Raw genomic sequence first — 239,588 nt, 5'->3', positions numbered from 1 at the left:
ATGTTTTTTAATTTAGAGGGAAATAATAGTAAATTAAATGTTATTATATATGGACCTCCATCTTATAACTCTATCAGTTATATATTTAAATTAATTTTAATATTTTAAATAATATTTCTACTCATTATCGTTGTTTTATTTTAACACATAGTTAATTTTGTTCTTTTAATCAATGTTTATAGTTATTTAAATCAAATTTGCACTTGTTTATTTTAATGTAATCTAGTTATTTATATCAACAAACTTGTTGAATGTTTTATTGTTTAATATTTGTACAGTTTTAATCATATTATTGTATTAATCTAGAATTTCCAGAATAAAAAATCTATTATGTCTTTTTTTTCCATGGATCCCAGCTGACCCCAGTGTTCTACTGACCCCAGGTTGAAAACCCCAAATCTAACCTATACCATGCATTTAACATAACCTATATCATAACTGTTATTCTAGTTTTTAAGGAAAAAAATGACCTCAAGGGACTAAGCTGAAGGAAAATGAATGAATAAATATATGACAGGAAAGTAAAAGGATCAGTAAAGGACCTTGAACCGGAATCAAACTTGGGTCACCATAAGCACCTCAAGACTAAAGACTATTATTCTAGTTAATTAATAACTGGTGCCTCTGAAGGAAGCACAGTAACTAATATATATTAGACCTGAATTAACTGTTGAAAACAGTAGTATGAAGTTTATTTCAAGAATAAATAAAATGATTTAGCACCATAAAACTCTGAATGTGACAAACTCACATCATGACAATGTATGAATTTGGTTTGATTTTGAAGGTAATGGCTAAAATGTGTTTAATTAAAGAAGTTTGCATAAACTGAATTTATAAAAATGCTGCTGCATAAATTACAATATAAATAATTTAAATAAACATGTATTCATTTTAGAGAGCAAATATTTACTCTTAGTTTGTTTTAGATCTAATGTGAAAGTATGTTTATTAATATTTATAAATGATATACCAATATTAGTTGTCAGATAACCTTTAATCAAAACCCCTGTAATCTTCAGAAGGCAACAAAATAAAGTCACTTAAAGTCATGAAACAACATTCAGTCTTAAACTAAGATCTTCATTTGATCTAGCTTTTAAAGAAATCCATTTATTGGTGCTACATCACATTCAGTCCATGGTTTGCTGTTACCTGTTTATTTTCTAATCATCTTTCCTGACAATTTAAAGGCAGATTACAGTATGTGCTTCTCCTCAGAAAACCCATAATGGGATTTATCCCAAATTATCCTGTTCTGTTGAGGAGGAAAAGCAATTAGACTTCAAAGTAGAGCTAATGTCCACTCACAGTGATGCACGTTCCCATGAGCTTCACCTCCGCTGTCAGAAACACATTAACCCTTATAAGAGGAATTATGACTGATGGCCAGCATTAAAACAAGCTATTCTATTCGTCTACTACTTCTACTGTAATAGTGATTGAAATTCATATATTACATTTTATGTGATGTACCATAACCTTTCTTGTGTCATATTAAAATATGATCTAAAATAACATCTGTCTTGGATCAAGTAAATAATAATAATAAGAGCTCAGTTATTACTTTAGGGGGTCAATATATTATAATAAAATAAACACATAAGAAAGGCTGTAATTAAAAAGTAAGCTCTAGACATTCAACTAGTCGTTTATTTGAACTAATAGTATATTAGTGACATCTAGTGGCAGAACTGCTGAATTTAATGCTGGTAATAAAATGTATTACTTTGTTATTACAACATTATTATTATTAATATTGTTGTTTGTAAATAGTGTCCATAAAGATTACCTTATGTGAAAAACATTGCTAACAGTTGTGAATTTCTGCAATCATAAAAATCAGACATGCAATTTCATTTATTTTTGCTATTATATCACTGAATACAAGCATAAAAAGCAAAGCATACAAGCAAAAAGCATAAAACTATAAAAAAATTAATATCAAAATTAATTGTATTATATTGCTATATTATTATATTAATTATATTACTATAATTATAATGCTAATAATAACTAATTAATAACTGATAAAGTAAAAAAATATTTGAACTATTAAACATTTTATTAAGATAAGCACATTAGTATGATAGAATCCAACAATTTAATTAAAACGGATATAATAATTAAAAACAATTTTATAATACAAAACAAATGACTAAATAACATTCAAATAAGTAAACTGATTACATGAAAATAAATATTTATGTGCAAAATATGTACAATAATAAAATAAATACAAATATGTTGGAAAATGTCAATACATCTTAATAGAAAATGATTTTTTATATTATCAAATAACATTTTAACCCCAAAAAAATATTTATTCCCAGTTATAATATTAATGCTTCACTGTACATAGATGCTTTTTACGTACATTTGTGGATGGGCATAACAGAGGGATGCTACAACCCCCCCCCCCCCCCCCCCAAACCCCCCATTAACATGAGCATATTGACAACACAAAATGTGCAACAGTCTAACAATCATATAATTTATATAGTAATTTATTCATTTACTTAGTTTAATATCATCCTCATTCAATGAGACTGGTGGGCATGAATGTTTTCAGCATAAGTCTATTCTTGGTTTAATTTTAGAGACTGCTACTTAGAGATCATCGCAATGTTGAGTTGTAGCCTGCATGTGTGGTTTTTTTATGTATTTGATTGGTGTCAGAAAGTTTAACCTGGTGCCTTCTTAATCTGCTGCAGCTGACGCTATTGCTGTGTTTTTAATCTAAGGTAAACACAACAATCCTATGAAATAAAATTAAAAGGCTGATGGCTTTTCATTTGCATGTTGTTGCTTATGTAACTATGAACTACTACTTTTATCTTCTGTGGCTTGTGGAACCCCCTGTCATTGTCCCGCGACCCCCTCTTTGGGAACCACTGATCTATGGGTGTTACTTGACATCAGTTACTTCTTCCTTACTAACAGTTTGTGTTCGGCTGTGTTTCTTTTTAACCACAAGGTGGAGACATACAATAACTTTGGACGAACAAAGCAAGTCTCTTGTAAACATGGCTATTATGCTAAGTGTAATTGATGCGCCTGCCATCATTTTCAGTCCTACTTCCAACAAAGTCCATCGATTTTAACGGCCTAGTACGGTTTCAATGGCTGTGCGACCGACAAGGTATTGTACATACTGCGAAAGATCGAACAATAGTCTACAAAAATAATTTATCAGGAAGAACCTTGAAATTTAGCATAAGTATTTCTTATTTACTGATTTATGACATGAGTCTGTAATCAAGCGTATTTTAGTTACTAATACATCATTTGCAGTCAGTGGTTTCTGCTGTTGTTCGGCCGTGTTTAAGGGGACTGTAAAAGGGGGAGGAAACTGGGTGTTGCCCGTTTTTACGTCGGCTGAATCCAAGCAAGCAGCGACTCACACTCGGAGATTGGAGCTCAGTCTGCGTGAGCACTGCGTAACGACGGCTTCATCCAGACACTTCTTCATCAATCGGCTTTAAAACATCCTCTAGAAACCGACACCATGGGCGTGGACGGCTGCACAAAATGCATCAAATACTTGCTCTTCTTCTTCAATTTCATCTTCTGGGTGAGTGGTCATTCATTGCGGGCGACGGGCCTGAGAAACCGCCATTGGTTTTATGTATCAGGAAGATTGTTTATCCTTCATGTTCAGCACAGGAATTTAAACCGCGCTGCTCATTTTAATCACGGTAAACAAAGATGAACCTATAACTTCTAGTTTGTCTAATTCATCGAAAAAGTATTGTTGTTAATACGGAATTTTATTTAGAAGTAACTATGTTATTAGACGCTAAGATAAAACATTAGCAGTTAAAGTGTTACTACATGAGTCTTTTTTCGACCTGTGAAAATAACGGACAGGGCGGAGAAGCTCTAGCTAAACTCCATCACTGCTCCCGTTTATTAAAACTACAGTCTAAGGATAGTCTCGTGTTTTTTTACAATATAAAGGGTTGATTTGTACTTTCTAATGTTAATTTGACACTGCGACAACGAAATTGTCAAAAAAACGCAGAAATAAAATTGGCGGTGTCTGTGTGGTCCCTCCCACTCGCTGTAGTTTGGAAAAGAAACTGGAAAAGTGAATGGCAATAAAACATTCCACCCGACCAGATCCTTTTGGTAGTCACAACCCATCAAATCAGTGAGTAATAGTCACACTCACACTAGTCATGCTGCCTATTCATTTCTTAATTTGCAAAAAAAGGAAAAAGTAAATGCTCATTTCCTTTTAGGAACTTAAACTCTAATAAAAGGCCTAGATAAAAAAAAGAAAGAAAACTATGAAATTATAACTGTAAAATAAAAAATATATATGAAGACAATTGAAATTGTAGGTCAAGAGAATCCTTAACCTTAGAATCAAGTCTTAGTTTGCACATAGTCTCTGATAATAATTCAGATAAACATTGCATAACGGCACTGATCATTATTCAAGAGGGTGTAAAAACTAAAGTTTTCTTATTTTTTTTTTAAAGTGTCATTATGATTAATAAGACAATACAGTGTCAGAGTTTAGTTCTATTAACACAATAGAAAAGCAGGAAATTCACCTAGAAATTAAAATTTACTCACCATTTACTCAAGTGGTTCCAAACCACTATACGTTTCGCTTTATTAGGGCTGGGCGATTTGGCCTAAAATCAAAATCTCGTTTAATTTAACATTTTTAACTCTATTATGATTAATGAATGGTTATTTATTACCACAAAGACTATAGAAAACACAAGACATGTCATTCGTACACTTTTGAATGGGGAAAAGTGTAACGTCAATATGGTGAATGAAGCCCCGCCTTCTAGTGCAGGAGCCAATCAGCGATTGCTATATGGTGAATAAAGCCCGCCTTCTAGTACAGGAGCCAATAATCAGCGATTGCTATAGAATGACAATTCCCCAGGGGAGAGGCTCGGACCAGACTGAATTTTTGTGTGATTGTGCGAGCATTTAGAAATAAAACTAAATAGACAGTTGTTGTTTAATTTTATTGGTCATTCGTAAAATGAAATGTAATCGTAAGCTTGGCAAAAGTAGTTTTGGAGAATTTGATGTTCCCCATTCAAACAAAATGCACATGTATACTGCCCAAGAGGCATTCAAAGCTGGTCGCCGAGTAATTACTTGCCTTAAAGGGACTTTATTAATAATTTTTTTGCCCTCATAGTTCACTGACAGGTTTTGTACAGTAAATATACTCGAATATTACAAGTGAGAGATTTTTGAATAATTTTTTTGATTACTTGATTTTAAAATAACTGAAGGAAACACACACGATCTATCTATCTATGATTATTTATTGAACATCAATGCTGAACAACCAAAATTAAAACATATTGCCTAAAACGCGGCTTTCCGCGTTGCCCACCCTTGTCACCGCTACCTAACCAGTAGTTCCATTTTTTGAGAGGTTTGCGGTTATACAAAGGCTGCACTGGACCGTGCACGTGTGCTTTGCGGAAGTATAATATCAGAATAATATAATAAGTTTAAATCATAACATAATAAGGAGCAATTAGCCTTAACAAAGCGGGGTCACGTGACTCCACACATGGTAGGGAAAGTAATTGAAAAAATTGACCTGGAAAATTAGATTGATGTAAATTTCGATTACTTTTGGATTTATCACCCAGCCCTACTCTTTATGGTGAACACAAAAGAAGATGTTTTGAATGGTGGCCACTGTCATCCATAATTAAAAATGGATGAAAACAATACTATGGATGTCAATGACTACCAGCTTTCAAGATTCTTCGAAATATCTTATTTTGTGTCACGCAGAAAAAAGAAACTTAAACAGGTTTGATTTCAAGTGAGTAAATCATGACACATTTGACAATTTTGGGAGAACTATCCTTTTGCAATTATTGTAATTGCAAAGGCCACACCACAACTAGTGGTGATATGACACATTATAGTATTACGTAATTGAAACCACTTTCAGAAAGCCTTTTTCCAACTGGTAATTCATAAAACATTAGACTTTAAAGAGCTTTTAAAATGATATATGTACTGATAACAGTGCTGTTGATGCAGAGTTAGTGTTTTATAGCTTTCTGGTTATTGTTATTGGTATGATTGGGCCTTTAACCAGATTGAGAATCTAAATCCATTAAGCAACTTGTGGTGAAACTCGAAACCAGCACCAACCATAAAACGGGAGCATATTTTCCCACCGGCTAATGGCTTTAACACACATGCTGATTTTTCTACAGGCCCAACAGGTGGCGAGACCCCTCATGTGTGAGTGAACATGGTAAAACAGCACCATTATTTTGAGGAATTTTGCTTTGAGGACTGACCCATACAGATGGCGGTGGAAAAGTATCTATATAGAAGGTGTTAGATCTAAGAGTCCATTGCCAAGCCATAGGATGAGTTTGACAGTAGGCTGTGGTTAATGGAGAATGGGTGTGGGGGGGATTGACAGAAGGTATAGGCCTGCCACTTACTTCTAAGCTTCGTGCTTTGACATGCCAGGCATTCTACAACCACCTCACACTGGGTCATCATGGGTCAAAAATAGAAGCAGCACCAGACTGTTGGCAACTGAAGGGAGAGGTTTGAGAAGGGGCTCTGATTCCTAGACTCTTAAACAGGCTGAAAACAGTGGAAGAGATAGGGAGTAGTGTTTGTGTGTGTATACTTGGGGACCTGATTGCATGTGCTCATGGGGACTTGTGTCACCATGGAGACCAAAACTGAGGTAAACATGCTTATAAATCACACAGAATGAAGTATTTTGAAAATGTAAAATTCCAGATTGTGTCTTGTGAGGGTTGGGTTTAGGGGTAGAGATAGGGTACGGGGATAGAACATTTGGTTAAAGTAGAACCATCATGGCATCTATGAAAGTCCCCATTGGGATATAAGAACAGGTGTGCGTGTGTGTGCGGTCAGGTACTGTAGATGCTATATTTCAGGAAATATTAAGCAACATGATCCAAACAGCTTTTAATATACTCAACCCAGGGCATTGATCTTTGCTTGTGTTCCCTTGGCAACCCATTTACATAGGGGAAAATGAATCATCAATGACTTCATATGTTGAGTATTCTTTTAAAAATAAAATTTATGGCAAACAAAACACACGCACATATATATATATATATATATATATATATATATATATATATATATATATATATATATATATATATATATATATATATATATATATATATATATATATATATATATATATATAAGCTGATCAGAGAAATTCTGGTGTCTTATGAACCTTAATTACATAGCTTTGTACATACTTCTTTACCCAAAGTTTCTGCACTGTGAAATAGGCACTTCACATTTCAAGTACATTTGTGCTGATTTTAAAACAAGATCTATTTTATGTTAGTTGCTCAACTTGTCTCTAATTATGTTTTTATTGACATGCATGCACTTGGGTGCTTTTATTTACTGAGCAGATAAAAGCCCTTAATAGCATCAAAGTTTCTTGTTCAAATATTGTTTGTGGGTCAAGCATTTCGTACATTTTCCAGTACGTTAGTATATAAAATGTTTAAGTGTATAAAACCAAATATCACTAATTATCCAGTATTATATTTATTAATATATTGAATAAGAGTTTTGTTTTGTCTTTTATCTATAGTCATTTTATGCAAGTTGGCACACATTTGATCAGTTTTTGCATCATTTTAATATTGTTAAAATTTAATTTAAATTAGCTAAAAATCGGTTGTTGACGTTATGAAGCTACCATCCATCTAAACAATAGAAAAACTTTGGAAAAAACTTAAACCTAATATATATATATATATATATATATATATATATATATATATATATGCTTCGATTGATTGGCTGAAGATTGGTATCTGCCGATAATCACATTTCATGACTTCGATCTCAATCACATTTCATCTGGTCGATCTCATGAACCGGTCGCAAGTGTTTGTTTAGGAGTTTACAACTCGGGTATACATCCACAGCACTACAACATGTGAGCAATGTTTCCAAATTGCATTGTCAGTAACTTTTCTGACCATTTTTTCTGTCTGTTTTATCTATTATTTGTAAAGTTGCTTCTGACCATTACAGATATGCAACATCATTAATTTATTCTCTTAGGTAAGGCGAGAAGGTGCACCTCTGCAAGGTGAAGCATCAGAATCGGAACTTTGTATCGGCTGATCACAATGACGAAGAATTGGTACTATGTGTCGGCTGTAAAAATCCTGATCGGAATATCCCTAATATTTATATATATTCATACACATTTGTGTGTCTATATATATATATATATATATATATATATATATATATATATATATATATATGTTGAAGTCAGAATTATTAGTCCCCGTTTATTTTTTCCCCCAATTTCTGTTTAATGGAGAGATTTTTTTCAACACATTTCTAAAACAAATAGTTTTAATAACTAATTTTTCCTAACTAATTTATTTTATCCTTGCCTTGATGACAATAAATAATATTTTACTAGATGTTTTTCAAGACACTTCTACACAGCTTAAAGTTATTATTTATTGTATTTTTTTGGATGTGGGGCTTAAAATAATGTATTCAAATAAAAAAAATGTTGTGGAATGTATGACAACTAATAATGAATAATTAATGTTAAAGTTTTAATGTTTTAAAGTTTTTCTCTTTCTGTGTGTTTTTATTCAAATAATGTGAATACAGTGATGATCCATAACATAAAAACTGTACTTAAGTCTTTGCACATTTATGTTCTAATTTGCATTGACTCACTGTTTCTGGTTAAACATTACATGTAAATCACATCACATTTTTTTTAAATAATAGCATATTCTTATTATAACTGCTTAGGCAAAGAAAAAAGCCATTTCAAAAATGTGAATAATTATGTTTGTGCATGAATTCTTGAAAACGTTTAACTGTCCTCCATTATACTTTCAGTCAGAGCCAGACTTCCTTCCTCATCAGGAAAGCAATTCTCCAAATATTGATGCTTTGCTGTGCAAAAAAGGCACGCTTGGGTAAAATAAAAAAACAGTGCTAACCAGGCTGCAAATATTTAAAGCATAAGAACTGAAGTAAGACATTAATGTGGATACAATTATTTTGTTATTGTGTATTTTTTATTTCCCCTACCCAACACAAATACAAAGCTACTGCTGATACATTTAAATAATATTTTATGTCAACTATTTTAAACCAACAAAACAACATACAGTACACTGTTAGACCTTACCAGACGTTTTACTGTAGAATACTGGCAACACTGTGTAGCTGGTAACAGTGTTGTCAGTTAATTACTGTAATAGAGCAGTAGCGGTAACTAACTGGAAACTGCTTACAGTTAATTACTGTATAGTATTACAACTCACAGCATTATACTGCACACACATTAATAGTATGTTATATATAGTTATTGTAGTGCTACTAAAATTAATCAGTATTCTTAAGTGTTATTAAATTAGAAAGCATATACATTTTTCAGACAAATGTATTTTATTGTTTTGGCAGCAAACAAATATACAACAGAAAATGTATGACAAAATTAAACAAATCAGTAGATATTAATACATTTTCTATTTACAATGAAACAAAAAGCTTTAATAAACAACACATGCAGTGTATATAGCACAGGTGTCAAACATATAATATCATCTGACATATACAGTAACAGAGGGCCACAGGTCTGCACAGTTTAGCGTTAACTCTAATTAAACACATTTGATCAAACTAATTGAGGCTTGTTAGAAATCTAGAGGTAATGTTGATACAGAGTGGGAACTAAACTCTGCTGGCTGCAGCCCTCCAGGAAATGAGTTTGACTACATTTATGCAACTGCCAACATTTATCACAATCACATATCCAATATAAATTAATTAATTAACAAACTCCATCCAAAGCAAAAAAGAAAAAATCGTGTAGCACTGAGCCTCATGTTGTTCCAAACCTGTAGTAATAAAAACAAAACAAATAACCTGATTTCTGCATTTATTTAAGAAAGCCTTTATTCTACAAGTACCACTTTTACTTGCTTCATTTGATGATTTCCAGTCAACTTCATTGAGCCTCTGCAAAAAATGTATGGCAGTGCTGTTTAAGTGCTGATTTTTTAAATTTTGCCTTTAAATGTATGTCGATCATATACAGTATAATACTTACCTTTGCAAAAGCTTTAATGTGGCATTACTTGATGTACTTGATTACCTGATTTACAAGGTTAAAATAATATAAGATTTAAAAACATAAAAAGAACCAAAAAAAAAAAAAAAAACTATTAAGTTAAAAAGTTTAAGTATAAAGTTTCAAATAATTAAAAAAAATAGCATGTCAAAAGAACACACACACACACACACATACATTCTGTAGATATGGCTAGAAATATGTTTGTCAAAAAAACAGGCACACACATCAATTCTCAATAAAAAAGTTTAAAATAATTGTAAAAACAAAAATAAAGTCGGCAACACAGAGAGTCCAAAGGATCATATCTTTATAATTATTTACTTTAAAAAGTTCAAGAAAACAAATGTTTCTATTGTCCATATGAATTCACAGTTGGAAACACTGTGAAAATACTTCTCAACAAATACTTAGCAACAACAAAAAAATACTTAGCAACAAATTTACAACCTGGGACCTGATAGAGGAGGTTTGTGAATTCCTGTAATGATTTTTGTGCACGTTAGCTACCTACCTGAGAAGATTGGAAGTTAAGATTGGTTTTTGGGTATAAAATCTGCTTCTTTGCTTATAGCATCTGTACATTATAGAAATAGGCAATATCCTATGAATAAATATACTTAAAAGAGAGTAATGTAAGAAGTTATATGAGGAGAGGCTAACTAGCTAACAATGTAGCCTTCAACTACACAGTTCAAGACGACAACAATATAACTTAATACACAGACTTACAAACCCTCAAAAACATTTGAACACATTTTACTTACTCATTGCAGATTCTTATTTATGGCTTAAAACATCAGACTCTGCCTCTGAACTGCTAAACAGAGAATGGACCACTCAGAAGTACACAAATCATACACCTGGCTCCCTTAAAAGACCAACATATTCTGAAAACTTTTTTCTCAATTTTGTGTTTAGATCCTGTGTATGTGTGTGTCAATGTCTAAATCATTGTTTTCTGCATAAAGCTAAATGCACTATTCTATATATAGCACAATAAAAGCATCAGAGTAGATGGGACAGTAATGGTTGAACAGTAATTTACCATTTATTATCACAGTTACTACCTGTAATGGCTACAAAAAGTTAATTACTGTAATTTATTTTTTGCACTACACAATTTCATGCAAATCCTGCTCCTTTTACAGTAAAATACTGTTTTCTTTTATTACAGCAAAACACTGGCTGTTTTACAGTTATTTACCACATAATCTACAGTAAAGGTTAACAGTATACATCTAGAAGGTCATCAGTAGGCTATTGTACATGTTTGAAGATGCTTTCCTCAGAGGAGAACTTAAAGTAGAGCAACACCAAAGTCTTAGGTTTGCTTCATAAACTAGTAGAATGTTTACCATGAATGCAAAGTCACTTTACATAAATAGATCTCGTCTTCTAAATATATAAATGTGTATTTGCACACTGACCATATTTTTTCTTATGCTTTTTTGCGTTTGCTTAAAATTAGTAATCTGCTAGTTGTCAGTCACACTTTGCAGTTTCCACTTCATGCCGACTCAGTCAGATATGATCTTTTGTTTCCTGTCGTGACATTTATCTGATGGCTCTTCTCTGATGACGTGTCCACCAGTTTAAGGCCTGGCCAGTAAGGTTGTCCAATAGAAATATGAGTATGATTAATTCCCCTCCAGTACATGCATGAATTTCAGCAGCTGTCAAACAACAACTCAAGGTCCACACAGCATTTTTTTTTTTTCAAAAAGCTATTTCCATTGGACACATTTCACAATAGGGAACAAAAGGTCATCACATTTTCCATTTCATGTCCACTTAGTCCTGGTTATTTATTTGCACTCTGCTTAATAGTTTGTTGTTTTGTTTTTGTGCTTGTGTATTTAACCTGTATACTGTAATGAGTAGTCATGGATTCATGCTTTTCTGTCCATTTGATGTTTTAAAATTTACAATAAAAGGACAAAAAGTTGTAATTCAATCAGTAAACGTTTTTATGAGCAAACTCCGCTTTTATTTAAACACATTATAGCATGGATTGCAATATTATTGCCTGTAATAGCTTGTAAAATGGCTAACTATCCTTTATGACAAATAGATTATTATTAAATTAATCCTTATGTTTAGCTCTACACAAAATAAATGCCATATCCTGCTTTTACCTGCATAAATTCAGTTAAGTATGGAAACTGAGAAGGGAGATCGCTCCACAAGAATTATGGCTTATTCAGGTTAAAACTCCCCCTGGCACCTCTGGTCAACGGGAAAATCCTGTGTTTAGGGGAATCTCTGTTTACTCAGATATTCCCCAACTCATTATAAGTGAATGTAATGTGGATTCCATGGAAGCCAGAGTTGCTTAAAGTGACAGAGCTTCTCCATGAACCTCTCCCTTTGGCTGCCCCACTGTTTACTCAGTTGCTAAGCAGCAGGCTGTTGGAGCTCTGGAATGGGCCTATCTGGCCTTTGGATAGAGTAGGATAGACAGAAAGAGAAATGGAAGGAACTCTTTCTCTCACACTTTTACCCTCTCTGGAAAAGAGTTGTGTCCCTTGTGTTTAGTTGGAAAGAAAGCAAAAAGTTTCTTGTTCATATATTGTTTGTGGATCAAGCTCTTCGTACTTTATTCAGCATGTTAGTATACAAGTGTGTAAAATAAAATGTCACCAATTAGCCAATAATATATTTATTAATATTTTAAATAAGAGTTTTGTTTTGCTTTTAGAGTTTTACTTAAATAATAGTTTACATTTAGTAATCTTGTTGTGATTTTTGTTAGTTTGATATTTTATTTTATTGCTATTAAGCTTTCATTTCAGCTTATTAAGTTTCAGGTAGTTGTCTCAGCTTCATTTAGCAAATTCTCCAAAGCTGTTGTCTTAACTTTGCAGACGAGAGGCTACGGTTTCATTTTACATCAACAGGTGTGAAAGAGTAATGGTGGGAAAAACATTTAGAGAGAAGAGAAAGTGTCCAGTGCTTTGTTTTTTTCGGAGGTGTGGTGCACCAACAGATGCGTTTGGTTTGACCTGCGGTGAAAAACTTCGGCGATGCAGCTGTTTGCAGATGTACCACCGGTGTGAGCGATGAATCCTTGATTGGAAAAAGGTAGCAGAACAAAGAGACAGAAAGGGAGGAAAGTACAAGTCTATTGTTTTCACCGCCAGAGCTGTGCTTTCTGCCCTTCCCAGCATTCCCCCTAATGGTCTCTCGCGCGTTCCCGTTACACCCCCCCCCCCCCCCCCCCCCCTCATGCGTATGGTGTTGCCGGATCTTATTGCTTTTAACGGCACCCACCAGGTTCTTGGCGGTCTTTTTTTATCTGCAAGCCGCATTCCTCCACAGAGCCTACGCATTCCTGACGAGATCCAGCTGCTCTCGTAGGGCCCAGATCTTGTCTGATTTGACAGCGATTTTTGCTGTAAATAAAGCAATATAAACAAAGCCAAACAAACCTCTGGTGCCTGTCACGCAGACTCTCCCTCCCCCACCCTCAACTTTCCCGCTTCTTATCCCTCGCGCATACAATACCACATATTGTAGCGCCACTTTAAATGGTCTTCTCGACTGCCTACGCCCTCTTTCCTTTTCCCCCATTTTCTATCTCTCCCTCCCCCTGGCCGCAAGAGTCTGTGAGCACCCTCTCTCGTGAATATGCCATGTGTTTATGGGCCTCTCTCAACTGAATGCGCATCACTGTGAGCCATGTGAGGAGAAAGCGGGCTGAACCATGCTGCTGTGTCGTACAGTGATGTTTTGATATTCTTAACCCTCAGCACTGTGGGCCTCTAGATGGGGTCTGTAACAAGATCCTTCCCTCCCCCCGCCGCACAGAATGTGTCTCTCTTTTCTTTGTTGAATGGAAAATAAGCAGACTACAAGAGAACAACCCAAAGGAGATGGACGAAATGCGTCCATGCTCCAATTTAAGAGTCGAGTTAAAAAAGAAAGGTGTATCTACACATGTAAAAGCTTGTTAATAAGGCCTCAATAAAGTTTGCAAAAAAGTCTTAATGGTTTCGTTTGTGTGTTTAATAACAGAGTGCCGAAACTGGTGTAAACTCAAGCATTTTCTCTTCCTCCTTGTGTTGTTTTTAGCTGGCTGGTTGTGTAATCTTGGGGGTTTCTCTCTGGCTCCGTCATGACACTAAAACGAGCAGTCTTCTGGACTTGAAGTTTGAGGGATCAGAACCACCCAGCACTTTCTACATCAGTAAGAAATCCCTTTCTCTCTTTCCCTTTATTATTCATTTTCCCCCCTTTAGTCTGTTTTTCCGTCTCTCATTCCTCAGTCTCTTAACCCAGCCTGAAATCCAATCACTTTATGTGGTCGCACAAAGTGGCTTGACTTCAACAATGCCCAGTGTGAATCATTTCTTTAGGATGATCTAAAGCTCAGACTGTCAATCCAAATCCAATTATTTGTATATCCTGTTGGCATTTGATGCAAATGATTGACTGTCCTCACTGTGCTTTGCAATTGTTCCAGTCTAATTTGTATGTCCTGTGACACTCTTTCTTTTTAAGAATATATGCATTGATTTCTATTACAGTGACATTTTTTGGTAAGCCTACCTCAAAAACAATAACAACCACAACAGAGTTTGCAGATACAACATGACACCATTTTGCTGTTGCTCTGGATATTAATATGTCTGATGGAGCAGTGGCAAAGATGTAGGAAGCTAACATTCATAGCTATCTGACTGTAATTTTCCAGTCTCAACATTCAAAGAGGATTGTAGAGGGGCCTGAATAGGAGTATATTAAGGGTGTCCACTGGGTCTTAAAAAGTATTAAAGGTTGATAAATCAATTTAGAGAAATGTAAGGCCCTTAAAAAGTCAAAAAAGCTCTTACAAGGTATTACATTTTCATCATGTTTGATAATACAGTTATAGTTATAGTAATTATATTTGTATGCTAAAGTATGAAATTTTGGGATGCTGTGTAGTGTATGTAGTAAAATCCTGCTATATTTGATATCACACTGCTTTGTTTACTGCATTAACTAGGCAGCATCATTATTTCTGCTGTTCTATAGGCGACACCTTCTGGATTAACATTTTTATAAAGTATACTAATAATGTTTTAGTTTAGGATTAGTTTCTTACAATCAGTATTTAGTGAATATATTTAAAATGCTGCCAATGTTACTGGTTCAGACCTAAAGTGGCGATGAGGTCTTAAAATGTATGGAAAGAGTCTTAAAAAAATGTCTTAAAAGGTATTGAATTTTACTCTCTGATTCCTGTATATACCCTGATATTGTATTTGTTTTGTTTAACATGCACTTTGCAATTAAATGCTACATGTAAAAGTGTTTCTGTTAAAAAGAAAACTAAACGAAAACGGACATCGTCTGATATTTTGACATTTTGTGTAATCTGGGAAAGATTTTGGCTAGAATGGTTTTAGAGTGCCCAAACGATTGTCCAAAAAGCTATGGTGTTTAGTTTGCACTTCTCCAGTGCTGTGTTTGGTCTGTGTCAGCTTCTGTTTTGACTAAAAAAAATGGTTTGGTTAAAAAAAACGCTAAACCTCAGATAACAGGCCACACTTCAGGATGACCAAAAATCATGCTAGAATAGCAAAATGTGCCTGAATTGGCCAGACTATAGTCAAAAGCTATATAATAATAATTAATTTTGGTATATAACTAGTGAAATGCTTTCCATTCATGAACAGACAGACTGCAATAAACACAGATGCTTCTCTTAGAGCCAAGTAATGCCTTTTGTGCTTTTTAAAATAGTTTACCGGAAACTGCAATGCAGATTGGTGAGCCCAGCAGTGCTGCACACTGAAATGAATTCGAAATTACACCTGTGAGGGAAATTGACTTAATCACATAACAAAAAGTAGATCAACTTTGTTACAAGCTTTTTAGACACCTAATCACACATGATGAGCTTTAGTTTATACTAGTCTGTTTTTTCAACAGTACAATTACAATACAATTCTTTCCAGTGGTTGAAAAAAAAAACAGTATATATATATTTTAAATACAAATCATTAGAAACTGGTTGGTTGACATGGGCATTTGTGAGGTCAGAGGTTAGAGTCAAGGACTCTAACAGACGCACAATTGGGCTGTTTCTGGTGCTGACTGTTATAAGCTGTTTGTTTATTCAGGAAGGCCTTGTGCCTGTTTAGGCACAGAGGTCAACAAGGGGGTAAATTCTTTAGATAATATCAATGGTATAATAAGTAATGAATATAATATGAATATACTTTTATTTAAATAATAATGAATATAATATGTATACATTGTATTTACTGTAGTATTGTTATTGTTTACAAATCATCCTATTCTAGGTCTTTGTTTTTCAGACAAAGTGTGTCTGAACGTTCCTATACATACTCTATATAGCTTACATATATTTTTAAAAAATAATTCTACCAAGTAGTATTTCTATCAAACGTTTAAGGAAAAAATTTAATATAAAAAATGTTTTATTAATTCTTATAAGTAATTGATCATTTAAAATATTTTCAGACTCAGAATGCAGTACATAGCGATATACTGTAGTAACATAACATTATAAGAATAAAGAAACACCGGTGAGGAAATAAAGAAGTCTTTTTCAAAGTTTTTTTTTCTTTAAAATGCTTTAAAAAATCACTTAGCTGTTTAATCTTCAGAGCAAGCTGTGTGTTTTGTCTTGTGATATAGGGGAACTGTGATATGTTTGAGTACAGGTGTCTGTTTTCTCAGGCTGAAAAGAAATGTCCCTGACTTTTTGTAAGAACACTGTTCTTTTTCCCTTTTCTTCTCTCTAAACCATTTCTCTTTAAGGTATTTGCCGAGTTTTTTTTTTTTCTTCAGCTTGATCACTTTGCCTGCATGATGGAAAACACGTGGCACACACTCATCCAAAAGTAAAGCTTAGGATTTTCAGCATGTTTGTTAACTAATGGAAACAGGAAAAAGTCTTTAAAGAGCCACAATTACAGGGGTTTGGACTGTATGTTTTCCTTTTCTGTGCCCCTTTCTCCATCCCCTAAACCTCAACATACACATCATAAACACACTCAACACACACTTTCTTCTGGAATGCCGAATATTATCTCTGTTATGTCCTCTTGGAGACACATTTGCAGCTCTGTGTGCAAACTGGAGGAGTTTCATTTGTGTGGCCCTGCTTAGGGTTTGGAAAATGTGAAGTCCCAGTGAGTCATGTTAAGTATTTCCTGAACATTTAGTGCTGGTTACAGATGTGAATAACTGTGTGTTTATGTGAGCATATGTCTTGCGTGAATATGTGAATATATAGTTTAAACAGTACTGTTAACACAGCTGAATGGGTTGCCTAAACGAAAATGTGTGTTTCACTCCACAGTTTCTAGGAGTTGTTTTGTGGTTTGAAATATGATCGCAACACAGACCAAAGACATCTAAATAAAGCAAAAGTGAAACATGATGTCACAAGATGCACCCATAAATAGGACACTTTTTTTTTTTTGTCATAGGCTTGGTGTTGCCTATTAGAGGTCAATATAGCTGTCAGAAACATTTCAGCAGATCTTCAGTGTGTGTGTGTGTGTGTGTGTGTGTGTGTGTGTGTGTGTGTGTGTGTGTGTGTGCGTGTGTGTGTGTGTGTGTTTGTGTGTTTCTAAAATGATTTTTATTATTATTATTATTTGTTTTTTCAATTTTTTTTTAAGAAAGAAACATTCATTTAGAAACCAGGACACACAAAATCTCTCAAACAGATAAATTAATAACGATAAGTTTACAGCATGACCTTAATCTTGGAAATAACTTTCTCATATCTTACATATGCTTTAATATTTCATCCCTTTAAAAAAAAAAAAATACAATTCGTGAAAAATCTGGGCGTATTTGCTTAATATACTGTATGATCTATCCATTTATTCAAAATTGTATGTATAGTGTGTACTGTATCAATGCATTTTCAGGAGTTAATGACTCTAATATTAACTATTTTTTTAGTGATTTTCTTTTTGTACTAGCTGCCAGAAGAGGTGGATTTTTTTATTAAAAACAAGTTTTCTTTATCTCACTTAATGAGAATGCTAACATGTGAAACATTGGAATAACAACACCTGATATACCATAATGAAAATCAAAGAATAAGCTGGTGTAATTCTTAACTAAGAAAAAGCCAAAAGTTAAACATTCATCTGAAGGTTGTTTTTGAAACGTTGAACCATTTGGCCTTAGTGAAGTTTCACACTGGCTGTAAAACACCTTTGAGCTTCCATTGGTTGCTAAAAGCCTTGTAGACTTTCATTTTAAATGTTCTGGTCCATCTCACACACTAGGCTTGGATGATAATACGGTAATATGGTATAGTGCGGAATCTAAAAATAGCAACAGTATCAGTTTCAATACCTTTATAGCGTCATAAAAAACAATGCACTTATATAGGAGACAAGGATTAAATATAATTTATTTATTGAATGAAAATGTGTAGGCGTGGTTGTCATCGAGGGACAGCGTGGAGGAGACAGATAGAGGTGGGGAAAGATGGCGAGTCGTGCACCAAGTGACCTGGTCTCGAATAAGAACACAACTTCTGCAGTTTGGCAGCATTTGGGGTTTCGACCAAACGAGAAGGGGGAAGCGGTAAATACGGACGAGGCAATTTGCAAATTGTGCAACAGAAATGTGACCGCGAGAGATGGAAATACCTCAACATAAGGTCGCATATACGGTATTAAGTTTCTGAATGGTTTAGGCACAAGCCAACAGTTTGGTGACACTGTCTGAGTCTTTTGTCATTTTTTATTATGCACTATAATACAGTATAACGAGGTGAAATAGGGAGAAGGTTTAATGGTATCAAAATTTGACCACCCAAGCGTATCACACAAAGTTGTGTCTGCAACTGTCTTAAACAGTGGATCGACAAAACTGTATCTGCGCTGTCTGCACAAACACACACTTGGTCGCAGCAGACTCGTTAATAAAAGAAATGACATCACACAGCCAGTGCATTTACCTGGTTTGACACCTGCGTATTTTATGCTTTGGATGCTAGGATTAGACCTGTCACAATGATCAATATGTTGACTTGTCGCACAACACATGGACATGGCATCACTTATTTTTTGTGAGGCATAAAAACCAATTTTAGCAACTAGCTGATTATGTAACATCACTTTCTCTATTGGAGGTGTCAGTGTCAGTATAGTTAAAAAAAACACTACAGTATTTACTAGGGTTGTCGCAATACCATTAATTCACATTACGATGCTATACCAGCTGAAGTATCATCATACCAAGTCGTATTGCTATGATTTAATTCATAACTCAAATCTATAAAATAAAGAACATTGTCAGAAATACTATGTTTTATATGTTATAATAGGCCTACTTAAATTGAATTAATAATTCCCTTATTATTAGTTCTTTTTGTTTATTTTGTAGGTAACTGACCAACAAAAAATACAATTAAAATAAAGATACTAATTATACCGAACAAAATTCTTTACAAAAAGAGCAATAGGCTACCATAAAAGGCATTAATTCTACACAGTTTTGCAAGCTTAAAGTGCTCCACAAACTATTAAAAAATTAAATGGTCTATTGTTGCACAAGAGTGTGAGCAATTTAGTGACTACTACACATGCAACATTATGTATTGTAGATTGACCGCTAATGACGATTCTACCATTTACAAACTACAGTGGCACCGCCAGTATTTTGGAGCCAAAGTGATGTGAAGAGTACTTAACAAAGTTTTTCAAAACTTCAGAGCTTCCTTAAATCGACGACAGAAATAGCTTAGCTCTCCTTTTCTTCTTTACATAGTTCTCGATTTTCAAAAGTTGTGGTATTCTTTTTGAATAACCCTGTATTTTCATGTGGGTGTCTGACAAATGAAAATAAATCTAGCACCAGATGTCACAGCTTCTTACTATTTACCTTGTACTTTTTTGTTAACATTTATTATTATTCATGTAGGATATGCATTTTCACATTCTGATTCCAATACCTAATTATTAAATTGTTAAATTGACTATAATTAAATTAAATATGCTTAAGAATAAAATATTGTATGTTCTTTTGAAGAGTGTACATGCATTATGCTGATATTATATTATCTTTCTGGCATTATTTAATGAGTTACATGAAATGGTCTTAAAATGATGATAATATTGTTTTTCGCAGTATGTTTTACAAAACAGACGTACAAAAAATATAGATATCGTGGCAGGCCTTGCTAGGATGGGCAGGGGATGCAGTTTACTAGTTTTGTAGTCCCCATTCCGGTGAAAGGGAGTGCTGAGCCACACAATTTTACTTAAGAACAGCATAACTGAGATAAATTATCAGCTATATCATCTCCAACAAGCATAAACCAGTCTGGATTAACACGGAATTCATGCAGGATTAGTGCATGCAGGATTTTTCAGGAGAAAATACCACATGTATTTCAAACTTTTTTTGTTCCTAAGAGACAATGGAAAAAGAACTTTGCCATTAGTATATCAGGGCCTTAACCTTTTGACCATCAAGGTCCGGCACTTCAGCGATACACAGACACTATTATAAAAGCCCAGCGGGTGGCCTGTGTGATGTCTAGGAACAGCTGAGGGGTTTGACTGCTGGATCACTCATCATGCCTCAGACATTGTGGGAGCGGCTGTGGTCAGGGGGGGCATGAAAGCAAGAGGCCAAACTGAGATTTGTGGCATCCTAACACATGGAAACCTGTCGGGAAACAACAAGCTGCTTATTCCCGTAAGTTATCAGATCTGAAAGTAAAGCCAGAGAACCAGCTAATTCAGAAAAGCAGTTGTGATATGTCAAGCGTTTGGCAGAATTGTGCAATGGAGATTTAAATGAATGACGTAATGCAAGTGATGAATGACAGAATGCGTTTTTGGAAGGCGATCGAGTATACTGTTATCTATTGTCTGTCTGCAGAGTGCAGAGATGCCATGTAAGGAGCTGCAGATGAAACATTACAGCTCTCAACATCTTAATGTGAGGAAATGGCCATCAGCCAGACGCTCTACACACCCTGCCTTGCTCTTTATGGAGTGTAATGCGAGAGAATGCAACCAGAGCTCTAGTCCATCAGAGAAAGAGCAGTGGACGGCTCCAGGTGGAAGCTTTTCGCTCGAAAAACAATAAAGGATTGTTGCTGATTTAATAGTCTCTTTAGGAGTCATCACGTTGTCTCGTGGCTACAGTACAGTGTTTTTGTACTCTTAAATAATAAAAGTTGATTATTGATTTCCATTAGTCATTGCATTATGCACTAGAATCAGTGTCAGTATATACTGTAGGTGAACACAAATGTATTCGCGCAAAAAATATTTAAAGATTCATCATTGCTTTTGTTGCACAGACACTTTCCCCATCCTTGAGCAATTCCCGTCAGCCGTTGTGTAATCCCATTGGTGGTTGCGTGTGTGGTCAGGCCTGTCTTTCCCTGAAAATGCCTGCTGGTGAGTGTGAGGGGATGGAGCTGCCCGGGTGACTCAATTATTCCATAATGGCAGAGGAGGCATGTTTCCATAGCAACAAAATTAGATGAGTGGCTGCTGCTGTACTTAAACACTACAGTTTGGATAAGACTGAATTCAGGACTCAAACAAATATGACTTAAGGGCCATTAGTGTGTCTTCTTGCTAAATTGGCTTGTCTGCGAAATTGCTAACTCATCGTAGGGAGCTACAATGAGGATTTTTTTTCTGTTGTGCCAGGCCAGTTTCACACTCATAACTCAAGCAATACATAATTCAAAATATGTACTATACTATTTAAACATTGTCATTGGTTATTCTTTTTTAAAAGAAATTATTTTTTATTAATCAATTAATGCTTTGAACTAATAAAAAGTGACATTGATACTGTTACAAAATTTTTCTTTTTCAAATAAATGATGGCTCTTTTGAACTTTCCATTTTTCAAAGGATGCTAGTGAAAACTGCAATTTTTCTCCTTTAAAATTATTAATATCTTAACGGTCAATCAAATCAGGTATATTAGAATATTAGGTATATTAGACACTGATGACTGGAGTAAAGCTGTCTTCACACTAGAGTTTGAGCTTGCAAAATTCTGCTGGGTGGAGCTGTGAAAAGGGGCAGGATAAAAGAAGACGATGTGACTGATAAAACAAACGATTGCTCCATGTTTTAAGTTTCTGCACAAAGGGGTCACGTTTTTACCTTCTATTGTTCTTACGCATTCCGGTAGTGCAAAATCGCAGGCCAGAGTTGACCAAACTTGCAGCCACATGCGAAAGTCAATGGAGTAAAAAGTGCTTAACTGCTTAACTGAGTTCAAAAAATATTTCTCATTTTGTTTATTCAAAACCCTTAGAAAATTTCTGATTGTGTACATATTTTTTAACTGCCTGCTCTAACAAATGGTTGACCATATTTTGACTGTTTTAAATAATGACTGTTAAAGTCATTTAAAGAATGACTGTTTTAAATAATGGCGTACACACACAGCGTTGATAGTTTACACGAAAATCAAGCAAACATAATCCTGTTGCTTCTTCTACACTTGATTTTGGTTTTATTGTAAAAAAAACAAAACAAGAAAAGGTGTTAAATGAGAATCTGGAATATTTTATGGCATACTTCAAAAAATAAAGATGATTTAGTGTTCAAAAATGTTTTATTTTGATTATGTTTTTAAATAAATTGGTCTTACCCTTCATATTTTCAGATTTTTCATAGTATATGTAATGATTCCGGCACTTTTACCATAAATTGACGTCAACCATTTCATAGAGGCTGACATGTTAGTAATTATGGGATGTGTTGAAAAAAAGGCATTGAATGTGTTTTTTAAAGGGTTAAAGCTTTTAAAACATTTCTGCGAACATCTGAGATGTTTCCGTTTTCAAGATTGATATCAGGGTTTTTAATTTAAGAGTGGAGGAATGTTCATCATGTAGCACATGCATGTGTGCAAATTCACCTCAAAGAGCATTGGTGAAAAACAGCAGGATGCTTGAGTGCATGATATGTGGTTTCACACTTTATTTCATAAAGTTCAGTTTGTCAGATGACAAACCAGATATTCAAACTACCACAAACTACATAACTCATGTGTAGGATGACCCAACACAAATGTTTATTATTATATAAATTAGGGATGTCCAGATCCGATCGGGATTTCCGATCACGTGGTTTCAGCCTCGGAATCGGACGTTACGTCCTGATCAGGACTCGATTATATATCTATATTCTCGTTAGTTTTAACACATCTATAGTTTTGCGGTGGCACAGAGTTAGACCTCTTTCTTGACTTCACACAGAAACAGCAACGCGTGCGGCATGACATTACTTTGTTACAGAGACGCCATTGGTTAAATGCCAGCAAAGTAGAACAGGGAAGCGGCTTGAAATGGAAAGCATGAATCTAAGGTTGTTGCTAGATCGGATATGGTTGAGGCCGGAGGTTAACAAGAATTATTTATATTATTTATTACATTTTTCATTTATTGTTTTTTATTAACGTCTACCCCAACCCTAAACCCAACCATCACAGTAACGTAAAAAGGTTATACCGAGTTTTATTTATGCTATCTATTAAATTACCCAATAAATTGTAATGCCTACCCCCACCCCAGCCCTAAATCCAACCACCACAGTACTGTAAAAATGACAATTATTGTTATACAGTGTCATAAAAAATGCTGCTATATTGATGTGCATATCGCACATCTGGCCGGCCGTCTATTAGTTCTAGAATTTGCCTGAATATAGCTGTCGCATTTCAAATGCTGCATCCTCCAAAGGATGCAGACTTCAAAGGTAAGCCCCTCAAAGTCCACACAAGCCGAACCAAGTGTTTTAAAATGAGACGATCTAACCTACAGGGGACAGATCTCATCACCTAGCAACCATAACGACTGCCATTGATAAGTGGTTATAAAATTTATAATGACTTTTTCTTTAGAGTGAGTTTAAAACTTATTTTAAGTGATCTGAAGGCAAAGCAAGGTTTACAGAAGCTGGAAATTAAATTCTTTAGATCCATACATGTACACATAAAAATGTACATAACTGTCTTTTTATTGCACTAAAGTGGTGACGCAGTGGGTAGCACGTTCACCTCTCAACTAAATGTGTATTTTTCGCAAGTAGGTTGCTGCTGCTGGGGCGGGGCGAAAGATCGCGGTGCTGGCTCAGAATCGTGATGTCTATCGGCCATCTACAATGGACGATGGCATCGTGTATCAACCCAACCCTACTTGATTGTTCAAGCTACCTCACAGAAGTGCTCTGTTTGTTAACAGAGTTGTTGAATGTTAAATAAGGAACATCCTGGATCTGTTTCGTCGCTCTTTTTTTATTCTTTTTTTAATGTATTATAGAAGTATCGGATCGGGTTTCGGTATCGGTAGATACTCAAAATCAAAAGACTTGGACTGGAGGGCCAAAAAAATCTGATCAGGACATCCCTAATATAAAGCACACATAGAGTATGTTGTGTTTTCTGAGTGTAATTATTTTTGGAAGGGTTGCTTGTGTGATTCATTGAGCAAAGAATTCCCCACATTTTCCTTTTAGTAAAGCAGCATAGTGAATAAATGCCTTATTACTTCTTCCTTTAGCCAGTCCCATTGTGGTTGAAGTGATAATGTATGTTTGGACCAGTGGCAGAAACACAGCCAGTTATAACTCAATGGAAATCTTAAAAAAAACTTCCCATGGAATTCCCCAATGGGAGTTGTGATTCTGAAAGTAGAACATACTCCTGCATGCGCTACAAAGATAAGCCTTTTTGACCAATAATATTAAAAGTACGCCTTACATTATTTGTTGTTTTATCTCCACACTTCAACCTAGCTTATGTGTAGTACCACATCAGTGTCAGCAGGTCTCTTGAGACACTTAGCCTAAATGGTTTTTCAGTCAATACTTAGAATTCATTTATATTCAATTAGAACAAATGGTTTCCTGTTCTTATGATCACAATCACTTTGATCACTTTGAAAATCCATCAGCACTTAGCATCAGCATTGCAGCTTGTAGTCTTATTGTTTTTTTGTTGTACCACAGAGCTGATGTTGATTGATGCTCTTCACTACTGAAAGCAAGTATTCAGACTGGGAGCTTTTCTTATCAGTTTAGCATTGGTTGCAATATTGTACAGTGTTAGAGTAACCTCAAAATCAATCAATGGAAGCAACACATAATATGTAAATCTTAGATGGGTCTATCTTTTCAAAAGCAGCCAGTTTTGTTGTATACCCTCCTCTGGAATGCAAAACTAATGCAATTTTCTTTGGCATGTTCTTGTTTAACAGACTGTTACAGACAAGCATGTGTGCACCTCCACGGTTCTCTTGTCGTTTTCAGGGCAAAAAAAATAGTCTGAATTTCATAATTCTGTTTTGTATTCCCACAAGAATGGCTTTTTTTGAAGTATTCTTATGGACAAACTATGCCTTCTTAGCTGAGCAAGCATTACATTTCCTTCTGAGGAAGTGACCTTGAAACATATTAACATGGTCTTTGTGGCCTTTTTTCTGCCCTCTATTTGTTTAGTTTCTTCAAGTTTAAACGGGACATCTTAAAGAGTCCAGTTTGGGCTGTTATGTCCTAACTGGCTAATACTGAGTTTATAAACACAGGGTTCATACAGTCCTGGAAAACCTGGAAAAGTCATGGAATTTTGACAGGGCTTTTTCCAGGCCTGGAAAAGTTTGGGAAAAACTAATAAACCTTAAATGTTTTGAAAAAGTTGTGGAAATTTGTTTAACAAATATCTGTGTACTTGAATATATTTTAGATAATAATATTGGGTAAATTGTAAATACAATACTCTTCACATGACGTTCGCTGTGTTGGGTAAGAAGCAACTCGCAGTTTAAGCTTCGACTCTCCTTCACTCGCATTCATTGTAGTTCAAGCAACATTTTGAGTGTGGTGTCCAGAAACAATCTCTAACTACAGACGTAAGATTCTATTAGTGCTAAAGACTAATTTGTACTATTTTTATGAGAGACTTATTAAAACACAAGCCAACATTTCTTTTCACAGACAAGATACTTTCTAAAAACTATTTTACAGATATAATAATAAACATAAACTACATACACTGAAAAAAGTTATTGAAAGATGATTCCTTGGATTTACTTAATTGTTTTATGTTAAGTGGTTGTAAACAATTTATTTGGGCTGAATTTAAACAAACAAATAAGTTGAACATTGTTAAATTTAATTTGTTTGTTTAAATTCAACACAAATACATTTTTGCAACAGTTTTGCATGCAACACTATTTTCAGTGTAGATTGCCACGTATTTTTGATATGTTGTAATAAATTAGAATTTTTCAAATTTATATATATTTTTTCAATATACATTTTTAATTATTTACCAGATGTACATAGACATTGTAAGAAACATTAGGTCATGAATATTTACCAGAAAGTTTTGGAAAAGTCATGGGAAAATCCTGGAATTTTAGTAGTAAAAATGTGTATGAACCCTGTAAAAAGGAAAATTCAAACAGCTTTTTCCCTGTATTACCATTACAGAACTTAATTCATAGTTTCTAGATATACCGTCAAATACTCAATGAATGTCTTTAAAAAGCTTGGGGAACTTTGAAGGGTGATTATGTGAATCTTGAAAAGAGATGTGAGAGTGGGAACACAAAGAGACCTGATAATATCACATCTTTGTGAGACCGAGTGAATGGCGATGATTGAGACTGAGGAAAAGAAGCTGGCTACATCATCAGAAAAGAAAACAAAAGGCAAGATTAATGAGGAAAACAGGAAAAGGAAGTAATTATCCTTGGAAAACCAACAAGTGTACATGCTTAAAATAACATTAGCAACAAGTCAGCATCTTAAAAAGTGCTAACATGCAGTTGTTTCCTTAAGGACCTGTTTCCACTTATTCTGAATATTATTAATGTATATTTATTAGCTTAATCTAATATATTTTACTTGATTTAAAGTAATAGAAGATAATATTTGTTTTCCCTGATGAAATGACTGATTTTGTTTTAATCCAGACTCTTAAACATACACATAATCAGGCTAAGTATAGCAACAAAACTTAATTTGGTGTTTAGACAGGAGGAAAATAGTAAGCTATCATCTTACTTTGTTATGTTAGACAATCAAATATGCATGTTTTGACTTTCAGAAGCAAAGATGTTTGCTGTGTGTTCAAAGGACAAAAGTTACAGAAAACTGTCTCTCGAGAAAGAAAATGAGGGGAAAAATCTGCTCACACAAATCTGCCCCTCCTCCAATAATACTCCGCCTGCTGTCTGAGAACATGCCCCATACCTCCCCTTCTCCCTCTCAGTAGCTTTTCCTCTCACCATTACTTCCATTGTGGTTCAACTCTGAACTCTGGCTTCATCTGTTTGTGCTTAAAGTTGCAGAGTGTGCACTAACTTTCCCATTCCTTTTTCATGTCGAAGATGCGGTCACATTAGCAAAGGAACCATGATCAGCTGAACTCATTACAAAATCTGCATTGCAAAAGTGAAATTTTAGAATTTTGCCAATTTTCAGACTATAAAAGTCATTTGTCTACTCTTCAAGATATAGATAGTTTAACCAAAATAAAACATTTGCCATTGTTACTGTCTTGTTGTCAAATGTATTTTTTATCCATCAGTTTGTTCATTGATGGGCTACACAACACTTTCAAGGCCCAAAAAAGTAATGAGAACATAAGTAGTAGATGTGATTCCAGTGATTCGGTCTTGATTTTACAAGATGATATTTTTTTAAACCAATCCTTCACTTAAATTTCCAAATTTCACTTAAACATATTTGTGTTGTATTAATGCATGAGCAGACATTCTCACAATGCAACTTGTTTTAGAAGCCTCACACTGTTTTGTCAAAATTTGCTTGACATGTCATAATGGAAATTAAATGAAAGCCTTTCATCGGCCATTCTCAGTAATGCACTTTTACATATTCTCACAGGTTTCTCTCAGCTCTGGCATGCAGGAAATGCACATTTTTGCACCATTTAACAAAGTAATAAACCAAGACCTAAAGCACTATGAATGTAAACAAATCTTGCATACAGCATTCCTAACTCCTTTGCTTGTAAGCAAATCAAGTGATTCTGGGACGGGTTGTACCTTGAGATCTTTTGTACCTTGAGATCTTTCTTCGCTGAGGCCAGCTTCCAGCCTCCGCCACTGAGACTGCAGCTCTGCACAAGACGTTTGGCCAGCGGAGAAATTAAAATGGTCGTGCCCAACTGAGTCTGGTTTCTCTCAAGGTTTTTTTTCTTCACTTTCGCCATTTAGTGAAGTTTTTTTTTCCCTCTCCGCTGTCGCCACTAGCTTGCATGGTTCGGGATCTATAGAGCTGTGCATCGTTGGATTTCCTCTTCAGTGTTTGGACTCTCAGTAGTGATTATTAAACCACACTGAACTGAGCTGAACTGAACTTAAACACTACAAACTGAACTACACTGTTCCTATTTACTATATGACCCTTTATGTGAAGCTGCTTTGACACAATCTACATTGTATAAGCGCTATACAAATAAAGGTGAATTGAATTGAATTAAATTTTGCTTTCATATCAACATAAAATATATTTATTTTGTTATTAAAGGTATGGGTAACGTAAGAAATGATTGCATTTTCTTTTCGCATTAAAAAAAATCATTTCTGCCACCTCATACAATTAAAGCTGACCCACTGGAATCATATTTTTTACTACATTTCTTGTTCTTAGAAGTGCTCATACAATCTTAAAAATATACGTTCTATCATTCTTTGTGGTCATGCAGTAAACTACAACCATTCTGGAAGAAGATATTTCAATTTCTTTCTGAAGTGTATTCAACGAATCTGGAACCTGATCCTAGTATTGGACTTTTAGGAGCAAAGAACAGTTCTAGCAGTAGATACAGAACACAAGCAATTCTATTTTGTATGTGTATTGCAAAAAAACTCATTTTATAAATGTGGAAATCTGATGCAGTCCCCACCTTTGAAATGTGGGCAAGAGAACTTGGTTGTTGCTACATTGGATACGTTTGCAGCCGGAAGTTAATGAGAATTATTTGTTATTTATTACATTTCACATTTATTGTATTTTATTAACATCTACCCCCACCCCAACCCTAAACCCAATCGTCACAGTAACGTAAAAACAGTAGTTGTACTGAGTATTATTTATGTTATCTATTAAATTACCCTATAAATTGTATTTTTTAACGCCTAAAAATGCTGCTATATTAATGTACATACCGCACTTTCGGCCAGCTGCATATCCGATGTAGACTTTACCAGAGAACTTGGAACTTACACTTAGAAGAGTTGAGATTCACACTAAGGGACAAATTGTCCATTTTTAAGAAGATTTGGAAACCATTTATATTATTTTTGTAGATAGACTGAACTGATAGACTTTTACAAGACTATTGTTTGTTAATTTATTAATTTATTTTATAATTATCTTATAATTATTTTATAATGTATCTTTTGGTTTCATTGTCAATTTTAATTAAATTTAACATTTTTGTCCCAGCCAGTGCCACATTATGATTGTAAATGTTATTCATGTGTGCCTTTTACTTTATTTTTTATGAACTGTCCATAAATATTTTGATCAAAGTTAGATGGGTGGGGTGGGAGGTAGGGTTTTGAGTTCCTTATAGTAAGCTAAATTCACTGTGAGTACTTCTAAGAGTACATTGATATATGGTCCATCTCTTCCTTGAATTTAGGCGGTACTGGATGTATGAAGGTTTTTTCAAAGAAAATTAAAGAGTTAAAAAAAAAACACTGGAAAACCAATAAAGTTAAGGTAACTCAAACCATTTGGGGAAACCAATTGCAACAATCCATTTAAGTTAAAAAAACTAATCCTAACGAGTACTGTGAACTTAATCCATTTGAGTAAATGAAGCAATTTGAGCACAGTAAAATCCAATAAATAAAGAGATCTCAAACCAACTGAGTACTTTAAAACCCAATAAGTTAAGGCAACTCAACCAGTTTGAGGAAACAGATTGCTACAAACCATTTGAGTTCAACTAATCTATATGATTACTGTGAACTTACTCCATTTAAGTTGAAGTAATGAGGTATTTAATTAACTCATTACCTTCAACACTGTTTTCAAATCAGTAGAATTAACTTTCAGTAAAATTTGAGTTACTACACTCATTTCATTTGATAAAGTTGACTGTTGGGTTTTTCAGTGTATTGACATTTTTTAATAGCAGTATATAAACAGAAATCGAAGTTGGAGAGAGAGAGGACAGAGGAGTGCGATCGAGAAACATCTGCATTCAAACTGGGATTTAAAATTAGGATTCCCGAAGCACAGTGATGCTATTTATCAGCTTACTGTCTATGAGGCTATTGGCACCTACAAGAACTTTTATTTTCAAAAGTGTAGTCTTTTGGGTGAGCTATTCGTTTAACAGTGTGTAGCAATATCAATACAAGCCTTTCAAACCAAGTAGCTTTCTATTGGTCGAAATTTATTTGTTCATGTGGCCCTGAACTTGAACCCATTGCCTGTGTCTGGGCCAATGCCATAATTATGACTGCATGGAATATTGTTATAAATGATGACTATTTTACAGCCAATTTTCTGCAGACCACAGCGAACATGCCCTCACCTTTGCTCTTGTCCACTCACTTCCCTTTCTTAGTGCCTCATTCTTCTCATACTCCTTATCCTGTTCTTCTCCAACATATTTTCCTGTTTTTTCCCCCCACAGCTCGTTTCCTCATGTGACATCCCCAGCTCTCTTTCTCTCACTCTGTCTTTCACTGGCTGAGATCCAGATGTCTGCTCTTCGAATTAGCAAAAATAGCAGCTGCATTTGGCCACGTTCATTGCACTCACACATGAGTCCAAAAACTCTTTCAAAGACTTGCAAACGCTCAGGCAGAGACACAGACAGCGGAGTCTGTGGCTCATCCCAGGGGGCCTTTACAGAAAGATGGGGGTCTCTTCAGTTTATTGTGTCACAGGAAGCACCTGGTCATAGAAATATCCTCGCAAGCTTTTCCATCAGTTGTTTTCGTATAACAAGAAACCCATCACAAACTTCACACAATATGCGGGGCTCATTAGCAGTGAGTCATGCAGTAGTTATAAACTCGTTATAATTTGAGATGGCCATCCCAAGACAGAAAAAAGAAAGAGAGTTGTTTAAAGAGAAAGTGAAAGTTTGCTGGAGAGAGCTTATGTGGATATTATGCAGCTGTTCAGTATTCTGGTCACATTGCACCGCTCCTTTCAGGCTTGTCACACTGAGAAATGGCCTGGTGGCAGTTGTTTGAGCCCTTTACTCACCGCAATTAAGTAAATGGAACCAGGACTCGGCCAGTCCCCTCCCGCTTCAACCCACATTGTATTGATTTTTTTTTTTTAAATTCTCTTGCAAGGGAACAGGCTCAGTCACTAAATGACGGTAGGACATTTAGATGTTTTAAAAAATGAAATCTAATTATGCTCTGAAAATTCAGTTTGTGTTACGAGGAGCCACACTGGAGCTAGAAACGCACTGGGTGTGTCTGAATGCAGTTCTGAGGATGAGACAGACAGAGAGAGAGAGAGAGAGAGAAGCTTGGCAGAATCAACTGTATTTGATTAAGAGATAGAGAAACTAAACTTAGTCTTGATTTTAATATCATACATTTGAAATCAGAATTATTAGCCCTCCTGAATTATTAGCCCCACTGTATATGTTTTTCCCCAATTTCTGTACATAACATTTATTTTTCAAGAGACCATTATTCAACTTAGTGCAATTTAAAGGCTTAACTAGGTTAATTATGTTAATTTGGTAAGTTAGGGTAATTCGGCAAGTTATTGTATAACAATGGTTTGTTCTGGACAATTGAAAAAAAATGTCGGAGCACTCAGAGAATCGGAGCACTCAGAGAAAACCCATGCGAACAAGGGGAGAACATGCAAACTCCACACAGAAATGCCACCTGACCCAGCCTAGGTTTGAACCAACAACCTTCTTGCTGTGAGGGGATTGTGCTACCCACTGTGCTACCATGACGCCTGAATTTAACTTAATTTGTTTAAATTCAGCCAAAATAACTGTTTACAATCACCTAACTTAATAAAATTAAGTAAATCCAAGGAATCATCTTTGAATAAGGTGGTTTAAGCTATTTTATCTTGACAGACTGGCAAAAATATTCAGACTCTCATCATACTTATTTATCTTAGCATGTCATCTGTTTATATTGCTGACCAGCTGTCATAATCTGTAGTAAAACTGTCACATTGCACAGCATGGTGCGAATGAATTTGTAGTGACCAGCAGACTCGACTTCAGTGTAGGCCTAATAAATATGCAACAGCCATAAGTTAAATAAGCTGAGTAATGTTATATATAAGTATAAGTATGATCTTTTGTCATTCGCGAACCGCTGGAATCAATGCATTCAGTAGCAAATATTACTGAATGAATCATTGATTCAAATGAATCAGTTAAATAAATGACTCGTTTAGTAATACAGTCACTTGCTGCCACCGAATATCATTTTGTCAATCGCCTCTGTGATCAGAATGTTATGTTTGTGTGCATTTATGTGCATTTATGAATTTTATGAATGCATATGTATTAATTTTCAGACTGATTTGGCTCCATATTCAGACAATTACAACATCAGAGCATAGATGTTGAAATTGATACATGTTGAAATTGATTTGGGGTGTTTGCGTCAAATTTTTAGATGGGGTCAATCAGTTAATTGATTGTTTGACAAAACAGCTTGCACATTTCACCAAACTTTTCTTTTCTTTGGTGAGGAAAAACTGTCTAATGATCTGAATCTAAAAAAAATGAGAACAAAAATCATGGAAAGAAAAATAGTAAATGAACAAAAAAACATCAGAAAGAATTACTCAAAAACTGAAGTTAACTCAACAGATATGACACAAAAGCCGAAGGTACTGTTGTAAGACTATTCATGCTCACTCATTTTCCGTGCTGAATCATGGAGAATGGGTTTCCTAACAGAAAGAGTTTCCTGTTTGGTACAGTATCTGTCTTTAAAAAGTTTTGTAATTGTCTCCTTTAAGTCTAAACTAACTCAAAGTTGTAAATAAGTTTACTTCAAAAATTTGATATTTTTCTTTGTGAAGCTAAATATTGAATAGAGGGTGTTTAATGTGTTAATAGTTGGATAATCAGTTATTTCTATGTTTAGGAGTACTTTTTATTCTTTAATTTGCTAAATCACAGAGAGGATACAATGCGCTTGCAGACTACTGGAAACTAAGTGTGTTTGGCTTTGTTTTGGCTGGATATAACTAAGTGATGGCTTAAAGTTTGAAAGGAGATGTCAAGGCAGACTCTTTGTTATTCCCATGAGAAAGTTAATGCAATATTTGTGTATTACAAAGGTTAAGTAAATCAGATACTTTTTAAAATCAAATATAAAGATGTTTTTAAATGTTTTAAGGAATTTAGTTAATTAAATATAAGATTAAATAGTACTGGTTCAAGCATATAGTTCAAAACACTAAAATGGGGTCTATTAATTTTAGCTAATGGGATATTTTAATGAGATATGTCTGCTTAAACTGTTACAGTTACATTTGTAATTGTAACCTTAATGTATTTATGTTGAGTCTGGACTTACTGACCGTAATCAGTATTGACAAATACAGTCGGAAGACTTGCTCTGAAATATTTTTTCAAATATTTCCAAAGTGCTGTTTAACAGAGTAAGGTCATTTTCACAGTATTTCCTATTATATTTTTGTTCTTTGGGGGAATTTCTTTTTTTTTTTTTTGGGCTGGCTTGCTGGAATAAAAGCAGTTTTTACAATTAATAATATCAGCAGTTTGGAGCAGAACTGCAATTTGTAATTGATTTAGTAAAAAGAAATATCAGGGTGTTTTATTTGTTTTTTGCAGTTTAAAATACAATCAGTTATCTGTTTGCATCTGTTTGTTTTGAATCAACAGGCTCTGTAGAAGTAGGGTTGTGTTGTGAGTGACTAGAAAGATGATAACTTTCAGTTTTGATTAGTAAATTAATTGAATTGAATTCATCTTTATTTCTATAGCACTTTTTACAATGTAGATTGTCAAAGCAGCTTAAAATAGACAAACTTCTAGTAAATAAAAACTGCTTCAGTTCAGTTGTCACAGTTGAGCTTGAGTTTAGTTCAGTTCAGTGTAATGCAAATGCTTTCGCTGAAACACAGAGGAGCAACTCCACCGATGTCCAGTTCCACCAGTCCCAACCGAGCAAGCCAGAGGAGACAGAATTCATTGAACTGCTTTCAGAACAGTTACCAGACTCACTGGAAAAGCTAATCATGTTTTAACTTTAAATAATGGTATTTGGGGAAAAAAAAACAGAAGCTGACATGTAAGGGTGAAAAGGTGTGACACAATAGAATATAATGTTGCAAGATTCATGCTCACTCATGTTCTGCAAATCTGCATGTTGACTCACCATGATTACATTGTGAGCGGATGGGTGAATGTTTCTTAAGAGAGTTTTCTGTTCTCTCTCTCTCTCTTTCTCTCTCTCTGTCTCACTATCACTCTATTCGCTGCCATTTTGAACATCCATGCAAACACTCTAGGGCCCGCTGCAGTTGCTATGGTTAAGGCAGTATCAATCAGCCTGTGTTACCAAGTGATGTAAACACTGTGAAAAGAGGGTGTCCTTTCTTTCTTGCATTCCTTCTTTATTTTGTGTCTAAGAAAGCGGTCTTTAACTCTTTTTATTCTCTTTTTTCCTTCTACTTTTACATGTCATGTTACATAAGAACCCTGATTTGCTGTTAGCTCTAGGGTTTTTTTTATGAGAATGAGGGAATGGAAACAAAAAGTTAATTTGGGCCCCTCAGTATGACTTCCAAATGTTCTGCAGTTTAACTTGCAGCTTCATCAAAGTGAGCGCACAGTGACTCCTGCTGGCCATCACTAGCAATACTGCACACTCAGTTGAACAACCATTTTAATCGGATGATTCTCCGATCTTGATTTGAATATTGAAACTTTCAAATGCATCTAAATAACCTATATTTATAATACAGATAATCCTGGATTTGTTTAAGAATTAAATAATTTTGAGGAATTGGATTTTAGTTCATTCTAAAACATATGCTTTTTTTTGTAGGTGTCTACATCTTGATTGCTGTCGGCGCTGTGATGATGTTTGTTGGATTTCTTGGATGCTATGGAGCCATTCAGGAGTCCCAGTGTCTTCTTGGAACCGTAAGTAACTCAGTTTTGCTTGAAGTGTATTGGAGATAGGGGTGCGGAGTGATTGACCCCCAATTGCAATACACGCTTGAACCAATCTCATGCTGTCAACGTTGATCCATTCTTTCTGCAAACATTTGATGGTTTCTCAAATGTCCTCTAATGTTTGGGGGAAAGAATGCGTTACGGTCAATAATGTTAAAGCCAGCCCAGTCCTGCTAGATTTCAACAAAAAAGTACACTAGCTCAGTTTTAATGCTATGGGTCAGAGTCCATTTAAGGGAGAATTAGGCTGAATTCCTTTTTCAATTTGCAATTAAATATTTCTGTAATGGTAAATGTAGATTTTTAGCATTAATCTGTCTGAAGTCGTTTTTTTTTATTATTAAATAAATTATAGCCTGCCAATTCTGATCAATTTAATACATTTTTGCTACATTTTGAGATCCTTGTTTGTTTGATTTTATTCAGAACACCCCTTATCAACATCTCTTAATCTTAAATCTTAACCTTTGTTAATCCTGGAACAACATTTCAATCAACCAGTCAGACTTAAGAGGCAGGTTTGCTTTTAATGTGAATGTAGTTTTAAAACAAGGGTTTTGACATCATTTTGCAGTTATTTTAAACATAGATTGTGTTTAGGGTTAGATTTAGGGGGTGAGATAGGGGTCAGATTATTTTTGGACAAGAATGTTGTTTCAGGATCATCAAATGTTGTTTCAGGAACATGTCTTACTTGGCGAAATGACACATCCACATTTTATTCTTTCCCTCCCCCAGTTCTTTGCCTGCCTGGTCCTTCTTTTTGCCTGTGAGGTTGCCGCTGGAATCTGGGGATTCATGAACAAAGACAAGGTTTCTGTTTCTTTCAATTCATATAAACACTAAAGGTGAAACGCTTCACAAATTCAACAGTTTATTTTGTGTCACAGTTTTGTGGTCACATTTTTTGTTTTGATTCATTATACCTAAGAAAACAAAATCCCCTGTTGTATCACTTAGAAATACCATTTAGACATACTATACATCAGCATAAAAAAATCTGTGATTTCTGATACAGCAAGAGGGAAATGTTGTTCATTTCAGATAGCCTTCTGTTTATTTTGTTAAACTGTTAGCCTTAAACAAATTGTAGCTGAGAATAAAAACACTTTAAAAACATATAAAAGGATAAAGCTACATATCATTCGCTATAAAAACAGACTGTGCTCTTGTTAGATCTTTAGCCCAGGGCTCCAGACTCATTTTTTTATGATCGCAGTGGTGCCATTAACAATGATCATATAGTAATCATAATTATTAACAAATCGATGAAGGGGTAAAATAAAATGAACATGTTTTTGAACCATGGAACATAGTAATAAATTATGCATGTAAACGCTAATAAATTTCACATTTCACTTTGTAGTATTAGTTTGCATGTTCTCCATGTCTTCGCGTGGGTTTCCTCTGGGTGCTCGGGTTTCCCCCACAGCCCAAAGACATGCGCTATAGGCGAATTGAATGAACTAAATTGGCCGTAGTGTGTGTTTGAATGAAAGAGTGTATGGGTATATCCCAGTGTTGGGTGGCAGCCGGAAGGCTGCATAAAACATATGCTGGATAAGTTGGCGATTCATCCCACTGTGGCAACCCCAGATTAATAAAGGGACTAAGCCAAAAAGAAAATGAATGAATGAGTTTGTAGTATTCAAATTATAGTATTAGTTTTAATTTTCTTTTTGATTATTGGTAATGACGGCAACATTTTTAATAAAATATATATGTTTAAAAAACAAATTGTATTTAAAACGCTAAATTAATGTGTATGGGTGTTTCCCAGTACTGGGTTGCAGCTGAAAGGGCACCTGCTGTGGAAAACACATGTTGGAATAGTTTGCGGTTCATTCTGCTGTGGTGAACTCTGAAAATGGACTAAGCCGAATGAAAATGAATGAATGAATGGATGAATAAAAATGCGTTTATGAGCTGAGAGAGAAATGCACACAAAAGTGAATATTGAGTTTCTGCTACATCTTGCGCTGAAATCTTAAAAGAATAAAACCTGAAGCATCCAAGTTTGCAGCATTAAATGTAAAAAAGAGGCTATAAGCTCTGGATAAATGATCCAAGTTAAATTGTGATAGGACAGAATAGACTGATAGGACAGACTGTTAGTCATAACACACCATAACAAACTGCTTTAATTGTGCTGCGCTGAGTGTTTAGAGGTGTGTGCATTTGAGAGAGAGAGAGTGCTGCAGTCGGCAGGTATCCATGCAATCATATTTCATCCAAACACACGCTTCCGTGTCAAATATTTTAAAAATATATTTGCTATGCGTGGCTCATACCTGTCAACATTGGGATGTGAAAATAAGGGATAACCCCTTATTTAATTTTTTTTTAATTCACCAAATTACTAAAAATATTCATCTAGAGCTGTTTCATTGTAAATAAATAGTTGAAACGATCAGTAATACATTTTATTATTATTGTTTACAAAGGATATAATAAATAGTATTCATTAGAAAATGCTGCAAATAAATTAAAGTTTAGCCTATTAAAATTTGTTGCTATTATAAAGAAATTGAATTGTTATCAATTCTCATCAACCTTTTCTTCATTATATAATTTAACACTCTATTTAAAGAGCAGCGAATGAATCTCTCATTTATATTTTTCATTTGATTACATTAAATAACAGAGGTATCACTTAAAAATGTGCAGATCTATAATGAAAGCTTTCCTAACTGTTTATGCTCAATTAAGACTAAATTTGTTGTGTTTAAAAAAAAAACCACCAAGTTTGACATGGTTGCATTATTATGTGTATATGTCTGTTCAAACCATAGACTGTAAAAGATATGGACGTAGTATCCGTAACGTCACCCACGGGATTCTGAAGAGTGCAAATGAAGCTACAAGTAGGCGTGGCCAATCGTCGCCATTTTGTTCGCACGTCATCGCACAGATTCGAAAAGGCTATTGACTGTGTAAAGAAACACATAAAACAAAACAAAAATATGACATATATGCAGAGTTCACCTAATCAGCCGGAATCAGCTAAGGTGGCATGATGGCGACCAGCAAGACCTAGCTGTCTCTCAAGTGGCCACACCCTTAATTATGCAGACTTAATATACTTTAATAAAAATGAAGCGGATAAGTTACAAAAAATTCACCCCCTCACAGTTGTCATGAAGGGTAATATTAGCTATTTGCACCAAAACCATCTTTTGTACCAGACTGTAAACATGTTTTTATCAGCTGTAAAATTGGCCAATTTACCATTGCAGTCAGTCAACATTTGGACTTCCTGGAGCCAGCCCCCGAAGGCGAGTCGATGAATTGCAATTTCCGTACTTCCGTATTGGCTTCACCGGGGAGAGCAGGAGGTTGCCGCTTGGTTTAATGAATGGTTGAATCGGAGCTAGCTCTCTGCAACTCTCACATGTTCGCCCACTGAAGATAAGCAGGGCTGCGCCCGGTCAGTACCTGGATGGGAGACTACATAGGAAAGCTAGGTTGCTGCCGGAAGTTGTGTTAATGAAACCAGCAGGGGTCTCCCAGCCTGTGGACTGTGTGGGTCCTAATGCCTGAAACTTGTCTACACACCTGAAACTTGTCTATAGCACTTATTCACTGCTGCTCTTACAGATGTGTAAATTGCTTCCTTGTCCTCATTTGTAAGTCGCTTTGGATAAAAGCATCTGCTAAATGACTAAATGTAAATGTAATGCCACAGTATAATGACGGGGACTCTATACTGCTCAGTGAGCGCCGTCTTTCGGATGAGACATTAAACCGAGGCCCTGACTGTGTAAAGCGCTTTGAGTGTCCAGAAAAGTGCTATATAAATGTAAGGAATTATTATTATTATTATTATTATTATTATTATTATTATTCAAACACGCACCCAAAGCCCAGAGTATTCACTTTTGCTCCGCTTCAAATCGCATGAATTCGTTTGGGAAACAGCATTTATTTATCAATATGGAGCGCGTCTAACAGTCACGCACTGCCTGCATGAACTGTTTTGAGGATTGCATAGGAGGGGCGAAGGTGCCTGTAATAAAAAAAGGAAGGGAATCCCACCATTTTTATATTTATTTCAAAGTGTTTTCATGCTTAAATAAAATGAAAGCACAGAAAAAATGCACGTTTCAGAGCAAGGGGCGTTCCCATGTGGTTCAGCAGTATGGGTTGCGTATAGGAAGGATTGGTTCTTTAATGTTTCTTGCCACCCTTTGATTGAAAATACGGGAGAAAAACGGGAGGGTTGACATGGCGTGGTCCCATGACACGAACAATACCGTGACAAGAGAATCAAACAGTTTGTTGTTGTTATTTTCATGAATTGGCCTATCGCTAATATACACACGGCATTAAAACTTTTGTAATGATTTCTTCCTCCATTATTTTTTCAGATCTCCAAAGAGATTATCGGTTTCTATGACTCTGTGTATGACAAAGGCGTTACCTACTCTGGTGAGGAAAAGAATCCTGCCACGACTGTCCTGAAGGTCTTTCACGAGACTGTAAGTGGTCCTCACCTACTGAGGCGCAAAACCATAGTCAAGTGATTAATTAATCAATTCATAAATTCTCATATATCTAATCCGTGTCATCTCTGGATTTCAGCTTCAGTGCTGTGGTAAAGGAAACATTTTTACAGCCATTGCTGATAGGTGGCTCACTGACACATGTCCTACACATTTAAGAACGAGTGCTGAGGTATGTCTCTCTTTGTTACTGCATTGGATTAAAGAATACTCAATCAAATTGTCCAGCATACTGTAGCATGACCAAAAAATTGTTTTTCAGAACTGTCACTCCAAGATCAAGGATCTTTTCTCTGAGAAGATTTACCTGATCGGCTTCGCTGCCCTGGTTGTTGCTGTGATCATGGTGAGTCTAAGTGTGTTTATATTGGGGCCTGTGTGTCATCGTAGGCTATATCTACACTAATTCAGATCAATTTGAAAACAGCTTTTTCATCTAAAAACACTCCATGCTCACATTATCATTTTCAATACTTTCCGGAAAAATGATCATCCACACTAAAACGACTCAAAACACTTTCATTCACGTACTGCACATGCGCAGAGATGTAAGACGCTTTTACCTGTGTCAAATCTGCCTGGCATTTATTTGCTTTGCCTCTCTTTGAAATGCTGCAGCGAAATGTCGAAGGAAATCAGAGGTTTCCATAAGCCTTGTGTAGGGTTCAAGTGCTCTACCTTTTCGTTATGTTAGTGACATTTTTTGATTGTAAAGCCGTGACAACATAAAACAGGAGTGTAAATTTAGCATGGACGAAGGGTACACGTCCCCACTAATATCCACCAACTATTGAAATGTCCCCACTAATCATTTTTAATTCACTTAAAAAATTCAACTGTCAATATTAACCTTGACATGCTGAACTCGCACCACCCCCCAAACACACATGAACATTGTGGTTGGCTGTGCCTTTCCCTGCTTTTGTGTGAGAGGCTGTAACTGCATTCAGACGTAGCAGCGCCAAAACAGTGCAGGTGAATTTCCCGTGTGCAAGAAAAAGGTGTGTGAGGTGTGACACATACAAGTGAGGATGGCGGCAGCAAAAAAAGGTAGACATAAGGAGTAATAAGGACATAAGTCACATAAACTCAAGTTTGCTACCGAATGAGTCCATTATGATAACACCGTTAATGCTCGTCTTTTCCCCTGCTTTAACTCACAGTATAACATTATAACAGACTATAACAGCTAATGTAAAAGTATATGATCCCTGCCAGTTCTCCTAATCTCTCACACCCCATTCACATGGGGCGTCAGCTACAACACTTTCTATTCACTTTCAATGGGTGACGTCAGGCGTTGCCGAACTGCATTGTGGATCCGTCGCCGCTGCTTCAGAGGCGTTGCTCACTGCTAAAGTTGGGACTTGTTCAGCTTTTCAAGCGCCGACGGAAGCGTCAGCCAATCAGATCGCTGTATGCAAATACACCAGCTCAGACAGTGGCCTATTGCTGACTAATTTAATTGGCTGACGCTGCTATGACGATCGCGTCAGCCCCAACTTCAGACACGCCCTCTGTCAAGCGTTGAAGCTGAAGCCCCTGGTGAATGGGGTGTCAGGGTAACATGTACAATTTCGGTTGAAACAATTTGTCAGAAAAACTACAGCCTCCATCTTTTATTAATACTCGTATATGATTATCATTTGCACTATGGCTAAAATAAACTGAAGTCTTTATTAAAATCTGTCTTTATCAGTTAATAAACATTCTTTTAACATTACACTATCAGGCCCAAAACTGTTTACACTGTAGGATGCATCGGCAACAGGGGATTTCACATTGCTTGACTTTAGAATATGAAGAATCGCAGACAACTTTGTCTCAGTCTGAAAACTACGTCTCTCACAATCAAACACACATGAGAAATGACATGGAAACAACGCGAGGCCACGTAGTAAATCTTTTTTTATTAACTACATGATGAAAAAGAAGCCTTTAGTGGGGTAGAAAATCTACTTATTTTGCTCACCTTGGTTTTGAAGTGAATTAGCAATTTCTCCTAAACTTTTTTCTTTTTTGACCCTGTTGTGATATTGCTCAGATGACACGTCAAACACACATGGGTGCTGCTGCCAAATTTATACTAGTTTTTCCTCCATTTCTTGGGTCCAAAAAGACTGAGAAGAAGCGCTTTTAACTTCTTCCCAATCCTCCCACTGGCCTGCAGGTACCCATACTAGTGGAAGCTGCTCTCCCATTGGCTGTAGGCGATCGACAATGTTATTTTCAATCAGAACACATTTTACAGGGCATGATTTGAATCGCCAACAGCTCCAGATATTTAGCATGCCAAATATCTCACGGGTGTCAGCGATTCATCTGCGATTCTCTCATATCCCGTTTTTGATAGTTCACACTGTGTGATTGTTTCTCATGTGAACGAGTACCGATTTGCTTGTGATTTCGGGCATTTGTTGGTGATTTCTCAAAACCTGTCGGCGAGTCAAAATCTGGGCTGAAATCATGCAGTCTGAACTTGGCATAAGTGAGCAAAGGTCTTTCTCACACTCACACACGCAATACTCCAAATAACCCAAAATATAACCCAGAAACAACGTTTTTTTTCCAACTGCAATTGATGATCAACAGTAAAAATGACAAATTTTACCGATTGTCTACAGGGAAAACCACCAACAATAAGGAATGCATGATTATATGGTGTCATTGTTTTGCAATCAATTAATGTTGTTATAATGGAAGTCAATGGGGCAAAAAAGCCGCTAACATAACGAAAAGGTAGTAAATTTGCCCACAGTGTATTGTTGACAAAATATGTGACAAAATAATATTTGTCACCAAAAATCATCCCATGTGCTGAAACAGAGAAAGTTGTGGTCAAATTAAGACTCAAAATCACTTCAGAGTGGATACAAACAGCACACAAAGGCTAGTTGTTGTTTAGAGTAACGCAAAAATCGCCTCACCCAAAATCTCCGCTCCATGTACGTTCTGCTTCCGCAGCTGAACAATAGCTCTGTAAACATTTCATGTCCTTTAAAGAGAGATAATATGGAACATATACAAACTTGTATTAATCTGTAATAAATCTGTCGAAATGGACAGCATTCAAAACATCTGCTTTACAATGTCGTCCACCATGTTGGCCGAATTAATTAGTTTAATTAGTAGAATGACTGCATCACATGACTAAAATGCGTCATCGTTTTCGAAAGCTTCCGTTCTTACAGTCCATACTGCTACACAAAAATTACATTTTCAAATTCATCCAGGGGCATCATGGTGGCGGAGTGGGTAGCACGATCGTTTCACAGCAAGTGAGTCGACTGGGTCAGTTGGCATTACTGTGTGGAGTTTGCATGTTCTCCCCGCATCCGCATGGGTTTCCCCATAGTCCGAAGACATGTGGTATAGGTGAATTGGGTAAGCTAAATTGTCCGTAGTGTATGTGTGTGAATGAATGTGTATGGGTGTTTTCCAATGATAAATTGCAGCTGGAAGGGCATCTGCTGTGTAAAACATATGCTGGATAAGTTGGTGGTTCATTCCGCTGTGGCAATCCCAGATTAATAAAGGGACTAAGCTGAAAAGAAAATGAATGAATGAGTTAATTCACTTTGGACAGCGTTTTCAGAAAGATAAGTTATCGTTTCCTAAAAACACAGCGTCTCAGTGTAGACGGAAGTCCAAAATGGTGAGAAAAATGTGCATTTTTAAATGAAAAGGCATTAGTGTGGACATGACCTTTCTTTCTACAACCATTTGACTCTTATTTTGCCTTTTTTTCTCTCTCCAGATCTTCGAGATGATCTTCAGCATGGTGCTTTGCTGCAGCATCAGGAACAGCCCTGTTTATTAAAACAGAAGGGCAAGATATGACCTTTAAAACATCAGCCAAAAAATAATTTTGTTTTATATCTACCATCTCCTATTTTGTTTTGTATCTACCATTGTTTCCTAATATAGTCGCTCCAATTCCTGAAGTCGCAGATCAATTTTTGTGCATTTTATTTGTCGAAAAGTGGCGGTGGAACAACCAACAACTAGTCAGCTATCGTTTACGCTGTAGTTGATGACTAGCTTTAACTGTAGACTTATAAACACGCAGAGTACATTATCACATGAAGGATGGATACATTTATTTGCTTGTAGTTTTTTTGTGTGTGTTAACTGTTAAGTACCGCTATTGCTTTGGAGTTACTATTATTCTTTTTCGTATGTATAAACTGTATATATTTGCAGGCCTGTGCGGCTCTTCGCATGAACCTCATATTGAACCCTCTTTTCCATCTTCCTCTCTGAGACTGCTGTTTGTATGTACTCGTCTCTTCCTGAGAAACCACTAAATAAACAGTGTTAGTTAGGTGAGAGTAAGCCAGAATATGGTGCTTTTTTGTTGGAAGTGAGAGTACAAGGATTAAGAATGTTTGAAGGCCCAGGTACACGGGATTTCCTGAGTTCAGTCTTCCACATCGTTGAAGTACACTTCATTATGAGCAAGCAGATAAACGCATTCGGCTCGTGCGACCAACCTAGTGGACCACTGGTTTCAAGTGTTTAAATTACTCGTACAGTAAAACAATCAGGCTATGTATATGAGGCTGAACGGGACGTGGATAAGGGAAGTATACTTTCAGCTTAACTTGGCCAAATCCCAGTTGGCACTCCTAATGGCAGCAGCCATTTTACGTGCACAAGACCACAAGTGCAGATGAAGTGTGCCATTTGAGATTGGGCCTTTATAGAAGTTGATGAGCACTGTGTTGTTTGCTTTTTGCACCATTCCTCTTTCAGTAGAGCTCAGAGAGGGCAAATCTTTAAGATATAATGAGTAGAAGTAAAAGTCGGTGGCTTTTTGTGACATAATGTTGATAAATTGTGGCTGTTTTTTAATTTTTAAAAAAAAATTTACAATTTGGACTGAAATACTCTTTTAAAATATAAAAATATATACAGTATACTATGGAAGTCGGTGGGTAACACATTTTTTTTAATGCATGCTAATATTGTTACATAGAAAACCATACATATGTAAAGTTATACTCAACTTTAGTCTAAAACCTGACAATAAACATCAAAATTATCACTCAAATATGCTTTTGAATAATATTCTTTAATAGTTTCAAATGTAAGTACATTCAAGTGTGTATTTTGATCTTTATTTTAGGTGCCTCATGGGTAAAGAATCCAGATTAGTTGTTTTTTTGTTCAACATTTTGCCACAGATGCTGTCTGATGAGCTTAACTTGTGAATTAGCGTTGAACCTGGAATTTTCCTTTTAAAGGTGCTGATCTTTCATCATTCAGTAAATTCGGAGCTACGTTCTTCCATACTACTCTTACTGTTTCTGCCATTCAAAGACAGGCTAAAATATTAAAGGGATAGTTCACTCAAATGAAATCCGTCATCGTTTACTCAGCCTTGGCTTGTTGAAAACCTATTCAAGTGTCCTCTGTTGAACACAAAATAAGTTACTTTGAAAAACACTGGTAGAACCAAGTGACTTCCATAGTCATTTTTATTATATGGAAGTCAATGGGGGCCAATAAGCAGCAATCTTTACAATATCATCTTTTGTGTTCCACAGAAGATACTTATTAAGGTTTAAAACCACATAAGAGGTCGTTTTCATTTTTGGGCTGGCCTATCCCTTTAAGAAAATGGTTCTGAATTCAGAAAGTGTGTTCCTTATATGTATGTGAGATCACATAGGTGAGAGAGAGCTGATGAATATCCACAACCTCTTGATGCTGATTAAGCTCAATATACAGTTATGTAATGTGTTTATCTGCATGTCTGTCATACAAGGCGTTAGACTTATGTACTGCCCCGGTCACTAAAGTTCTGCTCCTATTTACAATAAGCCAAGCCATAGAGAGGATTCATACATACCTACTAGCCTTATAAAATGAGACACCCTATCCCTTAATCACTTAGATGGCAAATCCAGGTCGATTCTGATGGAATCATCTATGCTGTCATTGCTGTAATGTGCTACAAAATCTCTAGACTAGAAAATCCAAGGATGTTTGTGTGAATGTACACGTGTGATATCTGTTGACGGTGAGCTCAGAAGGATAAGCTTTGTTGTTTATACGATAGACAAGCTCTTTACTCTTCACTGCCACCTCTATCACAGATGTAGAGTCTGTAATACCATGCCACACTCGCTAGGTGGCGTTCAAATACTACTCGACTGGTGACTACACGCCATTTCTTAAGCCTGTGTACATGTTTTTCGTGCACTTCTTCTAGACCGCATTATTAGGACGCGCCCCATCCTTGATGAATAAACACAATCAGATTTTTGATTTTACTACATGCATTATGCAACCTTGTCATGTTAACACATTTTGCCTATGCTGATATGCTTCAAAGTGTCTTGTAATATGTACAGCTATATAGTATACTAATTACCATGTAAAGACAATGTATGCCTTTAATTGTGATAACTTTTTCTGGTACTTGTCAAGAAAAAAAGAAGAACCTCAGAAATGAAGCATGTAAGAATTGTACGGGGTCCTGACATGTTAAGCATGATCTCTAACTACTAAATATTATGAAGGAAAAAATGAAATAAAACAGGATCCAGGTATTTAAATATTCTGGTCTGTTATTAAATATAGCATTTGTGTTGAAAGGATCTCGTATTATTTGATACCCAATTGGACAGATGTCAGTTGAAGCTCTTTACCAATTATACCTATTATACATTTTGGTCTGGTTTTGTTGCCCAAATATGTAGGAATTAAATGTATTTTACAAATAACGCGGTGTTTTGTGTGCTTTTATATATGCCTTGTCTGTTTGTTAATGCTGTTTATTCTTGTCATTTATTTTTTCATAAACAAAATCAGCGACATGTTATTTTCCATTAAGGGAAACATAACATATATCTTTGATATATTTAACATATTCCCTATAAAAAAGAAGTGCAATCCGAAATGTTCTTTTAAAATGAGCATTTTTCTCAACCTCATGTGTTTATGTTCAGTTATTTCGCATTAAAGGCCATGAAAATAATCTTGTATTTTCCATACAAGTGAAATTAGTGAACATGCACATAGGAACAAGCATGGAAAAATTGTAATTTTAGAAGAAAATCTCAGAAGGCATGGTTTTTTGCATCTGAACTCTTCATATATTTTAGAATTAGCCTCTCTAATGGGGCACAATTAGCCCCTAATTAACGCATGATCCCCCTGAAGAACATAAAAACAAGATGTATGGGGGATCAACCCTTTAATAGTATGATATAGCTCTCTGATGTCTTAAATATTAATAATTAAAATGCATAACATAAATACATTTGACACACCCATCCCCCCCCCTCTCACACGGTTGTGATTGCATAATCGTGCCAATCAATGTTAGAAAAAATATCACTCAACAGCCTGAAACTGGCAGTATGAGAGCACCGATAGACATCTTAAGTATTCACAAAACACGGTTCTTGTAAAATAGATATCTGCATGTAGCCTTAAAAAAAGAAATTAGACACATAATTTGCACTCAAAAAACCTACTTATTTTAAATGAGCTGAAACAACACAATTCTAGAGATTTCATTGGGACAACTTATTTTTTTATGTTCAATCCACATAAATTCCACATAAAGTGTTAAGTCCAATCCACATAGTGTTAAGTTAACTTAATCGATTTGTGCTGGGCATTTTTTACAGTGTGTATAGTTGGACCGACAGTAACCCCTAAAATAGTCACAAAATCCCTCTAAACACTGAAAACGTATACATTTTATTAATTAATGTGATGTAATTTAAATACCCACCTACCCCCCATACACCCCCCCTCCCCCATCGTCAATAATTCGCACACTGTTTCAATTTACTATGATATTTTATGTCAAGCTGCTTTGACACAATCTACATTGTAAAAGCGCTATATAAATAATGGTGAATTGAATTGATAATTCGCACATATAAATATTAGAAATTTGAAGAAAAAAAAACACTAAACACTAAAAATAAAATAAAACTAAACTCCAGGGCTACATGTTGATTGCTCTTGTTGTAATTGGGATAATTAGAGAAAATGTCTACATGTGCAAAACGTGGCTCAGTGACAAAATTATGCAAGTTATAATCACTGAAGATGACAAATTAACCTCGCACTGTACTTGCATCAGTGCCTACTTCGCTTGTAGAATCCAGCCAACAGGTTAGGCTGCTAAATTAAACGCCTCTGGGTGGATTCCGTTCTGAAGGACTCATCCCTATGCCCTGATCCCTTCGGAGAGTCCCTTTGAATGAATAGATTAAAGCATATGGACGAGTCCCTCCGAGTTGAGTGCAGTGTGTGGCACTAAACAATTTCCCGCAGTGTGCTTCAGTTGTATTTTTCAAAATCTTTCATTATAAACGGCCCTTTGGAGTAGTCAGTTTTGATCACTTCGGTTTGGAACAATATGATTTTTTTTCACTCTGAAGTGCCCTTCAGAGGCCGATATATCTCGTTTGGAACACATCGTCTGATTGGCTAATTACATTTAAAAGCTCAACAGAAACGAGTCTGGTTGGTCACAAGGCTCAGCGCTGCAAAAAAGGACACATCAACCATTTGAAAATTGTTTTTTAATCGCGACAGCTGTAGTGGTTTAAATGTATTTTTCATTGTAACATGGTGCTTCCCTTTTGGAGGTACAGACGTGGTTATGGTCCGGGAATATAAATTTCCCTCTCCTTACTGTAAAGACAGTTCAGTTTTGTATCTTCCTTGAAAACAAAGAATTTTATTTTGCTGTGAATGTTCTATTATGTTTGGGGAAATTCTTTATTCACAAATGCAGATGGTTCAAATCTACTCCTAACTTTAATCAGTGGTTGAATGAGGTAAAACTTCTTTGCAAATCTGAAAAAGTGGTGAATGATAAAAAACCATTAAGCTTATCTATTTCCTGGACTTTTTAAAGCTAATTTAATTTTCAAAGTCCCTTTATTGTTTTTATTTTATCTATTTTATTGAAATTTATAAAAAAAAAAAAAAAAAATTCTTGAGGAGCTGCATATTATGTTTGCCTATTTTATTACTCAACCTTGAGATGTCAGTATGTAATATTGTAAGTAAGGCCATTTTATTTGTATGTTCAGCTTGACACAATTCAAAAAAATTTAAATGTTGAGGCATTTTATTTGCCCCATATTGTTGTATTATTTTAGTGGCTTTTTGACAAACTGTCAATAGGCTATGGCTTCATTAGCCTACTCACAAAGATTTCATATTCATGTATCAGCAAATTCTTCTGTCAGTTATAAATTCTATTGCTTATCTAAAGATAGTAACCAAAGGTGTAAACCCGTTAAATAATTTCTGGACTGCTGCATTGGGTGTGTCTCTGAACTCTGGGCCTCTCTTTGTTTGAAACAAAAGGCTTTGGCCGCTCATTTCCAGCAATATGTGAATAATGTAGATTAATGCATTCATTATGAGTCAGTGATATAGTCATTCATACTGTCATAGAAAATAACATTTAGATCAGCTGGACTGAAAAAAATAACCTCAAATTTCATTCAGCCTGTTGACTAAACAGTTTTGCTCTCCACCTCAAAGTGTGTTTTTTGTGGCCTAACATTTTTCCTCCAATCGCTTTTCTTAGGATTAACTAATGTTCCTGGGAGGAGGGATGATGTAAGGACATTTTTGGGTGGGTAACACATTTTCAGTTACTCCTCTTTGAACAGGATCTTTAAGACAGGAGAAAAGAAACAAGCAATATAAGCCTAAAAGGATATTGTGAGGCTACATTCAAGGGGAGAAAACATTTTTAAAAATGAAACCAAAGACTTCTGTATCAGCGGTGAGTAAATATTTTCAGATTTGTCTATGTGTTTTGATTGTAACTTTACCTTAATCTGATTGTAATGCATTAATATGTGCACCTTTTGTAAAGTTGCTTTGAAACAATACTTATTGTAAAAAGCACTATACAAATAAACTTGAATTTAATTGAATTTTAGATCATAAATAGCCTAGATATAATGCTAAAAATAGATAGATAATAAATCATGCTAAATTTATTATAAGAAACATTCAAGCTCCCCCAAAGGAACTTAGTCCTTTTAAAAGTTTAATTAGTTTAAACAAATAACGTTTTCCAGAGATGGGTTGTGGCTGGAAGGGCATCCGCTGCGTAAAACAAACGCTGGATAGGTTGGCAGTTCATTCCGTTGTGGCGGCTCCAGATTAATAAAGGGACTAAGCCGACAAGAAAATGAATGAATGAATAAACAAAATATATGCAAAAATGCAAAAATACAGGGAAATTAACAATGCATACATGATGGTAGATAGTGACACAATACTTTGATCCGTGAGTCAATGGTGAGGTGATATAAAGATTAAATTCTTTATAAAAGTTCTAATTACATAAAAAGCATATTTTATGCATTTATGTGTCTTCCATCATTCAAAAATATATTTCTACACTATTAATTCTGACCTGCACTTTTTAGCATGTACAAAAATGAGTGATTATACTAAACTGTATTTTTAAATTTGTATAAACATTTTGCTGAAAAATTATTAAAACCTGGTGATTTGATAGTGGCAAAGTGTGCATTTAAAATCAAATATTCATTCTAAATTAACCTGACAATAATTTTGGCATAGTGGGTGTTCTCAGAAGGCCTAAATCATATGTATAAATGCATAATTGTTTTTAATGCTTATTTATTTAATTGCTTATAGCTTTCTTAAAGGAACAGTTCACCCAGAAATGAACATTTACTTACTGTATACTCACCCTCAAGTGGTTAGAAATATTTATTCTTCTGCTGACCACGATATTTTGAAGAAAGATACCATTGACATCCATAGGAAAAACAAATATATGGTCACCAGCATTTTTCAAAATAACCCTTTTGTGCTCAACAGAAGAAAGAAATTCAGACTGATTTGGCACAATAAATTAGGATAGAATTTTTTTATTTTTTGGGTGAACTACAGTGTATCCGGAAAGTGTTCAACTTTTTCCACATTTTTTAATGTTAGAGCTTTATTCCAAAATGGACTAAATTTATTTATTTCCTCAAAATTCTCCACACAATACCACCATGATGACAATGTGATAAAAGAGTTTTTGAAATTGTTGCAAATTTATTAAAAATAAAAAATCAGAAAAATCACACGTACAGATAAGTATTCACAGCCTTTGCTCAGTATGCCTGAAAACATATAAAGCCGCGGTCTTTAACCACCATCATAATATAGTATCATTGTAAAATGAAATCCGAGAAAACCATGTTAACCTATGTTAAATGCATGGCTACATCGAAAAAAAAAAGATGGGCTTAGGCTATATTGCTTTTAATGAAATCACAGGGATTTATTTGGTTATTTTTCTTTGATATATTTTTTTCAGTGCATGGTACTTATAGATGAGGGTTGAATAGGGAGCAGACAGTGTACTGCTGACCTCATATTATAAGAGTCTGATAATAATGCATATCTCAGCGCTGAGAGCAGAGTCAGCGAGTGTTTGAGGAGGCCCCGCCCCCGCCCCGCTTCCCCGGCCCGCCCCGCCCCTCTCTGCTTCACACAGTCCCGCACAGCTGCACAGATCAAGTGTACGAGACGCGCTCTTCATCTGACCTGCGCTTCGGGCACTTTTGCCTTCATTCGATATCGGAATACTTCTAGAGGAACATTCGCGGGAGGAGATAAAACATAGTTTCCATAGGAATAGGGATTTCCGAGAACTTTTCCGACCCGTAGAAACAACTAGTTTGGATTAGTATTGCGGTCAAGCTAATTATTGGAGCGAGTTTTCGGACTTCATAATGAGCGCAGTTGCGGCCACTGAGGGCCTGTTCTTCTCTGCTTTACAGCCCAACACCTCGGTCACCACGTATGCGATCCCGACGGATGATCACCGCAGGAGGGATCAACTGTCTAAAGTGAGACGCGTCCAGCAGCAGGTCCAGCAGCGCATGGCGGAGAAATCCGCATCCTCATCCCGACTCAACGCCTCCACAGGTGAGGACGCAACCTGTTGATGATCCGCTGCGAGCATCATGAGCACCTGTGCTATTGTTCTGAAGTCTGACAGCAATATGAACTTGAGTTTTGGGAAAACTTTTAAACAGTAAATTATAGGCCTAATTCTGATGAAAAACTTTATCAGAAACATAATGCACCTGCCAAAACGGTAGGAATTCTGCTAACACTACAATATGGTTACAGTTGTTGACATTGCATTAGTTAACATGAACAAACAGGGATAACACAGCATGTTTGTTTTATTCAAAACACATAGCTTCATAATACATTAAAAAAGCCAACTTTTTAGTATCTTTAGTTTCAAGAGGTCACGCTAAGCTGATGATTGATTATAAGCTTATTTGGCATGCTGTCCGGGGAGAGAGCCCTGAGCTCATAAGATCCTCGAGCCTGTGGCTCCTTCCCGTTTGCAAGGCGAGAGGGGAGTTTGAGCTGAGGTAGTTCTCAAGAACTCCCCTGCTGTAGTAGCTAATAAACAGATAGTGATTGCTCTTAAGAGATAACTACTTACTACAGGTAGGTGCATGTCTATGGTGCCGATTTAGATTAGTCGATTAACTTAAGTTGCATGTTTTTGGACAGTGGGAGGAAACCGGGGAACCCGGGGGAAACCCACATGAGCACGGGGAGAACGTGTAAACTCTGCACAGAAACGTCAGCTAGGACTAGAACCAGTGACGTTCTTGCTGTGAGGAAACAGTGCTAACCACTGGGCTACCGTGCCACCCATCTAGGAAAGGAGGAGTAGGGGTGAAAGGGAGGATTCTTTAAAACAAATATGACTGTTATATGGAACTTAGGGTATTTATATTGGCTTAGGAATCATCTGATTGTTGAATCATAAATTGGATAATGCGGGACCAGCCGCAAGCAGTCATAAGCACGCAATCCTCTCGAAATTAGTTTATAAATAAACTTCACTTAAGTAACCAGCATTTACTACTAGCTTATTATCTGCTCTTTATTAGGATTATCTGTTAGTGTTTATTGGCACTTAAAAAAATTATCTTATTTTACATCTCAATCCTACCAATACCTAAACCCCACTACTTATAAGTAGCTAATTAGTAGTTTATTGAGCTAAAAGTCTTAACTTGTTGTTGTTTTTTAATAGCACGAATTGTACATTAAAATAGTTTGACCCAAATTTTATACATAGACATTAATGCAAAATGAACAGTAACACCAATAATTATAATTTCAAAGGTTTATAAATGTAATAACAAAAAAAATAGCTTATTATTAGTTCATGCTATGGATTGTTAATAATTATTCTAAAGTGTTGACTATACTAGAAGTTGAAGGAAATGTCCATAATGTATTGGTTATTTTCTGTCAAGATGTTTTATAATTGAATGAAATGGTCTGCTATTTTGTAATAAATCCGTATTAGAAATGTTGTGGCTCATAAAATATGCTAATACAATACAATACAAAACAATATTTATTTATAAGGCACATTTAAAACAACCAATGTTGACCAAAGTGCTGTTCATATGAGTACTAAAAACAGAGAAGAAAGCAGAATATAAAAGAAACATTTAACAAATAAAAGCAATTTAAAAACTATAAAATACACAATAACAAATGCAGAATAGTATTATATGTTTGAAAAATGCAAGATCTGAAGTAGTCAGAAATGAATTGACAAATGTTCAGAATAGTTGAACTTACGAACACAATAGCTCTGGGTGACACTGATATGATTTGTTTTGCATTAGTATGCAAATATCTGTTTAGTCTGTTGGTCATGGTCATTGCTTTTCCTGCAGGTGCTCATATGAGTTCTCCGGCATGCTTGTTTGTAGCTTGAATAATGACGTGGACAAAAAAATCCATTAATTTAGTTTGCTTTTAGTTGGATTCTGTTCTGATGTGTTGCTGGGAACCCCCTTAAATAGTACAGTGTGTTTTGGAACAACTGATATCCTGATGTTTTCCTGAAAACTGGACAATCACATTGGCCGGCAGAATGGAGTTAGACTTGTAAACGTTACATAAGCTTGTATGAATGGAAAGCCAGCCCATTGTACTATAATGAAACCTTGACAAGATATATAGTGGCTTTCAAATGCAAATGTGTAAAATGGATCACTCAACGCAAGTGATTTAGAGATGTAAGCTATTGTGAGCCACTGTGTGTGTGGATGTTTGTGGAGGAGGAGTTTAGACGACCCGTGGGAACGGTATCACTTTCCTCTCTGGCTTAGAAACGCAGGTAGAAATTAGGGCAAACCACACTCTCCATCTCCTCAACACTCCACCCCCACTGCCCCATGTAAGTGCTCCTTTCTTCTGAAATATATCTTTGCTAATGGCAGAGAGAAATGTAAGTCGGACATTAATGCAAAATCACAAAAGAACAGAAGTAGCAACCTACAAAACCAATATAATATGCATTCTTTAGACAAATTATCATCATCAAATTAGGTTTCTTCAGATAGCTTTCATATTTTTGTCACTGGGAATGTTTATGCATTGACCCAAACAATATTTTAACAATTACATTAACACAGATTATAATTTGTGTATCTGATACTCGCCAGAAAAGGTATCCTCAAATGCACCAAGCTGGCACGCTTACATGTTTAGTTAAGCTAAAAATAATGGCTGTTTGTAAATAAGTTACAATTTGAAAGTTAAAATGTATAGATGTTTTAAGAAATTAATCATTTACCTGTCGGCAGTGTTGACAGTCTGTGTAGTTTGATGTTTGGAGGAGAACAGATATGAGGCATTTCGACTGTTAAAGATTTAAAAAACAAAACAAAAAGGTATAGAATAAAAATACATTACTCTAAACCAGGGGTCAGGAAACTTTTTTCAGCAAAGAGACATTTCTGATATATATATATGCATGTGTGTATGTGCAATATATACACACACTTCCGGTCAAAGGTTTGTGGTCAGTTTTTTTTGTTTTTTAAAGAAAATTCTTCTGTTCATCAAGACAGCATTCATTAAATGAAAATAATGTTCAATATTTAATACAATTAAATAAATGCTTTCTTATTGGATGTAGTTTCAAATGAAATTATTACTGCAGTCATTATTTTTTTATTACCATTACATTAATAATAATAATAATAATAATAATAATAATAATAATAATAATAATAATAAATATTAGAGTGATTTGTGAAGGATCATGTGACTCTAAAGACTGGAGTAATGAAGCAGAAAATTCATCATTAAAATCACTGGAATAAAATTAAATTAAATGATTTTAACTTTTAAACAGTTATTTTATAAAGCAATAAAATTTTACAATTTGTACTGTATTTTTGATTAAATAAATGCAGGCTTGGTGGGCAGGAGAAGCTTACTTTAAAACATTTAAAAATCCTTTTTTGGCCGGTGGTGTATATATTTCTACTATATGTATTACTACTATAAATAATGCAGGTTTAAACAAAACCTTTATTTATGTCCATGCACAACTCAAAAATAAACAAATATGAAGCCTCACATGTTAAGTAATCTATGAATGAAGAAAGGACAATTTCTAGAATTTTTTTCTTTTCACCGTCACCACTCATGAATGTTGTTTGAATTTATGTGCGTGAGGATATCATAGAAACATGAGTTGCTTGCCCTTTATTGGTGTCGCGATTCAAGTTAATCCACAGTGCCGCACACATACATTGGTCGAAACGTCCTTTTATTATAAACTGAGTTCTCATTCATCTTGTGTACAAAAAAAATGAACTGTATTTGTATTTTCAATAGGAAACTGATTTCTGATGACAGTTATAATTCTTTAAACTGTAAAATAATATTGAAAGGAGACGGCAGGAGAGCCACATATTTTTGGTCAAAGAGCCACATGTGGCTCGCAAGCCATAGATTTTCTAACCCTGCTCTAAACAAAGAATAGCTCATAATAAAAATGTTTCTTCAGGATGATTTAGTTCTAAATACAGTAGAAGAAGATCCTTTACGTCCATGAAACCATTTTAAAAAGATGTTTGCTGCTTGTTCAAAATGAGCAATTGCATACAAATGTCAACCATTATAAGTTTTCACCAAAATACCGAAACCGTTTCTAGGTTTTTTTTGTGTAGGCCTGTATTTTACAGTACTGTAAAAATACTCAAAGTCTCTGTCAGTGTTTTCAAACAATTTGATTTACCAAAGTCACTCAAGTGGCAATTTCACATCTGACACATTCATAACAAAGAGATGTCACATCCATAACCAAGCTTTTTCCTCATAAATGCAAAAAGTCAAATAAAATAAAATCAATAATTTATTGATCAACATTTGTTCTTTTGATTAGCATTATTTCATTTGGGTTGTGCAGTTTAATTCACAGAATTTCTACAAAGTATGTTGTCTGCTGTAAACTTGCACACTTTTTTGGTCACATCCATTACGTATGTTTAATTTCCTCATTTAAAATATCAAAAAGGTCTACAGATTGATATTTGTTTGATTCAATAACTCTGTGGTTAATTCTTTTGGAAAATATAAACAAGTTTCAATATAATGTTAACATACTTTCTCTGTGAATTTATGTTTTAAGTTTTTACTGAAAATGTCACATCCATAATGCTGGAATTCCTCTAATACTTATTTAAAATAAGCTGAAACAACATAGTTCTTGAGATTTCTTGGGACAACTTAATTGATTTATGTTCAATCTACTTCTCTGCGTATTTTACAATGTAGTAAAAAATGTTCTCTAGATTAATATTTTTCATAGTATGAAAAAAAGTAATTTTTTGAAGAACTGTACGCTTAAAAATGTCATGGAACCAAAACTTTTTTATAATGCATCACTGAAAAACCCTATTTTGTTTTTTCTGGCACCCTTATTTTCACTGTACATATACATGTAAATGTAAAGTAATGAGCAAAATGGGCTTGGCAAAAATTAATCACGATTAATCACATTCAAAATAAAAGTTTGTTTTTGCATAATTTAAGTGTGTGTACTGTGTATATTTATCTTGTATATGTAAATGCATAGAATGTTTATTTATATTTAGATAAAATCTTTGTGTATATGATACTTATTATAGAAATGTAAATATCTATAAACAAAATTGCCCCGGTTTCCCTCACAGTCCAAAGACATGCAGCATAGTTGAATTGAGTAAACTAAATTGGCTGTAGGAGTGTGTGTGTGTGAATATGAGAGTGTATGGGTGTTTCTCTGTACTGGGTTGCGGCAGGAAGGGCATCTGCTGTGTAAAACATGCTGCATAAGTTGGTGGTTCATTCTGTTGTGGCGACCTCTGATGAATAAAGGGACTAAGACGAAGAAAAATGAATGAATGAATGAATAAACAATAGTTTTGTATAGTTTTGTATTTGCCTATGTGTGTTTATCACATATAGATAATGCATACATATACAGTATAATACATATTCATATATTATATCAAAACAAATTTTATTTTGGATGTGATTAATCAGGAATATTCTTTTCCCAGCACAAAAATAAATGTAGATTTTATGCAAGGTTATTCAAAGTTGATATATTATTTCTCTGAAAATGTGATTGCAAATTAAAGTCTGATGAATATGAATAGAACAAATGTTGCTAATCAGTAGAACTAGATAAAATCTGGCAGAAAATCTAGCTTTCAAGAAGTCTGTTAGCCAAAAGAATGTTAGGCATTTAAACTTTGACCCTATTGTTGAACCTAATCACAGTAAGTGCATTGGAAAGCTCATATCTGGCCTATGTTAGAGGACACATTTGGACGTGACCTTTTAAATAGAAGATAAATAGACACAGCTGCTGTTTTTGAGTGATTATTTCCCGAATACAGAATGAACTACTTACTGATTACAAAAATGTCTCTGGAGAGATTTTTATTGATACACTTTTGTACATAATTTATGCCTAAAGGGACATACAGTATTAGTATTTAAAATGTAAATCTAAATGGCACACACAAGTCCTTTTGAAAATGAGTCCTGTTGAAAATGAGTGTAGAAAATATAAAGGATTTAATTTAAATAGGGGCAGAAAGTTTTATATCTTCTCATTTTACTTACACATACTAAGGTTGTGTATTTTGTAATGTTGTGTTGTACATTTTCCATGAATGTTGCAAAGTTGTTCCTGGAGAATTTAAACTATAAAGTTGTAAAGCAACTTTGCAATTCTTGGAAAATCTGCATCAAAGCATTGATATCTGTGAAAACTTACTTATTGAGGAATGGGAAGAAGAAGGATAAGATTCTAAAGGAATAACAATAAAATAGTAATAATAATTGATCATATAGACCGTGCATTCTTTTTCATTTCATGTAGTAATAATAATAATAAAGACTCAAAGCACTACAAGGCAAAATACCAACAATAGCAGAAACACACAACAATAAAAAGATAAACCATAAGATATAGAATAATACATTTATAAAAATAATCATCCTAAGTTAAAAGCAATGCTTAAAAAAGTGAGTCTCGAGAAGTTTATTAAAACAGTACAGAGAGGTGGCATTCCTAATGCTGGTGGGTAGTGCATTCCACAGCTTAGGTGCACTGTATGAGAAAGCCCTACCACCCAAGTCCCGATGCCAAACGAAGACTGCGGGCTGGAGTGGCAAGAGTAACCAGGTCATAAATGTAACCATGTGCTAGCATATGCACTGCTTTGAAGGTTAAAATCAAGGTCTTAAAATTAATTTGTGACTTAATAGGAAGCCAGTGTAGTTGTTGAAGTACTGAAGTAATATGATGGCGTGATGATGTGTGTCCCATCCCATGCAGCAAGATTCTGAATATATTGTAATCTTCTGAGAGAACTTGTAGGTAAACCCCCAAAAAGTGAATTACAGAAATCAAGACGTGATGTGATAAAAGCATGGATAAGCCTCTCCGCATCAGGTCATGAGACAAATGGTCTAATCTGAGCAATATTGCGGAGATGAAAGAAGGCAGTTTTTGTTAAGTGTTTGAAGTGGGAATTTAGATTTTCTATGCGTTGTTTTTCCATATATATATATGGATTGTATTATATAATATATATTTATATTATATAATATATATTTATATATTATATAAATATATAAATAAATAAAATATTATTATTATTATTATTTTTTTTTAAACGTATTCTCTGATAAACTGTTGCTTGCATGTCTAATAATTTTTTTCACCCAAACTATAAAAAAAATCTGTTTCAAATATGTTTGACTTCCTTTCTACTTTCTGTTAAACACAAATTAATATATTTTGAAAAATGTTGGAAACCTGTAACCATTGACTTCCATGGTATTTATTGTTTCTACTATGAAGGTCAAAAGTTTTCAGCTTTCTTCAAAGTATTTCCTTTTGTGTTCAACAGAAGAAAAAAAAACTAATGTTTGGAACTACTTCAGGGTGAGTACATTTTCATTGTTAGGTGACCTATGTCTGTCACCAATTATCACCAGTAATGTTTTCTCTACCCTAAAATTGTAAGATCATTAAATCCAAATAATGTACCAATATCTCTGGATATCAGTTGTCGTCATTACTGTTGAAGTCAAAATAATTAGCCATCCTGTGAATTTCTTTTTCTTTCTCAAATATTTCCCAAATTATGTTTAACAGAGCAAGGAATTTTTCACAGTATTTCCTATAATATTTATTTTCTTGTGGGGAAAGTTTTATTTATTTTATTTTAGATAGAATAAAAGCCAATTTTTAAAACAAATTTACATTCAATTTTATTAGTCTCCTTAAGCAATTTCTTTTTCGATAGTTACAGTATAACCACTGTTATACAATAACTCTAACTTCCCTAATTAACCTAGTTACGCCTTTAAATGTCACTTTAAGCTGAATACTAGTGTCTTGAAAAATATGTATTAAAATATAATTTACTGTCATCATGGCAAAGATAAAATAAATCCGTTATTAGAAATGAGTTATTAAAACTATTATGTTTAGAAATATGTCACAAAAACAGAAATTGTGGAAAAACATATACAGGGGGTTTATAAATCAAGAAGGATAATAATTCTGACTGCAACTTTATATACACTTTTATTCGTATTTTAACCATAATTGCTTGTTTACATATTTTTACATGCACCTTAACAATAAGCTCGGTTTGACCTGATCCGTGACTCTTTTGTCACACCTTCACGTCCTTTGCAGAAGAGTTTCCTGCCATTGGTGCTTTATCAGTAGGCCAGTTCTATTTTAGCTAATGAGAGATTTGAATGGGAGGATGTGTGGTGTCAAACTCTTTTCAGAGAAAAATTACCCTTATGGAACAGTTGTGTTGTTTTTAAGGCACATTCGTTTGCGTATAGAAGACAACAGCCACTTTGCAATTATCCCAAAATGTGTCACCCTGCGCACGCTATTTATTTGTCATCAAGATTTATGCCCTGTTTTTCAGATTTTCTAACCAAGTTGCCATGGAATGTAGGGATCGCTTGGGCTTTAATCATTGTCAGACTCATTCTGCTGATTTATTGAGCATGTGCAACAAGAAGCTCACACTTTATCACTAACAGCAGCAAGTTTAGTTAGTAGATGTTGTTGCGCATGGGTTTATAACGGAACATATTTACACTCAGCCACTCACACCACCTGTAAACATTGTGGTCAAATGACATATTTTTGTTTCATTTCGTTTAATTACATTTTTTACTTGTTAAAACATTTCTTTGCACTACTTTTTGTAGATAAAATGACTCATCATTGTAGAATCTATCTCTAGCCTACCTGTACCAGTTACTTTATTTAAGAAGTTAATTAAAGGGTGGTCCAGATTGTATTTTTAAGGCTTGGTTGTGTTTATAAGAAGCAAAGCAATGTGTGCTCATGCTTCATTTGTAAAAAATCATGTTATTTTTTTTTATATATATCTTACTTTAATAACATACAGCTACTCTGCTAACATGAAAACAAGTGTCGTATTTCCTAGTTCCTCCGAAAGCCCGCCCTCAAAGGGCTCTGATTGGTCAGCTAACATAATGTGCTGTGATTTACAGATCAGCTCCATGTCACCAGGAAAAGCGTCACACCCCTACTAGCACATGCTTTTGTGCTGTGTAAACACTATCAGTTAGAGTAGCTGTTAGCCGTATCAGCGTGAGCCTGAATCAAACAGAAAATGACACAGAGGACACAGCTGAATCTCATACCTCATACCGTTCGCTGTAGACTCTGTAAAAGCCAGTGTCTCATATTACATACAGATATGTTATGTTCACGCCGCTACATTACACATCAACTAAAGTTTAAAATATGATATCGTAGAGGACCACCTTTTCAAGGTGTTAGCGTGTATTGTTAATCTACTGAAAAACAGAAGGAGATTAGCATTCTCCACTATTTAAAAAAATTATAAATGTCTAAATCATTTTTAGTATCTGCTAGTAACTGCATTTATCAGTTACATTATTAAAGAAGTTAATTAAGGTGCTGGTATGTACCATACTGTACTGCTAATCTGCTTAAAAACAGGAGGAGGAGATGAGCAGAGACATGCAAGTCACTCCGAGGCTCTTTAAAAGAAAACAGATGTTTCAACTTCAGAAGTAATGTTCCCCCAAACACTCTCTTCCACCCAATCTAAAGGAATTTAGCATGTAATAAACTTATGTATCTGCTGGCTACCAGGGAACCATCTCAATACAGTGCACTTCAAAGCTTCTAAATTGTTTAAAAAAAAAATGCTGACTTTTTTTCTTCTAAATTATAGTTACACTTAATCAAGATAGAGACGGTTATGGTCAGGTCTTGAACCTTTTAGACGTTCCTGCCAAGGCTTTCATTTGGGCTTTTGTGCTTCCTGTCAGACGTCCGCACACAGCTTAGAATCTGGAATTAGCCAGACATTTGTGTGGGAAAATGTTTTATGATGAGACAGCTTAAAGAGAAGGCTGTGATAGTGAAGAATTTTTAAACATTTAATAGGATTTTGAACATGCAGATTGTATTATCACGTTATTATTGTTAAAATATGAGCTCATCTTACAGAAAAGTTGTTTTAATTAGACTGCAGAATTAAACACAAATATCAAGATAGATAGTTAACGCTCTTTAGTCTAATGAGTTCAGCATTTTGCCTGTTTTTCATTAGAAAAACATTCTAAAGATGTGCCAAAGTCAATAATCTTTTTTCATCTATTGAGCAACATGTTCTGTCACACTTATATGGAGCTGTAGCTGAAATTCATCTCTCCTCAGGGAGGAGCAATATATGCTTGACCTCATCTTTCAATCATTGCAAAGACCGAATCCACTTTACTCCTCTCATATGGGTTTGCTGGCAATGGATAGTTCACTTTAGTTTGATGAATGGAGACTATTTCAGTTTCATACTGAGGTTTTCTTTCATGCACAGTTTTTATGTTTGTCTATGAAAGTTGATGTGCAGGGCAAAGAATAAAGGACATAAAGGAAAAGACAACACCGACGTTCCCCTGAAAAACTATTGAAAATAGGACAAAGGACCACCCTATGATGTCATCCTCCTTCCCTTCTGTTTTGTTCGGTTACGGTGTGATTACTCTAGCAGATTTCCCTTCTTACCCATCAAATAGCTTCCTCTGAGCATGTTTTTGAATACTTAAAGCTGCTGTACTTTCACAGATCTGATAGGTGTGAACAGTGTTTGCAGTAGACTGGGTTGAGAACACAAGCACTGATAGAAGAAACCCGATCGCTGAAAATTCGTTGAAGCACAAAGTCTGAGAGTTGAATGCCAAATGAGGATCAGGTGACACGCTGGGTCTGGTGTCACTGTTGACCAATCCCATATTTTGGAACAAATCAAAATGAAAGCAAACTGCTCTGTGAAACATTTCATGAGGCTTCAGCTAATTATTATTTTGTAGCTAGTTCCACAGATTTAATTTATTTTATTTTAAATGTACACTTGATTTCTCTCTTCGTGAAGTTTATTTATAAACTAATTTCGAGAAGATCACGTGCTTATGATTGCTAGCGGCTGGATCCGCATTATCCAATTCTCAATGCACCAATCAGACGACTCCTAAGCCACTACAAATACCCTGGGTTACGTACCACTGCTATCTTCATTTTGAAGAATCCCCCCATTCATCCCTACTCCTCCTTCTTCCTAGATGGGTGACACGGTGGCCAAGTGCTTAGCGCTGTTGCCTCACAGCAAGAATGTCTCTGGTTCCAGGCTTTACCAAACCAGCAGACATTTCTGTGCGGAGTTTGCACTTTCTCCCTGTGCTCATGTGGGTTTCACCTGGTTTCCCGGTTTCCTTCCACCATCCAAAAACACGTAACATAAGTTGACTAATCCAAACCGGCACTGTAAACATGCTCCTAGTAAATAGTTATCTCTTAAGAGCAATCACTATTTGTTCTTTAGCTACTACAGCAGAGGAGTTCTCGAAATCTACCTGAGCTCGAACTCCCTTCTCACCTTGCAATGGGAGGGTGCCCCGGGCTCGAGGATGATGAGCTCTGGGCTCTCTCCGGGGACAAGCATGCCAAACAAGCTTATAATAAATCATCAGTTAAGTGTGAACTCTTGAAAAATGATTATTGAATTGTTATATTTTATCAGTTGGCTCAAATTTTGTTCCACTCAATTATATTAAAAACTGAACTAAACATTTTCTATTGTCCAGGATTTGTGTTTATTAGTTTAATCAGATTATGTAAAATGAAAATCCAGTTGACTGGATTTGAAAAAAAAGTCAAAGATTCAAACAAATATTTAAGCACATGATACCACAAACTCAAATAGGGCTCAGATGCAGAAAAAACAAGTCTGACGAATACCTGATGGTCAAATAAAACATATTATGGAGAAGTTATATAGTTATCCAACACAATCTCATGGCAATTCGTAACTTCTTGATTTAGTGGCTAATTCGAACGATCTCATTCATACTGTTTAGTACGATTTGCTCATCCCCCAATGATGGTTGGGTTTAGGTGTAAGGTTGGGTGTCACGCCTCTTTTTTAAAACTGTACATTTTCATATGACTGAACTTGGAAAAATAGTAAAATAGTTACGTATTCTCGTGAGATCAGGCCTGTGTGTGTGTGTGTTTATAATGTTTATTTTGTGGATTTGAAAGGAAGCTTCAAGGATTGGTTCATTAAAAAATGTAAATTCTGTTATTAATCACCCTCATGTGGTTACAATCCTTGAAGTCCTTTATTCATCTTCAGTACATAAATTCAGATATTTCAGATGATATCCAAGAGCTCTCTCATCCTTCATATACAGCAATTGTCATTTGTACAACATTGTCTAAACTAGGCATGTGCCAGTATAAGATTCTGATGGTAAGAAAACCTTGGATAAAATATCACGGTTTCACGGTTTTGCGGTATGAGGGTGTAAAAATTTCAATTTTTTTTGTGACTTACGTGTTTAAATACTGTCACCAAATGTACAGTAACCTTTTCTTTACCCAATATAATATGTTCATAATGTTTTGATGGTTCAATTCCAATTGTAAGTAGGCATGGGCCGGTTTATGATTCTGACAGTATGATAAACTTGGATTAAAATATCACGGTTTCACTGTAATTGGATCATTGCTCTAAAATATGTTCTTTTTAAATATTTGGGTAAAAAGCTACAACTTTTTCCCCTCTGAACACAATTTATTTTATTTTGAGAAACTTTTATAGTATTTTGGAACAGTAAACATGTCAGGCTGAATAATTCAAATGAATCATTGAATTCAAATGAATCAATTCATTCTGCTCTCTTCATTAGTTTAAAAAACATTGATTTCTTTACAATTTAAAATGGCACCTTTGGATTTACTGCTGGAGAGACTGTTGTCCTAAAAAAACATAAATAAAAAATCTTACACATGCATTAGGAAGGGTATAAAATGGTTATCGTCCCATGCCTAGTTTAAACATGCCAGGTGGTTCAACTGCAATCTCCAAGAACACATTTGGGCACTAAGAAAACATTTAGAAATCCAGAGAAATGAGAAACGTCTTCCTCGTCAGATCAGGGTGTATTTTAATAAAGTCAATATGATGCTTGTGTGTATATATAGTTAGTAAAATAGTAAAAGTTAAATTTAGAAATCTGATATTTACTCACCCTGTTGTATTGCAATGTTTTGTGCAAAAATAAAATGTCTTTTTGTCTCAGTGTCTTGTCTTAGTCTTTTTGCTATACCATGGGTGTCCAAACTTGGTCCTGGAGGGCCGGTGTCCTGCAAATTTTAGCTCCAACTTGCCTCAACACACCTGCAGGGATGTTTTTAGAAAGCCTGATAAAAGCTTGATTAGCTAGCCCAGGTGTGTCTGATTGGGGTTGGAACTAAACTTTGCAGGACACCGGCCCTCCAGGACCGAGTTCGGGCACCCCTGTGCTATACTAATAAAGTCACTTGTTCTTCAAAAGAAAGAAAAGTATAACACAAAAAGTTTTTGGGATAAAGGCAAAAACACACACAGAAAGAATATACAATTAACGTTTGGTCAATTTTTTCCTCCAGAATTTAACGGCCACTCGTCCACTGTGGCATACCAAACCAGAAGCCCTGGATTCAGTTCCAAATCTATGATCTACAATGGCAACAGAACAATGGCGGTGAGTGTGAGCACATTCACAGCATTTTCAACAGATCTTCACCTACTTAAAACAGTGAAACTGGAGCTTGTTTTAGTAATGGATTTATCTTTACAACCTAAGCATAGCTTTCAGCCTTACCTTATCTTCCTTTACTAAGCCTTGAAGCTTTACAAGACAAATCCTTTACAGAAAACAATACATTGTTCAATTTCAGCTCGCAACTTTTGTCTTGCTACAGAGCTAAAAACAGCATTGTTTTATATCATTTCGCACTGATAGCACTCTTCAGAACAGCCTGGTTATTTGTTGGATTGATTGCAAAGTCCACAATCCCTTGACAATGACAGTCTGTGTGGCTGCGCCCTGCACACACAATGATGCGGTATTTTGCATTCTCCTGTGGGAGCCGTGTTTAGAAAGTGAAGTGCAGTTTTAGTGAGCTGCGGGATTGAGCTCAGAGCCCAAAGTGCATCTGAAACATTCCTAACCCGAGACCTCACATGGTGAAACAGAGGCCAAGTTACGCATTCTGTACGATAACACTGAGCTCACAGTGGTCTTCCTGATTTCACCAAGTGGTTGATGTCCTGACCAGGGGCATGTTTGAGCTCAAACCGGTGCACAGCGTTTTGCTACGGTTTCCGGGTTGATCGGCTTGTTTCCTGGAAACCATGTGTAATGGGGTTTGAAATACCATTTGTTTTGTTTGGTGGGTCTATCAAAAATGTCAGCCTAATCAGCAGCATTGTGTAAGTAAACTATGTGGTTTTAAAGAGACAGTTTGAAAAATGGGTACAAGTAAAAAGTCTTCTTCTGGACGACAAGAGCAGTGACTGTAATGTGGTAATATACACTTATTTATTTATATAATGGTTTCATCTGGCTTTGAAAATTCTTCAAAAAATAATTATGACCTTCTCAGTTGCCGTAGTTGTAACTCTTGCGCCATCAGAAAAGGGTGATCAACACACCACTGTTTCCATTAAAAAAATCCTTTTGCAGCGTAAACGTAGCCCTGTATTTTGTATGATGTACATGTGATAGCAGTTGTCTCAGCCAATCAGCATTTGGGTTGTCATCACATTTAAAACAGCTCTGCAAACGCATCAAGGTGAGACCACACCTATGTTTTCTTTTTTAATTTATACAAGTTTGCTTCTATGGCTTTATTATAGTGATGATAATAAAATACATTTAAATTCATAGTTACTTTATAGATTAGCATTTTTCATAAGCTAACCAATAGTTTATTTAAAGTATTTTAGTTATTATTGTAGTGTTTTAACCATACTATAGTAAAGTCTATTAGAATGTGCATATGATAGTATTTACAACTCTTTGTTAATGATTGCTTCAGCCTACTGTAGAGTTAACTATAGTGAACTGACAAACTGTAATAAATATTGTAGTATATTTATTACTGTATAAATATTGTATTATATTTAGTATACTTTTTTGTAGTATACTTTGTTGTTACTATAGTAAACTTTAGTGTATTGCAGTAAAATATACCATATATTTGTACAAAACTATACAGCAATGTGGAAATTTGTTTATATGGCTACAGTTACTGTGTTTCCATAGCAACCATATAATAATCACAACCTATCCATGTACTTTACTACAGTAATGTTAAAAAACACTGTGTATTTACTATAATTGATTATAGTATTTTATGTGGGGTGCCAAAGTAGTAACAAACATTGATATGGGGAAATTGTTGTGTACATCACACAAAGCACTGGTCTCAGGACATCAAACATTTAGTCAAATCAGAAAGACAGCAATTAGCATATAGTTAATCACTTATTTAGATGTATGTATTTGTGTATTTGGCCACACTGAACTATTACATTACAATGAATGTACACGTTTTAATTAATGCTGGTTGATATGATATCATATCCTGACATATCTCATATCCTGATAACAATATACTGTATATCATGATATACTGTAGTATCTTTTCCACACTTTTAGTCAATTAATCATTTATATAAAGTATATTTACCATATAGAAACTTACATTATTTAGAACTTGATTGCAAAGGTTTCCTTTAGAATGTAGAAATATAAAATAAATATTAACAAAACATATAAAACACATTTTGAAAATTAATAATTACAGTTGCAGCATAGAATATAGCTAAATAAAATGCTAAATGTAAACATTGTAATTTCAAGACTGCAACTTTCTCAAGCTGCTGTTATTCATGTTTTTTCTCTGCATCCCCATAATGAGATGTAATATTGCGCTCACATAAATGATAAAAAGGATTACCATAAACAATGATTTTTTTGCGACACCACAATATAAAAGATAGAGCCTAATATGAAATGATAGACTTTTTATTTTGTCTGTGACTCTTTTCTGGAGGAAAGAACCAATATTTGAACCATAGCATTGTTGGTGCCACGCATTACCATTTGAGTTACTTACATTAAAAACTGAGTTCTGCTGCTTGTTCAAACTACTTATGTAAAATCTGGGGGGCAACTTAATTGTTTTCTGCTCAATTCACTTAATTTGCAAAAATGATTAAGTTACCTTGATCGATTTGTGTTGGGACAACATGAAGGAATTGTGTGGAACCCTGCATTTCTTGCACTCAAAAATTATTTTCGCTGTTTATTCAAACTACTTATTTATAATGAGTTGAATCAACACACTTCTTGAGATTTTTTTTTTTTTGGGGGGGGGGGGGGGGTCAACTTAATTATTTTATGTTCAATCAACTTAAATTTGTAATAACTATTAAGCTAATTCAATTTTGTGTTGGGACAACTTGAAGGAATTGCGTGGAACCCTGCATTTTTACAGTGTACAGTCTATATCACTTACTTTTTGTAAAATTGCATTTGATTTCTATTTACCCAGGCGCCTCGACTGTCTCAGTATGCAGGGGATTTTTCCTCTCGCTCTGCAGTGGAAACAGGCACTCGGCACAGGATCAGCCTCGGTGTGCCCATGCCTGCAGTGGTGGGTCGTCCATATACATACCATGATGATGCACATCTGAGTAGCTCTTACAACCAGATGCAAACATCTGAATCAAGGACGCTGAGTCGGACTGAGCAGGAGGTGGCAGCGATGGCCGGGCTTTCATTGCAGCGCCAACCATCTCCTGTGGGGAACTGGATGCCTACCTACGGCCAAAGCCCTTCACCCAACACTGCACACAGGCAGCGCACCCTTAGTGGGACGCTGGCGCGAGAGGGTTTCAACAGCGGATGGAGGGAGGCAGAGTTGGCTAATCAATATGCATTTAAAGGCCCTTCCCATCGGACCATCAGCCGTATAAACAATCGTCAGGTGCAGCAGCAGCAGCATCAGAGGCTGAGCGGCAGTTCAATGCAGTGGCAGCAGATGTCCACTGGGGGAAACAGTCTGATGGGTGCGGGACATTACCAGGGAACCATCAAGAGAGCCGGGTCCGTGCATAGCATGAAAAGTGTGGGTCGTGGTGTAGACGTTTATGATGGATTGGCCGATGGAACTGCAGATGGTCTTGGCGGGTAAAGTAATTGATTTAATTTTTATTGACAGTCAGTCCTAATATACAAAAAAAAGAAAGAAAGAAAGATGTAAAAGTACAAGGCCTGTAATTTAGGCTGTACCTAAAGCTGAACTATCTAGAAAGGGACATTTGTGTACCATATTACTGCAACTTTTTTGCACCTTGGGGTATCACCCCATTGTCAAGGCTTGTTTATTTTTCTTTTGAGTGTGTAATGTTCTTATACCTTGTCTGAAACTTACTTGACATATTTGGCTATTAAGAATTTAAGATTATTAGGAGACGAATACAAATACGCGTATAATGCAGTGCATGATGACAACTTTGGCAACATAATCATTATTAGCAAATAAAGCAAAGGTTGGTAATATTTCTGTGATTGGAACATGTTGCCTAGAAAATATGTAACTATTTGATCAAAAATAGATAGATAAATAAATAAATTAATTAATTAATTAATTAATAAAAAAATTTAAATAAATAAAGAGTAAAATAACATTGAGAAATATTATTACAGTTCATAATTTATTTGAATATAATTTAAAATGTCATTTATTACTATCATGGCAATGCTGGATTTTCAGCAGTCAATATTTTAGACTTCTGTGTCAAAGAATCCTTCAGAAAACAAAACATAAAAATTATAGCAATTCGTAATCTGCGTCTGTAATTTAATATATTCTAATATTATTTTTATTTCTGTGACAGCTGCATTTGAAGCAACCACTTTACAGTGTCACATGATCCTTCAGAAATAACCCAGCAGGCACACAACGTCATAAGATGTTAATATTACGTGAGACTTAGACACTGGCTAGACATCTTGTTCACCCAGCATCATGACCTAAGAACAACATTATTGTGATGTCGAATAACGACATCAAATGATGTTGATGGTTGATGTTAGGTTGTGTTGGAAAGTGACCAAAATCCAATGTCGAGCCAACATCTTAATCCAACGTCATATTGACCTGACATTTATTTGTCAGGAATTGCAATTAAAATCCAATGTATGATAGACGTTATATTGGCAATGTCCACACAATGTCAAGCTGTAACATCATTAGACATTTATATCTGGTTGTTTTTAGGCTGCATTAAAAAAAGTGACCAAAATCCAAAGTTTGCCCGTCATTGGACATGGACGTGGGTCTGACGTTGGGTTCTGACATCAACCCTTTTTTCATTTCCACTCAGAATGAAACGTCCCCTGACGTTGGGGTACAATATCAATCTGGCATCATGTAGACGTCCTACGCCTGCTGGGAATGATGATAGTCAGATTTTATTTTCAGAAAATATTTCTTCTCATTTTCAGTTTTTTAGAACAGTTTCAGTATTCTTTAGATAGAAAGGAACAGCCATTTAAAGCACCAACATTTATTTAAAATAATTTGATACATTCCAGATCTCTTAATTATCACTTTTGATCTATTTAATGCAAACTAAATGACTAAAAATATTGATTTCTTTAAAACAAGTCTTATTGTTACCCCAAAAACTTTAGAAAGTATATTAAATGATTCTTCAAGTGAAGATTTATACTTTAAATATTATGTTTTATTTTTTTAGGATATTTATGCATAATTATTTGACGTATATCATTTATTTATATGATAAATTTGACCATTTTTCCATTTTGTTTTTGTGAATGAACAGAATCCATAACCTGGACATGACCACAGCAGTCAGTTACCTCTCCTCCACCGACGTCTCCATGCAGATGTTAGGAGCAGCTTACATACAGCATCAGTGTTACCACAGCAATGAAGCTAAGACCATGGTAAACAAAAAATATACAGTATATATAGTAGGCAACATTTGATGTGAATCGAGTATGGTTTTCAAAATTTTCCTAATGCATGAATGGGTGTTGTTTTAGTTTTAGGACGGCTTTCTCGAAAGGTTTTGGACCAGTTCAAATATTGACTACTGCATTTCCACTACCAATTCATATTCTTATTGCTGACCATGAGCAAGAAGTTTAATATTGTGGTACATTTTTTTGTTGGAATGGCCACAAATATTTGTCTTTTTCATTTAACATTTTTTTTTCATTTTTCAATCAAGAACAATAACAAAGGAAGATCTTTGGTTATAGTGGGGTTTTTTTTTTCGCCCTGTAGCTCATGGTCCAGTCTGGGCAGACTGCAATTTGCTGGCTTTGTGCAAGGCGACTTTTAGTCCTGGGTAGCAACTGAAATGAGTTTGGACAGGAACAAAGGGCGTAAACACAGGATGTGTTCTTCCTTTCAAAAACAGCCAGATGAAGTGCATCTGACAGGAACAGAATGCATGCCGGGGTCTAAATGACGTGATTTCAAGACTCTTTTGAAATTTACACTTAGTCTTAAAAATGTGAAGCAACTAGAGCGAGACGCTAAAGCAGCAACAGCCAAAGACAAATAATTAAATACAAATTGTGCAGCAGGAAACCCAGTCAAATGTGTGTTTATCTGTTGATGGCCATGTAGACAAAGTGAGCAAAATTCCCCTTCTAGTGTATAAATATAAATGTTCAGGGATAGAATGAAGTACATGAGATAGCTTCACAATAAAAAGTAAGTGATGTTTGGTAAAAACAACAACATTAAAAAGCAGGATTAGAGTGTAATTTGTGAGTAAAATGTACAGTTGAAGATACTTTTCCAAATATTTCTCAAGTGCTGCATTTTTAAACTTAATAGTTTTAATTACTGCTTTCTTTTGTCTTTCCCATGATCACAGTATACAATATTTAAGCATCTATAACTCATTTTGAGCATTATAAACTCTAGATTATGGATAATAAAGCTCAAAGTGTCTTTCCAAAGATACATTAACTGTGAATATAGACCAAATTATTCAGCAACTGTTACTGTTTTAGTTTGGGATGGTCATGTTTGAGAAAAGGCCTCTGGCGGTATGAGAGAGAAAGACACCAATAAAGCCTCAGAAAACATTTTACAGAATACTAATATTTCATGCTATCTTCATCAAATTTGAAATATAAACTCATTAAACACTTGGCTTTCAAGGCATATTTTCTAGGCCATTACATTAATATTTTCCTTGAATGTATATGAAAAAACAAATATTGAACACAATACAAATTATTTTTCACATAACTTCATAATGTATAATATTGTATATTTTTGATCATGATAGACCATAGTACAGCTCAAAGTGTCTTCTTTCCAATGACACCTAATTTTTGTTTCTGGGCTCAAGAACTGTTACTATTTAAAATTAGGTTGGTGTAAATCCCTAAAAGTAAGTGCTGGCTAACTTGACTAGTTATTTTGCAAGACACTTCAGCTTAAAGTGCAATTTTAATGTTTAATTAGGTTAATTAGTCAAGTCATTGGCATAGTGGTTTATTCTGTAGCTATCAAAACAAATAAACAAAAAATTACAAATTATCTTGAGGACACAAATAATATTAACCTGAGCTGTATAAGATTTTTTTAGATATGTCTTTTTGTCTGACTGGCATAAAAATAAATAAACAAATAAATAAATAAATAAATAAAATTAGAAAATATTATGAAAATATTCTTGCTGTCTTAACATCAATTTGAAAATATTTGAAAAATAATTACAATTTCACAGTAGAGCTAATTATATAGTCTTCAGTTGTATATCTGCATGATTGAGCATTGTCAAGCTCAAGGCTAAGTGTCCTGTTCTTCGCTATTGTTATGTGTTTTATATTCAAGCCAGATGGAGAGAATACCTTCACCCTGACCTTAATCTTTTTTCCTGGACCTCAGGGGGCAGAACATTCCGCCTGAGAGCACATCATGGCAAAACACAGTCAGATGTCTAAGCTGGTTGCCATGTTGGGCAGAAAAAGTCTTATTTAAGTCAGGTGATTTCCTAACTTTGTCTGTGAAGTGTGACGCACAGAAACGGGATCCCTTAAAAGGAACTCCGGTTATTAAGTCTTGTATGGCCTAATACAAAACAAAAGATGTTGATTGCTGAAATATGTTGTAGAAAACCCATGAAAGATTTATTCTATTTAAAAAAAAGTATATTCATTTTAACTATGGGTGCAATAATTCTTTTAAGTGCACAGTGCTTATTGTAATTCTACTTTGAATACAAAATACTGTTATGACATCACATTTAGTGGCGTTTCACTCAGAAAATTGCTGCTTGTTCCAACTATTTATTTAATATCAAATGAGAAGTGTCTTGAAGGGGCGGGGCATACCAGATACAAAAGAGCATTTGATTGGTCAAGATTTGATATGAAACTGAAGTATGAGGTGATATGAGTAAAAGCGCTGATCCATTTAAATGGAGGTGACAAACTGCAAGCTTTTAATGTTTATATCAGGTTTATATCTTATAAATGCAAATTTTGTCACTGTTTTGGTGTGCACTAGCTTATAGATATCCTAAATACGGATACTAACATCTAAATAAACATAAAAATAAACATTTATTTTATTTTTTTGGAGTAATTTAAGTTTTTTTTGGGGGGGGGGGGACAACTTAATCGTTTAAACAAATATGTGGATTGAATATAAAACAATTAAGTTAACTTAATCCATTTGTCTTGGGACAACATAAAGGAATTGTGGTGACTTGTTGTAATATTCAGTCAAAGGACTTATGGAAGTTATGGAAGTCTTCACGACTGTAGATTTTTCCTCCCAAAATGGGTCCAAAAATGCATCAAAATCAAAATTCTATGTCTTCAAAGGACAATATATGAGCTCTGAGTTTCTCCCTGACTTTGTGATACTTTTCATTGACTTATAATGTCTTATTTATGTCTAATTATGTCTAATAATGTCATGACAGCATATTACATGACAACTGACAAATTATATTCTAGAAGTTAGATATGCAAACTATATGCAAATGTTTATACACTTTGATATCACTACCAGGAAATAAAATTATTTCTAGAAAAACAAAGTCTTTTATTGCAGCTGAAAGGGCATTCGCTGTTTAAAACATATGCCAGAGTAGTTGGCGGTTCATTCCGCTGTGGCGACCCCTGATAAATCAGACTAAGCCAGGGGTACCCAAACTTTTCTTATAAAAGGCCAAAAACCAAACTTCATTGAGGCTAGTGGCCAAAGGTAAATTTAGTTGTCATGGTAATTTCCTCATTTATTTAATAATATTTGAAAATAATTAGAAAACATTGCTTTATATTAACTAATACAGTGTTGCTGAGTCCCAATGCGCATACTTATACTACGCCCTAAAAGTATGTACTTTTTTTAAAAAGTATATACTTTTGAGTGTGTAACAGAAGAGTATGCAAGCTTTGGGACATAGTACTTGCTCATTAACAGATCGTTGTGTTGCTGAGCCCTGTCAATCATCCACATTTCTGCCATATTTAATTTCCTACTTTATTGGAGAAGCAGCAGCAGGTTAATCTCCCCTTCACAAGTCTTTCATGCACAGAAATATCCTCAGGCCTTTGGGTAATTATGCATTCAGACGTTAATGTCCAAACACGTTTTTATATGAGTTCAGTATTGTTGTTGCAGATGAAGTCTTACACAGAAAATATGATTTTAAATATTTTCCAGTGAACTAGATATTAATTAACAGTCATACAGTCATCTCTACTTGACAGTTGGTGTCGCGTGTCCATCATGTGTAGTTTATTTACACTTTTCACTCGCATTTGTATTTTAATTGAATTCACGTCCAACTCACCATGTACTGTGGGCAATATCAGTGGTTAGAGTACGAACGCTTCTACACTTAAAGTTTTTACCAGAAATAGTAAATCATCCGGGAACCTTTGGCATACTCTTTTCAACAAACATACTATGATGTGGGACAGACTAATTCTATTTTCAAATACTATTTAAGATGGATAGTATGCGAATTGGGACACAGAAAATATTTTGTTTTACATTTTTTATAATGAATTTATTACAGTAAAAACAAAAACTATTTCATTTATAATAGAATGGAGTTACACTAGTTTTTGCATGATTTGCTCGCTGATGTCTTCTGCATCTATCTCTATCCATCGAGTATTTAAATTTTTAAAAATCAGATTCAATTAGAACATTTAGTTTGAAAATTGAATTTCAGTTAGCTTTTTTTGTCGCTCAGCAATAAAACAAATCACCAAAAAAAAAAATTTACGTTAGATGGGACGGTGGGCCAAATGAAAGGTTGCAATGAGCCAACTTTGACCTGCGGGTCCTACTTTGGGCGTCTCTGGACTAAGCCAAAGGAAAATGAATGAATGAATGAATGAATGAATGAATGAATGAATGAATGAATGAATGAATGAAAAAGTCTTGCATTGGAAGGTTATTGGTTCACATGTAAACCAGATTATTTCAATGTGAACATGTTCATTAGTATAAGCATTCATTCATTCATTTTCTTTTCGGCTTAGTCCCTTTATTAATCAGGGGTCGCCACAGTGGAGTGAACCGCCAATTTATCCAGCATATGTTTTACACAGCGGATGCCCTTCCAGCTGCAATCCATCACTGGGAAACACCCATACACTCATGCATTCACACACATACACTACAGACAATTTATCTTATTCAATTCACTCCACACAGAAATGCCAACTGACCCAGCCGGGGCTCAAACCAGCGACCTTCTTGCTGTGAGGCGATAGTGTTCCCCACTTCGCCAACGTGACACCTTAGTATAAGCAATGAAGTAGCAATAAATAAAAGTATTTCTCCCAGAAACCAACTAAATCTTTAACCTCTTTCACAGGTGCGCAGTTTGAAGGGAATCTCAGCGCTGGTGCAGCTGTTCAGCAGTGAGAACCAGGAGGTGCAGCGCTACGCTACAGGTGCTACACGCAACCTCATCTATGAGAATATGGACAACAAAACTGCACTTATCGAAGCTGGCGGTATTAGCAAACTAATCGGTGCTTTAAGAGAACCAGATGATGAACTACGCAAAAATATCACAGGTACGTCTGATTGACTGTTTGATTTTTCTTCAGAGGAGAGCAAATGTTTTGGACTATGAACTTGAATTTGGAAATACAGAGTGGCACTCGTATCTTAGCCAGAAGTCAAGCGTATTTATTAGTAGATCAGTATTGATTCAGTACAAAAGTCCACCTACAACAGCTTGGATTGAGGACAGACGGTGCAAACAGGTGGAGAGTTAAGTAGAGCAGTGAGTGCATTTAGAGTCACAGCGAGAGCAGAGAAGAAAGGGGAAAAGTGGTCTGACCGTTAGCTGGATTCACTCCAAGTCTCAGATGCAGTGGGAAGGAGACTCCCAGAAGCCTTTGTGCTTTGTGAGCCCTGCTATCACCCCCGCCCGCTCACACTCACTTAGTAAACAATCCTTGACATTCTTTCCTGCTGGACTCGGGGTTGCCAGGTCTCCCAGTGACGTTTTATGATCTGTGATGAGTTTATTGCTTTGCAAGACACTCTGTGTACTAAACTTCAGCATACGAAAGAGCACTGAGAAGTCTAAAAGTTGGGATTTATCCATTTTATATATTACTTTTTTACTGTTTGTGTTATTTATATTACATACAGTGTCAATTACAAAGTTTTTATGACATTTGGAATTTAATGTAAGACTGCTTTATGACAAGGCATATTTGTGCTAATACAATCACCCCTGCATGTCACTTTTTAATGAACTTTAAATAAAAATCTGGATATACCTAGGCATAGCTGGCTGAATATTAGTAATAATAGTACATAGAAGTGACATACCGTGAGGCTCAAATACCATTGTTTCTTCGTTCTCATGCAAAACTTGTGAATCTTAAAACCTGGTGAAAAACAAATGGTAAATGGGGTATAAGCACACAGACTTTTAATTTAAGATAGCCAGCCTTTCTTTCCATTATAAAACTGCTACGCTTAAGGTCTGATTTCTTTAAAAATCAGTGATCTTCACTGCCTGATAGATATACAATATAAAGTGGGTCTCAGACCGGACAAGAAACTCTGCATTAAATTCCATCTCTTTAAAATATGAGTTTATTTTACCCCAGTATTTTCAATAGAGTTTTAACGCTTGCCTGTTGATCCTGATGACGCTTCTAATTACATGGTCTTTCATCCCTTTTTACACTTGAACAACTAAATGAATGCTTAAGTCTATGTAACTGAATGTATTTGTAATTACATTACAACATTGATACTGTAAAAAGATAATAAAAATAGTCATATTAAGCTTTCACTGGAACTTTATCATTGGCTGAAATACACTAGCTGTTCATATTCCCCATTGGAAAAAAAACACACTGACGATTTACACTGGGTGATTCATAAGCATGTCCAGGCTGTGTTTGATTGGCTACAATTTTACCTTGTGGGATTACAACAATGAGACATTTTCTCCTTATTTTTAAGTTTATCTAAGCTTGTTTTATACTTACTATGTATGTGGGACTCTTATTTTGAAAACGGGACAGACAGTCATTCATGACAAAGTAGTCTCACCTATTCACAGCAAAATGTGGGATATGCAGATCATAAATTTATTCAATACCACCCCAAAGAGGCGTACGGTCTGTTTAACTGTATCTATGTTATGAAGCAACAAACACTAGTAAACTGCTGAATATATTGCATTCAATGCAAGTTTATATTTATATTGCTCAGAGAAAGGATGCTAATAATCTTAAAAAACCCATCTATTTATGCAGAAGCTGATATTAATTCATGCCGATGTTTTTGTATATGTTAAAACTACAAAATACAACTGAAAGTACATCTCTGTCAGCTCATTTTGTCACGTATAAATATAAATTACCCTATATTTCATCCACAACACAACTCAAAAGTGGACCTGGTTAGCCATTTCTGGAGAATTGTTGCACTTACTTAAACCACACACCATCTATTTAATTTAATATATTGCATTAATGCATTCTATCACACCTTTAACTAGTATAACTATTTAAGTCATAAGACTAACAAAAAATTATTCAAACAATATTATCCTTTGAGGACATTTCTGCTCTAATAAAACATTTATTTTACATAGCTGAACTAAATTAAACTTGGGTCCATTTAGTTTTCTTTAGTGTGAATGGCAGAAATTGACACACATATTTTTATCAAACTGGATAATCATGGGAAAATTAAGTTTTCATGATGCAACACGTATGTATGTTCATACAAATTATGCTCGAGCAGGAAAAATACATTTAAATGTCAGCTTTAAAAAAATAGTCCTTTCTTCTGTCATTAAATATTTCAACTTTTTAAATAGAAAAAGACATAAGGGGGACTTCATTTGTCATCTGGGAAATGATCAATCATTGCATCATTGTTTGTACTACTGTGATTTCATGTGAGTGACAGGTTGTCCTGCCCTTGCGCAGCTAAACACAAGAATTAAATAAATCTAGTAATAATAACGGGTGCAGATAAATCATTCATATTAAGCAATGCAACAATAAAAATATAAATTGTCAGTTTGGATTTCATGGTGGCTTCAAAAACCATCCATCAGGATGTACAAATGCAAATGGTAATCATAAGCAAAAAGCTAAACTAATTCTCTCTGTAGGTATTTTGTGGAACCTGTCATCTAAAGATAGTCTGAAGGAGAGGTTGGCCAGAGAGAGTTTGGCTGAGCTGACAGAGAGAGTGCTGGTGCCTCTGTCTGGAGGAGGAGATGCTGGAGTCATTCAACAGAGCGCGTCTGAGGCTGATATATTCTTCAATACCACAGGCTGCCTCAGGTACTGCCCTCACATGCCTTCAGTTTCAGATTCCTGCATGCATACTTATGCGAATGCATGCACAGCATGGTCAAAAATTAACCAAAACATAGAGCAAATATGACAAACATTGTAGTAAGACATTTAAACTGTGCAGGCATGAAAGTGTCTATTTTTAACAGGAAAAATAATCATACATAAAATTATAATTTGTATATTTCATGATGTATATGTTGTTAGGAATAACGTGCGTTACGTCACAAAAAGTAAAAAAAAATAATGCTCATTAAAAAAAATAATAGAGTTATTGGACAACAATCTTTTTTTTAAATTACAGCTGGGCTTAGGGTTGCCAGGTTGGCATTGAAAAAAAAAATAGTTAATGCTAATAAAAAAGAAGAGTTTTTGCTCAGATACACCATATATACACATTGTTATTGTGTACTAATTATAAAGATGTTTATAGCTTTTAGTCTCTGTTTTTGTCATTTATACTAGACAAAGTGTACATTTACAGATTGGATTTTTCAATAGGAGGATTTACCTGCAATAAATATTTAAACCTTTATGCTTGAAAACATCTTGTTAACAACCTTTATATTTGAAGGAACCTGAGCTCGGTGAATGAAAGAACCAGGCAGCAGATGCGGGAAACTCGAGGGCTGGTGGACTCTCTGGTGGGATACATTCAAAACTCCCTGCAGGAGGGTAAAGGAGAGAACAAGGTCAGACCTGAGAAGCAACATTAAGATCTAGTGCTTGCTAATATACTAGCCTTGAGTCTGTGCTCAAAATGTATCATTGCCTAGATTTAAAATCTTAGATTGCAGTTAGAAAAATATTGTTGTATAATAAATATATGTTAAAAGAATATTTCCCCCAAATATATATGTAGCTTTACTTGTTTCAAACATTTTTTTCTTCTGTTGAATACAAAAGAAGATATTTTGTAGATTGTTGGATGTTCTTTCCTACTATGGATGTCAATGGTGACTGGTTGCCAACATTCTTCAGAAAATCTTCTTTTGTGTTCAAAGGGATAGTTCACCCAAAAATAAAAATGTCCTCAAGTGGTTCTAAACTTGAATGATTTTCTTTCTTCTGTTGAACACAAAACAAAATATTCTGAAGAATGCTGGAAAAAAGAAGCCATTTTCATTCATAGTACGAACTAATAATACTATGGAAGTTAATAGCTGTGTTTCCCCTCAACATTCTTCAGTATATCTTTCTTCGTGTTCAACTGGAAGAAACTCTTACATGTTTAAAGTAAATAGTACGTGTAAATGTACTATTGTAAATGTAGGGTGAGTAAATGTCATTTTTGGGTGAACTGTCCCTTTAAGGATGTCATCTGTTGTATTCATTTCTAAAAGCATCTGAAATCCTTATTTTTTGACTGTTGGTCTGTAGGGTGTGGAAAACTGTGTATGTGTGCTGCGTAACCTGTCGTACCAGCTGTATTCTGAGATCCCGTCTTCAGTTCAGATGCGTCTAGAAGGACCCACTCGAGCACAGGACACGCGGCACAGCGACGCCATCGGCTGCTTCACACCACAGAGCAAGAAAGCAAAAGATGTCAGTCACAGTCTTTCAACTCTCTTTTCACTAATTATGTATATCATTTTTGATCACGTATGAATTCACTGTAATATTTGACAAAATCATGTGCTTCACAGTAGGATATAGTTTGAATAGCATATGTTTTTTGTACATACACAAGTTTGGGTTCAGTGATATTAGTCTTATTTTCACCATATACCAATGGACATATTTGTGGCTTTTAATATAAAAATACAGTAACAACTGAAACATTTTGTAATTATAATAAATTTGTATTATGCATTTTTATTCAGTTTATTCTTGTGATGATAACATTTTGGTAACACTCTAGAATACGGGGCACAGCGTCAATGTTAGGTAATGTACTTACTGACATGAACAAACGATGCTTGTACAGCATTTAATAATCATAGTTCAGCATTTAATAGCCGTGTGTGTTAACATTAGTTAATGTTATGACTTCTTGATGTTAATCTAGGGACTGAAGTACGTAACATTTATATTGTGATCATTCTGTGAAATGCGGGAGGAAAAGAACAACGCAAAAATCCTGTCCAAAAAAATAAACATTTAGTACACAAAATCAAAAATGAACAGAAAATAGTGATAATAAAGAAGAAGAATATAGATAACAACAAATAACAACAACAGGTAAATTATCTACAATTTATACCAATAAAAAAATCCTAAAACAATAAACCCCTGCAGGGGAAGAGGACAAAAGTGGCGCTAAAAGAAAAGAAAATAACAAAACCAAAAATCTATCGAACTCAGTATAACCCTTTTACCTAACTGAAAACAAAATAATCAAAAGCAAGTCTACTGCGTTTGCATGTCCTAACTTACCTACTCTAATCTAACCAAACAGAAAAATACAAAGACAGCGCTCACTCCTAAACCTGGTGTGTCTATACTCACCTGTTCGCTAGGTGTTCAACATTTAATAATGCGTTATTAAAAGGCAAGGCAAGGCAAGGCAAGGCAAGTTTATTTATATAGCACATTTCATACACAGTGGCAATTCAAAGTGCTTTACATAAACAGGAATAAAAGAAACAATTATAAGAGAAATAAAAACAAACATAAAAATGGTAGGAATAAAAATAAAATAAAAGCTGATAAAATGTGTTATAAAAGAATTAAAAAGAAGAGAAAAACATAGTAGTCGGACGTAGCACAGTGCTCATTCAGTAAAGGCACAGCTAAACAGATGTGTTTTCAGTCTTGATTTGAATGTGCCTAATGTTGGAGCACATCTGATCATTTCTGGAAGCTGATTCCAGCAACGAGGGGCGTAGTAGCTGAAAGCCGATTCACCCTGCTTTGACTGAACTCTTGGGATTTCTAATCTATTTGATCCTAAAGATCTGAGTGATCTGTTAGGTTTGTATTCAGTGAGCATATCTGTAATGTATTGAGGTCCTAGGCCATTTAGTGATTTATAGACCAGTAATAATACTTTAAAATCTATTCTAAATGTGACTGGGAGCCAGTGTAAAGACCTGAGGACAGGTGTGATGTGCTCTGATTTCCTGGTTCTGGTCAGAATTCTGGCCGCAGCGTTCTGGATGAGCTGCAACTGTCTGACTGTCTTTTTGGGAAGGCCAGTGAGGAGGCCATTACAGTAATCCACCCTGCTGCTGATAAAAGCATGAACAAGTTTCTCTAAGTCTTCACTGGAAACAAAGCATCTAATTCTTGCAATGTTTTTGAGATGATAGTATGCTGATTTACTAACTGCTTTGATATGACTATTGAAACTCAGATCTGACTCCAGAGTCACACCAAGATTCTTGACCTTATGTTTTGTTGTTTGACCCTTAGAGCCAAGGTACGCATTCACCTTGAGAACCTCATCTCTGTTCCCAAACGCAATGACTTCAGTTTTCTCTTTGTTTAACTGAAGAAAGTTTTGGCACATCCAATTGTTAATTTCATCAATGCATTGGCAGAGGGTGTCAATGGGGCTGTAGTCATTAGGCAGTAAGGCTAGGTAGATCTGAGTGTCATCAGCATAGCTGTGGTAGGAGATTTGGTTCTTTCTCATTATTTGGCTCAGAGGGAGCATATAAAGGTTGAACAGGAGTGGTGCCAGAATCGAGCCTTGTGGGACTCCACATGTCATGGGTGTCCACCCTGACCTATGGTCACCTATACTGACATAGTAACCTCTTCCTTCAAGGTAAGATCTGAACCATTTGAGGACCGTCCCAGACAGCCCAACCCAGTTTTCCAGCCTATCCAGAAGTATGCTGTGATCGACAGTGTCAAATGCAGCACTGAGATCGAGCAGTACCAGCACTGTTAGTTTGCCTGAATCTGTATTTAGGCGGATGTCATTGATTATCTTTATAAGGGCGCTCTCTGTACTGTGATGTGGTCTGAAACCAGATTGATAATTGTCTAAACACCCCTTGAAGTTTAAGAACTTGTTAACCTGGTTAAAAACAACTTTTTCAATGATTTTGCCAATGAAAGGGAGATTTGAGATGGGCCTGTAATTGCTCAATATGGTGTTATCCAGGTTGCTCTTCTTCAAGAGGGGTTTAACAACTGCAGTTTTAAGTGAGTTAGGAAAAATCCCTGAGAGAAGTGAAGCATTTACCACTTTTAGAAGATCCATTTCTAAGCAGGTCAACACCGTTTTAAAGAATGATGTGGGGAGCGTGTCGAGACTGCAGGTTGATGTTTTCATAATTTGCACGATCTCTTCTAAGATTTTGCCATTAATTGCCATGAAATCGGACATAATGTCTGATTTCTTAAGTTGTGGTTGAGCTAGTCTGACGTCGACACAACTTGGCTGATTGGATGAGCTGATTGCCTTTCTGATATTATTGATCTTGTCAGTAAAGAAATGAGCAAACTCATTACATTTGCTTTCAGAGAGTAGCTCACTGGGAATCCGACTGGGGGGGGGTTGTGAGTTTCTCTATCGTTGCAAAGAGTTTACGAGCATTGTTTACGTTGCTGTTTATAAGGCTTGAAAAGAAAGTCTGCCTAGCAGTTTTTAGTTCCATATTAAAAGCACGAAGACTGTCTTTATAGATATTATAATGGACTACTAGTTTCGTCTTTCTCCACATACGCTCAGCTTTTCTGCACTGTCTTTTCGTCATTTTTAATTTTGGGGACTTAGTCCAAGATCCCCTTTGGCTGCTAGTTATATTCTTGGCTTTAACAGGAGCAATGTCATCTATGACATTCTTAACTTTAGAATTAAACAAATCAAGGAGAGAATCAACAGAGTCTGCAGATATACTTGGTGCTAGCGATATGGCCTTCATAAACTGCTCATTAGTGTTCTCATTTATGCATCTCTTTCTGACAGAGACAGATCTGTCTTTAATAGCTGGAGTGATCAATATATCAAAAAAAATACAGAAATGATCAGATAGTGCAACATCCTTAACAACAGTTGATGAAATGTGTAAACCCTTAGTTATAAGTAGATCAAGAGTGTGTCCACGATTGTGTGTGGGTTCTTGAACATGCTGAGTCAGATCAAAAGTGTTCAAAACAGTCATCAGTTCTTTTACAGCATTGATTTCTGGATTATCAATGTGAATATTAAAATCCCCAGCAATGGTAAAATAGTCAAATTCAGAGGTTACTATTGATAACAGCTCTGTAAAATCATCAATAAAAGCTGGAGAATATTTTGGAGGTCTGTAGATAATGATCAGTAAGATACGTGGAGCACCTTTTAGTGCTATACTCAGATATTCAAAAGACAAAAAGTCACCAAATGACACTTGTTTACACTCATAGACATCTTTAAACAGGGCAGCAATGCCTCCACCTCTCCTATTGGCTCTGCAAACACTCAAAAAGTCAAAGTTTAAAGGAGCTGTTTCATTCAGAACTGCTGCACTACAGCTGTCATCTAGCCAAGTTTCATTTAAAAGCATAAAATCAAGGCAATTTGAGCTGATAAAATCATTGACTAAAAGTGACTTATTGTTGAGTGATCGGATGTTTAAAAGTGCTAACTTAACAGTTTTAGCTGTTTCTGCTACAGTAGTCTCAGATTTATATTTAATAGACACAAGATTTGAGTGATTTGCTGTACGGCCTGAAAAAGTCTTCGGTTTTCTGTCACGTAATACAACACATATATGTGTAGAGAAAGCTACAGGCACACTGGGTTCCTGCTTGTTCTGTAAACATCTGATAAAGACACTGTTATCTAAGCAGGCACCCGAGACACATCATGGAGAGCAGTTTTGTTCACCAGCTGAAGATGGTGCGTTGTTGTTTGGGCCCTGGCGGTGGGGCAAATGTCGGAGGGCTCTTCCAGGTGGGCTCAGAGGTGGTTGTGGAGCAGGCCGCTTTTTGGTTGGTAACTGGGGGCTTGCGGCGATGGAGTGTGAAAGTTTAGTTCCAGCATGCACCAGTTCCTCCATCTTTTTTGAGAAACCCAAGAGAGGCGAGCAAGGTGATAATGGGAACGTGTCTGGCGACAGAGGCTGTGGCTCTGGAGATTCTGGGTGCTGAAATATGTTTTCCTGGGTGTTTTCCTGAGGATCAGTTTTTAGTGACGAGACATGATGCTGTTCTGATGCGTCACAGTCTGTCTGTGTTGAGCAGAGGGCCAGCGATAGTGTCTCTATCAACAGTGGGTGTTTTGGCTGCGTGGCGTTATCACTGTCCTTGGGTGATGCGTCAACCCCAAGTCCACTCGGGAGCTGATTTGAGGTCCTGTGGTCATCCGGACAGATGCTAGGTGTGTATGTGCCATTTGGATTGAGGTCAGTGGCACATACAGCTGATGGATGATGGAGGGAGAAGAAGATATTGTCCTTTAGCACCTTTGCACCAAGTTTGTTTGGGTGAAGGCCGTCTGATGTCAACAGTTGTCTTTGGTTCCAGAAGAGATTGAAGTTGTCAATAAAATTCAGTCCTTTCCTGTTACATGCTTTCTGCAGCCATACATTTAGACCAAGCAGCCGTGAAAACATGTTTGTCCCTCTTGCAGGGAGTGGCCCACTGATGAACGGCTGAATTTTCACTCTTTCAACTGTTTCCAAGAGCTCACAGAAATCTCTCTTGAGCAGTTCTGACTGTTCCTTTCGAATATCATTCTTCCCCACATGGATGATAATCCGTTTTGCAGTCTTGTGCTTTTTCAGAATTTCCTTAAGTTCTTTGTTTACATCAGAAACTGTTGCATGAGGGAAGCAGTATGTCATTGTAGATTTGCTCCTAAAATTCCTGATTATTGAATCTCCTACAACTAGTGTTCTTATCTCAGGTGCGATCGGAGCAGAATGCCGCTGTCTAGTCGGCCTTGAGCCTCTGTTCCATGCAGAGTTAGCTGCTGAGTCATGCGATCTCTGTCTGACTGCATTTGGGGATTCTTCACCCATATTACTCAGTATTTCATATCTGTTCTCAAGCTGTATTTGAGTCCGAGCTGTATTTGGGGTAGAGGACGCTAATGCGGCAGCATATGATCTGACCCCACGAGTACCCTTTGGTCTCGCACCTTGTTTATGCCAATGCTCATTTTCAACAGCTTTAATCTGTTTTTCAGTGCTCGAAATAGTGGTAGGAATAGATTTATGGGACTCACCGGCTATTTGCTGTGAGCGTCCACAATGACGCTGCAGTTCTGGTTGGATCGCAAGTAACTTTGTTTCAAGAACTGCAATCTTTTGTAGAAGTTTGTGGCAGTTTGTACAGCAGTGAGAATCTGAATTAATCCGATCCAGAGGCATTTTCACAGCCGTGTTTTCCCGTCTCAGGAATGTGAGCAGCTGATAGCTGGTGGCGGGAGGATTGTTTAGACGATAATTCCCCTCTTGTTAGTAAAGCTATATTCCAGAAAGTTTGTAGAATCGATGCTGATCTTCAAGCTGTGTCGTTTGAGCACTGTGCTGATAGGCTCAAGTTAAAATTAGGGTTTAAGATATAAAAGCAAGTGAGCAGAGAGCGGAGCAGTAGGCAAAGACGTCCGAACAGTAGCGAAGCAGGAAGAAAAAAAAACAAAAAAAGCTGTGTGTGTTAACATTAGTTAATGCACCATAAATTATTATAAACTAACAGTGTACAACACAATTTTCATTAACTAGTGTTAACAAACATGAATAAAACATCAATAAATGTAATGTTCATTGTTTGTTCATGTTAATAAGTACAAAAACTAACATTAATAATTATATGTCCTGTATTGTAAAGTGATCAGAATCAGAATTCTTTAATAAATAGAAAATATATCATTTTTATGTGCTTTTTGTGACATAAAATATCATTTATGTTTATTAATCTGACCTTGCTGAATAAAAAAAAGTGTTAAAATCTTTTTAAAAATCTTATGATGGTTGACGCAGTGGCGCAGTAGGCAGTGCTGTCGCCTCACAGCAAGAAGGTCGCTGGTTCGAGCCACGGCTGGGTCAGTTGGCATTTCTGTGTGGAGTTTGCATGATCTCCCTGCTTTCGCGTGGGTTTCCCCCACAGTCCAAAGACATACAGGTGAATTGGGTAAGCTAAATTGTCCATAGCGTATGAGTGTGAGTGAGAGTGTATGGATGTTTCCCAGAGATGGGTTGTGGCTGGAAGGGCATCCGCTGCATAAATCATGTGCTGGATAAGTTGGCAGTTCATTCCGCTGTGGCGAACCCGGATTGATAAAGGAACTAAGCCGAAAAGAAAATTAATGAATAGATGAAAATCTTAATGACCCCAAACCTTATATTATTGATTTAGTTACGCACTCTCATCAGCTCTCTGACAGAGATGTAACAGTTCCTCCAATGTCTCTTTGTGTTTTAATGAGTTCATCGTGTGTCCCATCAGAGGAATCAGGATCTGACCACCTTCTCTGAAGTGGCTAGAGTCCCTAAAGGAGCTGAGTGGCTGTGGCATCCTCAGATAGTCAGTCTGTACAACCGAATCCTGCAGAGCTGCGAGGCAAACACAGCCACGCGCGAGGCAGCGGCAGGAGCTCTGCAGAACATCACAGCGGGAGACAGTCGGGTGAGACTCAACTTACTTACAGTAGTCATGTTTACTTTAATATGTGTAATCTTATCTAACATTGCGTTCTCAATTTTAGCTGCACTGGTCACTTTTATTAACTACGTTTTGTATACATAAAATCAAACCTTTTTTAACTCCAGACATGATGAGGTTGTTTACACAAGATGCCGTATAAAGCATATTTAATATATTGGGGGGAACATTAAGTGTCCCCAAAATGTCAATATTGCAATAGAAACCAAACTGTTAAATATATACTTTTGGAAGGGCCTATTTTTAATTTTATCAGACAGCGATTTTTTTTTTTTTTTTTTTTTTTTTTTTTTTTTTTTTTTTTTTTTTTTTTTTTTTGGAGAGACTTTTAAAGGAAATAATTTTAAATCTGAATCCTTCAAAAGTGCTACATGTCCAAATCAGAAAAGGTTGGAAAGTATGGAAAAAACATATTTGGAATACGTTTTCATTTTGGAAAAAATCTATAAAAATGACAAGGAACACATTAAATAGTGTTTCTTGTATTGTCTGCAAAGAAATACAAGTCAAAGTAAATCTGAAAATCACGTTTTTATTTGCGTCCTAAATTTTTCAGATTTGGTGTTAATTAAAATTTTTTTTTATGGAAAAGTGATTTTTAGAAAATGTACACATGAACTGGTTTGGCCATGGAATAGCCAGAAAAGCTGATATGGCAATAAATTCATAACTTTATCTGTTTTGTATACATACTCTAGAGCAGTGTGTCCCAACCCTGTTCCTGAAGACACACCAACATGTACATATTTTGGATGTCTCCCTAATCTGAGCCATTAACTTCAGCTTTTGGAGTCTCTTCTATTCAATTCAATTCAATTCACCTTTATTTGTATAGCGCTTATACAATGTAGATTGTGTCAAAGCAGCTTCACATAAAAGGTCACAGTAAATAGGAACAGTGTAGTTCAGTTTGTAGTGTTTAAGTTCAGTTCAGTTTAGCTCAGTTCAGTGTGGTTTAAAAATCACTACTGAGAGTCCAAATATTGAAGAGCAAATCCAACGATGCGCAGCTCTATAGATCCCGAAACATGCAAGCCAGTGGCGACAGCGGAGAGGGAAAAAAAACTTCACTAAAGGCGGAAGTGAAGAAAAAAAAACCTTGAGAGAAACCAGACTCAGTTGGGCACGACCATTTTAATTTCTCCGCTGGCCAAACGTTTGAGCAGAGCTGTAGTCTCAGTGGCGGAGGCTGGAAGCTGGCGGAGGCTGGAAGCTGGCCTCAGCGAAGACTCGTCTGTCTCTGGAGCGTCACAGGAATCAGTCTCATGTTCTCCACTCCTCCATGACCATCACAGAAGCTGCTCAGGATTCGGCCTGGTCCAGGATATAAAAAACCTTGGGATCATCTCGTCGTTGGTCTTGGATCGAATCAGTGACTCTGCATAGTCTGAGGGCCTCGGGAAGAGTATCCCCAGGTGGAAATGGAGAATAAAGAAAATAATTAGCGTAGCTGATGTTCACAGTGTATATCAGCAAGATGTATAACCTGTGTGGAAGCCCCCTAAGTGGTGCACTAAGTGTATGCTTTACTGAACAGATAGGTCTTTAATCTAGTTTTGAATTGGGAGAGTGTGTCTTCTAATATTCTGATTAGTTGATTCAGGTGTGTTTAATTAGGGAGAGGTTGAAAATGTGTACTGTTGGTGTGCCTTCAGGAACAGGGTTGGGAAACACTGCTATAGAGCATGTGTGGGTGATTCTATAATTGCAGATATATGTTGCATTTCAAAAAGATATTGTAGGTTATTTAAAAAAAGATTTCCAGTTTCTTACCAAATTTTTTGTTGTTGACAATTTTAATAATTCCTTGTTAGCTAAACATGTTACTTCATTTTTAACTTAAACAATGTATTGTTGTTAACACTTTTAAAACAATTGCCAACACTGTTACAGTAACTGATTTTAAAAAAGTACTCCACTTGCTAGCATAAATGCAAAGAGCACAGTTTTGATGTTTTGCTAAATAACGCTTGGTGTAAGAACTATTCAGATCAGTGAGATTACACATACCTTTGTACGCTTCCGATCTTATCGGTGAGGGAAAGTGATGTCAGTTTCTGTATCTTAAACATGTAATTTCAGAGGTAACAGGACTGATGCAAGGTTTTTGGACACACTTTTATAAAATGAAAGTTATATTGTTATACAAGTTAATGATGTAGAAATATAGGAAGATAATTGTTTATGGTTTTTATCAATATAATAAATGTAATATTATCAAAGAAATTGACAGTGAAAAAATTACACTGAAAAAGTGGATCAACAAAAAAATCATGCTTTTTTGATCATGACACTTTTTGCTTGTGATCCATGACAATGAGTTATATGGTTAAAAATAAGTCATTGGAATTCAAAATATTTAAAAATATACCCATTTAAACACCAAATGTTACACTGGACACCAAATCCAGAGTGTCATACGTGTCAACATGTTTTGTATTTATACATAATCTGAAAGCAGAATAAATGAGCTTTTGGTTGGATAGGATAAATATTTGACTGAGATACTATTTGATACTCTTCAACTAATTGAAAAGCTGCAGTCTGAGGGTTCAAAAAAAGTCTAAATATAAAAAAAATTGCCTTTAAAATGGTCCAAATTCAGGTCTTAGCATATTAGTAGTCTAAAAATCAAAGGGGTCACTCATCATGAGCATTTAATGGACACATGATTGCAGCATCCAGTATTATTATTATTATTATTATTATTATTATTATTATTATTATTATTATTATTATTATTATTATTATTATTATTATTATTATAGTAAGACTGCAAGTGCACATGAAATTTGATTGAAGATTGCACATGAATGAAGATTGGGTCGGTGGATCAAAGCTTAATCTTTACTTTAGTGTTGTTTGCATAGCAAGAACCATGTTTTTTTTTTATTCCACCGTCAAAAAACAACAAAAACAAACTACCAAAGCAGGTAAAAACAATAGACGGCCATGCTAACATGTACTAAAGATACCTACAATTCTAGTTTAAATGCGCACAACACATTTATTTTTTTATAACATAAGAAAAAGGCTTAAAAAGAATCTTGGGAAAGCACACTGTGCATGTTTGATTCTGTAAATTCCTCTCTATTTTCCTATGCTTCTTTGTGTTTTCTCTGGCTGGCTGTGTAGTTAATTGTTATCAGGCTGTCTTGTTTTCCTTACTATTTTCCTGTGTTCTCTGTCAGTGGGCCTCCGTGTTGAGCCGTGTGGCTCTGGAGCAGGAGCGGATGTTGCCGGTGATTCTTGACCTGTTGCGAAGCCCCACGGATGCCGAGCTGCGATCTCTAACCGGCCTTCTGAGAAACCTCTCCCGACACTGCAAAAACAAAGCCGATATGGGTGAGTCGACCCCTTTCTGCCCCCAGCTCTCTGTCTTTAATTACATTTTAATGTGTCAAAAACCTCAGCCAAGTTTTCAACATTCTGGCAAAGAAGAAGTCTAGATCAGTAAAAACCCACTTAAAGTTATTGCACAAGCCGAGAGCTATAAAAAAATGCTCTGACAGTGTATATTTTTCTTCTCACTGCCCGGTGTCGTTCACCGTTCCCTCTCGTAGTACTCCACTAGACGAATATCTTATACTGTGTTTTTACTCCCACACGTTCTTTCCAGTTCCCATCAGACTCATACTTGTACCGTTCCCAATATCCGCTGAACTGGCGCCCATTCATCCCCACCCTGACCTCAGATTTGGGCTTCACTGTAATTCACTCCCGCTGGGCCGCAGGACGCCTCTTTCATCACACTGCACATATATCATTCCTTCTTCTTGTTTGTGTGATTTCAGCTCAATTTGTTATCGCTTCCTTTCCTCAGCTACCAAAGTAGTGAACGTTCTTGTGAACAAGCTGCCCAGTGACGGACATCAGAAAGAGCCGTCCAGTGACGTGGTGGTGAACATCTGTGGGGTGCTCAACAATCTGGTTACTGGAAGCTCTCTGGCTGCCAGAGACATCACTTACTTTGATGGACTGCCCAAGCTGGTCAGCATTAAGAGTTCCCATGACAACAGGTAATAAAACAGCTGAAATGCTGTGAAGAAATAAATAAAACCCTTGGAAAGAATAAAGTCCATATAGAGTTTAAATCAGAATTATTAGCCCCCCTGAATTATTAGCCCCATGCATCTTTTATTCCCTGATTTCAACACATTTATAAACATAATAGTTTTAATAACTCATTTCTAATAACTGATTTATTTAATCTTTGCCATGATGACAGTAAATAATATTTGACTAAATGTTTTTTAAGACACAAGTGTTCAGCTTAAAGTGACACTTAAAGGCTTAACTAGGTCAATTAGGGAAGTTAGGGTAATTAGGCAAGTTATTGTATAATGATGGTTTTTTCAGTAGATATTAAAAAAAACATTACAAGCTAAACAAGCTAATAATTTTGACCTTAAAATGGCTTAAAAAATTAAAAACTGCTTTTATTCTAGCTGAAATAAAACAAATAAGACTTTCTCCAGAAGAAAAAAATTACACATCATTTGGGAAATACTGGGTAAAAAAATTCACAGAAGGGCTGATAATTTTGACTTGAACTGTATGTGACCCTGGACCACACAAATATACCCAATTATGCCCAAATACATTAGAATATTAAATAAAGATCATGTTTTATAACCATTTCTTTTTTAAATATTGATGTTTAACAGAGCAAGGAAATTTTCACAGTATGTTTGAAAATATTTTTTTTTTTCTGGAGAAAGTCTTATTTGTTTTATTTCGGCTAGAATAAAAGCAGTTTTTAATTTTTTAAACACCATTTTAGGTCAAAATAATTAGCCCCCTTTAGCTATTTTTTTTCGACTGTCTACAGAACAAACCATTGTTATACAATAACTTGCCTAATTACCCTAACCTAGTTAACCTTATTAACCTAGTTAAGACTTTAATGCCACTTTAAGCTGTATAGAAGTGTCTTGAAAAATATCCAGTCAAATATTATTTACTCTCATCATGGCAAAGATAAAAAATAAATCAGTTATTAGAAATGAGTTATTAAAAGTATTGTGATTAGAAATGTGTTGAAAAAATCTTCTCTCCGTTAAACAGAATTTGGGGGAAAAAATAAACAAGTGGGCTAATATATATATTTTGTATGTAATATTGAAATATATCTATAATTTGTATCATATACATATATATTTAATATCTAAATAAATATAAATAAACATTTTCTCAAAAATGTGCATACTAAATAATAAATATACACAGAACAGTCACAAATATTATGTCAAAACAAACTTTTATTTTGGATGTGATACTATATGTAACATCACTCTGCTTATTAAATTATTTTTAAATGTCATTTAAAAATTCAGACTCAATACTGGTAAAGTAATACAATAAGATTTACTGGAAATGTTTACTTTTTATAAAGGAAATACTGTATCAGTTAAATATAAAATACATGGATTTGTTTTCATTTAATCATGTTAAAATTAAAACCTGCAATATAGTACAAGACACACCTACTGTCAGGATAAAAATGTCCCATTTAAGGATTATGAACGAGGTAAGAAGCAATAAATAATTGAAACATTGTAATCACATTTTGAAGAAGACAGGAGGTGATAGTGTAAGAATGAGCCTCATATTTGTTTTAGGTTTATGGTGCTGATATCCCCGATACTTTAAACCTAAGGTGAAAAGGTATCATTTCTTTAAAAACTACAACCCAGCTGATATGATAAGAAATCATAAAAGTTTCTGGAACTATTCAGGCGCTCTTAACTGACCCATTTATGTGCACCTCACCTGCCTGCTGTTGTAATATAGTTTACAGGCTCTTTTATTATTTAGCTGTTTAATCAAGAGCACAATGTCCCAGAACGGCTCACGTTTCTCTGCTCTTATTCTGTCTCAGTCCCGGGAAGCTGAAAGCAGCGAGAGCCGCCTCCACCGTCCTGTCCAACATGTTTCAGTACAACAAACTTCACAGAGACTACAAACAGGTGAGTCTCAGTGTAAAAACACAGATGAACGTGTTACCGTTCAGAGGTGCAGGCAGCATTCAAAGTGTGACAAAGTCTCGCCTCCTGTGGAATCTGATATGGAAATAGATACCTTTTCTGTATATAGACTTTGCACTGGTGACCATTGTGTGTATTTGCTCTCTAAGAATTAATCTGTTTGGCCAATGCTCAACTATTTTATTATGTCAAGTCAATAAATATTGGGTGGTTACAGCATGTCAATGGCTCTTTATGGATATCGTCCAAATGCATGTTACTGTGCTTTTCTATGTGATAGTTGGCTCTCTCAATCAGTTATGTAACTGTACTGGAAAAATATTTACCAACAACCCATTACTCATTACCAGACATAAGCAAACATGCTGTGTCTTCTCTGCTATTAATGTTTCTGTTTGTTTTTTGCTCTGTTAAAATAGCTCATTTCTTTCTTTGCTTTTTATCTTAAAGGGGACCCATTATGCCCCTCTTTACAAGATGTAAATTAAGTGTCCCTAGAGTGTGTACGTGACGTTTCAGCTCAAAATACCACACAAATAATCTTTTATAACTCTTTGAAATTGCCCCTTTTTGGCTTTGATCCTAATTCTGCCATTTTGATGACTGTCACTTTAAATTCAAATGAGCTTTAAAAAATAGGGCGGAGCTACAAATGCATCAGCATAGTGGCAGATTCAAAAACAGGACTCATGTCCTATACTAATAAGTGTGAGCTCAGCATTTATGGGTGGGGTTTTCTCCCGCTGATGACACGTACAAAGGGAGAGTGTCAGCCAAAGTGTTTCTGCAGATATTATTTTATAAAGTGGTCCATATTTAATACATTTTTACCATTAGATGCTGGTTACCTTTACAGACGGTTGCCACACAACTGTTTAAACCCTTTATAAAAGTGATTTTTGCATAATAGGTCCCCTTAAAAATATATTGCTTTGTATTTACAGCAGATGGGATTTTCACATAGTGCATAACCCAAGTTTATCATCTGTTCTAAATTCATTGTAAACTATGTCTTCATAGGGTGTAGTTTTGCTTTTCTTTAACATTTTAATTAATGTTTTAGGGTGAATAGTTTTTCTCGTTCAAATTAAGCATACATGTGCAGATGTTAATTTCATGGAATTAAAATGAATTATATTCTTTATATGAATTATTGAATTATATTTATTAAATTATATGCCCCATGAATTTGTATTTGCCCTTGAAGGTTTAATATTACATTTCAAGACTTTAAAAGAAAACAGAAAATGAGCAAATGAGTTTAATAAACACTGAAAAATGTTTCACTGACTATATATACACAAATAAAAAGATTTTACATTTAATATATTACATTTTTAATAACTGTTTTTTCAACAATGTAAAATGTAACATTTCATCTCAATGTCAAAAAAACGCTTCTAAAAAATCACATTTATCTGTTTGAGGTTTCTTCAAATTGCTGATTGGCTCACAGAAAGAACCATGTAGAGCCAAGCTAGAGTTCGACTTTAATAAAAAGTCTTAAAATGTAAACATCACAATGTAAATAAGTTGTCAATTAATAAGAATATGTGAATAACTCAATATTGACAAAAATGTCAGATAGAACCTTATAATTTTAAGGTGACAATACTGCACTGTACATGAAATATACAAAACTCCTTTACAATACTATCATAGATATAGTTGCAATGTTATAACAATGTAAATAAAATGTTATTACATAGTAATTACATCCGAAATAAAAGTTTGTAATTACATATGTGTTGTGCATATTTACATATAAATACACAAATACAGTACTTGAAATATACATAGAAACATATGTTTATAAATATTATCTTGGATGTAATTACAATTTGATAGCAATGTATTGACAGTAATTACAATAAAGCAACACAGTAATTGAACACGAGAAAAGATTGTAATTACATGTGTACTATGTATATTTACGTATACAACTATAAATGAACAAATACTGTACATGCAATATACAAAGAAATATTTACATTTATAAATATTATCTTGGATGTAAATACATGTAATAATACAGTAATTACAATGTAACGACACATAAAATACATACAAGATAAAAGTTTGTAACTACATATTACAATGTTATAACAATGTAAATACATCCAAAATAAAAGTTTGTAATTACATATGTACTGCCTATATTTACGTATAAATACACAAACACTAAACATTAAATGTGCAAAGAAACATTTAGGTTTATAAATATTATCTTGGATGTAATTACAATACAAGTTTAGAAATAATGCACATGACACTGTACATGAAATACAAAGAAACATTTAAGTTAAAAAATATTATCTTGGATGTAATTACAATGCAATAGCAATGTAATTACAATGTAATGACATATTAATTAAGTTTGTATTTACATGTGTAATGTGTATATTTCAGTATACAACTATAGATAACAAAATACTGTACATGCAATATACATAGAAACATTTACATTTATAAACATTATCCTGGACGTAACTACAATGTAATGACATAGAAATTACAATTTAACGACATAGTAAATACATCCAAGATAAAAGTTTGTAATCACATATTACAATGTTATAAAAAGGTAATCACAATGTTATTACATAGTAATTACATACAAAATAAAAGTTTATAATTACATATGTACCGTGTATATTTATATATACAACTACAAATAACCAAATACTGTACATGCAATATACAAAGAACATTTACATTTATGAGATTTACGTTTGTAATTACGTCTCGTCGCTGTAGAATTATAAGGCTCTATCTGTGTTTTAAATGTGTGTTTATTCTTTTGCAAAATGCTGTGAGTAAATTAGAATTGCAAAGAGCAAATGCAGTAAAACTAGGTTTTGCAGTTTGTACTAATTGTTTTGAGAAATGCATTAATTGTTGTGCAAATGTCAATAGTGTTGTGAGAAATGCACTAAAGCCACTGAGAAAAACTGTAATTGAAGCATTACTTTTCAAGAAATACAATCAGTCTGCTTATTAATTTAATTTACAAAATAAAAATTGGTGTTATAACAATATCTTGATGTCTTTAACATTTAATTAATGTTTTAGGATTAAAAGTTTTTCTTGTTCAAATTAAGCATACAAGGCTGTGCTAAATATTTTGTCCAATGCAGATGTTAATTTTATGTAATCAAAATGAATTATATGCTTTAAATGAATTATTGAATTATATTTATTGAGTTATATGCCACATGAATTAGTATTTGCCCTTCAAGGTTTAATATTACATTTAATAAAATAAACATTTACAAATGAGTTTAATAAACACTGAAAAATGTTTCACTGACTATATATACACAAATAAAAATATTTCACATTTAATATATTACATTTTTAATAACTGTTTCTTTTTCAACAATGTAAAATGTAACATTTCATCTCAATGTCAAAAAACACCTTCTAAATCATCCCATTTACACACTTCATCAGTTTCAGGTTTCTTCGAAATGCTGATTGGCTCACAGAAAGAACCCTATAGAGCCAAGCTAGAGTTCGACTTTAATAAAAATGTAAACAACTTATATAAAAAAACATCACAATGTAAATAAGTTGTCATTAAATAAGAATATGTAAATAACTCAATACTGACAAAAATGAGAGATACAACCTTATAATTCCTAGGTGACGGTCTACCCCCACCACAACCCTAAACCCAACCCTCAGAGTAATGTAAAAACAGTAAATATACAGAATATTATTCATATTATTAACTTAATTATCCATTAAATTGCATTTTATTAAGCCCTAACCCTACCCCAACAATCAAAAATACATAAAAATAGTAATTATTGTTGTACATTGTCATAAAAATGATGCTATATTGATGTGCATATACACATCTGTGTCCTTTCTAGACTTTACCATTTATAAGGGGGTTTAGCTGTTAGCACAGAGTGAAACGCCAGTGTTTGAATACCCAAAATAAATTTTTAACCCCATATCAATTCTGACTAGTGTAAAACATGAAGCAATATTACTCAGGATTTGGATCACCTGAGGTTTAGGATGATCCTGGTTGAACTGAGTTAAGCATGAATAACCCTAAAATAATTGACCTTTTCATGACTAAGCAACCTACCAAAGACCGCCAACAAAAGCAACTGTGATTCTAGATTCTAGCTGAAGACCACATGTGTCAGGCTTCTGTTTCTGTGGTATCAACACAAGATACATTTGAACTGATTCTGAACTCGGATAAAAGGTTTTTCCTCTAAAGGATCGTGGTTTCCAGACATGTCATTTACCATTGCTTCTATTGTCTTAAAACGGTTAAAGCCTGGTCTCGCAGACAATGGCCAATTACACAGGAAAAGACCATCTGACTCGTATATGACCAACCGTAGGCTGTAAATGTGCAGTCTCTTACAAAAAAGAACCATGTTTTTATAGTAAAAGTGCAGTAATCATTTTTCAAGATATTGATTACCATTTGTATAAACAGTTTTACTAAAAAAACAATGGTTCATGTTGCAAAAACATGGTTAATCTGTGATACTACAATAATAATCATGTTTATTTGTAGTTAAAGCATGGTTAATTTAGGGGGGAGGTTTTGGAGATCACAATGAAACTGCAGATTCTATTATAACACAAAAAAACGAAATAAGTTGAGCACTAAATACGTTTCCTCATAGATATCTAGCAGTGGCCCAAACAAAACTGGATGCCAAGTATCCTTTAATCTCTTTAATTCTGTGATTTAGTCTTCCTCTGAAGCGCTCAAACAGTAGTTTGTTTCCGAGGGTCAATTTCTCACCCATTTCTAGCTTATTTTATGTGCAGTGTTTATCAGACAAAATAGACTGTGGGCAGATTGGTCATCGGGGGCTGATACTAGTCAAAGTCTGTTTAGCATCTGTGGTCTTCAGAATGGTCAGTGTTCCATTTGGAATGTGACAGTGGAATGCAGGAAGTTCCTTTTGAGCCACGCAACCTGTTTCCTTTCCTTTCACCCTGACAAAATGCTAGACGTGCAGATATATATGATGTGCCTTATGCAAATATTCAGATTGTTTTTTCATTGGTTGTTTTTGATTTGGTGGCTAATTTGCATAAATTCGTACGGTCTCGTTTGTACAGTTTAGTGCGATTTGCTCATCCCCCAATGACTGTTGGGTTTAGGGGTTTAAAAGTCGAACATTTTCGAACGACTAAACTTGAATTTAAACGTGAATTTGTGATACAATGCACTCAATGGAGCTAGTGATGTCACTGTAAGGGGGTTAGGTGGTCCCATTAAAGATTCATTCAGATTGCACTGCACCGAGTCTGCAGCCAGACCCATCTCAATTGATTTATTTAACTCAATTGATTTAGCAAATTTAGGTAGATTGAACATAAAACAATTAAGTTGACCCTTAAAAAAAAACTCAAGAATTGTTTATTTGGCTTATTTAAATATGTAGATTAAACAAGCAGCTAAAAATATTTTTTGAGTGTCAATGTTAGTCCATTAGCTAATCTTTCCTAATTAGACCTCATTGTAAAGTGTAAGCTTTTTTACTCGATGATGTAAAGTTTTTTTTTATTATTATACAGGTTAATGTCTTTATATCACCAGATATTGTGATAAAAGCTGTTCGGATCAACTGAATTGTTTTGGGACAAAATAAAGGAAATAAGTTAACTTATTAATTTTTTCAAATTTAAGTGAATTAAACATAAAACAATGAAGTTGCCCCCCAAAAAGCTCAAGAATTGTGTTGTGTCTGGTCATTTTATATATTCAATTATATACAAGTAGGCCCACACAGAATCTGTGCACTGATATCTGCAGATTTTTAGCCCATCATTGAGTCTATTTATTTACTTGTGTTAATGTGTGTACATTTATATTTATTCAGTTTTTTATTCATGTGTGTGTTTGTGTGTGTGTGTGTGTGTGTGTGTGTGTGTGTGTGTGTGTGTGTGTGTGTGTGTGTGTGTGTATGTATGTATGTGTATATGTGTATATATATATATATATATATATATATATATATATATATATATATATATATATATATATATATATATATATATATATATATATATATATATATATATATAAAAATGTGTGTGTGTATATATGAATAATGAATATGAATATTTATATATATATATATATATATATATATATATATATATATATATATATATATATGAATATAGTATATTAATTAGTATAGTATTATTAAAGTAGTATTTATGTATAAGTAGTTTGAACAAACAGCAAATGTCATTTTTTGAGTGTACTGTAATAAATGACTGGTATTCTGTAGATTTGCAGTGTTTTATGTAACTAATTTATTCATTTCTCTTTTCCTTTTTTACAGAAAGGGTTCGCAAGACGAGATTTCACTGATGGGATGGTCTAAACTCAAGTCTGTGGGATTTTACATGCTTTTACCACCAAAGGAAATGAGATCAACCTACTTCTCTCAAACACACACACACACGCACATTGTTCAGCACTAAAATCTTACTAATACATTTTGGTCCGCAGAATCCTTGAGTATTACAACATGCCAGATATATACAGCATTTAGTCTAACAGACAGGCTGAGATGCTGCATATGCTGTGTGTATGTGTGTTTTAATAGAAGCCTGTTTGAGAGAAAGCTGCAGATAGACATGACACATTAACACACATGAGTTCCTTTACATTCTACAGCAACGCATCTACAACACATCAAAGACTAATTCAATTGCGTCAGTCCTGCTTTTACATAGATTTGAAGTTTAAGCCTTTCTGTTTATCTGAAAAATATGAAGATGTTTGTGCGCAGTTCATAGGCTAGAATTGTGATGTTTAGAGGAAGAGAGGCTAAAGTGGATTGTGAACTGAGATGTAGTTGTGAACTAATGAAATGTATTTGCTGGTTTTGCAATAAATATTTGCAGCTTCTGCTTTTCATGCAACACTGCTGTAGGAGTTTGTGATTGTTACAGTTATTTTAGCTATAGTGTATAAACAGATCAAATGACACGACATTTAAACCTTGCTGTAAAAAACCCAATTATAACACACTTATTGTGTTTCGAAATAGATAGTGTATGCACATTTGAACGTTTATCATTTCCAAAGCACTGTATAGCAAAACAGTTCCCTGCTATGTTGTGTACACTACCTGACAAATGTCTTGTCGTCGATTCCAGTTGTCAGAGCCACAAATAACAGCTTGACTTCTAGTTGATCATTTGGAAAAGTGGAAGGTAGATTTTTCTGATGGATCATCTGTTGACCTGCATCCCGATCATCACAAATACTACAGAAGACCAATTGGAACCCGCATGGACTCAAGATTCTCACAGAAATCAGTCAAGTTTGGTGAAGGAAAAATCACGGTTTGGGGTTACATTCAGTATGGGGTGTGCAAGACATCTGCAGAGTGGATGGTAACATCAACAGCCTGAGGTATCAAGACATTTGTGCTGCTCATTACATTACAAACCACAGGCGAGGGCAAATTCTTTAGCAGGATAGCGCTCCTTCTCAAACTACAGCCTCCACATGAAAGTTCCTAAAAGCAAAGAAGGTAAAGGTGCTCCAGGATTGGCCAGCCCAGTCACCAGACATGAACATTATTGATCATGTCTGGTGTAAGAGGCATTAAAGATTAATTCAAAGAATCTTGATGAACTCTGGGAGTCCTGCAAGAACGCTTTCTTCGCCATTCCAGATGACTTTATTAATCGTTGCAGAGATGTATGGATGCAGTCGTCCAAGCTCATGGGAGTCTTACACAATATTAATTATTTTTCCACTGCACCATGACTTTATATTCTATACTGTATTTTTTTTTTTTTTTTAAAAGCCTTATTGTGTTTATCACTCCAGTATGACAGTGGACACGCTATACCTACACACAGTTCTGCCCAAAAAGCTTCCAAAAGATGATTTTCATCAGGTGTCCTTTAAATATACTTTGCGGAAGGCTTTTTTTTTTTGGTTTTTTTTTTTTTTTACATTTCTACACCTTTCTTATGTACACTCCCAAAGAAGATCAGAATCAGTCCCATGCATTCTATTTACCTCATTGCTGTCACTATAAAGACAGTATACAAACAGTTTTTATTTTTAAGTATTTTATAAGCTACTCAATCAAGAAAAACAACTGCAAGCCAAATTTACTTACAATAACTAAAGTAAATCTCAAATTATATTATATAAAAAATTGAATACATGTTATATAGGACATATTAACATTTAATGTAGGAAGAATATGCTTGTATTCCAAATACACACCTACAATTACACTTCTATACAGTTGCACTTACATACTGAATATAACATAAAAAAATATTAAAACATACCATTAATTATATATATTTTTTCTTTTGGACCATTTAATCGCCCAAGTATATGTATCTTTATGGTTCTAATGGTAATTCTGAATAAATAAATAAATTAATAAACTGCTCCTAAAAGGGGATCTCCTTTTTTTGAAAGGCTTCTTGAGGCTAATGACAGACAGAGTGGAATGCATTATAGGTCAATGTCCAGTTGTTGTGGCCTTTAGATGAGTGCATGGGAACATCCTGAGCAATCACTGCTATCTCTTTAATTTAGAAACGAATCTGTGAAACACTGAGAGAACTTGTTTTAAAATATCTTCCTCCAACTCTGTAAATACGAATGACAAAGATGATCTCAAAGAAAGAAGCCAAATCCAAAACCGTTTGTCCACCAGAGAGAGAAAATGGTAATTAAAATGGAAGATGAAGACCTTTCATGCTTCTAAATTACAAAGGCGCGCCACATTTTGTACATATCTGGTTTGAGTGGTATGAGCCAAGTATGTTTGGCTGAATGGAAAAGCCACAGAAATATGCAGATGTGACATTACTCAGTTCACCACGTGTGACCCAGCAATGCTTAGAGGAAATGCTTTAAAAATAAAAAGGTTGCAGTTTCATATTCATAAAAAAAAAGTAAATTCATTTAAAAATAATTCACAGCTTCCTCATTTAAACGTTCAACAATCCATGGACTGTTATTAGGAGACACATAAAAAGGAAGATAAAACAATGCAGCTGGTCTCAATTGGGTTGAGAATGGCTTCAACAGAAACTTTGTGATGTTAAGACATTGCAAAAAACAATATATAGAAGAAAGCAGTGTGTAGTGTGACACCCAGTGGTTGGACTAGGTATTCCTGGATCAAAAACTCAGTTGTAGGTTGCCAGATTAAGGAGCGAGTCTGCCTTAAGTCATGTACTAAATTAAAACAACAGCACATGATGGAGGGAATATTTTCCATATTAAAATGAGTTTTGGTTCTAACCAACACCTGGAATTGATATATTAGAAACAGCTTCTATTTCTTGCTGAACAACAGAAAACCATGACAATGATCACCTCAGGTACCTCATGTGCTGTATTCAGTGGTAAATGCTAATAATGTGAGTTTGAATGCCATTTTACATTACATTTATTGCCATACCACAGAGAGCAGCAACAAATAATTCATCTCAGATCTTGAAAATAAAATAAACCGTTTAAAATTGAACTTTAGAACTATGAAATAATGCAAACCAACACAGTGATTCAGCATTTACATTTAATAATGTTAAAGAGGCTTATGTATTAATTAGATTACAGTTCTTACCATGCTTATTACTGCAAATCTTGTTATGTAGCTTGTTGTTAGGACACAGGGTTACAATGTAACCTGCTCACCTAGTGTTTACATTCGTAATATTTATATTATTTGATAATTAATAACCTCATGTGGAACTGAATCCGCATCTCATTTCAGAAGCTACTGTCACCCAGAGGTCGCATTTCGGTCACGGAGCGTTCCTGAATGAATGAATGAAATATGTTGTTTTCCATCAAGGCAAATATAATTGGCTAAACTGGCATTGAGCGGGTTAAAAAAAATAATAATAAAGACGGACGTTCCGGCATGGAAAACGCGTTTTCACAGCAGAATATCTGACTTCAGCATTGTTTTTCAATTACACAAGAATGTTCACTTGGCATGTTTCTTAAATCTCTGCAACCATATTATGGTATTTTTATGCTTTAGAAGAGTCAAAAACTTACATCCAGCACCCTTAAGCTTATCTTAAGCAGATGGCAATAAAACAAGTTTTGCTCCAACTTCCTTCAGATTACCTGCCTGGAAGTTTCTAGTATAACTACAAAGAGCTTGATTAGCGGGGTCAGATGTGTTTAATTGGGGTTGGAACTAAAATATGCAGGACACCGGCCCTCCAGGACAGAGTTTGGGCACCCCTGGGATAAAACAAAGCACATCATCCAAAAGGAATCTCCTTGGGAAACAGAAATTTTAATTCTTGTCTGAAGGAGTAAATGCTGACACCTTATGGAGGAAAAGAGGGTTGACAGCTTTTTCGACTTCACCTTCAACATTAATTTCACCCCATTACTTCATTGCGGTAAACACGATTATTTTACTGTACATAAAGATGACCATATAAAAAATACAGTATAAAAACGATACATAAATTCTGTTTCAAATATTTCCAAAGTGCTGTTTAAAATGAGAGATTTGAATACATTTCTAAACATATCAGTTTCAGTACGGCATCACGGTGGCAGGGTGGGTAGTACAATCGCCTCAGAGTGAGAAGGCCTCTGGTTTGTGCCTCGGCTGGGTCAGTTGGCGTTTCTGTGTGAAGTTTGCATGTTCTTCCCGTGTGCGCGTGGGTTTCCCCCGGCTGCTCCGGATTCCCCCACAAGTCCAAACACATGTGTTATAAGTAAATTTGGTAAGCTAAATTGTCGGTAGTGTATGAGTGTGTATGGATGTTTTCCATGGGTTGCAGCTGGAAGGGCATCCGCTGCATAAAAAACAAATGCTGGATAAGTTGACGGTTCATCCCGCTGTGGTGACCCCAGATTAATAAAGAGACTAAGCCGAAAAGAAAATGAATGAATGAATAGTTTCAATAGGCAAGTTCTAATAACTAACTCCTTTTGTCTTTGGCATGATGACAGTACATACAATTTATGAAGCATTTCTGGAAGATACTAGTACTAGATACTAGTATTCAGCTTAAAGTGCAATTTAAAGGCTTAACTAGCTTAATTATACTAGGCAAGTCATTGGACAAACAGTGATTTGTTCAGAAGCCAATCCAAAAAACTATTCTCAAGGGGGCTATTAATATTGACCGTAGACAAAATTAAAAACTGCTTTAATTCCAGCCAAACTAAAAGAAATAAGACTTTCTAAAGAAGTAAAAACATATGCTAGCAAATGATGTAAAATATGCCCTTACTTGGTTAAACATCACTTGGGAAATATTAGAAAAAGCAATAACATTTTGACAGGAGGACTAATAATTTAGTCTTCAACTGTATATGATGAAAAAGTGGTTCAGAAAAGACATTGTAGAGCAAAAATACACACTAGCATCATTTCCCATGTGTTTTTTCTGTTACATTCAAGTCTATGCATTCAAGCTTGGTTTTCACTGTACAGCCAACACAAGGCTTGAAGCCTTCTCTAACTTTAAGAAAAAGTAAACAATGAAATACATAAATATATAAATCACATGGCAAACATGAATCATTAAAACATTAAGCAACAAAAATACTAAATTCTTTGTCTTACGAGAACACAAACTACATACAACAATAGGCGCCTGATTTTGCATTTTCACAGTTTTTGTAATTCCTCAGAAATAGAACCGTTTATAATCGCAGCCAAAAATGTATAGTGTGTCCTCTGAAGCTGAACAATATTCATCCACCTGAGGTAAAACTGTAAACTGCATAGAGAGAAAAGCTCCAGTAAGATTGTGCTGGCTGTCTCTGAAAGCCGTGAAGTGAGGGGAAAATCCCACACACTGATGCAGATGAGATCATGATCTCAGTCAAACACACAAATCATTCTTGTGTCAAGTGTCTCTCGCTGCACACGGAAGTCAGAAAGTCAAATCAAAGCTATTAAATCTCTAGTTTGTACCTTCATTGTTTACACCTCAGTGGATCTGGTGTCATAGAATTCACTCGCTTCCCTGTTAGAGACGGAGATACAAGAGGAGTAAATTAATTAGATGGCGAGGGTTTGCTAAAGGGACAGTTTACACACACAAAAAAAATGTACAACTCACCGTGGTGTATAAAATTTCAATATAATTATAATATTTTAAGTAAATTAAATAAATAAATACAAACAATAGCCCCTCCTTGAACTTGTTCATGTATTGGCTATCTCTCTGATGGGTTTGTTAAGTTTTTTTCAGCCTAATAATGGCTTGCTTGACTGATAGATTGACTGACTGATAGACAGCTCTTTGCAGTAGAGGTGCACAATACATAAAAAAGAATAAACTCTGAGATGTATATTTATTGAAATATATCTGATTATCATTACACATTTAGTCTAATTTCTTCATTTTATTAGATGCTGTACTGCACTAATTTCCGCCATTTATTCAGCTGAATTATGTTCATTTACATTGTAAAAAACGTAAAAAAATACATTTTAGGAATGTTATATGCAAGTTATTTAAAATGAACCTCCGCTAAAGTGTTCTGGAAACATTATTTTGAGTAAATAATTTATTACAATTTGGGCTGTTCTTCCCCAGACCCTGGCCTGAGCATTTGAAATATACAGGGGCCATTCTATATAGATGACTTGTCATATCCGGGGCAGCAGTCTTAGGAGAGAACTCCAGACTTCCCTCTCCCTGGACACTTCCTCCAGCTCCTCCGGGGGGATCCCGAAGCGTTCCCAGGCCAGCTGAGAGACATAGTCCCTCCAGTGTGTCCTGGGTCTTCCCCGAGGCCTCCTCATGGTGGGACATGCCTGGAACACCTCCCTAGGTAGGCGTCCTGGACGCATCCGAAACAGACGCCCGAGCCACCTCAGCTGACTTCTCTTGATGTAGAGGAGCAGCAGCTCTACTCTGAGCTCTTCACCACTATCTATATTTAAACTTATTGCTAATTAATATTCACTATAATTGATATTATTGATGGGCACAAAAGTGAAAGTACACAAGAGTGAATAAATGGACTTAACAAATTTTTCAGCGCACTGTCCATTTAAGGGTTAGAATTAGAATAAAATACTTACATAAATTCCTTTTTCAGTCTTCTTAGTTTGTCATCTAGCCTGTGGTTTTTCACTCTGTTAGGATTGTCAGGTATGAACCAGGCTGCGATAAATTTGCATATAACCACCACATGCTGAGCCGAAAAACAAACACAAAAAAAAAAAACACAGATGATATTTAACGAAATATGTAACACTTTAAAATACACACACACACACACACACACACACACACACACACACACACACACACACACACACACACACACACACACACACACACACACACACACACACACACACACACACACACACACACACACACACACACGAAGTCATTATTAGCATTTAAAAAGTTAATAATTAGAATTATCAGACCCCCTTTAATTTTTTTTCTTTTTTTATTATTTCCCAAATGATGTTTAACAGACCAAGGACATTTTCACAGTAAGTCTGATAATATTTTTTCTTCTGGAGAAAGGCTTGTTTGTTTTATTTTGGCTAGAATAAAAGCAGTTTTAAATTTTTTAAACACCATTTTAAGGACAAAATTATTAGCCCCTTTAAGCTTTATATATTTTTCGATAGTCTACAGAACAAACCATCATTATACAATAACTTGCCTAATTACCCTAATCTGCCTAGCTAACTTAATTAAGCCTTTATATGTCACTAAGCTGTATAGAAGTGTCTTGAAAAATATCTAGTCAAATATTATGTACTGTCATCATGGCAAAGATAAAATAAATCAGTTATTAGAAATGAGTTATTAAAACTATTATGTTTAGAAATGTGTTGAAATAATAATCTCTCCGTTAAACAGAAATTGGGGAAGAAAATAAACAGGGGCTAATAATTCAGGGGGGTTAATAATTCTGACATCAACTGTGTATATTATTTATATATATATATATATATATATATATATATATATATATATATATATATATATATATATATATATATATATATATATATATATATATACACATATACATACATACAGTTACAGTTGTATATATAGACACACAAAGTCAGAATTATTAGCGCCCCCTTTAAATTTTTTTTATTTATTTATTTTTTCCCAAATGATGTTTAACAGAGCAAGGGCATTTTCACAGTATGTCTAATAATATTTTTTCTTCTGTAAAAAGTCTTATTTGTTTTATTTTGGCTAGAATAAAAGCAGTTTTACATTTTTTAATAAACATTTTAAGGTCAAAATTATTAGCCCCTTTAAGCTATATATTTTTTTTCAATAGTCTACAGAACAAACCATGGTTATTTAATTACTTGCCTAATTACCCTAACCTGCCTAGTTAACCTAATATAGCCTTTAAATGTCACTTTTCAAGACACAAGCTGTAAAAATATCTAGTAAAATATTATTTACTGTCATCATGGCAAAGATAAAATAAAGAGAGAAAGAGAGAGAGCGAGAGAGAGAGAGAGAGAAAGAGAGTTAAAGAGAAGCTACATAGGTCTAATACTGTACCTCAAACAAAATAACAAAAGCAAAGCGAAGTGCCAGAATGAACCAAAACTGAGAGGTGAGACTCTGGTCTTCATTACTGCGGTAGTCTTTGTAACTGTACAACACACGTTCAGATCATCAACCAATCAAATTCATCTGTACTATAAAAAAAGATACATTCTATATTTGTTTTTAGAATAAAAGTTGTCACCTGCATTGCGTAACATTATGTCCACCCTCCGTCATCAATTCCTGAAAGTCCTTTTTCACATTCAAATTGGCCATGAACGCTGTTGCCAGAGTGTTGTTGATATAACCTGTCATACAGCTACCAGACAAAACAAATCCACTAGTTACATCAGTAATCTAACATCATCAATGCTTAAAAATAAATACATTTTTAGATTTGACATTTAATCAGTATTGTAGAGTTACGATAAATACAGCTTATGTGAACAACTCTATCCAACTCTATCAACCTTTTCACCACAATCTTTTCACTAAAATAGCAGAGCCCTTTCTAGGTTTGTTTTGTGTAGGCTTGTATTTTACAGTACTGTACAAATACTCAAAATGTCTCTGGTAAATCAAATATAACTGTTTGAAAACAAAGTCACACAAGTGCCAATTTCACATCGGTCACATCCATAACGGAGCTTTTTCCTCACAAATGCAAAAAAAAAAAGTCAAATAAAATAAATATTTTTTTTGTTTTTTGTTCTATATAGAGCCAACTCTTCTCCTTTTTATTGACATTGATTCTTTTGGCTTTAATTCACAGAATTCTACAAAGTATGTTGTATATTGTGTAAACATACTTTTTCGGTCGCATTTGGTCCATAAAGCGTGTTTATTCACCTCATTTAAAACATAAAATATATAATTTTTTAAATATTTAAATTATAAAAATGTTTACAGATTAATATTTTTCTCATGGCATAACTCTGTGGTTAGTTGTTTTGGAAAATATAAACAGAGGCTTCAATATTAACATATTCTTTCTATATGAATTTATGTTTTGAGATTTTACAGCAAATGTCACATCCATCACGCTGGCATTGCTCATATGCTTTGATGGTTTATCACTCTTTGGATACTTACTCCACGCCATTACTATTGCTGACAGCACAAGGTCCATAACGGTAACGATAAGCCAGACGGGGTATGAAGTCAGAGGAAATCCCTATCACTAGTCCATTAGCAATGACAGCCATCACCCCAACAACCTCTAATATTTTATTCCAGACACCTGCCAGACAAAACACACAGCGGATGATGTATGATGTTTACACATTAGGTTTACTTCACCGTGAACTTCACAGTGCGCATGGAACAGCTACTCACCAATGTCATTTGTTTTTTTGGGCACTAGGCGGCGCTCCAGGCTGACCATCTTGATGGCGTCCAGTCTGATCTCAAATATGTTATTAATAAGAGCCAATAAAGGAGCCAGAGGGAACGCGGCCACAAAGATGGTGGTGAAACTAAACTGAAGAACTGACGACACACAAAAAACAGCAGATGATGTTAATGCAGGGCAACATTAGATAAACCAATCAATTGTCAAAATAACTCCTCAGACATTTTATTACATACACCGGTTCACCTGGTCATTAACGCAAATATCCGCGTCACGAGCCACATAGATAGTAAGTTGTAAGGCAGCAACTTAATGCATTATGCATTTTGACATGTTCAAGATACATTACTGTAAACCCCAAACTACTGTCTGGCTTGAAAATAGTTTAAATTATGAAATCTACAAAATTAGGAGGCTGAATCTTCAGTTACAGTCTAAAAAAAAAATGTATTGACACATGGAGTTAATGACTATATTCTTCCATTAAGACCAGAGACTTAGGAGTCTTTACTTGTAAAAGCATTTATTTTGATATCAGTTGTCATATGGATACTAGTGCAAATGTCTATTCTTGATATCAACAATTGAATTGTTACTAGTAAAAATGTCAATCCGGATATCAAGAACTTAATATCACAGGTTCAAATGTTAATTCTTGATATCTGCAATTATATTTCAACATGTTACATTTGTTATTTCTGATATCTAAAAATGTATTTCTGATATCAACAATTAGGGAAGTAATTCATGATATCTAAAATTACTAATTTCACTAGTAACAATTACATTCATGATATCAGAAATTAACATTGTCACTAGTGACAAACTAATTGTTGATATCAATAATGAACATCTTTACTAGTTGAAAAGTATTTCTTGATATCAACAATGTGATTCCTGATTTCAACAATTACATTTTTCATATCAACAATTAAATTAATGATATCAAGAGTTTTATTTTAACTAGTAAGAAATCAATTCTTGATATCAACAATTAAATTTGAATGGCAGCATATGGTGACATTTAATTAGTGAAAATTCATATCATAAACGCAATTGTTGACATCAAGAATTTTAATTGTTGATATCAACAATTACATTTCTGATATCAAAAAACAATTAAATTTTTGATATCAAGAACTGAATTGTTGATATCAAGAATACATATCCCGAGAATGAATAAAAGTCAAATCGGCTTGCCATAGGTTAGAACAGACTTTAAATGTTGCTACTCAACATATTGTTAAAGAATTGTCTCTATTTCATTATAACATATTAAAGTAACAAATAAATTCATATATTTTCATAAATGTAAAATAGATGTTATTTCAGAGGGTTATTTTAACATGAACCTTTTTATCAAGTTAAGAAACTCACATTACTCCATCAAATTAAATAACAAAGAGAAATATCATCAGACAAGTCATTGCCTCTCTCCTGTCACTTTTGAGAGAAACGGAACTGGATTAACAAATGTGAGGTGTCCCAATAAAGTGTCTGATGAGGGTATAACAAAAATACATTTCAAGTAAACTATGAAACTAGCGCTATGAAGATGCACTATGTAATGACAAGAGAGATACAAACCCATTTCCAAAAACTCATTAAACAAGGAGAAAGCATTGACATCTGTCAGGTCGTAGTTTGTCATCCAATCACGAAGCTTGCAGAGGTCACATTGCTCAATGTTTCCATCCGTTTCTCGACATGCCTTTCGGTAACAGTTACCGCACTTCCTGCTTTTTTTCTTAGTTTTTGTGCGCTTAAAAAACAGCTTCACCCAGCTACAGAGAAACAACAGAAGAAGATAATCAAATTTTGAGTGAGAAACCCAAGTAGAACTGGCGATTTTGATCAGGTAAAATATAAAATTATATAATAAACAGTAAAAACTGAATGTTTTTTTAAAGCATTAGTGCAATTTTTGACAACACTTACGGCACTGTGAACTCGAATATGTTGTTTATAGTTTGTTTGAGCACCAGAATAACAGCCATCTGGATGAAGAGATCTGTAAGGCATCCGCTTGGATGACACTAAATTAGAAAGAGAGAGAGATAAAAGATCTGATTCACACTTTGGCTACGAGAATCTGCTAAACGCATTCATGTAAATTACCGAATATTTCAGTGTTTAGTATGTTTCTGGCTTGCAAGATGTTTGGCTAAAATGTATTTAACCCTAACACAATGTCCTAATCACACGCAATGCGCAACAAAAGGTCCATGTTAAAGGTTCAAGACATCCTGGAGTACTTTTTTTTTTTTTTTTTTTTTTTTTTTACAGATTTGTGTGTTGAGCATGAGTTAAGACAACCTGTCAGCTTTAATTGTGGGGAAAACTGAATATTTTTTAGCTTTTGTCAGCTAATTTCATCTTCCAGGTTTACAATAATTTTTGGGGCAGGATCAAAATCTGTGATGTAGCGCGAATCTGCTAGTGAAGTGGTGACGCATTGGTTTCTCATTATTATTGAGAATTGAGAATTTTCTTATCCTATGAGAAGACACTGCTTCTTAATTTTTCATGAGAGTAGGTGCTTTCAGAAAAAGCAAGGAAGACCTGCTAAGGTGTGACCCAATGAATGGGTGAGACAGCGTTTGCACAACAAGGGTCGTATATGTGTTTGTTTCCTTGATCCACAGGGTTTGTTGCATGTTTTTCCCCACAATTCTGTCAGGGCTGATACAGCAAAGCTGTTGGTTTACAGCAAGCATTTCTGTCGGGAGAGCAGTACGAGAATTGTAGAATGGCGGACCTTGTCTTTTATCGGTTGAGCTCGTTACCATTCAGACACATCGCATATCTCCATGCTACTGTGTTTGCCTATGTTTAAAATCCTCTGGATTACCGGCAGGGCTAATGGTTGAAATAGACAGGGAAAGAGACCTGCTGCACTGCTCCACTGTCTCCATTCAGACCCGGGGATTGAGTCCTCCTCATTTATAGTGTTTATATAAACACGATTTTCTTTATGACGATATAACTAATTGTGGTTGTGTATATGAAATTATCAATAACAAATGTAGCAAGGTTTTAAATTACTTACTGTTTATTTCTTTGCAATTCAACTTCGTTAACTATAAAATCATGCGTCTCCATATGGTTTGTATCTCATTTTGTGAGCCAACTGTTTTTCTCCCCTCTTTTCCCCCTGCTCTGCTGGCCACGCCCACTCCTCCCTCTGCTTGCAAAGCTCCACGCCCATCTTGGAGCATTTTTTTTTTTAATTCTGAAGTAGACTTGAACCAAAAGAGGGGGGGGGGGGGGTTCATGGCCCTTTAAAGGGAGTTTTTTTCGTTCTAACCATTGGCAATGCATGAAATTTTGATTTTCGAAGTGGTATTTTAGAAATTTCCATGATGTGATGGCAGAACAACAGCATATAGTACTATGACAAAGACCATCTCAGCTAGAGATTATGTGCTTTATTCAGTGTTAAATGCTCCCACTGAGAGTTTAAATACAATTTAAGGTGACATTTATTGCCATATTGAACGCAGCAGCATTTAGTTTACCTCAGATCTTGAAAATAAAACATCTAGCAGACGGTTTGAAATCGAAAGTTAGAACTGTGACTCGGTAGCCTATTAATAATGTTAATATGTATTAATTAGATGAAAAGCCTTTAACATTTTTTTTAGGAGAGCAGTGGTTGGTATTTAAATGTTTCCGTCATGTCGCATCGCTTTTGGTTGACAGCCAAATTGCTTGTTCCTGGAATCTTGATGCATCACATGTTGTTAGTTGTAACTGGTAAAATGTGTCTTTTTATTTCTTAAATATTCAATGCAGAAGACATTTACCACAGCTATATGTCAGGTTGGCAATGTCAAGATTCACCAGCCTCAATCTGTGAATGAAGGCTTTATTCTCACACGTGAATTTACAATCAATTGGCCTGAACCCTATGGAGTGTTTTCAAATGTGGTGAAGTAGACTTTAGACAGTGCTTCTCCTAAGTGTCAGATAGTGACCTTGTTTAGCTGTAATTATGGTGTGTATTTGACAATGTACTTGGAATTTTTTTGACAACATTACATGATTTTCAAGTTTACATCCATCAAAAGTTGCAATTATTTTTGGCCAAGATTTTGTATTCATAATTTCGACTCAACTATCTGAAGGATCCGCTGTCTACTTCACCGTATCTGAAAAAAACTTGTAAAGGGGTTCAGCTGGGCTAATTTGTGAATTCATGCCTGGAAATGAAGATCATTCACAATCTGAACAGATGAATATGGGTTTTGAAATGGTCTTTTGACGTGGTTGCTTAAAAAATAAAAAGATACACCAAGCATCAAGAATTCCTGTCAAACATAATCCACCAAATTAGCTCTATCACTGTCTCTCCACTCCACCTATAGCTGGTGTGATGAGCACACTGGTGCTGTTGTCCTGTGGCTGTCAACGCATCATCCGAGTGGAGTGGTGGTGTGGAGAGAACCCCCTCATGATTGTGAAGCACTTTGGGTGTATGGCCATACACAATAAATGCGCTACATATAAATACACATTACTTATTTCCACATTAACCACTGCAGTTTAAATCTAATAATAGACTGTTAGGTATTTACAACTTTTAAAATACAAATCAACCGCAAAATAACGCATACCTCTTCTAGTCTCCATTCGCCAGCAATTCGAACATAGTTTCCAGGATAGCCATTGATCCTGAGAACAGCACAAATAGACATTTTTAATAGCCTGTTATTAGAGTAAATGAATCAAAAAAGCACATTCACATACATAAAGAATTACCTTCCCAGAAAGAACGCCACATAAAACAGTGACGAGAAGAGAGTGAAGAACTGAAATGAGAACATCTTCACTGTGAAGCTCCTCTCGGTGGCTGCAAAAGAGCGTGTCTCCTCTGCAATTGAGCAATAATGGCATTTACCACGTTACATTAGTACAATACATCGAGTATTTGGGCAATTTATTGAAGTTAGTGATTTCAATTTTATACTTGATACCCACCAATCTCACACAGTTTGAAAGCCACAAATTTGTTGACCTGAGAAGCGATAAATTGATTATTGTGTTACAGAAAAATACCAATGTTCTTTAAGAAGTTTTATTTGTATTAGGCAGTTTGTCTGTCAGTACCTACCCGAGTCATAACCTGAATGGTAATGTAGTGCAGCACTGCGCCGATTAACATGGCTATTGTGGTGGCATGTTCACGGAGAAGGTACCACTGGCTTCGTGAAAACAATATTGAAGCTAAAACACGGCAGATCACCAGAGCTTGGGTCAGACCGATGATCACCACCAGCTGAAAACAATGATGGGAAATAATATTATGAATGTTGTCAGACCTTTATAGAAAAAACATAATAAGAAACTGAAGATTCAAGTGGTCTTTTTTAGTGTCTGAAGACACAAATTTGTGTAATGACATGGGCAAAACCTAGATATTAAAATTCTGATGTGGTTTACAAAGACATGCCCTGTGTCCCCTTAATTTTAAACTGTCTTTTAAAAAAAAGTCATACCTAATGTTGCCTTTTCACATTCAAAAATTGCCACAGGATTCTGGTGTTAAGGGTAGGATTAGCGTAAGCCATTGTAAAAAGCAGTTTTTAGAGTATAAATTCAATTACGCCAATGGAGAGTCCTCATAAACCAACAAAATGTGTGTGCGTCTGTGTGTAAAAAAACAGTTCTTACCACTAGTGTGACCAAAAGGAGCACCAAGGTGCTGCGCAGGTAAGAATGTCTGTACTCTTTAGGCTTACACTGAGGGTTATTGACAATCTCCAAAATCAATTCTTCCTGTTGGCAGACAAAGTCATTCGGCTCCATCAGAAGATTCACATTAAACACGGCATAATAATAATGTAAAGAATGTATGATTATACCTCATCCTCGCACCAGTCAAACACATTCCACTTTGACACATACAGAGATCGATGTCTCTTCCACACCTCAAAAAACAGGGTTGCTAGTCAAACAACAAGACAGCACTTTAGCATCAATGTCATTTAGCACACAAAAATAGGTTTTGCTTAAGCTCAAGTGGAAAAAAGCTTACCCCATACTGCCATGAACATCGCAAAAGCCACTGTGCCTTCATTGTCAAATAGTTGGCTCACCTGTTTGTAAACATTCACAGAGTTAAGACAAATTATAAGAACACAACACACAAGCACATACATATAATAAACTAACATGAACAAACAATGAACATCACATTTATTACAGTATTTGGTTATGTTAGTTACCACTATAGTTGGTGAAAATACAGTTGTTCATTGTTAGCTCATGTTAACTCAGTGCATCTACTAATGTTGACAAGCATGAATTTGGATGTTAATAATGCATTAATAAATGTTGAACTATGATTAATAAATGCCGTACAAGCATTGTTCATAATTAGTTCATGTTAGTGAATGCATTAACTGATGAAAACTTATTATAAAGTGCGACCCATATAATAAAGTGCCATTCCTTCCTTGTTTACTTCAAATAAAGACTATCATTACAAACTTTGGGGTCAGCAAGATTTCCTTTTGAAATAAATGATTAACTGTCATTCAAAAATAAAACATTCCACTGATCATAAGTGTGTGTAAAGATGTCTGTAATTTTTCACAAATGATTATATCTCAAATAAATGCTGTTCTTTTTCATTTCAAATGTGGATTCATCCAAATATCCACAAAAATATATAGCAGGGCAGCTGTTCTAAACTGAGAATAATCAGAAGTTGATCATTCTTGATCATACAAAAAGCTTGCTAAAATTATTTCTATGTGACTCTGATGATTGGACTTAAAATACAGAAAATTCTGATTATAACCACAGGACTAAATTACACTTTAAAATATATTCATAATACATACAATTTTATAATATTTCGAGTTTTTAGTTCAGGGGTGCCCAAACTCGGTCTTGGAGGGCCAGTGTCCTGTAGATTTTAGCTCCAACTTGCCTCAAGACACCTGCACTGATGTTTCTAGAAAGCCTGTTAAGAGCTTGATTAGTTAGCCCCACTGTGTTGATTGGGTTGAAACTAAACTTTGCAGGACACTGACCATCCAGGACTATCCTACTGACCCCAAACTTTTGATTGGTAGTATGCAATATACTGTATAACAGAGTTTAATGCCATATCAACTTCTATGACTATGTCATGGCAAAAAAAAAAAAAAAAAAAAAAAGTTGACCACATTTTATAATTAACACTTTTCTATAATTATAAAAATAATCTAAACATTTTAAGTCATCAACAGCCATAAACACACAAGATAAAAAATAAATAAATAAATAATAAGAATAATAGAAGAAGTTTTTGAGGTTTACTTTTGATGAAAAATGTAAAATTTCAGAAGGATTCGCATTTAAAAATATTTCATTTAAAGTCTCTCCAGATAAAATTATTGTCTGATAACATTAAAAATAGGGCACTCCACAAGAACATGTTTAACAGTTTGGTTTCTGTTGCAATATTGTCATTTTGGGAGTTCTTCTCCTTTGAGTAACTGTTCATGTGTGAGTCTTGTGTGCGCGATACAGCATTTTCTGTAAACACTCTCATCAAAAAAAAAAAAAAAAAGGATTTTGTTCCTATTTCAGGTTGGATTTCAAAATGTTTAGAGCACTGATGATATTCTGCTTGCCATTTGTTAAAAATGTAACCTTTTATTAGTGGCTTTAAATCTGAAGGTGGGATTTTGCACTCTTTCCTGTTACAGTTGCTTTGACAGCTTTGTCAGCTTGTTCATTTCATGTTCAAGTCCAGGGAAATGTGCATGTCCTGGGATCCAGCAGAAAACTATATTATAAAACTTACTCTGTAGTTTATTCAGGTTGATAAAATGAAAAAATTGAGCTTTAATCTGGAATACAAATGCCATAGTGTAATTGACTCATTACTACTGCTGCAGAAGTATAACTGCCCTTTTTTGATCCATCTGTATATATAGAATTATGAATAGGATACAAATTCTTTGCTTCAGCCACTTCTTGTAGATATCTATGTGGAAACGTATCAGTCTTCTTATGCTTGCTCAGATCCAGATTTACATCCAACTTATTTAACCTCCATGGTGGGACCGGGCTGATGAGAGTCTGGTGGATTACTATATAACATCTAGAATTATCAGTTACAATAAGATGTTTATTGACTGACCTTGGCGTATATACATGTGTCAGACAGGTTCCACGCCTTGCACCTTTTGTCACATCTTGGACACATGATGATGTCAGAGTCACATACTTCATGACTGTAACGGCATCACAAATTAGATATAATAGGGTAAATTAGAAACAAATTAGTCTGCAATCTGCAACAGATCTGTCATTCGTAGTTTTCTATATCTCAATACTACAGTCTAAATATACTCACATGAGTGGGCTGGTGTTGAAGAAGGCAAGGCCGTACAGGAACACAACTGTACCAATTACAGCTGCCGGGACGAGCATTCGCGTATACCAGCCCAGCCACAGGTAATACAGTGCCACTTTCTCCCCAAAATAGTCCCTGAAAATGACATATGGAAACAGATAGGGTTTTGAAAAAAACTAAATAAGCAGAATAGATAGAACAAGATAAAACCAGGGAGAACTTACTTTATATCAGTGACAGGCTGTTGAAAAAGCCTAAAAACTGAACGCCAGCTTGCCCACTTCTTCTTAAGCTTTTTCTGCTCTTTTTTCTGACAAGAGAAATCAATGAAATTCAGCAAGACCCAGAGATTGATTGTCTGGCTATGGCTGAATAAGCAGTGATAATAAGGTATTTTACCTCATGCAGACAGAACATGGTCTCAAAAGCACCTTGACACAGCAAATCTTTAAGACCCTCTTGAAGTGCAAAAAAAGCGAACACATTGATGATAATGTTAGTTAGGACAATCCTTTTACAAATATTTCTTGAAAAAAATTTACATGAATATATCTGTATTTAATTCTGAACTTTTTAAAAATGCTTAGGTAAATTGAATCACTTTTAGATTAAATGCATATATAAATGCATATAGATTAAGCATATCTGAGGAAACGCATTTTAAATAGAAATAACAATTCAGAATATTATATTTTGTACTGTGTTTTTGATCAGCTAAATTCAGCTTTAATGCACATAATTATCGTTTCAAAAATTTCATTCATTCATTCATTTTCTGCCACTTTTTCAGGGCCGGGTCGCGGGGGCAGCAGTCTTAGGAGAGAACCCCAGACTTCCCTCCTCCCAGACACTACCTCTAGCTCCTCTGGGGGGATCCCGAGGCGTTCCCAGGCCAGCCGAGAGACATAGTCCCTCCAGCGTGTCCTGTGTCTTCCCCGAGGCCTGCTCCCGGTGGGACATGCCTGGAACACCTCCCACAGATGCCCGAGCCACCTCAATTGACTTCTCTCGATTTGGAGGAGCAACAGCTCTACTCCGGTTCCTCCCTGGTGTCAGAGCTTCTCACACATCTCCATAAGAGTGCGCCCTGGCACCCTTTGAAGAAAACTTATTTCGGCTGCTTGTATCCGAGATCTTGTCCTTTCAAAACTTCAAAAACTTTTTTTGTTTTAATGTTTATTTTTGGCTTTAATGTGATAAAGCATTAGGAAATACAGTTGGAGCGAGGGGGATGTGGGGTGAGGGTGTTTATTGTGAAAGCTCCACAAGCTGAGATTCAAACTCAGGATGCCTGAAGCGTAATGGCTCTACATGTAACCGCTATGTCCTATAGGTAGGGGTCGCTTCATTTTTAAAATTTTTTAGCAGTTCATTTTATCTTCTGGCTGACCAAAGAAATGGACAAATTTGTAGTTCGTCCTCCACAAAAACAACAGAGATTCGCCTTCAGCAGCTAACAGTAATGACCCAAGCATACTGGACCCAGGTGAGGAAGCTCCAAACATTGAGTCGCAGCGCTAGCAATACTGGAAACACGAAATGCAGGAAATACCAAGATAGCTACCTGAACTATAATTTTATTCCTTTTTCTCGAAGCAAAGTGTACCTGACCCAGCCACATGCATTTTTTGTCATGCTTACTGCAAACTTATATGTTGAGGGGGGCCTTACAATATTTTCCTGGGGAAAAGGGGGTCTCAGGCAAAAAAAAAAGGTTGTAAACCACTGCACTAGGTTATCTGCACCAAATTTCTGAAAGATTTTTCAATTTCTTACTGACAGCAGACTTTTAAATGGTACATTTTTATTTTCAGGTTGGAGAAAAAAAAATAACAATGAGATAGAGTCATAACAATGTGAAGGATGAAGTAAAAGTGAAAAAGAAAGTGAATGGTACCTCCTGATCCTATAAACGTATTGTTTAAGATAAAGTGGACAATCCTGATTCTGTAAAACAAAAGGAATGTTTGTAGTAAGGGATGTCATCTATAGCAGATTTCGAAAGCATTTGAGTGAAGATTCTTACCGGGTGCAGAAGGAGACGGATGAATCACAGCTTTCCTCACCACTCCAGTTACAGCCATCGGACACCTTCAGTAAGTACTTGTACTTTGCAAAAATCTCCTCAGGTGCGCGGACACCGAAAAACAACTTTCCGTCATTTTCAACTCTCTGTTGAGCAATGGTAAAACCCTTGAGTAAGACCATCAAATTTAACTAAAAAGGACAAATGAGTGTGTATGGCAGTGACATAACATACAGTCACTCTAATGTTCTTTCGCTTCAGTTCGAGGATAAAGGCATCCTGCTTCTTAAAGAGTTGGTCCTCCATATCCTCCACTTTATCAGCCACCAGGACATAGTCATATAATCGAGGAACAAAGGAGTTATGCTGAATGACACAAAAGCAGAAACAAAAGAAATTGATTGCTAATTTAATTTTTGATCAGATGTTTGGTTTTATTACTGCTGACTCTCTTGCTGGTTTGAGGGATCTTCAGTGTTTGTGTGTGTGACTATCGTGTGTTTTTTTAAAGAGTTTTAGGTCATGCAGGGGCAAGTGCTGATGTGAATGTGTGAAATTATGACCATATTGTGGCTACATATAACATCATCATGTGCTCTGCTTGTGTAATTAGCATGTGCTTGTGTTGAAATGTGACTGTGGTATCTAATTCAGTGGGTCAGCAATTGCACAAAAGTCTGGTCTGTTTTCTTACTTGTGTAGGAAGCAAAGGTTCATTTCCATTGCCTACCTCCTGCAAAGGAAAGCCCTCCTGAAATATAGGAATGACAGAAAAATGTCAAATTACTGTACAAGAGTTTAATGGCCAGGCCAATGCACACTTTCTGAATGCCAAGTACGCATATTGTAACTAAAATACAAATTTCCAATGGCAATTTCTGTGTTGGGGTGTGAACTTTTCAAGGATTTTATCCTATAAGGATGTTTCTTCTTATGAACAATCCTACAATTAATATCAATATTTTACTGATTGTGCTTTTACCTCTGCTGGTTTAGGTCTGGCATAGATAAATCAATATTTATGGCTGATTTATTTAGAAACAAATGAAGTTAGAGGCTGCATTAAATCTATTCTTCTACCTAATTTGAATAAGTAATCAGATTTTTGATAAGCATTTTCAAAATAGTATGAATGTGCTTAGTACGCGTGTAATCAACTATATTTTTCCAACCATGCTGCCAATGTTTGTTTGATCTAATTAATTTAATCATTGACTTTGTGTTGTTCAAACACAAATTAATTCAGAATGACAAACTACAACCAGTGTTGCTCTAAGAAAGACAAATGTTATATTCTGACTACTTTTGTTGGTGAAACAGATAGAAAAAGAAATGTCTAAAGTTAAATGCCACTGATATATTATAGACATCATAGGAAAATCAACCCTTTATCACTATTTACTGACAGAGGGAAACGTCCATTATGCAAAATCAGTTTCTGAAGCCAAAGCTTATCTTAATTAAAAAGCAAATTTTAACTTGTCTTCATGCAAGATACTACATTGACAGCTGGCCACTGTAGCCTGTAATACTTAATGCCTAACCTGCTTTATAAAAACAAACTGACCATATGCTGTACACAGAGTGATCCAAATTTTTTTATACAATTAAGATACAACTGCTATTGTTAAGCTGATTTAAATTATATTTGTACTTTATTTTAATTGAATGAAACAAAAAAGCCTTTTTACTCTCTTCTTCACAGAATCTACAATAATAAAATATATTGTGGTAATAAATGTTCACAATGTTGCAATTATGAGCACTTCAATATATCAGTGATTTATGTCTCTTAACTGCGTATTATTTTCAAAGCATACTTTAACTTTATATCTGTAGGAGCAAATGTTTGACACTGCATGTGTGTGACATTTAATGTAGCTTGGCAAACAAGAGAGCGTTTTAAAGTACAACCGTGTATCTGGGCTTTCTCTAACACAATGTTTGGGTTATGATATGTACTTAATAACAGACAGTTTGTAATAATGTTTCTGTAATTTGAAAAATCAACATGAGGATGAAAAAAAATATTACTAAAAATATTACACTGCTCCATGCACAAAAACATCAGACATTTGCTCACTGACAATCCTCAGAAATACACGAAACCATGGGTTTTTTGTAAATTAAATTGTTATTACTATCTTTTAGAACACTCTTGCCAAATCTACACTGAGATTTATACATAGAAACATGCATAAATAAGCTTTCCACTGATGTGTGTTTTGTTAGAAAGGGACAATATTTCGCTGAGATACTACTATTTATTACTATTTCTGGAATCTAAGGGTTCAAAACAAACTAAATATTGAGAAGATTGTGCTTAAAATGTGTCTATATTAAGTTCTAACCGATTAATAATACTAATCAAAATTTGACTTTTGCTTCATTTACACGAAAATAACTTAATGGTTCACGATCTGTACTTAATATTTTAAAGATTTTTGCCATTTAAGAAAAAGTCTATAATTTTAACCATTACAATGCATTTTTTGCCATTTCCCGAAATTATACCCTTAAGTAGAATTCCAACTTAAGATTGGTTTTGTGGTCCAGGGTCACATAATTGTCAAGAACTTCTGCTAGCATTTCAAGGCTTCCCTTTTCTACATTTCTCTTTCTCTTTGGAAGCAGCCACAACATTTGGTATGACTGCAGGTCAAGACATGTTTTTGGGACATCAAATCAAGTGCGTGCTGAGTATGTGTTGGTGTGTCAGAAAGAGAGAACCACGAACAACACAGATTGTGATTTCTCACCTCTGTCTTACATAATTATTAACTGAAGCCACAGTCATTAAAAAATGCTCATGCTCTGGTCTACAATGACAAAACAGCTGCCTCATAACAAACAACCCGTTTAACAACAACAGAAACATTACTCAAGCAGTTTTTCCCACATTTACGCAATGTGAATACGGTCGTGAACATTTAACTCAAGCAAAACAGTTCTATTAGCAATGAATCAAAAAAGAGTCATCACTTAATAAAGTCTTTATATTATGCAAGATTACATCGATTAGTGAGTTACAACATGAGATGTAAATCAATATTTACAATTAAATGCTCACAGCAAAGCCTCTCTTTTGAATTTTATAGCTGAAATATCTAAACAGCAAGAAGTTCAGGAAAGGTGAGCGTTCCTCAGAACAGGAACTGTTTTTCTAAGAACATTGATCTCACCAAAATAACGCAGTTAAACCTGTCTGAAATAACTACGCTACACTCTCAGATATAAAAGTTCAAAAGCTGCCACTATGGTACAGTAGGTTTTAAAAAGGTACGCTTTTGTGCCCACCAGGAGGCACGCTGAGGGATCCATGGAAATGCTTGGAGAAAAAAAATGTAAAGATATATTTATAATATATAACGAAATAATAATAAATCATATAAATATTGTTTAAGTTATTTTCATTAAATAAAATTTTTTATTAATCATAAAATAATTAATAAAGATTTAATTAGATATAAAACACCTTTTTTCTGATATTTTAGTGGGGTGTTTATGTTGCATATCATAGACAACAATGTTTTTTATGTGTGGTTTTTTGTTTTCTGGGTTTGAGATCTGCACCAGGTCGACAACACAGAAACTGTAAAAAAATGTAAACGTAAAATAAATAAGCATCCCATTTATGTATTTTTTGTAGTTTAAATTGGGCCTCATACAAAGAAACAGACGCCTTTTACATTTTAGGATGGGGGTCTTTGGCATGAAGATGATTGAATATGGAAGTCCCAGGCATTTAAAAAATTGAAGGCCCCTGCCTTTTAAGTTACTTTGGTATATTTATTTCTAAAAGTGTACACATGGTATAACAATCAATTTAAATTATAACACAATTAAATAGTTTATTTGTATCTCATGACACTATAATAATTCACTGAAAACTTGCTTGACAGAAATCTGAATGAAGAATGTAGTTAAGATTTTGATAATTATGGGATTTATGTTGTGGCATAAATTGTCAGTAATATTAACATAGTAATATTAGTAATGGTAAAAGTTCAACAGTGCCATTAGTCTATTTCACTGACTTATTTAGGTTACAGAACCTTTTACATTAAAAAATGTACTCAACTGCCTGTTATACCTTTAAATGGCTAAAGTATACCTTTAACGTGACTGAATTTCATAATTCAGATTAAATCAGCTGTAATTTAACTATTTGAAATACTAACTAAACAGGTTCTCTTCATATCAAGAGCCTCACGTTGCCCAAACACCTCCATAGACCATATCACAGGCCTTGACTTATGCACCTGTGAAACCTGCAAGATACACATGCACACACTTTTACACCGCTCACACATATCATACACACACTGTACCTCATCGTCTCTGAAGTACATCATGGTTAGTTCGATTCCGGCAGATCAGCGTCAGTGTGTCTTCTGTAGTCCTCACATAGCCAGAGACCAGCTCCAACTAACATGAGAAATAAAAACGGGATGTAAACCGAACGAAATCTGTCGACACTTCCGCATATCCCATCTCAAAGTTGAGAGTCGAGCGCGGGTGTGTGTGCTCGTGCCGTTTACCTTTACAGGTGAGAGCGCGCACGTCACCGCTTTGTGTTGAAGGGCGTGACCAAGACTTCCAGCGCACCGATACACATTACGGACCAATACTGATAACACGAGAGCGAAACTCAACACGACAGTTCACCAACTTCTCTGCCAAGTGCCAACTGCCAACTGAAAAAGGTTACACATACATTCACAGAAGACCAAATGTCAGACCAGAGGTGGATTTATTGGGGGCCCTAGGCAACTCCAGCCATGGGGGCCAAGTCCTGATGCACCCTTTCTACTTCTATTTAATTTTTATTTATTTCGAGTTTTTTATATTACTCGATTTTCTTTTCTCTGTCTTATCTTAATGCAATTTACACATTTAAATGATCAGTTTTCTAAAAATTAATTTACAAAAAAAAAAAAAAAAAAATCGTGTGTGTGCGTGTGTATATATATATATATATATATATATATATATATATATATATATATATATATATATATATATATATTATAAATTTGACTGCTGGACTGCTACATGATTAGGGCTGGTGGATATTTTATTTTATATTATTATTACATAATATGTTATTATGTAATTGATGAGGGGGCCCCGTGTGTCAATACCCCCCACCCCCCACTCACCCGGTTCTTCAGTTCGCGATCTACGTCAACCATGTCCCATCGCACCCTCCCACTATTCACCTAGGGCCCCCATCTATAACCCTTGCAGGGGGGCCCATGCATTTTGCGTTACGCCACTGACTATCTTATTGTAACAATATATTTTTGAGCATATTAAATTATATTTATTTAAAAAAAACTCTCACTATACAAAATATGATCGAAAACAATGTTATATAGGCAAGATTTTAGGTATAAAAAATTTATTGGGGGCCCCTAGACTTCATGGGGCCCTAAGCAGCCGGTTACCTTGCTTATAGGTTACATCCGCCCGTGTCAGACTAGAAACCGTAAGGTGTCATGTTTTATATTTTTTAAACTTGAACTGATATAGATTTCTGTAACAGCATCAGTCCTGATAACTAGCAAAATAATTCATTTGAAGTATTTTAACAGGTTAATGACAGTTTGTTTATACAATGCAAAAAAGTCTATTTCAACATACCAAAGGCTATGCAGATTTTTACATTTTTAAATAAAAGTCTTACAAATGTAATGATCAGAAATCATAAATTTGGATGCATAATTTTTTTTAATTTGATAAGTGGCACATATCACACACACACACACACACACACACACACACACACACACACACACAAAAGCATATTTTAAACGATATTAATTCATTTGACCTGCAGTCTGTAAAAGCGGAAAGCATGAAAAAAGTGATTACTCGTTTAAATGACATTTACAAAAGTAACATTTACAACAATTTTACTTTATTATTACTTTTACATTTTAAAGATTACAAAAACCTGTAAACAAATAATGTATGCTTTTTGCTTGAGCGGCACCTTTAGGCTGAAACATTGCTGTTTTAATTGGTTTCAATTAGGTCATAAAGTTAAACTTTTGATAGATATTGTTAAATAGATTTATGACAGGAAATAAGGGTGAAAAAAATTGAATCACAAAATACAGATTTTTGCCAAAATGTATAGTTTGCATTACAAGCCAAGATGATCACAAAGAAAATTTAAGAAGGCAAAAATGGCAACAAATTTTTGTGATAAAAGTCTTATAATCTGCAGGAGGTTGCGATCACTCACTATGACTTGGCTTGATTCCCTGATTTATCAGCGGTCGCCACAGCAGAATGAACTGCCAATTACTCTGGCATGTGTTTTTTGCAGCAGCTGCAACCCAGCACTGAGAGTACACTAACTCATGAAGCCCTATTGTTGGGAAACACCCAAACACTCTCTCAATCACACACTCAGCCAATTTTATTCATTCACTCATTCATTTTCTTTTCGGCTTAGTCTCTTTATTAATCAGGGGTCATAAAAAGCGCAATAAACCGCCAACTTATCCAGCATGTTTTTCCAGCCGCAACCCAACACTGGGAAACACCCTTACACTCTTGCATTCACACAAATACACTCCAGCCAATTTAATTTATTCAATTAAGGTGCTATCAATAAATCTAAATCCCAGGATGTTGCATAAATAAATTGCCTAAAACACATGCTCCAAAAGACAAAGATTGTGGAGGTTGTACAATGTGTCCTGCTGTAAGTAAATGCTCTCAGTATCCATGGTGCCTTGTCCAGCCTACCAGAAACAGTATTGATCTCCTAATTTGCATTGTTCATCACCAATCACCATGCAAAACATTACGCTTCACATTTTCACTGCATAAAGATAAAGCACACTTGTTTAATGGGATCTGAAAGTCAAATTTATTCATGAAAAGCATCCATAAAAACTTGACAGTATACATTATAATAATCCTATACACACTAAAACACGCTTTAGACAGGTTATCAGTCTACAGATATGTGGCCTATTTACTTAAATTACCTGCCAAGCAAGAGCTTCTCATGGCCAAAGCCAAGATAAAGGATAATCAAACAACTTTATACAAAACAATGACACGTTGTAGGTACACAGACATTAAAACCTTAGTTTTAAGTATTTAAGTTCAAAGTGCTCACTCTTTGTCACCATCATCATCAGGTGTTTTACGAAAGTTTTTGCGATTCACTCTCTTACTACTGTTAAAGACAGCACTGGATGCCACCGTGTCATCTTCCTCTTTTGAAATCCCCCACTTCCTTTTCTTCTCTTTATTCGGCCATGAGCTGCTCTGTTGAAGAGCCTCTCCTTCATCGGCCTCTACTCTGTCATCTAAGTGTTGAAGTCCAACTTCTTCCTTCTTAGCGTGATCAGCTTTGCTCCCACTTTGATCTTTGCTCTTGGGTTTAGCGAACACAATCTTATTCTCAGTGCTGCTGCCATGATCCTGGTTGAAAGCTGGAGTAAAAGTCTCAAGCGCAGCTTTTTGGGACCTCTTGCTATCCTGAAGCTCTCGTATGTACTCATGAGCAACCTGACTATTCTTTTTATCACTGGTTTCAGCGATATCTTCAAGACTGTAGTGTGTCCAACGCTCGGGGTGCGCGAGGTAGTCTGGGAGTTTTTTACTTGGAGGTTGTTTTTTTGTAACCTCTTGGCCGACACCACACATGTTTTGCACTGCATGTGGGGGTGACGGTGGTGCAGGGCGGGCAAATGTGCCATCAAGGATATTATCTTCACCTAGATCTTTAGATGTGAGCTTTGCAGCACTATCCAATTGTGCAAAGATGTCCCTGCTGCGATCACAGAAACTAGAGCTGCCACCTGTCAGTCTAAAAGATGGATTCTCTTGAAGAACTGACTGGACCTGCTGCCGAGTCTCGCCTTCCTCCTCTGAGGATGAGGATAAGTCCTCAATTTTTCTACCGAAACTCTCTAAGGGCTCATCGGAGTCAGAGTCGCTCAAGGAGAGATCATCAGGAAGTTCAACAGTGTCTCTGTTAGACAGACTGTTCGGGGCGTCATTGCTTTTGCGCTTTCGGTCACTCATTGTGCTGGATATTTATACTGAGATAATGTGTGAAGGATCTAAAGAAGAAATAAATTAAGAAGTCTTTGAATTAGTAATGCACTAAACTACAATTCCCTGAAAGTATCTTCAAATGGTAACAAATAAAGTCAATGTGCAATTAAATGTGATCTTGATCATATATATATATATATTTTTTTTTTTTTTTTTGAAGAAAACAACTGACATGAACAATGTAGATAAAAGCAAAGACAGTAATCACACACTCACCAAAATGTTCTTGAGACACCTGTGGGAACCAGAAAGAGAAACTGTAGTTAGACAACTACTGATCATAATTTCATTACACATTGGGGAGATATATTCACAATCAGTAAAATTCATATTTTTACAGATCTTGTGTATTTTGCGGTTGCCACATGGTTCACAATGGTGCTAATCTGAAGAATGCACCTAGAACAATGCTTAGGTGCATGCAGTATCTTACTGGGCTTGAAGACTCACAGATACTGCAAGCTGGTCAGTTCTGAGTACGGAGTATTGGTGAAAGTTATGGCCATAGCGTTTAGTCTCGATTCAGTCTTCTTCCTATGCAAGTTTGGATAAAAACAATATTTATACGTCTGCATATTGAGTTTCAAAGTTTGCAAAGGTACATGCAATGCATTTTAAAAATAATTTGGGTGAATGGAACGTTAGTGAACCGAAAGCTTAACGCTGCTAGCATTAAGCTACAAGCTAATGAAACTATCGCCTATCTGCGATGATAAACTAGACTAATCAAATGACTCAAAATACCATAAGATAATACACAATTTGAGATAACACGCTGATTAAATTAGCGTCCACTATTTTAAGGTTACTTAGAAATTTGACTCGTGTCTTATTTTTCTTGTTAAGAGTAGCGTACCTTTAGCTGCAGCAAGTGCGCATGCTCCTTGAAGAGATGCTTGGTGGGTAATGTAGTTATCTTGGGAGAAAAGATCGGTTTCATGCACCGCAACAACCAGTGTGTAAATACATGCAATACGATAAACGTTGGAAAACGTTAAGCATTACAATAAAATTTAAACATTGTGAAATAATATTTCAGTTTTAAAATTTCATGTCTTTTGTCTTTTTTTCATTTGTCATGTTTTTTTAAGTCACGTGATCCTCCAGAAATCCTGATTTGGTGCTTAGAAACATTTCTAGATATAAATCTTAAAAATAACTGCTCATATTTTACATGTATGTTTTGTGATCAAAACATTTAACCCTTGTGCACTGTTCAAATGTACTACCCTTTTGTTATGTTTGGGATTAAACTGATATAAATACATCAGATATATATATATATATATATATATATATATATATATATATATATATATATATATATATATATATATATATATATATATATATATATATTTTTTTTTTTTTTTTTTTTTTTATTTATTTATTTATTTATTTTTTTGCATAAATCTGTTAATCAACATCAGTCCTGATCAAAACTACTAAGTAGTTTAGAAAATTACAGGATTTTAACTCTTTATTTCAAACTCTTTATTGCCAAATTCACAAATGGTGTCACTGATTTGGTGAAAAGTCACGTGATCCTCCAGAAATCCTGATTTGGTGCTTAGAAACATTTCTAGATATAAATCTTAAAAATAACTGCTCATATTTTACATGTATGTTTTGTGATCAAAACATTTAACCCTTGTGCACTGTTCAAATGTACTACCCTTTTGTTATGTTTGGGATTTAACTGATATAAATACATCAGATATATATATATATATATATATATATATATATATATATATATATATATATATATATATATATATATATATATATATATATATATATATATATATATATATATATATATATATATATATATATATATATATATTTTTTTTTTTTTTTTTTTTTATTTATTTATTTATTTATTTATTTTTTTGCATAAATCTGTTAATCAACATCAGTCCTGATCAAAACTACTAAGTAGTTTAGAAAATTACAGGATTTTAACTCTTTATTTCAAACTCTTTATTGCCAAATTCACAAATGGTGTCACTGATTTGGTGAAAAGAAAAACACACAAAATGACGTATTTTCAAGATAAAACGTAATTGGGGACAGTTTTTTTTAACCTTTTATCACAGTCTTGGACATGTGAACGATTAGTAACAACCTTGGCTTTGATTCATTGTTAGATTTTCATTTTTTCTCCTTAATTTACTGTTGGTGTCTGTTTTTTCCCCATTGATTTCCATTATAACCACATTTGATGGTGCATAACAGTCTTTGTTTTTGTTTACTCCATGTAGTTCTGAGAGCTCAGATGCATACATCAAGGTAAGTGTGTAAAGGCCTATCTAAAGGGTTAATGGTGCCAACTGATGATCAACGGTAAAAATTACAGTTTTTACCTCTTCCCAACAGGGAAAACCGCCAACAATCAAAATTGCATCAGTTATGGTGTTATGTTTTTGTAATAAAAAAAGTGGTTATAATAGAAGTCAATGGGGCAAAAACAGCCACCAACAGTAAATTAGGGAGAAAAAAGAAAGAAAATTAAATAAAAAACAAGGCATCAAAGGCAATGTTGTTTCACATCCATAAAATGTAAAAAAATAAAAATAAAAATAATAATAATAAAAAATTCTGTAAGTTAAAATTCTGTAATTTTCTAAGAAATTTAGTGGTTTTGATCAGGAATGAGGTTGATTAACAGATTTATGAAAAAAATGTGAAAAAAAAATTTATCTGATACATTTTAACAGCAGTTTACTTCAGTGGATGTTTATCCCAAACATGACAAAGGGGTAGTACATTTGCCCAGAGTGTATCACTGAGTTTTTTTATATAAATCATTTTCTCAAAATATGTGCCAAAATAAAATGTCACCAAAAATCATTCTGCTAGCTGAAACAACACACAATTTTAAAATATTAAAAATAATTTCCCATAAATAGCCTATAATTTTGCACAGCGACTGGTCTGCAAAATCGTCAGGAATTACATCCTGTGAAATGATTATTATTTCGTTGTCTGGATTTTCCGTTTACCCTGCCCGCTTCCCACGGTACAAAATCTCTGGCTTTGAAGTTCCCTTCACAGGACGCTGTGGAATATTGGGACACACCCAACAGCTTGCTGTCAATCCAATGACCAGCAGAGGGTGCAAATGCTCTAAGACGGAAACACACGTGCTTTTCTGACCCAGTGTGCTTTCATTCAAATTTAATTTAGGTAATGGATATGTAGGCGTGTAGTAAGATGCACAATATCTTAATGTTGGTCTCCTTTGTAGGACCAAAACAACAAAAAGAAGCAACTGCTTTCGCAGATTGATCTTGATTCCATCCACTTTTCTATATTGTGCAGTACTGTGAAGTCGCATAGACATAATTAATATAGAGCGTGACATTCAAGCCATAAGATACTTTTGACAAATTTGCTGTCAGTATGCCGACGGTAAGCCACTCCCCTTTAAGACATCATCACCACCATCATCACCATCTCCTCCTCAGCTCCCCGCCGCTGCCTGATCTAGTAATAGATGTTATGGAGAAGAAAGCGAGCGAGGGATTCTCACTTTAGCCATCTCATTCTCCTTTGTGACATCTTCAAGACTGAAATCGGAAATCCTCATTGGCACATAAATCATCCCCCTAAACGGAAACCTGGGCTGACTGACTGATTTTTTTCTCTTCATTGTCCCGTGGGAGAAAAGGAACGCACGAACTTACTGTAAAAATGAAGAGGATAACGGGCAAGACGAAAGAAGCCACTTTGATAGAAATGACCAGCGCGCTGGATTCTCAGATTGAAGGTAAGGAGAAGCGACTCTTATGTAAACCATCTGGTCAAAATCACAATGAGAAGCTCTGCCGCCGGAGAGTTGAGCGTAAATGAAAGGAGGAATAAATGTAACCACAACAGTACAGTACGTTACACATCTGCTGACAGGATCACTTCAAAGATTCAAATGAAAAAAATAAAATAGGAGAAAACTGTTACATGTTTGCTAGCTCAGCTAGCCTTAACATTAAAAACCCGCATATTCAAATAAGTAGTGCTAAACTGTGATGAAAAAAAATCGGGGAAGTTCCTAAAATGTCAGGCATGGAAAAGTTGCGGTCTACACCCAGAGACTGTTGTTACCTTGCGCCGTACAGTAGGCTATTCAGCAATACGAAAGCTATTTGTTATCATTCCTAAAATGCACACTAAAGCGTCCAGGTGACTATTTGTTATAAATATTTTAAATTGGAACGGGAATTTGTTTACTTTCTTTATATGTATCTTGTACGAATTGTATTTTTAGTAGTACATTGGAGCACTTTAATTAGGTTTTACGGTACTCCGTCTTGCCACATGGCTTGGCTGAAGTCCCAGCGAATCTAACAGTCCTTATGTTGAATCAGTTAAATGTCGTTGTGAGTCATTCGAAGTTCATTCAGATCTACTGTCTGCAAACCAGACATTTTAGACTAGAAAACATCTGGCTCCTCCTCCAGGAATGTGCTTTTAGGAAACAAAGTGGAGTGAAGTAGCCTTGTGTTAGTGTTCACTCTTTAAAATAAAGATTACTTTTTTGCATTGATGGTTCAATGAAGATCCTTATCATTTTAACCCACAACCATTCTTTACGTTTTTTTAGATTATGAAAATAAAATAAAAAAGCACTTAAGAACTTTTCATTAAAAGAATCTTTGGGGGACCAAAATGGCTTTTCTGGGGCATCACTGGGAAAAAAAATGAGGTAAAATTGGATTTATATTCGCACATTCTGACTTTCTCCTTTTTCTCTATAATATAACTTCGGAAAAGTATTCTTTGCAAGTTCCTAATAGTGAAATCATATTAGCAACAAACAGCTATCAAAGCACAACATTGTTTACAGTCAGTTAAATAGTGCTAATGTTGTTTTGAAGTTATATTTACATGTTTTAGATTTAGATTAGATTCAATTTATTGTCATCACACATGTACAAGTACAAGGCAACGAAATGCAGACAAGGCAACGAAATGTGCACACTACATGTGATTTTAGTCTGAATATTCAAAGTACCATGGTAAACTATTTAGGGAACGTGTCACAAGTTGTCACTGAATGAATGTGCAAATATAAAACCCACTTTACCTTAATCTGTGAAACCAGCTTTTGTTTTTTACGTACCTTTATTTTTAAAATTGTTGTACTGACATTTGAAGTCTGTTCAATCGAGTTTTGTTTGGAGTTCATTCAGTTCCATTACAAACAGGGCATTTTTTCCAGGGTGTGTTGATGCTTAGCTCTGGATTGGTCCAGATTTCTTCTTCTTCTTCTTCTTTTTTTCTTCTTTTTTTTTTTTTTTAAAGAAAATGACACCTAAGGTGGCAGAGAGAGCTTAACATGCTGCAATTGAAGAAAACACATGCAATGGGCTAAATGCACAGCTAGTGTTTTTCAGCCAATGATAAACTTCTGGTGAACGGTTTTTGTGACTATTTTCAATTTCATATGGTTCCTTTTACAGCATCGATGTTGTAATGTAATTTAAATATAATCAGTTAAATAGATTTAAGCATCCATTTGGTTGTTAACCCGTAAAAACAGACGAAAGACCGTTTAAACACAGGCGCCAACATTAGCTGCAGGCTAGCGCAGAAATTCAATTGAAAATACTGGGGTAAAATTAATTACCATATTTTAAAGACATGGTGCGGAAACATATAAATGAATGCAGTGCTTCTTGTTTGGTCCGTTACCCACTTTATATCGTATCTCATCCAGGCAGTAAAGATCGCTGATTTTTAAAGAAATCAGATGTTAAACGCAGCAATTTTGTATGGCATGACAATTCACAGGAAGCCCTGGGGCTGTCTGACTAAAATTAAAAGTCTGTGTGCATATACACCATTACAAAAACACCAGCAAATTAAGAAAAGATCATCATCAGTGTGACAGCATACAGTACCTGTTGAAAATGCATTAAATGAAAATGCATAAAATTGAAAATGCACAAACTGCAGGCGTTTTCTTTATTTGTTTGCTTTGTGATAAAGTGCAATGCGTTTTTTTTGTTTTAGGTATTTGTGTTGTGAGGATTTGCAACTCGTATACTTTCAAACCAATGACAATCTTTTCTTAATTTGCTTGCATTTTTTCTAATTGCATGTGGTTTTTTTAAATGTAGTTTGTCATCTTGTGAAGTTTATTTATAAACTAATTTCAAGAGGAGCACGTGCTTATGATTGACAGAGACTCCTCCCGCATTAGCTAATGCAAGATTCACCAATCAGATGTTTCCTAAATTGCTTTAAATTACCAGAGTATCTTACCTCAGCCATCATCTTTCCTTAATAGGGCTGCATGGTGGTCCAGTGGTTAGCACTGTTGCCTCACAGCAGGAATGTCACTGGTTCAAGTCTTTACCTCCTCAAGTTGACATTTCTGTCGGAGTTTACATGTTCCACCCGTGTTTGCCTGGGTTTCCCCCAGGCTCTCCGGTTTCCTTCCACAGGCCAAAGACATGTAACATAAGTAAATTAACCAAACCAAATCGACACCATAGAAGAGCGCTTAATCAGCAATATTTCTCTCCATAGTTATTCCTAATTAGCATTAGCCAATAACAAGCAGGCAAGTTCTCGAGACTTACCTGAGCTCAAACTCCCCTCTCACCCACCAAACGGGAGGGAGCCCCGGGTTCGAGGATCTTATGAGCTCAGGGCTCTCTCCCAGTACAGCATGCCAAACACTCTTTATAATCAATCATCAGCTGAGTGTAAACTCTTCAAATACCCTATTATGTTTGTCTAAACCAGCCTTTAAGTGATCTCGGTTTGTTTTTTTGGTGCTCATCATGGTTCAGATGGCAGCATTCACACTTAACCAGTCCTTCCGCGATTTTGCAAGTCCAATGACTTTTGTGTATTTTCACAGCAAAACACTAGAATTGGAGCAAGTTTTGTGTAAGTCTTGAGAAAAATGGTCACAAAATCAGTTATTTTAGGCTGTGCAAAATAATGGAGGAACTGTTTTATTTAAATAAACCAGACTAAGCAGAGCAAACAACTTTGTTTTAACTCAACCAATTGTGAGCACACTCTTAGACTAGAAAATATCGCACTCCTTCTTAAAGAATGTAATTTACAAATGAAATGGAGTAAAATAGTCTTTGTGCTAGTGTAGTATTAAACAGTCAGTCATAAATGATTTAATGTTGCAGTGTTGCATCAGACAAAGAACAAAATCATTAGTATTTACTATAGAGGACCTCTGAGGTCCCCTTTTGACTTAGGGCCTGGGAAAACATTCATGGTTTTTCCCTGTAAATATGGTATTATCTGAGCAGAATATCCTGCGCTGGTGTTTTATCTCAGGGATATGACAGATGTGTTGTCTAGCAGAGTAGTTTGATCCTACTCGATATTACTCAGCTTGTTTTTTAATAATGTAAAATGAATTACTGAGCTGAGCAGAGCTGAAATGAATCAGGACTGGGTCTGGTGTTTGGCTCCTGTCGCCCTGAGGCTTTTTGTTGCATGGGTTGAGTGATGGTTGTTTAAGCATTAAGGCCAGAGGGAGACTTATTAAGTGTGATGCATGTAGGTGTATGTTTATGTCCTGGACTTCACATAGGTGTGTGGGTTTGTATGCAGATGTAAATTATCATTATTATTCGTTCTTCTTCTGACTGATGGCATGGTTTGGCTGAACATGTGTTTTGTAGGATGGAATGGTTGAGAGAAAAGAGAAAGAGTAGAATATAAAGAAAGTGACTGGTTGGGAATTGTTTATATGATGTTTCAAGGGGAACCCCAGCCTAATCTCTCCTGCTTTGCCTCTCACTCGCTATTTAATCTGTGTACTGATCATAGGTGATTCACTGGATAGTAATTTGATTATGCGTCTCCACCAGGACTGTGGCACTGACATGGCTCACATTGTTATGTTAGGGATTTATCATGGCTCATAATTTTACAGTGCGAGTATATCTTGCACTGAATACACGATTATATTAAACTAAAATGTGTTGAATGCCAAAGTTAATTATTTTTATATGATAAAATAATATATATAAATTATATGAAGTTTTAGTATGACCAAATACTCCATGCACACTATAAGATTTAAGAGTTTAATATATGTTTGATTAACATGTGTTACTGTAGTTCACAGCCAGATAAAGAAGTGCAGCAGAGCTGGAGAGAATACATTGCTTATGCAGCTCTAAAACAGCTGTTCTTTTTCTCTTAGAGAATCAATCTAGAAGCTACAACTAATGGCAAGCATATTATGCATGCATATCACAATGCCCATATTGCACAGTATTTCATATTAGCCATAAAGCATCCTGTTGCTGCAGTAATTGAAGCATGGTGGTATATTGCTTCATTTCATCAGGATCATTACTGCAGCAATAGCAATATTGTATATCGTGACCATGCATCAGTGTAATTGGGTTAAGTTTTAGACGGCCTGTTTTTAAATTTATTTTGCACTCCATAGATTTATTAAAATAATTAAATCTACAATATTTTCTTTAAGAGTTGAATTAGATTTAAATCTGACGTGGTTGAAGTGGTCAAACAGAAGTTGCTTGACCTTTTAAGTTGATCTTTTTGGAGTGAATATCTCAATTAATGCTACAAAAATGTACTTTTTATTGTTATTTCACTCCAATTAATCATGATGTCCTCCTTAACTAGGAGAGGCAACTCACAATTCGATTACAATTCAGAGAGCTGCAGTGCGATTATAAAACAATTATAGATGCGTCTTTTATTTAATACAGATTTACTATTTTTTTATCACTGTCCGACTATTGAGGTGAAGTATCTGACCCAAAGTTTACTACCAAGATCTTTTATTAATACAACAAATAAAAGTGAAATGGCAAGTCAACAAGAAGGTAACAAAGAACCTGCTGTAAAAGAAAAGTGCCTGTTGCGACATATTGAACAAATTATTAAAGATAACCAACATCTTCCTGTTGTGTGTTATGAGCATCATAATTCTTAACACACTTACTAAATTTACTTTATTACAATATTAACCCTTTTAATGTATGCAACCACAACCAGTCTGCCTTGGTTGGTCTCTGGAGTAGGAAAAAATTCACAATATATCACAATATCATGTTGCATATCATTCGGTATCGATAATTATTGAATATTTTACAGTACATTTAGGAATATTAGGATTTTTTAGCCATTTTATTTTACCAACATTACTAAAGCAATTAGTTTTAATTGTCAAAAACAAAAATATTTAAACAAAATATCTTATAATAAAATAAACACAAAAGTGTTAAAGAGACTCTTAAATTGGATAAATAAAATGTTATAAATTGTGTGCAAGGGTAAAGCGTAAATACTGAACAATCAAAGCAAACTTTAAGGTGTGAATAATAATGATACAGTAAATCTTATTTTCACATGTTGTTATTCTGACCTGAAGTGATAAGCGTGAAAGTGGGGATTCCTTTATTTGCGCTCGCGTTCCACTGCCCGCCGTCTTTGTGACCAATAACCGTTTTCTCAGAAGATGACAAATGGGCAAACCATTTCTGCAGCTCCGCTACAAATTTATGGAGAAAAGTACAAAGCACTGCAGTGTTTGGATGTGCTGTGTTTGTCTGAGGTAATTAGTCTGCTGTTATAACTGAAATGTGTATAGTAGTAAAGTGTGAAGCAGATTGGTTAGTTCTACTTATACAAATCGGTCCGCTCGCAGCATTTCACAAAAGTGCAGATGTTTTTAAGTAGGCCCGCCTGGAAAATGCGCACGCGTCATGTCATGTGCATGTCGCTCCCATATGCGTGTCATGCAATCAATTGGAAGCTGCCATATTTTGGAATCATTGGAACATTATTGGAGCCAAAATTGGAAGCATTATATTAGTAAAACTAGTGCTCTATACAAAACTTTTTTTTAAATCGATATACACAATGGTGTTCGGTCAATAAATACTGATACCAGTTTTATCGCCCAGCCATACTCTGGAGCATTAAGTTTGTCTTATCATTAGCTTCTATATTCAAATCTGCTTTCCACAATGGCTTGTCATAAATCACCAATTTGCAGTCATTCGAAACAAATACATTTTATTTTATGTTGCAGACATTTAAATACAAATAAGTACTAGTAAAGCAAAATATTACTGGTTTGTAAAAATATACATTGATGTCTTTGAAGAAGGCTTTAAAAATAATTTGAATAAGTTTACTCTTTCCTTCTTCCAGTTAAACAGCCACTAGAAATAGCCACAGGCCTTCATGGGGGCCACTGTCCAGGGTCTTTTCCCCCCTTGATCTTTACAGTGCTTCTTTACACTAGCTTTTCTCACAGCCGGTGTCGGTCTGATTTTACACCTCGCCATCTTGCATGTGTTATGTTCACACCACAGACTGTCCGAGTGCTACACTTCTCAGTTCCGGTTTTGTGTTCCATCATCATCACGTTATCAAATAACATTCAGAAATTTAATATAAATTTTTGACATTTGTGAATCAATTCACAGTCATCCATGTCTGCAAAATGATGCATCCAAAAATGTAATTCCTTTCCTATTCTTAAGATCATGGCCTACAACAAATATTTAGTTGCTTAAACCTCAACAGGTCACACAGTTCCTTGGAAGAAAAACTGATATCTTGAATGCATTTTATACATTTTTCACCCTTAGAAGTTCAAATGCTATTTAAAAAGTCTGTTGATGCCTCATCCCTAAAGTTAGATAGTTAGCTGAAAGAGAAAGTTGTTCTGTTACAGATCCAGTTAGATTATTTCTACACTCTCCTTTTAAAATTAGTTTATGCATATTTTAATAATTTGCCTATTATTATTGAATATTTAATATTGTCCAAGATTATCTCTTCTTAAGTGTATCACACTGATATACTAATTAATTATACAAGTGATGATAGTTATTCACCTTCATAATCACATTCAACTCCTGTCTCTATCTTAGTAATTTTATAATCAGTATTTTTATGCCAATGGCCAGTCTCCTGGAGCAGAGGGCCTATTGACCACCTCTGTACAAACTGCTCTCTGGTTTAGAAAAGTCTTTCCTTTCCACATCAGCCATTTCAGTCCCCAGTGGAAGAGGTTTTTTCATTAGCAGGGGACATTGTAAATGTGCAAAGACCTCAGTTCATTCCAGAAAACATAGATATGCTGATATTTCTTTTTAAAAATGTAAAATCCCAGCACAGTCAGTTTGTTTTAGTTAGTTTGTTTATACTAAGGGTGCTCATTTCGGTTAATTTTGCCTACAGACGCTCGTTAACCGTACATTAACCATTAACTGGTCAGATTAATATTAAAATGAATAAATATTAAAGTTAGTAAACCATTCAAAAGATTTGCCCCTCTAAAAATATATAAAATAATATTTTTTAATCGTTCAACTGATACCATTAACAGGTTACAAATGCACCCTTTCGGTTCACGGTTAATTGGTTATTTTGAGCATCCCTAGTATATACTGTACTAATGAGTCTTCTTTAGTTTGTATTTATTTATTTTTTTGGAATTTGTTTTTAAAAATAGAATTTAATTATGGCAAAAAAATGTGCAGCGTTAAAGAAAAAAATTAAAGGGCTCCTCGCCTTAAGTTAATCTTGACTAAATCATGAATCGTGAGATTAGTATTGTGAATCGTATCGAAACGTTAGTCAGGTGAATCATTACATCCCTACTATTAATCTTGACCAGCTTGTGTAGCATTTTTCGCACAAAATGGCTTTACTAAACTTATTCCTTAGTGCCTTAAAATTGCAAACAAAAGCAGACATCAGCAAGGCTTAAAAAAATGTAAGAAAATGCCTTGGAGGAATCAGCATCACAAGTCACACATTACACATTATGCTAATAATCCAACTGTATCATATAAAAGACATTTAACATTCTGACCTGACATCAGCAGAATAATTTAGTCAGGATGAACTGTTATTATTTCTGCCCTGTGGAAAAAGCTAAACTTTTATTAACTCGCTTGCTCTTCATAGGGATTACAGAGTAAACTGTAACATGTCTGGCCACAGGTTTGTATTACGACAGGCTTTATCAACACTGCTGCTGCTTTTTTTTTTCCTCTCTGCTTTAAAGTATTGCACAAAGGTGCCATTATCAAAGCTTTTTATTCCCAGTAGGCCTAATCATCACCCATAATACACATTACGCATTATGCTAATAATCCAACTGTATCATATGAACGACATATAACATTCTGACCTGACATCAACATAGTAATTGAGTCAGGATGAACTGTTATTATTTCTGCCCTGTGGAAAAACAAAACTTTTATTGACTCGCTCGCTCTTCATAGAGATTACAGAGTAAACTGTAAAGTGTCTGGCAGTGTGAATCATTCTGCCGTCTCTTCTGTGTTTATCAGTGCATTGTCACCCTGGGCTATCATGCAGAAGACTGAGTCTGTTATCAGGACCGACCTCATGGTATCCTCCTCTTTAGAGAGACACCCATGTGGACCATGAATAGATTTTTGCGAGCTGTACTTGTCATGACATGCTGGATGTGTTTGTTTGTATGCACGTGCAAGAGTATCTGTGTTCCCATGACCTGTCATGTAGGGTCTGTAATACAGGGATTAATGTAGTAGCTGAATACTAAAGTGTTTCATTATTCAAATAGTATTAAAAAACCCAATACTACATTAAAATCATTGAACTGTCGCAACAGCCAAGAAGTGAGGCCACGCTTGTCGGTACACTAACTGGGAGAAAGTGAGAAAGAGTGTGAGACTTGTTGCTATAGAAACAGGCTTATTAATTTAGCTTTCTCTTTGATAGCCATACTGTATGAACAAGTAGCTGACCCAGTAAAAGTCATAAATAAACTCTTAAAGGGATCGCCCTGTTTTAAGGGAAACCGTTTGCACGAATGTAAGTGTGTACGTGACTCAGAGGTGTTTGTTTGCATCTGATTTAAATGGTGAATAGGTTTGTTTGTTGTTTTAAATACAGACCTCCTCCCGACCTCACGTTATGTTTATTGTTAATTTCTCATTTAAAAATTTTCTAAAATAAGGAACTATTTGCTCTGAGGCACCATTGCATCCTGCTGATAATGATACAGTTCCTGTGTTATTGTTCAGCTTTTTCAACAAACTTGTTGTGGATGCAAGATGGTTGCCCTTAATATGATATAACTATTCTGTGAATGCTTTCTGACCCCGTTCTGTGGCATTTCCTGACATGCTTTGCCATTTGTGAGTTACATGTTTTGTCATGCATTAAGAGTGCAGTGATGCAGGCGGGCTTCATTAAGCTGTTAAATTCAATTTATACTCCTATACTATAGAGCATTATGTGATAAATGTGAGAAATTATGAATATATTTTCAGCCATCTGTGTCTATCCACTGTACAAAAACAGAATGTTTCAGCGCACATATGCGAGTTAAAGAGCCCCTATTTCGCATTATAAAATGTCATATTTTAGTTTTTGGGGTCTCCAACAACAGGTTGATATGCATGCAAGGTTAAAACACACATTTTTATTGTCTTAATATATGCATTTATTTTTACCTGATTATCCTAACGATTCCCATATGATTTGTTTAGCGATTCATTTGTTCCCAAACCCTAATCTGCGCTGATTGATTCAATGACCCAGTCTGTTGTGATTGGTCAACTGGGTTCAGCATGAGACAGAGAGAAATGCCAAAGACTATAGAATACACAAGACACGTTACTCGTATACTTTTGAACAGGGAAAAGTGTAACTCTCAATATGGCGAATGAAGCTCCGCCTTCTAGTACTGGTGCCAATCAGTGATCGCTATAGAATGACAATTCTCTGAGGAGGGGCTCGGATCAGACATGAGTTTCTGCAGATTTTGTGTGATGCAAACATTTAGAAACAAAACTAAGTAGACAGTTGTTGTTTAATTTTATTGGTGATTCCTACACTCTCCGAAATAAAGGTGAGTTTTTACTGGGCTGTTACCTTTTCAAAAGGTTCAAATTTGTACCTAAAAGGTCCATATTCATACCTCAAGGGTACATAATAGTACCTAAAAAGTACAAAAGTGTATACTAATACTATACTAATATATACTTTTGAGGTACCAATATGAACCCTTTAAGTACAAATGTGTACCTTTTAAAAAGGTACCACCCCAGTGACAACTTGCGTACCTTTTTTTCTTACCCAGTGTAATAGGAAATGTAATCCTATGTAATCATACTGCCCGAGAGGCGTTTCAAAGATGGCCGCCGAGTGAAATGACTTGCCTTAAAGGGACTTTGGAAATGCCCAACACGGATATGAAGTAGCACAGAGTATATGTGAGTATATGCAGGAATTGCTATTTTGAAAATTGACCGCGTGTGTGAGGAACTGCTGATGGTGGCCATAGCAAAGACAAACAGCAGAGGATAACTAGTTCAGAAACACATTTAAATCGGTAATGGAAGAAGCTCGCGCATTTAACCTGAGAGATACAGTACAAACACTGATCTATAATAGACAAGGGATTACAAGATGCGTGAAGCGATTACAAGTTACAACACACAATTAAACACATATTTTGCAAACACAAAACGAGGCAACAATTTTAATCACACTTACACTTACTGATGCTCCTTCTTCTAATTACAAACGGCCGACGAATCCCAGGTTACAGCGTAGCTTACGCCTCATTCACACGGGGAGTCAGCGCCAATGCTTCCCATTCACTTTGAATGGGTGACGTCAGGCGGTGCCGAACTGCATTGTGGATCTGTCTGTGCCGCTTCAGTGGCGTTGCTCGCTGCAGAAGTTGGGACTTTCTCAACTTTTCAAGCGCTGATGGAAGCGTCAGCCAATCAGATCGCTTTATGCAAATACACCAGCTCAGACAGTAGCCGATTACTGACTAATTTCATTGGCTGACGCTGCTATGACGATCGCGTCAGCCCCAACTTCAGACATGCCCTCTGTCAAGCGTTGACGCTGAAGCCCTGTGTGAATCGGGTGTTATTGTATCAATCATCAGAAAAATGACAGCAATAAACACAGCACTATTTTGGCTATACTGTGGTATTGTTGTAAAAAATTTACTTTAACCCTTTATTCCCTGCAGCCAAATCTCCATCTGTCAGTGATCTTCAGTCATCTTCATGTTATGATCAGTTCCGTGATCCCCCGCGCCTCCTCTAGTGTCTGAAGGGAAAGGTCACGATTCATTTATTTGACTCTGAGTCGATAATTTCATCAAAGAATCAATAGTTTTAAACAAGGTGCACTTTCAGATTTAATTTTAGCTAGGTGTTTTCATTCACTTAGAGCTGTGTTACATACTGCTTGGATAGTCATTTTAATAAACCCATAATAGGGGCTCTTTAAACTGTTGACGTGTTTATTGGGAAAATACTGCAAGGGCCACAGGTTTGTATTAGGACAGGTTTTATCAACACTGCTGCTGCTTTTTCCCTCTCTGCTTTAAAGTATTACACAAAGGTGCCATTATCAAAGCCTTTTTTTCCCAATAGGCCTAATCATCACCCATAATAACACGATCAGAGGAAGCCTGCGAGACCTGCACCTGTTGGCTCTGCTATGAGCAAATATTGGTCTTCTCTTAGGATGGAAATGAAAGAGACCAGACCTATATTATTGTGTTATCCATGACACATGTTACTTTCCTCTTTAAAAAGAAAAGGTTTTAATATTTGACTTCCATCTTCTCACTGTCAACCGTCTCATGGGTTAAGATGGCTGTGCCGTTCTGACGGGCTTCAGGAGGACCTTACCAGCAGGTACGGACAGAGCTACATGTGGCGCTTGTCTGTCCGTCTCCCACTCTGCCACGCTCTCTCATCTGCTTCATATTTTTCAAATGATTCATATTTCTTACCATCATTATTCAGCATTTTATTATGCTTCATCAGCATCTCAGAGACCATACTGTGACAAGTTTGCTTCTCTCATTTGGCAATGTGAACCTTGCTTCAAATGCTATCAGTGTTCAAGATATGTTGACGTTTTTGTCCAATCTTTTATTCCGCTGCATCATTTCCAGAATGTCCTTTGTCAAGATTTGTTCCTGTGCTGTAAGGCTGCTCATGAGATTACAAAGTTTACACTGTAGTGTGTGGTGTTGTGTTATTGTTTTGCATATATCAAAATTAGCCTTGTTCTGAAAGAATGAAGGGGCTATATGTAAGAACTAGGACTATTCATCGCAAAATATGCAATGTTGTTGAGTATTGTTTTGCTATATATAATTTTCCTAGTGAAATACAATCTTTATTAGCTGTTTTAAAAAACAATCTATGTATCTATAATGATCATACTAAAATTAAAATTACAAAATTATTTTTTTTTTCTGATCCAATTAAATATATTTCAAACTAAAGACTTATTTAGACTTATAACACTATGAAAGCTTCAGCATATTCTAGCATATTCATAAGCTGAGTCTTTTAAGCTGTTGTGATTTTGCTCATTTGTCCCTACTCGTGCCATTAGTATTTCTTTTCTGCTCTCTGCTCTGAGCCTTAGGTTCCCCTTTGGACCATGTATAGCCAATCGCATAATAGCACTGACTGGTGAGGCGGGTGTAAAAATAGTAAGGACCCATCATATTGGTCAAATTTGTATGCATGCAACACACAAATGCTTAGCAAATAAAATAAATTTAATTCATTGCACCCGTCGGTGATCATGATATTATATATATGCTAAAAAATCTTCTAGATAGTCTATTACACTGAAAAAAAAATGATGGCTGCAAAATTGTTGCAATTAATTCATATGTGTTGAATTTAAACAAACAAATAAAATTTAATAATGTTCAACTTCACTTGTTTGTTTAAATTCAGCCCAAATAAATTGTTTACAACCACTTAACTTAAATTTAGTAAATTCAAGAAATCATCTCTGAATATTTTTTTTTCAGTGTACATTTACCTACTTTACCTGGTTGCTGGTTTACATTTTTCTTTAAAAGATCAAAAGTGTCTAAGCATCACTTTTAGCAGTGTAGATTTCATCTAGATGTTTGGAAGTACCTCACTACCAAGGTTTCCAGCTTGTTTTTACTGCTATATTCTCAGAAATAATGCTACAAAAGATATCACTGCTGTGGAACCTTTTCACAAGGAGCACTTTTACACTAATGGGTCTAAAGTGGTATCTTAAAGTACATAATTAGTGTCTAAAGAATCTGTAATGATAGCTGTACATATTAGTACATAAAGCATCCATATTGTACATTAAAGTTATTTATACTAATTTTCCTTCAGCTTTATCAGTGGTTGCCACTTAGGAAGGGACCACCAATTACTCTAATTAACAATAAGCATGTGTTTTACCGGGGAATGCCCTTCTTGCCACAACCCAGCACTGAGAACACAACCCTCAGTGTTGGGTAACACCCACACACACTCCTAGTACCTAAAAAGTACACAAGTGGTATAAAAGGTAACATTTCAATGACAGTTGTTGTACTTTTATTTCTGATCATGTAAAAACAAGAAAACCTTTGTCGTGAGTATATTAAAGCCTTGAATTGCACCTTATGTGTACATGTTAGGGCTGCACGATACAGGCTAAATAAATATATGCAATATTGTTGTTGAGTGTTGCTATAACGGTATTTCTTTATACAATATAACTTAACTTTAAGAAATGCTGTTTTATCAGAAATTAAAAAACTATTCATTCATGTAATTATCAAACTAAAATAAACAGGCAATATATGTTTATTAAAGATTTTATGAAAGACTTAAATTTAGATTTTAAAACATCATGAATAACTAAAAAAGCTCTGCATCGACTGCTTATTGGCTGTTGTCGCTTCCCTCTCTTGTTTTTCAGCATTATTTATCTTTTAGCTCAAGGTTCACAGTGTAGAGTTGGGGGTGAAGATAAAAGACCCTTCTGATTGGTCAGATTTGTAAAAACAGACTATGCATGCAGTATACAAATGCTTGGCATGTAAAATTAAATATTAGTTTGCACTTCTTCGATATGGAAATCACATATACTATTATCAAGATAATGACATATTGTGCAGCCCTAGTACGTTCTCAAACATGAGCAATATGGCTGGCTATATTTTATTTAATGGTCACCCCTGTCCACTGTGCTTTTCAATTCATATATTCCCTTTCAGAAACAAAACCTTCACAACTGACAATTCAAAATGTAATAAAGAAAACTGAATTAGCAGAACAACCAATCTGAGACTGTAATCTAATCCATTCATGGTGGAACATATTAATCCACACTAAATGTCAGCATTAACTAACCCTAATTTGATTGGGTGGAAATATTGCTCTCTAATTGTGACATCATATGCACTAGCCAGGCGTTATGTCCTGATACAGAAAGAGGACCCTCTGCCTGACTGTTTCCCACAGGAAGTGCTTTTCTCCCACAAAGTTGGCTGCTCAGCATTAAAGTCTCTGGCTGACTAACCAATGGAATGTCTGCCAAAGTCTGTGTGGAGCGAGAGCAAAAGGACAGCCGAGACAGAAACAACACGTACTACTATAAACCTTTTGTCAAATGTTGTGCCAGTATGTGACATTTGATGCAAGAAGCTTTAAAACCAAAAGCTGCACTTGATTAATTTGGAGCTCCAGTACAACAAAGGAAAATAAATTTAAAAATCTGAAAATGTAACATGTCTCTGGAATGAATCAATTTAGCTGTCATCTGAATACCTCGAGTCTGTAGCTCATATTAATACTGCCCACCTATGGTCAGCAATAAGCAATGTATGTGGGCAGGAGCTACTTTACCAAAAAAAAACTATTTTTATGTAACAAAATATGTCCTGTTTCACACACGGTCTAAAAAATGTGCAAATGCTTTACTATTTAAATCTGAAGCAGCTTCTTACTGGAGTAGTAGCCCTGAATGGAATGCATTGTACCTCACATTGAGCAGTACTGTTTACCTTTAAGATTCTATGATTAACCCTTTAAGGTTACTGTAACAGTGACACACTGTTGTACTTGTGTATAACTTTTGAGTTTATTTAGGAGTATAGTAGAGCATTAATTCATCTTGGTATGCATATGATGTTTCTAATAAGATTATATAATACTTGTGGTTCATATTTGAGGTTCATCATTTTTATCCTGTGTCTTTTGCAGGCAATAATGGCAGCATTAACTCAATCTCTGACCGAGGGACGCAGCTGCCTGGTCATCGGGAGGTAAGATTCAAGATATGTTTATCTCATTTTGATGAATCTCTTGTCATGTTTATAGTTCAGCTCTACCGTGTTTAAAAAAAGCAACAGATTACTGCTGTGAGTGATATTTTCTAATGTGCTAAATGGGTTATGATGTTTTGGTGCTTTAAAGGAACACTCCACCTTTTTTTTTAAAGGCTCTTTTTTTATTAAGTCTCCTTTTAGCTTAGATTAGCGTAATAAATTGAAATTTAACCACTAGCATTTCATTCAAAGAATTTTACAGTCAAGAGTTTTGATAATGTTATATTTAAAGCTTGAGTCTTCTGTAGTTACATCATGTAATAAAAGTTTCCAGTTTCAGTTTCCTTTATTTCTGTCATTCAAAACATCACAGTAGATGTAATGCAGAACAAAATTATGTTACATCGACACACAGCAAGAACATCAACAAAAACACCAGAAAACACTATAACCTAACATAATAAATAAGCTTTTGTAAAAAAAATTAAAATATAGTTATAAATAAAATATAAATCAGTTTAAAGTCAGAAAAAGGAATGAATAAATGCTTATTGTACAGTTAGTTATAATAGTTCTGATATTGACATCTTATACTGACATGAAGTCTCATAATAACAGGATAAAATCGATCACAAAACGTGTGCGAGCGTGAGTGAACTATGGCTACGGTGGGTTGGATCCCTTAAAATGCTGTTTGCCCTTGACAAGCATCATTGTTGATGCATTTCCTCAGTAGATGTCATTTTGACTCCAATGGACCTTTCAGCTAATACTGAAGGAAAATCAAAAATGACTATTTTCTAGGCCAATATGGCTAGGAACTATTTTCTCATACTCTTATAGAAACAACCCCCTTTAATTTTTTTTTTTTTTTTTTTTTATATTTCCCAAATGATGCAAGGAAATTTTCACAGTGTCTGATAATATTTTTTTCTTCTGGAGAAAGTATTATTAGTTTTATTTTGGCTAGAATAAAAGCAGTCAAAATTATTAGCCCCTTTAAGCTATATTTTTTCCGATAGTCTACAGAACAAACCATTGTTATACAATAACTTGCTTAATTACCCTAACCTGCCTAGTTGACCTAATTAACCTAGTTAAGCTTTTAAATGTCACATTAAGCTGTATAGAAGTGTCTTGAAAAATATCTGGTAAAATATTATTAAGTGTCATCATGACAAACATAAATTAAATCAGTTATTAAAACTATTATGTTTAGAAATGTGTTAAAATCTTCTCTCTGTTAAACAGGGGGACAAATAATGACTTCAACTATATACTCTCAATTTCAACTGTTTAACTAGGAGACTGCAAAATGAGCCTTTTTTTAAAAGGTGGAATGTTCCTTTTAAAATGTGTAAATACTATAAGGTCTACCAACTGCTCTGACATACTGGAGAATGGAGAACGTTCACATCTGTTTTAAACATTTGTATTTCGCCAATTTGTACTTGTAAATGTGTTAAGGCTCTTAAAGAGGTCAAATTTCTTCCAGTAATACACATCTATAATATCCATCAAAAGAAAGATAAAAAGTTCCCATGCAGTGTCTTTGAATTAACTTCACAGAAGCGACAATAAATATTAAGATAAGGACTTTTAAAACATTTTGATTCAGGCTGTTTTACCAAGAAACTCTATAAAGTAACAATTTGTTATTTAAACTCTGTTATGGCATACAAAAATGGGGGTTTCTCCACAAAGTGCATTGAAGTAGACAAACTGTCAAAAATCACAATTTTTACCGCACTGCATTTCTTAAAAACATGGTGTTCCTCATGATATTAAACTGAAGAAATTATCATTCGCTTGTGAATTAAGTTTTTTTTATATCCGTTTAAATCAGTTTACAATTTACACTGAATGATGAATCAGTGAATTATTTTTTGTTCAGAGCTTGGCTTCAGTTAACAATTCTTTGATTCACATACTGAGCTCAAATTGAGTCTCCAGTTAACTATTTACTGATTTAAATGTTTTGGTCAGAATGACAGTGTGTTCTAAATGGGATATATCATCCCTGAAGGGCACTTTTGAGTAAAAACAGTCATGACTGCCATGTTATCTTATAATTTCAAAGGGTACAACTGATGGACATTTTGGGCCCCCATGATTCATTGTGCAGGGATGTTGTTTAGTTTTGCACACTTTGTTCCATTTGGAAGGGCTCATCCCTAGTATGATCCAGTCACTTTTGGAGGGTAAACCCTTCGAAGAGGTCAGGGCATAGGGGTGAGCCCTCCAGAATGGAACAAAAGTCTTTGAGTCAATGATTCAAATACTCTATTCAGAACGATCAACTATGATCTCAAGTTCTGTAATTGCAAAAAGAGTTGAATGCAATTTGACTGTAGTTGGCTGATGATGCTTTTGGGAAAATTGAGTTACTCAATTATGACTCAAAATGAGGTTGAACGTGTGAATGTGAATGATACTAATGACAAATTTTAAGATGTGTTCATTTACATAAAACATATTTAGGTCACACCTGTCAGGTAATGGGGAACTAAGTCTGTTGTAAAAGGCTGAGATGTTTAGGACCATGTTAGGAATTGCTGGACTGTGCATATTTTCATCTGAATGAGGTAGGTTTTGTTTAGAAACTGATCTAGCATTAAAAATAGCACAAATAAATGCAAAATCCACATTCTTGCCACCACAGATCAAGTTGATCACATTTGGCTGTGTATAATATCTGCTATTATGTTTATATTTGTCAATACACAATGTGATTTTACTTGTTTTTATATTCTACTAGGCTATATTGTGTATTTTGTTTGCACGCTAAATTTTATTTTTTATCGTAGTTTAGGTTATTAAAATATAGGTTAATACTTTTTACTTTTAATGCTCAAATACATAATCAATTCCTTTTTAGATTTTTACTCAAGTAACGGTGTAAATAAGTGCTCATATTTTTACTAAAGTAATTTTTAATCTCAGGAATTTATTAGGGCAATTTAATGTGTACTTTATCCATCTGTGCTTTTAATATATTGTTTTGCTCCAGAGTAAATATATAAATAATCCATTTCTTCAGTCTTAAGTATTGATTCTGGCATTTTAAAATGAAACTCTATGAGCAGGCATCAGTAGATTATCTTTCTCTTTGCTGGTGCACTTTGCTAATGATACTTTTCTCATCTTCATGCAGTCAGCAATAATGCAAGTTTTCTTGGCAAGTCATTCACATTGTTGTCTGAATATCTCCTGGATAAAAACTTGGATTGAGAAAAAGAAATGAAAGGTTATAGAATTGCTCAACTTTTGAAATCACCTTAATGATAGGACATTCAGAGTTGGAAGTATTGCTCTGCTTTATACTAAATGATGATGTAGTACAATGAGCAGCAGTGTGAACCATGTTGTGACAGTATAAAGCGGATGATCACAGGAGAGTCTCCAGGCCACATTTCCCACAGTTCTCTACAAAAAGGGGGAGTGACGCACTCTTATCAGAGACTTCTGTGTGCGGCTCACAGTTAGCATTGGCTAATGCTGCTTTGTAACATGGACAGTTTGCACACGCTGTCTGTAACACAGCACTACTAGAGCACTTAATGAAAATGATGATCGCTTTTACTGAGGTATGGATAAGCTGTGCATGCTCAGTGCCGATTTGCTGTTTACTTAAAGACTTGTTAAACCTGAAGTTCTGAATTTGTTTTGATCAAACAGCTTCATTGTTGTAAACAGTAACAATTCATGTAGTTTGTAAATCTTATTTAAGACAGATCAAACATCCTGAATGCATTGGTGTGTTCAGTCCGCATATAAGAATTTAGAAGAATATTTTAATTTCATTGGTAAATGTATTTTTTGTTAACCCGATTGAGTCTAGAATGCATCAACACCTTGCTTTATTTTTATGTAACATTATAAAATACCTTTATGTGCTAATTTGTAACCCAAAGTGGGTTAAACCATAAACGATTGTGTAAAAAATGATGTGCAGTTTGTATTTACTGTACAAAAACACATTTTTAAGGATTTGTAATGGACAGGGGTATTTTTTTTTCTGAACTTGAGACTTAACCACATCAACACTTTGCTATAATTCATTTATTTAATTCACATTTGTATTTAATTTAATTTTATTTTATTTTATTTTATTTTATTTTATTTTATTTTAATTAAATTAAATTAAATTAAATTAAATTAAATTAAATTAAATTAAATTAAATTAAATTAAATTAAATTAAATTAAATTAAATTAAATTAAATTAAATTAAATTAAATTAAATTAAAATTTTATTTAATTTAATGAAATTAACTTTTTTCATTTTATTTTATTTAAATTTATGTATTTGAATTTATTTTATGAAATGAACTTTTTTTATTTTATTTTATTTAAATTTAATTAGTTTATTTTATTTAAATTTATTTATTTGAATTTATTTTATTTTATGAAATGAACTTTTTTTATTTTATTTTATTTAAATTTAATTAGTTTATTTTATTTAAATTTATTTATTTGAATTTATTTTATTTTATGAAATGAACTTTTTTTATTTTATTTTATTTAAATTTAATTAGTTTATTTTATTTAAATTTATTTATTTGAATTTATTTTATTTTATGAAATGAACTTTTTTTATTTTATTTTATTTAAATTTAATTAGTTTATTTTATTTAAATTTATTTATTTGAATTTATTTTATTTTATGAAATGAACTTTTATTTTATTTAAATTTAATTATTTTATTTAAATTTATTTATTTGAATTTTGTTTTATTTTATTTTATACTGAACACAAGGAAGCTGAACCACTTCAACACTTCATTCTGTTTGTTTATAACAATTTATAACAATTTATTTTGTACCCATAAATGAGTTATACTGTAAAACTGAAACGATATTCACTCATGTATTTTGGACATAGTGTGCAATAGAAGCATTTTGTATTTGATTTTGTTGATAACAGTTATTATTTGCTGAAGGCATTGAGACCGGACCACATCAATTCTTTGTTTTATTTGATTTTCTTTGTTTCACTTTGTCTAAGTGCATATTTTTGATGGAGAGATGTACAATAACATAAAGTATGGAGCTTTTGTGTCCATCTTAAAACACAAGCAATGTTTTGTCCCTCTCTTTAAACACTTCAGCAGCTCTCTTGAGGCAAGATCAATGCTTTCTCATCTGCTAGCCCTTAATATGAAAGGCTTTAATATCTAGTGTTTAAATTATTCAGCCTAGTAGAAACCGTGTGTACAACGAGTGCAGATGCTTAATAATGTATCCAAAATTATTTTAGTTGATTTGTTGTTGCTTTATTAGTAGGTTTTGACATCAGTAGTAATCAATAATCCATGACCTTTCAAAAAGGAGCAGCGTACAAAGTCCCATCTGACCATTAGTGCTGATTACCAAAGTATCTGCTGGAAAATAAGGGCTCCTGTCAGCTCTCTCACAGTCAATTAGCGGTCTGCAATAAAATGGCTTCACAAATGGCACAGCCCCTTCACTTTATTAGTTTAATGAATTTCCCTGGCTCGCTCTCTTAATAGATTTTTTTTTTTTAGACAGGCATGCCAAGCAGGCAGACGTTTTTTTCTGACTTATCTGCTTTGGCTATAGTTTCACTGTCTGAAGCTGCATTCTTCTCCTCTGTGCCTGTGGGATTTTTATGCATGATGTAAGATAGAACTTTCTCAACAGTGAAATACCTTAAAGGCATGTTTGGACAAGCAATGTAGCACTATGTGAATCTCCCATGGTTTCCTTAGTTTTATGAGGTTTTGTTGTATCCTATTTGGGTTATTGTTATTGTGTTGGTATAATGGGTCTAAGGCTGTATCCGAATCACCCCTATACCTTTAAAGTCGCTGAGACATTTATTTCAGCATGTCGATGTACATCCGACAGAATATTGAGTAGGGGGCGGGGCTTTCTTTTTTTCATCATTCCATCATAACAAACTAATAGTAATAGAGCCGTGGTCAAGAATATTGTGACTGAAGCTTTCAAACTGATGTCAACAGAAGGACGGCCACCCCAAATGCAGAACCAAATGGTCACATTTTGATTGAAGATTACCAAAACATTTGTTTTTTCAGTGGATTAATTTGCACTGATTTAATTGTTTATCCAAACAATAGCAATCTGCACTTGCACAATAAAAATGTACATTTTGATTCAATAGTCTTTAAAATGAAAGCAGCCATTTGTAGTGGTATCTGAAACCATAGTGAAGCGCATTCAATTAATCCCACAATGAACCACAATAACGAGTGCACACCAAACAGCTAGAGAATACCAGTAATACACTGTGAGCCCTGACCACAAGATGGCATCTAAGGTGGAGTCCTATCTGTGTATAACTTAAAGTAAAATATTATTTAAATAAAGCAATGTTTTTAAAGTAATGATAAGTAACCGTGGCAACTGAGGTGGGGCCCGAGAGCAGTGAGAGCGTACGAGGCAGGTGGCGTGTGTAAGATAATCAGAGACACCTGGACACATCACCTGTCTCAAATCATACGGAGCTAAAAGGAGGAGAGACACCAGTGCTAGATAAGAGAGGACCGGGCCTAGACATATTATATGATTGTTGCGTGACTGTTTGTTTTGTTTAATTTGTTATTAAATAAATTCAAAGTGCGTCAGTTCTCTGCTTCCTCCTTCCCGGCGGGCGCTAACATTACAGTAACATTAGAGTAAAGTAACATTGGGCAGCATGGTGGCTAAGTGGTTAGCATGGTTGCCTCACAGCAAGAAGGTCACTGGTTCGAGTCCTGGCTGGGCCAGGTGGGATTTCTGTGTGGAGTGGGCATCACCTCAATGTATAGGTGAATTTGGATAAACTAATTTAGTTGTAGAGTGTAAATGGCAGAGTGTGTGGGTGTTTCCCAGCACTGGGGTTCATGAGTTAGTGTACACTCAGTGCTGGGTTGTGGCTGGAAGGGCATCTGTTGCATAAAAAAAAAAAAAACATAGCCCAGAGTAACTGGTGGCTCATTCCATTGTGACGATCCTTGTTAAATCAGGGGCTAAACCGAAGGAAAGTGAGGGAGAAAGCAACGTTTCTATAGACAATGAAAATAACTGTTTCATTACTAATGGGACAGCTTGCTAAGTGTTAAATGACTATCACAGGGTCTGGGCAAGAGGTTTTTTATCAACCGTAAAGTACAAACAAAATAGCATCTCTTCCTGTGCACTAAGTGCTCAAAGTCACCCTCTCTTTTTCCAGGGAGTTCGAGGCGTCTTAAAGTATTAAAAGTTGATAAATCAATTATGAAAAAATGAAGGTCCTTAAATTATATTTAAAAGTCTTAATTGCATTTTTACGAGTGTTGTCCAAACTGTTTGACTCCATGCATAAATATATTTATTTTCCTCCTAATATTGCCCAAGGCATGCTGGATCCACACGACTGGTTCGGGCCGGGCGTGTCTGGCCAAGCTCCTCCATCCGGGTCATGTCATGTAATTTGTGACCAATACGGGAAGGTGAAGTGACGCTCTCCACATGTAGCGAAACAGATGAGAAAATGTAAGTTTACATACTCCTGGTTGGAGCAAGATGTGTTTAAACAGTGACTGAAGCCTGTCGCTGAAAACAACGTTATTTATTCTTTTCTTGCTAAGCAGAAATTCAAACGGATGATGTTTACACGTTACCAAATTAGGGAAATAAATGACAAAAGTACCAAATAATACCTGCCATGAGTATAACCACTATGTGAGCAAAGCAGCAGCTGTTGAGTGCGTAAACATTCCACGCTTCTGTTAAACGGTTGAGTAAGTGCATCATCCGGGTAATTGAGGTGCACTTATTATTTTTTTATTTTATTTTATTAGTTTTCAGTGTGAACACTATTTATACTACAAAATAGCATAGAATAGTGCATAAGTATGCAATTTGGGAAGCACCTTATATTAGTAGATTAATGTAAGGATTAGTGGATGAGGGTATAGGGGGCAATTTCACATACATACTAAAATTCAATAAAAAATAATATTAGGAAAATAATCAAGAAAACATACCTCAGCACAAAGCCACTGTCGCAGGCATGATGTGTCACACAACAGTGAACTCAATGCATTGTTGGTTTTTACTGAATCTGTTCTCAGACATTGATGTGATACTCCAGGAATACTGATCCATCAGAAGAGGCCACTTTCATCCAATCCTCAGTAGTCCAATTTAGATCTCTGCTCCCCTTTGATACCAGTGAGCTGTGGATGATACCTTCTTTGTGTTGTGGCAAACTGTTGGTTGCCTTTGCTCCGCCCTTTCTAACCAGAGCACACTAGCTCACGTGCACTACAATTCACCAGTGAGAAAATACCAGGTGAAGTTGATCTAATTAGCAGGGCAGAACAGACTCAATGCAGAGTAGCGGTCTCTTGAACAAACGAAAGATTCTGTTTATGCTGTTAAACATGTACAAGAACAAAATGAAGAATCATTCGGTAAGCTTTCATATTCTGTAGTTTGTTTGAATTGTGCTGTATCAATTGTAATTGTTTTACATGATTGGTTTGTTTGTCATTGTTTGGCTGTCACACAGTTTATGTATATCATTTGTTGCATCAATTTAGCATTTTTAAAATTAATTTTATTTGTGATTTTTATGTAGAAAGTACATCTAGATTACAAGGTATAAAATATATATTTAAAATCAATTTAATTAATTATAATTACATTTAATTGTAATTAAATCATTGTGTATTTAAAGTCATTTATTAAAAAAAAAACATTATGTAAATGTTTAAGTATCCTTTCTTTACATACATTTATATTGTTATTTTAAAAAAACTATTTGCATACAAGCTCCACATTATAGATTTGATTTATTTGTGCTCTTTTAGGGGTGTTTGTATTGGTATAAACAATGATTTTCAACTCCAGTCCAGGGTACCCTCCACCCAGCACTTTTTATTTGTTTTAACACACCTGATTCAGATCATCAGCTCGTTAGCAGAGATCCATGAGCTGATCCTTGTGTGTAAAATAGGAGCCACATGCTGTACAAAATGTGCATGGTGAGGGTCTTGAGGACTGGACTTGAGAACCAGTGGTCTAAAGGTTTTCATCTTTCAAATACTCTTGTGCTTTGAAGTTTTAGCAAAACAACCATGGGTTCATTCACTAATAATTCTGTACGCTTTTATATTTATGCACATTTGAACTTCTCACAAGAACTTTCTGCCTAATTCACAACATGTGTGTACGAACATTAGTTTGATCTTAAACTCGTTCTTCTCTTAATGAAATTTGAGTGTTCTAAATGAGCGTCTGCGTGCACAAGGTTAGTCATTTGCTTAATACATATGATTTCTTTAAACATGAATTAAAAATGGTATTATAAAAATCCTTTATACATGATTAAAACCCAGGGCATATATGATTATTGTGTACATGCGATATAAGTTGTTGAATCTTTTTCATACGTCTAGAATAGGAAAGTTTTGATGAGTCATTTCATCATTGATTGATTTGTGAAAATGTCCATATATGCGTTTCACGCATAAATGTGTGCTTTAATCGTAGAATGAAATGTATACACTTTAGGGCTGCACAAGATATTGTTTCAGCATCAATACTGCAATGTGCACATTTGCAATTGTACCATCGCAGGATATGTAATTTTGAATCTGAATTTTAGTTGACCAGGAGCCACAGAATCGCATTTAATTACGGTGTTTATACAGAATTTATGTGATTTATTTTTAAAAATGTGCTCTCTTAGACTTTTTGTCATGTTTCTATTTCAAATATCTACATTTTAAAGCGAATACAAGATTATTTTTCTGATCCCACTGACAGATTAATTTTAGCATTTCTTCTGAAGCTGGAAAACAAAACAATATTTTTCCTTAATCTAAGATTTGTTTTTAGATATTTGGACTAGAAACTAGACAAAGCAAAATTGTGATTATTCAATTTCTGTACCTGAATACTGTTAGACTCTCTAGAACGTCAAATAGAGCTATTCAAACCATCTTGTGAAACTGTATTCATACTGCAATATTTATGACAGAAAAATAAACAAATTTGCAATATCAGATTTTTCTAATATCATGCAGCCCTATTACACGTTTAGACAAAGTTAGGGTATACTAAATTACAAAATTACTAAATTACTGTGAGCATCCTGCTGACTAAAGCTGTGGTCACACTGGGCTTTTCCTCCCATAGACTTCCATTCATACGCACGCGAATGCGTCAGACCGGAAACGCAAGGTAATGCGTCAAGTTTCGCATGTTGCTGCGGTGCAAAGTTCAAGCTTGGTGAACTCTGACCTGCGAAATTGCATCACTTGACTGCGTGAGACCAATCGAGGATCAAAACATGACCTCTCTGGACAGGAATTTAAAACATGGAGCAATCGATCGCTTTTTTTAATGTCTAATCATCTTATTTAATCCCGCCCCTTTTCGTAGTGCTGTACGACAGAATTTCGCACACACAAAGCCCATTGTGACCGCAGCTTTAAGTTGCTCTCAGCACTGCAGACACTAACTCATTAACTTTAGTTGCCTTTAAAATAGAAAATGACTCAGTGGTTAGCCCTCAGTGATCACAGGTTCGAGTCCTGGCTGGATCAGTTGGCAATTGTGGAGTTTGCATGTTTTCAAGGTGTTCGCATGGGTTTCCTCCAGGTGCTCTGGTTTCCCCCACAGTCCAAAGACGTGTGGTAAAGGTGAATTAAATAAACTAAATTGACCGTAGTGTATGTGTGTATGGGTGTTTCGCAATTGTATGGGTGTTTCGTTGTGTAAAACATATGCTGGATAAGTTGGCGGTTCATTCCGCGGTGGCGACCCCTGATTAACAAAGGGACTAAGCCAAAGGAAAATGAATGAATAAATTAATGATATGGAAGGATGAGAAACCTGACGATCCACATTGATTTTTGTCAAAAAGCCACAGGCAGCTCTCAAGCAGAGCAATAGGATGCAGAAACCCTAAGTGTGTGTGTTCATCTCAAATGACTCTCACCGTACTGTACCTGTGGTTTTCACTGCAGCTCTCATGCTGTCATGATGCTATTTCTGCATGTGTTAGTGGGATGATGTTTTACTCTGCTGTAAATTCCTTGTCCTGCTCTCTCTATCCTGAGCACTACAGTGCTTTGTGTTTTATGAGCTTCACCTCCACTTGATCTCTTCACACTGATGCAACGGGTCTATATAAGTTTTGTAAAATGTTAAATATAAGAGACCATCACAGCTGATAAAAATCACATGCATCATATTGCTAAACAGATGTGTGTTGTTGCTATTGTTGATTTTAAATCTCTGTTTCCTCTGTAGATAGACAAGTTTGATCAGAACAGAGACTCTGTGTTCTTCAAGGATGGCATACGGCGCATTGACTTTGTCCTGTCCTACGTCGATGACAAGGAGGGAGACAAGAAAGCGGTATGCCACAAATATACCTCCTCAGCATACAGTCATCTGTCTAATACCTGCATCAGAAAAAAGACACTCGTTCTTTTAATTTAATATATCGTCACCTTAGAATTATAAGGTTTTATTTGTGTTCTGAATGATTTTGAGATATTGAGCTTCAAAGTTTTTGCATTCCATATAGCAAACAGTGAGTGTGTAACATTTGTTTTTAAAAAAAGTCTTAATGTAAAACAACTCCCATAATGTAAAAAAGTTGTAATTTAATAAGAATGTCAACTCAATTTTGACAAAAATGTCAGGTAGAACCTTATAATTCTAAGGTGACGATATTTTGTTCATTCATTAAAGGAAATTCAATCAAAATGCAATGCAGGGACTTGAATGCACCTTATCTATGAGGTTTAAGTTTTAAAAGCCAATGCACGCCTCCCACCAGTGCCGATATTCAGCCATATCGCACTGCTACTTGTGTGATATTGTGTTTATACAACAGTTTGATGGCATAGTCGTGTATATAAAAAAGAAAATCAAACACAGAGAGTCTCAAAATCCTTTTGTATGAGGAACTACTTTCTTCCACCATTCCTTCACATCTGCAGCTGACGTCAGAACAGCAGAAGCCATTGCTACTTCACCAACGCCACTTTAGAGCTAGTATTTGAATGATTCTCTTGTGTAATATCTGACGTGATGACAAAACAGGAGATTTTGCTGACATTTTAAGATTATAAGGCTGAACGGCATGAAATACCACCAGTCTACAGAGATTCCCCAGTATTTCTCTGTTGCAATCGGGAGATCACAATAATTAACCCTGAAAAAGCCAAAGCAGCACAAACACTACCAGATTACTGTTGTGTTTGAGATAAGAAAAACCGCTAGACATTTCGGGCATTTCTTTTTTTCTTTCTGTTTACTGAACTAGTCCGCAGTAACAAAAACCGGTAAAAGTAATTCAGGGTTATACAAAGAGTGGCCAACACAAAATGCATACATTCCTGAAATGAGTCTCATCTCACACTCAGTACACTACAATTATATGGTATAATAAATACAGAACTGCAACATAAAAGAGAGAGATCAACTTAGAAAGTTAATTTTGATAATGATTTGATCAGTTGTAGTTAGAAATTATGCTGCACATAATAATAATGTTTTCCAGCACAATCTCATGGCAATTTGTAACTTTTTGATTTAGTGACAAATTTTTATGAATTTAGTATGATTTGCTCATCTTCCAATGACGGTTGGGTTTAGGGGTGGGGTTAGGTGCCACGCCTCCTTTTTAAAATCGCACAATTTCGTATGACTGAACTGAACGAATTGGTCACTAAACTGACAAAACTTAAAATACTTGCGTTTTCTGGTGTGATCAGGCTGGTTTTTCTCTAAGGGCTTATTATGTGGTCTTGTCACCATCTTGTGGATGGACAAAGTCAACCGTCTTTGCTCTGCTCAATGCCAGGCTAATGGCCACCGACGCGCTTTCTCTCAGAAATAATTTAAAATAGGCATTATCCTTATAAATAAACTGCATAGATGGAATCTAAACTACCGCCTAAAAAAGTACATTGTTGTCCAACAGCAACAATATTTGTCAAACTGTAGAGTGTCCTCTGCTTGTTGCTGTATGTTGGCGGAGTAATACACAAGGGTTAAGGGTGAAGCGGCTGGATGAGTGCTGTTATTTGCAGAATATTACACTGCTATCAGCTAATCAGATTCAAGAACCAGACAGAACTGTTGTATAAATATATACATTTATTTATTTAATAAATACACTGCATTGTCAATTATATTGTCAAATTTATATTCATATTCATTTATTCTACTTATTGCTTTTAATTAATTGATATTTGGGTGACAATGTGGTTCAATAGTTAGCACTGTCACCTCACAGAAAAAAGGTCGCTGGTTCGAGTCCCAACTCGGCCAGTTGTCATATCTGTGTGGAGTTTGCGTGTACTCCCCATGTTAGAGTGGGATTTCTCCCGGTGCTCCGGTTTCCCCAACAGTCCAAACTCCAAAGACATGTGCTATAAGTGAATTGGATGAACTAAATTGGCCGTAGTGTATGAGTTCGTGTGAATGTAAGAGTGTATGTGTGTTTCCCAGTACTAGGTTGCAGCTGGAAGGGCATTAGCTGCGTAAAACATATGCTGGAATAGTTAGTGGTTTATTCCACTGTGGAAAATAAGGGACTAAGCTGAAGGAAAACTAATGAATTATTTATATTTTAATTTACTACGTAGGCTTAGAGCCATTGACTGAAATATTATTGATTTTTATTTTCTTCACATGTTAAGTTGTTTCTTTGACATAAACTACACTGAAAATGTGATATAGAAATAAACAAAATTAATTTCTTATAGTTTCACTCACATTGTGCATGTTTTATTATTATGAATTCAATTCATAAAATTGAAAGTGTCATTCATAAAGTGTAAGTGTCTACTTTAAGGTTAAGTTTAATGTTTAAACTTTAATGTTAAAAGTTTTTCAAAACCTATAGAGAGAAATACAGGCAGTGCATTTATTCATTTTCCCTAATCTTTGTGTCACACTCATTATTCAAATGCCAATTCATGCAGATTTTACTGCTCGTCTCATTAATTGTTTGATCCCATCATGCACTTGTTCTGTTTTTGCTCCTTCATGTGTAATTGCTGTTTATGGAGGAATTCTAATTAGTGCCCGTTCTCTTCCAAAAGCTCTACGCTTGGCCTTGTTAAGCCATGAAACAATGACTGATGTTTAATATCGCTCATTGTGTGCAAAAATAGTCTGATGGGGACCTGAGCGTTGGCGTTTGGTGGTTTCTGCTGGGTCATAAGGCACAGTGAGAAACAGTGAGTCAGATTGAAGCTGTTGCACAATAAACCAAATGCTGAACAGCGATTGCATAAAAGGAGAGCAGAGGTCAAACACTTCTCTCTTCAGACCCTTCATTCAGTTGAGTGGTTGAGGAAACTGAAGGGTTTGCTGGTGGAGCTGTTTGATCTTGCGTGTTCTCCAGTATGCAGATGTTGATGTGTGGTCAGGGTCTCGGTTTAATGAAGGTCATGTCCCTCGAGTCACCTGTTTATGCCATAAGATGAGCTGTTGTAGCCATAGGTCACCAGGGCTTTTGGGAAATATGAGTTTTCTCTAAAGACGTAGTGTAAAGGTTGTGTACAGTTTTCAGAAGCTTAAATATCACATGGTTCCTTGAAATCTGAATGAATTGTTGGCATGACTAATGATAAATAGACATCTGTAAACATTGTGTGTTTGTGTTTGTCTCCAGGAGAGGAGAAGAGAGTTTGAAGCCAACCTAGAGAAAGCTGGTCTCGAGCTGGAGACTGAAGATAAATCGGTGAAGTTTTGAGCTATTTTGTTTTATTTATAAAATATTGTATACACGCACATAGTTGAAGTCAGAGTTATTAGCACCCCTCTTTATTTTTTTTCCCCCAATTTCTGTTCAACAGAGAAGATTTTTTAAACACATTTCTAAACATAATAGTTTTAATAACTGATTTATTTTATCTTTGTCATGATGACAGTAAATAATATTTGACTAGATATTTTTCAAGACACTTCTATACAGCTTAAAGAGACATTTAAAGGCTTATCTAGGTTAATTAGGTGAACTAGGCAGGTTAGGTTAATTAGGCAAGTTACTGTATATTGATGGTTTTGTTTTGTAGACGATCAAAAAAAAAAAAAAGCTATTATTCTTTATTTTAGCCGAAATAAAACAAATTCGACTTTCTCCAGAAGAAAAAAAGACCATTTTGGGGGATGTAAACAACAACAATGGTCCTGTTCTGTTTTACATTTTTTAAAATTTTTTAATTTCCATAGCTTCCAAGTATCCTGAAAGGTCCACATATTGATAAATAGTGTTATGACAGCTGTTTTAACATTGAGATTTGAATTGCCACTTGTTACAGTCATTAAAAGTTTAACAATAAGCAGGAATTTTTTTTTATTATTTATTCTTTTTTTTTCATAAAGTATTATTTGTTTTAAAAAATTACTTTATTTTCATATAAAATTCATTTTAGTTTTTTCCTGCTTTATATAAAACTTCTGTTTTGAGAATACAATAACCTCCTAGGGCTTGTGTCCACATACAGTACGTGGACAGCACATTTTAGCTCTTAAGTTGCTCTTTAAAATACTTTGAATGTTTTATATTTTGGTACAGACATACAGTGTCATCCTGCAACTGCTTTGCAGCATATGAAATATCCCAAACCCTATTTAAAAAATTGTCCAAATGTTCCTTGAAAAAATGTTTTTACTCTCTGATAGTCAAAGCAAGTTAAAAAAAAAAGATTCTACGTTAAATTTGCATTAAAAAATTCAGGAAAAAGTGTTTTATGTAAATTCGGTCCATGAGTCCACATATGGACATCATTTTTCTCTAAAGTACATGTAATCAAAAGATGATACTTAGATTTTTATTCTAATTATGTTCTAATAAGCCCAAATAGCAAAGAGAAATAAAAAATGCATGTAAAAAAACACATTGGGCCTTAAGATGTTAATATTAAAGCTTCATTTTAATAGATTGCTATATCGAACTAGTAAATTTATATTTATTATAATGACAATAATAAATGATATAATACGTTTCCAATAATGAATTTCCTACCATGAACAAACAACAAATAATATTACAGAATTTATTTTTCATATCTTGTCTTTTTATTTAACGTTGGTTAATGATAAAGTCATTTGTTGTCATTTCTGGCAGTGCATTAATGTTAACAAGCACAACTTTGGATTTTAATAATATGTTAGCAAATACAATTTTAAAAATGTTCATTGTTCATTCTTAGTTCATATTAGTAAATAAGTTAACCAACATTAACTGAGAACTTTTTACAACACTACCATGATATGGGAGTAATAATGTGATCTCCTATAATAGTATTATATATATATATATAATATTTGTTTTTTTTTTCTCACCTTCTGTATCAAACCCCAGATCTTTGGCTGTTTCTCAATTCCAAGAATGCAAAGAACTTGCGTTCATGCCAGGTTAACTTGGAAGAATAAACTCGGGGGACCGCAAGAACACAGAACACGTCCTCTGAGAAATGAGATGCTGCATTCTTCCTGATGGTTCACGCATTTTTAACGGAAAATTATTTAAACATTACTGTGTTCATACAACAATTTATTGTTTTTCCCCTTTTCAGTACATATAACATGCACAAAAACCTTACAAATATATGTTGCACAATACAAATAAAGCAGATTTTTTTTTTATATAGGAATTTCAGAAAATAAACATCCCTAATATGCTTTTTATTAAGGTTTCCATGTTAATGTTTACTTTTACAGTTTCATTTAGGTAAACTCCTGAGATAAGTTATATCTCTGAACTTTAATAATAAACTGGTATAAAATTCTGTACTCTCCACCCCTTTTATTCAACTGCAATGACTTCTGGGACTAGAGTGAGCACTGTTCTCAAGTCTGCATCGGTGCATCCTCAATATCAAGAACACATCCGGGAACTTTCGCGCGTCCTCTGTTCTTGCGGTCTTGAGTTTTGGAACTGAGTTTGGTGGGTTGATGATGATGTTACCAGAACGCTGAAGAACGATTGAGAAACAGCCTTTGTTTTTTTTTTGTTTTTTACTGCTTATTGTATACTAATTCTTACTTTAATTCTCTTACCTCTAGCTTAAAATTTGCATTCAGAGTTGACATGTGCCTAGTTTAAATAAAGTTTTGATGCATAAAATAATCCTGTTATACATTTTAATAAACGCATATCACTTGACTCATAAATGTCTCCCCCTAACAGGAGTCAGATGATCGTAAGACGCATTATCTGAAGATTCACGCTCCATGGGAGGTGTTGGCCACTTACGCTGATGTACTAAAGATTAAAGTGCCCTTTAAAGTGAGCGACATCCCCAAAGCTCGAGAGGTTCCACTGGAGTGGCTCAGTCACCCTTTCCGGCTGCCAGAAAACATCATGAGGCCCGAGCCAGACTACTTCACCGCACCCTTTGACAAGAGCAAGGTGGACTTCTTCCTCATTGATGATAAAGACACCTTTTTCCCACCTTCCACACGCAACAGGATTGTGTACTACATCCTGACTCGCTGCCCATACTACAAAGAAGACAGGAAGGAGAAGGATAAGACGGGGATTAATCGGCTGTTGAATAACGGCACATACACCTCTGCTTATCCCCTTCATGATGTGAGTGTGAGATTTATGATATTTATTATATTGTTGTGCTTTGTTATTTGAATAGAACAGTACAGTTCTATTGATTTGAACGTTGTCTATGGCAGAAGTGTCTTTTATTAAAGGTGCTGTATGCAAGTTTTTGACTCCTCTAAAACATGAAAATACCATAATATGTTGGCAGATATTTAAAAAACATGCCAAGTAAACATACTTGTTTATCTGAAAAACAATGCTGAAGTCAGATATTCTGCTTTGAAAAAGTGTTTTCTGTGCCGGAAGGCTGTCTTTGTTCTGGTCATTTTAACCTGCCGAATGTCAGTTTAGCCAATTATTCAGCACCGTGGGTTGCCTTGGTGGAAAAGTGCGTATTTCATTCATTTAGAAAGGCTCTGAAAGCATGCGCTCATGACCGAATTGTGACCTCCGGTGAACAGTAGCAGACTCTGAAATGAGACGCAGATTCAGAGTTCCACATTAGGTTATTAATTAGCAAATTATATAAATACGTAAACATAAACATTAGGTGAGCAGGTTACATTGTAACCCTTTGTCCTAACAACACACTTTGTGACGAGATTACGCAGTCATAAGCAGCCATTCAGAGGTACAGAAGATGCACTCACTTACGATATGGTAAGGTTTATAATCTAATTAATGCATATTAACCCTCTTGAACATTATTAAATGTAGTTGCTCAATCACTCGTGTTTAGTTCTAAAGTTACATTTCAAACTGTTTTTTTTTTATTTTCAAGATCTGTTGCTTTTTTCAGTATAATGGCAATAAATGTCATAAAATGGCATTCAAACTCGCATTGTTAGCATTTAACACTGAATAAAGCATATGCGGTGTACCTGAGGCGATCAGGTTTTTTATTGTTTTCATGTTAGAAACGGCTTCTGTTTCTCATAGATCAGGTGTTGGTTAGGACAAAAACTCCTTTTAATATGGAAAACATTCCCTATCGGGTGCGGTTGCATAGTTTAAATCACTCGCTCCTGTCCTCAATCTGGCAAACTGCACTTGTGTTTAAATTTGATCTAGGAGTGCAATGCCAAGTTCAAACACTGGGTGTTAAACTTACATACTGCACCTTTAAAAGTCTGTCATTTAATAAAACCGAGGAATTGGGTGCAACTCATTTTGAGAAAATGTGCATAATTTTATTACAATTGAAATCAATAAGGCCAAACTCATTTAGTGCAATAAAAGAAACATTTGAAAGTGAGCCAGTAGATTGGGGGAGGGGGGGCACTAAGAAATTAAAAAAAGCACAATCTTAAAGGTACCATATACTGCATAGGTTTAGTAAGTTTAATTGTTCTCTGATATCTACATAGTAGATTTATGGCTTCGGTAAGTTAAAAAAAAATCCCCAAAAGCGGTTTTATAAGCTCATTTATTATTCCATAAAATACCTGTAGAATCAGAAGGTCCATGATTGACCATATATGGCTCGTGTTGTGAATATTAATGAGCTCCGCTCTGACGTGCGCTCTTACAGACACACAAACAGCATCATGTGAGCTGAACACAGACAAATATAAACCCAATCAGAGTAACGTTAACCTATTTTGCTCACCAGATCTGTTGTGGATAAAGGGAGAGGGATAGAGATGTATGGCATTGTATTTTGAAGCTATAGTCAAAGAAAACACAGCCATGAATTAATATCAATCTCTGAATGAACAGATGACAGTTGAGCTGAGTGATTTGACACGATTCAGCAGTGTTTGTTGAAACACACGCATAAAATTTCACAATAAATTAGCAAAAGATGTAACTAAACATACCTTATGCCTCTTCAGAGTGAAGATAAGTAAATGTGTAAACTGTAAATTTTGCTTTCTGAAGCGATTTTTGAACATGCCTCGTGCTGTCGTTGCCTAGTAATGCACAGTAAACAATTTGGTGCACGTGTTTTCAAAATAAAAGTCCCACATACATAGTAAGTCAAAGATATGCTTAAAAATAACTAAGGGAGGAAAATTTTCATTGTTGTGATAATTACATGAAAACGAGGAATCAGTGGTGTCTGAGGCTCACAGTATGCTCGTTTCCATATACTGATCTTTTATTATTCTACTATGCCCAGGTATATCCAGGTTAACTGACACCTTTAAAGCGTGGGGATTTAAAAAATGTTTTCTTTTACTTGCAGTGTCTTACCTTAAACTAATTCTATTTCACAATATTAATTTGTTGCTTATTTGATTGCATGCATTGCTTTTTTTTTCAAAACCAAAAAAGTCATACTAATGTTATGGATTGAGATTGACTAGTGATTTATTTATTTATTTATTTATTTATATACCTTTTATGCTACATGTAATGTAGCTCTTTGTGAATGCAAAATGTCTGCAAAGTTTTAAAATCCACATAAACTGGAAGCTGTGACCATTTTTTTACGTATTGTGACGCAGTTCCTAGAGAAATGAAATAAGTAAGAAAACCGTGGGCAGGCTTGTTTTTCCTACTACGAGGGGTTTTAGGTTGTTACAACTTAACAGACGACACCTCTTCCTCACCATTGATGTTGTCAAAACAGAGTTAGAGGGACGTGTTAGCCACGCCCAAGACATGAGTAATCTGACAATTTAACTGAAACATTTTTTTAAAGGGCAAACATTTTTTAATGACATGCACAGATGAATTGTTCACCACAGAGCTAGCAATGTGAGCTGACAAAATCATATAGTTAGTTTTGATTTCATTTGTACTTTAAAGATCATAGTGCACATGACATTGAGGTTTTGCCTTCGAAAGCAAGCAATCAATTTTGAAATGCTGAAATGAGTTATTGCTTGTCAGCAATAGCAGTTTCAGTTCTGTAACTAAATTACGTAGAGACATGCCAGCCAATTCTCTTCATTGCCTAACAGTGCTCATTTACTTTGGCTTCTGAAACAAAAGAACAGTTTGCAAACAGGAGGGGTTTAGAAAGATAATACATTTCTGAACAAATAGTTTGAAACTTTTTGAGGTAATGTGAAACATATATTTTTATAAAAAATCATATATTTTGACTTATGCTTGTAAAAACCTAAATAAAAACTGCAATAAAAGCCCTTTTAAAATAAAGTAGCACACTACTTGCACATATTAAACGGTCATCTAACACTGCTAAGCTGTATCTGTATCTATTAAGAATATCTTTGGTCTTCATCTGAGTGCTGTTTTGTTTTTCAGTGTCGGTATTGGAAGAAGGCTCAGGACATGCAGTGTGAGAGTGAGAGGTATCATCTGTATCGCTATTGGGCTCGATTCCTCTGCTTCTACAAAGAGCAGCCACTCAATCTGATCAAGTAAGGACACTTCAGATGGTCTGAATGCCTTCATGAACACCTGAAAAGCCAGAAGCAGATGCATTATTACATTGTTCACTGCAAGACTGCATTTTACTAGAGGCAAAGCCATTAAGTTCACTTTTCTGGTGCAGAACCGTGATGTTTCTTTTCCTGTTTGCATATCATCATAGGAAGTACTACGGTGAGAAGATCGGTATCTACTTTGCCTGGCTGGGCTTTTACACAGAGATGCTGTTTTATGCTGCAGTCATGGGTGTCATCTGTTTTGTTTATGGTGTGCTCAGTTACGAAGACAACATCACAAGGTTAGTGGCACTGGGAAGTTATGTGTGTCAAATGAACACGCATCTTTACCTGAGCCACCTGAGTCCCATTATACTGTTTGGGTGCATGCATATTTAATTGCCCAATTCCATTTGTAACTTAAGCTCTTTTTTAATGCATACTCGAACACACTATATATTTAGTTTGGTACAAGTCATACCTATCAGAATGTTAGCAAATTGTCTCAGAAAATGAAAAGGCATCATAGCAGTTAATGGCAAACTGTGGGTACTGCAAGGTTCAGTTCTGGGTCCCTTGCTTTTTACAATACATGTCCTACTGCTAGTCCATATCATTTAAAAAAACATGAGTTGGTTTTCACCCTTTTGCTTTTACACTTTTTATTTGTATTAGCAAAATTAATAGATTACATAGATGATATTAATAATATTGGATGTTAATATTGGATATTAAAGGGCCATGAAACCCCCCTGTCTCAGCAGGGTGTTTTCACACCTCTAGTTTGAAAAAAGTCTGGAAAGTGGATGAGTCCAGCTCTGTTTATTTGGGAGTGTCGGGAGAGGTTTCAGTTCGAGCATGCGCTGATTTTCACAGAGGCAAAATAACACAAATACACAGGGGAGAAAGAGTGATACTGTTTACATGGACATCAGTAATCGATTTATTAGCTAAATAATTAATTTGTCAACTTTAACTGCAGTTTGGCACTTTCAATTTCATTCAGGGATGTTTCATTCATGTCCCCCGTGACAAACAAGATATTAGATGTGAGGACTGCAGTTTTAATGGAATGTTTGATACCGCACAGCGAATGGGAGAGAAAAAAAAATGTGCATTTCTCGGTAACTTGGATGCACTTGGTTGGTAGTGTCAGAAAGCCGTGTGTGTGTAGACCATCCGGTCACAAAATGTGGCGAAAATCCTACATGACAGTAATTTTTTGATTAAGGTGTTTACATGTTTGCATTCTGAGAGCAGCATTTACAGCGGATCTTTCAGCCTTTAATATTGTAGTGATATTACTGTAAACTTAGTAACTAAATCATTTTGAATAAGGTATGTCTTAAACTGAAAGAGTACTGCTGACGACATGAACTAACACTGCCTTCTGAATAAACATAAAAAACAGAGTAGTGGCAAATCGGATTGCACCATTTCCAGACGTGAAAAGCTCTCGGGTAAAATTTTCCTTACAAACATATTTCTGTCACATGCAGCACATTTATAAATGCAAACACTGATGGCACATGGCTCCAAACAATTCTTCTTCCACTTGCTTTAATTCTGGTTGGCAACACAACGTGGCGTATCTCTGCCGTCTGAACTGTAATGGGTAAAATCTTCGAAGCTATCATGCATATTAATGAAGTTGCACCTCATACACAATAGAGCGCGCTAATTGGTGATCTCGAAAAACTTGGAAGTCTTTCTCTTGAAAGCTCAAAGACATCACATTGTACTGGCTGGTACAGACATCCAGTGTACATGCTGGAATTCCTGTGTGTGTGTGTGTGTATCTATGTGGGTTTTTTTTTTTTTAGCAGCGTGGGGCACGTATATGATTGTCAACCTCTCAAAAAAAATTTTTTTTTTTTTTTTTTTTGGTGTTTCGTGACCCTTTAATATTGGATTTCTAATAATACTTCATGCAAATACCTACAATACTGACTAAGCCTTGCTGGATGTTATGTTACAGTAAATCCTTGTGGTCAGTCAAGAATTTGGGGGTGATATTTGATTTATTTGAAGGCCACATTTCGTGTTTTGAACACTTTTGAACTACATTATGGGACCTTGATATCTGCTTCTACAACTATTGAATTGTACAGTTCCTCTAAAGTGCATTTGAATGTTATTTTACTACACTTTTAGTAGTTTAAAACAATATATGGGACATTCTACCAGAAACGTACATCATTTTCACTTATAAAAAAACGTTACAGGGCCTGACTTAAGCTTGTCATCCTCAAAATCCTACAAAAACAAGCATAAAATCTTATAATTCAATGATAGGACGGTCCTTGATCACTGTCAGCTTCTCCTCCGTCAAATGATGTCATTTCCGAGTCAGACATAAACGTGCATCACACGCATTGTATGTTAAATTTGATGCAAATATGACAGGACTGACAGAAACATGGGGACAACTGTACATTTTTAGCATTTTGTTTGTAGAATTTATTTATAATTTGATGTTTTTAATCAATTGATGTCAATGATAACAACGTGAACTTGCTAAGTTTTTTCCTAAATAACAGTTTTCAGCATGACAAAACTATCAAAGCTGTAGGTTCAATTGGGCTGAGGACAAGGACAATGACAGGGTTTGTACATTTGTTTTAACAACAACTTCGAGATTTACAGAAATCAACCATCAGTCCATTTTAGAAATTTTTGGCATGAAATACTTTTCATTCATTGTATTTATGTATTTCAGGGACAGATGATGTACATTTCTGGTAGAATGTCCCATATTGAATGTTCAAGAAATTTTGTAGAAGTAATATACAAGAAATATACAAGAAAGTTAGTTATTAGTTATTAAGAAAGGTAGTTATTAAATATAGAAGAAATATAGTTTTACAATAACAGAAATAGTACATGACCAACCCCCACAGTATATCTTTAAAACTACTGAGGAGGTCAATAAAAGGCAAAGTGTTAACCGTCCTTGCTTATCAAAAGCAGCGATCATTGTCTCATGATGTAATTTGAAAGTAAAGACATGAACTCTGGAGGCCTCTTACCCACCCCCCATAGCTCTTACTAATGATTGTTTTGGATCATGCTTAACCGTTGTTAATTTGTTCCAAATTCTCCATGGTGTCTTAGTACTGTTTTTTTCCAGCATGGATAGTGAAGATCTGTTGATATTCCCTTCTGCAACATTTCTCCCCTGTTACTTTTTCCCTTTGTGTTTTCAGTAAGGAGATCTGTGACCCAAAAATAGGAGGGATGATTGTCATGTGTCCGCTCTGTGACAAAAAGTGCAGCTACTGGAAACTCAATTCAACATGTCTGTCCTCCTGGGTGAGAAGAATGCACTGTTTAAATAACCAACGTAAATAACCATTTATTAATCATATACAGTTACTAATTTCTGATATCTTTTTTTCATAGCAATCCCATCTCTTTGATAATGAAGGGACTGTGTTCTTTGCCATGTTCATGGGCATTTGGGGTGAGTTCACTGCCTTTTTTTTTTTAGCTCAGTAGCTCCATCTAGTGCTTTGCTGAACATTTGTAGTAGCCATACTCAGACCTTAATGTGAATGAGATCATAGTAGCCATGCATGAAGCATTTCAAAGTATTCATAATGTCAAATAATTGGTCACAGAATTTGTTCAGTGAACAAATCAACAATAAAGGGGCATAATTTGTGTATGCTTTTTGAAAATGAAATCTGTAATGAAATGAGCGTAGTGATGCAGGCTGATTATACATTACTGATCACTGAATGAATTTCTCACATGGCTCAAAATGAGCTCTGCTCATGCAGTTATTTGATTAACCAGTGCTGTGGATATTCCTTCATCCAGTGTCCTCATAAATTAAAACCGTTTATTTTGCTGCTGAAATTTTGCAGGACTTTGAGTACAGTCATTTTAATGAGAGAACAACAGAGTGTGGCTGGAGAGATGAAGCTGGTTTGATTTGAATAGAATTCCTATTTAGGGTCTGTTCACACAAATCAGATGAAAACATCTAAACGAAACAACACCATGATAGGATGTGACCATAAAAAGAGATGATGCTTAAACATGTTTTTTTACTTAAAGGTGCAGATGTAAGTTTGACACCCAGTGGTTGAACTAGGTATTGCATTCCTGGATCAGAACACACACAAGAGCAGGTTGCCAGATTGAGGACAAACCGGAGCAAGCAATACAGCCTAAATGCTGGTTTAAGGCTGATGTAAATCATGTTCTAAATAAAAGCAACGGCATGTGATAGAAGGAATATTTTCCATATTAAAAGGAGTTTTTGTCCTAACCAATACACACAATTTACATATTAGAAGCAGCTTCTATTTTTTGCTGCTGAACAACAGAAAGCTTGATGACAATGATCACCTCAGGCAAACCTCATGTGCTTTATTCATAGTTAAATACTAATACTGTGAGTTTGAATGCCATTTTACGTGACTTTTATTGCCATACTACTGAAAGCAGCAGCAGATAGTTCAGCTCAGATCTTGACAATAAAATAAACCACTTGAAATTGAACTTTAGAACTGTGAAATAATGCAAACAAACACAGAGCAATGATTCAACATGTACATTTATTAATGTTAAAGAGGTTTAATATGTATTAATTAGATTATAACTTCCTGAATGAATGAATGAATGAATGAATGAATGAAAGATGTACGCTGTTTTTCACCAAGGCAACTCGGGGTGCTAAAATAAAAATTTTTTAAACTGGCAATGGGAGGATTAAAAAACAAAACACAGACAGCATTGCTGCACAGAAAGCACATTTTCAAAGCAGAATATCTGACTTCAGTATTGTTTTTCAGACATAACAAGAATGTTCACTTAGCATGTTTCTTAAATATCTGCAAACATATTATGGTAATTTTATGCTTTAGTAGAGTCAAAAATGTACATACAGCAGCACCTTTAATAGCTGCAGTGTTGCTCATTTCAGTAAATACAGCATATTCATTCAGATATCCATTTCCATACGGCAGTTTTTCCTCAAGGTCTCACCTAATAAAAACCAAGATAGAGCTTTTATTATTTTGCAGTAAGAGACATTTCGTCTTAAATATTGTCTTAAATATTAACTTGACAACTATACCTATCAACTATACCTATTTTTGACCGTCTCCACCTTCTCAAACATGCATTCAGCCTCGATTATCATGAAATAAGTCAATTTTTTTTTATCTGTATTATTTGTAATTGCAGTATTTAAAAAATATTTATTTTGTGCCTGTGCCTACGTTCTGGTCAACTCAGTTACACCAGCTATAAAAATGCACAACAATCTGTAAAGCACTGATAGAAAAAGCTCGTTTTGGTCCAAGTGATATCACTTCATCTTGAAGACACTGAGGCATGTAATTAATCTTCTCTCATTAATTTAGACAATGTTTAGGATACAGCAATAGTCAATTACCTTTTTGTCAGCTCTGTGTTACTGTGATATTACATTTAATTGTTCATTAATTTTTAAAAACTCCAATAATATAATTAATTGCATCAAATTTTGTTTTATATATGCCATGTGGTATCTAGTTTGAGGTTAGCATCTTGAGCTAAAGCACAAAATGTTGAAAAACGTTTTGACTTGTTGAAAATAACGTTGAAATAACTTTAGCAACAATTAGTAGCAGGAACAAATGTTCCCCAACACATTTAAGCATTTTACATTAATAATGAATTCAGTTTACTGTAAATGATACATTTGTTGTACTGTAAATGATTGTAGTTTAAGTAAAATAAATGGAATGCACCCGCAATTCTGGAATGAGTCCTATGCAATACATAAATGCCTACAGTGAGCTTGGTTATCACACAGCCTTGTTTTTGGGTGTAGCTTTTTTTTGGAGGTCCTGCCTAAGGAAAGTTACACCACGAACCCATTGTTTCTTTATAGTATGATTTTTTTTTTTTCTCTTTTGGCATGTTTTCTGTTTTACTCCAGACCAAACAAACCAATACTGAAGCATTGAGAGCACACCCTAAGCTTGAACATTTACTACTAAATTAATTTTAATTTATTTATGCTTTCTGTGTCTGGCTGCCTTACAGTGACCCTCTTCCTGGAGTTCTGGAAGCGACGGCAGGCCCGTCTGGAGTATGAGTGGGACCTTGTGGATTTTGAGGAGGAGCAGCAGCAGCTCCAGATCAGGCCAGAGTATGAGCAGAAGTGCACAGGCCGCAGACTCAACCGCATCACACAGGTACAGTAACTGTAGTCCTCAAGAAACATACATTTTAAAGCAGGGGTTTTCTTCATATCTCCATCCCAAGCCAGCAGACATTCAAACTTTTAAATGATATGAGAACAAAAGCAGTGGAGTCTAACAATTTTGTGATATATTTCATACATAGAGCCAAGCTGGATATAAATATTAAAAGGTAAAAGCAGATGTTTCTTCAGGCTATTATTATTTTTACAATTAGGTACGGCAGTAGGTCATGAGATGCAGGGTTTTCCTCTTGTGTAAACCTTTTTTTAGTTTTGCTTAAAATAGGTAGTCCCATCTAAAACAGACACCTTATAAGCAGAAAATCAAGTTAATGTCAACACTTAATACGAAACATGCAATTAATGTTAGTTAAAATCTGTTCTAAAATGCATTATTTTCTTGTGTGTTTTTAGCAGTATAAATATTACGTGAGTGAATGCTTAAGTTAATTAAAAACACTGTGGTTGAATGAGAATGTCCACATTAGGAGTTGATAATTAATAAGCAAGAGATGAAAACCTACAAATCAATGGTCAAAAAGCTAAAGATCTACATACTTTAAAGCAGGTGTTCCCAAACTTTTCAGCCCCGACGCCCCCAAAGTAACCGCGCCAGTGACTCGTGACCCCCAATATTCTCTGAGGTGGTTATAAATATACAAACCTTGCACAAAACACACACCAGTAGACGCAAATCTATTCATCATTAAATTTTGAAGAACGCCACACGGAAATCATCCTCCATGTTCAGTTGTGGGTTTTACTTGTTTTTAATGTACATGAGTGCCGTAAATGTGTCAGAAACTTTAACCTGGTGCCATAAAATCAATCTGCTGTGTCTTTAATTAATATAACGTAATCGACCCAGGGCTCGCAAAAAAAGGAAAGGCTGATGGCTTTTTATTTGCATGTTGTTGTTTTTTAATGTAAGTATTAACAACTATTTTTTCTTCTGTAGTTTATGAATCAAATATGGTAATCTAATTGTTTAATAAAGTGAATTTGATATTTGGAAGTCTCCAAGCGACCCCCACTTTGAAGTACTGCTTTTTGCACTGATTTTATACATATTGCTTTTTCAGATTTAAGACATGTGCAGATAACACTTTTACAGAGCTGTTGTCACATTGTGATTTGTGACTTGGAATTGGCCTGATACAATAAGTTTCAAAGCATTTGCATTGTCTGAGTAAATATTTGCAAATGGCTTCTGCTCGAACTGGTTTTCGCCACATCATTTAACACATCAGCATAACGCCGGCTCCCAAGTCTTCTGCTGTGAAATCAGCCATTTGAATTACTGTCCCATGTCTTACATACTGTTCACAAATGCCCAGAGTAAAATTTGAATTATGGGAGATTTGTTTCTCAAGTATTCAATACGCTACATGTTCTGTTTTGAGGGAAATAACAATCTCTTATGCTTATCAAGGCTACTTTTATGCAATTAAAATAAATATTACAGTTTTAAATGACCATTTATTGTTTTAATATTTACAATTATAATTTATTCCAGTGAAGGATGTCATTAATTCCTATTTTAATTAATAATTAATTAAGAGCACTGATTAAGGTGCTGAAGAAACATTTCTCTTAGTATCAGTGTTGAAATCAGTTGTGCTGATTGAAATTTGTGTGTGGCAAGCTGTTATATTTGAGAATTGTGAAGAATTGGAAGATCAAAAGAACATTTATTTCTTTTGTAAAATAACGCAACATGAGTGCAACAAATATAATTTTTTAACCATCTTAATGCAGATAATGCTAAATAAAAACACTCCTTATAGTATACCGACCACAAGTGTTTCAAGTGATTTGTATATCATGTAATAGATGTTCATTATCATTGTAATTTTGAATTTGACTGTTTTCTACTGTACTCAAACATCTGGTCTAATTGTGGATGTTGAACTGCTGACATTCTCTTTATGTTTACAGGAAATGGAGCCTTATCTTCCTTTCCCTAGCAAATGTGCTCGATTCTGCCTGTCTGGAGCAACTGTACTCTTCTGGGTGAGTTCACAAGCTAACAGTGGATATCAGTCATTATTACGGAGCTCTTTGAGTTATTTACTTCCCATGGGTCGCGATTTTGTGTGATAGCCTTTAAATGTAATATCTGACTCAAGTACACTGTAAAAAAATACTGGGTTCCACACAATTCCTTCATGTTGTCAAAACACAAAGCAATCAAGTTAACCTAATTGTTCTGACAAATTTAAGTGGATTGAACATAAAATAATGAAGTTGTCCCCAAAAATAACTTTAAAATTGTGTTGTTTCAACTCATTTATTAAGTGTAATTCCCTGCACTGCTCTAGCATTTTGATGAAAACTGAGCGCATTTATAAGTCTTGTCTTGTTTTTGTGTTTGGTCAGACGTTTCTGATAGTGGCCTGCATTATGGGAGTGATCGCCTACAGATTAGCGGTGTATGCAGCGTTCGCCAGCGTCATGAAAGACAGTTCCACCAGTAAGATCCAGCTGGTTGGTTCACTCATCACCCCTCAGCTAGCCACTTCCGTCACTGCTTCCTGCATCAACTTCGTCATTATCCTCATCCTCAACTTCCTCTATGAGCATGTGGCTATCTGGATCACTGACATGGGTGAGACAAAACCGCATCCTCTTTTCACAAGAAATAAGATATGGGTAAAACTATATTTTGATTTCCCCTTTTAGACACCATCTTGACTAAGTTAGCAACCCCACCAAGCAATTCTGTTGATGTCTATTTTTAGACGTCTGTTTTTTTTTTTTCACTGACAGCCCAAATTTAGCCTGTTTTAGTTAAGTCTGTCTATGTTTAGATATAATTTAGATGTCTCAGATACTCTTATTCTGCAGTACTTACCCTAGCTTGAGTGGATATTCTTCCTTAAGTGGTTCTATACTTAGACTAAAAAATAGACTGACTTCCATAGTAGGAACAAAATAAAATGGTATAGATGTTAGTGGTTACAGATTTTTACCTTTACACCCTTATAATATCTTGTGTTCAACAGAAGAAAGTAAGTCAAACAAGTGAAGGGAGAGTAAGGCCCAATTCTACCCCTTAGCCCTTCCCCTTCCCCATACCCCTCGTTTTGCATGTTCACCTGAAGGGGTAGGGGAATGTCAATTCTCTTTAGCTTGAAGGTGTGGGACTAAGGGAAAGGACTAGATAGCCCTTGAAACTGAGGACCACACTCAAAACCAAGAGAAAGTTTCTCAGAATACACCAGCTACAGAGACAGCCTGGCTGTACACACAAGATGCACAAATTACATTTTTGTCATTATTACAAATTTTTACAACAAACAAACACTTTTTATTACATTCATAACCGCATTCGTGTTTTACTGTCATGTTTAAAAACAAAAAAAAAAAAGATGCAAAATTTTACTATCGATAATTCCTAATAATAACTCCTGTACTGCAGTCCCACAATGTTCTGACTCTCAATGACACTGGAATACCCTGCCAGAAAATTCTAGTGGCTGAGAATGAGCTTTTTACAGTGTCTGCTGTAATGTTATTGTGGTTTTTGTGTTTATAAGGATGAATATGGCAACCGTGTAAATGCACAGTGCAGTTATGAGCTTATTGCCACATTATATCATTATGATAATATATACCTTCAGTGATTTCCTGAAGATAAATACCAAAAAATAACGCAACTAGAATAACTACAGCAGTCATGATGGTCGATCTCATATGAAGCATGAGATCGCAATGGCATGATGACGTGTGCAGGTGCTGTAGGGTTGTCCCAATTCTTAGGGGTAAATTTTGAAGCCCTTCCCCTTCACTCTCTGTTTGGGGCACACAAATAGTATTGGGATTGGGCCTAAATGATGACAGAATAATTTTTTGAGTATACTAATAGAGTTGAAAATCAATTCATATCCACCAGAGGCGCTATTACACATGCAATTAAAGGGATAGATTGTCCAAAAAATGTAAACATACTCTCTCTCAAGTGTTTCCAAACCGTTTCTTTACACTGTTGAACACAAAAGAAGATATTCTTAAGAAAGCTGAAAAATTAATTATCTTTTCAGTCCGTTTTTTAACTAACACTGCATTTTAACAATAAGTATCTAGGATACAGATTATTAAGTTAAAGCTTAACTACAAAATTAAATCGCAAATTAAATCAAAATGAGATATTTTCCCCAAATGGTAAAGCCCGAGTAGCTACTGTAGAAAAAAATGTTAGTTCAGAGGAACTGATTTTGACAAACTGATTCTGCATTGATTCTTGATTTGAAAATTGACAGAGGATGGATATTTGTAAAGAATACAGGATCCAATGCCTTTTGAATATCACTTAAACCTAAATATAATGACTAAAAACGCTAGAAAAGACTTATGCAATCTACGACTATTCATAACAACTGTGTTTACACAAATGGCTTGACATAAAATGCATCTTTACGTGACCTTTTTTTTAAAACATAGAATACAATCAATAGACTTTTGTGATTTGTTACAATAGAGGTAACAAATCAAAAACATTTAACATTAAACCTTGGAGGTTCATATTACAGGTAAGGCAATAAAAAATAAATAAATAAAGCTCAAAATACATGAAATTTATTAATGTTCAATTATATTTTTGGGCATGACAATTTAAGTAATTTCAGTGAGAAGTAATGAGTCTAAGTTGGTTTTGGAAATGTTCAAAGCGTAAGGGTCAGTCTTTCCACTTGCAGCAGTGTAAAGGATATTTATTCTTTCATTCATTCATTTTCTTTACAGCTTAGTCCATTTATTAATCTGGGGTCACCACAATGGAATGAACCGCCAACTTATCCAGCATATATTTTACGCAGTATATGCCCGTCCATACTCAATCACACACATACATTATGGTCAATTTAGCTTACCCAATTCACCTAAAGCGCATATCTTTGGACTGGGGGAAACCGGATCACCCGGAGGAAACCCACATGAACACGGGGAAAACATGCAAACTCCACACACAAATGCTAACTGACCCAGACGAGGCTCGAACCAGCGACCTTATTGCTGTGAGGCGATCGTGCTACCCACTGCGCCACCGTGCTGCCCGTGTATGATATTTAGCAAGTAGGAAAACCATATTCACAGTGTCTGATATTGAATTGTCTTATGCATCAACATAAAAGAGAATGCATTGGGTGTTAAAAACAGGGATGTTTGACATTTTTTAATGCCAGCCATTCTCTAATATCACATGACTCTTCCTCATGACCATTTGAGTGTACGGCTATAAACTAGCATGGAGTGCCATCTGCTGGTAAACCTAAGCTCAGAATTAACATCTGAGAATTGATTTTCTCAAATGATTTTTTTATTTTGCCACAGCTTTAATAAACAGTAGCTTTCAGTTTCATCACACACATAATAAATGTGCATGTCTAGTGCAAATTGGATAGAAGTTTTTGAATGGATGCAAATGTAGGAGATACTTGAGAATAAAATGAGTAGTCATTATTTTTAAATATTATGTTTTGAGACCTCCCCTTTTCATATTATGTTTCTTTGCACCTGAAAATGTATGTGCAATCCCTGATAAGTACATTTTGTTACAAGTTTAGTTAGTGACCATTACAAAAGAACACTGGGTGCTTTTATTTAAATATATCTGCTGTCTGACTGTACATTACCCCTGACATATTTATTTTAAACGGTATGGAAAATCAATAATCTCATCTATTTTTAACCCTCAGAAATCCCAAAGACCCATCTGGAGTATGAGAACAAGCTGACCATGAAGATGTTCATGTTCCAGTTTGTGAACTACTACTCTTCCTGTTTCTATGTGGCCTTCTTTAAGGGGAAGTTTGTGGGTTATCCGGGAAACTACAGTTATATGTTTGGAAAGTGGAGCACTTTGAGAAATGAGGAGGTGAGCCTTTATGAAGTATTACAGTGCTTCACAGCCTAATGTTCTTAAGCTGAATTTCACTTTTTTTTTCACCTTGTATATGTTAACTCCTCACTATTTGAGAGGACCTTTTTTGAGATTTGGATGTGTTTCATGTTTAGTGTGCTCCTGGAGGCTGTCTGATCGAGCTGACCACTCAGCTGCTTATTGTCATGGCTGGGAAACAAATGGTTGGGAATGTCCAAGAGGCTCTTTTGCCGTAAGCTTATCACTTTGACCCCTATGAATCAGTTGTCCTCTAGACAATTTTCAAATCCCATGAAACCCAGTGAGTAATGGTCCCTTGTGTCACAGACTTGTCCGAAACTGGTGGAGCAGCAGGAAAGGCCGCAGTCATCCTGAAAGTACGTATAGTAGATGGGAGCAGGACCATGATCTCCAGAACTTCAGCCAGTTTGGACTCTTCTATGAGTATCTAGAGATGGGTAGGTGTTAGTAAACTACATTAGTAAACACCATTAGTAAAAAAAAAAACATTAATAAACTACATTAGTAGACACCATTAGTAAAAAAAACATTAGTAAACTACTTTTAAATAGTGCAAAATAATTAAGCTATGTAAATAGTGCAAACTAATTATCCTAGGTATAGTTTGTAGTTTCAGAAGATCTATTTTTTTTATAATAGAGTTCTCTTTAAAACCTACATCCATAAGGATTTGTCCATAAAGTTTTTTTGACATTTGATATGTGAAAACTATTGCAAAAACAAAACCATGGACATGTGAAAACATACAAAAAACATGGACATGTGAAAACATACAAAAAACATGGATATGTGAAAATGCATACAAAATTTGGAACACAATTTGTATAGATTTATGGCTGTTAATGTTTACAGATTTAAAGTAAAAAAAAAAACAATTGCAGAATATCATCTTTATGTGTACTAATAAACAGCCAATATCTTAACAACAGGCAGGTAATAAGCCACTAGTTAAAGGTGCAGTATGCAAGTTTGACGCCTAGAGGTTGAACTAGGTATTGCACACATGGTTCAAAACACACGCAAGCACAGGTTGCCACATTGACGACGGCAGCAGGAATGTGCCTGACTATTCGGCCTAAAGGCCGATTTAAGTCGTGTTCTAAATAAAGTGGAATATTTTCCATATTAACAGTTTTTGTTCTACCCAACACCTAAAACTTATGACAATGATCACCTCAGGTACACCTCATGTGCTTTTATGCAGTGTTAAATGCTAATAATATGGGTTAAAATGTCATTTTAGGTGACATTTATTGCCATAATGAAAGCAGATAGTTCATCTCAGATCTTGAAAATAAAATAAAAAAAAAAACTGTTTGAAATTGAACTTTAGAACTGTGACTCAGTGCAAGCCAACACATATTAGTGATTCAGAATGTGCATTTAATAATGTTAAAGAAGTGTAATATTCTGAATGACTGTATTTTCATCTGGTGCAAACAGCCAAATTGCTTATCACTGCAAATCTCGCCATGCAGTGTGTTTTTAGGACACGGGATTACAATGTAACCTGCTCACCTAATGTTTATGCTCGTAATATTTATACTATTTGCTATTTAATAACCTCATGTGGAACTCTCAATCTGCGCCTCATTCAGGATTGTTTTTCAGGTAAACAAGAATGTTCACTTAGCATGTTTCTTAATTATCTGCAAACATTCTGGTATTAAAAGGGAGAATTGGTACATTTTAAAATCTTAGCATTTTTGTGAAAGAAAAATGAACTTTTCAATTCTTAAACTAAAGTGTTGTACATTCACGTACTTTTTGTAACTGCCACACATAGTACCAGGTGTTTAATAAATATTACAAACTCTAAACTTTTGAAAGGTACTATATATGTTTTTAGTATAAGCAAAGCAAAGAAAAATGATGGTATTAAAAATGAATGATGCATCCATAAAAGATTTTTATCTATCTCCTATAGATAAGTCTCAAGGAATATAAATGTCTGTGTCCTTACATCCAAGAGGAGTTCCTCTGAGCATTTAATGGTCCTTCATCAATCATTTGAAACTTTTAATGTTTGATGTTTTCAACAGTGATCCAGTTTGGCTTCATAACCCTTTTCGTGGCCTCCTTTCCGCTGGCTCCTCTTCTTGCCCTCTTCAACAACATCCTGGAGGTGCGAGTGGATGCTTGGAAGTTCACCACACAGTTCAGACGACCGATGGCAGCCAAAGCACGCAACATCGGAGCTTGGGAAGAGATCCTTAATGTGGTGGCCATCATGTCCGTGGTCACAAATGTAAATGCAAGCTGATTTTTTGCAGCTTAATATTTGATCAATTCATCACTCCGTTGTACTACCATGTGTAAGATGGAATGTGAATGTTAACATTCTGTATATACAGTACAGTAGGGGAAATAAGTATTGAACACATCACCATTTTTCTCAGAAAAAAATTCTAAAGATGCCATTGACTTGACATTTTCCCCAGATGTTGGTAACAACCAACAAAATCCATGAATGCAAAGAAAACAAATCTAATTAGTTTACAAATTAACTTATGCATAATAAAATTAAATGATGCCAAGAAAAAAGTTTTGAACACATGAAGAAAGGGAGGTGTAGGAAGGCAGTGAAAGCCCAGACAGCAGCTGAAATCTCTCAGAAGTTAAGCAACTCTCAGCCTTTTGTTATTGTAAATTAACTTTAGCTGCTTCAGTATAACATCTACATTACCAGGATGATAGAGATGAAACCAAGGTGGACATTTCAGCAAGACAATGATCCAAAACACAGCCAACGAAACTCAAATGCTTTCAGAGAAAGAAAATCAAGCTGTGGAATGGCCCAGCCAATCACCTGACTTGAATCCAATAGAGAATACAAAATAAAAATCTGATTTTATAGAGGAGACCCACAGAACCATCAAGATTTTGACATTGTTGAAGTCTGTGAAACACTCACACCTGAGCAACTGATGTGACTTCATTCTCCATATGAGAGGCATTTCATTGTTGCTATTCATAACTCATTTTTCAGATTTGTTTTGTTTTTTATTTTTATGTTTTTACATATATTTTACAATTTACAAAATATGCTTCAATTCCAGGTTAACAGCTCCGTTGGAAACATTATTCCCAGGAAAAAACATGACATGTTCAGTACTTATTTTCCCCCCTGTACATAAGTAAAGCCCTAAGAAATCCAAATTAACGAGACTTCTTTGTTTGATATCAATAATACAGATCAATATAATGATTTAAAACTTGTAGTTTCTCACTTCTGCCGATATACTGTAAATCAAAAACCGTTTTTCTAAGGTCACCAATCCAATGTTCTCTAGTATCTGAAGTTGTCCTCCTCCCTTCAAGATTATATTGCTACATCTGGTGTTTATATAGGGTTCACCCAAACACTTGCAAATATAAGAAAACAAAAGCTGCTGGTCACATTGTTGATCTGAACTCAATGTTTTGGTGAATAATGTAGTTGTATAATGATATCAAGCAGTATTTCCAGCTTACTTATGATCTGTTGTCATTTCTTTTCCTTTTCTTATCACAGGCCTTCATCATGGCGTTCACCTCAGATATGATCCCTCGTCTGGTCTATCTGTACGCCTATCACCCAGGCATTGAGGCCAACATGACAGGTTATATCACCAACAGCCTCTCGATTTACAATATCTCTCAGATCCCAGAAGATAACCTGCCTGAAGCTGGAGAAAACCCATCCTGGTTTAACAGCTCCACCATCACTACATGCAGGTGTGTGAGAGCTGCAGTTTGTGGTAGACCTGCATGTGTGGTATACTAATTAAACAGCATGATGAATGTGTTTTTATGGCAGGTATCGGGACTACAGATACCCACCTGGCCATTTGAGGCAGTACACGCACACCATGCAGTTCTGGCACATCCTGGCTGCTAAGCTCGCATTCATCATTATTATGGAAGTAAGCATAATCCAAAGCACTTTTCGCCCCTGTAGATCGCTTGGTTTGTTCTTAAGCAGAGATGTAAAATGTTACATTGTGTCATTTTCTTCTTAGTTTGGTTTGATTTCATAAGGTAACATTTCTAAAAGGACCCAAATATGATTAAATGGGTCACGTGAGTAAATTGAAACATCTCATTGGTCAGAAGTGTTGCCAGATTGGGTGGTTTTGAATTTGGCATTGGCGTGTTGACACAATTTGGGTTGTATTGAAAATTTTATATGGAACTCATTTAACAAAACATAACTGTGTGCTCCTACTCCATTCAGTTAGTAGTGACCTGTGCATAGTGAAAACCGCTTTGGCCCACCCGCAAGAGGAGGTGAAGGAAAGTTTTATCGATATCTGACTTCCCTTCGCATGCACGTGCATCACGCCGTGCCTGCAGTTAAACTCACATCGATTTATCATGACATGTTTATCGATCTTTTTTCAGCAATTGACAGCAAGAACAAACACAAAAGCATTGTCTGATTGACAATCAGCACGTAATTGTTCAAAAGCATTTAAAACACCAAATGGGATGAATTTAAACCCCATTTCGAAGTAAAACATACTCTATTAGGTAGTGTAGTCTACACAGCAAGTGCAGTGTGTGGGTGAGAGGGTTTAAATTATGACAGTTAAAGTAACTAGGTTCATTTCGATTTAAATAAATTAAAATTAAATAAAAAAAAAATTATTTATATATTTTTTATTTTTTTCTAATATATCCTAAGGCATTCCTAGGCAAGGAGAGAGACATAGTCCCTCCTGCATGTGCTGGGTCTTCCCTGGGTTCTCCTCCCAGTTGGACAAGCCTGGAACACCTCACCATGTAGGCGTCTAGGAGGCATCCAAAACAGATGCCCAAGCCACCTCAACAGGCTTGTCTCTACTCCGAGCTCCTCACCCTAGTGAAAACTCTTTCATTGAGTATATTAATCAATATAATAATCCTTTAATATAATAGAACTAAAATAGTAGCAACAAAATAATTAATTGTCAATGACACTTTTCTCACAGCTGATTGGTCAGCTTTAGGGTTTGGGTTTTATTCTAACCCAAATCAAAACCTGTTCTGAACAAAACTAACACCACCCTCTTGTGATTACAAGCAATCACTGTGCATAAGTCCCTTTAATTTTAGTTTAGAAATTTAAGGGCTCTATTTTAACGATCTAGGCGCAAAGTCTAAAGCGCATAATCCACTTGTGCTATTTTAAGGATGGAAAAATAAGGTTTGCACCATGGCGCATGGTCTAACAGGATTGTGCTTATTCTCTTAATGAGTTATAATTGTGTGTTTTGAGAATAACGTGCATTAAACCAATCAGAGTCTCATCTCACATTCCCTTTAAGAGTCAGCTACGTCGAGCAATGGCGCATGTGCTATTTACATGGAGGACTTTGTAGGTGGAAAAACGAAACACTTCATTAGCGAGAAAACAGTAAAACAGAAAAAAGAACAAGCCTCCTCTATTCGCTGCCTTTACTTTCGCTTTCTCTTTACTTCTACTCTTTACTTTCATGGATAAGGAAACCGTGTTGTACGCACTCCGCTGAAGAGATCCATTAGCCTACATGTTTAATTTTAAGTGCAAAGATTTGTTTCAAAACTATTTAAAACAAATCTAAATATGCGTAGAATAAATAATAATGCTAATAATAATAACATTATACAAATGCAGATTGTCAGGAATTCACTTTAAAAAAGCCACCTGGACATGAAGCGGCCATGGAGACGGTGGTTTTTATATTTATGTAGAAAATATTAATTTTGTAACATTTTAATCCTTAAATTCTTTTTCATTTGTAAAGATATTTGCATATTGCTGTACATCTTAACACATAACTAGCACGCTCCGCGCTGGACTTTAAACCAGCTTTCAGCTGGTCAATTGCTGCACAGTCTAAAATAGCAACACGCCAACAATGCGCCTTAACACACCTTCTTTCTAGACCGGAACACCCATGAGTCTACTAAAATGGATTTACTATTTAAACGTGAAAAATTAAGATTGTGTTGGTCTGAAAATAGCAACAAATCATGCCAAACAGATCTTGCGCTTTATTGCGCCGGGTGTATGATGGGGCCCTAAGAGCTGATATAGTGGAATATGTTGTGGAAATCTGGAATCTCTGTATTGGGATATAAAACCATACTAGAGCAATATGATCAAGAAGACAAAAGAAAGAAAGAAAGAAAAGGATATTTTTCAGTTCACTACTACAAAAGCTTTGGTCATTATTAACTGTTCAAACAATGACACGTGAAATTGATAGAGGTTAAAACTTTTTGTTATTGTTTAAATAATTAAAGATAAGTCCTGAATGGTTTCCACAAACATACTAAACGGGTCAGTCATTTATTAACAATCAAAAATGTCTCTTAAGCAGCAAATTAAAATGATTTCAGGTGACATTAAAGACTGGAGCAATAATGCTGTCTTGTGAAATGAAAATATGATTAGATGGTAATTCAGTCCTCCAAATAATACTACATGATTTGCTACCGCTGATTAGGCTTCACATGACAGAACTGTACATCTAGTGCATAGCAATGCAGCGGTATGAAAGATAATAATTTTCTGATGTATTAAGTCAGGACATGATGAATAGAGCTGAAGTATGGAACTGTCCTGGGAAAAGTTGGATGTCAGGTCACCCTATTCTCATTTTTGGTCAGCCACATAAATCACTCTCTCTGCCTTTTTTAGCACATGTTTTTTCACCGTGTGCCTTCAGACTGTCCCGACAGTGAGTGTAAAATCACTAGAGGACTTCCACTGATCAAGCTGATTGTAAATTCGGCCTTAAACGGGCGCTTGGTTCTCTACACATATGAATGACGGATGTTCCACTGTTTCTTTTGCTTTCTCAGCATGTTGTGTTTGTGGTGAAGTTCTTCGTGGCGTGGCTCATCCCAGATGTGCCGTCAGAAGTGAAAGCCCGTATAAAGCGCGAGCGCTTTCTGGTCCAGGAATACCTGCACAACTATGAAGTGGAGAAACTGAAGATGCAGCTAAGCCAGAGTTTCTGCCTGTCCACAGAAACGGCCTCACTGCTGCCCTCTAGTCCAAACAAACACCAGGTGATTTCTGAATGCGTCTGAACATCCTCAGGAAGACTACACTTAGATGTACTGTACACTGCAAAGCATGAAGGGACTGAATTGTCACAACCCCTTCATACTGTACATTCAGTGCAAAAAATATAACCCACCCAGACAACTGCCAGAAGTTTTACAAACAACTCTAAATGTGAATCAACTATACGGTCTGCTTTCATTTTGCTCGGTTTATCAGAGAACATCAACTTTTGCTATGGAGAAAAATGGCAGTGAATTCAACAGCAAACCTTCTGGAATGCAGCCCGATGCTCCTCCAGGTGCTGTGAAGGCAACTCATAAACAATCAGGAAAATCACCATTAAAAAAGACGTTTGGAAATGTTTTAAGAAGGCAATAAGTGTTTTTCTGTCCAGCTTGTTGCCATTATATCTTTGATTTGAAGACATAATCTGCATGTTTGCCCTGTATGTCTGACTGTGAAAGAGCTACTCGTTTGAATGTGTGTTATCTTTTGTTTTCAGAGATAAATTATATTAACGTCACATTTTAAGACATGAACATGGACAAGTGATATATGAAACGCATGTGCCATGTTGATTTTTATATGTGATGCTCATGTGGTTTTTCTGTAAGGGCAGATCAATCCGATTCTTTTATTTTTATTTAACATTATTACTTGTTCCAGTGAAGAAACGCTGAAATCTATCAGAGAAAATGGAGAGTTTGCATTGTCATGTTTGCTAGAATATTTATATTTTATCATAGTAGTTTTTATTTAGAAAGAATGCTGTACCTTGCCACCCACATTTTGTTCAGTGTATAATTAAAAATGTAAAGTGTAATTATTTGTTTTCTTCAAGGATGTATTTAAGGAAGTTTGTGTTTTGTTTGCCAGACTGAGCTCTGGAATGACTTGCTGTATATTTTCTGATGTGTCAGAAATTCAAGCCATACACCTAAATCTGCAGGAATCTGTCAGGCTTTGCACATTACATATCTAAGACTGAAGGAACATCAGTGTGACATCTTTTGTCATTAAGACTTGTTTTTATTAAACTCTCTCCCCCTTTTGTTTTGATTTCTGCACAAATGCACTTAGGACTAGTTCAGATTTTTGTAATCAGATTCCCATGCGTCAGTGGCTTTAATTTTCAGTTTCATTCATTTTCTTTTTCAGCTTAGTCCCTTTTATTAATCAGTGGTCGCCACAGCAGAATGAACCGCCAACTTATCCAGCATATGTTTTATGGAGCACATGCCCTCCAGCTGCAACCCATCACTGGGAAACATCCATACACACTCTTTCATATTACAGAAGTGCTGGGAAAGTGAAGTATGTGAAGCTGGCTTTGTGAAATGTCCAAATATCCTTACATCAGCTGTATACAATGTCAATTGGGATTTACATGGAATAATGACAAAACACTGAAGTGATTAGGTTTGCCCTTTTAAATACTGACCTGGTGCGAAGATGTTTGGTTCAAATATTAGAACTGTCCCATCTGTTTTAATGTGTTCTGTAGCACTATTGATTACTGTTGAGGAGACCACTCACTCGGTGGGTTTGAAAACAAGCAATCTTGTCCCAAGAGTTTTTGTAAGTGTCCTAATTCAACCACATGTCTTCTATATGCACTTTGTGAACCGTACCTGTTCATTTCACACAAATCTGTTTAATAATCCTCTGTGTATATCTTTTTTTGGCCTGTTGTGTAAGCTGACTTTCATGAAATCTTTAATGGACAATACCAATACAGTTTACAGAACTTTTCTGAATAGTGTGTGTTGATATATATGTGTGTGTAAACAAAACCTATGTATCTATGAAGACATTCTTTCAAAAACGTGACAGGGGCGTTATAACAATAACATTTGAACAAAAAAAGCTGAGAGTTATGTACGTACCCATGCCTTTCCCTTAATGATGTTCATATGTCTGTGTATGTTGTGGCCTACAAATGTTTACAGGATGAGTTGCATGAATACGTGTGCAAGTTGAACGTAATGAATTAAGCTTTTAAACAGAAAATACTGTTTGCATTCCAGCGAGGAGAACGTGCCAAAATAAAGTTATTAAAGTTTCTCACGTTCAGCGCTTGTTGGGCGTCCTCTGATAACTACAGTGCAGTGAATGAACTCTAGAGGGCGCGCGCGTTTCACAAAGCGTGCTCTTGACAACCTGTTGTGGAGCTTTCAAGTACCCAGAATTTCACAGCGCAGTTACCTTCATATACCGAGGTCTGTGATTTAGCAGTAATCTGTATCCGAATTATGCAATTATTATTAAATTTGTTAAATACCCAGAGAGCATTTCCCTAATTATTTTCAGACGTTAAAAGCGGACCTAAAATCAAGAATCCTTGCATCCAGACCTTGCTTGTATCAAATTACGCATACGTACAACAGCGTTTTATTGATTTATTTTTGCTGTGGAGGGCAGAGAGAGCGGGCGACCTGCAATGTGTGTATGAATTATTAATACGCTTTCATTCGCACCAGCACACGCGCACTTGGCGGGGGGAAACACCCCTGATTCGGTTTCCATAGCACCGCCCCCAGGAGGCTTCCACGGCCTTTGATGGAAAACAAGCAATGGGCATAAAAGCACAAATGTAGAAACTTACAATCTCACGTCACGTGCCCTTTACATGCGCATCAAAAACACTATCATCTGCTGCACGTGCAGCATTACTCAGATCAATTGAGAACAAAATAAAAGAAAATGTGAATGGAATGTGAACACTTTCCGCCCTCTCAAACCCCTCCCAGAGCAGTGATCGTCTGATGGCTCAGTGACGGCTGTGATCCGCCTCGCGCACTGCTGGCTGGCACAGGACTGGCGGCGGAGCTCGCGCTGATCTGAACGCTAGACTGTCGCTGACCTTGGTGCTGAAAGCCATTCACCGCCCTCTAAAGCCACTTAACTGGCACTTCAATACGAAAAAGTGACAGTACGGGACAGGGAAATTGGACCTATTTTTCTTTTAATCTGTTTTTGATCACACCTGATTTTAATCAGAACTCCGTGTACATTAAGTTAAATCTGAGATGGCATCGCGTGCCCTTATCGCGCGCGGGGGAGTTTATGAGTTTATAATTATGAGTAGACAGAGCCAGACCACTTCTGATCTCTCACTCGTGTAGGCGGATTTTTTTTTCCTTCGCTCTGTGAACACCGTCGTGAATTTTCCCCATCCGTCTTATACTGAATCATTGATCCGCTGGGTATCGCTCCGGTATGCTCTCTCATCTCACACTGTGACATGGTACTTTAACATTACCTGGAAGAAACGAGGGAATTTCACATTTGGACATGGAGACTCCGAGGGAGCCTGCTGGTTTTAGCAAAGAGGGGCTGAAGCAACTAGCGGGGAAGACACTGGGGCACGTGTACAGGTAAGATGATTTAACATTGTAAAAATCAATTTAGACGTTTGAACATAATGTGCATATGTGTGTGTGATGTGGGCATGAATATAATCAATGTATCACTAGCTTATAACAGAACAGAGAAAGCACGAATTTTGTGCAGTAGTTTTGTCTGCTCAAAACGAGTTTCCCCAGTCGGTTTTGGCGTCACGCCTCACGGAGACGTGCAGAAAATTATGTAATTGTGCATAATCTTGGGAGGAGGGGATGGAAGCATGCGAGTTTTCCTATCTTTATGGGTTGTCATGTATTCTGGCGAATGCAGGGCTTTTACGATTGCAGTCTAATCGTTCAATTAGAAGATTCCCTCGAGTGTCTCTTCCTTTTAGAGACCATTCACATATTCCCATAATACCTGCTAAAATAATCATTATTGAAAAAACATGAGAAAAACGGATTATACATAATTATTTCACGTTAGATCGATGCTCTTCGATACAGAGTTATTTTTGTGCGCGTTTTAAGAAAAAAAAATTCACGAAGGGTTAAAAAACCGATCGACCGCCTGGACCATCTGAACGAATTGTTCTTTCGCAATTGAAAGTGCATTTTCCCCTCAACACTGCATTTAGTTAATGTGTCTCCTCATATTTAATATTTTTTTCGTTTGCTAACAGAAATGTTTTAGCCTCTACATATTTCCAACATGCTAGGTCTTATTTCTGCCACGATTAAACGTCTAAATTCATTATTTTAATACAGTTCCTGTGCATTTTATATGTATGCATTTTGTCAAATAAAATGCCTTTTATTTCCGTCCTAAATACTTCAATCGAAATGTATGGCATTTTATAATTTTCTTAACAATATATTCCTACATTTTGATGCACATTCATTTATTATATATTGTACATTCACATGTGCGTTTTATTTAAAATACTAATGTTAAATAACTAAGCAAATTACTCTATTTTTAAAAACATTAGGCACCAGTATACTAACATTAATTCTGTTATTGAAGTGAATTATATGATTGAACCCTAAGCCGCGTGAATATAAAACAGGTGAAGGTGAAGGGAATTGCTGCAATGCGGTACAGTGCGCTTTACAGCAGCACACCAAATCTCTAAATAGAGTTTAAGTAAAATATTTTGTGATAAAATAAAAATAAATACAAGATATTTGCATGCGATCTCAATAATGTCTGAATCTGCCTGCGCCTTTCAAAGTAGACTACCAGTGAGAATGTAAACTGAATAAAATGTTTAACATGATGTTAGATTTAATATTAGTAAGGATACGATTGATATTTACAGGGGGAAATTAATGATATATTCATAATTATTCTGACTCATTTAGTTTCTAGCCAGTGAGCTGCTGGTGTCCTACAAACAGTTGTCTTCTGACTGATTCAGGGTGATAGAAAAGCGGCAAAAACCTGGTGAGAACATTGAACTGACCGAGGATGGACGGCCTGCTCAGATCAACGAGAGAAAAGCACCTTTGTGCGACTGTACGTGCTTCGGACTTCCGCGCCGCTACATCATCGCCATAATGAGCGGCCTCGGTTTCTGTATCTCCTTCGGTATTCGGTGCAACTTAGGCGTGGCCATAGTGAGCATGGTGAACAACAGCACCATTCACCTGAACGGAAAGATCATCATCAAAGAGGTTTGTACGCCTGACACGCTTCGAGTTTTATATGTCTACGTCAGCTTCGTGACACCCCCTCACACAGATCATGAACGAACACACACACACGCACGCACGCACGCACACACACACACACACACCCACACACACACACACACAGTCTGACGCGCATACGAAATAAAATAAAATAAAGCTAAATATTTAACCAACGTAATGGTTTGTGTTTGTTGCAAAGAGGCTTATTGGATGCTGAATCACGGACTTGGAAAATATTGAAAGCAAATACTGATGCAAAAAAATTGACCTTGGTTGTTTGAATGTCATCGGTCTGAAATTGATTAACTCTTCAGCTGGAAACTAATCCTGCGCACTTTTTTATTTTTTTTTGAGCACATTAATCAATAATTATTTTTGTGTGTTGTGGCTTTTATAAATAACGAATATACAATATATTCATAACATACAATATAACATATTTCTATTTCTTAGAAAGCAAAGTTTAACTGGGATCCGGAAACAGTTGGATTGATTCATGGCTCGTTTTTCTGGGGTTATATCGTGACGCAAATTCCCGGAGGATACATTTCTTCTAGACTGGCGGCAAACAGGTATAGAAATAATGTTTATTCATTTTTAACATCATATTTGTTGTTGTTTTTAATATTATCAGCTCATATTGAACATGTAGGCCTATTCAATTGTATTTAAAATAGCATTTGGTGTATATCTATAATAATCTCCAATGCTGTAATGAAAAAACTAAATTAAATCTCCATTGGTAACGAAATAATATTGATTATTAAGTATTATCAGTTTTACAAATGTATATGATATTTATTGGGGAGTTCTGATTAGCTGAAGGCAAAAAAATCCTTATAAAGGCGATGCGAAAATACAAACAAGGATCATCAAGTTTTTTTTTAAACATTTTTGAATGCGAAGGAGAATCATTTATTGCTGTAGTTTTTTTCACACATTCAATATATTAACAGATAAACCTGATATCTAAAAAATAAACCATGACCGAAATTAGTTGCATATGTTATTTGTATCCATAGAGAGAAACGCGAGCTGTGATCATCATTAGGTCTGGCTGAGCTCTGTGTTATAGAAGAAATGTTCCTTATTCTCAGCTTCTTGGAACTATGCCTGTCGTGTCATTGGAGGAAACAGAGGGTGATGGGAGGAGCTATCTGTTTATTATTTGCATAAAAGCTCTTGTTAGAGCGCATTTTTGTGAAAACTATGAGCGCTTGCCCGATATAAGCTGTGTATTTTTTATTTTTTATGACTTTTACTGGCTCATACCATAGAAAAACTAAGAAAGAAGAAAAATGTTTAAAAAATAGGCTTTTCTATTGTTAACAATGGTCGAATCCATTGAACATTCATTAAGTATTGTAATTCCACATAACATTTTATAGAAATCGTTACGATATCTATATATGGAAATGTAGATTTTTTAAAATGTTCTTCACGCTATGAAAAAAAAATCACTGGTTGTGTGGGGAACGCCTAAAAATGTCATCACTATAAAACCTCAATTTTTTATTCTTCCTGGCACCTTTAGTTTTGTGAATTATGATTTAGAGAGCTGTGTTTTTTAAAACTATGTTTTATGATTGTTTTCGGGGTTTTTTCAGGTCTCAGACTTGCTTCTAGCTTTCTTAACTGAAGGTCATTGTCCATTATTAATCTGGCACAAGCTATAGATGAGATGTTGTATACAGTAAATACAGTAGTGTACAGCAATGCAAGTGTGTCTTGAGAGTAGAGGTAAAAAAAATAAATCTCTGATTTCGGAGAGAGAGAGAGAGAGAGAGAGAGAGAGAGAGAGAGAGAGAGAGAGAGAGAGAGAGAGAGAGAGAGAGAGAGAGAGAGAGAGAGAGAGAGTTCATGGCTGTTTGTGTTTCAGTGCTTTGTGAGCGTGTGTGTGTGTGTCTGAGTGAGTGGCAGAGTGCAGGCTGACCCGTCGTGTGAGTTGCAGGATTAGACTGTGGGAGCGGGTCTGTGGGGCATTCATTCTCCACCTGTTAATGAGATCCCGGGGGGGGGGAACCGTGTCTAATCTGCTCAATGAGGGGGGCATGGCAACCAGCCCCGGACATGTTGCCAGAGGGCTTGGCCGTGACTCATATTACACACAACGATTTATCAACAGTAAATACCCAGTAAATATATATATATATATATATATATATATATATATATATATATATATATATATATATATATAGCGTATAGCGGTATAGGTGGAAGTATCATTTTACTTTTCACTAAAACAAACATCTGCTTTGATGGTTGCATGGCCAACAGTAGGCAAAACTATTTGTTTGTCAATAATCCGCCATAGTCAAAATATTGTGCAATTCTATAACGTATTCCTGATGCAGTACGTCAAATAATTGATGTAATTGTAGTTGCTGAAATTATACAACACTTCTCAGTTCATATTTCGGCAATTGGTTTCCGTGATTGAGGACTAATAGAATCAGCGAGTCTCGTGCTGGAGGACTCTCTCAATCCGATTAGCGTTGTGCCGGTGGGAGAGAGAGGTGAGGGGTCTCGAGCGCGACACGAGAGGAAAATTGGAAATAAATGAAAGTCCATTTTTCCTCTGTGGCAATGCTAGTAGCCTACCCCCGCGCAGGCTACCCTTTTTATACGACGAAGATTGTTTTATGGCAAACATAGTAGCCTATTTTCTCTCAGCGACATAAATGTGTGTAATTAAACGTTTGGCGACTATAATAACACTTCAATAGTATGGGCTTATAAAGAAAAACTGGTTAAATGAATTAATATGTGTTTCTCTAAGCACACAATGTAACCACGTTTTCACTTACTATGCAGGGTTTTTGGCGCGGCGATTCTCCTCACGTCCACTCTGAATATGTTCATCCCCTCAGCTGCACGTTTTCACTATGGTTGCGTCATATTCGTCAGGATACTTCAAGGGCTTGTGGAGGTAAGAATGTACCTATGGTTTTCTTACTGTTTGTTTGCTGTATTCTGTAAAAAGAGTTTGTACCGGCAACAATGGTTCCACAAAGAACATTTAACATCCATGGAGCCTTTCCGTTCCACAAAGGCTTCCTTAAAATCGTAACTTGTTGGATGTTAGAATCGCAATCTTGTTCTTGTAAGGTTGACCCAAAGGTTGTTCGGGAAACTAATTATGGGTATGCTGCAAAAATCTTCTTTCGAAACCTTTACTTGTTAAATAATTATTTAGTCTACCATTACAGTACTAGGCCTCTTCATATCTAAAACGTGGGCTCTTTCTTTTGGCCATTTGGCTTTAAGGTTGTTCACACTGGGAAGTCCATAGTCTAGTAACAATCAGTTATGACCTGAGGATATTTCTGAGAGAACAATAACCCAGGCTTTGTCTTTGGGACAAGTGTATTGATTTGTAAACGGACTATGTGTTTGAAATATAGATTACAACCTTTATGTAAACAATGTGTATATATTTATATTTTTTTTAAAACAGAGACTATATTTATAACCACATTATATATTCAAACTGATGGGTGTTATTATTGTATTTGTAGGGTGTGACCTACCCAGCTTGTCATGGGATCTGGAGTAAGTGGGCCCCTCCACTGGAAAGAAGTCGTCTGGCCACAACCTCCTTCTGTGGTAAAAATTCAACCTCATTCTCTTTAAAGCAAACATACACAAGTGGATAAAAGAGGAAAAAAACAATGCTATTAAATTTGTTTAGTTGCTATATTAGTGGCTGATTATTGTGCACATGTTAAAATGTAAATATTCATTTGCTGTTTATCCTCGAGAATTCTTGGAAACATTATTTATGTATGAACTGTATCTTCCTGTGATCTTTAAATGCATATTAAGCTTCTGAATTCAAGGCTGCCTGAGCTGAGAGTACATTTAGAAAGCTTATTTTTTTGTTTAAAGACTTATACTTAAGGTTGAACTACAAACAGAATTTTGACATGGCCCCCCATCCTTTCCTCTGTAGGTTCCTATGCTGGGGCTGTCATTGCCATGCCACTGGCTGGAATCCTGGTGCAGTACACTGGCTGGTCATCTGTTTTCTATGTCTATGGTAAGAGTGGTTTGTGTGTGTAATGCAACTGTTGTTATATGAGTGTGCTGAACGAATAGCCTCGGTAGTATGGATTAACTCACTGATGCTGGATATTGATTTTTCCTCTGATGCTGCCATGTGTCTATCCTCTGTGCTGACACTGAATCTGCTTGTTTCTGTGCCAAGAATTAGCATGTCCTGGATGGAAAGCAATGAATTTTAATCTAGTCACTTATATGAGTTTTCTTTCAGATGATCTACCTGCCTGACATCATTTATTTTAATATTCACATCTTTGCTAAATATATATATATATATATATATATATATATATATATATATATATATATATATATATATATATATATATATATATATATATATATATATATATATATATATATATATATATATTACTTTGGTTCAAACTTTAACATGTAATTTAATCTTTATTTAAAAATATCATTTGTGGTCAAGAAAAAAAAAAATAGATTCACCCAAAGTAGAAGAATTGTTTACTATAAGACCCTAATTATTATTGTTAATAATATTTTTACTTTGGTACAACATGGATGTTTATTACTTTACATTTTATTATTATTTACATTTTTTATTTTCGAAATATTCTACCCGTAGATCAAAGAATAATTTTGCTTTGGACCCAAGCTAAAAAAAATTACAGTAATTTGCTACTGCTAAATAGATAAATGCCCCTCAAATTATTATTATATATTGGACAAAACTGCTGGTTTAAAGCAAAAATATAAATAAATATTGAATAAATAATAATAATACTATATAATTAATTAAAAATAATAATAATAATGCTTTTAATTTTTTTCTTTTTTTTTCTTTAAGGCAAATTAAATTAAATAGGATAAAATCAGAATTATTTTTTTCACTTAATCCAATATAAAAATGCACTTTGAATGAAAGACACAGTAGTTGAACTTTTTTTCAGTGTACATTATTTTTTGCTCTCTTTTTTCAGGCTGCTTTGGGATTTTCTGGTACATGTTCTGGATCTTGGTGTCATATGAGAGCCCGGCTGAACACCCCACCATTACGGCTGAGGAACGCTGCTACATTGAGGAGAGTATCGGAGAGAGTGCTAAGCTGCTAGGACCTGCAGATGTGAGTGCAAATCTACCTTACAGATAATTAAAAGTAATTGGCATGAAGGGCTCCTATCTATCTATCTATCTATCTATCTATCTATCTATCTATCTATCTATCTATCTATCTATCTATCTATCTATCTATCTATCTATCTATCTATCTATCTATCTATCTATCTATCTATCTATCTATCTATCTATCTATCTATCTATCTATCTATCTATCTATCTATCTATCTATCTATCTATATGTCTATCTATCTTTCTTACTACCAATGCTTGTGAAATACATTATTTTAAACTACTAAAATATTAAAAACTCACAATAAGTCCCTTTATTTAACCACAGTGTAATATTTATTACATTAGGTGTTGTTGTTGCAGAGATCAAGGTCTTACAGTTTTTCTCAGTGGCTTTGGTGCATTTCTCACAACACTATTTACATTTGCACAACAGTTAATGCATTTCTCAAAACAATTAGTGCAAACTGCAAAACCTAGTTGATAACCTACAAAAGCACGACTTGCTCAAAATGGATAGCTCATTCCTCAAAAGCAAGTATTCATGTCAATGAAAGTGTCAGTGTCATCAAGATGAAAAGTCCTGACACCATTGTTTATGAACAAGACAGTCAAATGGCTTTGTCATGTTTTCAAGATGACAGTTTACTCTAATGCAGAAAAGTCAGATTTTGGTGACATTTCCTGAAAATGCTCAAGACAGCACCATATATTATTTGCACAGCCATTTGAAAATTACAGTAAAGTTAGACATCACTGCATTTAGTAAGGTATCTGAGTACAAGACACTGAATATGTATGTTTCACTTTTTTACTGCATTTGCTCTCCACAATTCAAATTTATTCACAGCATTGTGCAGAAGAATAAATACACCCTTATTTACAACAAATCTAAACTTCCTTTGGGTAGAGCTGTGCACAACTGTAAACAATATTTCAGTACATATTGGAACTGAACCTACAGCATACATAGGTCTGTAAATCCTTCATGAAATTGTTAAATTTAGAAGACATTTAAAAAAAAAAAAGATTTAAAAACTTTTATAAACTTAGCTTGACAGATTTTGACAACTAGTTCAACATTTTTGTATGTAATGACTCAAGTAATGTAATGAAGACTATTAGTTTTATATGGAATGACTATTCAGCATCCACCAGTTTAGTTCATTTTGACTGACATGACATAAGGAGATGATAATGTTATAAAACAGCAGAGAGTTGCATAAAAGCAATTGATGCATGTCCAAAAGCATTCGCAATTTGTTGGAAGGAATGAGAAACTACTACTATGATGTGCACAAATAAATAATTGTTTTGAGAAATGCAGTAACTGTTGTGCAAAAGTGTTGTGAGAAATGCACCAAAGCAAATGAGAAAAACTGTGAATATGAAATTAAAACATAAATTGAAAACACCCTAAAACAGAAATTTAAAGTATTTTTTACAGTGTAATTCATCCACTGTACTATGGTAGTGCTTGGGAATGTTACAGAGTACAGCAAATATCCAATTCTCCTGACATTATATAAAATAAGTTGCTCAAGAATTGGAAATCATAAAATTTTAGAACTTCCTTCAAAATCATCACCTTTGATACAGAGTTTTGAAAGATAAATTGTGACATTGATGTTTTTTTAAAAGTGTAAAACTAAGAAAACAAATAAAAGCATTCATATATTTAAGAGTTATATTAAACACACTTTTCTCCTAAAATACAAAGAAAATTGTCCTTTCGTTCACATTGAACAACTTATTTTGGGGGATTTAAATGCAATTGAAAATGTGCTTCAAACTATGGATGTTTTACTTCTGATACCAGGCTTCTGCTGGTATCAAATTTTCTTGTAACAGTTAATTGCAGAAACAAAATTTGATATTGTGAAATGGTGATGTCATGCTTGTGTGTAGGATGCATTTAGTTTTGTACTTGTAAAGTACTTGAAGTACTTAAAGTATTTGAAAACCAAACGCAATGGTGAACTTAGAACTGTACATGCATTATAGTGCGGGCACATAGTGTTTCATTTCAAAATTCACATCACCAGCTGCGGTCAATACAGTATATTGGTCAGTTCTGTTCATCTGTGGATGTTGAAGTAGGTGGATGTTGGGGTTATCTAAGGACATTTAATGAAGTCTGAGATTAATGTACCAACAAAGACAGACTAAAAGCAGAGAATTCTTCCACATCAAACATTTTAATATATTCCTTAAAAATGTAATTCAGGCATTTTGCCCTAGTAAGCGTTTCAATGACTTTACTCTGCCACTGAATGTTACACGCACTTCTAGCATCAAACCTTTCCATATCAAATTTGATGAAAGCCTCTCTATACAGCAGATATCTAAAATCATAATCATAAAAGTATGGGTATTATTGTAAAAGTTCACTCCACATTACTCAATGCTGTCCTACAGAAATTCAAGACACCTTGGAGGAAGTTTTTCACATCCATGCCCGTCTATGCAATCATCGTTGCCAACTTCTGCAGGAGTTGGACCTTCTACCTGCTGCTCATCAGCCAGCCCGCATACTTTGAGGAGGTGTTTGGTTTTGAGATTAGCAAGGTAATTTCTGTTTACCTTTCATTTGGCATGCATTTTATTTGGAAATTGTTGAATACATACCCAGTAATTAATGAAATTGATTAAATACTTAATCAAAAGCTTTATTTGAGTTAACATGTATTGCCTTAGTGTCAAAGTTTCATATGATTTTTGTCTATAATTTCAGTAGCATCAGTAAAAGGGTGACCTTTGTCATTCCCTAAGGTCTGAAATAGGTTGATGAATTATTCATTGTGAATAGTTCATAATGAATTATTCATTATTCATTTATTGGTGATTTTGCATCTCATCTCATTTTGTTTCCTCACTTCCTACAGTTAAACCTGCAAATCATATCTTTACATCTAGTTATAGTATTAACCTACTAATAGCATGGCCTTGCATATTACAGTAATGTTGCATGCCAAATGTTTGTGCAGTATTTACACATACATCTAATTTAAAATCTAAATTTAATTGAAAGACTCTCCCAGTTTTATTATTATAGATTTGATCTTGCACTGGAGTGTCTGTGTATGTCACAGTATTAGCTAGCATTGGTCAGTGGCTAATGCTTTTATACTGCAGAGTTTATTATAGGATGCTCATGAGCCTGATGCTGCTCTCTTCTTCAGGTTGGCATGTTGTCAGCTCTGCCCCATCTGGTGATGACCATTATTGTGCCCATTGGGGGACAGCTAGCCGATCACCTTCGCAGCAAAAACATCCTGTCTACAACTACGGTTCGAAAGATCATGAACTGCGGAGGTGAGTCCAGCCTTTAGCACAAATGCACACAAACCTTAGACCTTATATGACTGATTTATTTATCTTTTGTTGTTAAATCCATGTGAACTAGTAAAGGTAAGCACCCCAAAATGAAAATGTACTCTCCCTTAATAAACAACTTTATTTGTTTATTTCTTCATTTTAACACAAAAAGAAGGTATTGTGAAGAAAGCTGAAAACTGTTAACTATTGACTTCAACAGTATAAAAAAAATAATACCATTGTCAATGGAAGTCAAGTCATGGGATACATATTTAAAATATAAATTTTATAATGTGTGTGTGTATAAATATCTTCTTTTGCATTCATCAAACAGTGTTGTCACAAGTTACGGGTGTGAAAAAGATTTTTAGGTGAACAATCCCTTTAAATTATGCTAACTCACTTTTAAAATCACTTTAAAAGAGAGAGATCGCCCAGAAATTAAAATGGTCATTATTTACTCACCCTCTACTTTTAATTCCTTTCTTCGTTCTTCTTCAAATATAATTTGTAACACAATTTAAGATATTTTGTTGAATGTCAGAAACCAATAGCCAATGCCTGACATAATCTGTGGCCATTTTTTTATTTTTCTGCACAGAAAATCAGCAGATTTATGCTGAAATGATTTTGGAGTATAGTAACTAAAAACAGTCTCTAAAAGATAATAACTTTTAAAAAATTTATAATTTTATTTGAGGTTTACAATGCAAATCCAATTAGACCCATTTGTATGGTAAACAAAGCAAGTATATAATAATATAATTTCTAAAATAATAGACAGAATATAATATATCAAACAATAGGCAGTGAATATTACTTAACAAACAGTTTTTAATAGGTGACACAGTTTTTAATGGGCTAAGTGGTTAGCACTGTTGCCTCACAGCACGACGGTCGCTGGTTCGAGTCCCGGCTGGACCAGTTGGTGTTTCTGTGTGGAGTTTGCATGTTCTCCCTGTGTTTGCATGGGTTTCCCCCAGGTGCTCTGGTTTCCCCTGCAATCCAAAGACATGCAGTTTAGGTGAATTGAATAAACTAAAGTGACCATAGTGTATAAGTGTGTGTGTGTGAGTGTATGGGTGTTTGTGAGTACTGGGTTGCGGTTGGTAGGGAATATGCTGCCTAAACCATATGCTGGATATGTTGGCGATTCATTCCGCTGTGATGACCCCTAATAAATAGGGGACTAAGCTGAAAGGTAAATGAAGAAAGAAATGATGAAACTTTACAAATAATGTAATTATATAAATATTTGCATATTAGTTAATAATATTATTGGAATTAATATAAAGAACTAAAAATGTAAACATTTACATAATTAAATAAACAGATTCAATTATGGGAAAAATAATCTGTGGAAATCTGCAGATTTTGTGTGTGCATAGATTCTGTGTGGGTATTAGCCAATAGCTGTTGACGTCCATCATATTTTTTCTATGGATATCGAAACCTACTAGTTCCCAAAATATCTTTGTTTGTTTTCGGCAGAAAAAATAAAGTCATAAATGTTTGGAACTAGTGGAGTGTGGGTAAATGATGAGTACATTTAGATTTTGGGGTGAATTCTGTCTTGTACATGTTGCAGTATTCATCTAAATGAAATGATTATATAGTTGTATTCATACAATTGATCTTAGTAAATGGATTAATCCTGTGTTTTTATCTTCCTCAGGTTTTGGGATGGAGGCCACTCTGTTGTTGATTGTTGGTTATTCGCACAGTAAAGGAGTGGCTATTTCATTCCTGGTGTTGGCTGTCGGCTTCAGTGGATTTGCAATATCAGGCAAGCCTCTTGGGAAACAGTATATCATTTACTTTCATTGCAAACCTGTCGTTTATAGGCAGCAATTATAAGAAAACCCAGTAGCCATAAATAATAGCCAAGAAATGCTGCAAAAAGCTGTATTTCTAAGAAGTACCATGTTCCCCTTTTATCGCTCAAATGTGCGCTTCCTCCAGTGAGGCTTGAAAGGAAGAAGTGTTTCTGTTGGACTTTTTAATAATTCATGCTCACTGTCCCCTGAGAGGCAGCACATCCAGACAGAGCTGTGCGTGAGGGAGGGGCCAGAGACTCCTCCACTGCACAAGATGGCTGCTGGGACTATTTATAGTCTGAATCTCCAACATCATGTTAGAGATACTGAAAATAGAGATACTTATGCACAGCTAAAACACACATATTATACAATAGGAACACTGTGACCTAAATATTTAAGAACGAAATGTGATCTATTATTATTACTAACATTATTATTATATTTCTATATTATTTCATTTATAAATATACTCACTGGCCAGTTTATTAGGTACACCTGTTCAACTGCTCATTAACACAAATTTCTAAGCAGCCAATCACATGGCAGCAATTCAATGCATTTAGGCATGTAGACATGGTCAAGATGATCTGCTGCAGTTAAAACCGAGAATCAGAATGGGGAAGAAAGGTAATTTAAGTGACTTTGAACGTGGCATGGGTTCCAGATTGGCTGGTCTGAGTATTTCAGAAACTGCTGCTCTACTGGGATTTTCACGCACAACCATCTCTAGGGTTTTCAGAGAGTGGTCAGAAAAAGTGATACCTCCCAGTGAGCATCAGTTCTGTGGGCACAAATGCCTTATTGATGCCAGAGATCAGAGGAGAAAGGCCAGACTGGTTCCAGCTGATAGAAAGGCAACAGTAACTCAAATAACCACTCGTTACAACCAAGGTATGCAAAAGAGCACCTCTAAACGCACAATATGTTGAACCTTGAGGCGGTCCAAAAGCGGGTCCAACCTGGTACTAGTAAGGTGTACCTAATAAAGTGGCCGGGGAGTGGAAATTTTTGGTCAGGCACCATGCTCAATAATTAGTCTTAAGAAACACTGCACTATTTTCATCTGCTCTCCCTATAATTTCATATTTTGTTATTAATTTAAATTACATTTTTAAGTTCTTTTTTTATATTAATATAAATATTAAAGTGTTTTTGATGTAAATTTAATTAGTTTTTTAAAAATTTAACATTTTTGTAATAAGCTTTAGTTTAGTATAGTTTTTTTAGGGTTAGTTAATTTGTTACTACTTTTGTTATTTTGTGTATGAGAAATGGCAATGTTGGGCATTTAGCTGAAATATATAATAGCTGAGTATTAAACGTCAAAATTATATTAACACATTACATCTCATTTCATAAACATGAATTATTACTGCCTTAACATGAATTATTACGAGCAATTTAATATTACAGAATTTATTACATTTACATTGGTTTATCTTGTTATTAAATAAAATACTATTGTTCATTCCTTGTTCATGTTACTTCACTGTACATGTACTGTGCGGTTTTTCTCAGCCGCTTTGGTGCATTTCTCACAACACTTTACATTTGCACAACAGTTAATGCATTTCTTAAAACAATTAGTCATTCGCACATCATAGTAGCAGTTTCTCGTTCCTTCCAACAAAGTCAGGAGTCAGGACTTTTCATCTTAATGATACTGACACTTTCATTGACAATCAATACTTGCTTTTGAGGAATGAGCTATCCATTTTGAGCAAGTGACACGATTTTGCAGGTTATCAACTAGGTCTTGCAGTTTGTACTAATTGTTTTGAGAAATGCATTAAATGTTGTGCAAATTTAAATAGTGTTGTGAGAAATGCACCAAAGCCACTGAGATAAACTAACTAACAATGTATACAACTTTGCAATTTATAAGTGGAGAAATTAGGTAAGAAAGATAAATGCACAGGTACAAGTATATTTAAATTGTTTTAAATGTGTTTTTAAAATGACTTTAGTTAATAATAATGATCTTGGTTTGTTATAACTATAATTATTTAGCCATTTTGCACTTGTAGCAATTTAGTAATCCAAAAGAGTATGCACAGACCCACAGAATTAGCCCAAACATTAATGCAAAACAATGACACAAGGATACTGATGCTTGAATTCACTGACACAGGTAATCAGCTAAACAGTGAACTGGTAGGACTCAGAAACCATAGCAACAAATACACTCAAGTTTGCTCAAGGGGAAAATCAACATAAAAAAAATCAGGGGATGACATAGTTGTAGCAACCAGTCAGATAATGCTAAAATGCACATCTTTTTGTGCCACAGGTTTCAATGTGAATCATTTAGACATTGCTCCTCGCTATGCCAGTATCCTCATGGGCATCTCTAATGGAGTGGGAACGCTGTCAGGAATGGTGTGTCCTCTTATTGTGGGAGCAATGACTAAACACAAGGTAAGAGCATCTTCAGTTATTAGTACTACTCGCTTGTAAATTTGGTACATTAAATACATGTACTGTTTCAAAGCTCTACTCATTTGAATTTAGAAAACTTAAAATGGTGAGTCAAAGTTTAAGACCACTGAATTAGTCATATCACACATGAATCTTTTACAAAAGCAAGCTGTAACTACAGTCTCTGGAATATTTGAATGATTTATAAAAGACAAATAACTGTCTAACCATCTCAGATTGAGATTTTTTTTTAATAGTATTGCTGCCAGTTGTAATCGAGTAGATTTTCCCAAGAATTGTACGTTTTTAGTAGTTTAAAAAATAGTACTTTTACGGGAGTGCATTTTTAGTTGTGTATTGGTACTTTTACTGCACATTTTCCTTCAACCTGCAGTGACTTAATATGTTTATTGATTGGGTATGTAGAATGTCCTGTGATTCCTGTCAATCATAGAAAAAGTGCATCAGACAGGCCGACCCAAAGACACAGGCACTTTTTAAATGAAGCAAATATGTACAGTGTGGAAGCATTAAAAGTGTCCTGTTACGACTGAATGTCACTGATGAAAAGATGAAGGATGCCAACTGTGCATGACTAAAAAATCTGAAATGGCTGAAATACCTTAAACAATAACTAGTGCACATTTTCAAACATGCACAAATTGCATGTGTTTTATCAGTGCAGCATAAGCTTGTTTTGTGGAGCCAACTGCTGGACACTCATAGCTTTTTATACAGCATTTACTTTGCATGTAAATGCAGAAACCTGCTTTCTGTCGGCTTATTATAAGCGCATATTTTAATGAAATGTGTTCTCATGTTAAATTAATCTCACAATTTAAATGTACTGTATATGTTCAAGAATGGAAAATAATTTAATGGGGGACTTATTTTGCAAAAGTTACTTTTATAAGGGGAATAAAGAGGTTTTGTGGCAACAGTGTGTGGATACACCAGCCTCTAAAGATAAAAATGAATGAATTTAATTATTTATAATCATACTTCATAAAAACAGTCTGCAGAAACAGTTTGATTCTCCCTTCGTAGATGTCATCAGAGTGGGAAAACCCCAACCATTACTGACAATCTCTCCCTCATTGGCATAAATAGCCTTGAGTGAGAAGCAGCCGTCTGCCATTACAGTTTTCACCTACTGAAGATAATGTCACTTGACTAAGAGGATTATAAATGTGGAGTTTTAGGATGTACAAATGAACACCATAATCTTCATAGACTGCCTTCTTATGAGACACAGACAAAGTTAGTCCTGTTTTGAATCTACCAGTATTCTGATGCATAAGCGTTTGTAGCTCTGCCCTCTTTTAAAGAGAGCTTAATCTCATTTGAACAGTCACTACAACAGCACAATTTGAATCAAAGCCTAAAGGGGGAGTTTCCGAGAGAATAAGGCATTATTTGTGTCTAGGGACACCAGAGACTTATTTTACAGCAAGTTAAAGGGGCATAATCCTCTTTAATTTGCACTTAAAAGAAACACCCTTTGAAGAAAAGGGCACTGATGTAAGCTACATTTGATTTCAATTTTATTGCATTACTCAGTACGGTTGAGTACTTTTTGAAGGGCTACTATACACTGAGTAGTATTTAGAACAGATACTTTTACTCGCACTACACTTTTGACAAGTAATGGTACTTTTGTGATAACATTTGTTGTTGGCTTTCATGTTTGGGTTGCATGGATCATGTTTTGAGTGTCATATGTTGTCAATGTAGATTAAAAAGCTAAAAGTTGTGACATCCATGTGATTTAAGCAGCACAGCAGGTTTATTATTATCTTATCTTATATAACACTGATCTTTAATCATTCTCCAAAGTGCTCATGAGCTCTGTATTTCATGCTTTATTCTAGCAAGCCCCAGGATGGATTTCTTTGTCAGTGATGTCATTCCTGACGACTCTCTCTTCTTCTTTTCAGACCCGAGAAGAGTGGCAGTATGTGTTTCTTATCGCTTCTCTGGTGCACTATGGTGGCGTAATCTTCTATGGCATCTTCGCCTCTGGGGAGAAGCAGCCATGGGCAGACCCAGAGCTCACCAGTGATGAGAAGTGCGGCTTCATTGATGAAGACGAGCTGGCGGAGGAGACAGGCGACATCACACAGAGCTACGGTGCCCTCGGAGCTCCAGCCAAGAGTTACGGTGCCACCACACAGCTAAACGGAGGATGGGCTGAAGGATGGGATAAACGAGAGGAGTATGTGCAGGACGGGGTGGAGGAAGGGGGTTATGGATACAGGCAGGGTGGAAATTATTCTTAGGTCTTGAGAAGACACACTATATGACGAAGACACACACACAAACACACAAACAGAAACATGCCAGCCGATTTGAATGTTATCACTCGATTGAATGGGTGTTATCAGTGGTTATCAGTTGATAGATTTGGGCCAGTAGCGGCCTTATGCGCCTACTAGTAGGCTCAGGAGGCTGTTATCATACAACCTTATGGTTAACTACTAGATCACATACGGCTGTGGTCGGAACTTAACGAGAATCATTTTTATTATTTATTAAATTTCCAATTAATTGTATTTTATTAACGTCTACCCCAATCCTAAACCCAGCCGTCACAGTAATGTAAAAACAGATGTAGATCTGGAGTCTTCTCTATTAGTACAGCGGATTAACCATGTGGATGGATGATAACAGCCTTCTGAGCCGCAAAAGGCCCCTACTGGCCCATATCTATCAGCTGATAACCACTAATAATGCCCATTCAATCGAGTGATAACATTCGAAGTGGGTGAACATGTAGTGGTGTGAAAATGAACTTGGATGCACTTGGAAAACAAGTCACAATTAAAAATATATTATTAGCATTGCATTAAATAATATCAAACCAAGTGCAATCTGCAACAAATCAGTTTATGTTGCATATTTATGTCTATTTGAAGTGTCTTTATTTTGATGAACAAAAATATATGTAGTTCTATATGGACAGCAATTGAAACAATTAAGAAACGACTCTAATTGTCTATTTCTCTGGATTACTGTAGTTATTAGGTTATGTTTTATTCTATAAAGGCCTGATAGCATTTCTTCTAAAATCAGAGTGGCTGTTTTTCCATAAAATAAATAATAAATTAATCAGAATAAAAATAAAAAATTTGTCAAAATAACAAATGTTTTAATTTGTTGTTTTTGAAAATCATGTGTATTACATCAATTGTAGATTTATAAACTCTTCTCAAGCAAAAACAAACATCCCAGCAGGCACACAATGTCATAAGATGTTAATTTTAGGTAAGATTTAGGTCATGATGTCAGGTGACCAAAAATTCAATGTCTAGCCAGCGTCTAAGGACAATGTTATATTAATGTCCAATAACAGCATCAAATGATGTTGATAATTGGTTAATGTTAGGTTGTGTTGGAAAGTGACCAAAAACCAACATCAAGCCAACATCTTAAAGCAACGTCACATTGACGCCAAATACTGACATTTATTTGTCAGGTATGGCAACCAAAATCCAACATCTGATAAACATCATAGTGGTAACATCTACACAACGTCAAATTGTAACATCATTAGACGTTGATATTTGGTTGATTTTAGGTAGGATGTTGGACGTTGATGTCGGCCTGACGTTGGATCTGACATCAACCTGATTTTTATTTCCAGACAAAATGCAACGTCCCCACGACATTGGGGTACAACGCCAATCTGACATCATGTTGATGTCCTGTGCCTGCTGGGATGTCTAAAATCAGGGTGTTTTTTTAAGATTTTTTTCTAACATGGCAGAAATGTCATCTCTAGTTTACAAAAACAGGAACTGCATTCGACTCAAAGATCCATAAATCCAGAGAATCTTTAAGTGACTTCTTAACTTCTCCATAGCTTTATAAATTTACGAATGTAAATGATATAATTAGGGCTGGGCGATATGGCAAAAATGCAATATCTGTAATTATTTTTCATATTGAACGATAACGATATATATTTCGATATAAGTTGTTAATGCTTCCAGATTAAAAAGAGTATAACAACAATGACTGAAGCCACAAAAATTAGAGGGTCCATTAAATGGCACAACATATTTTCGGCTGATAAATTTTCAGTGGCAAAAAAACTCAACATCATCAGACTTTTAGATTCCCTTTGTTGCACATTTCTGCTATGTGATTGGCTCTTAGATCAATATAGAGAAAAAAGACCAAAGCTTATTATTGTTATTGACATAAATGTTATCGCGATTCAATATAATATAGTTTATTGGCCCAGCCCTAGATATATTTATATTAATAAACCAAAACAATCTTTTTGTAAATATTCAGATATTTATAAAAATGTAGCCTTTTTGTTATATAATCTAATGCAATGACTGTACACTTTTAATTGTGACTTAAGCATCCAAATAGTTTTCGACATCACTGTACATGCAGCACAGTATGAAATATAAACCCACACTGTAGACTTTGTAGTGTCTGTGAGAAAAACCTATAGATTAACATTAAAAAAATCTAAAAATTGTTGAAAATGTAATTGTTTGCACAATGATCAAATCCTACATTTAAACATGACTTTAATTAAGTCAGCTAATCAAATGAGATATTACATATCGAATTGGCAGACTGTAAATGTTCTATGTTCTATTAAAAAAAAGAGTATATTTAATTTCGAGTGCAATCATGCGTACTATTGTGAAAATTGAGTTTTCACCCCATTATTCTGAGCCTCCGCAACATGGAGAAGCCTGTGGAGTTATTCAGGCAAACGGCTCAGATATTGAACCCGCCAGGAGTCATTCATGGAAAAATACTGCTGTAGAATATCACAAACAAGCAACTGGTTTCCACTGTTGATTTTTCCGATTGCACTGAAAGAGCTGCCATTTTAACAGCACAACAAAGAGAGTTTCTTTATACCTCATGATGTTTTACTCGTCCATAAACGTATACGTCATGTTTCCCAGAGATTAAAGAGGACTGTGGTCTTTGACACTGCAGAGAAATAAAAAGCACAGTTTTTTTTTTAGACGATGAAATAAAAGCAACAAAAGTGTTTCTCAAGACAGGTCTTATGTATATAAATATATTTTGGATGGTGCTGTTTCAATTTGGTGTTCGGTGTAACTTGGGAAGGGGTTCGATTTTAGATAATTGGAATGTCTGGGAATTTTATCTGCAAGAGCAACAAAAAAGCAAAAGCACAGTGGGTCAAGACTGTGGACTCTTTAATTTCCATGTCCTTTTTTTCTCTTAACTCCATGCCATTTTGACATCTGTGAATGTTAGTTATGCATGGATCTTTTTTTACTGTCTTTTATGTTAGTTTACATTACTAAGCTGTTACTGATGTGTCAATTTCTTTGCACAATTAACCAAAGGTAACCCGCGGTGAGGGATTTTTGTGGGGAAAGTTTCCATTGAGAGAACCTGTGAAAGGGCTGATACAGACAGTCCTGGCAGCAGGGAATAACCATATTCAATGTACAAAGCAATAAATCCATGGTAACAGTTACTTAGCGGTCACGTCATCCAAAACTATGTAACACATTAGCACATTTAACTGTACGCATTTTGGTTTAAGTGTTTTGTGATGACAATTAAAAAAGAGTAAAGATTAAACATCTACTTACTGTTCAAATATATATATATATATAAATATATGAGACTATATTTAGATTTAGCAAGAGTCCAGTGCCGCTCTCTTCTCTGTGGAGAGTTTGTGTGCTGGGCCCACTCACCAGAAGAGAATGATCCTTCAGTGTCGCCTGCGGCTGCGTCCCGTTGGAAGTTTATCCTGGGTCCTCAGCACCGCCGGCGGCCTCACCTCTGTAGTCGTCCTGTATGGTTGCCAGTGGTTGCTTTTTGAGAGTATGTTGTTGTCGGGTATCCTTTATGTTGATCCTCCCTTCCTCTTTGTTTGGGGTCTGTGTTTTGTCTGTGGCTAGAGAAGCGCTCCTTTGCCTCCCACTTTCCTCGTTTCTCCTTGCATTCTCCCACTACTGTTGCAATATTCAGTGACACGAGGATTGTGTGTAAAGGTATTCAAAACTCTTCAAACATGACAGTAATTTGCCTGATGATGTTGAGGTACCTTATTCTTGTTTCCTGCCTAAGAGTGAAGTGTGAATATATGGCTTCCTTTGCTGTGTTACTGTAAATGGAGAGGTATGTTGATGTGAAATTGAAATGCTCTATATAGCCTTTTTTATATAAAATTATAACAAAATTGTACTTGCCTCTGGTGTTTTATTGCAATTATCTTTTATCCAGACGGGATTAATAGCTGGATAACAATAATCTAGAAGCACTTAACACTAACTCTAAACTTATCCCTTAAATCTGATTGGCTGATTGGAAAGTCTCATTACAAACATTATGGCCTGTCTGTCGGTCTATTTATCTGTCTACATTATTATTAGTTCTGTCTGTCTGTCTGTCTATCTGTCCGTCCGTCCGTACGTCCGTTTGTCCGTCCGTCCGTACATCCATCCATCCATCTATCAATCTACCTTACAATTAGTGCTATCTATCTATCTATCTATCTATCTATCTATCTATCTATCTATCTATCTATCTATCTATCTATCTATCTATCTATCTATCTATCTATCTATCTATCTATCTATCTATCTATCTATCTATCTATCTATCTATCTATCTGTCTGTCTGTCTGTCTGTCTGTCTGTCTGTCTGTCTACCTTACTATTAGTGTTATCTATCTATCTATCTATCTATCTATCTATCTATCTATCTATCTATCTATCTATCTATCTATCTATCTATCTATCTATCTATCTATCTATCTATCTATCTATCTATCTATCTATCTATCTATCTATCTATCTATCTATCTATCTATCTATCTATCTATCTATCTATCTGTCTGTCTGTCTGTCTGTCTGTCTGTCTACCTTACTATTAGTGTTATCTATCTATCTATCTATCTATCTATCTATCTATCTATCTATCTATCTATCTATCTATCTATCTATCTATCTATCTATCTGTCTGTCTGTCTGTCTGTCTGTCTGTCTGTCTGTCTGTCTGTCTGTCTGTCTGTCTGTCTGTCTGTCTGTCTGTCTACCTTACTATTAGTGTTATCTATCTATCTATCTATCTATCTATCTATCTATCTATCTATCTATCTATCTATCTATCTATCTATCTATCTATCTATCTATCTATCTATCTATCTATCTATCTATCTATCTATCTATCTATCTATCTATCTATCTATCTATCTATCTATCTATCTATCTATCTATCTATCTATCTATCTATCTATCTGTCTGTCTGTCTGTCTGTCTGTCTGTCTGTCTGTCTACCTTACTATTAGTGTTATCTATCTATCTATCTATCTATCTATCTATCTATCTATCTATCTATCTATCTATCTATCTATCTATCTATCTATCTATCTATCTATCTATCTATCTATCTATCTATCTATCTATCTATCTATCTATCTATCTATCTATCTATCTACCCTACTATTAGTGTTATCTATCCATCCATCCATCTACCTTACTATTAGTGCTGTCTGTCTGTCTGTCTGTCTGTCTGTCTGTCTGTCTGTATCTGTCTATCTGTGTCTGTCTATCTCTCTGTCTACCTTACTATTAGTGCAATCTATCTATCTATCTATCTATCTATCTATCTGTCTGTCTGTCTGTCTGTCTGTCTGTCTGTCTGTCTGTCTGTCTGTCTGTCTGTCTGTCTGTCTGTCTGTCTGTCTGTCTATCTATCTATCTATCTATATATATATATATATATATATATATATATATATATATATATATATATATATATATATATATATATATATATATATATATATATAAATAGATATTTTAATAGATAAAGACTCCCCACATACAAATAAATAATAAAATTGTATTGCTAGAATATCTGTTTCTGATTACTGTCATCAAGCTCAATTTACTTTGCCAAGATGTTGTATATCTTAAATCATATGTAGGTTTTAAGTCACAAAATTGGTAATCCGTCACCTATAGAGCATCTTTGTGCCCTTTCCACGCTTTAGTAAAATCAATATACGGTCCCTGGAGAAACCCATTGACCACACAAACCTCGTAATGGAGGCAGGAAGGAGGGGCAGCACTTAAAAGCTATTTAGAGGATGTGTTCACATTCGTCCCTCATGCAGGAGACACACTACCCTCCTGGTGTTGTGTCATTAGCAGACTAATAAAAAATCACAATATAATATTAAATAGCACAAAATCGGTTAAACACTAAATAGATGTATTAAATGTATAGTTCATCCAAAAATGAAAATTCAGTCATCATTTATAGACCCCCACACTTGTTCAAATCTGTTTAACTTCCTTTCTTCTGTTTAACAGAAAAAGATCAGAAGAAAGCAGAAAACCTGTAACCATTGACTTCTCTAGTATTTGTTTTTTCTTGATATTGAAGCCAATGGTAGCTGGTTTCCAACTTTCTTCAAAACATCTTATTTTGTGTTTAACAGAAGAAAAACCCATAAAGGTTTGGAACCACATGAAGGAGACTAAATTAGGTCATTTCCATTTTTGTGTGAACTAACCCTTTATTTAAAAGATATTTAAAATCTTTAAACCCCGTATTTAATACAATTTCCCAATTTAGAGCATAAGCATCTGATTAAAAAAGCTTCTTCCAACATTTGATTTTGTCTAACAAACATACAGTCTAAAATAAGATTAGTGCTGTATGAAGCATAGACATGGACATTTTGTGTGTTTAAGCCTGTGCCAGTTCTTTCAGGAAGATGAAAAGCCACAGTTCTCTCAGATAATGGTGCAGCAGATTCAGACACAGCCGCATCCCTGCAGAGGAGAAGTGCAAATGAGACACTCGCCTGCCAGAAAACCAGCAGATACTGATCTCACTGTGCTTGAGGTGTCTGACCTTGCCAGTGTTTTTGCCATGGTGTAGGATATAGCTTTTATCTATATATCTATGTGTCTGTCCAACCATCCATCCATGCACCATGCATCCATCCATGTCCGTCCATCCGTCCATCCGTCCATCCGTCTATCTATCTATCTATCTATCTATCTATCTATCTATCTATCTATCTATCTATCTATCTATCTATCTATCTATCTATCTATCTATCTATCTATCTATCTATCTATCTATCTATCTATCTATCTATCTATCTATCTATCTATCTATCTATCTATCTATCAACCTGTCCATACATCCATCTGTCTGTCTGTCAGTCTGTCTATCTATCTATCTGCCTGTCTATCTAATTGTCTGTCTCTCCGTCCGTCCATCCATGCATCCATCCATCCATCCATCCATCCATCCATCCATCCATCCATCCATCCATCCATCCATCCATCCATCCATCCATCCGTCTATCTATCTATCTATCTATCTATCTATCTATCTATCTATCTATCTATCTATCTATCTATCTATCTATCTATCTATCTATCTATCTATCTATCTATCTATCTATCTATCTATCTATCTATCTATCCATCCATCCATCCATCCATCTCTATCAACTTGCCCATCCATCTGTCTATCAATCCATCTGCCTATCTATCCATCCGTCCTTCCATCCATCCATCCATCCATCCATCCATCCATCCATCCATCCATCCATCCATCCATCTGTCCATCCATCCATCCATCCATCCATCCATCCATCCATCCATCCATCCATCCATCCATCCGTCCATCTAGCTATCCATCCATCCATCCATCCATCCATCCATCCATCCATCCATCCATCCATCCATCCATACATACATACATACATACATACATACATACATACATCCATCCATCCATCTCTATAAACTTGCCCATCCATCTGTCTATCAATCCATCTGCCTATCTATCCATCCGTCCTTCCATCCATCCATCCATCTGTCCATCCATCCATCCATCCATCCATCTGTCCATCCATCCATCCATCTATCCATCTGTCTGTTTAGCTATCTATCCATCTGTCTGCCTGTCTGTCTATCAGTCCATCCATCCATCCATCCATCCATCCATCCATCCATCCATCAACCTGTCTATCTATCTATCCATCCATCCCTCCATCCATCCATCCATCCATCCATCCATCCATCCATCCATCCATCCATCCATCTATGTCATATTTATTGACTTGTTCAGATGTCAGAAACCTCCTTCAGAATCTGTAAGTCAGCCGATTGGCCTGTATTGTGTGCATTCATTGTCAAAGTCAAAGCACTGTCCCGCCAGAGGGAAGTGACACAGGCTGGATGATGTCCAACTTTGCCCTTTCTCTCAGTTACACTGTGTAAGTCAGTTACTAATTGGATAACCTTTCCTTCAGCAGCTGATTTACAATATCAGATTGACTGAAGAAACACGTTCACACTCGGCTAAAACGTAATTGAAAGCTTGTCAATTGAGTGTGAACGTGTAATTGCCCTGTGTGGGGTTTTGCCCAAATGCCTCAAACAAAGATGCACAGGTCACTATTTTTGCTGATATATTGATTTAAATACACAACAGCAATGAACATGTATAAAAGGGGGAGACTTTGGTGATGAGTTAGTAATTTGTACTTTAATACTTAATTTTAATAGTTCATAGTGCATTAAAAGTAATATTTAGTATCTTTTAAATAATAGGCTAATAAAGCGTAAATTCTAGATTAATAAAATAATTAAAAATTCTAGATTAGGATAAAAATAGCTTAGTATTCATTATACACAAATATTTAATTTCAAAATAATGTACATTTTAATACATTTTATCAATATGAAAAAAGTAGTTATAATAACTTGGCAGAGACTAAGACTAGACTCAAAAAATATATTTTTACTACTTATTCAAACTACATATTTAAAATGAGCTGAAACAACACAATTTTTGAGATTTTAATTTGAGACTTAATTGTTTTATGTTCAATGTACTTAAATTTATAAAAACAATTGTGTAACAATCAATTTGTGTTGGAACAACATGAAGGAATTGTGTGGAACCCAGCATTTCTTTCAGTTCATGAGGGACAGTTCACAAAAATAAATGTAATTAAATAAATTCATTCATTCATCTATCTGTTATTTATCTAGAATTAAACGGATAATTCACTCAAAAATAATACAAATTGCTATTATTTTTTTCACTCTTAGGTCATCAAAGATGTAGGTTACTTTTAGGTTATTTATTGTAAATAATGCTCATATTCTGCTCAGACCGATTGCTTAGCTTCAGAAACTCTCAGTATATGCAGGGACCATGGGTATTAATTTGGAATGGTCTGTATGTTTATTTTTACCTTTAAAGCCAGTAACTATTGACTTCCATAATATGATTCACCAAGGAGCAGATTCAGATTCAAATATTAATATTTTTAAAATATCAGCTAGTCACCTGCAACTCTTAGGTGTACCTCTGGGATCTGTTCTCTGTCCCCTTCCATTTTGTATTTACACCATATCACTAGTAACAACTGTCCACTCATATGGTTTAGCTCTATCTTTCATTTCAGCCAGATGACCAACAGAAGCAGCAAGGATCTCACACTGCCTGGAGGATATCTCAGCATGGATGAATACCATGACCTACAGCAGGGATGGGCAACTTTGGTCCTGAACAGCCTCTGTCCTGCAGAGTTTTGCTCCAACACTAATCAAACAAACCTGATCATGTTAATTGGTGTCTTCAAGATCATTAGAAAGCTACAGGCAGGTGTATTTGATTAGCTTTGGAGCAAAACTCAGCAGGACAGTGGCTCTCTAGGACCAAAGTTGCCCATCCCTGACCTACAGCTTATTCTTACAAAAACGTTTTGTTTTCCCTGCAGCTCCAAACAATCAACATAATTTCTCCACCCAACCGGGCTCATCTACTTTCACCCGATATAACCCAGTAAGGAATCCTGGAGTGATCCTGGATAATCAGCTCTCCTTTAAGGAGGTGGTCCACCAGGGGCGTTGCTAGACATAAAGCTCTACTGGGGCACGTACCCCCTTCCCCTATATATATATATATATATATATATATATAAATACACTATTATTCACTATTATTTTGAAGAATAATTATATAATAATAAGAATACTTTTATTTATAATAAATATAATATACATATGTATATTATATTTATTATAAATAAAAGTATTCTTATTATTATACAATTATTCTTCAAAATAATCTTAAATGTAACGAAAACAATGTTAAGACAACTGGAGTGATGCTAAGATCATTTAAGAAATTACTTTTGCATAAATATTAATTTCATTTGAATGAAATTCTATAGACAATTCAATAAAATACAAAAAAAAGATATGTTATAGGATTATCTTTTGTAGACTTGACACATGGCAGATAATTAGGTTTGTTAAGTGTTACCTCTCTGACTCCTCATCCCTCCATTTTGCTTCATACAAAATAAATCGATCAGGAGGCATGCTTAGTAAGATCACCATCATGTTGTTTAAACTTTAGTTTTGCCCACTTGCAAAACAAAAAAGGCTGTTACGCTGGTTTTACAACGCATGAGCGGCGCGTAACAAGCAGCCTGCTTTTTTTGGCGCGCATGTTAACTACCGGGACTCGCAGAAGAAGAGCAGCGCGCGTGTGCGAGAGGCGCGCGTGTTCTCTGCGCACACGCGGAGATGCGTCAGTTTGCTTTTTGATTACATTGCTTTCACCAGCGTTGGTTCGGTCGCGCATAGAGAATAACGTCTTTATTTCGGAATTACTCTTAATAAATACACTTGCATATGAAGTAAATCATATCTCAATGCATTTACTGGGGCACTGGAGATTTTCACTGGGGCACGTGCCCCAGTGAATTGGGTCTAGCGACGCCCCTGTGGTCCACTATGACATCATATTTTAAACTTTAGTTGATCTAATGTGTAATGTGTAGTGTAATGCAGCTGTGTGAAAAAAAACATTTTTAAAAATATAGCTCTAGCATTTGACAAAGGACAGCTTTCAGAATCTTTCACAGTTCACTGCTGGATTGGGCTAAAACTCCTCAAAGAAGGAACAGCTCCAACCATAATAGACGAAGCTGTGGATTGTGAGCCACAACCTGTAAGTATTTTTATTTGTTAAAATTGATCTATTATATGCATAGATTTTAGCGCTAACGGTATGTTGTAGCAAGGATGTAAACAAGGATGTAAACAACAGAAAATGCTGTTTGGCACCGCTAACAATTTAGCTACAAATTCATACTTATCAGTCAATCCACTGTAAACACCAACAATCTTCACCAGCGCTGCAGTGTCTCTCTATGCGGCCGCTTCCTCTGCGTTCTACATCTCAAATAACAAACTCTCAAAAGATATGACAATGTTTCATATTACGCATGCTTATTCCGAATAAATGTGAAAGACACTTGTCAGATTTTATTTTAGAGAGCAGGCATGAGGTTAAGCTGTGTCCTCTGTGTCATGTTCTATCAGATTCAGGCTCAAACTGATACGGCTAACAGCTACTCTGACTGACAGAAGCGCATGCTTGTAGGGGCGTGACACTTTTGCTGGTGATGTGGAGCCGATCCGCAAATCACAGGACATGATGTTAGCTGACCAATCAGAGCCTCTGGAAGGTGGGGGAACTAGGAAATATGACATTTGTTTTCATGTTAGCAGAGTAGCTTCATATAATGAAAGATATATATAAAAAAAACATGATTTTTTTTAACAAAGGAAGCATGAGCACACATTTCTTTGCATCTTATAAACACAACCAAGCCTTAAAAATATATTCTGGAGTGGACCACCCCTCTAAAGAGCACAATGCTAACACAACTCAAACATGGAGGTTTGCACTATTCAAAACCAGAAAGATCAGGCTCTTCCTAACCGATCATGCTGCACTTTTAGTCCAAGCTCTTGTCATTTCTAGGTTGGACTACTGGAATTCCTGGACTCCCATCTTGCACCCTTAAACCTTTACAAATGGTCCAGAACGATGAAGCTCACTTGGTCTTCAATGTGCCTGCACTGGTTACCAGTCGAAACTCGTATCAAGTTCAAATCATTGATGTTTGCTTAAAGAACAGCCACTGGCACTGCACCCGCTTATCTCCACCTGCTCCTGAAAGTCTACATCCCATCCAGGAGCCTCCGGTCGGTAAGTGAATACTGCATTGTGGTACTATTACAGACAGGCTATAAGTCATTTTCCAAAACATTTCCATTCAATGTTCCTCGCTGGTGGAATGATCTGTCCATTCCTAAAATAACGTTGACTTCTTATTCATTTTCATTCAAATGACAACCAAAAATGTATCTCTTCCTCAAACATTTGGGGACTTAAAATGAAAAAACAAACAAACAAACAAACAAAAAAAACAAATCCCCCACCACCCTCCTTCATATAAGAAGCACTTCTTTTTTGTATTGCCTCTTCATTTTTAATCATTCAAGCCCACCGGCATCTATAGTTGCCAAAGTTCATAGTTGCCATTTTCCTTGTCATCTAAATGTCATCCATGTTTAATTTCTCAATGACATGCAAGCAAACAACCAAATAAAAGATTTCAAGAAAGAAAAAAAGGAATTGATTTACTTCCTGACACATAAGGGCTTCCTACCCCTAATTCCAGGATTAAAAATGGAGGCAAACCTTCCTAAATAAAGGCAATTTTTATGTTACTAAAATATTTTTTTTTGTTTCACAAATGTATATCAACATAATCATGAAGTTCTCTAGACTCATCCAAATAAAACAAATCTTTCAAGAGTTCTATAGTTTTTGTATACTTTTGTATTGGAGAATTAGGGAATAATGTGTTAATAGATTAATAAATCAAGATTATTGATCTTGTTTAATGATTTTTGCTTTCATAAGACGCCATCTAAGCATAAATTAACAATTTACATTAACATTAACAATTTACATTGCAGTTTTTTTTTCTACACAAAACGCTGTGTCAGATCACTGAAAACCACATTTTTGAAAACTCTTGTGAGGGTGAAGACTTTCAAAAGTGGCAGGGTCTGTGTTTTTTAGAAAGTTAAAGAGTGAAAAAACATTTTTGTTTTCAAAAATACCTGTGTACGTGTGGACATTGCCTTAGGAACTTAACTGAAAACTCAATAAATCTCTCAAAATCTCAGCTCATCAGGATCATTGAACAACTCCACAAAAACAGAATCAGCGGCTTTACTTATTACTGAGCTGTTTGACTATTTCTGTCAGTCTGTAGTGAGATTTACTGAAAATACTTGATTTGTTAGATGTCTCTATTGTTGTATGTATTTTCTTTTGTGTATTTACTTTACTTTTTGACTTTTTCATTTGTCTTTTTGACACAGTAGTCTGTTGGGGAAATTAGCGTGTGTTTTGTCACTTTAAGACAAATGGATTAGTTCTTTGTGTTTTCAAATTTATGAAATTATATGATAGATCATTTTCGGCGGGTTCATATCAAATGGTGTTCTAATTTTAAACATAATAAATGTGTTTATGAATATTAATTGATGTTTTGAGAGCAGTTGTTTTGAGTTAGATTGCCAAATGTTCTCCTCCTGTTCAAAATTTACATTTAAGGGTTCTTACAACATATTTGCCCAACCGCAACTATAGTTGCTGCATATTCAAATATAAATTTCTTGAAAGAAATCAATCAAGTCTGTAGAAAATAAATGTAAAACATGTTCATATAGGACACCATTAACAAGACTACATGCATGAAATTATTTTTAAAAAATTAGGCACAAATGGGTTAATACTACTTCATTTGTAAGTCGCTCGTCTGCTAAATGAATGTGTAAATGAAAAACTATGGAAAAGAACTATGAATAAATTAACTAGAATTACTCTTGTCAACTTGCTGGTGAGCAATTGCTTTGTGCTAATGAGACAACCTCAATGAGACGTCACTTGTGACCCTGTTACACATGTTTGCCCTGGATCTCTCAGCCGTAACCATCACAGACGCCCTCCTCACTTAGGAGCCATTCATGCCTCTCATTACATCTGTGTAACACTACACTAAAATTAAAGCTGAGACCATACACAGATTTTACAGGCATCACACAAATCTTTATATTAGCAGTGATTCAGAAGCAAGACTGTTAACACAAACCTGTGTGGTGTGTGTGTGTGTGTGTGTGTGTGTGTGTGTGTGTGTGTGTGTGTGTGTGTGTGTGTGTGTGTGTGTGTGTGTGTGTGTGTGTGTGTGTGTGTTTTTGGTGGTAGATGGGGGGCAGGTGTTGCAGTGCTCTCTTGGGACAGTGAGGGTCTGAAATCACTCTTTGATGACAGCAGGCCCTGAAGACTCGCCTTTACCCATAAATATCTGCTGATCCCCTCATGGACAGAGGAGTATCTGGTGATTCTCTGCTGGGAGGAGGAGGAGAGGTGAGGCTTCATGTCTATGTTATCCATCTCACGTGTGTGTGAATGAATGAGCGCTCATATTAAAAGCGAATAAGACCCTTCCCCCACCAGCCCCACGCTCACTTTTCTCATCAATTATTACACATGCTCGTTAAATTCTCCAGCAGAGAGGCATGTTAGCAGATGGAAAGAGATTTTTTTTATGTAGCTGTTGTTTAAGGCAGTGTAGGTGAACAGGGCAAAAATGACCTAATAGGCTGGTTATTACCATACCTCCTCTAAGAATTGATTATTTGAAATGTTTAAACATGCAAACAAGGCATTTTTTTTCAGTCAATATGGACTTTTTGCACACATTTCACAAGTAATCGAACCAAACAAAGGTGCAGAATTAAGGTTTCTTTAATTTATTGACATATTCGAGAGGTTTTTCATTTGGAGAATCTCTTTTTAATGCTCCTTAATTCAGTCAGGAAAAAAAACAAACACTTTTTTTGTAGTCTAAAAATAACTGCAAATTATGAACAAATCCCTCTGTAAAAATCCTTTGATATAGATATGAATAAAACTGTGAAGTTTGGTATCATGTAAGTAAGGCAAGGCAAGTTTATTTATATAGCACATTTCATACACAATGGTAATTCAAAGTGCTTTACATAAACATGAATAAAAGAAACAAGTATAGGAAAATAAAAAACAAAGAATAAAAATGATTAAAACAGATAAAAACAGATTAAAATGTTTAAAACAGTTTTTAAAAGAATGAAAAAGAAAAGAAAAACATAATAGTGTGATCTGTGGGACATAGCACAGTGCTCATTCAGTAAAGACACAGCTAAACAGATTGTTTAGTGTTTTAGTCTTGGTTTGAATGTGCCTAACGTTGTAGTACATCTGATCATTTGTTGGCACGCCCTTTACTGTTAATAGATGTGGTAATCTTACGTTAACAATTGAAGATTCTCTTCTAACTTCCATGCAGGTACGAAATCTTGGTGTACTTTTTGAAGTTCAACTTAGCCTGAAATCACATTTTAAACAATTTACGAAAAAAGCATTTTATCACATGCGAAAGGATGCTGAAAGGCTTGTGCTTGCTTTTATTACGTCTAGTTTAGATTTTTGTAACTCTTTATTTGGGGGTCAATTTACCTAAGATTTTACAATATATTCAAAACTCAGTCGCACGTGTGTTAACTCATACCTCATCTCATTCTCATATTACCCCTGTATCACACCAAGATTCTTGACCTTATTTTTTGTTGTTTGACCCCTAGAGCCAAGGTATGCATTCACCTTGATAACCTCATTTCTGTTCCCAAATGCAATGACTTTTCTCTTTGTTTAACTGAAGAAAGTTTTGGCACATCCAACTGTTAATTCCATCAGTGCATTGGCAGAGGGTGTCAAAGAGGCTGAAGTCATTAATTTGTAATCAAATTACAGAAGGGTTTGGGGGGGATTGACCCCCCTAAAGAATATTAAAACAAGATGTATGGAGGGTCCCTTTGAATCTGAGAAAAAGTTTACTCTGATCTGTATTTTAAATAATAATGTTTATAATCAAAATTATAAATATCTATTTGACCACCCCTATAACGGTTCATACCATTGGGAATGCATAATCGCGTCAATCAGTCTATGACAGAAAAAAGTCATTCAACAGTCTGAAACCGGCAGATTTAGAGCACGGTAAGAGTTGACAAGACTGATTTCTCATAAAATTGGTGTTTGTTTCTACATAAAGCTTAAAGGTAAAGTCAAAAGTTTGTATAGCTGAAAAACTAGCTTATCAGGTCAGAATACACTAAATAGCCTATCCCACTAAACACTGAAAACTTAAATATTTTTATTAATAAATTAGATGTAATTTAAATAAATACATAAATACATCCATTATTACTTGTTTCACTGAAGCATGTATTACTCAAACTAACATTACCGAAAACGTCAATGTATAATTCGCACACTGAATAAGGCTAAGTAGATCTGAGTGTCATCAGCATAGCTGTGGTAGGAGATTTGGTTCTTTCTCATTTGGATCAGTGGGAGCCAGGGGTGTTGCTAGACATAAAGCTCTACTGGGGCACCGCCAATATATATATATACACACACACTATATATTTTTTTTTTAATAAATATTTATTATAAATAAAAGTATTCTTGTTATTATACAATTATTATCCTAAATAATCTTAAATGTAACTGAAAAACAATGTTTAGACACAACGGGAATGATATGCTAAGATCATTTAAGAAATCTTTTGCATAAATATTAATTTCATTTGAATGAAATTCTATTGACAATTCAATAAAATACAAAAAATGATGTTTTATAGAATTATCTGTTGTCTTAGACTTGACACATGGCAGAGAATTATGTTTATTAAGTCTTTACCTCTCTGACTCCTCATCCCTCCTTTTTGCTTCATACAAAAAAATCAGGATGCATGCTTAGCAGGGAGCATATAAAGCTTGAACAGTAGCCTATTACAGTGTGTACAGTTGAAATCAGAATTATTAAACCACCTTTTAATTTGTTCTTTTTTTAAATATTTGCCAAATGATGTTTAACAGAGCAAGGAAATTGTCACCGTATGTCTGATAGTATTTTTTCTTCTGGAGAAAGTCTTATTTGCTTTATTTCGGCTAGAATAAAAGCAGTTTTTAATTTAAGGTCAAAATTATTAGCCCCTTTAAGTTAAATATTTTCCGATAGTCTACAGAACAAACCATCATTATATAATAACTTGCCTAATTACCCTAACCTGCCTAGCTAACCTAATTAACCTAATTAAGCTTTTAAATGTCACTTTAAGCTGAATAGAATTATATACAACATTTTGTACAATTATTTATAAAATAAATGATAGAAATGAGTTATTGAAACTATTATGTTTAGAAATGTGTTGAAAAAAATCCTCTCTTTGTTAAACAGAAATTGGGGGAAAAAATAAACAGGGCGGCTAATAATTCAGGGGGTTTAATATTTCTGACTTCAACTGTATGTTGAGATTTATGGCTTTAGTTTAGAATAAGGCCCTAATTGAAAATTGTCACAAATTGATAAAGTGCAACAAAAGAAACAGTTAAACGTTTTTGGATGTTTTTTATTTTCATTAGACTGTGTGTGAACTTTTGTTTTATTAAAAATTTTTATTTTAATGAATTCATTTTCATCCATGATGTGTTTTTAGGACAAGTGAAACAGTCCAATTCAACATTACATTTTATAAGGGAAAATCCCTTCGCCACTGAGCTCCACTTTTTACACCTCCTGACTGCAGAGTGTGTGTGTGTGTGTGTGTGTGTGTGTGTGTGTGTGTGTGTGTGTGTGTGTGTGTGTGTGTGTGTGTGTGTGTGTGTGTGTGTGTGTGTGTGTGTGTGTGTGTGTGTGTGTGTGTGCATTTCTGTCTGTTGCTTTGGGTGGGTTTTTGCGTCAGTGCTGCATAGTGACGTATCAAATTCTAATCCTGTGATCAAGATTCACATCATGTTTTGGAGCTGGAAGAGGAAATCTTGCGGGCAGAGGAAACTCTTATTTGTGATAGAGGAAGGGGAAGCCATTACAGCTGCTGAAGGAATTCTGCAGATCAGATATCATGCCCGTCTGATGCTGTAACAGATACATCTGTTAGCTGTTTTAATGTATTAGTTTTAATATATCTTACAGCATTAGCAAGAATGATAATGCAACCTAAGACCATTAATGATTCTGTTTCTTTTCACTGCGTTCTGCACAGCACATACTTACTGCATTTTCTTTATAAATGTAATATTATAGCCAGGGTTGGGCAAAAATACATTGAAATGTATTTCAAAATAAAATACTAAATACCTTAGTTTAACATGTATCAAAATAAACTACAAAATACAGCAGCCACAAAAAGCATTATAATAAACTACTGTATTCTGTATCATGAAAATACTACAAAATACTTCTACAAGGCAGCATGACATTTATTCGCAAACCTTCCATCAATAGGCATATTCGATCAATCCCTTCACCATTAAACTGACTTGTGGAAGTAAACAATGTTTAACAGCAGTAGACTGGAGTATTATTATATATTTGTGTCTAATATACTGTATTGTGCCACTGACATCTTTAGAAAGACTTTCATTAACTATACAGTAAACCTGCAGATCAGCTACTGGCATTTGAAACAGCCACTGTAGGACTTATTTCAATGTTGTTAATGTCTTATTTTCTTGGCATCTACATCAGCAATCAATCTAAAACTACTATTATATTGCAGTTTAGTCATTATCCCAAGAGATTTTCAGTTTTTCTTTAACTGGAAGAGTCTCACTTTACCCCCTTAGTAAACACTAGTACACCATCTTTAGGTGTTTTATTTCATTATTATTTCTAAACTTCCTCTGCATTTCTGCCTGCAGCACTGAGACTGAGAATGATTATGTGCTGTAGGCTCCATATTCCTGTTTTTGGACTGATATTTTATTCCATCTCAATTCTTAAGTAAAGATACTGATGCATTGTACACTATACTGGCATTACAGATTACTGGTCTTAGCACTGTGCACACTATTATTTTCAGTGATTGTGGACATGCTCCCAACTCTACCCCTGCCATATATCTGTTATTATCTTTATCTATATTGCATAATTACCATCCATTAACCACCTTCTTCAATATTAATACATTTTCAGCTCTGACCTCAAGCCTAGGCTAATAACTGAGAAAACACCAATAAGAGGCTGCATTTTAAGGTGTCATCATGTAGACTTCTTATAAAGTATTTTACAGTATTTTAAAAATACAAAAATACAAGACACTGAAGTATTTTGATAAAAAAATATATAAACCCATTTTTATAAATACTATCAAATACAATTATTTATACTATTTATATTATTATTATACTATTTTGTATTTGAAATACTTATTTGAAATACTTGTATTATAAATACTGCCCATCCCTGCGATATATATAGCGATTATCAACAAACAGTATTAAAAAGTAATTAAATTTTGCTTAACATAAACACAAAATTGTAGTTTTAAATTCTACAGTATATCCAAATTAAGTCATCTCATTGATGTAACATACAGTGCAAATCTGTCTTTTAGCAATAAATAAGCATTTAAAATATATTGGAACAGAAAGCATTGCTTTAAATGTAAAAAAATATTTATAATATTAATCAATATAACAGATTTAATGGAGGATGGGAGACTGCTGAGCATTAAAGCCTTCTTTTAGAAATATAAAAAAGCCCTAATTATTCCAAAAAATCTTTGTCTGGTAGTCCACAAATAAATATGAAGTATCATCAACCACTGTGTGCATCTCTAAACATAACTCACAGTGTTTCTCATCGACATCATCTGAACGACAGCATGAGTGACAAAGAGGAGAGAGAGAGAGACTCAGGGGAGAAAACTGACCTTTAAACAGAGCTGGGGACCAGTCCACAATGACACACACGTCCCACAAAGCCACAACACACAACTAGAAAAGACTGCGCATAGCAAATGTGCAGTATATTGCAGAAAATGGCATTGATGGCTGCATGAAGACCTTTTACTATCCGTAGAATCTTTGCAATTTACAGAAGATCTTTCAAAGTCAAAAGCGTTCATTGGATCATTAAAAATCAAATGATTGTTCAAACAATTCTTTAGAGGACTCAGTTTGCTTCTTTTGTCTGCTTGTTAAACGTTGTGATGTATTGAATACAGTTTATAGGTCCACATTACTCATTTGAACTGAAAAGAAAACTCTCTTTATAGCTGTTTATGACCAATGTTTAGACACATCACACATTAAAGTGAATCTTTTAACATGGTGTAACTGGAAATGCTGCACCCCAGGCATTCTTTTAACAATTTATAAAAGATATATCACTGACCATCTGTTATTAGGTATAGATATAAACATTATGATCATTCTTTTCAATAGTTTTACAGCACACTGACTCTTTATTAGTACCATTTAATGGCATGTTATAAAGCGTTTGGACCCAAACACTGTCTTAAGAGCAGATGGAAAATGAGTAAACATGAGTTTGTACAGTGCATAGCATAAATGAGTACACCCTCTTTGAAAACGAATATTTTAATAAATTTCTCAGTAAATATAGATGATATATCCGGGTGCATTTAAACAAAACAGGTTTAGTAAACAGTTATATCAATTAAAACAGGAATGATCCTTTAGGAATAGAAAGTTAATGCGTTAAAATACTAATAAGCTGCTGCAAAATGTTGATCATCTACTAAAGCTCAAAAAAAATTATATGATTCTCTTGATAGAGTTTTCCTCTTTATTAAAATTGTTTTGATTAATTTCCCCTAACATAATACATTGGCTGTACTATATTTCAGACCATAATCTTTTAGTTATTTTGTTATATTAGTTCCAGTTTTGAATTTGGCACTGGCTAATTTAATGTATATCCACAATATAAACTTATTGTATAGCGTCCTATAGAACGAATTAATGAAAAAGAAAGATCAGTGTGAGGTCTATTTATCTACACTGTAAAAAATTCAGGATTTCGAACAAATCAATCAAGTTTACTTTTAACCATTAAGTGGTTTGAACAAAAAACTATTAAGTTGTCCAAAAAGAAATCTCAAAAATGGTGTTGTTTTTGCTCAATTTAAATAAACATTTTGAATGAGCAGCAAAAATCTTTTTTTGAGTGTACATTGATAGAGCAAGAGGGGCACCTCAGCCAATGAGGGCAAAGGGGCAGTGGCTCTAGCCAGGCCACCCCTGTGCACGGCCCTGTGCTGGGCGCTGTATATAGACTCACCGTTCACTTTATTAGGCACACCTGTCTAACTCCTTGTTAACGCTTTTTTCTAATCAGACAATCACATGGCAGCAACTCAATGCATTTAGGCATGTAGACATGGTCAAGACAATCTGCTGCAGTTCAAACTGAGAATCAGAATGGGGGAGAAAGGAGATTTAAGTGACTTTGACCGTGGCATGGTTGTTGGTGCCAGACAGGCTGGTCTGTGTATTTCAGAAACTGCTGATCTACTGGGATTTTCACGCACAACCATACCTAGGGTTTACCGAGAATGTTCCGAAAAGAGAAAATATCCAGTGAGCTGCAGTTCTGTGGGCACAAATGCCTTGCTGATGCCAGAGGTCAGAGGAGAATGGCCAGACTGGTTCAATTTCTGCTGCAACATTTGGTTGGTAGGGTCAGAATTTGGCGTCAACAACATGATGGCATGGATCCATCCTGCCTTGTATCAATGGTTTAGGCTGTGCTGGTGGTGTAATGGTGTGGGGGATATTTTCTTGGCACACTTTGAGCCCATTTGTACCAATTGAGCATCGTGTCAGCTCCACAGCTTACCTGAGTATTGTTGCTGACCATGTCCATCCCTTTATGACCACAGTGTACCCATCTTCTGATGGCTACTTCTTGCAGGATAGCGAGCCATGTCGAAACACGAATACTCTCAGGCGAATCATCCCACAGTCACCAGATTTCAATCCAATAAAGCACCTTTGGGATGTGGTGGAATGAGAGATTCACATCCTGGGTGTGCAGCCGACAAATCTGCAGCAATTGTGTGATGCTGTCATGTCAATATGGACCAAAATCTCTTAGGAATATTTCCAGTACCTTGTTGAATCTGTCATAAAAATCTAGTGCTAACCCGTTACCAGTAAGTGTACCTAATAAAATGTGTGTTTGTATGCAAGAAGTTTGTGGAATTCTTTCATGTTTGGAACCACTGTAAAACTACAGATGATCAACAACTGTTTTAGAGCACACGTTATGATTTTTTTAATATCTAGAGTTATTAAAGATTTCAGAAATAACTCAAATGAACAGACTAGAGAGAGAATTAGCAATCAATTAGTGGAGTCACCTTTGTGAGGTAGTATGTATAAATGTGTGTGTGTGTCTCGGTGCTGCCAGACTGTGCTTTATTTACTCAGCTCTCACAAAACCCCATTCACCAGATGGGAACCAACAGGGTAAGGGGGGGGGCAGAGAGAGAGAGAGAGGAAACAGAGACCAAGAGAGGATTGGGAGGTGTGTTCCTCATGCTCACAGCCATGAGGGCTCCTTTGTTCCCCATCAGACCCCTTTTGCAGCATGACGGGGCGACACAGGCTGCCTGTAAAATCTCATTAAAACATAGAGAGAGAGACAAGCCTCAAGAGGGCTTGAGATCCCATTAAGACGTCGCCATGTAGACTTCAGTCATAGTGCGCTGTGGACTCCTGTCAACATGCATGAACTGAAACACCAGTGGAAGAGAACCATAGACTATTTTTTAATCATGAACAAAACAGAACAGATTTTTTTAAAATGATCTCTGAGAGGTCAGAACATTCTGAAAAACAACCAACAAAATGATCTAACCAACTAATATCTAATTATATAACTAATGTATTCTAATTAAAACTGAATTTTAATGAAGATATGTATGCAAACGTAATCAAATGAATCAAACATGTTTTACTAAAGTAATCAAATTAAAACCGAATATTAATGAAAATACACTCAAGATATTATGTTTGCTGTTTCTTCAAAATATTTATTTAAAATGAGCTGAAACAACAAAAGGTTTTTTTTTGGATTTTTTTTTTTTCACTTGATTGTTTTATGTTCAATCCAACTAAATTTGCCAAAACTTATAAGTTAACTTAATTCCGCAATGTTGCTCCAATGCAAATCGATTGTGTGAAACCCAGCATTGGGGTTTATGGGTCAAAGATGAAAAAGGGGTTTTCAACTATCGAAACAATTTCTATTAAACATTTTTAATCCCAAATATAATCTATATTATATTTATGTTATTTATCATACGGAAAATTTGTTTGCATCATATAGTTTTTACCTTAATTTACAGAAAAAACATGCTAAAATGTTCAGTGTTAATACAGTATTCAAAAGTTTCTATAGCCAAAATTTTGTCAGTCATAATTAGAATTAGAATGTCACCAACATACTACAATGTCATTTTAAATCTATACTTTGTCACAATCCCTTAAACCACTATAGGTTTTACTTAATTATCCTTTAATAATTTCAAATATTTCTGTAGTTTTTCACATTTTTGTACCCCTAGTTAATAGTTTATAGTAATTGTACCACAAGTATTGTTGATTTTCAAGGAACAGTTTTAGGTTTTGTTTCCCGGATACATTTTTGGATAATGTAATTATTTTTCCGTTGTGTGTTACATACAGTTGAAGTCAGAATTATAACCCCCCCCCACCCCCCCGAAATATTAGCCCCCTATTTATTTTTTCCTCTGATTTCTGTTTATTTTATCTTTGCCATGATGACAGTAAATAATGTTTGACTAGATAGTTTTCAAGACACTTCTATTTAGCTTAAAGTGACATTTAAAGACATTACTAGGTTAATTAGGTTAACTAGGCAGGTTAGGGTAATTAGGCAAGTTATTGTATAACGATGGCTTGTTCTGTAGACTATCGAAAAAATCTATAATTTAAAGGGGCTAATAATTTTAACCTTAAAATTTATTTATTTTTTCAAATTAAAAACTGCTTTATTCTAGCTGAAATAAAACAAATAAGACTTTCTCCAGAAGAAAAATATTATTAGACATGCTGTGAAAATTTCCTTGCTCTGTTCAACATCATTTGGAAAATATTTAAAAAAGAAAAAAAATCAAAGGGGGGCTAATAATTCTGACTTCAACTGTATATATAAAAAATCGTTTTTAGGTATCATATATATCTTGTCATATATGTTGCTTATACACACACACACACACACACACACACCCAGTAGCACACGCACACATGGTGACCAGTCTCCCATGTTCTCTCCACTTCATGGCTGATTATTGATTTGACTGGTGTTGTGTAGACACCTCCTCTGCAGATTTGATTAGTCACACAGAGGTGACAGAGGGGAAGTAAAGCTCTTAGATTAGAGAGAGTGTTGGCAGACACAAGGAGAAAGAGATGCTGACAAACAGCTTGGAAAAGGCAGGAAAATAAGGAAAAAATGTATATGATTTGTGCATGTGCTTAATTGGGAGTAATAAATAAGGCTTTGGATACATTTTGAGGGAAGCAAGAGATCATAGATCATATTATGACACCTGCTGTTTTTATCAGGTTTGATGTCATCATTAATTACATCATGGCACCTCTATGTCTAGTGCACTGATCGAGTGACTTTCTGGCTAATGTGACTTTAAACTGCCCTGATAAAAACACACAAACATTGTGGAATATTTCTGACACAAATATTTCTGTGCATGATTGTGCGAATGCATAGAGTGTTAAATCACACAGCTTGTAAAAAGCTAAAAGTGAAAATAAAACCTCCAAGTGTGAGCACACATCATGGAGCGCTCTCAGGAGAGCGCTCTGCATTTTATGACTTAACACAGTCACATGAAAGTCAATGAAAAAAATCTTCAGAGGCCATCCGACAGGGTTTAGATATTGCAATTAATTGTAGACCTGGACCCAGCTTTCAAAGAATCAGTCAGGTGTGGACAGTTTAGGCTAAATGAAGAAAATTTGATGACTACCAAGAGTAACACTCAAACCAAGTCCACACACCTTTCAAAGTATCTTCTTTAATTTTCAATGTGGAAGTAAATCGATGTCTGTAAATGTGTGATTCCCTATAGATAATAAATAAGCAAATGCCACAGTTCAATAAACATGACGATTGTTTGTGCTACAAAATGTACTTCTGTCATGAACACTCTTGGGATTTAGTATGCTAATGAATATGGCAATGCAGATGTATTTGGTCTTGGTGGAATAGATCTGCTATGCTGCTGCTGCTTGGATTATTATGGCAGAGCATTTACCAAAACCTGCTACTGCTAGTATACAGTATACACAGACATGCTGTCAGAGAATACAGACAGTAACATGCTGCTGCTGCAAACATAATACATATGTAACCCCCATAGCAGATCTAAACACAGGTGGAGCTGGGGTGGAGGCGGGTCTCCGAATACGCGCTGCAGCTTGACAGCATAAAATGATGTGGAGCATTTAAACTGATGAGGAGGAAGTTCACTGGCTGCTGAGGTGACAGCAACCAATCTCCTGTGCCATGTAGTTAATGACACAGGAGCAAATTAACTCTATCAGCCTGTGAGCGCATAGCTCATAGAGTTTTATGCCAGAAATTTCACTTAAACTGGAGACAAAACAGTCAAATAATATGGTAAAAATACTGCTTTCAGTGCTTTGAAATATTACTCTTCACAATTCACCATGATTTTACTACAAATATACTTGTAGTCAAAACTTCAAACCTTTTGTCACACTAATAGTTTTACCATGGCATTTGTAAACGTGGTTATACAAATGATAACTAATATGTCAAAGAAAAACTTACTAATATAGCTTTATTATGATAAAACTATGGTTAATTTTGGAAGAGGACAACACTAGAAGTCAGACATTTAAATTTACAAATGGCTGCTGTTACCTGAAAAATTAGGACTGTTGCTAGAAAGATACAGCTGTTAACGTTAACAAGAATTATTTATATTATTTATGAAATTAAATATAATTGAATTGTTTTAACATCTACCCTTACCCCAACCCTACTATCACAGTAATGTAAAAACAGTAATTATACTGAGAATTATTCATATTATTATTTAAATACCCCATTCAATTGTATTTTACATAAATAAATAGTACAGGAGTGCAGGCCAACATTTTTAACACTTGCCAAAATTCTAAAGATGTTTAAACATTGGTGGTAATTTTACAAGATGGATTTCGAGATTCTCAGGTAAGCTGAACTGAAGTTTTTACCACACATTAGCTCTTTAATGTCAAGCACATGTAAAATATACTAGTAAAAATATTGTAAGGAAAATCTGAAAAAGGGGGGAGCTGTACAGTAAGTAACATTAGCAAAGGCTATTTAAAAACTTTACTTTATTTGGGTAATTCTATAAACAAGTACATACACAACACACAATACTTAATCTTTGAAGTTTGTTCATCCTAATGGAGTATATAGACACTAACGTTTAATTTCAGCCAGTCAAACTCAGCACTTCTGGTCTTTCCATAATTAAATTGCCACGTTTAAGGTTAAAAACAGTGATCTTCGATGCCTGATATATATACGATATAAAGTGGGTCTCACACCGGACAAGAAGCACTGCATTAAATTCCATTTCCCCCGCCATGTCTTGATAATTGAAATTTGATAGTTTATTTTACCCCAGTATTTTCAATGGACTTTCAGCGCTCGCCTGCTGATCCTGACGGCGCTAGCAGTTACACGATCTTTCATCTCGTTTTATGCTTGAACAACTAAATGAATGCTTAAGTCTATTTAACTGAATGCATTGTATATACATTACAACATTGATGCTGTAAAAGGAACCTTATGAAACTGAAAATAGTCACATTAAGCTTTCACCGGAAGTTTTTAATTGGCCTAAAAACACTAGCTGTGCATTTAGCCCATTGAGTCCAGATAAAAAGTTAGACCAGCGATTTACATATTTTATCACTGTATTTATCATCTCACCTGTCTGCTCTCAATATCATCTGGCTGCTTTTTCTCTGCCTTTACCCATCCATCATGCCACCTATATGTGACTCACCCACCGCAGAGGTGATGTGGCTGGTGACTCATTATCCCGCACATGATCTCGCTCTGTTTTTCTGGCCAGCATTCAATGTTCTCTACACATCTCTTGCTCTTTCATCTCTCTTGTTTTGATCATTGGATAATCATCTATCTACTCTAATATAATATGCACAACTGTTCACAGCACTTCGCAATACTGCCTGTCACTCATTCCCGTACAGATAGACTTGACTAAGCAGCACTTTCTGGCCAATTATTTCAGTATACAGCAGTCTGTATAAACCAGATAACTGTCACTCAAGCGGGCAGAACAACAGAAGAGGGGAAACAGTGAGACAGAGTGAGTGATAAACAGATAGAAAGATAAAAAGGAGAATGACTGGAAGACAGAGAGTCAGAAGAACTATTTAACCGATCAAAGTAGATGTCATGCTCTTTTCTGGGGAAGAACAAAAAAACACTGATTCTTTCTAACAACACACTAGCCTGGAAACAGAGACAGATAGACAGACAGACAGGCAGACAGACAGACAGGCAGGCAGACAGACAGACAGACAGACAGACAGACAGGCAGACAGACAGACAGGCAGGCAGGCAGGCAGACAGACAGACAGACAGACAGACAGACAGACAGACAGACAGACAGATAGATAGATAGATAGATAGATAGATAGATAGATAGATAGATAGATAGATAGATAGATAGATAGATAGATAGATAGATAGATAGATAGATAGATAGATAGATAGATAGATAGATAGATAGATAGATAGACAGATAGACAGATAGAGAGATAGAGAGATAGATAGATAGATAGATAGATAGATAGATAGATAGATAGATAGATAGATAGATAGATAGATAGATAGATAGGTACTGTAGATTTTTACTGTAGATAGAAAGACAGGCATACAGATAGACATAGTAGATGTTCTCACTGTATTATGAATTGTGTGTCTCTCCACATGTCTATGCAGGTGGTTGTTTGTTTGTGTCCTAGATCCTGCTAGTCTTGTTATTCCCCAGATAGAACAGACAGACACACACACTCCTGAAACAGAAACAGAGCGATTTTGATATTATCTTAACAACATTTAAGTCTGTTTAATGAGACACAAGACATTTGAAAGGACAAGTTCACGTATTTTAATATTTGAAATAAAATGTGTCTGTATGAGTCATCCTGCACCTCTAGACATTTACACCTGTTTCCTGAGTCACAGCACCCGAGAGATTCAGCCGTCCCTGGACTGAAAGAACAAAGCAAGGTCAGGAGATGGAGAACAACACTCATACACTCCCTTGCAATGCTGCAAGTAAAATATACCACTACTATGACAGCGCGGGTTATGGCGTGTGTGTGAAACTTTGAGTAGTGTGATTTCAAATCCATGCAGTAGAGAAATAGATCCATCATTTACCCCCACCCTCAGGGATACTATTCTGAAACGTGAGAGTTTGACGCACATTGTGACGCAGTCGTCTTTGGGGCATTTTAGCCACACCCACCAAGCCCACCTTGACCAATAAAATTCACTATACGCTCTTTTACTGTGTACTGTCCCATCAACACCATGGAATGGCTACAACAAGACAGACAGACAGACAGACAGACAGACAGACAGACAGACAGACAGACAGACAGACAGGTAGGCAGGCAGAAAGATAGATAGATAGATAGATAGATAGATAGATAGATAGATAGATAGATAGATAGATAGATAGATAGATAGATAGATAGATAGATAGATAGATAGATAGATAGATAGATAGATAGATAGATAGATAGATAGATAGATAGATAGATAGATAGATAGATAGATAGATAGATAGATAGATAGATAGATGAAAATTAAGTCAGTACAACAAAAAACAATCCTTATTTGCTTTTGCTTTTTCTCATGTACTCAAAGTTTATTTATTTATTTTTTCACCTTTAATTGATAGGACAGTAGAGAATAGACAAACATAGTTCAATTGAAAAAAAAAGGAAGGCATGTTTCACGTGAAGCATTACAAGCATTTTCCCATTTGTCTTGCCATGTTTTGATCCTTGTCTTGTTTACCATTATTGTTGTTTTACCTCCTGTCCTGTTACTAATTCTGTGTCTAATAAATGTTTTGTTATCATTCATCTCTGTTTTAGTTTTATTTTCTTTCAATAGAACTATATTTGTTTGTTCTGGTGATATATTATTTCTTAGTACCAATTTCCAAAAGAGTTTTTTTGTTCACTCAACGTCAGACATTTTAGGTCAGTACAACGGATGTTTTCAAAAGTTGCATACACATAAACACCAATTGTGTAGTGGTTAGTGCGTCGACACATGGCACTCTGGTGTTCGTGGCAACCTGAGTTTGATTGTTGGCTTGAGGCCCTATGCCGATCCTTCCCCACGCACTCCTGCCTATACTCTCTACTGTCCTATGAATTAAAGGTGTAAATATAATTTAAAAAATAAATAAACGTTGAGTACACAAGAAAAAATGAAAAGAAATAATGATTATAATGAAATGATGTTTTTTGTATTACTAACTAATAATTTTAGGACAGTGCAGCTGATGTTTTCAAAAATTGAGTGAACAAGAAAAAGCGAAAGGGAATAAGGATTGTTTAGTTTTTTTGTTGTTGTACTGACTTAAATTTTTTTACAGTTTAGATAGACAAACAGACAGACAGAGATAAAAAAAGACAAATATAGACAGAAATAAATATACAAACAAACAGATAGACAGGTAGGGAGACTTGGAGAAACTTACTATATACACAGAGAGGACAGCATCACTAAACTAGCTGCACACCATTCACACATTGAGAAATTATTCTCTAATAATTATACATTAATTATTATACACTAAATTAATTTGCCTTAATTTATTGTTAATTCATTCAATTTCCTTCAGCTTAGTCCCTTTATTAATCAGGGGTCGCCACAGTGGAATGAACCGCCAACTTATCCAGCATATGTTTTACGCAGTGGATACTACATATCTTTGGACTGTGGGGGGAAACCAGAGCACCCGGAGGAAACCCACGCGATCATGGGGAGAACATATAAATCTACACAGAAACGCCAACTGACCCAGCTGAGGCTCAAACCAGCGACCTTCTTGCTGTAAGGCGACAGTGCTAACCACTGAGCCACCGTGACACCCCTTAATTCATTGTAATATTTATAATTACTATTAGAGGTGTTGTCTGTTTTTTGTTGCTGTTTTCTGTCATTTATCTCTCATGTATTGTGTATTTTATTACTTTAATAATGTACTGTAAATATATTCCATATTTCATACATAGTTAAAATGTTTTGACAATACTGTTAAAGTCATACCAATAGAGAAAATTGAACAGAACTGAACTGAACCAGAGAGAATTTGAATTTAAAAGTCATCATTAATATTAATAAACATATCACAACCACTGAATACAAATTATACTAAACATGTAAAAACTAACTTCTCTTCAACTGAATTTGGAAATGTCCCACCTCTACACCATTTCATCTTATAAGAGAGAGAGAGAAAGAGAGAAATTTCCATCTGTCATTCTGTATGAGATGCTGAATGCTCATTCCAAACATCGTCCGCCTGGCCTTGGCCCTTTCTCTCTCCATCTCATTCCCTTTTTTTCGGTGTCTTTGTCCTGTATCTTTTCTCTCTGAATCTTTAGAGAGGAGAGAAGGTTGCCATAGAGACAGGGATGCTTATAGTAGTAAAGAAGGAATGTGGTTGTCATGGAATATTTTGTAAACTAGAAGAAAATCATTAAATCATTGAGATTAGTGCATGTGTGTGTGGTGGAACATAGCAGAGAAGAGAGAGATCATTCTGATCAAATCAAAAATAATTACAAAGTGCAGTCATCGTTTTGTTTAACTTGCATGTGTGTTATATAGATGATTGAACCGTTTGGACATTGTTACATACCTGATGATGTGGATGAGTGAAAGCTGATAATGCACTGATAGCGAGTTCTCCATCATGTGATAATAGAATTACAGCTTCACTTGATCCCATCACCGCTCACGAGTAATCATATTATTGTACAGAGAGAGAGAGAGAGAGAGAGAGAGAGAGAGAGAGATGTTGCATCAGGACCACAAGGACTATACAAATGTTCCTGTTTTTCTGCCTTGCTGTCACCAGTGCAGATCTTTTAAGTCAAACTAAAATTAAATTAAATAACAGATATCGGGCGGTTCATTCTGCTGTGGCGACCCCAGATTAATAAAAGGACTAAGCTAAAAAGAAAATGAATGAATGATAACAGATATCATCACATTCTGTTTGTGCCACTGCAGATATCAGGTCCTGGTGAAAGGGGTGGTTCTTTTTTCCCAAAAAGTGGACCTTTCTTGGAGTTATTTGCCTCATTTTCCATTTTTGTGACATTTTAAGCACTACTTTTAGCTTGATTAGCTTGTCAGTGGTCATCATAACCATATGTTTTGATGTACCAAAGACATTTCCTAAACATTTAGAACAAAGAAACATGAATAAATACCTATTTTTAAACTACAAACGTATCATATTACATCATTAGAAAAATCAGGAATCAGGTAGGAATTGAAAACCGTAGCCTATTGTCATTTATTAGGCAAATAACAAACTGGCAGGCACATTCAACTTTCCTGGCAGAATTTGGCCATGGTTTTGAATAATTAAAACATAATAATAATAATATTAATAATAATAATAAGGTAGAGCTTATTATTATCACTCAAAATAGTATTTAAATTAATTTTAATATGAGCTGCTTACGGTGCTTCACACCTTTTCATTGGTCAATTTTTGTTTCAAGAATAAGCTCCAAGATTTAGAATAAAACTCACTTGTAAAATGTTTTCTCTATTTAAAAACAATACCGTATTGAAAGATGACTTCTCTTAGATGTGATTGTATGTTTTCTTGAACAGCTGGATGTTGGACTCATGAAAAATAGTTTGCATTGATCAAAACTGATTATCTGAAGTCTCACCGAAGAGACAGCCAAGGATTTCACTTTGTCTTAAAGCCTATTTTCGATGGGTTATTTTCACAATTTATGGTGGCAATGCAGTCAAAATAAGACAAATGAGATCAAAAAGAGCTCATGTGGGACAAATTTTGGACCTTTGTCAGTGAGAGGTGGGTCTTTCAAATCACCCGAACCCCTGGCTATGGGCCTGAATGTGATTGTTATGATGTGGATTTGTCTCGCTGTTTTAAAAGTCACAGGAATACCGCAGCCCCACCTAGTGTCGCGTTTAGAATACATCACTTCTCGTCTGTATAACTGATAAACGTCTGCTGCTGTATTTTTACGGCAAATAAATAAATAAATTAATACATACACAGAACTTAAATTTTTGTATCGTCCACATAATTTATTTTAACTCAAAATAACAAAAAAATGAAGGACAAAAATATGAATTAAATTGTTTCTCAAGTCAAGATGTGATGTGAACGAAAATACTTGGCCAACTAATGGTATTACTACAGTCACTCTATTAACTTCACATCTCCTGTTGCAGTGTACATTCTGACAGCTGCAGTACAGTAATTACTGCAGCCTCACCCTGAGGGCACTGACCCGGATGTTGAGTTGACGCTTTATGAACAGTGACTGCTTTGCTCACCTCTTCTGCAAGGAAGCAATGTTATAATTTAATCTATGCCTTTTCGAGTAAAGGTAGACATAAAGCATATGACAAGTAAATTAACTTACCTGCTAGACTGACAAGCGCCGTGTCTGTATGATTTATGTGATTATTTTTCCCTAATTCGTTATGTTTCCTTGCCTTTAAGGTGTTTTTGTTTGCTCTTTCGACCTAAAGGAAATGTATCAACGTTTAGATATGGTTCATGGATCTATATCTAGTAGAAAGAACTCCAATTAGTGATGGTCCCATCTGATACAGAACGGGGCCCACAGACCCCAGGGACCAATTTGGACAGGCACGTGCCGGGTATTCGCGCGTGTCTATCCAAACACCAGACGCGTTCCACGGTTGTCCAGGAAACGCACAAGAATCCCGCCATCTGTCACGCTCCTGCGCGGTGATCCCTGTCGTGTAGCTGTATCTTCTCTAACCAAGGGGAACACACAGTTATCCATTACCCGCCATAATCAAGCGAGTGGGCGGGAAGAACAGGCATTTTTGACACACCCTTTATAAGGCCTAAAACCGTCAAGAAGCTCCTCGGTTTTCATTGATTGATTCATTCATTCATTTTCTTTTCGGCTTAGATCCTTTATTCATCAGGGCCGCCACAGTGGAATGAACCGCCAGCTTGTCCAGAATATGTTTTACACAGCCCTTCCAGCTGCAACCCATCACTGGGAAACATCCACACACACTCATTCACACACAAAACTTTCAAGGCCAATTTAGCTTACCCAATTCACCTATACCACATGTCTTTGGACTGTGGGGGAAACCAGAGCACCCGGAGGAAACCCACATGAACAGGGGAGAGCAAACTCCACACAGAACTGATGCAGCCGG

At 35.3% G+C, this 239,588-nt stretch overlaps 6 protein-coding genes across 10 annotated transcripts; 4 read left to right on the top strand and 2 right to left on the bottom strand.

Annotated features, from left to right (window-relative positions):
- The first annotated feature begins 3,390 nt into the window (after positions 1–3,390).
- cd81a (CD81 molecule a) lies at positions 3,391–46,553 on the top strand. The gene is made up of 8 exons (XM_056461631.1): positions 3,391–3,574; positions 14,222–14,336; positions 35,190–35,287; positions 36,059–36,133; positions 39,688–39,798; positions 39,902–39,994; positions 40,085–40,168; positions 43,580–46,553. Exons 1-8 carry the CDS (start codon positions 3,509–3,511, stop codon positions 43,640–43,642), a joined length of 705 nt encoding a protein of 234 aa, XP_056317606.1. The 5' UTR covers positions 3,391–3,508; the 3' UTR covers positions 43,643–46,553.
- Positions 46,554–49,477: 2,924 nt separating this feature from the next.
- Positions 49,478–99,944, top strand: pkp3b (plakophilin 3b). 2 transcript variants are annotated; one of them, XM_056461630.1, is made up of 14 exons: positions 49,478–49,597; positions 51,627–51,774; positions 65,216–65,310; positions 68,171–68,808; positions 70,470–70,593; positions 75,519–75,723; positions 78,303–78,477; positions 79,064–79,181; positions 79,870–80,034; positions 86,818–86,997; positions 90,225–90,378; positions 90,857–91,052; positions 92,915–93,002; positions 99,359–99,944. In XM_056461630.1, the coding sequence occupies exons 1-14, from the start codon at positions 49,571–49,573 to the stop codon at positions 99,398–99,400; spliced, it is 2,355 nt and encodes a 784-aa protein (XP_056317605.1). In that variant the 5' UTR covers positions 49,478–49,570; the 3' UTR covers positions 99,401–99,944. The 2 variants fall into 2 exon arrangements, with proteins under 2 accessions (XP_056317605.1, XP_056317604.1); XM_056461629.1 differs by lacking the exon at positions 49,478–49,597 and having other exon boundaries at positions 51,352–51,774.
- Positions 99,945–103,300: 3,356 nt separating this feature from the next.
- On the bottom strand, positions 103,301–123,806 carry ano9b (anoctamin 9b). Its single transcript, XM_056461628.1, has 24 exons — positions 123,608–123,806; positions 119,971–120,027; positions 119,511–119,642; positions 119,277–119,422; positions 119,148–119,197; positions 117,650–117,708; positions 117,475–117,560; positions 117,251–117,385; positions 117,035–117,128; positions 114,935–114,995; positions 114,762–114,844; positions 114,571–114,675; positions 114,011–114,175; positions 113,878–113,914; positions 113,659–113,770; positions 113,514–113,571; positions 110,836–110,933; positions 110,485–110,681; positions 108,882–109,034; positions 108,639–108,786; positions 107,749–107,865; positions 107,559–107,652; positions 106,085–106,197; positions 103,301–105,017 (listed from the first exon to the last, which is right to left on the bottom strand). The coding sequence occupies exons 1-24, from the start codon at positions 123,629–123,631 to the stop codon at positions 104,975–104,977; spliced, it is 2,367 nt and encodes a 788-aa protein (XP_056317603.1). The 5' UTR covers positions 123,632–123,806; the 3' UTR covers positions 103,301–104,974.
- Positions 123,807–126,141: 2,335 nt separating this feature from the next.
- Positions 126,142–128,306, bottom strand: tssc4 (tumor suppressing subtransferable candidate 4). 2 transcript variants are annotated; one of them, XM_056462853.1, is made up of 4 exons: positions 128,221–128,306; positions 127,798–127,898; positions 127,581–127,599; positions 126,142–127,369 (listed from the first exon to the last, which is right to left on the bottom strand). In XM_056462853.1, the coding sequence occupies exon 4, from the start codon at positions 127,329–127,331 to the stop codon at positions 126,414–126,416; it is 918 nt and encodes a 305-aa protein (XP_056318828.1). In that variant the 5' UTR covers positions 127,332–127,369; positions 127,581–127,599; positions 127,798–127,898; positions 128,221–128,306; the 3' UTR covers positions 126,142–126,413. The 2 variants fall into 2 exon arrangements, with proteins under 2 accessions (XP_056318828.1, XP_056318829.1); XM_056462854.1 differs by having other exon boundaries at positions 127,815–127,898.
- Positions 128,307–130,826: 2,520 nt separating this feature from the next.
- On the top strand, positions 130,827–188,559 carry ano5b (anoctamin 5b). 3 transcript variants are annotated; one of them, XM_056461625.1, is made up of 20 exons: positions 130,827–131,139; positions 143,024–143,068; positions 146,417–146,478; positions 157,750–157,857; positions 161,135–161,203; positions 163,658–164,062; positions 167,243–167,358; positions 167,532–167,666; positions 170,571–170,676; positions 170,767–170,827; positions 173,407–173,558; positions 175,505–175,579; positions 175,946–176,174; positions 179,263–179,441; positions 179,582–179,679; positions 179,775–179,905; positions 181,511–181,716; positions 182,983–183,185; positions 183,268–183,373; positions 186,279–188,559. In XM_056461625.1, exons 1-20 carry the CDS (start codon positions 131,064–131,066, stop codon positions 186,507–186,509), a joined length of 2,793 nt encoding a protein of 930 aa, XP_056317600.1. In that variant the 5' UTR covers positions 130,827–131,063; the 3' UTR covers positions 186,510–188,559. The 3 variants fall into 3 exon arrangements, with proteins under 3 accessions (XP_056317600.1, XP_056317601.1, XP_056317602.1); XM_056461626.1 differs by lacking the exon at positions 143,024–143,068; XM_056461627.1 differs by lacking the exons at positions 130,827–131,139; positions 143,024–143,068; positions 146,417–146,478 and adding an exon at positions 149,965–150,068.
- Positions 188,560–189,298: 739 nt separating this feature from the next.
- On the top strand, positions 189,299–206,889 carry slc17a6b (solute carrier family 17 member 6b). The gene is made up of 12 exons (XM_056462852.1): positions 189,299–189,863; positions 191,252–191,507; positions 191,979–192,097; positions 194,343–194,457; positions 195,047–195,134; positions 195,481–195,567; positions 196,541–196,683; positions 199,107–199,256; positions 199,871–200,003; positions 201,682–201,792; positions 204,117–204,244; positions 206,182–206,889. Exons 1-12 carry the CDS (start codon positions 189,781–189,783, stop codon positions 206,521–206,523), a joined length of 1,755 nt encoding a protein of 584 aa, XP_056318827.1. The 5' UTR covers positions 189,299–189,780; the 3' UTR covers positions 206,524–206,889.
- The last annotated feature ends 32,699 nt before the right edge of the window (positions 206,890–239,588 follow it).

The sequence above is a fragment of the Danio aesculapii genome, chromosome 7, assembly GCF_903798145.1.
Source record: "Danio aesculapii chromosome 7, fDanAes4.1, whole genome shotgun sequence".
NCBI lineage: Eukaryota > Metazoa > Chordata > Actinopteri > Cypriniformes > Danionidae > Danio > Danio aesculapii.
Note: the sequence above shows the minus strand (reverse complement) of the source record. Positions and strands in the feature narration are given on the sequence as shown.

Coding starts and splice junctions, on each gene's coding strand:
- cd81a (XM_056461631.1), top strand. CDS start 3,509: ATGGGCGTGGACGGCTGCACAAAATGCATCAAATACTTGCTCTTCTTC. Junction 36,134..39,687: donor GATTCATGAACAAAGACAAG/GTTTCTGTTTCT, acceptor TTATTTTTTCAG/ATCTCCAAAGAGATTATCGG. Junction 39,799..39,901: donor TGAAGGTCTTTCACGAGACT/GTAAGTGGTCCT, acceptor TCTGGATTTCAG/CTTCAGTGCTGTGGTAAAGG.
- pkp3b (XM_056461629.1), top strand. CDS start 51,579: ATGAGCGCAGTTGCGGCCACTGAGGGCCTGTTCTTCTCTGCTTTACAG. Junction 78,478..79,063: donor AATACCACAGGCTGCCTCAG/GTACTGCCCTCA, acceptor TTATATTTGAAG/GAACCTGAGCTCGGTGAATG. Junction 80,035..86,817: donor AGAGCAAGAAAGCAAAAGAT/GTCAGTCACAGT, acceptor GTGTCCCATCAG/AGGAATCAGGATCTGACCAC.
- ano9b (XM_056461628.1), bottom strand. CDS start 123,631: ATGATGTACTTCAGAGACGATGAG. Junction 120,028..123,607: donor TGTACTTCAGAGACGATGAG/GTACAGTGTGTG, acceptor CCTATATTTCAG/GAGGGCTTTCCTTTGCAGGA. Junction 113,771..113,877: donor TTTCAAACTGTGTGAGATTG/GTGGGTATCAAG, acceptor GCTCAATTGCAG/AGGAGACACGCTCTTTTGCA.
- tssc4 (XM_056462853.1), bottom strand. CDS start 127,331: ATGAGTGACCGAAAGCGCAAAAGCAATGACGCCCCGAACAGTCTGTCT.
- ano5b (XM_056461625.1), top strand. CDS start 131,064: ATGAAGAGGATAACGGGCAAGACGAAAGAAGCCACTTTGATAGAAATG. Junction 175,580..175,945: donor GAGCAACTGTACTCTTCTGG/GTGAGTTCACAA, acceptor GTGTTTGGTCAG/ACGTTTCTGATAGTGGCCTG. Junction 183,186..183,267: donor TCCACCATCACTACATGCAG/GTGTGTGAGAGC, acceptor TTTTTATGGCAG/GTATCGGGACTACAGATACC.
- slc17a6b (XM_056462852.1), top strand. CDS start 189,781: ATGGAGACTCCGAGGGAGCCTGCTGGTTTTAGCAAAGAGGGGCTGAAG. Junction 189,864..191,251: donor ACACTGGGGCACGTGTACAG/GTAAGATGATTT, acceptor TGACTGATTCAG/GGTGATAGAAAAGCGGCAAA. Junction 199,257..199,870: donor TTGGTTTTGAGATTAGCAAG/GTAATTTCTGTT, acceptor TCTCTTCTTCAG/GTTGGCATGTTGTCAGCTCT.